This window comes from Rhinoderma darwinii, chromosome 1 (genome assembly GCF_050947455.1).
Source record: "Rhinoderma darwinii isolate aRhiDar2 chromosome 1, aRhiDar2.hap1, whole genome shotgun sequence".
Taxonomy (NCBI): domain Eukaryota; kingdom Metazoa; phylum Chordata; class Amphibia; order Anura; family Rhinodermatidae; genus Rhinoderma; species Rhinoderma darwinii.
Window position 1 is genome coordinate 428,715,670 of NC_134687.1, and position 288,358 is coordinate 429,004,027.

At 41.8% G+C, this 288,358-nt stretch overlaps 3 protein-coding genes across 7 annotated transcripts; 2 read left to right on the forward strand and 1 right to left on the reverse strand.

Moving 5' to 3' along the window:
* The first annotated feature begins 722 nt into the window (after positions 1 to 722).
* Positions 723 to 161,540, forward strand: MYO1H (myosin IH). The gene is made up of 32 exons (XM_075853654.1): positions 723 to 973; positions 36,218 to 36,379; positions 38,371 to 38,486; positions 39,062 to 39,260; positions 39,346 to 39,426; positions 46,472 to 46,651; positions 46,736 to 46,834; positions 73,364 to 73,477; positions 79,252 to 79,323; positions 79,601 to 79,720; positions 80,909 to 80,976; positions 85,855 to 85,960; positions 89,621 to 89,701; positions 92,879 to 92,970; positions 94,230 to 94,324; positions 96,535 to 96,581; positions 104,592 to 104,672; positions 114,358 to 114,463; positions 115,451 to 115,568; positions 116,574 to 116,687; positions 118,321 to 118,397; positions 119,042 to 119,110; positions 125,132 to 125,216; positions 126,888 to 127,044; positions 130,170 to 130,253; positions 131,416 to 131,509; positions 132,280 to 132,335; positions 132,599 to 132,734; positions 141,871 to 141,941; positions 142,509 to 142,606; positions 155,194 to 155,290; positions 161,303 to 161,540. The coding sequence occupies exons 1-32, from the start codon at positions 962 to 964 to the stop codon at positions 161,324 to 161,326; spliced, it is 3,111 nt and encodes a 1,036-aa protein (XP_075709769.1). The 5' UTR covers positions 723 to 961; the 3' UTR covers positions 161,327 to 161,540.
* A 2,115-nt stretch (positions 161,541 to 163,655) lies between these two features.
* Positions 163,656 to 206,748, reverse strand: KCTD10 (potassium channel tetramerization domain containing 10). Of its 4 annotated transcripts, none has more exons than XM_075830547.1 (7): positions 206,673 to 206,748; positions 194,955 to 195,198; positions 173,728 to 173,897; positions 172,426 to 172,512; positions 169,521 to 169,573; positions 165,375 to 165,570; positions 163,656 to 164,652 (listed from the first exon to the last, which is right to left on the reverse strand). In XM_075830547.1, exons 1-7 carry the CDS (start codon positions 206,694 to 206,696, stop codon positions 164,434 to 164,436), a joined length of 993 nt encoding a protein of 330 aa, XP_075686662.1. In that variant the 5' UTR covers positions 206,697 to 206,748; the 3' UTR covers positions 163,656 to 164,433. The 4 variants fall into 4 exon arrangements, with proteins under 4 accessions (XP_075686662.1, XP_075686670.1, XP_075686678.1 ...); XM_075830555.1 differs by lacking the exon at positions 206,673 to 206,748 and adding an exon at positions 206,461 to 206,641; XM_075830563.1 differs by lacking the exon at positions 206,673 to 206,748 and adding an exon at positions 206,335 to 206,438.
* Positions 206,595 to 264,723, forward strand: UBE3B (ubiquitin protein ligase E3B). Of its 2 annotated transcripts, none has more exons than XM_075830524.1 (28): positions 206,595 to 206,908; positions 209,068 to 209,144; positions 211,541 to 211,709; positions 214,198 to 214,315; positions 214,892 to 214,951; positions 222,505 to 222,609; positions 222,718 to 222,814; positions 225,868 to 225,953; positions 228,146 to 228,228; positions 228,489 to 228,594; positions 229,175 to 229,295; positions 229,473 to 229,650; positions 229,999 to 230,165; positions 236,863 to 237,030; positions 237,210 to 237,381; positions 237,567 to 237,685; positions 238,090 to 238,204; positions 238,581 to 238,680; positions 242,998 to 243,117; positions 243,508 to 243,684; positions 243,775 to 243,885; positions 243,966 to 244,103; positions 247,450 to 247,515; positions 248,705 to 248,763; positions 259,353 to 259,535; positions 261,195 to 261,306; positions 261,385 to 261,477; positions 262,140 to 264,723. In XM_075830524.1, exons 3-28 carry the CDS (start codon positions 211,549 to 211,551, stop codon positions 262,329 to 262,331), a joined length of 3,207 nt encoding a protein of 1,068 aa, XP_075686639.1. In that variant the 5' UTR covers positions 206,595 to 206,908; positions 209,068 to 209,144; positions 211,541 to 211,548; the 3' UTR covers positions 262,332 to 264,723. The 2 variants fall into 2 exon arrangements, with proteins under 2 accessions (XP_075686639.1, XP_075686647.1); XM_075830532.1 differs by lacking the exon at positions 206,595 to 206,908 and adding an exon at positions 207,130 to 207,226.
* The last annotated feature ends 23,635 nt before the right edge of the window (positions 264,724 to 288,358 follow it).

The window sequence follows — 288,358 nt, forward strand, 5'->3', positions numbered from 1 at the left end:
GCTTACAATGTATGGATCCATAGCGATCTTTGTGTATGCGACCAGTGTCGTGGCCAAAGTCGCCGTGTAGCCCCAGTCTAAGGCACCCTGCACACGGCCGTGCCTGTAATCATGTAGGGGGGGTGTCACGAGGGAGTGGTCTGGTGGCTATGAGAGGGGGGGCAGGGGGGTGCCGCGAGTTTGCGTAAGCGCCGCCGACGGGGATAGTATTCTGATCATTGTGACAAGTTGTCACAATGACCACATGCCCAGAGACCACGCTGATTAGTTTCTGGGCAGAGCTCAGTGATGTCAGCTGTCTGGAGACAGCTGTATCACGGCGCTAAATGCTGCCACAGAACGGAAAAAGTATTAACTCTGCAGGACGTTCTAGAACGGCCCTGCAGAGGCAATTGAGGACCGCCCGGACGTTTATAGTCTATGGGCGGTCCGCAAGTGGTTAATGTGTATTTAGCATATCTTATTAATAAACTAGGATGTAATGGTCAATTATGGGAAAAAATATTTGTTTTACATTATGATTTTTGTTTAAATCCTCTAGCCGGCTGTATTCAGGCAATGTGAATGGAGTGACTTTCATATTAACTATCTCTGAACAAGAAAAATATTTACACATTTGTAGAATATTTTATTTCGGAAAATGATCCTCTTGTGACATAATCCTGTTGAGGTAACAAGCTTTCTTTTCTCCCAAACTAGATTAATTACTCTGTAATGAAACAGGCCTAATGAAGGATCAAGAGTGGTTGAAACTCAATCGAGAAGAAGGTAGAGTTACTGCTTCTTATCTACATAGCAGTCCAGCTAGTTTTATAGAAGGATCTAGCCACAGGCTGAGCTTCTGTCTCTGAGTCTGAATTATTAAGGATTCTTCCTAAGAGAACGGTGCTCCTACATCATGCAGTGACTGCAAAAGTGTATGGTAAAGACCTTATTAGATCTGCCTTCCTGAGGAGCCAGAATGGAGAAACAGGTAATCCTAATGGTCATTTCTGTATTTTCTATGGTATAACAGCCACATAATATTACAATACAGCATGGCAATTGGCATTACAGTTTTTTTTAGACTTGTAAGTCGATAAACTAAATGAAAAAAATAACATTTACATAATACAGCTTTAAAAAATGAGATAAAATTGCTACAACCTTGAATAGTGAATTCTGTACAGTGTTTTTTTTTAATAGAACCAGTTTGGGTTACATATAGATTGATGGTTACTAGATTTTATTAAATAACATGTCATCTTTATTCTATGGAGTATGTATAAATGAATGATTAACTTTCATAATTTTTTTTCAGGGGTCGGCAATAAAAAGAACAAAAAAAAAACGATTCCACCATTGTTTTGGCAGGGTTTTTTTTGTTTTTTTAAAGCCGTTCACCGTGTGGTATAAGTGCTAACTTTATTATATCGGTCGTTACGATTGTCGTAATACATATAACTATATATGTGTGTTTCTTTTGTACTTTTAACACTTTGCTAAAATTTTTACTGTGAATTTCTTTTTTTTATAAACTTTATTACATTTTATTTAATTCTTTTCTAGTCCCACTAGGGAATCCACAATTTAATTGTTTGATCGCTTTAATACTGCTTTGGTTAACCTAGTATTACCAAAGCATTAATGCCTGTCAGAGTGAGGCTGGATTCACATGAGCACATTATGTCCGTAATGGACGGAACGTATTTCGGCCGAAAGTCCCGGACCGAACACACTGCAGGGAGCTCCCTGCAATGTGTTCGGTACGGGACTTGCGGCCGAAATACGTTCTGTCCATTACGGACGTAATGTGCTCGTGTGAATCCAGCCTAAAACTGACATGCAATCTATTAGGCATAATACACCTATAGACATAGAAGGGTGCCGATGGGGAAACAGAGGGAGCCCCTCCCTAAGTTAGATGCCCTGGTCACTATTGACTGCAGCATCTAAGGGGTTAAACATCTGGGATCAGAGTAATCTTAAATGGCGGCCGTTGCAGCGGGTTGTCGTCTGTATAGTACAGCCAACACCCACTGCTGATGGCACATCTGACGAGCTGCGTCGTGTTAGTCCTCAACACGACGTACAGTTACGTTGTGTTTTGCGGCTAGGGGTTAATGGGGTTTTTTAAATGGTCTTCACTGAACTCCGCACTCAGCAACTTTGTAATATATGTGTTTTCCAACATGTCAGGGCCGCTTAAGTACAGACATTCACGCAACTCATCAATTCAGAAGGTTGTATGGACATTCTGCTACAGTGCACACAGTCTATTGTATAGTCGTTACTGTTTCTATACTTGAGCAATATGGCATTCCTCTACTCTTGTGTGACCATTTCTGTATAATGCATTATTGTACTACTGCTGTACACTGTTATAATAATGAATACAAAAGTGTTTTATATATTATTTCAATGGTTTTCTATTAAACTGCATTGCTAGCACAACAGAATTTACATAGCAGGTTTACATCACATTTACCTTGTGTACATTTACACTGTCTGCGCACTGTTTCGATTTTCCACATGGAAGATTATTCCCAGTGTTGTGAATATTATTCATGTGTATTGCTTCACATGTATTTGCTCATCCGATCTGATCTGAGTAATTCTGCTAATTAGAACAAAACTTCAGGTACCGATGTAACAAACTCCAATAAGTTAGAATTGGCTTTAACTTCAGTTAGTTTTACAAAAGATAAAATAAAAGGTTTTATGTGTTTCAGCTGTAAAGCTGGCCATACACATAAGGTAGCTGTTGGGCGAAAACTTGTTTGGCCGACTGCTGTCTCTCTTGACTCCCTATAAACATGCATCCTCGGCTTTCAGGACTGCATGTTTATTTCAAAATGAAGATAAGCCACTGACAGAGATGTCTAGCAGCGCTTTTCTTTTAGGGTGAAAAAGGATTGGGCATGTTGAAATCCAACATTCCCAATTCTTGTTTTCCCATCAGGGGCCAGTCAGGCTTCCACCATATACACCGAAAGGTTGGTTAAGAGATTGGCCAACATTCATCTAAGGTATATGGCCGGCTTTAAAGGGTAACTAAACTTTCAAAAAACTTCTGACATGTCATAGTGACATTTTAGAAGTTTTGTTCAGTGGGGGTCCAAGCACTGAAACCCCCACCGATCGCTAAAACGAAGCGGAAAGCTGAGAAGTTGGTGTGCTGGCTCATAGACTTTCTTTTCAGCCCGTAGACCAATTTCTCAGCTTTCCGAGAAAAGCTGATCAGAAACCAAGCGGCTCAGTGCTCACCCGAGCGCTTCTGCTGCTTCGTTGTAGAGATCGGTGGAGTTCTCAGACCCCACCAATCAAAACTTCTGACATGTCACTATGACATGTTAGAAGTTTTTAAAAAGTTTAGTTACACTTTCAGAAATTGTTCCATAGTTTTACATTGCAGGACATGGTAGTCAGTTTATCTGTAAATAGCAGCAGCCTAGAAAAATGTATCTTTGCATTCACAGTTTTAAATCTGAAATGTGGTTTGCTAATAGCTTTACAATTATAGATATAGCTTTCCCTACAATAAAACTTTGACTACACAATGTATGTAAGGTCCATACGTTAAAGGTTTTTTTTTTTTTTAATTATCCCACAATCCCTTTATCTAGCTTAAAAAAGTTCCCAGGAAGCATAGAGCACCAGTGGATTGATACATTTTGGCGCCCGGAAGGGTGTTCTTTTAATGAAGGTTTTCACCTGTCTCTTTTCGTTAAACTTGGTAGAGGAGAGGTTCAGTGGAAAAGTGGGAGACGAGAGAGGGAGTGAAAACCATTGGCAGGTGGAATAGCTTGTCCCATGTATTGAACTGTCTCTCTCTGCCTGTGTCTTTACCAAATAAGAAGGGAAGGCTCCTAACAATTCTCTATTGTTTCCCATCATCTTGAAATGAGTGTCAGATCACACAGGGGGTGCTTTGACCGTTAACTGCACAATTTAGCCCTCCCTCCCCACCTTGTGAAGGGCGGGCTCTTCATCTTGGACTTTCTCAGATTAGACAGCGAGAGTTAGGGAAAAAGAAGCAGTCTTGATCCTACAGAATGGGCTTACCCTGAGTCTTTGTTCACAGACTGCCCAGTGTGAAATCCACAGCGACATTAAATGTTTTCTAATGAATAATTACTCAAAGGGAATGCAGCAATATATGTGTAATGGATTGTACAGCGTTAAAACGTTTTATACGGAGTACAAAAAATGTTATCCGTCACAAGCATGGTAATTGTTGTGGGGGAGCTTTTGTAATGGGGAGAGGGAGGGGGTTGTGGATCTGAAAAGCTGATCTGATGGTTTGACATTCCAAAACAAGAATCAAAGACAGGCTTTGGCAGTAAAGTAGAATTTCAAGAGGGCAGTCAGAAAACCCGTCCTGCATTTTGAGCTTTGAGGAAAGAATGATTTCCCTCTTTTTCTACAAGTCATCACACTAGTTCCCAGTGTTTCTGAGGGCTAAAATATACTGTAGGTATATTGCGACCATTCGTTTTTTATTAAGCAGATTAACATTTCATTTCTTAAAATGCCCAGCGATTAATGGGCTTACACAATAGTGAAATCCAGCAGTTTATAATTAGGCTTGCTACTCTTTTTGCATTTTCATACACTGAGCAGAATTCCCAGCAACATATTAAAATTGCTCTACACAGACATATTGTTCTAGATGAAGCAAAGAAGTTTACTAACATGAGTTTGCCAGAAATGAAAAATTTGGTGCAAATGTTTTATGTGGAATCATGTTTACTAGAATCTGAAATATCATACAAATGTTAAAAAAACACTAATACTGTGTGGGGGCAATTTTACTGTGAGGAGTGCACTAAGGGGGCACTATTACAGTGTAGGGGCAGTAAGAAAGCCCTATTAATGTTATAAGGGCACCAAGGGGGTATTTTTTCTGTGTTGGGGCACTATTACTTTGTGGGGCACAAAGGGGGAACTGTTACTGTGTTAATGGCAGGATGGTATTGTTTAAGGGGCAGCAGGATGGGAAGTTTGTCTAGAGGGTAGCGAATAGGTGGGGAGGGTACCGTTAAAGCGAGGAGCCAAAGATTTCTGGTCAGCAAACTTTGCAGAGACTGTTCTTGAATGGGAGAAGTCCGGCAGTCTGGGCCAGATAGAGTAGAAAGTGAAAGACTTCAATCAGAGAAGACGTCACCTGTGAGTCAGTGGATTTCACTGTACTGTAATCACTAATAGGGTCTGCAGAGTGCCTGTGTGGAACTGGTATCTACCACTATATTGTCACTGTATGGTAATAATATTGGTCTTTGTATAATGGTCTTTATTCAGTAACAGTGTGGTGGTATTATTCAGACACTATGTGGTGGTAATATGTCATCATGATGTGGAGAAATTATTTGGCCTTTGTATAGTGGTATTACATTGTAATTGTATCACTGTATTATTTAGAGGCTGTATACAGTACAGCAGATTTTGTTAAGCAGAGGTTGTGGCTGCCGGTGTTTGGGGAAAAAGGATCCCAGTCTCCTCTGGAAACCTTTCTCTCTGATAACCGTCAGCCACATCCTTTGCTGAGTCTGTTGTAGTAGGAGCTATGGGAATGGGGGAAAAGTGCAGTGTGCACAACACAGTTGGTCTGTCCAAAGCTTCACAATTCATTTTATTTAAAGAGGCTCTGTCACCAGATTTTGCAACCCCTATCTGCTATTGCAGCAGATAGGCGCTGCAATGTAGATTACAGTAACGTTTTTATTTTTAAAAAACGAGCATTTTTGGCCAAGTTATGACCATTTTTGTATTTATGCAAATGAGGCTTGCAAAAGTACAACTGGGCGTGTTGAAAAGTAAAAGTACAACTGGGCGTGTATTATGTGCATACATCGGGGCGTGTTTACTACTTTTACTAGCTGGGCTTTCTGACGAGAAGTATCATTCACTTCTCTTCAGAACGCCCAGCTTCTGGCAGTGCAGACACAGCCGTGTTCTCGAGAGATCACGCTGTGACGTCACTTCCCCAGGTCCTGCATCGTGTCAGACGAGCGAGGACACATCGGCACCAGAGGCTACAGATGATTCTGCAGCAGCATCGGCGTTTGCAGGTAAATCGATGTAGCTACTTACCTGCAAACGCTGATGCTGCTGCAGAATCAACTGTAGCCTCTGGTGCAGATGTGGCCGACACGATGCAGGACCTGTGAGTGACGTCACAGATCTTCACTGCCAGAAGCTGGGCGTTCTGAAGAGAAGTGGATGATACTTCTCATCAGAACGCCCAGCTAGTAAAAGTAGTAAACACGCCCCGATGTACGCACATAATACACGCCCAGTTGTACTTTTACTTTTCAACACGCCCAGTTGTACTTTTGCAAGCCTCATTTGCATAAATACAAAAATAGCCATAACTTGGCCAAAAATGCTCGTTTTTTAAAAATAAAAACGTTACTGTAATCTACATTGCAGCGCCTATCTGCTGCAATAGCAGATAGGGGTTGCAAAATCTGGTGACAGAGCCTCTTTAACCCCCCCCTTGAGAAGATACCCCTGGGTGAGAAGTTAGTGACTTCATCAGGTAGCAATGTGCCTGACTGTTCGGACACTTGCCGGACAGATGCCGGTGTCAGGCTGTATTCCTTCAGTGCAATCTGGACAGAGGCTACATGGTGTGCTGATAGCCTTTGTGTCCGTTTGTGTGATCATTGTACACGGGGAACAGGTCCTAATGGAAATTGCTACTGCAATCTGCAGGTGGCTGCGGCAGGGGGACCACAGTAAATCGTACATTTCTTGCAGACCTGCCAGGATTCTGTCGAATTCAGTGCCTAAATTCTGACAGAATCCGCTATCATTCCACATATGGAGTATTTTATACACTATTCACACACTCAGGATCTGTGTGGATTATACTGTAGCACATGTGTTGACTCTTAGGCTATGTTCACACGGGGTATTTTGCCGAGTTTTTTGACGCGGAAACCGCGTCGCAAAACTCGGCAGAAACGGCCCGAGAACGCCTCCCATTGATTTCAATGGGAGGCGTCGGCGTCTTTTTCCCTCGAGCAGTAAAACTGCCTCGCGGGAAAAAGAAGCGACATGCCCTATCTTCGGGCGCTTCCGCCTCGGACCTCCCATTGACTTCAATGGGAGGCAGGAGAAAGCGTATATCTCGCTGTTTTATGCCCGCGGCGCTCAATGGCCGCGGGCGAAAAACGGCGCGATAATTGCCGCGAAAATCGGCGTGCAGGGAGAGGAATATCTGCCTCAAAGTTCCAAACGGAATTTTGAGGCAGATATTCCTCCCCCAAAATACTCCGTGTGAACATAGCCTTAGTAGGGTCTCAAAAAGTTCACTATTGACATGTAATGGTATCAAAAAGAGGAACAGATCCGTAAATGGATTCCATTCATTTCAACTGGTTTGATTGTGGTCTTAAAATGGCCAGAAAAGAAAAAACTTTCACATCATTCTATTGTCATTCTGAAAAATAAAGTCTATTCCATGTGAGAAATTGCCAATACCTAAAGATATCTTACACAGTTGTGTACTACAACCTTCACAGAACAGAAGAAACTGGCTATACCCAGGATATAAAGACAAGTGGGAGGCACTGGTTCATAACTGAGCAAGAGGACAAACACTTTAGAGTCACTAGTTTGACAAACAAACACTTCACAAATCCTCAGGTAGCAGCTGTAACAGTACCCTCAAAACACCAGTGTCATCTTTAACAGTGGAGGCGACTCTAGGATTATTGTCTGAAAATGCCATATCTGAGATTATCTGGCCAATAAAAGGAAAATATTAAAATGGGAAAAAGAACACAAACATTTGTCGGAGGATGAATAGAGAAAAATGTTATGGATAGACAAATCCAAATTTGAATTGTATATGACAATTGTGAGTTTCAGAACAAATGAAAAGATGTTGAAGACTGCTTAACACCATATGTGAAGCATGGTGGAGGAAATGTAATAGTTTAACTTGTGCTGATAAAGTGGGAAGTTTGTACGGATTAATCCTTTCATTGCCAAGGACATATCTCAAACATACTGGCAGGCAGACACTTCAGTAGCTAACAACATATCTGATATGTGTGTGCTACTAACGACTCTAATTCAGGCTATATTCTTAGCTATCAAACAAGACCTGGATCGCTATTAGCGCCCCCTTATCAATCAGAGAGTATACTTGCTCTATGTCACATATGTGGGGTCTTTTTTTTTTCAGAAAAGGAGTGAGAAGATGATCAGTGGCTCATCTAATCACCCCTCTGCGCCTCATTAGGCAGTTTATTGACTCCAGGACCCGAACGTTTACCAGTGTCTGGACAGGAGCGTCAAGTCACACCAAGTACTTGCACCACACACAACCATCATTAAAGTTTGTACATTTTACGCTGTCCCTATCCCGATTTTTAGAGTAAAATCCACTGACCATTTCTTTAGTGATACCCAATTATCACTAGAGAGGAATGTCTAATACATTTCTGATGGATGGAAAAGATTTTCATCAGTCAGAAAATATATTTTTATCCACTGATGGTCACCATAAAAGATCGTTTCCAGTTAGTTACATAATTTCCCTAAAAATATCTGTATTAGTTAACGCATTAGATTAAGTTTAGGGAATTGCGATTATTGATTAGGGTTAGACTGTGCTCACAAATTGCGGTCAATTTGTGTTTTTTGCTGCAATTTTCACAAAAATTATAAAGTTTGTATAGGGGGATGGAAAATGATATACCTATATAATCCTTAATTTAATTTGCATGCAAAAATTGATTCCTGTGATTTTAGCATTTCTTTAACGCACGCACCTGTAAACGTAGAAATGTGCCACATGTATCAACTCCTCACATGTTAAAGTTCCTTGCAGAGTACATTTTGTTTGCAGAAAGGTTCTGCTTGAGTACGCATTTTAGTCACAAACGTAAATTTTCATGCAATTTTTGCTTATAATTAGTTTGATGTAAAGTTTCGTGAAGGTGGTTGTATGATGTGCGCTCTCAAAAAAATTAACATTTTGCCTGAATAGTAGCTGTTTGCTGTGTGCAGTATATATTTTTAACACATTTGTGAATGATGTCCAAATATTGCATAGCTTCTGTTTTAGCATTTTTGAAAGCATAAGCTCTTGTTGATGTAGATGTATGTGGTATACAGTATATAAACTTTGCACACCTTTATCTATTATTTTTACATAGTTTTTGAGTGTAAACCTCTGCTTGTATTTGAGTTTTAGACATAAATGTATCTTATAATGCATTTTTTTTATTTTTTATTCCTGTTTGTCATAAAGTTATGTGAAACTGGACATGGCTGTTAACAGCACGCCAGTACAACTGCAATCGTCAGGTTGTCTGCTTTCAGGAAATATATAGGGTTTGTTACTTTTTAACATTTCAAGGGAATCTGTCATCAACAAATTTACCCCAATACGTTCCAGCAGAGTACTAAAAATCATGTTTCTTCAATTCCTTAAAACTTCCCAACGACCCCTCTGTACCTGTTAATAGTTATTCAAGAGAAGTCCGGCTTATTCATGAGATTCTTGCTTGACCACTCCTACCCGTGTTTGACTGACAGCTTTTCCCACGTCCTACGCCTAAATTAAATCCTGCGCCTATAGCCGATGAAGAGGCAAGCCCTAATCCTCATTATTACCCTGGTATCCACCACAACCAGGGGTACCGGGAAGAGCCGGATACGATCCAGTACCTGACCATCTGCAGTGAAGGTTGGGCATTGGGGCAGCCACAGGCTGGTATTACTAGGCTAAGAAAGGCCTTCCCACCATAGTAATGTTAACCTGCTACTATATTGTAGCTGGCTGGTTATAAAAAATGGGGGGCCACCACTTCATTTTTCCCAATTTATTTATTTATTTATTTATTTTTTAAAAATTGTGTGGGTCCTCCCCATTTTCCATAACCGGTCAAATACAACATAGCAGCAGCAGGCTATCAATACCAGGGTGGGAGGGTCCACGCTTTCTGGCCTTCCCCAGCCTAATAATACCAGCCTGCGGCCGCCCCAGTGCCCGGCCGTCATTACAGTTGGTCGGGTGCTGGATCGCACTCAGCTCTTCCCGGTAACCCTTGTTGCGGTGGGAACCTGGATAATAATGGGGGGGTTAGTGTTAGCCTCTGCATCGGCTAAGACTAAGCCCCGCCTTAGTAATGGACGCTGTCAATCAGCCAGTGGCCACTAAGACAGTAGTAATAAAGTTTAAAAAAGAACAGACACATAGAAAAAATATTTTATTGAAATAAAAAAAACACACACACACAACCCTCATTAAACATTTTATTGAAAATAAAAACGCCATCATCGAAGTAGTCCTCGAATCCGATGTAGTCCAAAATTCGAACCTGTAAAAAAAAATCAAAAACACAAAAACCTCCATTAATAACAAAAAAAAGCCAAACAATTGCTATAATTACCTTTCCTGGGTCCGTGACAGTTAACTAAGCAATGACAGCTCTAAGCTGTCATTGGTTAGTTTACATCACGGGGTCCCAGGTTATCCCGAGGTCATTAGCCTACTTTTAAAAGTAGGACAATGAACTGAGGTAACCGGGCACCACGTGATGTAAACTAACCAATGACCGCTCAGAGCTATCACTGCTTAGTTTACTGATGCTTGTAAGGGGAGCACGATCACCAGGATGTGCCAGAATTTTGGCATATTTCAGGTGCATGCGCCATTAAAAAACCCTAGGGCGGGGACTCCTTCAGATACAAAGGAGTTCCTGTGCTAGGAGTTATTAACAGTCATTCACCTACTTTCAAAAGTAGGGCCCATGTGTGATGTTGTCTGCTGAGCCCTGTATCTAAGCCTACCACATAGTAGGCTTAGATACTGGGCCCATGTGTGGTACTGTCTGCTGTGCTCTGTATCTAAGCCTAGCACTAAGTAGCTTTGGATACAGTATCACACCATGTGTGATCCCGTCTGCTGGGCCCTGTATCTAAGCCCTCCACATGGTTGGCTTAGATACATGGCCCATGCGTGATCTTGTCTGTTGGGCCCTGCATCTAAGCCTAGCACATGGTAGGCTTAGATACAGTGTCCATGCGTGATACTGTTTGCTGGACCCTGTATCTAAGCCTACCACATGGTAGGCTTAGATACAGGGCCCATGTGTGATAAAGTCTGCTGCGCCCTGTATCCAAGCCTTCCACAAGGCCCATGTGTGATCCTGTCTGCTCAGCCACGTATTTAAGCCTACCACATGGTAGGCTTAGATACAGGGCCCATATGTGATACTGTCTTCTGGAACCTCTATCTAAGCCTACCACATGTTAGGCTTAGATACAGGGCCCCAGCAGACAGTAATCTTATACTTACCCTCCTATTCAGGCAGGGTGTAGAGCAGGTCCTGACGCCGTTCAGCTGAAAGACGTCAGGACCAGCGCTACGCTCAGGAGCGAAAATAATAAGTATACTGTTACTATCGTAACAGGGCCCATGTAGTGTTTTACATAGGCCCCAGTTACAATAGTAAGGCCTCATGCACACGACCGTAGCCATATGAACGGCCGTGATTTTCGAGTCGGCCGACCACGGAGTGACAGCTGCGAGCCGCCCGCAAATCGCGGGCCGTGCACATGGCCGCGCCCATTATTTTCAATGAGCCCGGACTGCAGAACATGGCCGTAATAAGACTTGCCCGTTCTTTTCGCGGTGTGGGCTCCTGGGCCATGCACGGACCGCAATTCTCCCGTGGATTTTCGGGGGAATTGCGGCCGCAAAAGCACGTTCGTGTGCATGAGGCCTAACTGTAAACAGACCTGGTGCTGGTGCTAAGGACCACTAAGAAATTGACCCAAAAAATATATTCTGCATGGCAACAAAGATTAATATCTAATATATGCAATATATGTAATAATAAATACAAATTCATGTAGACTTTTTTTTTATACTTGGTTAACTCCTTAGTGGACATTAGCCTATGTTGCAGCCACCAGAACAGGCACTGGTGATGGAGCGGTCTGCAACCACGTTTGTGACTATATGTTTATATGTTGTCTTTATGGTAGTGTGAAAGCCCTGCCTTGGGCACCAAGAAGGCTTGTCTCACCACTGACCTGATTTTACACATCACTTGAGAGTTCACCCCACTCCGCACTATTCACAATCACAGCAGTGTCCCCCCTCTCCTCACCAGATGGCACAACAGTGTCCATCCAACTCCCCTCCGTTAATCTCAGCAGGGCCCTCTCCACTTCATTAAATAGTCAGCCTCCTCTGCCCTATCAGCAATGAAATTAGAAAAGAGTTCCGCACTCCAGTGGTGGTGGTGGCAATAGAAAGATGATCACTTAGTTCAGAAAGATATCAAAGGCACACACTTTTTAACATGAAAGGTATCAAAATATTTACTGGTTATTGTCACGATGCGGGGTGTGGACCTACTGGGCCGTACAGCGTAGCGGGATGGCAGCTGGCCAAACAGGTAAAGTACAGAGTCAATAATTCAGAGAGGATAACTGAGGCAAAGTAGACAGTAACAAGGCAGACACGTCAGGGACCAGTTGGCGGGTAGACGTCAGGTGTGGCGCAGCAGAACTGGCGTGGAACACAGCACAATACGGCAACAGCTCAGCACGGCACTAGAACAGGATAGCACTGAAACAGGATACAGGATACAGGAACAGGGTACACTGGAAGACACTAGTAGATCATTAGCATGAGAAAATTCGGGAAACAAACAACGCTCTGACAAGGAACATGAGGGCAGAGCCCCTTTTATAGCCCAGAGCATCCTGGGCTAGATTGCAGACTTCCTGCAATATGCGCGCACTGGCCGTTTAAGATCGTGCACGCGCCCTCCAGAGACAGTCTTGGTATCCGGAAGTGAGTGGCGGCGCCTCACAGGAGGACGACGCTGCACACAAGTCAGATGTCCATGGCCACGGCCGTCGAGGGGTAAGTCAGAATGACGGGCCGTGGCCATAGATATTACAGTATCCCCCCTCTTACGCCCCCCTCTTCTTGGGACCAGAGCGGGAGAGAAACTTCCTCATGAGGACAGGAGCATCGATGTTCTCCTCTGGCTCCCAAGACCTCTCTTCTGGGCCAAACCCCCTCCAATCCACTAAATAAAATGTCCTTCCTCCTAATCTCCCTTACTTGAAAAGTCCCAGATAAGCCGCCAGGCACCACTGCGGAACTAGGAGTCCTGGAGTAGCGGTTCAGGACCACGGGCTTCAGCAAAGATACATGGAAGGAGTTAGGAATCTTGAGGGTAGGAGGCAGCCGCAGCTTGTAAGATACCGGGTTGATCTGTAGCAGGATTTCAAAGGGTCCGAGAAACATAGGGGCAAATTTGCACGACGGCACACTCAGCCGGATATTCCTTGAAGACAACCAGACTTTAGTCCCTGGAAGAAACTGCGGAGGAGCCCGTCTTCATGTATCTGCCTTTTTCTTCATGCGGTCCACTGCCAGCAGGATAGAAGATCGGGTTTGTTGCTATATCTGTAGAAAGTCCCTGAAAGTCGAGTCAGCTGCAGGCACCTGGGACATAGTAGAGACAGGAAGCGGTATACGAGGATGTTGGCCGTAGACGATGAAGAACGGACTAGAAGTGGTAGACTCACTAGTGTGGTTATTATAAGAGAACTCTGCCCACGGGAGCACCCAGTCAACATGGCGCCTGGAAACAAAGTGACGCAGATAGTTCTCCATGATCTGGTTAACCCTCTCTACTTGCCCATTGGACTGGGGATGATAGGCCGAAGAGTAGTCCAATTTTACACCAAGGAGACTGCAGAGTGCTCTCCAAAACTTTGAGGTGAACTGGACCCCTTGGTCCGAGACAATATGTAGGGGCAAGCCGTGCAGACGTGTTGAATGAAGAGGTCAGCCAATCGCGTAGAAGACGGCAAGGTGACGAAATGAGCCATCTTAGAAAATCGATCCACCACCACCCAGATCACATTGCAATTCGCAGAAGGAGGAAGGCCCTTCACAAAGTCCATTGCGACATGCTGCCAGGGAACAATGGGCACAGGCAGTGGTTGGAGCAGACCAGCAGGTCTGGTGTGAGCAATTTTATTTGCTGCACATACCGTGCATGAGGAGACAAAGTCTATAACGTCTTTGGGTAGCATGGGCTACCAGAACTGACGGGCGATTCGATCTTGGGTCTTACGAGCACCTGCGTGCCCTGCCAGCTTAGAACTGTGACCCCAGCAAATAATTCTTCCTCTGTCTGCCAGACACAAAAAAGTCCTTCCCGGAGGAATGTCTAACTTGCAGGGGGCTCACAGAGAAAATGCAGGACAGATCAACAATATTCTGTGGGGACTCCACAGTGTCCTCAGTTTCAAAAGACCTACACAAGGCGTCGGCCCTCACATTCTTGTCGGCAGGTCGGTAGAGGAGTTCAAACCGGAACCGAGCAAAGAACAACGACCACCTGGCTTGACGAGGATTCAACCGCTGGGCCGTCTGTAGGTAGGTCAAGTTCTTGTGATCCGTGAAGACCAGGATAGGATGAACTGCTCCCTCCAGTAGATGTCTCCACTCCTGCAGAGCCAGCTTGATGGCCAGTAACTCCCGATCCCCAATCGAGTAGTTGCATTCTGCGGAAGAAAATAGCTTGGAATAGTAGCCACATACAACAGCCTTGCCTTTCAAACCTCTTTGGAACAACAGGGCACCAGCACCAACAGAGGAAGCGTCCACCTCTAACGAAAACTGTAGGGATACATCAGGGTGGTGCAGAATAGAGGCTGACGTGAAGGCTTTCATACCCTTTTTAGTGAGGGTGGAGATAGGAACAGTCAAAGATGAGAAGTTGGGGATTGGTTGTCAATGCAAAGTCGTAGCGTCCATCTTTCTTTTTAACAAAGAAGAACCCCGCTCCGCCCGGGGATGAGGATTTACGAATGAAGCCCCTCTCCAGATTCTCCTTAATGTAGGCCGACATAGACTGGGTCTCTGGCAAGGAGAGAGGGTACACTACTGCAAGGAGGAGACGACTCAGGAACCAGGTCGATCAGACAATCATAAGCCCGGTGTGGCGGCAAGGTCTCAGCCTCCTTTTTATTGAAGACATCGGAGAATATGGAGAAAGAAGAAGACAACCCTGCCAATGACTGAAGCAGAGAAGGCTGTAGTGACTGGATATGACCTAGACAGCGGTCAAGACACATTGGGCCCCACTGAAGAACCAATCCAGGACAGGGGCATGCAGACGGAGCCAAGGCAAACCCAGCAGCACAGGGTTGACGGCCTTGGACAGGACAAACAGGGAGTTGAGCTCAGCATGAAGAGCTCCCACTTGGAGTCTCAACGACTTGGTCACAGACACAACTGGGTCAGGTAATGGCAGTCCATCCACCAAGGCAACGATCAATGGCCTTTCTAGATGGACAGTGTAGCGTCCATGGCCGCGGGCCGTCGGGTTTACTCACCTCCCGAGGCCCGCAGCCATGGATCCGTGAGCACTGGTCCCCATCTCCTTCCTAGGTGACACCAGCGCTCCCTTCCACTCCGTTCTGCTGTGTCCTGTAGGGTGCGCGCGCACGCTCGTGCGCGGCCTTAAAGGGCCAGCGCGCGCAAATAGGAAGTCGTCACCATCATCAACTGCCACGATTTCCTGGTCTATAAGAAGGCCCCAGGCCTTCTAATCCTTGCCTGAGCGTTGTTAGTTTTCCTAGTCTGTCTTGCAAATGGTCCCTTAGTGTTTCCCGTTCCAGTTGTTACCCGTGCCTTGTTACCTGTTCCTGTTTCCCGTGCTGTGCCTTTAGTATCTAGTCCTGCCACGTCCGGAGGAATCCATGATGTCCTGTGTCATCTGCCACGTCCGGAGGAATCTGCCACGTCCTGTGTCATCTGCCACGTCCGGAGGAATCCGCCACGTCCTGTGTCATCTGCCACGTCCGGAGGAATCCGCCACATCTGGCGTAACCTGCGGCACCTGTGTCATCCGCCACGTTTGGCGTTATCTGCTGCACCCATCTCCATCTGTGCCAGAGTTGCGGCCTCCGTCTGGGCTATCCAGGTACCGTTGTGCGGGACATTGTATTTAAGAGGTTTCCTGTTGTTTGGCCAGCTGTCTCCCTGCTACGGCGGTACGGCCTAGTGGGTCCACTAACCCGCTTTGTGACAGACAGTAGGCAACTGAAGAAGATCCACAAGGTCTTGGCAGATGAAGTTGGCTGCAGAGCCAGAGTCCAGGTAGGCAGAGACCGGATGGACCTCTCGCCAGCAATGATGGTTACGGGAATGAATAGTTTGGAAGAGAGTTCTCGATTAAATGCAGTGACGCCCAGAGTTGTCTCTCCAACCAAACCTAGGCGCTCGGGTTTTTTGGCCTCTAAGGATACAGACGCACGACATGGCCAGCGAGGCCGCAATATAAACAGAGTCCAGAGGTGCGCCTGCGCTGTTTCTCCTGGACCGATAATTTTAGCCGGTCCACTTGCATCGGAATCTCGGGCAAAGCAGGCAAGAGGGGTTGCTGGAAGTTCGGCGGCAGTCTAGGAAGCCGTCTCTCCTGACAAACTTCATGAGATCTCTCCTTCAGCCTTATGTCTACCCGAGTGGCAAGCAGAATCAAGTCGTCCAAGGCAGGTGGCAGATCTCGAGTAGCCTGTTCGTCCTTGATCTCGGACGACAGACCATGCCAAAAGGATGCTACCAAGGCCTCATTGTTCCAGGATAACTCTCCTGCCAGGGTCCGGAACTGGATGGTATATTCGCCCACGGAGGTGTCCTCTTGCCGAAGGTTGAAGATGTCAGGGTAACTTCCTTCTCCCAGTTATCTCACCCCGAATAACCACCTCTGTAAATTGAAAGCTGAATGCATTCATGGAAAACAGTACACCAGGCAGACAAATGTTGGTAGACATCTTTCCCTCAGTCAAGCAGGAAGTGAACTAACTTTATTTGAACAAAGGACACAAAATAAAATCTTCTCTGTAGGAAGGTGGGACGTGCTTAAGCCCCATTGGCTCCTCAACTGTAAGTTCTTCTGTACATCCCTCTTGCATTCCAGGGGCGGTGTCTCCATAGGCGTGCCCCTGATACATTCTCCATCTTATTAGATTCCAGTTCTTTGTGTAATATACTGATATATACATACATATATGTGAGGATAATATTTTTGCAAACAATATACATGGTAATGATCCCTGACAAAGATAGCAGTGACTGCAGACGAGACTCGCCCTGGTTCCTCGAAAACAGTCTGGAATAACCGCACGAACCACTGGAAGTCTTTGGTCTCGGGTCCTTGACGTTCCCAGATAGGGTTCGCCCATGCCAGGGCCTTGCCGGCAAGTAGGGACATGATGAATGCGATCTTGGTTCCGTCCGACGGAAATGCTCGGGCGTGCCGGATAAAATGAATAAAGCATTGGTTCAGAAACCCCCGACACGTACTGGCGTCTCCATAGAATCTAGAGGGCAATGGCAGCGAGAACCTGAGGGTCCGGGCCGGAACTGCCAGGAGGTGTAGCAGGAGGGTCGCCCTGAGGAGTTTGCGTAGAGGCAGGAAGAGAAGCAACTAGCGTCCCTAGCTTCTGTGCCATAGAGTCCACTGCCACAAGAAGTTGATCTTGTCTAGCTCGGAGATCCAGCAGTCTGCATGGTTTGGGAAGGTGACATGCCTTTGAATTGACCAGCGGAGTCCATGGCCTGAGCATATTGTCATGATTCGGGGTGTGGACCCACTGGGCCATACTGCGTAGTGGGATGCCAGCTGGCCAAACAGGTAAAGTACACAGTCAATAGTTCAGAGAGGATACCTGAGGCAAAGTAGACAGTAGCAAGGCAGACACATCTCGGACCAGGCGGCGGCTAGACGTCAGGTGTGGCGCAGCAGAACAGGCGTGGAACACAGCACAATACGGCAACAGCTCAGCATGGCACTAGAACAGGATAGCACGGAAACAGGATACAGAATACAGGAACAGGGTACACTGGGAAACTGGAAGACACTAGGAGACCATTAGTGTAAAGGATCTGCCAGACACAGCTTCTGTGTCGACGCCCGTGGTTAATCAGTCTGCATCTGCTCCTAGGTCTGATAGAGTGACTCGATCTGCTACCACTCAGGCTGGTAGGCTGAGGAGTGGGAGAACCTATCACAGCCTGGCCAGATGGTTCTAGCTCCCGCCCTCGGTCTATGTATACCTTCATTTGCTTCTTGTCTTTGCCTGTGATCTCTCGTTTCCTGGCTCTGCTGTTCCAGCTGTTACTATTGACCTCTGCTTTACTGACTACGCTCCTGCTCTGCGTTTGGTACCTCGTATACTCTTGGTTTGACTCGGCTTGTTCACTACTCTAGTTGCTCACGGTATTGCCGTGGGCAACTGCCCCATTTCCCTTAGCTTCTGTGTACCCTTGTCTGTTTATCTGTCATGCACATACTGAGCGTAGGGACCGTCGCCCAGTTGTACGCCATCGCCTAGGACGAGTCGTGCAAGTAGGCAGGGACTGAGTGGCGGGTAGATTAGGGCTCATCTGTCTGTCTCCCTACCCCGTCATTACAATTAGCACGACAAACTTCAGGAAACAAACAATGCTCTTGGCAAGGAACAAGAGGGCAGAGCCCCTTTTATAGCCCAGAGCATCCTGGTCTAGATTGGGGTCTTCCTGCAATATGTGCGCACTAGCCATTTAAAGGGAATGTGTCGCTAGAATTTTTTAATTTTTTTTTAGTTAAACAGTTAGTATATACAGTACATGATTAGACATTGTTCTAATTTTTTTAATTTTTTCACAAGTCAGGAAATATTATAAATTACATTCTAATTTATAACATTTCCATGTGCTGGTCACTAGAGGGAGCAATTCCCAAAATTGCAGCATTGGCATGTGCTAAAGCAACCACATTGCTTTATGCTGCAAAATTTTAGAAGACACACTCGCTCTAGTGTGCTCAATTAATCCCCCTCCTTTATCCTGGCTAGTGCATATAATGTTCAAACCTCCTACACTGTGTGCCGCCATTTTTAGAGCGAATGCACAGTGTAGTAGGCTTACATACAGTGGTAATCACACACTAAAACACGAATATACACAGACATAACTTACCTGCTCCTGCCGCCGCTGCTGCCGCCGCTCCCTCCGGTCCGTCCGCTCCCTCCGCTCCTAGTGCTTGCTTCTGAACACATGTCCGGAAGCCGCGACCGGAAGTAGTCATCTTACTGTCCGGCCGCGGCTTCCGGTCCACGTGAAAATGGCGCCGGATGTCGCTCGGCCGAAGACCTTCCTTTTGGACTGTGTGGGAGCGGCGCATGCTCCGTTCCCACACAGACGGCGTACACCATAGTGAATGGAACGGCTCCCGTTCGCATTCTCTATGGGGATGTATGTGCCTTATTCCATCTCTGTATGTGTCAGATGAAAAAAAAATGGCAAACCCCATAGTGAAGTAAAAGTTAGAAGAAACAAAAAAGTAAAATACAAACACAAATAAATAAAATGTATTTTAATATAACACTAAAAGCAAATTGATATAAAAAAATTTTTTTTCGCGACACCTGTCCTTTAAGACCGTGCACGTGCGGACGCGCGCGCCCTCCGGAGACAGTCTCGGTATCCGAAAGTGAGTGCCGGCGACTCACAGAAGGATGACGCTGCACACAAGTCAGATGTCCATGGCCACGGCCTTCGAGGGGTATGTCAGAACGATGGCCCGTGGCAATAGACGTTACACTTATTTATTACAGACATAAGAATAGCATTAAAAATAGACCAGCAGGAAAGTTAAAATCAGATATTTTGGTCCTCCTGAATCTTTATCTGCTGGTAGGTCAATGTCACTTTCCGACTTCTGGGAGACGGTCATAATGCTGTGTAGACAAAGCAAAAACATGCGCCAACGTGATTCTTAATCTGTGCAATTTAACAATTTACTGCAGTTTTTATTTATTTTTTTACTTTATCTACCTCTGTTGAAAACAGTTTTAATAAAAACATTATTTTATAAAAGGGACGTTCCTATGTGAGATTATATGGATTTATACTAGCTATATAGCAGTCTCAGAGATTACTGTCTGTTTGGTGGTACTTTGGGTATGATTTTGCTATGTATAATTTGTCTAAAGCCATACAAGAGATGGCTAACAGCCAAATTCTCATTTGGTTGACAGTTATTTCTCCCAACTCCACCAAATAAATGCACGCTCAGCCGAGCGTGTATGTTTGTTTCAATAGGAAGAGGGAATAAGTTGCTGGAAGATCTCACTGGCAACGGTTTATCTCCAGTGGGAACAAAAAAAAATCGAGGATTTTGCCAGAAGAGAGTACCGAGGTACTTATACAGATAAGATGAAAATCGGCGGTCTGTTCGCCTTCTCTCTTATGTGTAGGGCCAGTTTTACTTTTGATTATTTCCAATTTTCAGATTTAAAAGACTAAAAAGTATACCACAGCTCAGAATGTTCAAATGCTGGTACATCAATGTCATACAATGTGAATGGACCTAGGGGTCTTTATAACCTTAAAGGGGTATTCCAGCCTTTATCATTTTTCACCTATCCACTGAAGAGGTGAAAAAATCCTAGATTGGTGGGGGTCCGAATTTTTTTCTTTTAAGCAACATCTTTAATCCCATCCAATCCCTGCCCATACACACCTGGTTCAGCCCACACAGTATCATGCTCCCATAGTGCCTCCCACACAGTATAATACCGAATAGCTGCCCCCACATAGTATAATGCCCCCATCAGAGGCGTATCCAGGTTCTCCAGCATCCGGGGCAAGCTCCTAGCGTCTCACAGCGGACGTCCATTACGGACGTATCATGCTCGTGTGAACCCAGCCTAAGGCTACTACTCTCTGCTCTGCCTGATGTGACTCACCGTTAGGTGGAGGCAGGAGGTCTTGCGGTGGCGTTCTGACTGGGGTTGGTGCTGGCCCGGGAGTGGACCAGTCCAGTCACCTGACCTGAGTCACCAGACCTCATATCACTGACGCGTTGCTAGGGTCTTAAATAAACACAGACATATATTTACCCCCCCCCCAAATATATATTTTTTTATATATATATCGGAGATAGCATATCTATAAGACCAAAGGTCTGCAGTGCTGTAATTGCTGCAAATGGAGCATTCTTTGATGAAAGCAAAGTTTGAAGGAGAAAATTATTATTTCAAATAAAAATCATTATTTCTAACCTTGTCAATGTCTTGACTATATTTTCTAGTCATTTTGCAACTCATTTGATAAATATAAGTGTGAGTTTTCATGGAAAACACAAAATTGTCTGGGTGACCCCAAACTTTTGAACGGTAGTGTATATTTACCCCCCCCCCAAATATATATTCTTTTTTATATATATATATATATATATATATATATATATATATATATATTGGAGATAGCATATCTATAAGACTACGGCTCCTATAGCTACACCACTGGAAAGAATTGGATGCATTGTCTCAGCAGACAGTGTCACACATGATATGCTTAGATACATGGCCCGAGCAGACAGTATCACACATGATAGACTTAGGGCTCATTCAGATGAGCGTAAATCTCGTCCGTGTGCTGTGCGTTGAAACAATGCACAGCACACTGACGCATTGATATCAATGGGGCTATTCACACATGCGTGAGTTTTCATGCAGCGAGTTTCCGTTGCGTGAAACTCACTGCATGTCCTATATTGGTGCGTTTTCACGCACCAAGTCGCCCATTGAAGTCAATGGGTGCGTGAAAACCACGGACAGCACATGAACTACAGATGTTCGGGCACTGGACCATACTTGGCTCTTCCCAGTAGCCCTGGTGGTGGTGGGTACCAGGGTAATAATGGGGTTTAGTGTTAGCATCTGCACCGGCTAACATTAAGCTCCGCCTTAGTAATAAACGCTGTCAATCAGCCAGCGGCCATTACTAAAACGGTAGTAATAAAGTTTAAAAGAAAATACGAAGAGATAGATAAAATATTTTATTGAACTACAAAAAACCACACAACCCTCATTAACCATTTTATTAAAAATAAAACAAGCCGTGATCGAAGTAGTCCTCGAATCCGACGTAGTCCAACAACCGATCATGTAAAAAAAACAAAAAAAACAAAAAAACAAACCATTAGTAACACACTTGGTGGTAGTAGCAAATATTCAAACGAGGTACATGTGGTAGGCTTAGATACAGGTTCCATGTGTGATACTGTCTTTTAGACCATGCATCTAAGCCTACCACAAGATAGGCTTAGATACAGGGCCCCAGCAGACAGTAATCTTAAACAGTGTAAGATTATTGTCTGCTGGGGCCCTGTATCTAAGCCTAACATGTGGTAGGCTTAGGTACAGGGTCCATGTGTGACATGGTCTGTTAGACCCTGTATCTAAGCCTATCACAAGGCAGGCTTAGATACAGGACCCCAGCAGACTGTAACGGTACAGTTACCCTCCTCTTCGGCTCCGGGTGCAGCGGATGTCCCGACACCATCTAGCGTCGTGACGTCATGAGGCGAGAAGACGTCAGGACTTCTGCTGCACTCAGGAAGGAAGATGGGTAAGTATGTGTTGTCACTATAGTAACAGGGGCCTATGTATTTTATTACATAGGCCCAGTTACTATAGTAACTTTTATAGATGAGGTGCGGGGGGCCACGGCCCAGTCGCAATTTCGACCACTGCCACCCGAACGTGGCAGTCGCCGGGGCACCGGGCCAAAGATCCGGGGCTTAGGCCCTGAAGGCCCGGTGCTAGCGGCGCCCCTGCTCTGAGGCACGCAATGATCCACACATTCGTTGTAAACCACTCACTAAACCCAACAGAGACGTTCAGGGTGGGTGCCAATGGAAAACCTGGCAACTAATATCTTCAATGTCTGTGATTGGTCAGTCATCACTGACTAATCAATCGCTGCGAGCGCTGAGGCAGGACCTTGATGATTGGTCCTTTGGCGATGAACTGTGTTAGGCCTTATTCACACGAACGTGTTATACGTGTTATATGTTCGTGTGACGGCTGTTAAAACAACGAACGTCACACGGACCTATGTAAATCAATGGGGCCGTTCACACGGTCGTTGTTTCAACGGACCGTGTGAAAGGTCTGTGAGAAAATAGGACATGTTTTTTCACGCTTAACGCATCCCTCTGTAACCCAGCAAAAGGATTGTATGGCATTGAGAAATGGGAGGTTGTGGCCGGCCACTAGAGGGCGCTGTGAGGTTAGTACATCGACAGTGTTTAGTGTGTGGAGTGATATACAAGAGAGGTCTAGTGAGGAAGTGTCTGGAGAGAGGTCTGAGAAGCGCTGGACAGGAAGAGACAGAGACTGGACTGAGAGAGCTGTAGCAAGTAAGGAAGACATTGTGACTCAGATAACTGTAAAAGATAAAGAGCATTCTGGCCAGCAGCAGAGCATAAGTAATGTGAAGTATCAGACACGCATTTACTGGAGTTCCAAGTTAAGGAGATCCGGCTGAGTTAAGAAGAGAGTGTTTAGAGCAAGAAGCTGAAGACGCCATTTTGAGCATAAGGTAACATAGAGCCATTAACTGCCGGCTCATCAGAGAGTGCATTGTATTACATTGCCGGACCTCAAAGATCACATTACACTAAACCTGGAAGCTAAGAGACTTTATTATCCTAAGGCACCGGATAAAGAGAACATATTTTAATCATTACGGATTATAAGAGACTGTGTTATATTGAAATGCCGGATAAAAGCAGAGACTGTATTGTTTACCGAGCACCAGTTATATTTTGCCTAGAGCTCAAGTTTTTGACTGTTGTCATATTTTCTGCATGTTCAGTAAAGACAAAACGAATATAATCCCGGTGTCAGTAATTATTGTCCTTAAAGTCATATTACAACTTGGCGTAGTCGGCAGGATGGATGCAGATACAATGGACGAGACAACATTATCATCCAGTGTGACCCATCCAATGATACCGGTGGGAGCCCTCTTAAATCATTTGCCAAAGTTTAATGGATCTGATCTATTGTTGGAAGATTGGAGTGAACGGCTGGAAGGAGCGGCACGGCTCTGTAATGTCGCTCCACATTTAAAAGTAGAATTGGCGCTAAGTACCTTAGAAGGAGAAGCTAGGAAAACCGTTTTGTTACAGCCAGCACGACACCGACAAACCTTCGAACAAATTCGGCAGCTATTAGATGATGTGTATGGAGATACGTCCTCTGAGGGCATGATAAGGAAGCGATTCTTTGCCCGCCAGCAGAAAGAAGAAGAGACACTGGCGCAGTTTGCAAATGGATTACAGGAAATAATGGCAATGTTGCAACGTAAAGAAGAACAATCAGCCGGGTCCTTTACCAATGTACACGTAGTATTGCGGGATCAGTTTGTAATAGGTCTCAAGAATCCACCGTTAAGGAGAACTCTGAAGGAAAAGTTAAAGAAAGAACCAGATATGACGATTCATCAATTATTGACGGAAGCTATCGCATTGGAAAAAGAGGAATCGGCCAGCACTGATACGGTGGTCAGGCAAGCAGAAATTGTAACCAAGAAGAACCCCGACATGGAGGCAAGGATGGAGTCATTGGAAGGTGCCATGAGAGAGTTGAAAGCCGCTATTACTAATAAGCCTGACCCTGGAACTCCAGTTCGATACTCACAAGAGAGACAGTCGTTTGCAGATAGGAGGAAGCAAGGTAGGAATGCTCCAGACCCTACCATCTGCTATAATTGTGGCCGAGCAGGACACATTGCTAGAAATTGCATGCGTTCTCACTATCAGAGCAATCGCAGGAATTTAAACTAGAACGACCTGTAGTTGAGGGGCAAACTACAGGGGAGTCCACGGATACATGCCCTGCGTTAGATGCTACAGATATAGTGGGGGAATGTCCCGTCGTCGTAGCAAAATTCAATGGCGTTGAGTTGTCATGTTTAATCGATACTGGATCTCAAGTGACCACTATGGATAAAGTTGTGTTTGAAACTTATTTCCCTTCCTTGTTATGTGAGAAGAGTGACACTTGGATAAGACTCAAGGCAGCTAATAGTTTACCTATCCCTATCCTGGGAGTTATACAAATGGACATTTCAATATGGAATCGTGATTTGAACAAAAAGGGGGTTATCATAGTAGAAAAAGCTATGGACTCTGAAATTCCCGTGATTCTAGGAATGAATATATTGCGGGACTTAGATGGAGTAATGTCACAAGAGCTGGGCCCAAAATACTGGAAACAAATACCCACTCAACGACCTTCTCAAATGGCTTTACAGCGCACTTTAAAACATTGTCGCATTAATGGAGAACTGTTAAATTGGCCTGGAAGGGTAGGACTGGTTAAGATACCAGCCTCTCGAAGTATACAAGTACCAGCAGGCCATGAAATGTTGTTACCCTTGCCAGTGGGTACTAATAAAGTGTTAAAGGGCACCACTGTGTTAATTGAATCAGCTCTGCAGAAAGAAGGAGTAGCCGTGGCCCGGTCGATATGCAAGGTACAGGCTGGACAAGTATTATTACGAGTGGTTAATATCACGAAACAAAATGTAACCTTATTTCCCCGGGAACTAGTAGCTGAAGTGTTTCCGGTGAGGGAGGAACAAGTGGAAAGCCGTTCAGATTGGCAAGTGAGTTATCCGTGTGAAAGTGTAGCTGTGGTTACAGTGTGTCGAGCCACCACTCAAGCTAATGACACCATTGGGAGGCGATTACTGGAGCAAATACCTTTAGAAGGAACGGATTTGACTACCAGACAAATAGATGAAGTGGCGGGAGTGTTAGGAGAGCACTCCAAGGCTTTTTCCAAGAATGAAGCAGACTTTGGGTTGACAACAACTTTAGAACATGAAATACATACGGGAAATGCTCACCCGGTACGAGAACGATACCGTACCATTCCGCCCGCTTTTTATCAAGAAGCCAAAGTGTTGCTAAAACGCATGCTAGACAGTCATGTTATCCGACCCAGTAAAAGTCCATGGGCTTCTCCCATAGTATTAGTAAAGAAGAAAGATGGAAGCTTGCGGTTCTGTGTAGATTACCGGCGATTGAATGCCTGCACCGTCAGAGATGCATACCCTTTACCACGAATAGAAGACTCTTTGCTGGCTTTGGGTAAGGCCAAATACTTCTCTACCCTGGATTTGGCCAGTGGGTACTGGCAAGTACCAGTTGCAGAAGAAGATCGAGAAAAGACTGCATTCATCACCCCTATGGGGTTATACGAATTTTTGAGAATGCCGTTCGGTCTAACCAATGCACCAGCTACATTTCAGCGCTTGATGGAAGTTTGTTTGGGAGATTTAAACTTTGAATGTTTGCTCATCTACCTAGATGACATCATTATCTTCTCAGCCACTTTCACAGAACATTTGGAAAGATTGAAAGTGGTACTTACGCGTATCGAAGAACATGGTCTAAAACTAAAACCGGGCAAATGTCACTTGTTTACCTGGGACACGTGGTTACTAGAGACGGTGTACAACCAATGGATGCCAAAGTACGAGCCGTGCAACAATGGCCGGTACCAAAGACAGTAACAGAGCTTAGAAGTTTCCTAGGACTGATTGGATATTACAGACGGTTCATACAGAATTTTGCTAAGGTGGCTGCTCCCCTATATGTGTTACTGAATGGAACCAAACCGGGAGTCGATCATAAGAGAAGTATCACTTGGGGAATAGAGGCTGAACAAGCCTTCCAAGAGTTAAAAAGACGACTAACTGGTGCTCCTGTCTTGGCGTATGCAGATTACTCTCTACCATTTGTTTTGTGTACCGATGGAAGTTTAAAAGGATTAGGAGCTGTTCTTTCTCAAATGCAGAATGGACGGGAACGTGTCATTGCTTATGCCAGTCGGACGCTGAGAGATGGGGAAAAGAATCCGGACAACTATAGCTCATTCCGGTTGGAACTTTTGGCAGTCGTATGGGCGGTTACCGAGCGATTTGCAGATATCTTGCTGGGCGCAGAGTGTGTGTTATGGACTGACAATAATCCATTGGTTCATTTAGACTCGGCCAAATTGGGTGCTATGGAGCAACGTTGGCGAGCACGACTTAGCAAATTTAAATTTACTGTGAAGTACCGCCCAGGACGAGCTAATGGGAATGCAGATGCCCTGTCCCGTAATCCCGTAGATTTGCCTGAAGGACTGACTGAAGAGGAGTTAGAGGAAACAGAGACTCCTAATTTCCTTGCCAATGAAGTACATGATCAGATGCCAGGTGAGAATATTCAAAGTGCTCCGGTGCATACTGGGGAGCCCATAAGAGAAACCATCGATCAATGGACTGCTGAAGAATGGAAGAAACAGCAGTTGCAAGATATTCAAATTCGGACTGTAAGAAGATGGGTGCTAGAGAGATACCGACCCAATCAACGAGAGCGATTGCGATTGTCTGGAGTGGGACAGAGAATATATCGCCAACGAGATAGATTGGCAGTAAAACAAGGGATATTGTACCGCCGAGTATTCCTACCGACCATGGAAGGACCCGTCTGGCAAGCTGTGTTGCCGGAGCGAGAGTTAGAAAGTACGGTTAAGTGGATGCATGAGAAAAAGGGGCATTATGGTCCTGAAAAGACTTTCCGTTGGTTGCAACAATTCTACTATCATCCTTTGCTGTTTGCAGTGGCACAGAAAGTGTGTCAGAACTGTAGAAATTGCACCCTGGCCAGAGCGGCTGAACAACAAGCTCCGGTGGGGCATATACAGACGCATTATCCATTACAGTTGGTCATGATGGACTATTTGACAGTAGATGAGTCTTTACAAGGGTACAGATATTTATTGGTTGTGATAGACCACTTCACCAAATTCACAGTGGCCGTACCTACCCGAGATCAAACGGCTGAATCTGCGGCACAGGGATTGTGGACTCATTTCATCTTACCCTATGGATGTCCTTCACAGCTTCACTCTGATCAAGGAGCTTGTTTTGAGGGGCGAGTAATAGAAGAATTATGCAGATTGTACCAGATTAAAAAGACCCGCACGACCCCGTATCACCCTCAAGGGAACGGGGCCTGTGAAAGGATGAATCGGACCATATTGCAGTTGTTGCGAACACTGGAGAAACAAAAAAAAGAGAGATGGCCTGACTACATTGCAGAATTAATCTGGATCTATAATAACACTATAACACTGTACATTAGTGACCAACAGTACGCCTTTTTACGTTCCTCACTAATGGGCTTTAGGCTAATGCGACGCCTTTTAACGTGATCGCATTAGCCTAAAGTAGCGCCGAAATTAAAGATCGGGGCTCCGTTCTCTCAGCTACCGGAGGTAGCTGAGAGTTCGGGGCAACGACCAGAGACCATAACGAGTGGTCTCTGGTCACGTGATCGCCGTGAATCGCTATTTCACAGCGTTCACGCTAAACCGGCGGATAATCGCCATTTCTCTCTCCTCTCATGGAATAACTCCTTAGAGAGGAGAGAGAACGGGTAAATAGTGCGCCCCCCCCCCCGTCCGATTCCCCTTCATGTCCGATTCCCCCCCCCCCCGTCCGATCCCCCCCCCGGTCCGATCCCCCCCCCACGGTCCGATTCCCCCCCCCCAAAATGGCGCCCGAGTGCGCTTTGCATAACTTACCTGTGTCGTCATCTGGCACAGCAACAATCAGGGACCGTTGTGACTGGTCCCTGATCAGGTGATCTCTGTGATAAAACCTATCACAGAGATCACTGACAGTTATTTTCAAAACACAGCCAGGACATGGGCTGTGTTTCTCTCTCCTCCCATTGTAGTTGTTCTGAGAGGAGAGAGAAATCAGTCTAAGTCCTGTGCTGTGAAGAAAGAAAAAAAGTGATAAAAAATCATCGTTCTTATACATACATATATATATATATAATATATCAAATCTATATTAGCGTCAGCGCTAGATTAGCGTCAGCGCTAGTTTAGCGTTAGTGCTAGTTTAGCGTTAGTTCTAGTTTAGCGTTAGTGCTAGTTTACCGTTAGTTTAGCGTTACTTTAGGGTTAGGGCTAGTTTAGCGTTCGTGTTTAGGGCCGTTTAGAATTAATTTTACGTCTGTTATATAAAAAAAAAAAATATATAAAAAAAATATATATATAAAAAAAAATAAAAAATTTGTGTCGTTTTTAGGATTTTAGGTTTACTTTAGGGTTAGGACTTATAGGGCATATATATATATATATATATATATATACATACACATCTATAAATATGTCTCAGCGTATGTACAGCGCGGAGCAAGCCTACGCCTTGCTATGTTCCGACACTTCTGAAAGCGAAACAGACACCGCTTCAGAATTTGTTCCAGACAGTGACAGTGACGATTCTAATTCCACCGCTGAACCCCATAGTCCTATGGTGGTGGATACGTCAGTCGCTGTAGAGGTGTCAAGTGCAGGGCCGAGTGTTGCAGTCCCTCCCGTGATGTGGGATCCTGCACTATCATTTTCCCCCCAAGTACCCCAATTTGAAGCGACCCCAGGAATTAGTGTCGACGTCCAAAATTTTACCCCCTATAATTTTTTTAATTTATTTATATGTGATACGGTCCTAGACTTGATAGTCCAGCAGACTAATCTGTATGCTAGGCAGTTTGTTCTACAAAAGCCTGCATCTATGTACTCCAGAATGTGGAGCCCCACAAGTGTCCCAGAAATAAAAAAAATTTTAGGCATTACCCTCAATATGGGTTTGGTTAAAAAACCCTCTGTCCGGTCCTACTGGACTTGTAGTGCTGTCCACGCTACCCCTGTATTTGCAGCAGTGATGTCCAGAAACCGCTATGAGGCCCTAATGCGATTCATGCATTTTACTGATAATTCCCAAGTCCCCCCAAGAAGTGACCCAGCTTATGATCGGCTTAATAAATTAAGGCCATTAATCACCCTTCTAAATGATTTATTTTTAAAGTTGTACACCCCTGACAAAAATTTGTCAGTAGATGAATCGCTCATGAGCTTCAAAGGGCGTCTTTCCTTTCGTCAATTCATCCCTTCCAAACGAGCCAGATATGGGGTGAAATTGTACAAAGTTTGCGAGAGCACAACGGGTTACACCTGCGGTTTCAAAATCTATGAAGGCAGGGACTGCCAAATTTATACCCCAGGCTGCCCAGAAACTATTGGCACCTCTGGCAAAATTGTGTGGAACCTAATGGAGCCATTTCTGCACAAGGGGTACCACGTCTATACAGACAATTTTTATACCAGCGTTGCCCTTTATAAAGCCCTCCATGCTGCAAATACAGGGGCCTGTGGGACAGTATGGAAGAACAGAGTGGGACTCCCACAACAGTTGGTGTCCAGGCGTTTGGGAAAGGGAACATCCATGGCCCTTGCAAGTCAGGAATTGCTTGCAGTGAAGTGGGCCGACAAGAAGGATGTCTACATGCTGTCCACCGTACACACGGACACCACTGTGGCAATTACGGAGAGGGGGGCTACCACTGCAAAGCAGAAACCTGTCTGTGTAACAGACTACAACAAATTTATGGGGGGTGTAGACCTTTCCGACCAGGTGCTTCAGCCTTACCTGGTGAAGCGTAAAAATAAGGCCTGGTACAAAAAGGTAGCAATCTACCTCATCCAGGTTGCTACCTATAACAGTTTTGTTATTTTCAAAAAAGCCCAAGGAACGCTCACTTTCCTTCAATTTCAGGAGAAGGTCATTGAGCATCTCCTTTTTGAGTCCACTATACCGGCACAATCCTGCGAATCTGAGGATGTGCGCAGGCTTTCAGAGCGCCACTTTTTACACCCTATTCCCTCCACTGAGACCCAAAAATATCCCCAAAAAAGGTGTCGGGTATGTAGCAGGCATGGCAGGAGGAGGGATACCCGCTTTTATTGCCCCATGTGTCCATCAAAACCAGCCCTTTGTAACTATCCCTGTTTCGAAACCTTTCACACGGTTGCAAATTACTAGAATTTAACACAAAAAAAAATAATGGGTTGGGGGCCTTTTTAGGGAGTCAATTTCTTTATATTTTCTTTTTAGTTCGTGGGCTTTCCAAGTAGGGATTATTTCTTGTGGGAGATGTTGTAGAGCACATTTTTTTCAGACCGTGAAACTAATTTTACCCCTTATGATTTTTTTTATTTATTTGTGGGTGATCAAGTGCTGGAATTAATTGTCCAGTACAAAATCCCACATCCACAATTTTTTTATTTTGACTGTTCTTATGACTATGTCCTGCCACATACAGCTGTTACATTCCTAATTCTGTACCGTGATACGGGCATGATCTTTTTTTTTTATTTGGAGGATCTCTAATAATTGAGCTGTTCCTTATCAATACACCATGGGCTTTGTTACGGTTCTTCTGGAAATACTGACATCATTTTGGGGATTAGTGATCCTTTACTGTTCCTATAGATGGTTTTGGACACTGTCCTTTTATATATTCTGTAGGTGATTGGTTGTTTTGTGCACATAGCGGTTCCTACCTTGCCGGGCAGGGGTCTGTTATGGTGTACCGCGTCACTTGGCACATTCGTCCCTCATAAGGATTGATGGAGCTAAAGAGACGTTGTACAACCAGTCACTGAAAAAAAAAATCCTTGTCATGACAGCCCTGCAGGTGTTCTTCTATCTAGTGAACAGACTCGAGTTTGCAACATAGTTGGATACATTTTCCTCCATTTGTTTGAAGATATTGCCCGTCACTCCAGTACAGTTTATTTTTTCCTCTCTGACTGATTTTATATTAGGACAGAATTCTGTCCACAATGACATCATAATGGCACCAACTGCTTCTTCAGCAAGACATAGTCATAAGTACAGGCAAATACGTCTATAGCAACATGTATCCGTTATGAATACACGGCTTCACTTCTATTCTGTGCCGCACAAATTTATTAATGTGGCGTATTTCTAACAAAATAACCTTCTACCACGTCTCCTCTATTTCATGTGGAAACGTAATAAAAGCTTGAAGAAAACATTATATACCCATAGTGTCTGAAATGATACCCATTATTTCCTCATTTAAAACATTTTTGGTCCGCATGCCCACTACACCACTAGATGAATACCTTTAGGGGTTTAGTTTTTAAAATGGGGTCATTTCTGCGTGTTTTTTTTTTGTTCAGGCAGCTCAATGCCTCTAAATGCATGATATGGGGCCTAGAATTTATTCAATTGTGCCCTGAAAGCCAAAGGGTGCTCCCTCTCTTTTTGGCCCAGCCACAGGTCTAATAAGCAGATTATGGCAACAATGAGAGTATTTTTGAAAACAGGAGAAACAGGGTGATAGATTTTGGGGTGTGTTTCTTCATTTTCATGTTCGCTTTACAAAGAAATCGGTCTTCAAAGTGATACTTTTATATAAAAAGTGTTTTTTTTATTTTATTTCACCAGCTATGCATTAAATTTAGCAAAAAACTGTGTGGTCAAAATACTCACTACACCCCTAGATAAATACCTTAAGGGGTCTAGTTTTCTAAATGGGGTCGTTTATGGGGAGTTTCTATCGTTCTGGTAGTTCAAAACCTCTCCAAATGTACAGTGGGGCCTAAAACAATTTCAAGCAAAATAGGAGTCCTGAAAGCCACCGGGTGCTCCCTTTCTTTCGGGCCCTGCTGTGTGTCCAGGCAACACATTAGGGTCACAATGTGGGCATTTTTGAAAACAGGAGAAACAGGGTGATAGATTTTGGCGTGTGTTTCTTCATTCTTATAGTCGCTTTACACAGAAATCGGTCTTCAAAGTGATACTTTTATTAAAAAAGTGAATTTTTATTTTTTTTCACCTGCTATGCATTAAATTTAGCAAAAAACTGTGGGGTCAAAATACTCACTACACCCCTAGATAAATACCTTAAGGGGTCTAGTTTTCTAAATGGGGTCGTTTATGGGGAGTTTCTATCGTTCTGGTAGTTCAAAACCTCTCCAAATATACAGTGGGGCCTAAAACATTTTCAAGCAAAATATGAGTCCTGAAAGCCTCTGGGTGCTCCCTTCCTTTCAAGCCCTGCTGTGTGTCCAGGCAATGCATTAGAGTCACAATGGGGGCATTTTTGAAAACAGGAGAAACAGGGTGATAGATTTTGGGGTGTGTTTCTTCATTCTTATGGTCGCTTTACACAGAAATCGGTCTTCAAAGTGATACTTTTATGAAAAAAGTGAATTTTTATTTTTTTTCACCTGCTATGCATTAAATTTAGCAAAAAACTGTGGTGTCAAAATACTCACTACACCCCTAGATAAATACCTTAAGGGGTCTAGTTTTCTAAATGGGGTCGTTTATGGGGAGTTTCTATCGTTCTGGTAGTTCAAAACCTCTCCAAATGTACAGTGGGGCCTAAAACATTTTCAAGCAAAATAGGAGTCCTGAAAGCCTCCGGGTGCTCCCTTTCTTTCGGGCCCTGCTGTGTGTCCAGGCAACACATTAGGGTCACAATGGGGGAATTTTTGAAAACAAGAGAAACAGGGTGATAGATTTTGGCGTGTGTTTCTTCATTCTTATAGTCGCTTTACACAGAAATCGGTCTTCAAAGTGATACTTTTATGAAAAAAGTGAATTATTTTTTTTTTTCACCTGCTATGCATTAAATTTAGCAAAAAACTGTGGGGTCAAAATACTCACTACACCCCTAGATAAATACCTTAAGGGGTCTAGTTTTCTAAATGGGGTCGTTTATGGGGAGTTTCTATCGTTCTGGTAGTTCAAAACCTCTCCAAATGTACAGTGGGGCCTAAAACATTTTCAAGCAAAATATGAGTCCTGAAAGCCTCCGGGTGCTCCCTCCCTTTCGGGCCCTGTCGTGTGTCCAGGCAACGCATTAGGGTCACAATGGGGGCATTTTTGAAAACAGGAGAAACAGGGTGATAGATTTTTGGGTGTGTTTCTTCATTCTCATGGTCGCTTTACAAAGAAATCGGTACTTTTATGAAAAAAGTTAAATTATATTTTTTTTCCGCCTGCTTTGCATGAATTCTTACAAAAAAACTGTGGGGTCAAAATACTTACAACACCCCTTAATAAATACCTTAAGGGGTCTAGTTTTCAAAATGGGGTCACTTGTGGGGGTTTCCACCATTCTGACACCTATGAGCCTATGAAAACCTGGCTTGGTGCAGGAAAACAAAATGTACTACAAAATTTATAAAATTATTACTTAACTTGTAAGTCCTCTAAATTGCTCAAAAATTATTTTTTTTTTTCAAAAGTGCTGCCAAAATAGAGTAAAGAGATGGAAATATATATTTAATAAAAAAAATTGTACAGTATGTGTGTACATATGTGACATATTGCAGTTAAAAATAGGGAAAAATGATAATTTTTACAAAATTTCTTCAATTTTTCTATTTTTTAAGTTATTTCCGCAAATCGTATCAGTCTACTTTTACCACTAAAATAAAGTACAACATGTGACGAAAAAACAATGTCAGAATTACTTGGATATTCAAAACTTTCACAGAGTTATTCTCTGATAAAGTCACACATACCAGATTTGACAAATTTGGCTTGGTCATTAAGGTCCAAACAAGCTTGGTCACTAAGGGGTTAAGGTAACATAGAGCCATTAACTGCCGGCTCATCAGAGAGTGCATTGTATTACATTGCCGGACCTCAAAGATCACATTACACTAAACCTGGAAGCTAAGAGACTTTATTATCCTAAGGCACCGGATAAAGAGAACATATTTTAATCATTACGGATTATAAGAGACTGTGTTATATTGAAGTGCCGGATAAAAGCAGAGACTGTATTGTTTACCGAGCACCAGTTATATTTTGCCTAGAGCTCAAGTTTTTGACTGTTGTCATATTTTCTGCATGTTCAGTAAAGACAAAACGAATATAATCCCGGTGTCAGTAATTATTGTCCTTAAAGTCATATTACACCTCCATAGACTCTAGTCTATGGGGGATGCGTGATAACACATCCCGCAGGGAAAAGAACGGATGCACCTCGTACGTGAAAAACTGTCGTTTTTCACGTCCGAGATGCGCAATGCTCGGGTGATCTAGCCTTAGGCTGCTGTCTAGGACAGCACCCATCACAGCTTCATTGTGATAATAGCTGAAATGGTGACCTGTTAACACGGCGCTGCACAACTACTACGTAATAGTACGGAGCAGGACTGGATAGGGTTAAGGAGGACCTGCCAACTCTCCTGACATGTCTTTTTTAGTAAATAATAGTATTCCCTATAAAATGACAATTCTTGAACAGTTTTTCTTACCACTCTGTGTTGTGCCGCTTTTCTGTTATTCCTCCTAGAAATGTATGATGTTACCAGTTGGAGATTTGTCCCTACACATACTGTCAATATTGACATAGTGAGACTAGGGGAATGGTAACACCCAGTTGTCAATGTATTCATAACTTTCTAGGAGGAACAAGAGAGGAAAAGTACAACTCAGAGTTATAAGAAAATATTTTCCAGAATTGTTATTTCATGGGAAATACAAGTATTTATAAAAATAAAAGAGGTCACATGTCCTCTTTAAATAAATTTTCATAAATTTATACAAACCTCATTTCACTGTTGTTATTGGGTGTTGTGTGTAGAGTGATGAGAGAAAATTTTTTAATTTAAGAATAAGGCTGTAACAGCAAAATGTGGAAAAATTGAAGGGATCTGAATGCTTGTTGAATGCACCGTACATTTAACACACAAAAAAAAAACATATTTTTAAAGTTAATGATGTCAAAATATAACGTGAATGGGTAAAGTAAAAATCTGAAAAGTTATTGTAGATTAAATAGGGGAGGAGCAGAAATTACAGAAAAATGATTAATGTGCGAATAAATACTACTTTACTGCTTCTTCTCGTATTATTTTCAAATATTTAAGCGCCATCTAGTGGACTTTGTGACAGATGTGCTATTGGCATGTCATTTTTCGTAGACAATGATAATTATTTTGATTGGCTGCTGCTATTGGAGCCATATTATTAATCATTACTAGAAATCCTGTTACTGACCCAGTTACTGTATGACAATAACAAACATAAAAAACACCCAAAAAGCCAAGATAGAAAAACATCACGGCAATGTCTGGTATGGAATATACAGTGGTTTGAAAAAAACAAAAACGCAGCATGTCCTAGAAGTCCTTACTATGTAACATCTGTCAAAAATACATGCCTCATGCACCTGAAATTACAAATCCATAATAAGTCGCCCATAGAAATCTGCATTTGGCATGCGCTATCCTATTCTGTATTACAAAGGCTTTCTTCTGTAGAAGCATTGCTTGTAGTGGGAATTACAGTGCTTCATAGAGGCACCATAAGGTTGCACACAGACTGCCTCTGCATTCTGCAATATATTGTCCGTGCATGAAAATTTTTTCTTATTTGTCTTTTACTCGTACTTTTAACTATTATAAGTTATACAAATTTAGCTTTTTTTTTTTTCAGGTGGCAAATGGTAATGAGAAGGACACAAATATGCACATTGAGGGCTCCCTTAGTGCCCGGGAGAAGGTTGGAGTGCAAGATTTCGTGCTGCTAGATTCCCACACCAGTGAGACTGCTTTCCTAGACAATCTACGCAAACGGTTCCAGGAGAATCTTATCTATGTAATTTTTTAATTCTTCGGTTATCATGCAGCATTTTGCCCCTGTGGAATAAGCACCAATTTATACAAAAAAGACAGAGAACAAGGCGTAAGGGTTCATGCACACGGTCAATTATGACTACAGAACCACAATAAAGGTACATAGGGCTATAGACCTCTGTATCCCTGGTTATGAACTTAGATGTGATAGATAACATGTGGATCCTGCGTGTCAGAGACATGTAGGACCCGCTGACACTGAACCCCTCAGTCCCGCGGACCTGACAGGTACAGGGTTCAGCGTAAGATACAGCTGCTCTGTATACAGAACAGAAAGCAGCTGTATCTCAAAAAGTAAAAATAATTTTTAACAAAAACTAATTATAAAGTATATATATGTATATATAATCCCTTTCAATAGTTTACATAGCCTTTAATATGTGGGATACGGAGGTTTTTTTCTTTCGGGCTCTGTATGAATCCGGTAAAAAAACTAATTGTGGCATGCTTCTTAGTACGGAGCCAAATGGCCTTCATGCACTGCCATACAGGCATTGTGCACTGGGCTTTGCCATGTGCATGAACTCTTACAGCAAGTGTGTAAATCAGTATGTTTTTATATTTAACCGCATTCTACAAGCAACATTAAAACATTGATAACCTGTACTGCCATGATGCCTATTTGCGGCATTGACACATAAAAACATTGTTATATTGGTACAATGTTCTACAAAGGGATATTCCTGTCTTAGACAGCTATAGCGTACCCAAAGGATATTCTACAAATGTGTGATAGATGCAGGTCCCACCTATGGGACCCTTGCCTATATCCCCAATGGGTGTCCTCCGTCTCGCCTGGTGAGTACCTGCTGTCTGCCACATCCAGGCGAAGAATCAGGGGAGAGGTGACCAGGATTTCCAGGAAACAGCCGAGCTCACTTCTATGGGAGTTACGGAAAGAGCTTAAGCTTATCATATTGAGCTCGGCTGTTTCTGTTATTCCCAACAACCTCTCCACTGACTTTCCATATGGATGCGGCAACCAGCGGATGCGACAGTCAGGCACAATGGGGTCGTGGGATCCCCGTTCGGGATATAGGTTAGGGTCCCAGAGGTGGGACCCACATCTATTAGACATTTAGGGCATATTCTAAAATGAGAATACCCCTTTAAAACATTTTTATTGTGATTTTAAAGGGATCTTTTCATTAGACAACCTTTGTCCATATGCCAAATTAGGGCATTTGGAAGTCAGAGGGGGTTGCTACTTGGGCCCCCCAATGAGCCTGAACGGAAAGCTCCTCTATAAGAGCGACTCCCACTCTAGTGGACCCGAGCTGTCCATGTCTTATATGGGTGGCCATTCATCTGAGTGGCTAGTGTGTAATACTAGATTTTTCCTGCATCAGCCAGAGCAAGGGAAATGTCTTGCTGGCTTTGGCTTCAATCAGCTGTTTGCCAGAAATTCCCGGAGCAAGACCTGTGGCGATCAGCTGATCAGCGTCTTCAAACTAAAGGAGTTGTCTCTGAAGATTTATTAGCTCTTAAATGTTAATCTTGGGGAGATAAGCACCACCTATGGAGTCACTATACAACTTATATTAGGGCACTTAGCAGTTTTATATTATACCCCATTGGTGGGAATAAATGACTAGACTGTGAAGCCACATGGTAAACTGTATTCATCATAATAAGTGGCATTGAACAGAAGAATGGCGGGTGTCTAAATTACTGTGGAGTTCTACATCATGAAATAGGCATATACATAACTGCATTTGTGTTATTTTACCTTATGTGTTTTGTTCATTGCAACATAATGGACAGCAAAAATATATGTACAAGCACTACCAGTCACATTCAATTCACTTAAAATAACTCCTGAATGCAAAAACTTGGATTAGGGTCCAAAAAGTTATGGTTATTGTGTAGTGATCCGATTTAATTTTTGTGCACTTATTTTTGGACTACTGTGTCACATGAAAATATAAATCCCTTTTTCCATCTTTCTCTCAGACATATATTGGGACATTGCTGGTTTCTGTGAACCCATATAAGGATCTTGAACTGTATACTCAACGGCAGATGGACGTGTACCAAGGTGTAAATTTCATAGAGCTGCCACCACACATGTAAGAGAGTGTGTATTAAAACCACATATACACGCCAGTTGTTTAGTAGTGTTCTGCATTTGTAGTATCACTGTTCAATATAAATAGGTCTTGGCACTTTTTTTGATGCTTTACATAAATCCAAATGAACTCATACATATTGATAATGCATCAAGCTGTCACTTTTCTCCCCTCGAGCCTCATTTAGACCTCTGTACGTTGTAAAAGGTTCTTGCTAAGGGGTGTTTAAGTCTTATATTGTCTGGCAATAAATAGCACTTGCTCCAAAGGCACATACAGTATGTCCATGCACCACCATTATGGCTATTGCACACATCTGATAACATTTGTGTCACAAATACTATTAGAAGAACACTTTTTTTTTCTTTTTTTTAAAACATACTGATAGGCTAATCGGCTTCCTATGAAATTGGTCCTAATGTGTGTGTCTGAGAAAGGGAAATTAGATTGTAAGCCCCAATAAAAGTGGGGACAACCTCAGTGCAGCACTGCAGACTATGCTGGCGCAATATAGGAAAAGAGAAATAGAAATAATGTTATTGACTGTACAGCCCTTTGTTTTTGACTTTCTTCAGATATGCAGTTGCAGATAACGCCTATAGGGTGATGTGTACAGAGCGAAACAATCACTTCATGCTAATATCTGGCGAAAGTGGATCTGGAAAAACAGAGACATCAAAGAAAATTCTTCAGTACTTGGCTATGGCATGTCCAACCACAGAGAAACTTCATACAATCAGAGACCGACTCCTCCTTTCAAATCCTGTCCTGGAGGTAACTACTTTCTATACATAGTATGTAAAGTAGCATTTACTGATTCAATTGCTTCTTACAAATACTTCATTTCTATTCTTGTCAGGCTTTTGGAAATGCCAAAACTCTCCGTAATGACAACTCAAGCAGATTTGGAAAATATATGGATGTACAATTTGACTACAAGGTTAATACAACATCTTCTTTCTTATCAAATACATACCATATCTCAGAAATTGCTGTAAACAAATACGACAAAGAAATGAGATTAACCCTTAACGACGAGCGATGGATATATACGTTATGAGTGGGTGCTAATTCTGTCACTCGGATTTCGTGGGTACTGCCACTGTACCCAGGAGATCAGCATCAGGAGCACGGCTGTTATACAAAGCCCGGTTCCTGTAACAACTGCAGGAATTGGAGACAATTCCGATAATGGCAGTTTAACCCCTTAGATGCTGCTGTCAGTAGGAACCGCGGCATCTAAGGTGTATGACAGAGGGAGGGGGCTCCCTCTGCCACCCAATCGGCACACCCGCGATGCCCATGGGTTACCATGGCAGCCGTTGGCCTAATAAAGACCCCCAGGTCTGCAATCAGTAACTGCCTACTAGGCCATGCCAGAAGCTTTGACAGGTAACCTATTAGGCAGTTTTACACTGACAGGCCATAATGCTTTGGAATACTAAGTACTCCAAAGAATTATACAAACGATCAAAAAAAAAAAAGTTAAATAAAGTTAAATATATATCAAAAAGTATCCCCCAATAAATAAATAAATAAATTAAACCCTCCTTTCATTTAAAATTATTAGATTTCTTTTAAAATAGGTCACTGTATCAGGTACTGCTGCAATCCTCATGACCCATAGAAGAAACATAACTTATTAGTTATACTGCACAGTGCATGGCTAAAAAAAAAAATGTGCAAAAATCATTGCCATAATTGCTGCTTTTTTTACTTTCCCCTCTATAAAAAAATGATAAAGGTTAAATCATGTTCCCCAAAATGGTACCAATACAAACGACAACTCATCCCGCAAAAAACAAACCCTCATACGGCTACATTGATGGAAAAATAAACAAATTATGGATCTCAGAATGTGGTGACACAATTATTACTTTTTCACTAAAACTATTTTTTTGTGTGCAAAGGTATTAAAACGTAAAAAAGACTATACATAATTGCCGCATTAATACCTACCTGTAGAATAAAGTTAACATGTTATTTTTACCGCACGTTAAACAGCGGAAAAGGAACCCCCAAAAATATTGGCATAATTGCTGTTTTTTTTTTTACTTCTCTTCTAAATAAATTCATGAAAGCTAAAACAATAAATTACATGACCCCCAAATAGGGCTATTGAAAAATACAACTCATCTCGCAAAAACAAGCCCTCATACAGCTACGTCGACGGAAAAATAAAAAAAGTTATGGCTCTTTGAATGTGAGGATGAAAAAACAATGGTCTGGTCATTAACCCCTTCCCGCTCCTTGACGTACTATTACGTCATGGCAGCTGTATCGTTCGCGCTCCATGCCGTAATAGTACGTCTCGGGAGTAACGGCCGTTTCGGCCGTCCTCCCGACACATACAGGAGCTGTGACGCTGCTGTCTTGTTCAGCAGCTGTCACAGCTCCTACAGCGGGGACCGATCGCTGTGTCCCCGCTGATTAACCCCTTAAAAGCCGCGTTCTATAGAGATCGCGGCTTTTTAGGGGTTAAGCTGCCATCGCCGGCCTGTTACGCGATAGCGGCCGGCGATGGTGACTATGGCAACCGGACACCAAACAATGGCGTCCGGCTATGCCATAGACGGAAGCCTAGTGGGTCCTGACAACGTCAGGACCCACTATGCTTGCTGTCAGTGAGTAGCTGACAGTTCTAATACACTGCACTACGCATGTAGTGCAGTGTATTAGAATAGCGATCAGGGCCTCCTGCCCTCATGTCCCCTAGTGGGACAAAGTAATAAAGTAAAAAAAAAGTTAAAAAAAGATGTGTAAAAATAAGAAAATAAAAGTTTTAAAAGTAATAAAAGTAAAAGTCCCACTTTTTCCCTTATCAGTCCTTTATTATTAATAAAAATATATAAACAAACAAATAAACTATACATAATTGGTATCGCCGCGTCCGTAACGGCCTGAGCTACAAAATTATTTTGTTATTTATCCCGCACGGTGAACGCCGTAAAAAAAAATATTAATAAACCGTACCACAATCACAATTGTTTGGTCACTTCACCTCCCAAAAAATGGAATAAAAAGAGATCAAAAAGTCGCATGTACCTAAAAATGGTACTGATGGAAAATACAGTTCGTTACGCAAAAAAAAAGTCCTCGCACGCCTTTATTGATTGAAAAATAAAAACGTTCTGGCTCTTAGAATAAGGTAACACAAAAAGTGAATGATTGTTTACAAAACGTATTTTATTGTGCAAACGCCATAAGACATAAAAAAAAACTATAAACATCTGGTATCGCCGTGATCGTATCGCCCCGCAGAATAAAGTGAATATGTCATTTATAGCGCACGGTGAACGCTGTAAAAAAAAAAGTATACAAAAACAATAGTAGAATTGCTGTTTATTAGTCACCACGCCACCTAAAAATGGAATAAAAACTGATCAAAAAGCCGCATGCACCCCAAGAAAACTACAATGGATTCCTCAAGGGGTCTAGTTTCCAAATTGGGGTCACTTTTGGGGGGTTTCCAATGTTTTGGCACCACAAGACCTCTTCAAACCGGACATGGTGCCTAATAAAAAAGAGGGCTCAAAATCCGCTAGGTGCTCCTTTGCTTCGGAGGCCGGTGCTTCAGTCCATTACCGCCCGAGGGCCACATGTGGGATATTTCTCTAAACTGCAGAATCTGGGCAATAAGTATTGAGTTGCGTTTCTCTGATAAATCCTTTTGTGTTATAAAAAAAATGGTATAAAAAGAGTAAATTTCACCTCTACTTTGCTCTAAATTTCTGTGAAACACCTAAAGGGTTCATAAACTTTCTAAATGCTGTTGTGAATACTTTGAGGGGTCTAGTTTCTAAAATGGGGTGTTTGATAGGGGTTTCTAATATATGGGCCCCTCAAAGCAACTTCAGAAATGAACTGGAACCTAAAAAAATAAATAAATGAGGCAATACTTCGCTTCTTACATTATACTGATAATGAGCCGTGCCCACTCCGAGATGACCCCAGTTTTGACCGTTTGTATAAACGGAGACCCCTATTAGACCGTTCCAGTGCCCGGTTTTCCCAAGCATACACCCCCGAGAAGTGTTTTTCTATTGATGAGTCCCTGGTACATTTTAAAGGGAGGGTTCAATTCCGCCAGTACCTGCCAGGTAAGAGGGCAAGGTATGGCGTGAAGATGTATAAGCTGTGCGAGAGTGCATCAGGGTATACCTACAGGTTTAGGATATATGAAGGAAAGGCCACCCCCAAACCAGACTGCATCCTGGACTACAATAGGTACATGGGAGAGATGGACTTGTCAAATCAAGTCCTGAAGCCCTACAGCGCCATGCGGTGTGGTATAAGAAGCTGGCCGGGCACATCATACAGATGGCTTTGTACAATGCGTATGTGCTACGTCGATGTGCAGGCCAGAGGGGAACTTTCCTGGAATTTCAAGATCTAATCTTTAGGGACCAGGAAGGGGGGGCACCCAGTACTTCTGGAAGCGAGGCCACACGCATCGTACCAGGGCAACACTTTCCAGGAGAAGGTCCCCAAACCGGTGGAAAGGGAAAGAGTCAAAAGAGGTGCAGAGTCTGCTATAAGAGGGGGATAAGGAAGAACACAATATACCAATGTGACACGTGTCCCGAAAAACCAGGGCTCTGTATAAAAGATTGTTTTAAAATGTATCATACATCCCTTGATTTTTAATTTACCCTGATGCACTCCGCACAGCTTACCCCCCTCATCTTTCCCTTCTGAGCCCTGCCGTATGCCCAGGCAGCTGATAACAGCCACATGTAGGGTATTGTCGTACCCAGGAGAACCCACATTACAATTTAAGGGGTGTATATCTCCGGTGGCGCATGCTGGGCACACTATATTGGACACTGAAATGGCATATACATATATAAAATTGCAAATCTCACACTGCACCATCTGCTGCGCATTATCTTTTACACAGTACCTGTGGGGTCAAAATGCTCACTACACCTCTAGATGAATGTCTTAAGGGGTGTAGTTTTTAAAATGGGATCACTTCTCGGGGGTTTCAACTGTACTGGTACCTCAGGGGCTTCTGCACACATGACTTAGCACCAGAAAAGCTCCAGTAGGCCAAATGGTGGTCCTTTCCTTCTGAGCCCTCCCATGGGCCCAAAGGGCAGTTTATCACCACAAATGGGGTATTGCCGCACTAAGGACAAATTGGGCAACAAAATGGGGTATGTTGTTCCTTGTGAAAATAAGAAATTTTGATCAAAAATGACATCTTATTGGAAAAAATATCATTTTTTTCATTTCACAGCCCAATTCAAATAGGTGCTGTGAAAAAACTGTGCGGTCAAAATGATAACAAAAACCATAAATGAATTCCTTGAAGGGGTGTAGTTTCCAAAATGGGGTCACTTCTGGTGGGTTTCCATTGCTTTGATACCTCTGGGGCTCTGCAAATGCAACATGGCACCCGAAAACCAATCCAGCAAAATCTGGACTCCAACAAACACATAGCGCTCCTTTCCGTCTGAGCCCTCCCATGGGCCCAAACGGCAGTTTATCACCACAAATGGGGTATTGCCGCACTAAGGACAAATTGGGCAACAAAATGGGGTATGTTGTTCCCTGTGAAAATAAGAAATTTTGATCAAAAATGACATCTTATTTGAAAAAATATAATTTTTTTCATTTCACAGCCCAATTCAAATAGGTGCTGTGAAAAACCTGTGCGGTCAAAATGATAACAAAAACCATAAATGAATTCCTTGAGGGGTGTAGTTTCCAAAATGGGGTCACTTCGGGTGGGTTTCCATTGCTTTGATACCTCTGGGGCTCTGCAAATGCGACATGGCACCCGAAAACCAATCCAGCAAAATCTGGACTCCAACAAACACATAGCGCTCCTTTCCTTCTGAGCCCTCCCATGGGCCCAAACGGCAGTTTATCACCACAAATGGGGTATTGCCGCACTAAGGACAAATTGGGCAACAAAATGGGGTATGTTGTTCCCTGTGAAAATAAGAAATTTTGATCAAAAATGACATCTTATTGGAAAAAATATAATTTTTTTCATTTCACAGCCCAATTCAAATAGGTGCTGTGAAAAAACTGTGCGGTCAAAATGATAACAAAAACCATAAATGAATTCCTTGAGGGGTGTAATTTCCAAAATGGGGTCACTTCTGGTGGGTTTCCATTGTTTTGATACCTCAACGCCTCTTCAAACCTGGCATGCTGCCTAAAATATATTCTAATAAAAAAGAGGCCTCAAAATGCACTAGGTGCTTCTTTGCTTCTAGGGCTTGTGTTTTAGTCCACGAGCGCAGTAGGGCCACATGTGGGACATTTCTAAAAACTGCAGAATCTGGACAATACATATTTAGTAGTGTTTCTCTGGTAAAACCTTCTCTGTTACTAAAAAAAAATTGAATAAAATTGAAATTCAGCAGAAAAAATGAAATTTGCAAATTTCATTTCCACTTTGCTTTAATTCCTGTGAAATGCCTGAAGGGTTAAAAAACTTTCTATATGCTGTTTTGAATACTTTGAGGGGTCTAGTTTTTAAAATGGGGTGTTTTATGGGGGTTTCTAATACATAGGCCCCTCAAATCCACTTCAGAACTGAACTGGCACCTTCAAAAAAAGGCTTTTGAAATTTTCTTAAGAATATGAGAAATTGCTGTTTATGTTCTAAACCTTGTAACGTCCAAGAAAAATAAAATAATGTTCAAAAAACGATGCCAATCTAAAGTAGACATATGGGAAATGTGAACTAGTAACTATTTTGGGTGGTATAACCGTCTGTTTTTCAAGCAGATGCATTTAAATTCTGAAAAATGCTATTTTTTGTAAATTTTCTCTAAATTTTGCAATTTTTCACAAATAAAGACTGAATATATCGACCAAATTTTACCACGAACATGAAGCCCAAAGTGTCACGAGAAAACAATCTCAGAATCGCTTGGATAGGTTTAAGCATTCCGACGTTATTACCACATAAAGTGAAATAAGTCAGATTTGAAAAATGGGCTCTGAGCCTTAAGGCCCAAACTAGGCTGCGTCCTTAAGGGGTTAAGGCCCAAACAGGCCTGGTCATTAAGGGGTTAAGCACAGAAAAAAAGTGGGACATATAATAAGATTAAAAACACAAAAAATGGCCATACTCACAAATTGGGCAGGTATAATCCCAACAGGACGCAGCCAGGTCAAAAACGCTGCCGAAGGAAAGTGCTCAGGTGTGTTAAATAATAATAGCCACTCCCACTAGCCTTGAGGGGAGTGGCGTGTGGTGCATGGGATATGTAGTAAAAAATAAATGAATTGTGTATAATGTGCAAGTAGTAATAATATGTGTGAAATATAGGGGACAGTACTGAGTATAGTGAGTGGTGAATAACATGTGTAAAATATAGGGGGCAGTACTGAAAGGGTCAGGAATGTGAGTGATGCATGAAGTGTGGGTGCAGTGTGTAAAACGTGGAGGGATAATGCGTAAATCATGAGGCTACGCCTGCTGTGCTGTAAATCAACCACAAACGTTAGAGAAGTGTCAGGATTCTGAATACACATCCCGTCCTGGCTGGAGGTAATGTATATTCATTGTCAGGACACTTGAGTAACTGCACATAGTGAACAACGCAGATTTACTATGTGCAGAATAAATGAATGGAGAGAAGTGTATGACGCTGATTGGTCACTAATTGGTCAGCGTCATACACTTCTCTCCACAATGCCCACTTGGTCAAAAAGTAAAACACGCCCATTTGTCTATTAAGAAAGTCATTAGCATAAAGCTAAAATAGGTCATAACTCCGTCAAAAATGATAGTTTTTCTAAATAAAAACCACTGTTGTTCTCTACATTACAGCGCCGGTCACATTATGTTGGAGACAGGGCACTTATAATGTGGTGACAGAGCCTCTATAAGTAGTACACATATACACCACAAGAAGTGATTGACAGTTCTCTTTACTAGTTGCTTAAATCATTCTTACGATTTGGAGCCTCTTCATGTAAATCCATTATCACTTTCACCTCTATTTGGACTCCTGCAGGGTGCTCCGGCTGGAGGACACATCCTTAGCTACTTAATAGAGAAGTCACGGGTGGTCCATCAGAATCAAGGGGAAAGGAATTTCCACATATTCTACCAATTATTGGAGGGAGGAGAAGATCATTTGATACGTTGGTTGGGTTTAGAACGTAAAGCTGAGAATTATAATTACCTCATCCAGGTAAGAACAAAATCTGCAGGTGTTTTTCTGGATGTTTTAATTTAAATATATACAAGACATATCTGTTTTATTTTCCATCACAAGGGTGAATGTGCCAAAGTAAATACCATCTGTGACAAGTCAAACTGGAAGCTCGTCCGCAGGGCTTTTACTATCATTGAGTTCACTGAGGCTGATATTGAGGTAAGAAGTCCTTAAGTTTATGTGTATGCTTACTACACATTTGCACAGAGAAAATAAATATATATATATATATATATGTACATCATTCAGCCATATCATTAAAACTACTGGTGTCTGTTAAGGGGTGGGATATATTAGGCAGCAAGTGAACAGTCAGTTCTTGAAGTTGATGTGTTGGAAGCAGGAAAAATGGTAAACCAGTGACAGATTCATGGGCACCCAGTGCTCATTGATACTTGTGAGAAGCGAAGGCTAGCTTGTCTTGTTCGATCCCACAGAAAAGCTACTATAGCACATTGCTGAAAAAGTTGATACTGGCTATGATAGAAAAGTGTCAGTACACACAGTGCATCGCAGTTTGCTGCGTTTCGGGCTGGATAGCCGCAGATGAGTCAGTTTCCGTTCTGACCCCTGTCCACCGTCGAAAGTGCCTACAATGTGAATGTGAGCATCAGAACTGGACCATGGTGCAATAAAAGTAAGTGGCCTGATCTGATGAGTCACGTTTTCTGTTACATCATGTGGACAGCTAGGTGCGTGTGCATCACTTACCGGGGGAATAGATGGCAGCAGTAGGCACTATGTGAAGAAGACAAGCTGGTGAAGGCAGTGTGATGCTCTGGGCAATGTTCTGCTGCGAAACCTTGTTACCCTGCATTTATGTGGATATTACTTTGATACATACCACCTAACTATACAATGTTGCAGACCAAGTACACCTTTTCATAGCAATAATATTCCCTAATGACAGTGACCTCTTTTAGCAGGATAATGTGACTTGCCATATTGGAAAAACTGTTCAGGAATGGTTTGAGGAACTTGACAAAGTTTAAGGTGTTGATTTGAAATTTCCCAGATCTCAATTCAAACTAATATCAGTGGGATGTGCAGAAAAAGCAAATCTGATCCATGGAGGCCCCACCTTTCAACTTACAGGACTGAAAGGATCTGCAGCTAACATCTTGGTGCCAGATACCACAGGACACCTTTGGAGGTCTTGTGGTGTCCAGGCCTCAATGGGTCAGAGCTGTTTTGGCGGCACGACGGGGACCTACACAGTATGAGGCAGGTGGTTTTAATGTAAATTGGATGATCGGTGAGTATATATATATCTCAAAATGTACGACAATAACCTGTTAGAGTTGAAAAAATATATTCTTTGTATAAATATAATAGTATACAAAATCGCTATAAAAATAGTGCAAGAAGTGTAAAAAAGTAGTCACCCCATATGAAGAAGTCCTTCCAATCAGATAGGCCGGTAAGATGTCATATTTTCCGGGCTTGAGATCTGGCGGACTTTGGCAGAGACCTACATGGAGGATAAGTCGGCGTTTGACTACGCCAGGTGCGACACTTCGGTGGGGCCTCCCCCTTTCTCAAGCGTGTCAAGCAACATCCAGGGCAAGCTTAAATAGTGAAGGTGGAGCAGCTGATTGTGTCAACAGATGTGAGTAGAGAAAACATCTTTATGTGATTTAAAATGTAAAGGATAATAAAAGTAAGCTTGATATATATACTCTTTTTTAGGGTATTATACAGTTTTATCAATGTCGTTTCAATTTTCTAACCTCTAAAATAGTAGATGTAACTAGTCAATGTGATATCCTGGTTATTCACATATTTTAATAAATGTAATCAGAGTATCTAAATACGAAATATATATTGTTCCGACGCAATACCCTTGTGTCCAAAACGATATATACATCTATATAGATTTTTATTTATAGAAAAATATCAAAGTTGCAAATTTCGTTCATTCTTATTGGATTCACACTTTTAAGTGTGTGTATCCAAAAAACTTCTCTTTGGAGTAGTTTGGTTTTGATGCAATCGCTGTCATTTCCTACAATTTCTTCAAGAATACACCATTCGAATTTTTTTTTAGCTACTGTCGTTTTGCCATGTTTTCTTTAAGGTGTACTGACTGATCAAGTAGTTTGTTCCTTCGTTTTTTCTCCATAGGTTTTGATTTCCAATCGATGTTCGTTAATGCACATTTTAATTAAACGCGCTGTCTGACCGACATAGACCCTACCGCAAGGGCATTTAGGCATGTATATTACATTATATAACCTAAAAAGAATAGATGCTAAAAAACAAGAGAAATTATGAAAATAGAAAAATACTTTATTGAAATACATAATAAAGGACAATGAGCAATAGATAAAATGAGGAATCCGTAAACCAACAGTTAAAAAGGGACAATGAGCTGTGTGTCTACCAAATAAACATAGAGTACAAATTTGTATCCATAGCAAACCTTCAGAAAAATACAAGTACAAGTAGAAACCATAGAATGGTATAGAAATAATATGGTGACCATATATAAGTGTGGCAGTATGTTACATTAACACAATAAATGTATATAGCAATGCTAGTAAGCCATATGTATAGCAAATTTTAATTTGCAAGTGCAAGTACAAACCATAGAATGGTATAGAAGTAATATGGTGACTATATACAAGTGTAGCGGGATGCTACATAAACACAGTAAATATATATAGCAATGCTAGTAAGCCATGTGTATAGTCAGTGAATATTTAAACATGTATATGGTCTATATAAACTGAAGGAAAAACAATCATGTGCAAGGTTAACAAAGCATATCAAAAGGATATAACATACCCATGATAAATGCAGGAGAAAACACAGCCAATGTCCACCCCAACGCTTGTTTCGGCACAAATGCCTTCGTCTTAGACAGCAGACTAATCCTATTTAAATGGAGCCAAGCCAATTGCAAGAACATGCGTTACCTGAAGAATGCTCTGTTTAATATTTATTACCCTCACTGTATAATTATCAGTCGCTGTGTCCTGGAGAGTGAAGTGGCCGGACCTCCGAAAACGTCAGTCGCGAGGGGCCGGAACCGGATACACGTCACCGCGTCAACAGACCCAGTCACGTGAGTCCAGTATTCGACACGTCACGAGTGACGGAGACGGAGGCCGGTCACCACGCACCAATGACAGAGCGGCACAGTGAGGCAGAGAACACAGAGACGCTGTTCGGAGTAGACAGGATCAATGCTAATTTACCGGGCATAAATACACCGTTAAATTAATAACTTGTACATCTAAAACATGTCTAGTGATAGGGCTGCGTGATGCATCCGCCCATGCAAGAAGAGCAGATATACAATATATAAAGCAAAGTGGGTGAATGTAACAAAACAATGAAAATAGGCATCAAAAGCAGTGTGTGAATACAATATTCTGTGCAGTCAAAGAAGTACACATATATAAATAAGATATATAATAATACAATTTTCAAAAGTAATTGACAGTGAATGATATGATAATGAAAGATGTGATAAAAATAAAAGTGATAAACAAATATGTGCAATTGTGTACAAAGAATGATACGGTTAAATAATAATACATGTGAGTGTTTACCTATAAATACAATAAAGAGTCATATACTTGTTCCAACAAACAGAGCGTTCAATGTTGGGACAACTTAAACAATCCCCGCACGACCTACACCCCCATTTGGGACTTTTTGTGCCACTTTACCGGGTTTAATCGGTGTCAAGTAACTGTGTACTATGGTATCGCGCAGATTACGTGCTCTGCGAGGTGCCATAGCAGGATAATCAGGTAACACTTTTTGTAACGTTGGATCGGTCAACAACACTGGCCAAAATTTGCTCAATGTATCACGCATTTCTACCCAGCGTGAGTTAAATATCGTCACTAATCTCACCTTGGGTTTACGCTCATCTTTGGGGGTAATTTTAAGAAGTTGTTCTATGAGTTTTTTGTGCTCGATGGCGCGCCTTACAGATGTTACGGTGACTATAACCCCTGTGAATAAACCTATCCTTTAACTCATTAGATTGAAATTTAAAGTCCTCAGGGGTTGAGCAGATCTTTTTGACACATAGAAATTGTCCAATTGGGATCGCTTCAATGGTATGTCGGGGATGTCAAGAGGTTGCATGTAGCAGTGAAATAGTTGATGTTTCTTTACGATAGAGATCGGTCTGTAAAAAAACACTTAAATCCCTTTTAATCAAAATATCCAAAAAATCAATGCTATGATGACTCCACTTACAAGTGACGTTAATGTTAAGAGAGTTCTGGTTTAGTATGTTGATAAATGACAGTAACTCATCTGGGGTTCCCTGCCAGATCATGAAAATATCATCAATGAACTGGGCCCAAAAAAGGACCCGGCTTATTCACGGTCCATGATCCAACAGAACAGAACAATTGGAATTACTCCAGATCCTACAGGAGGCCATGGATAATGGGACAATTTCCAAATCTCTGAGGGATTCTTTAAATGTAATGGAACCTACCATACCAACCATGTACCTATTACCAAAAATACACAAATATGCAAAGAATCCGCCAGGTAGGCCTATTATATCGGGCACTGGGGGCTTGACAGAACGAATATGTAGATGGCTAGACTTCCATCTGAAACCATTGGTGGAATGTCTTCCATCTTACCTTCGTGACTCAGCTGATCTATTGCTGAAAATTGATGGGATTCATTTGGACCCTGACCATATTCTGGTGACATGTGATGTTGAGTCCTTATATACCAGCATCCAACATAAGGATGGTTTGCATGCAGTGGCAAATTTCTTATTGATGAGTAACATCAAGAAAGAGGTCTCCCAATTCATTCTGTCCTTATTGGACTTTGTCCTTAAACATAACTTTTTTACTTTCAATGGCTCCTCTTTCCTAAAGCTCCAGGGAACGGCAATGGGGGCAGCATGTGCTCCCTCCTATGCTAATTTGTTCCTGGGGCTGTGGGAAAGAGACCTTTTTCTGTCGGGTCATGGACCGTCAATGAGCCGGATCCTTTTTTTGGCCCGGTTCATTGATGATATTTTCATGATCTGGCAGGGAACACCAGATGAGTTAATGTCATTTATCAACATAGTAAACCAGAACTCTCTTAACCCCTTCCCTCTTTAGCCACATTTGACCTTCCTGACAGAGCCTGATTTTTCAAATCTGACATGTTTCACTTTATGTGGTAATAACGTCGGAATGCTTTTACCTATCCAAGTGATTCTGAGATTGTTTTCTCGTGACACATTGGACTTTATGTTACTGGAAAAATTTGCTCGATATGTTCAGTATTTAATTGTGAAAAACAAAAAAATTTAGCGAAAAATTGCAAAAATTTGCATTTTTCTCAACTTAAATGTATCTGCTTGTAAGACAGGCAGTTATACTACACAAAATTGTTGCTAATTAACATATGTCTACTTTAGATTGGCATCGTTTTTTGAACATCCTTTTATTTTTTTAGGACGTTACAAGGCTTTGAACTTTAGCAGCAATTTCTCACATTTTCATGTAAATTTCAAAAGGCTATTTTTACAGAGGCCAGTTCAGTTGTGAATGGCTTTGAGGGCCTTACATATTAGAAACCCCCAAAAAGTCACCCTATTTTAAAAACTTCACCCCTCAAAGTATTCAAAACAGCATTTAGAAAATGTCTTAACCCTTTAGACTTTTCACAGGAATTAAAGCAAAGTAGAGATGAAATTTACAAATTTCATATTTTTTTGCAGACATTAATATTTAATCCAATTTTCTCTATAACACAGAAAGTTTTACCAGAGAAATGAAACTCAATATTTATTGCCCTGATTCTGCAGTTTTAGGAAATATCCCACATGTGGCCGTAGCGTGCTACTGGACTGAAGCACCAGCCTCAGAAGCAAAAGAGCACCTAATGGATTTTGGGGCCTTATTTTTATTACAATATATTTTAGGCACCATGTCCGGTTTGAAGGGCTCTAGCGGGGCCAAAACAGTGGAAATCCTCCAAAAGTGACCCTATTTGGGAAACTACACACCTCAAGGAAATTATCTAGGGGTATAGTGAGCATTTTGACTGCACAGGTTTTTTATAGAAATTATTGGAAATAGGCCGTGAAAATTAAAATCTACATTTTTTCAAAGAAAATGTAGGTTTAGCTAATTTTTTCTCATTTCCACAAGGACTGAAGGAGAAAAAGCACCGCAAAATTTGTAAAGCAATTTCTCCCAAGTAAAACAATACCCCACATGTGATAATAAACAGCTGTTTGGACACACGGCAGGGCTTAGAAGGGATGGAGCACCATTTGGCTTTTGGAGTTCATATTTAGCAGGAATGGTTTGCGGAGGCCATGTCACATTTACAAAGCCCCTGAGGGGACAAAACAGTGGAAACCCCCCACAAGTGACCCCATTTTGGAAACTACACCCATTGAGGAAATGATCTAGGAGTATAGTGAGCGTTTTGAACCCACAGTTTTTTTGCAGAAATTATTGGAATTAGGCCCTGAAAATAAAAATCTTCATTTTTTCAAAGAAAATGTAGGTTTAGCAAATTTTTTCTCATTTCCACAAGGACTGACGGAGAAAAAGCACGCAAAATTTGTAAAGCAATTTCACCCAAGTAAAACAATACCCCACATGTGGTAATAAACGGCTGTTTGGACACACGGCAGGGCTTAGAAGGGAAAGAGCGCTATTTGGCTTTTGGAGATCACATTTAGCAGGAATGGTTTGTGGAGGCCATGTCGCATTTGCAAAGCCCCTGAGGGGACAAAACAATGAAAACGCCCAAAAAGTGACTCCATTTAGGAAACTACACCTCTTGAGGGATTCATCTAGGGGTGTAGTAAGCATTTTGACCCCATAGATGTTTCATAGTATTTATTAGAATTAGGCAGTGAAAATATAAACAATCCTTTTTCTTCAGTAAGCGCAACATTTTTCATTTTCTCCACATATAAAGGAAAAAAAGAACCCAACATTTGTAAAGCAATATCTCCCGAGTATGGCAATACCCCATATGTGGTCATAAACTGCTGTTTGGGCACACGGCAGGACTCAGAAGGGAAGGAGCGCCATTTGGAGTGCAGATTTTTCTGGATTGGTTTCTGGGAGCCTGTGGGACCAAAACAGTGGAAACCCCCCAGAAGTGACCCCATTTTGGAAACTACACCCCTCAATGCATTTACCTAGTGGTGTAGTAAGCATGTTAACCCTGCAGGTGTTTTGTAGAAATTAGTGTGCACTCGATGTTGCAGAGTGAAAATGGGATTTTTCCCATAGATATGCCAATATGTGGTGCCCAGTTTGTGCCACCATAACAAGACAGCTCTCTAATTATTATGCGGTGTTTCCCGGTTTTAGAAACACCCTACATGTCGCCCTAATCTTTTGCCTGGACATTCGACCAGGCTCAGGAGTGAAAGCGTACCATGTAAAATTGAGGACTAATTTGGCGATTTACAAAGTATTGGTCCACAATTGCAGAGGCTCTGATGTGAAATAACAAAAGAAACCCCTGAGAAGTGACCCCATTTGGAAACTACACCCCTCAAGGCATTTATTAAGGGGTGTAGTGAGCATTTTCACCCCACAGGTCTTTTCCATAAATGAAGGCGCTGCGGATTGTGCAAATTAAAAATTTATATTTTTCCCTATATATGCCATTTCAGTGGCAAATATGTAATTCCCAGATTATGCCACTGGAGACACACACCCCAAAAATTGTTAAAAGGGTTCTCCCGGGTATGACGATGCCATATATGTGGAAGGAAACTGCTGTTTGGGCACGCTGTAGGGTTCAGAGCGGAGGGAGCACCATTTGGCTTTTGGAGAGCGGATTTTGCTTGGTAGTAGATTTGTTTGAATATTGCTGGTGTTTCCGTTTATAATGTGGGGGCATATGTAAGCTGCGTAGAGTATATCAGGGGCATAGTCAAGTGGTATAATAATGCGGTAAAAAACCAATAAAATGATCCATAGATGTGTGTTACGCTGGGAAGCAATCCTTTCTGCACAGGCCGGTGTAACACTGATATATGGCGTCCTTTTTTATGACCCTTTTGGTCCACACTCCGCACCTTTGCAGTTTGGGGAATTTTACTGGGAAAGTATTGTCCTGGTATAACACAGGCAGCCTCACTTCCAGCGGATATGTTTGGGCCCCCCCCCCCCTTCCTGGTTCCCTAATTTTATGTCCTTGATAAATCGCCTCTTGAAACAGAAGAAATGTTCCCCTCGGGCCGGCACAACTACATATTTTTTATTTCCTGACTTATTGGAGCCATAACTAATTTTATCATAGACGTAGTGGTATGAGGGATGTTTTTTTGCAGGATGAGCTGTAGTTATTATTGGTACCATTTTGGGGTACATGCGACTTTCTGATCACCATTTATCCTATTTTTTGGGAGGCCAGGTAAACAAAAAACCGCAATTCTGGCATAGTTTTTGTAGCTTTTTTTATACAGCGTTCACCATGCATTATAAATTACGTGAGTACGATTCCGGCGATACCAAATTTATGGAACTTTTTCATGTTTTACAACTTTTTGCACAATAAAATTACTTTTGTAAAAAGAATGTATTTTTTCTGTCGCCAAGTTGTGAGAACCATAACTTTTTAATTTTTTTGTCGACGGAGCTGCATGAGGGCTTGTTTTTTGCGGGACGAGCTATAGTTTTTATAGGTACCATTTTTGGATACGTGCGACTTTTTGATCACTTTTTATTCCAACATTTGTAGGGCAAAGTGACCAAAAAAACAGAAACTCTGGTATAGTTTTTTTCTTTTTTTTTTTACGCTGTTCACCGCGTGCAATAAATAATATAATACTTTGATACCTCAGGTCTTTACGGTCGCGGCGATACCAAATACGTATGGTTTATTATTTTTTTCAATAATAAAGGACTTGATAAGCGAAAAAGGGCGATTGTGTTTTATTTTATTACTTTAAACTTTTATTGTTTTCAAACTTTTATCTTATTCACTTTTTTTTACACTTTTTTATACTTTTTTTATACTTTTTTTCAAGTCCCACTAGGGGACTTAAAGGTCCAACTGTCTGATTATTATTTTTTTCTAATACATTGCACTACCTACGTAGTGCAATGTATTAGATCTGTCAGTTATTCACTGACAGCAAGCCGAATAGGCTTCGCCTCCCGGCGGGGTCTAATTGGCTTCCGTAATGGCAGAGCAGCAGGCCATTGTGTCTCCTGTTGCCATAGCAGCAGTCGCCAGTCCTGATTACCTGTCAGGGCTGGCGATCTGCTAGCAACCACTAAGATGCAGCGATCGCTTTCGATTGCTGCATCGAAGGGGTTAATGGCAGGGATCGGAGCTCACTTCCACTGATGACGCCGGATCAGCTCCTGAGCCAGTGCCATCTTGCCAGGGGCTACGTAAGCCAATCTGGCTCTGCTGGGGTTCCGATGAGCTGCAAACATCTTAAGTGCATCGATCGCGTTTGAGCGGGGATCGAAGCTAATTTCGGTCCCCGCCATTACAGCTGGATGTCAGCTGTAAGATACCGCTGAGATCCAGCAATGATGGCATCAGAAGCTGAGCCGGTGCCAAACATTTGGCGTATGGATACGGCAATTTGCAGGAAGTCATGGTTTTCCATGGCGTACCCATACGGCAAATGTCGGGAAGGGGTTAACATTAACCTCACTTGTAAGTGAGTCATCATAGCATTGATTTTTTGGATATTTTGATTAAAAGGGATTTAAATGTTTTTTTACAGACCGATCTCCATCGTAAAGAAACATCAACTAATTCACTGCTGCATGCAACCTCTTCACATCCCTGACATACCATTGAAGCGATCCCAATTGGACAAAAAAGATCTGCTCAACCCCTGAGGACTTTAAATTTAGATCTAATGAGTTAAAGGATAGTTTTATTCATAGGGGTTATAGTCACCGTAACATCTGTAAAGCGCGCCATCGAGCGCAAAAAAACTCAGAGAACAACTTCTTCAAATTACCTCCAAAGATGAGCGTAAACCCAAGGTGAGATTTGTGACGACATTTAACTCACACTGGGTAGAAAAGAGTGATACATTGAGCAAATTTTGGCCAGTGTTGTTGACCGATCCAACATTACAAAAAGTGTTACCTGATTATCCTGCTATAGCACCACGCAGAGCACGTAATCTGCGCGATACCATAGAACACAGTTACTTGACACCAATTAAACCCGGTAAAGTATTGGTCACAAAAGTTCCCAAATGGGGGTGTAGGTCGTGCGGGGATTGTTTAAGCTGTTCCAACATTGAGCGCTTTGAGTTCTTTTTTGACTCTAGTGGCATCAATAAATTTAAAATTTGTTGACCGATTACCTGCAACACCAAGGGTGTCATTTATTACGCCACATGATCATGCCCTAAAATTTATATAGGCATGACCACTCATGAGTTGCGGATTTGTGTAAGAGAACATGTTAGAGACATAGAGAGTGCTAAGATGGTAGTAGATATGGAGCAATTAAAAACAATCCCCAAACATTTCCGACTCCACCATTCATGCAATTCTAAATTGTTAAAGGTGAAAGGCATTGATCACAATAACATCGATATGAGAGGTGGTGTAAGGCGTGCACGTTCTAAACACTTAGTAACATACTTTAAACATTAAAAACACATCAGTCTTAAATTGGCAAGTAAATTGTGGCATGCGCCACGATTTATTAAAAACATTAATCATAGGTAATACAGCGCAAGAGGAGCCTGACTTCTATCGCGACACGGTACTCCCTAAGCTGGGGAACGCCTGCCCCCAGCTCGCATCCTGTAAACCAGGACAGCCGTGCCCCCTGCCACGGCTGTCCCCCCAGGCAGCCGCCGGACCTCCGTCTGGCTTTCGTGACTGCCCAGGCCCAAAACATCCTGGGGACCTGCCGTATAACTAGTGTCCCCCCACGTCCGAGTTCACCCCGCCATATAGCTAGTGTTAAACTCGCCGTGGTCCACCACCGAAACCGCTCTAAGCAGGAGTGCAGTGCCACGATCTGCCCTGGCTTTACATCACATCACATCACATTGCATAGCATAACATAACATAACATTCCATTATTTCTAACAAGGGAGGGTTCGTGGGTCTTTTCTTCTCCTGGTAAGTAATGCCTTACCTCCCTCTGCTTTCTGGTCTTATAAACCCTTATCCTGCTCCCCCTCCCCTATCCTCATTACTTATGCGCTCACCTAGCTCTTCCCATTATCACTCCCCTTTCTTCCACTTATCTCACAGTGAACAAAGAGTTCACCCTCCTCCCCCAGCCCTGCTGGTGCCATTGGCCATGCGGCCAGCACCATTTTATAACCCTTGCTTCATCTAACCACCATTATCAGGGACACCCTGGCCCACCTTATGCTTCCTCGGGCCTAGTCGTCCCTCGTCCTAAATAAGGTGTGCACGTGTTAAACCCTTAGTAACATACTTTAAACATTAAAAACACATCAGTCTTAAATTGGCAAGTAAATTGTGGCATGCGCCACGAGTTATTAAAAACATTAACCATAGGCAATACAGCGCAAGAGGAGCCTGACTTCAATCGTGACACGGCACTCCCTGAGCTGGGAAACGCCTGCCCCGAGCTCGCATCCTGTAAACCAGGACAGCCGTGCCCCCTGCCACGGCTGTCCCCCCAGGCAGCCGCCGGACCGCCGTCTGGCTTTCGTGACTACCCAGGCCCAAAGCATCCTGGGGACCTGCCGTATAACTAGTGTCCCCCCACGTGCGAGTTCACCCCGCCGTATAGCTAGTGGTAAACTCGCCGTGGTCCACCACCAAAACCGCTCTAAGCAGGAATGCAGTGCCACCATCCGCCACCAAAAAAGGTAGGCTCCTCTGCCAATCTTACCTTTTTTAGCCCATAAAAACTCCTTTCCACCAGTCCTCCAGTCCTTCCTGCAGATTGTTCTTAAATATGTTCAGTCCCACATCTGATAAGTGTACGCCATCCTTCCTGTACATTCCTTGGCACCCAAAAGCAATGTCCTTGTGCTGAATAAAAACTCCCAGCTCAGTTGGGTGAACCCGACCAATTGCGGCACCTCACGTGATTGGCCGGGGCCCGCCTACCCCGGCCCTCCCAAGGACTAGGAGCCAGCGGTGCACGCGCACCTCCACTGGCTCCCCCTGAGCAACCGCTGGCTACCATGACCAACCTTCGTAGTTGCCCAAGTCCGTCCGAACCGGGGACCAGCCGTGTAGCTTGTGTCCCGAACCGGAGACCAGCCGTGTAGCTTGTGTCCCGAACCGGGGACCAGCCGTGTAGCTTGTGTCCCGAACCGGGGACCAGCCGTGTAGCTTGTGTCCCCCCACAGACGAGAAACCCTGCTCGTGGTTATGTCGCCGTGGCCCATAGCTACCGACTCCATGCCATTCTTTCATGTAGGTCTTCCATGTGTTTGGCGCCAACGATTTTTCCACCAGTTTTTCTAGAATCGGGTCAGTACCTGCCAAATATTGTTAGGGCACACATATCCTGTTCGCTCAGCATTTGGTACCAATTGTAAAAATAACCTCCCACTTCCCCCTTGACAAGGCATCTGCAATCGAGTTATTGACTCCTGGGACATGTTTAGCTCTGAAGTTGATATTCCACTCCATGCACTTCCCTACCAAATGCCTTAACAGCGCCAACACAGGGGGGGGGGGGGGAGCTACTGGATAGATTGTTCACAGCCGACACCACACTCATATTGTCTGTCCAAAAAATTACCCACCTGTTCCTCAACTGTTTCTTCCATAATTCCACTGCTACCACTATTGGGAATAGTTCCCGCAATGTCATATTCCTCAACCACTCCTTATCTGCGTAACCGTCTGGCCATACCCCTGCACACCACTTTCCGTCAAAAAGGATCCGAAGCCAACTGACCCTGAAGTGACTGAGAACAATCTCAACTTCTGATTGGAGCAAGGTTCCCGTCGCCAAACCCACACTCCATTATAGTTCACCAGGAAACTCTCCCAAACCTGCAGGTCCTCTCTTAATGCCCTCGTTATTCTAATTTTATGTTGTCCTGCCTTCACTCCTGCCGTACTCAACTGTAAATGCCTGGAAAATACTTTGCCCATTGGAATCAACCTACATGCAAACTTAGGGGAACCCAACAGCGACTGCATCTTTCTTTGATAAACAAATTTTTATTGATCCAGTATACATCTAATCATTACATACAGCAATGAAACATTGCAAACAAAGCATTGGGATAAGGATCACATTTTTTACAGAAAAACAAAAAGAGAAACATACAAACAAACAAACAAAACTCCCGATCTAGATACGGCAAATTGACCACATATTCGACTAAGGTAATCATAAGAGTATGTCGGAGTAAGTAGAGTCAGTCCATTGATCCCATATGGAAGTACGAGCGTAGGACCCTTGAATAGAGGCTAAAGCGCGCTCCATAACACAATTATTGTTAACACATAAAATCACTTCACTCATACTAGGCGCTTTTGTAGATTTCCAGTATTTTGCAATCAATATTTTTGCAGACAGCAATGCATGAAAAAGTACGTTTCTGACACCCGGAGAGAAATCCACCAATCCCACATGCAGTAGGGCTAGAGCAGGAGCGAGCTGAATGTCAACCCCTAAAAGAGATCGTAAAAAATCTTCTACTTGCTGCCAAAAGCTGGAACAATACTGTACACTCCCAGAAAATATGGAGGATGGTACCCTTAGAAGTGAGGCACCTCCAGCACCTATCTGATGATGTTGGATATATTCGCGAGAAACGACTAGGAGTGTAATACCACCTATACATTATTTTCCTAGACGCTTCCAAATGTGTAGCGCACTTAGAGAGAGAGCAAGCTAGATTGAAAGTAGCTTCCCAATCCTGCGTACATATAGGGATTCCCAGATCTCTCTCCCAATGCCCCAGACAAGGAAATTCCTCCCGAAGCAAAACCTCACACAATACCTTATACATTTTTGATATCCCTTTGCATGTTTTATCCAGATTAGTGAATGACAATTCAAAAGGCGTTTTAGGGGAATCAATCAGAGGAGGCAATGTACTCAACAAATGACGTATTCTAAAGAATTTATAAAAGTCCCATTAGATGAGTTCGCTCCATAATGTCAGAAATACACTCAATGCCGGACATCAGCCAATTTTGGATATCAATATCAGGTATCAGAAGCGGAAGCAGTCGAAGAGGAAGATCAGCAAATCTCACCGGGATTATAGGGTGAGTAACAGTAAGTTTTTTCCAGTCCTGGAGCCCTGCATTAATCTTTAAAAAAGAAGATTTCGATATTTTAGCACCAGTGGACAATAGCCACATGCGTGCTTCTACAGAAGATTCATCAAGTAATTCCTTTTCCATAGAAATCCAAAGTTTCATAGGAACTTTAGTCTTCCACATTCTGGTTTAATCCAAAATTGCTGCATAATAATAATGAGCTAAGTTCGGGAGACTCAAACCCCCTTTAACAATTGGCTGGTATAATACCTCCGCAGCTACTCTAGGGCGGGAGTTTTTCCATATATATTTATTAACTATACCTTGGAGTCTTTTAAGATAAGATACCGATAGCAGAATAGGTAAATTTCTAAATAGATATAGTATTTTTGGGAGGATCATCATCTTAACCGCAGAGATTCTCCCTACCCATGATGCCTCATACTTCATGTACTTGGATAAGTCTGCTTCTATTGCAGATACCAATGGTATATAATTATATTTATATAAAAGAGAGGTAGGGTAGGTAAGTTGGATTCCTAAGTATGAGAAAGAGTGCTCAACCCAAACAAACGGAAATTTCTACCGAAGAGAGTACAAAAGAAGACGAGAAATATTCATACTCAAAACCATAGACTTAGTAACATTAAGCTTATAATACGAGATTGCACTAAAAGCCTCCAATATCTTAGTGACCTCTAATAGAGATGTCTCAGGGTCAGATAAAGCAATAAGCACATCTGCATCTTTCTTAATGTCACCTTCCCGCTGGCTTTAACCTCCTTTACCTCCTCCAACAATGCCTTCACCTTCTCGACAGGTAACCTACATTGGCTTTCTAATAAGTCTATTTCTATGCCCAGATATGACAACTTTGTTACTGGCTCCACTGTCTTTTCTTGTGCTATGAGGACCCCCAAATCTTGCAGTAGCGCTATAAACTTTTGCAACATTACCTGGCAAATTTCTGACCCTGCTGGTCCTACTAACAAAAAATCATCCAGGTAGTGGGCAATTGTCTCCCTTCCGCACGCCCTCTGCAAACACCAATGCAAAAATGAACTGAAAGCTTCAAAATACGCGCATGGAATGGCGCAACCCATGGGTAAACATTTATCTACAAAAACTTTCCCTTGAAACAACACCTTATGTATTTAAAACTCCCCGGATGCAATGGTAACAATCTAAAAGCAGATTCAATATCTACCTTGGACATCAATGCCCCCTTTCCATATTCTTTTACCCTTTCTACCGCTGACTCCAATGACTGATAATGTACCTCGCTCACTTTTTTCCCTATTGCATCATTGACCGACCCCCCTCTTGGGTAAGACAAGTGCTGAATCATCCTGTGCGTACCCCCATCTTTCTTGGGAACCTCCCCCAACGGTGATACCACCATGCCTTCAACTGGTGGAGTATCAAAAGGCCCCTCTATTCTCCCTAACCCCACCTCCTTCCACAACTTCTCCTCCAACACTCCTGGTAATACATCAGCCGTTCTCAAGTTTCTACATTTTTTGGAACCTTGCACCTCCCCCTCAACAGGTAATTTAAAACCAGACTTAAACCCCTCCTCCAAAAATCCAGCTTTTCCCCTATCGGGATAATGCCTTAGCCACTCACTTAGCCTGTTTATGTTCACTGGTGACTGCGCCTTTTGCAAAACCATGAAAGGAATTACTGAGCTTACCTTCAAATTTTTTCCCCCCGCACTCCACCTGGGGGTGCCCTGCCCCACACTTGGAGCACACGTGTCTAAATCTACATGCAAACCCCTGATTACAGTTCCTTTCATTATATGCCCAACAAACCATTCTGCCCTTGCTGACTTTGTTGTGCCCCTTGGCCTCTCCCCCCATCAATCTGGACCATAAATCCAAATCCTTCTGGCCAAAACTCAAAATCTTACTTCCTACCATCTTTTTCCTAAAAGCCCTGTCGTACTCCAACCAGCCCAGACCCCCGTAAAAAGCATGCGTATCAACCACCAAGTCCATGTACTTTAAGATGTTGGTGCATTGTTCCAGTCTGGATTCCACTCATACACTGGCGTAAACTAGGAACCCCTTAATCCACTCCCCAATAGTCCTCCACTGTTTAATATCTGACTGACCGCTTCTCTCCTCCTTTGCCGCTACCGCTTCTCTCCTCCTTTGCCGCTACCGCTTCCCTTGACAACTCAAAAATATCTATGTACTTCCCTTCCCTAATACGTTTCAAAACTTTCTGTGGCAAATGTGCATATGTCGGGGACAATGAGCATGAGTAAGTATCCTGACCGCCCGCCGCTAACACTTTCTCCACTAATGAGCTGTTCTTAGCCTGACCCCGCACCCTTTCTTCTCCTGGCTTACCTTTACTTTTTACCGCCTTCAAACATTTTCTTAAAACTTTAAGCATCCTGCCCTCGCTGCTGGTATCCTCCCCCTCTGACCACAAATCCCCTTCAGATGAATCAGAATCAGACTCACCAAGCTGCTGGACCTCAAGGACTCCCATCTCACCATGACTATCTTCTGCGTTGTTGCTGCCCGGTATCTCTGTCCGACCTCCATCAGCTGCTTGTTAGGGTCGACCTCTGCTCTGTTCCCTGCAATGACAAACACTGTGCGAGTATATGCTGCCTGATACAGTTCTATCACCACATGCGCCCACATTAGCCCCGGTTTGCCCCTGTTGTTGGGAACTATGCCCAGGGTTGGAGTTTTGGCCCCACTAAGGGTTGGAAGGGATCCATGATGGGTTGTTAACTTGGTGGGGGTTTAGCATGCCCATAGGGGCACATTGAAAATTACCCTCTCTTTGAAACTGTGGCCCATTAAACAGATATAAACCCTGCTGAGGGGTGACAGGGAAAATATGTGTGGGGGGTGACTTGGGAACATGCTGCTATGTGTGGGGTGGCTTGGGAAAAATTGGGCTGAAGAGGGAGCCCAATTAGGGTATGGGGCGGGGGGTTGAGGGCAGTAAGGGGCGAGAAAGAGGGGGGAAAGAGGGGGGACCGGAGGGTGGGTGCACTGGGTGGCAGAAGGTGGGTAGGGTGCACTGGGAGGGTTTACCTGAGCTGGGGGACCGTTGGAGGCAGCGGGCATGGCGTCCCCGGCCGGACCGTTAACTTACGGCACCGCCGGAAGTGACGCTGTTATGGACTTCCGGTCGTGTGGCCTGGACGCTCGAGAAGAGAGTGTACCCGAGGCGGAAGAGGGGCTGAGGCTTGGGGCGGTGGAGGAGGGGTTGCAGGTTGGGGCGGCTAGGGGAACACGGGGGAGAGGAGGACGGACGGGAGAGGACGCAGTGTACGAGGGTGGGGGGAAGGATATCGGCCGACTGCGGGAGGATGGCTAACAGGCCCCTCAGGACCGGCGTGGGACAGGGGACCATGGAGGACCCATTTACGGTAGGGGACCGACTTACCCGGCATAATGGAGTCCCGAAGATACCTGGGGACCACGATCTTCCGCCTTGGCCTAGCTCCTGCAGTAGATGCTAGCTCCATTCCAGCGACGACCTCGCCACCCTACTTCTCCTGGGACGGTTCCATCTTCTTCTTTTCTTCTCCTGGTAAGTAATGAGTATCTTGAGTCTTTTCTTCTCCTGGTAAGTAGTGAGTGTCTGAGTCTTTTCCTTCTCCTGGTAAGTGGTGAGCGTCTTGAGTCTTTTCTTCTCCTGGTAAGTAATGCCTTACCTCCCTCTGCTTTCTGGTCTTATAAACCCTTATCCTGCTCCCCCTCCCCTATCCTCATTACTTATGCGCTCACCTAGCTCTTCCCACTATCACTCCCCTTTCTTCCACTTATCTCACAGTGAACAAAGAGTTCACCCTCCTCCCCCAGCCCTGCTGGTGCCATTGGCCATGCGGCCAGCACCATTTTATAACCCTTGCTTAATCTAACCACCATTATCAGGGACGCCCTGGCCCACCTTATGCTTCCTCGGGCCTAGTTGTCCCTCGTCCTAAAATCTAAAGAAATTTCTCTTACAGAGAGAATGCAAGTGGATCTGGAGGCTCCAAACTGTACATCCCAAGGGCCTAAATTAGACCACTGGATTCTCTGCATTTCTCTGATTGCCAGCTTATTTTAGTGGTGTTGGGTATACTTTACTGTTTTTATTATCTTTTGTGTGATTTTAACTAATTGTATATTTCTCTTCATACAGATTAGATTTATATTGATAATCTCATTGTACTTTTCGGAGTCTTATTTGGGTTCCTAAATAATTCCGTGCCAATGGGTCTTTCTACGCTCGCCAGTCAATATATTTGAAACACATGCGACTTTTTGTGGAACCACTTGATGTTATGAGAACCACAGTTTGATATATGTCTTCATACATATGTTGCTACATGTTTGTTGGATCAAGTATATGACTCTTTATTGTGTTTATAGGTATACACTCACATGTATTATTATTTAACCGTATCATTCTTTGTACACAATTGCACATATTTGTTTATCACTTTTATTTTTTATCACATCTTTCATTATCTTATATCATTCACTGTCAATTACTTTTGAACATTTTATTATTATATATCTTATTTATATATGTGTACTTTGTCTGCACAGAATATTGTATTAACACACTGCATTTGGTGCTGATTTTCATTGTTTTGTTACATTCACCCACTTTGCTTTATATATTGTATATCTGCTCTTCTTGCATGGGCGGATGCATCACGCAGCCCTATCACTAGACATGTTTTAGATGTACAAGTTATTAATGTAACGGTATATTTATGCCCTGTAAATTTGCATTGATCCTGTCTACTCCAAACAGCGTCTCTGTGTTCTCTGCCTCACTGTGCCGCTCTGTCATTGGTGCGTGGTGACCGGCCTCCGTCTCCGTCACTCGAAACGTGTCGGATACTGGACTCACGTGACCCGGTCTGTTGACGCGGTGACGTGTTTCCGGTTCCGGCCCCTCGCGACTTACGTTTTCGAAGGTCCGGCCACTTCACTCTCCAGGACACAGCGACCGTTAATTATACAGTGAGGGTAATAAATATTAAACAGAGCATTCTTCAGGTGACGCATGTTCTTGAAATTGGCTTGGCTCCATTTAAATAGGATTAGTCTGCTGTCTAACGCCACCCCCAGACGAAGGCATTTGCGGCGAAACGCGCGTTGGGCTGGACATTGGCTGTGTTTTCTCCTGCATTTATCATGGGTATGTTATATCCCTTTTTATATGCTTTGTTAACCTTGCACTTGATTGTTTTTCCTTCAGTTTATATTGACCATATACATGTTTAAATATACACTGACTATACACATGGCTTACTAGCATTGCTATGTATATTTACTGTGGTTATGTAGCATCCCGCTACACTTGTATATGGTCACCATATTACTTCTATACCATTCTATGGTTTGTACTTGCACTTGCTAATATATATTGACTATACACATGGCTTACTAGCATTGCTATATACATTTATTGTGTTTATGTAGCATATTGCTACACTTATATGGTCACTATATTATTTTTATACCATTCTATGGTCTGTACTTGTACTTGTAAATATACATTTACTATACATATGGCTTACTAGCATTGCTATATACATTGAATGTGTTAATGTAACATACTGCCACACTTATATATGGTCACCATATTATTTCTATAACATTTTATGGTTTGTACTTGTACTTGTATTTTTCTGAAGGTTTGCAATGGATACAAATTTGTACTCTATGTTTATTTGGTAGACACACAGCTGATTGTCCCTTTTTAAATGTTGGTTTATGGATTCCTCATTTTATCTATTGTTCATTGTCCTTTATTATGTATTTCAATCAAGTATTTTTCTATTTTCATAATTTCTCTTGTTTTTTAGCATTTATTCTTTCTAGGTTATATATATTTCGTTTTGATGCTTTTTGGGTATACACCCTTGGATCAGCCCATGTAATTTTACTAGATTTCCTTTCTTATTTTTTATGTGTTTGGGCCATATTGATTCATGCTGCATTTTCGGTTAGATTATGTATATTAAATTTTTGCAATTGTAATATACTTTACAGCGGATTTACACGAACGTGTAATACTTCCGTGCAACGTGCGTGTTTTTCACGCGCGTCCCACGGACCTGTGCTAGTCTATGGGGCAGTTCAGACTGTCAGTGATTTTTGCGCAGCATGAGTCCGCTGTGTAAAACTCACGACAGGTCCTATATTTTTGCGTTTTTCGCACATCACGCACCCATTGAAGTCAATGGGTGCGTAAAAATCACGCGCACCACACGGAAGCACTTCCATGGGACGCGCGTGATTAGTGCAACCGCAGTCAAAAGTACCACGTCCTTTTCTGTTTACAAACATCCAAACAGAGTGTCATAATGATGGCGGCTGCGCAAAAATCACGCAGCCGCACATCCTATGTGATGACACACGGAGCTGTTAAGTGCATTTTGCGCACGCAAAATGCCACATTTTTTGCGTGCGCAAAACGCACACGTTCGTGTAAATACGCCCTTATGGTGAATTTTATAACCTTTAGTTGGATGATTGAAATGGTTTCCTTTAATGATAGAGCTACAATTGAGGCAGGACATGCAGGGATATGTACCTTTTTTCGGGTATTTAACCCCTTTAGGACGCAGCCTGTTTTGGCCTTGTGGCACAGCCGATTTTTTCAAATCTGACATGTGTCACTTTATGTGGTAATAACTCCAGAATGCTTTTATCTATCCAAACGATTCTGAGATAGTTTTCTCGTGACATATTGTACTTTATGATAGTGGAAAAATTTGGTAGATAAATTCAATATTTATTCATGAAAAACACCAAAATTTTGAGAAAATTTGCAAAAATTAGCATTTTTCTAAATTTAAATGTATCTGCTTGTAAAACAGATAGTAATACCACACAAAATAGTCACTAGTTTACATTTCCCATATGTCTACTTTATATTTGCATCGTTTTTTGAACATCCTTTTATTTTTTTAGGACGTTACAAAGCCTAGACCTTTAGCAGCAATTTCTCACATTTTCAAGAAAATTTCAAAAGGCTATTTTTACAGGGGCCAGTTCAGTTGTGAAGTGGCTTTGAGGGCCTTATATATTAGAAACCCCAATAAATCACCGCATTTTAAAAACTGCACCCCTCAAAGTATTCAAAACAGCATTCAGAAAGTATTTTAACCCTTTATGCGTTTCACAGGAAATAAAGCAACGTAGAGGGGAAATTTACAAATTTCTCTTTTTTTTGCCGAAATTAATTTGTAATAAAAAAAATTGTGTAACACAGAAGGTTTTACCAGAGAAATACAACTTATTTATTGCCCAGGTCCTGCAGTTTTTAGGAATATCCCACATGTGCTCCTAGTGCCCTAATGGACCGAAACACCGGACTCAGAAGCAAAGGAGCACCTAGTGGATTTTGGGGCTTGCTTGTTTTTAGATTATATTTTGGGCACCATGTCGAGCTTGAAGAGGTCTTGTGGTGCCAAAACAGTGGAAACTCCCCAAAAGTGACCCCATTTTGGAAACTAGACCCCTCAAGGAATTTATCTAGGGGTATATTTAGCACTTTGACTCCACAGGTATTTTGCTATATTTATTGGAGTTAGTCTGTGAAAATGAAAATCTACTTTTTTTCTGAAATAACATAGACATTTTTAATATTTACAAGGAATAATGAAGAAAGTGCACCCAACTTTTGTAAAGCATCTTCTCCCGATTACGGAAATACCACATATGTGGTAATAAACTGATGTTTGGACCCACGGCAGCGCTCAGAAGGGATGAAGCGCCATTTGGATTTTAGAGCAGAGATTTTGCTGGATTGGTTTCTAGTGCCATGTCGCGATTGCAACGCCCTAGAGGGAACAAAATAGTGGAAACACCCCAAAAGTGATCCCATTTGGGAAACTACACCCCTCAAGGAATTTTTCTAGGGGTATAGTAAGCATTTATACCACACAGGTCTTTTGCAGAATTTAGTAGAATTAGGCCGTGAAATATAAACATTTTTGTCCACTAAAATTTTGATTTTTTTCATTTTCACAAGGGATAAAGGAAAAAAAGTCGCCCTAAATTTGTAACGCAATCTCTCCCGAGTATGCCAATACCCCACATGTGGTAATAATTTATTTTTTTAATAGAAATTAATTAACATTTGCAGGACTGATCCTTTTTGCTTTTCCATTTTAGTTTTTCACTCCCCGCCTTCCAAACGCCATAACTTTTTTATTTTTCCATGAATTGAGCGGTGTGAGGGCTTATTTTTGGCAGGACGAGCTGTAGTTTTTATTGGTACCATTTTTTGGTACATGCAACTTTTTGATCCCTTTTTATTACATTTTATTTAGAGCTTTGGTGGCCAATAACAGTGATTTTGGCGTTTTAAATTCTTTATTTCTTACGGCGTTCATAATGCGCTATAAATGACAATTTTACTTTATTCTGCAGGTCCATACGATTACGGCGATACTATATGTATATAGTTTTTTTTATGTTTTGCAGCGTTTGCACAATAAAATCACTTCTTTATAAAATAATTTATTTTCTGTGTTACCATATTCTGAGAGCCGTAACTTTTTTATGTTTCAGTCGAAAAAGCGGTGTAAGGGCTTGTTTTTTGCGAGATGGGTTGTAGTTTTTATTCGTACTATTTTTGGGTACATGTGACTTTTTTATCACTTTTTATTCTATATTTTGGGAGGGGTGGTGACCAAAAAATAGTGATTCTGCCATTGTTTTTAGTTTTCTTTGCGGCGTTCAAGGTTAAAGTTGTCGTTTTTTAGTTGGGGTCGTTGCGAACAAAGTGATACCAAATATGTGTACTGTTTTTTAACGGTTTCATTTTTTCCCTATAATAAGAGACTTATTATAGGGAAAAAAAATCTTTTATTTTTACACTTTTGTAAAACATTTTTATTAACTTTTTTTTACTTTTTTCTTTACATTTTACACTTTCTTTTTTTACCTGCAGCTTTGATCGCTGCTAGAATACATCACACTACCTAGGTAGTGTAACGTATTCCAACTGTCAGTGTGACGTCACAGTCACTCTGACAGTTAGTCTACGAGGACCAGCCAGAGGCTGATCCTCATAGGCTTGCATACATGGCAGACCCGGAGGCCGTTGTCTGGCCCCCGGGTGCCATCACAAGCATCAGCAGCCCCCACAATTGCATGGGGGCTGCTGATGTGCTACAAACCCCCTACATGCGGAGATCGCCGTCGAGCCCCGCATGTAATGGGTTAATTGCCGAAATTAGCGGCAATGAGCCGCTGATCGGCAACAGAGGAGTGTCAGCTGTCAGGGACAGCTGACTTCCCGGTTCCCGATGCACACTGTCACCGACACTGTCACAGACCCTGTCATCGACAGTGTGCATCGCGAACGGCAGTGACGTCCTGTCACTCTGACAGGAAGTCTATCAGGAGGCTAATCCTGATAGGCTTCCGTACATGGCAGACATGGAGGTCATTACTTGGCCTCCGATCGCCATGATAGCCATCTATAAACCTCACGATTTCATAGTGAGGTCTGCCGATGAGCTAGAAACCCCTGAATGTGGTGATTGCAATCGATCACCGCAATCAAGGGGTTAATTGCCGAAATCAGTGGAAATATGTCGCTGATCGGCATACAGTGGAGTGTCAGCTGTCAGGGACAGCTGGCCTCCTGGTTCCCGGTGCACACTGTCGCCGACAGTGTGCACTAGGAACCACGCAGTAACTGTACGTCCCTGTGTGCTAAGACACTGGCCACATGGACAAACAGTTGCGTTGTGTTGCGCCTAGGGGTTAAAAAGGTTTGTTTTGAAATTGGTTTTTTTCTAACATCAGCGCGAATAAGTTGGTTGGCTATGGATTTCCCTTTACGATAGGCAAATTTTGTTCTATCCCGGGAAATAGAATGCCATATTTAGGGTCATATCTCAGCATGTACCAATATTTACTTATAGTAGTTTTAATGAGGTTAGCATGGCTGTCATAGGTGGAGACGAACAGTAGTTGTTGTTCTTTATTTTTATTTTTGTGTATACGTAACTTTTCTCTATTATATAATGATATTTCAGAGCCAATTTTTATCATTTCTTTTCTTTTATAACCTCTGTCAGCAAACTTATTGATCAGTTTTTCTTTTCTTTATGGTATTCTTCAGTGCTACAAATGCATCGTGCACGAATAAACTGACCTTTAGGGATTCCTTTGAACGTTTGTGGGGCATGAGAACAATCTCTTCTCAACAGATTATTTTTATCCGTGGGTTTTGAATAAAATGTAGTTACTAATATGTTATTACCGGTATTAAAGATTTCGACATCTAAATAGTTTATTTTGTTCATACTATATTCCAATGAAAATTCAATGAGTTTATGACATTTATTAATGTAAGAGACAAATTTTTTTAAACTCTCTGCACTGTCATTCCACAGAGGAAAAGCACGTTATCGACGTAACGCAGTCATAGGCCTATGTGTTTTTTATATGGGCAGTCATAAATGTGTGATGACTCAAAAAATTCCATAAAAATGTTAGCGTATCTCGGAGCTACAGATGAGCCCATCGAGGTACCTTGTAGTTGAAGATAAAAGTCGTTATCAAATCTGAAGTAGTTTTTGGTCAGAACAAGATCTAGTAACGTCATGATAAACGTAATTTTCTGTTTGCTAAGTGTAGCGTCTTAACATAATTTATGTCTTACTGCTGAAAGACCCTCATTGTAAGGAATGTTGGTGTAGAGGCTTTTGATGTCTAGTGTACATAATTTAGTATGTTCATGAATAACGACATTAGTAATTCTATTTAGGAAGTCGGTAGTGTCTCGTAAACAATTTGATAATCTAGCAACAATCTTTTGAAGAAAGAAGTCTACGTAAATTGCAAGAGGTTGAAGGATAGAGTTAATGCCGGAGACGATCGGTCGTCCTGAAGGTTTTTCTATATTTTTATGTACCTTCGGTAGAAGGTAAAAAACAGGTATTCGAGGGTGTTTATTTGTTAAGGCAATTTTAAAATCTTGATCTATGATTTCTAATAGAAAAGCATCTTCAATTATTTAGTCGATCTCCTTTTTAAAATTGCTGGTAGGGTCACCTTTTAGTTTTTTTTATAAATCTTGGAGTCCGCAAGCTGATTAAAAGTTTCTTCATAATACATATCACTATCCATGACAATTGTAGCCCCTCCCTTATCAGCCCTTTTGATTATAATGGAGTTATCTTCCTTTAGTTTATTGATGGCTGTACATTCTTCTGTCTTCATGTTATAATGAGATTTATGTGGTTGAAAGTCCAGGATGTCACATTGACTAGTTACATCTACTATTTTAGTGGTTAGAAAATGTAAACAACATTGATACATCTGTATAATAGGCTAAAAAACAGTATATATACCTCTAATCACTATCAAGCTTACTTTTATTATCCTTTACATTTTAAATCACATAAAGATGTTTTCTCTACTCACATCTGTTGACACAATCAGCTGCTCCACCTTCACTATTTAAGCTTGCATCGGATGTTGCTTGACACGCTTGAGAAAGGGGGAGGCCCCACCGAAACGTCGCACCTGGTGTAGTCAAACGCCGACTTATCCTCCACATAGGTCCCTGCCGAAGTCCGCCAGATCTCAAGCCTGGAATGACACCTTACCGGCCTATCTGATTGGAATGACTTCTTCATATGGGGTGACTACTTTTTTAAACTTCTTGCACCATTTTTATAGTGATTTTGTAATATACTTTTCAACTCTAACAGGTTGTTGTCTTTTCATTTTTTTGTGCCTATTTCTACATTTTGGCTATTTCTGAGATTAAGTGAAGCATCTCAAACGGCACATATCACCCCTATGAATCATAAGGTCTATCTACTTATTTATACACAGAGTATATATATCTCACAATAAAACAAAAGAAGGAAAAAGAAGTGGTATGCAAGATATACTTTCAAAGAAACCTATTTGTCCGAATTCCATATCTTTATCCCAAGCTGAAAATGAATGCCTCAAATCCCACAATTTTTGCCAGCTAATAAAATTAGGTAACAGCACAGACCCTATATATATGCACACCATACTGAAATCAAGTGCCTGATACCACACAAAACATGGACTCATTATTGCAACTTTATATAGCTAAATTAAAGGTGTCAACGGTTTCCATCAGTCCCATAGAGTTCGTATGTAGTGGCAATGTGCATGCTTGACCGCTGTTCCATACAAACTCCTCCCCACTGCAGTTGTGCTGGTGAGGAGGGATAGGGGACTCGAGACCCCGTTATTAGCAATTTTGAGGGTCCCAGCGGTGGAGCCCAAGGTTTGTAACATTTATCACCTATCGTGTGGATACAATATACATTTTGTTTGTGGAAAATGGATAACGAATACGTTTGGCACAAACAGTTCTGCCACGCTAGTGTATGTAATTTCACTTCAAAATTGGATATTGTAGGTAATGATTATTACATTTCTATTGTTTTAGACTAGAATTATTTCAAACAAACATTGTTGCTTTAAAATAATGAACTAAATATATTTAATTCCTCCCTTGTTTAATTATTTAGCATCTTTTTGGATTAGTAGCCAGCGTTTTGCATCTGGGGAACATAAAGTATGAGGAAGACAGCCACGGCCATGCCATAATTAAAGATGGCACACAAATCCAATGGATATCAAAGGTATGCTCATTGCAATATATATATATATATATATATATATATATATATATATATATATATATATATATATATATATATAAAAATATATATATATACATATTTGTATAAATAAGAGGAAGAGATCCCACAGCATGCCGGAGTAATCATGAAGAGCGGTTTATTCAGCCAATACAGCCGCAACGTTTCTGTCCTACTATGGGACCTTTTTCAAGCATGGTGATACAACGACATGTGTGCAATATAAACGTCAATCTCATGAACATCATGAGTAATAATTAAGATATTGTACATATACACATAGTGTTACAATAAGGACAATAGTACAATAATGTATATTACGTGCCAGTGATAGTAATACAATTGTGATCATATAATGAAACATTTAAAAACACGCTCATATAAGCTTGATTACTGCTTAATCAAAGATGCAGCAACGTGTGCAGGGGTGGAGAATACTAGACTACTCACCAATCAAACGGTGTGTCTATGGATCAATGTAGGTAAACAATAGTATTGTGTCCATGTGGTGTCAGGTAACTCAGCGTCCTCTATATTCAACTGCGCATGCTCGCGCACTCAGAACCAGAAGTATATCGTTGCGTAGCAACAAAGCGAAGTGGGAGTGTAACCCATACATACACAGAATCCGTCAGACAAGATGACAGGAAAACAACAAACAGTGAGTACATGTGGTGTCCTGTAAATAGGCTTAAAAGTGTCTGTCTGGAAACGCAACAGTATAATCATACGAATACGATAGTACAACCCCACATGCAAATCAATCAACCACAGAAAACTGAGATTTCAGTGGAAGATTAGGATGTATTAAACCTTTGTCCTGATAATTAATACGTAATGTTTCAATGTCATTCTTAATCAATCTCGCAAACGTTTCAATAGGATGTTCTGTAATAGACGGTTGAAAATTGCTACTGTTATATAAACCAAAATCCTTAAGACAACATTCACTTTTAACAACATTAGGATTAATTTCAACAGCTCGTGAGTCAAACCAGACTTTGAGTTTAATAGATCTAATGAATTGTTGAAGATCAAGCTCCAGGTCAAACCAGTCCATAACAGGGCTAGGGCAGAATAATAGTCCCTTAGACAAAACCTGTAATTGTATAGGTGTTAATGTGACAGATGATATATTTACCACAGTTTCTGAGGGTTTCTCCCCTTGTTGTAGGTATTCTTTGTGCCCTGTGTCCGTGAATTTCTCTGATAGCGGGTTCTTCCTTGCTCTGTTCCTCCTGCCAGCTCTCCTGGTATTTTTTCTAGGATTTGGGTGTCGATGTGGCCTAAAAAATTTTCCTTGTTTGGACCTGATCCATAGCGATGTATCTCGTTGGTAAACATTCTGTCTGTGTCATACTTTTTTCGATCCTTTTTTGTCACAAAGTCCGATGTATTGAGCCAAATATAGACTTGTCCAGTATTATAATCCATCTCGCCTCTTCATCATTTCTTCTTCTTTATCTCTTCCGTGTCAGACCTTAATTGATCCATAGATGTACGCAATTTGCCCATATGTGCATTAAAGTCCACCAAATTAATTAATTTAAAAGGTCCCATAGTAGGACAGAAACGTTGCAGCTGTGTTGGCTGAATAAACCACTCTTTTTGATTACTACATTGTGCTGTGGGATTTCTTCTTTTATATTTATAATCCGTGGATCAGGATTACCCGCTTGCACCCTATCACATGGTGGATTTTGGAAATCGAGTGCTGCTCATTTGTGTTTGTTTGTGTATATATATATATATATATATATATATATATATATATATATACACGGTTAGGTCCAGAATTATTTGGACAGTGAACAATCTTCATGATATGGGCTCTGCATGCCACCACATTGGATTTGAAATTAAACAACTGAGATGCAATTGAAAGTGTAGACTTTCAGGTTTAATTCAGGGGTTGAACAAAATTATCCCGTGAAACGTTTAGGAATTGCATCCATTTTTCTACACAGCCTCCTCATTTCAGGGGCTCAAAAGTAATTGGACAAATTAACATTGCCATAAATAAAATATTTTTTTCTTAATCCTTTGTAGAGAATCCTTTGCAGGCAATAACTCCCTGAAGTCTGTCACCAAACACTGGGTTTCCTCCTTTGTGATGCTTTGCCAGGCCTTTACTGCAGCTTCTTCAGTTGTTGCTTGTTTATGGGTCTTTCTGCCTTAAGTTTTGTCTTAAGCAAGTGAAATGCAGCTTGATCGGGTTGAGATCTGGTGATTGACTTGGCCATTGCAGAATATTCCACTTCTTTGCCTAAAAAAACTCCTGGGTTGCTTTCACAGTATGTTTTGGGTCATTGTCCATCTGTACTGCGAAGCGACGTCCAATCAACCTTGCTGCATTTGGTTGAATCTGAGCAGAAAGTATATCCCTGAACAACTCAGAATTCATCCGGCTGCTTCTGTCTTCAGTCACATAATCAATAAAGACTAGTGACCTAGTGCCATGCATGCCCATGCTATCACACTGCCTCCACCATGTTTACAGAGGATGTGGTGTGCTTTGGATCATGAACCGTTCCAAGCCTTCTTCATACTTTCTTCCTACCATCATACGGGTACAGGTTGATCTTAGTTTCATCTGTCCAAAGAATGCTGGGCTGGCTTCTTTAGATGTTGTTTGGCAAAGGCTAATCTGGCCTTTGTATTTTTCAGGCTGATAAATGGTTTGCACCTTGTGGTAAACCCTCTGGATTTGCTCTCATGAAGTCGTCCCTTTATGGTAGACTTAGATACTGATACACCTACTTCCAGGAGAGTGTTATTCACTTGGGTAGATGTTGTAAAGGGGTTTTTCTTCACCATGGAAAGGATTCTGTGATCATCCACCACGGTTGTCTTCTGTGGATGTCCAGGCCTTTTGTAGTTCACGAGATCACCAGTGCGCTTTTTTTTTTCAAGAATGTACCAAACTCTTGATTTGGTCACTCCTAACATTTCTGCTATCTCTCTGAAGGATTTCTTCATTACTCACTTGCATTGAGAGCTCCTTTGACCTCATGCTGTGGGTTCACAGCAACAGTGTCACGATCTGTGGGTATGTGGACCCACTGGGCCGTACCGCCGTAGCGAGATAGCAGCTGGCCAAACAGGGTACAAAGTCAATGTCTATAGTTCGGATAAAGGTACCTGTGGCATTTCAGACAGTAGCGATGGTTTAGGCTCGGATGGAACTCAGGCAACAGGCAGACAACAGGTGCGGTGAAACACAGCGGGTGTAGTAGGCGACACAACACGACTCCAACGCTGTACAGCACAGGAACATGGTAGCACAGGATACAGGATACAGGTAGCAGGAACTGGAACGCTGGGAAATGGAAAACACTCAAGGGACCATTGCAAAGACTAACACGGGTAGGTACAAATAACGCTCAGGCAATGAAGGAAGGGGCAGGGCCCTTCTTATAGTCCAGGGTGATCTGGGAGCAATCAGCTCAAGTTCACACATGTGTGCGCTCTGGCTCTTTAAGGCTGGACTGAGCTGGTGCGCGCACCCTAGTGGTCACTGCAGGACAGGACGGCCGCATGTGCTGGTATCTCTGGAGAGAAAGGCGTCGGCAGGATGAGAGGAGTTCGTGGTCAGCGACCGCGGATGTTACGAACAGCTTCCAAATGCAAATGCCACACCTGGAATCAACTCCAGACCTTTTACCTGCTTAGTTGATGATGGATTAACGAGGGAATAGCCCATGCAGTCCATTAAATGGCTTTTGAGATAATTGTCCAATTACCTTTGGTCACTTGAAAAAGAGGCAGCTACATATTAAAAAGATGTAATTCCTAAACCCTTCCTCAAATTAGGATGTGAATACCCTCAAATTAAAGCTGGGAGTCTGCACTAAAATGCCAAAACTTGTGTCACTGTCCAAATAATTCTGGGCCTAACTATATATATATATATATATATATATATGTTTTATATATATATGTTTTAAACTTCTTTATTTTGCTTTTTATTCCAAAAGTGGAAGAGAATAAACATTACAAAAAGATTAAGAATTATAGGCATACAGGGATCACAGTACCCAATCATAATTGTTTCAAAAGTTTGGGAGAGGGAAATCGGGAAGACATAAAGTCAAAAAGGAAGAGGATGGGGATAACAAACAGCAACCACAAATAGCATATGCGAATACCAGAATATAGGTAATTGGAGCATTAAAGAAAAAGGTGGTGAGCTAAAGAATCCCCATGTCAGACAAAAGTATCTCCCGTCAAAGGACTCATGGTAGGAAGAGGAATCCTACAGTTGTGACCATATACTTTCATACCAAGAAACTTTGTCCCCTATGTAGAGTCTATGGCCGCGGGCCGTCGGGTTTACTCACCTCCCGACGCCCGCAGCCATCGGGTTTACTCACCTTCCTAGGAGACGCCAGCGCTCACTTCCGCTCCGGTCTGCTGTGTCCCGTAGGGTGCATGCGCACGCTCGTGCCCGGCCTTAAAGGGCCAGTGCGCACACATGGAAATCATCATGATTTCCTGGACTATAAGAAGGGCCCTGCCCTTCTAATCCTTGCCTGAGCATTGTTAGTGTATCCCAAGTCTGTCTTGCAAATGATCCCTAGTGTTTTCCCGTTCCAGTTTTTACCCGTGCCCTGTTACCTGTTCCTGTATCCCGTGCTGTGTATGTGTTCCTGTGCCTACTAGTGTTGGAGTTGTGTCTGCTGCACCTGCTGTCGTTTGCCACATCCTGTGTCATCTTCCACGTCCAGTGTGATCCGCCACGTCTGGCGCAACGTGCTGCACCTCCTGCCATCTGCCACGTCCAGTGTCATCTTTCTCATCCAGTATGATCTCCCACGTCTGGCGCAATGTGCTGAACCTGCTGTCATCTACCACTTCTGGAGTAACCTGCTGCACCCACTTCCATCCATGCCAAAGCCTCGGCCACTCTTTTGACTATTTAGGTACTCTTGTGCGGGACTTTATATCGCTGGAGTGCTCCGTGGTTTGGCCAGCTTCCTCCTCGCTAGCTTCCTCCCCGCTACGGCGGTGCGGCCCAGTGGGTCCACATACCCACAGACCGTGACACCCTAGAATTGCAGCAATACGTTCAAAACCTTGAATATCCTTACATTTTTGAATATTTTTCAGTAAAGGGATTGAAGGACATTTCCAACTGAAAGCAGATGTCCACCTTGCAGCGGAAAGAAACGTATTAGAAGTTTGTTTTAAATATATGAAATTGGAGCGTTGAATGACGCCGACCAAGGTGACAAGCTGACATGGAGATTCAATTTAGCACGTATTTATCTTTCCACATGTTTCCAATAAATTTTAGCAACTGGATATGCCCACCAATGTGATACAATGAGCCCACTCCGCCTCATCTACAAAAGCATAGATTCGATTGAGAGTGGAAAATGTTTGCCAGCCTGTCAGGGGTTAGGTACCATCTAGTTAACATTTTGTAGGATGTTTCTTTAGTTACCTATTTGTAATGTAAAAATGCGCTGGTAATACAGTTTTTTACAGAGCGGCTTTGTGTGCTGGCACATAGAGGTGTGGACTTCCCTCCTGAGACAACCGCTTTAAACTGATAATTTATAATTTGGTTATATCTTATTACGAGGTCAGTGTAATGCACGAAGGAAAAGTGATGAGGTTTGCATATACCACTCAATCAGTGCACTTATTCTTATGTTTCATTTGCTCTCCTGAAGTTTGGTGAAGAATTGCCTGTAGTAGAAGATAAAATAAGCCGAAGTGAATAAGTGTTTCTTTCTGCTTTCTTTTCACAGCTCCTTGGTGTTCCTGTGTCCATTTTACAAGAAGCTTTAACACACAAGAAGATTGAAGCTAGATCCGAACAGGTTTGTATTATAAAGTTACAGGTTGGATGGTGTAGAGTTCTTTCCATTAAGTTGAAACAGTATATAAGGCAATAAAAAACAAATGCGCTTTTTGTAGGGCTTGTTGCCACTACCAAATCATTTCTCTCAGGCATACACTTTTTAGACCTAGTGGCCAGGACAATTGTTAAAATTTGAAAAAAAAAGACATGTAGAAGACAGAGTAGTTATTCTTTAAGACTGTCTTACCATGGTTCTATTAATATTTATTATCTCATATATTTATTCTTCTTTCCAGGTCCTCAGCCCTTTGAATTTAGAATTGGCCTACTATGCCCGTGATGCCCTTGCCAAAGCAATGTATGGGAGATCCTTCAGCTGGCTTGTTAGCATCATTAATGGATCTCTAGCAAATAAGGTAAAGCATGTACACTTCTGGATACAGCAGTAAAGTATCCTTTGCCTGGTGCCCACTGACATAGCATCCATTGCCTGGTGACCCACTGACATAGCATCCATTGCCTGGTGATCCACTGACATAGCATCCATTGCCTGGTGATCCACTGACATAGCATCCATTGCCCGGTCACCCACTGACATATTGTAGCATCCATTCTCTGATGACCCACTGACATAGCATCCATTCCATGGTAACCCACTCACATAGCTTTCATTCCCTTGTGACCTGTGGTGTCACAGTGGTGTATATATCATATTTAGTCCCTCTTATCCTAGTTGTATAGTGTTCTAGTCCACATTGTCAATTGGTCTTTTACCTGTCCCATGTGGCAAGACTGTAAAAGATTTGCTCATCGCAACTCTTCTTCCAGTGGCAAAGCTTGCATAGCTCCTGCTATGGCACTCAGCGGCCAAAGGGATCAAGCTCCATTCATAGGTAAGGGGCAGTGGAAAATTCAATGGGCTGAGAAACCAACACGAGGGAATGTGTAGAGGCCACTCATGCCCTGAGCTAACTGGTTGCTGAACGTGGATTGGGGACCTTTTTCCACATTTTGCTATGTGGGCCCTGTGGTTCCTTGCTACATTCCTGTCTGCTTCCTCCTCCAAACATGAAACCATGATTAACCAATCACAATGTCATCACATTTGACATCTGGATGCTATAACAGATCTCTGCAGCCTGAATTCAGTCCAGGAAAAGGAGAAACAGGGCGACTGTAACATGAGTGATCTTGCCAAACGTCCTGTCATGTTCTTGTACATATTAACAGCTCTGTCCTTTGTCATAAAATATTCATCTCCTAAACGGTGAGGATGTATGTGTGACCTTCTGGAGCCATGAAACACAATAAAATATTCATATCATTATGACTTACATTTACACAAAATTTTTCTATACAGCTGATATGTTTGATGTACTGAGACATATAAGAAATATATACGAATAAATTAAAAATGACTAGGATAACAATTGTGGTGATTTGTCTTTTTCCTATGTATAATATTTGAATTTGTTTTTGTTATAGTTATTTAATACAAATGTGGTATTCATTACATGTATACAACATAAAAGTCTATATTGAGTATTGTATTTCACATGATAAGACTCAAATTATTAATTTTAACATGGAATTGGTATTAACAGGAGCCACCAATGAAAACGGTAATTGGACTTTTGGACATTTATGGATTTGAAGTTTTTGAAACAAACAGGTAAATTGCATAGTTCCATTTAGATCTAACTTTGTTTTATTTTCAATGTTCCCCCTGTATAAAATGTATTCTTAAAGGCTATTAAATTAATTGAAGTAATTTTTTTCTTTTAAAAAACGGTATAATTTGATTTGGAACAACTTTTAAATAGGTTTCTATAAAAAAATGTTTTTACTTTTTGAGATACAGCTTCGTTGTATCCTGTGTATAAAGAAACTGTATCTTGCCATCTGCAGGACTGACGGCTTAGGTGAGCCTTGGTCCTGTGAGTCACTGACGCGCAGGATCCACCTGTTATCATATCTAAGGTCATGAACTTGGATGTGATCGATAATAGCTGGATCCTGAGTGTCAGAGACACACAGGACCGTTGCTCACCGAAGCCGTCAGTCCTGCAGAGCTGACGGATTTGGCTGAGACGGCAAGATACAGATTCTATGTATACAGGATACATAGAAGCTGTATCTCAAAAAGTAAATCTTTTTTTTTAATAAAGACCTATTTAAAAGTTGTTCCAAATTAAATTATACAGTTTTATAATTAAAAAAAATAGACTTTAAATGTTTACATAGCCTTTAAAGTCAGTAGTTATATACAAGGATCAATAAATTACTGCAGCTATAATAATATTATGCTATGACTTTTTCTTAAGAACGCTCCGGTCAAAAATGAAAAATCAGCCAGCACATGGTGTTTATATGTGTTATATTACTTTGACATTGTACAGTATTTGTGCTTCCAGTTATTTGCTGTTACTACATATTTTCTACATTGCAACATCAAGTGGATGTTATCTCCATTATTCACATTTTTTCAGGCCAGTAAGGGTGCAGTCACACGTGGTAGATTTTGTTGCAGAAATTTTCACGACTGAAAATCGGTCCCATTCATATAAATGGTGATGTTTCTGCAACAGGTGCATAGATTTCTGTAAGTTCCATTCAGATGAATAGAACTTTCTGCAACAAAATTGTCACGTGTGAACAGGCCCTAATTGAGATCTTTGTTAATTGCCTCTCCTTACATAGATATAAGTAGGCAGGTGCACACAACTAAGCCCTTACCGGGCTGGGAAAATGTAACGCTGGTAGTTAGAAACTATGCGTCATAGAGTCTAACTAACAAAATAATTTAAGATTTATACATTTTTCTAACATTACCCTATTATCACTGGTGCCTAATAATATCCTGTAGAAGTCATCATTGTAAAATTATATGATTCTAAATATATTTCCTGTACTAACTCCTAAGCAGCTCAGGACAGTATTGCTCTATTGTTATAGCCAGCACAGGCTTCAGCTGCGGTCTAGTAGGGGACACCAGGCTACTGATTCTCATATTCTAGCATGATACAGTATGTATAGTAGGTGTGCAATTCAATCATATTGGAAACATGTACAGTGATCTATATTTTTTATTTGCATCAGCATTGTGAGACTAGACATGGACCGCACATCCACAATATATACTTTGATCTATAGCCGATAGGCATAATTTATAAACATGAACATGAGGTTCTTTGTTTACAGTTTGATCAAACTGTATAAGCCCACTTGCCACTTCACGACGACCTCTTTTAAAGTGGGTACCGACTCTATCGGTTTCAGCACCGCATGGCGGCTGATGCCACTGCAGCATCACTCCTGCAGAGGGAGCAACCCAGAGGCCCAAAAGCACCCATGCTGTCAGGCTATGCCAAGCCTCCTTGGCTCTGGGCCATGTCCTCCCACAAGTGCAGCACTACAGCAACAGATACCACCCCACAGTACCACAACGTGTGAACAGATGGAATAAGCTCACCTTACCATGTGCCACCAGTGGCCAACTGAGAGCACAAGCAAGAGCAGAAACACTTATGAGGTCATTCCTAAATTAAAATCAGCTGGGCCAAATGTGTGGCGTGCTGGTGCCAAGTAAAACAAAAAAGGGGGATAGACTATATGATAACATCAGCATTGTGGGACTAGACATGGACCGCACAGCCACAATATATACTTTGATGTATCGCTGCTAGGCATATATTTATAAACATGAACATGATGTTCTGTGTTAACATTTTGATCAAATTGTATAAGCCCACTTGCCACTTCACGGGCACTTCATGGGCTTATACAGTTTGATCAAAATGTTAACAAAGAACCTCATGTCCATGTTGTAAGTGACCGAGCGACCATTACAAAAATTTCCAACATGGTCAGCCAGAAATTTACTTTTAATAAGGATCTATTGAAGTTGTGGCAATGCCACAGTTTCAGTGTCACTGGTTGGCAATGCTATTTTACCATCAAGCCCTAGAATTACAGTTTAAATATGTTGTTGATATTAGGATTATTACTATTATTATTTATATTAATATTAACAACGATAATAACTATTATTATTAAAGGGAATGTCTCATCAGAAAATGACGTATTGTTTAAATCACGTTTTTATGCGAAACATATTTTTTAAGAATTTTTGGTATTTTTTTTTTCATTTGCCATGTCATTATCTATATTTTAAAAGAAGCCCTGAGATCTTGCAGTTTTCACTCTGGTCACTAAGCCCCACTATAGACTAGGGCTGGGCAATTAATCGAAAAATAATCGAAATTCATCGCAATTAATCCACATCATCTTGCGAATTTTGGTTTTATCAATAATTTTTTCCTGGTTTAAAGGGAATGTGTCGCTAGAATTTTTTTATTTTTTTTTCAGTTAAACAGTTAGTATATAAGTGATTACACATTGTTTTAATTTTTTTTATTTTTTCACAAGTCAGGAAATATTATAAATTAGATTCTAATTTATAACATTTTCATGTGCTGGTCACTTAGAGGGAGCAATTCCCAAAATTGCAGCATTGGCATGTGGTAAAGCAACCTCATTGCTTTATGCTGCAAATTTGGGGTAGACACACTCGCTCTAGTGTCCTCAAACAATCCCCCCTCCCTTATTCTGTCTAGTGCCAGGAGAAGGAGAGGGTTGAATCTTCAAACCTCCTACACTGTGTGCCGCCATTTTCTGAGCGAATGCACAGTGTAGGAGGAATAGATACAGTGGTAATCAGACAGTATAACACGAACATACACGAACACAATACACACATCACATACACAAACATAACTTACCCGCTCCTGCCGCTGCCGCCGCCTCCACTCCTATATCTTGCGTCTTCGCTGCCATGAACATATGGCCGGAAGCCGCGACCGTAAGTCGTCATCTTACTGTCCGGCCGCGGCTTCCGGTCCACATGAAAATGGCGCCGGATTTCGCTCTGCCAAAGACCTTCCTTTTGGTCTGTGTGGGAGCGGCACATGCACCGTTCCCACACAGACGGCGTACGCTATAGTGAATGGAACGGCTCCCGTTCGCATTCTCTATGGGGATGTATGTGCCGTATTCCATCTCTGTATGTGTCGTTAATCGACACATACAGAGATGAAAAAAAAAATGGCAGCCCCCATAGAGAAGTAAAAGTAATAAAAAAGTAAAAAGTACAACACAAGAACACAAATAAATAAAATGTATTTTTAGAATTTTTTTTCGTGATACCTTCGCTTTAAGCTGTATCTGCATCTTCAGGACGCAGATACAGTTCAATCCAATGGTAGAGCCGGGGACTGTATGGTCCCTGCTCTACCATTTACTAAGTATGGCTGGGGGTGAGGCAGTTTCGCCATCGCGCCTGTCTGCGCCGTACCGCACAGACCAGAGAAGCATAGGGATCTCTTCCAGTCGTCATTGGAGTGGGGTTAGATGAGTATGTATATTATTTTTATCAGGCACTATTGGGGGCAGCTGTGGGGGCATTATACAGCGTGTGGGCAGCTATAGGGGACTTTATATGGTGTGGGGTGCAGCTATGGGGGCAGTTATGCGGGCATTATACTGTGTGAGGGCAGCTATAAGGGCATTATGCTGCGTGGAAGTCAGGTATTATACTATGTAGAGGCAGCTATGGGGGCATTATACTGTGGGGAGGGCAGTTATGGGGCATTATACTGTGTGGAGGACAGTTATGGGGGAATTATACTTTGTGGTGGCAGCTAAGAGGGGCATTATACTCTGTGGTGGCAGCTATGAGAGGCATTATACTCTATGGGGGCAGCTATGAGGGGTATTATATTGTGTGGAGGGCTAATATAGGGGCATTATACTGTGTGTGGGGCACTATTAGGCAATATACTGTGTGGGTGCAGTTTCAGGGGGTATATTATATACAGTAGTATACAGCAAGCTGAGGGGATAAATATTAATTCAATGGCATAGCATGCAAATTAGGGGGCATGGCATGCAAAAGGGGTGTGGGTTAAATAATCGTTCAATAATCGTAATTGAGGTTACATGTTCAATTAATCGTGATTTTGATTTAGGTCATAATTGCCCAGCCCTACTATAGACTGACACTTCCTGTTCTGTAGAGATCACTTCTCAGCAGTCATTACATTATCATCACAGCCGGGATTACAATGTAAGGTAACCTCTATATATAGATAAAACAGGATCCGCCATTCAGGTGATGGACACAGCTCCCCTTCTATCCCTCCCTGCACAATGACCTCTGCACAGGTCACAGAGCATGCCTAGAAAACTCTCCCATACAAGTCTATGGGTCCCCTTCTGTTCATAGTTTTATATGGTCATGTGGCTGCTGTAAAGCATATCTCTAAAAGTTCTTAAGAGCAACTCAGGCAAGATGGCTGCCCCCATAATCATGCTCGGAAAATAAAATAAAAAAATCTGCAATCAAAAAATTTGAAAAATATATTATGCTTCACTATCTGGATTTATTCAGGGAAAACATATAGGTGATACATTCCTTTTAAGTGTAAATATTTGAAACAAATGTAAGTATAACTTTGCTAGTTACATTGTAACACTCTATTAATTTCTCCAGCTTTGAGCAATTCTGCATTAATTACTGTAATGAAAAACTGCAGCAGCTCTTCATTGCTATGACACTACAGGCAGAGCAAGAAGAATATGAAACAGAAGGAATTGAGGTGCTGTAATATATATTCTTATAATTTTTTTTTTATATTTTTTATAGTAATAGTAATCTATATTTACTAAGCTAGGTTCCCAAATTGTCATACTCGTCTTCTGGGAATGTATATGACTCCATTTTATATTTGTTTCCACTTTTGACACACTGTAGTTTACCTATGTAATCTACAACTGGATCTCACAAATACATACTTTTTGGTGTCTTAAGCCTGCCTCACTTTATGTAGCACTTCTAGATTTGGGCATAAAGCATTTCACATTGAAATCATTGGGCTGTCCATGTAATGCACAGACCTGCTGGGTCCTCCTGAGCAAGAGATGCTTCTGGTAGCTGATTTCAAAACATCAGCAGTAAAAATGGGACATAGATAACTTCAAAACCACCAAAAAGGCCATACTTACTAAGTTGGTGGGTGAAAACCCGTTCCCAGCAGGACGCAGACAGGTCAAAAAATGCTGCAGAAGGAGGGTGCATTAAATAGTGATAGCCACTCCCACTAGTCTTGAGGGCAGTGGCGAACTAAGTGCTCACAAGAGTGCGATAAATGAATGTCAGTGTTAGTGTAGTGCTAAAGTGTGAATGTATGGTAAAAAAGAAATGTGTATGTATGAAAGTGTCAGAACTATATGATAATGTAATAAAAAAGAAATATGTATGTATGAAAGTGTCAGAACTGTGTGATAATGTAATAAGAAATAAATGTGTGATGAATGGGGGTCAGTGCTGTGAATAGTACATGGGGTGTCAGTACTGTGTGTAATACGTGGAGGGATAATGTGCTGGTCGTCAGGTATGGCATATCTTGCCGAATCACAGCCTATTTGTAACGCCGCTACTGTTAGCTAAGGCGGGCTGCTCTGCATGCCAAGCCAAACTCCAGCACATCATGCCCTCCCAGCATATAAGACCTGGCTGCGTCCTGAAAAAAAGTATACATAGTACACATATCCATGAAACATGGGGTATTAGTTGTTATTTTGGCCAAAATACGCAAAGCTCGCAACCCAACGTCAAGGGTCCCCAGTGCCTTGCCTGACAACCAGCACATTGTCCCTCCACGTATTACACACAGTACTGACACCCCATGTACTATTCACAGCACTGACCCACATTCATCACACATTTATTTCTTATTACATTATCTCACAGTTCTGACACTTCCATACATACACATTTCTTTTTTACCATACATTCACACCCTAGCACTACACTAACACTGACACTCATTTATCGCAAACTTGTGAGCACTTAGTTCGCCACTCCCCCCAAGACTAGTGGGAGTGGCTATCACTATTTAATGCACCCTCCTTCTGCAGCATTTTTTGACCTGTCTGCGTCCTGCTGGGAACGGGTTTTCACCCACCCACCTACCTAGTAAGTATGGCCTTTTTGGTGGGTTTGGTAGCTGCTTTCCAATCTGTCTAATAGATAAGAGTCTTGAAAAGGGGACTCCAGTTTTCTCAACCAAACAGTATCTCATAAATAGCCAACAGTCACCCCCCCCCCCCATTGTGCATTCAATAATGGCTGTTATGACTGTATGTAGCCCCTCAGTCATTAGCATTTTCTTACACAGAGAGTAAGGCCTAATTCACACGAGCGTGTCCGTTTTGCGTGCATAAAAACCGCAGCGTTTTTCCTGCTTTGCAGCTCCGTGTGGCATTCGTGTACGGGGCGCGTCTGCATTTTTTACACGCGTATGTCATCCGTATGTCACGCGTTTTTTACTTCAGCAAAAAAAACTGAAGGAGGTGTTTTATTTTTTCCTCATCATTTCTTTAGCAACTGGTGCGTGAAAAACACAGACAGCAAACGGATGACATCAATGGGTGCGTGATGCACAAAAAACGCACAAGAATAGGACATGCAGTAAGTTTCACGCAGCGGAAACACTGAATGTCTGAATGGCCCCGTTGAATTGCATAGGTCCGTGTGACGTCCGCTGTTTTAACGCGCGTAACACACGTGAAAAACGCTCGTGTGAATAAGGCCTAAATGAAAGGAAAAGATGGAACTAAAATGACCGTAGAACAGTTCTAGTATTCCTGAGCCTCTGTGACTTTAGTTCTAAATTGTAAGGCCATTTAAAAGGTTTACGTGCATATTTAACCTGTTTTTGTTTTTCCCTTCCAGTTTTTCAAGAGCCATAACTTTTTTATTTTTCCATCCATACTGTTGTATGAGGCTTATTTTTTGTAGGATCAGTTGTAGTTTTTAATGTACCATATAATGCTATGAAATTGAAAAAAAACCATTGTGGGGTGGAATACAAAAGAAACGGCAATTTCTCTTTTATTTTTATTTTAACGGCGTTCACTGTAATGTAAAAACAACATGTTACCTTTTTCTCCTGCGGGTCAATACAATTTGGATGATACTAAATTTATATAGTTTTTTTATGTCTTACTACTTTTAAAAAATAAATACAGTTTGATAAAAAAAAATCGCTTTGTGTCGCCATATTCTGAGACCCATAACTTTTTTATTTTTCTGTCGGTGGAGCAGTGTGAGGATTTTTTTTTCGCAATGTGAGTTTTAGTTTTTATTGGTACCATTTTGGGATACATAAGACTTTTTGCTAAAAAAAATAATTATTTTTTGGGGAAGGCCAAATATTAGCAATTCTGACGGTTATTTATTTTATTTTTTACGCCGTTCACCATGCGGGATAAATAATGTCATATTTGGTAATAGTTTAGACTTGTACAGACATGGCAATACCAATTATGCTTAATTTTTTTATTGTTAACATTATTTTACAGTAAAAATGGGAAAAGGTTTTTTTTGTTAAAAAAAATATTTTTAAAATACATTTTTTAGTCCCCTAGAGGACTTAAACAAGTGATAGTTCAATCTCTTGTAGAATACACTGCAATAAATATGTATTGCAGTGTATTATGCTTTTATTAGGAAGACCAACGTGGTAGACCTGGGTGCCGTCATTAGGCCCCCAGGCTGCCATAACTACCATCGGCACCCCGCAATCACGCCGCAGGGGGCGATGGTGTGACAGAGGGAGACCCCCTGCGGCATGATTTAATGGCCCCCCTCTCTATTTAATGTCTTAGATGCAAAGGTCCTTATTGACCACAGCACCTAAGCGGTTAAATGGCCGGGATCGTAGTTATCCCATATCACGACTTTTAGAGCCGGGTGTCAGGGTGCCCGCTCCATACTTCTGCCACCCCCTATCATGATGTACATGATAGGTTAAGGGGTTAAACTTTACATACTTGGTCATGGGAACTGAAGAAGAGGATGGTCAGCTGGGGTGTGGGAGAGTTGTGGGTTAAGTTGTCTCCGATTCTTGCTGTGAGCCACAATTACTTATCAATTTCATGGCCGATTGTTAGGTAACAACTATCTGTTTAAGGCAAACGTTTCCTATCAACTGGCTTCATGAAATGACCAGACTCAACAGCTAACAGCCAGACCAGTGCTATGCGGATAGAGCACATCAGGAACAAGCCCATTTGCTTAGATAGCGGATTATTTGGGATTTAAAAAATTGAATAAAATATTAGAATTGTAAGAATCCTAAAGTATAACCATCATTACTATTTCATATCCTTTGCAGAGAGGACACATATAAGTATGCAGCTATATGATGTTTCACATGAACCAAAGATAATAAACATGTGTTTACTCTTAACAGTGGGAACCTATCCAGTATTTTGACAACAAAATTATTTGTGACTTAATTGAAGAGAAGCACAAGGGAATCATCGCTATAATGGTAAAATATATACATATTCATATACATATATTACATTAACTCACATAGAAAAGGACCTGGGAATTTTAGTTAACAGTAAACGTAACTGTAGCAACCAGTGTCAACTACAAAAGCAAATAAGATCATGGGGTGCATCTAAAGGGTCATAGATGTACATGATGAGAACATAGTTTTACACAGGGCCGGCTCCAGGTTTATGTGAGCCCTTGCTCGAAACAGCCTTAGTAGGCTCCTTTGCGGGGGAACTCACGGCGGCAGTAAAACGACAAAAAACTGCAGTTTGTGTCCCCATATAGAAGTTAGGCCCTGTTTATGTCCCCATGTAGAAGTTAGGCCCCAAGTTTGTGAAACCATATAAAAGATAGACCCCCATTATATCCTAATATAGAAATTAGGCCCCCAGTTTGTTAGGCCCCCTTTAAGTTAGGCCCCAGTTTGTGCCTCCATATAGAAGTTAAGCCCTGTGTATGCCACCGTATAGAAGTTAGGCCCCCAGTTTGGACCACCAGATATAAATGTTAGACACCCTTTATGTCCTAATATAGAAGTTAGGCCCCCAGTTTGTGCCACCATATATACAGTGCCCTCTGTAGATAGTGCCACAGTGCTTTCTGTAGATAGTGCCACACACCCCGTGTAGATAATGCCACACACACACCCCCTGTAGATGGTGCCACACACACCCCACCCTGTATATAGCGAGACACCCCCTCCCTGTAGATAGTGCCATTGGGGCTCCTCTTAGGAGTGGAATCCCCAGCCAGAGCGTTGCCAATGCTTTGGCCAGAGATTCCTCTCCTGGAGGAGCCCCTGACGTCACTGTCCATATATGGATAGTGACGTCAGGGGCTTCTCCAGGAGTGGAACCCCCGGCCAGAGCATCGGCAATGCTCTTGCCGGGGATTCCGGTCCCAGAGGAACCCAGACGTCACTGTCCTTATTTGGACAGTGACTTCAGGTGCTCCTCCAGAAGCGGAATACCCAGCAAGAGCGTCGGCAACGCGAGAGGGCCCTCCCAAGCGCAGTGGGCCCCGGCACTTGCCCGGGTTCGCCGGGTGCTGGCGCTGGCCCTGGTTCTACCACTTTACAAATCATTAGTTAGACTGCATATAGAATATTGTGTGCAGTTTTGGGCACCAGTGCACAAGAAATACATAGTAGAAATTGAGTCAGTTCAAAGGCGGCCAGCCAAAGTGATAAATGGAATGGGTGGACTATAGTACCCAGAGATATTGTCAAGATTAGGGTTGTTTAGATTAGAATATATACGACTTAGGGGTTAAGTAATAACTATGTATAATTATATCAAAGGATATACAGAGATCTGTCTCTGACACACAGGATCCAGCTAATATCGATCACATCTAAGTTGTTCAACTTTGATGTGATCGATATTAGGTGGAATCTGTGTGTCAGAGACACATAGGACCTGCTCTCAGCCAAGCCATCATTTAAGCTGAACTGACGGAACTGGCTGAGAGAGAACAATTCAGCTTCTATGTATACAGGATACATAGAAACTGTATCGTAAAATGTAAACTTTTTTTAAAAATACAAGTCAATTAAAGGTGCTTAAAATCACAACAAAAAGTGCATAAAAAAACAAACCATTCAAAGGTGTACATAGCCTTTAATGTGTCCAGTGCTGGTCAGAAGAAGCTGCTTAAATTATGCCGATTCTTCTCCGCCGCCCATGTGCAAGAGAACCCGTGTGGTGGAAGTGACTGGGCATGTGTGTCCACCAGCACTGGACACTTTATTAAAACTGACGTTTCATACACCAGTATTAATTCAGATACACACGCATCTTCGGCAGTCCGTGTGCCACTGAATTAAATATAGACTGGCCAGGAGCTTGCATAGATTTCCACTATAGTTTAAGCCAGTTTCTGCCATAAATTATAGTAAATACAGCAGAATGTGAGTGGCCACGCCCCTTCTACTAAGCTCAGCCCATTTTTTTTATAAAATGGAGAGCGTAATAGAAACAGCCCAAAGTAAAAAAAAAATTCAACTTTTGGGTTGTTTCCAAGTTTCTACGTCAGAAAACTGGCATAGAAACGTTAAAATTCCCGAATTAGGTGATCGTTCTGAGAAGAGAATCAAAAGAACAGGGGGCACAATAACAAATAGGTAATAGCAATATGTAGACACAGAATCGTTTTAAAAAAATTATTCCAATTGAAAAATGTTTATATTTTGCATGAGACATGTTTGAAAGAACAAATTCCCACATTACCCAGCCTATATGACTCTAGATCACTAACATGGGCATGATGGGATTTGTAGTTTCACAACAGGTAGATAGGTTTGGTACCATTGCTCTTGATGGTAATATGCCAATTTATAACAAATATGTCCAGTGCTTTGCACACTAGTGGCCTGTAATAGATCAGTATTGGTTGACTTTAAGGCTGGGTTCACACGACCTATTTTCAGGCGTAAACGAGGTGTATTATGCCTCGATTTACGCCTGAAAATACGGCTCCAATACGTCGGCAAACATCTGCCCATTCATTTGAATGGGTTTGCCGACGTACTGTGTCGACGACCTGTCGTTTACGCGTCGTCGTTTGACAGCTGTCAAACGACGACGCGTAAATTGACTGCCTTGGCAAAGAAGTTCAGGACACTTCTTTGAAACGTAATTTGAGCCGTTCTTCATTGAAGTCAATGAAGAGCAGCTCAAGATTACGGGCGTCAAAGACGCCTCGCAAAAACGCGAAAAGGAGCTTTTACGTCTGAAACGACGCAGCTGTTTTCTCCTGAAAACAGTATGTTTTTTCAGACGTAAAAGACAGTTCTCGTGTGCACATACCCTAAGGGTATGTTCACACGCAGTGTTTCCAGGCGTATTTTGGGGCGTTTACGCCTCAAAAAACGCCTGAAAAGAAGCCTCAAAAGAAGCTCCAAATTAAAAGAAGCTTCATTTTCAGCTTCAAAAACGCCTGAAAATCAGAGGCTGTTTTCTCTGAAAACAGCTCCGTAATTTTCAGCCGTTTTTGACTCAGCGTGTGAACATACCCTTACAAGGCTAGGATATATCTGTTGCAATAGAATTGTTTAGATTTTGTATAATAGATCCTAGTTGCGGTGTTGATACATTGTGCTACATGTTGTGTGTCAAAGACATGTTTACATTTATTGTCATTGCGTATGTTGTCTCTTCTGTTGTAGGATGAAGAATGTTTGCGTCCTGGGGAAGCCACAGACCTCAGCTTTCTAGCAAAACTGGAAGAGAAGGTTGGAGATCACCCTCACTTTCTAACGTAAGCACAAGATCCTTGGATTTAAAGAGGCTCTGTCACCAGATTATAAATGCCCTATCTCCTACATAATCTGATCGGCGCTGTAATGTAGATAACAGCAGTGGTTTTTATTTTGAAAAACTATCATTTTTTAGCAAGTTATGAGCAATTTTAGATTTATGCTAATGAGTTTCTTAAAGACCAACTGGGCGTGTTTTTACTTTTGACCAAGTGGGTGTTGTAAAGAAGTGTATGAGGCCGACCAATCAGTGACCAATCAGCCTCATACACTTCTCATTGTTCCAGCTCAGCATGATCCACAGCACAGTGTGATTGTGCAGTGAAAGAAGCTGGGCTGGAACAATGAGAAGTGTATGGTCACTGATTGGTCAGCATCATACACTTCTTTACAACGCCCACTTGGTCAAAAGTAAAAACACGCCCAGTTGGTCTTTCAGAGACTAATTAGCATAAATCTAAAATTGCTCATAACTTGCTCAAAAATTATTGTATTTCAAAATAAAAACCACTGCTGTTATCTACATTACAGCGCCAATCAGATTATGTAGGAGATAGGGCATTTATAATCTGGTGACAGAGCCTCTTTAAGGATTATAATATTATCTAGTGTTTATAAAGTAGCAAGAACTTGTACAAACACATAAACAAGAATTGTTCACAGGACTGACAACATATAAAACATAAATTGACAGAGGGAATAAGAATTGCAGGAATAGTGCTGTATTTAGAGTTGGTGCTGACCTAGACGGGTTTGTTCCTCATTTATTTGTACAGGGAAATCTGGACTATTAAAAAACAAAAACAAAATCCGCACTAATTTAGGAAAAAAAACAGTACTATCTTCCACCTCAACACTGTCATTGTGACCTCTGTCGTGTAATGCACCATCTATCCCAGCATAACTGAATTAGGGTCAGTTCACACTGAGGTTTTTTTTTTTGCACTTATCTTGATGCGGAAACCGTGCCAGAATCAGCGCCAAAAAAACAGCCAAAATCGCCCCCCCCCCCCCATTGATTACAGTGGGAGGCAGAGGTGTTTTTTTTATGCCAGGCGGCTTTTGGCTTTCCTGAAGGTGTTCTGATGCAGATTTTTTTCTGCTTACAAAATACTCTGTGTGAACAGCGCCTTACTGTCGGTGATAGACACATTTCTTGAAGACAGAAATAGCTTTTATTGTTGATTAGTTTTATTCTATATGTAGCAGCTTCCTCTCTAGCATCACTGAGACACTTCATCATCTGATGTATACTTCACAGCCGCAAACTTGCAGGCCCTGGAGCCAGGAAGTCAATAGACTGGGTGGACTTCCATCTTATCCACTACGCAGGGGAAGTTACGTACTGTGCTGTAGGTAAGTAAGGAACTGTAAATAAAATATTAATAATCTCAGTAAGGTGTAGAAAAGAATCATATTTAAAAATATTACATTTTTTAACTCATTACTGAAATAATTATGCGAGCTTCACAGCCTTTTGGTACATTATAGAACCTGTAGATCCCATTATCAAGAACTGTAGAATGGCACAATCCCTACTGTCACTATACATCAAGCCAAACTAATTTATTTGAATTGTTTTTGGGCAAAATCACAAGAGTTTGGGGTGATAGAATCAAGGAGGATTGGGATAGATAATATATATGTTGGAGACCATGGTTTCAAATAGCAACAACCACCATAGGAAGATTTCCTCTAACTGGTTATAAAGAGTGGGAGCCATCAAAGTTGCAGGAACGGGGCCTAGGTAAGCATAAAGTTCTATTTTTTTTGGGTGCACTATCTACAAGGGGGGGGGGGGGCTGTATGGTGCTATCCACAAGGGGGGGCTGTATGGCGCTATCCACAAGGGGGGCTGTATGGCGCTATCTACAAAGGTGGGGCTGTATGGCACTATCTACAAGGGGGAAGTGGGGACGCTATTTACAGGGGGGCTGTATGGCGCTATCTACAAGGGTGGGGCTTTATGGCACTATCTACAAGAGGGAGGTAGAGGCGCTATCTCTACAGTGGGGGCTATATGGCCCTGTCTACAAGGGGGAGGTGGGGGGAGCTATCTACAGGGGGGCTGTATGGCACTAGCTACAAGAGGGAGGTGGGGGCGCTATCTACAAGGGGGGCTGTATGGCCCTGTCTACAAGGGGGAGGTGGGGGGCACTATCTACAGAAGGGCTGTATGGCACTATCTAGAAGGGGGGGGTTGGGGCGCTTTCTACAGGGGGCTCTATCGCACTATCTGCAGGGGGGCTGTATGGCACTATCTACAAGGGGGAGGTGGGGGGCACTATCAACAGGGAGGCTGTATGGCACTATCTACAAGGGGAATGGGGGCGCTATCTACAGGGGGGGCTGTATGGCCCTGTCTACAAGTGGGAGGTGGGGGGCGCTATCTACAGGGGGCTGTATGGCACTATCTAGAAGGGGGGTTGGGGGCGCTTTCTACAGGGGGCTCTATGGCACTATCTGCAGAGGGGCTGTATGGCACTATCTACAAGGGGGAGGTAGGGGGCACTATTTACAGGGAGGCTGTATGACACTATCTACAAGGGGAATGGGGGGCACTATCTACAAGTGGGTGCTGTATGGCACTGTATACAAGGGGGAGGGGGAACTATCTACACGGGGGGGGGGCTGTATGGCCCTGTCTACAAGGGGGAGGTGGGGGCGCTATCTACAGGGGGGCTGTATGGCACTATCTAGAAGGGGGGTTGGGGGCGCTTTCTACAGGGGGCTCTATGGCACTATCTGCAGAGGGGCTGTATGGCACTATCTACAAGGGGGAGGTAGGGGGCACTATTTACAGGGAGGCTGTATGACACTATCTACAAGGGGAATGGGGGGGCACTATCTACAAGTGGGTGCTGTATGGCACTGTATACAAGGGGAGGGGGAACTATCTACACGGGGGTGCTGTATGGCACTCTCTACAAGGGGGAGGGGGCACTATCTACAGGGGGAAGGGTGGCAAAATCTACAGGGGGCTGAATAGCACTGTCTACAATGGGGGCTGTATGTCACAATCTAAGGGGGGGCACTATCTACAAGGGAGGGCTGTGTGTGGCACCCAGGGGAGGGTGGCCCAGTCAAAAGTTTGTTATGTGGCCCAGTCTTTCCTAGTTACGCCCCTGGTCTTTATGTATATGAAATTGCTGTAAATGCTAATAAGCACATTTTGTATGAGATACTGTCTTCTATTTTATTCTATTTTTGCTCAAAGGCGTTGTACACGATAAAAAACATGGTGGCTTTCTTCCAAAAACTACGCCACACCCGTCCACAGGTTGTGTGTGGTATTGCAGCTCAGCCCCATTCACTTCAAAGGAGCTGAGCTGCAATACCAGACACAACCCATGGACAGGTGTGGCACTATTTCTTGAATAAAGCCACCATCTTTTCTAATCCTGTACTATCCCTTTAATTACTCAATATTTAATATTGAAATGTCTACTGTATTATTAGTAATCAGTTGGCACTAGGGTGACTCTTTATGTATGAGTTTCAAAGCTAAAATTAGATCTCTCATTAAGGTTTGTTTGTTTTTTTGTTTTTTCGTTTTATTCATGTAGGATTTTTGGAGAAAAATAATGACTTGCTTTACAGGAATCTAAAAGAGGTAAGCAGCCATATGCTGAAGTTTTGTGTATTATGTAGAAAACACTGCATGAAGCACGAATATTACTGTTGTAAATCTTACAGTACAATAAATTAGATTTCACATTGTTATTGCATTTTACAATTTTTTTTTCTGTTTTCAAGAAAAAGTATATAAAAAAATTAACCGAAACCAAGGGAAATTCAAAGGAAGACGGCAAATAAGGTCACAATATGTGAGATGCCTGGTGTTATAGAGATCAAATTGTGCAATCATATGGTAAAACCACACTGTAATAATACATTCAGGATGTTCGAAGTAAAAACATAGCTAGGTTGAGCAGACTCTTGACAAAGCCAAAGTCCCATCCGTTTGGTAGACAAAACATAAAAGTTAGAAGGCTGAAAAACATTTTAAAAATCAGACAATAAAAAAGTAGGTAGGTAACATCTGGTATCAAGTATGAGGAAGAAGTCAACTAATGTATTTGCAAGTATCAGTATAGTGAGCCCATAACATCCAGGTGTTAGTGTATTTAGAATTGTAGTCTAGGTTTTTGGCAAACAATTCTTCAATCATGGAGATTTTATTAATTTCTAGAGCCACTCTAAAATAGTGAGGGTTTTACAGAGGTTTGGTATGACTAGACTAGCGGCCATCAACATAAGTGAGGCCTTCCTTGATATGAAACATTGAGCAGTGGAGACTAGAGACTATTCCAGTTAACCCCTTAATACTGAAGATATTTTAAACCTTAACGCTGGATTCACACGAGCATGTTCGGTCCGTAAAGGACGGAACTTATTTCGGCCGCAAGTCCCAGACCGAACACACTGCAGGGAGCCGGGCTCCTAGCATCATAGTTATGTACGACGCTAGGAGTCCCTGCCTCTCCGTGGAACTATTGTCCCATACTGAAAACATGATTACAGTACGGGACAGTTGTCCCGTAGCGAGGCAGGGACTCCTAGCGTCGTACATAACTATGATGCTAGTAGCCCGGCTCCCTGCAGTGTGTTCGGTCCGGGACTTGCGGTCGAAATACGTTCCGTCCATTACGGACTGAACATGCTCATGTGAATCCAGCCTTATAACCAAGCAATTTTTCAAGTTTTTCGATCGTCGCATTCAAAGAGCTATAACATTTTTATTTTTATGTCGACATAGCTGTATAAGGACTTGTTTTTGCGGGACAAGTTGTATTTTGTAATAGCACCATTTTGGGGTACTTATAATTTATTGATTAACTTTTATTAACTGTTTTGGTGGGGTAGTAGGAAAAAAAATCAAATGTCTTTTTATGTCTTACATTTACGCCATTTACCGTGTGGTATAAATAACATAATAACTTTATTCAGCGGATCGTTACGATTGCGGCGATACCAAAATTTTTATACAGTAAAAACACTTTTTTTCTAAATTATTTGTTTTTGTGTCGCCATATTTTAAGAGCCATAACTTTTTTATTTTTCTACTGACATGGGGGCTTTTGTTTTGCGGGACTTTTTGGAGTACATTCAACTTTTTGATCACTATTTTGAAAGCAGGATGAACAGAAAACAGCAATTCTGGCATTGTTTTTTATTTTATTTTTTACGGCGTTCGCCGTGCGGGTTAAATAATAAAATTTTTGGGATCGTTATAGATGCGGCGATACCAAATATGTGTAACTTTTCACTTTTTTTCACAATAAATTATTTTGTAAGTGGAAATAGTGGGTTTTTATTATTTTTTTTTACTTGGGATTTTTATTTATTCAGTTTATTAAACTTTTTTGAACTTTTTTTTTTTTTAGTCTCACTAGGGGAATTTACTATGCGATCTTTTGATCACTTTTATAATACACTGCAATACTTCAGTGTAAGGCCATGCCAGAGGCCTTTGTTAGGCCCCCAGGCAAGTGGGGTTAGAGATGGGGTCCCACCCCTCTAAAACTACTCAGATGCGGCGGTCGCTATTGACCACCGAATCTGAGGGGTTAAACATGATCGGAGTTCGGAGACCACTGCTAGGAGTCTACAATCGATTCCCTGAAGCCTGGGACTGCTAGCGACAGCCTGGGTTTGAGGAGCACCCCGCCCGATGCGGAAAAACGTCTTCTGAAAAGGCGGCGCTTCAGAAGAACTACACCGAACGCCCGATGTAGAAACACTATATGCCAGTCGTTAAGGGGTTAAATACATAGTAAAATAAACAAAGACAATAATTAAAGTCATAGAAATTAATATATTTTGTGTACTAACTCTTTATGTAATTAAATCTTGGAACTCAAAGATTACTTAGTGGGTCTCGTATCAAACCGATAGAAACTAAAAATGATTCATTCACCAGACTTGTACTTCTAATGCAATTACTGCCCTGCAAAATATGTCAGCATCTGAACAACACTCATAATCATAATACTCACAGTAATACATAAATATATATATATATATATATATATATATATATATATATATATATATATATATATACTCCTCAACATTGAAATTGCAACACCAAGAAGAGCAAGCCGTAAGGTTGTGCAAATCAAGGAAGTAGCAGGTGTCACTAAGATCTGCAAATGATGACATTTTCAAGCACCGAGCTCCAATCTGTGGCATGTGGAAGGGGCATAAAAGTCAGATTGAAAGCAAAGGTTTTTAGCCACATGAAACCTCAAAAATGGGATCAAGTGGTGTGAAATGATTGTGCGATGCTTCGTGCCAGTTATCGCCACTTGTTGCAAACTAAGAGGGACAGAATCCTTGAACCGAGAGACCTTGGTTTATCACTCTGGTAGATTGCTATGCGCCTAGGCTGAGATGTCAGCACTGTTCAATGTTGGGTGAACCTCTGCACGGACAGATTGCCTGATTGGAAGAACAGCGTGTAGTGATCCATTCTGTACTACAAGTGAAATTGGAAGTCACATCCCAAGTTTAGGGCGGCAACGAGTGTCGACCATCAGAAGGAAAAACAAGGAGAGATTATCACATCACCGGAGATACAAAGTGAAATATAATATGATGGGTGCAAGCCTCACAGGAGCCTGATTCAAAGTCCCATGAATGGAATACACAAATAGAGAGCAACAAGGCAGCACATCCAAAGCAAATGGAATGAATGGATGCTTGAGAAATGTCCTGTTGGACTGAAATGTTGCACCTGTGGGTGAATACATTTCCATTTATTTTGGATGTGCTGCCTGGTTGCTCTCTATTTGTGGAGACCATCAGAAGGTGTCTGCACGACATTGGGCTATGAGCCAAACATCCAGCTACAGGTTTTCCATCGACCACTCGCCACCGCTCTCAAAGGCTATCATGGTGCACAGCAAGACGGCAATGGAGGCTGAAATGGAGGTCTATCCTCTTCAGCGATGAGTCCTGTTTTTGTCTCGGACGCAATAATAGCTGGAGATTGGTCTGGAGACCACGTGGGCAACACCATGAAGAGGCCTTCACAAGGAAACGTCACACAGGTCCTTCTCCCGGGATTATGGTGTCGGGTGGCATAATGTATGGTAGCCGAACCCCTCTAGTCTTCATTTCAGGTACACTAACAGCTCGGCGTTACATTGAATTGGTCGTGGAACCAGTGGTACCACTATTTCTCCAAAGTTTCCCAGAAGCCACTTTTCAACAGGACAACGCCAATCCGAATGTTGCTCGTGCTACTGTGAGCGTCCTTCATGGCCTAAACCTGCTACCATGGCCTGCAGCATCTCTGGACTGGTCTCCCATCAAGCACATCTGGGACGTCATTGATCGTCAATTGCAAAGGGAGCTGCCAGCAGCCAATCTTAATGATTTGCGTGCACGACCGCTGCTTTGCACTGCCGCTGCCGTCATGGGTCCTCCAGGAGCTGAATTTCCGGCCAGAGCGTTGCCGATGCTCTTGCCGGGGATTCCGCTCCTAGAGGGAGCCCCTTTGGCACTATCTACAAGGGAGGATGTGTGGGGCACTATCTACAAGGGAGGGTGTGTGGGGCATTATCTACAAGGGAGGGTGTGTGAGGCACTAGCTACAAGGGAGGGTGTGTGGGGCACTATCTAGAATAGAGGGTGTGGGACACTATCTACAAGGGAGCATGTGTGGGGCACCATCTACAAAGGAGGGTGTGTGGGGCACTATCTACAAGGGGGCGTGGTGCACTATCTACAAGGTGGTGTGTGTGGCACTATCTACAAGGGGGTGTGTGGCATTATCTACAAGGGGGTGTGTGTGTGGCTCTATCTACAGGAAGGGTGTGACACTAACTACAGGGACTGTGTGGCACTATCTACAGAGCGCACTGTGGCATTATCTACAGGGGGTGTGTGGCACTATCTACAGATGGCACTGTGGCATTATCTACATGAGCTGTGTGGCACTATCTATAGACGGCACTGGTGCATTATCTACAGAGAGCAGTGTGGTATTATCTACAGAGGGCACTGTGGCATTATCTACAGTTTTGCTGTTTAGAGGAGCTATAAAACTGACCTTCCTTTGAGCTAGTTGAGAATCTGGAGCAATACATTTGTGGGTTTGATTAAACTCTTACAATGCCTAGAAAAAGAGAGCTTTCATGTGAAACTCGACAGTCTATTCTTGTTCTTAGAAATGAAGGCTATTCCATGCGAGAAATTGCCAAGAAACTGAAGATTTCCTACAACGGTGTGTACTACTCCCTTCAGAGGATAGCACAAACAGCCTCTATCCAGAGTAGAAAGAGAAGTGGGAGGCCCCGCTGCACAACTGAGCAACAAGACAAGTACATTAGAGTCTCTAGTTTGAGAAATAGACTCCTCACAGGTCCTCAACTGGCAGCTTCATTAAATAGTACCCGCAAAACGCCAGTGTCAACGTCTACAGTGAAGAGGTGACTCCGGGATGCTGGCTTTCAGGGCAGAGTGGCAAAGAAAAAGCCATATCTGAGACTGGCTAATAAAAGGAAAAGATTAATATGGGCAAAAGCACACAGACATTGGACAGAGGAAGATTGGAAAAAAATGTTATGGACAGACAGACAGACAGACAGTTTTATTTCATTTTGCCTGTAAAAAATTTTTTTCACAAACTTTATTTAACTGCTTTACATTTTTTTTTTAGTCCCACCAGGGGACTTCACTATGCGATCTGCTGATCGCATATATAATGCTTTCGAATACTTAGTATACCAAAGCATTATTGCCTGTCAGTGTAAAACTGACAAGCAATCTATTAGGCCATGCCTCCGGCATTTGTTGAAGACAGACCTGGGGGCCTTTGTTAGGCTCCCGGCTGCCATGGAAACCCGACGGCGACCCGCTATTTCTTTGCGGGGGCACCGATGGGGTGACAGAGGGAGTTCCCTCCCTCTGTCAATCACATTAGATGTCGCTGTCTCTATTGACATAAACCCAAAATTTAGTGTCTCAGAAAATTAGAATATTATATAAGCCCCATCTCAAAAATTATTTTGAATACCGAAATGTTGGCCTACTGAAAAGTATGTACAGTATATGCCCTCAATACTTGGTCGGGGCTCTGACTCTGCATGAATTACTGCTTCAATGCGGCGTGGCATGGAGACGATCAGCCTGTGGCACTGCTGAGGTGTTATGGAAGCCCAGGTTGCTTTGATAGCGGCCTTCAGCTCGTCTGCATTGTTTGGTCTGGTGACTCATCTGCCTCTTGACAATAGCCCATAGATTCTCTATGGGGTTTAGGTCAGGTGAGTTTACTGGCCAATCAAGCGCAGTTCTACAGTGGTTATTAAACCAGGTATCGGTACTTTTGGCAGTGTGGGCAGGTGCCAAGTCCTGCTGGAAAATGAAATCACCATCTCCATAAAGCTTTTCAGCAGAGGGGAGCATGAAGTGCTCTATACATTCCTGGTAGACGACTGCATTGACTCTGGACTTGATATAACACATGCAAAAGGAGCCCCGACCAAGTATTGAGGGCATATACTGTACATACTTTTCAGTAGGTCAACATTTTGGTATTAAAAAATAATTTTTGACCTTGGGTTTATATAATATTCAAATTTTCTGAGACACTAAATTTTGGGTTTTCATTAACTGTTACCATAATCTTCAACATTAAAAGAAAAACAAATGCTGGAAACAGATCGCTCTGCGTGTAATGAATATATAATATATGAGTTTCACTTTTTGAATTGAATTATTGAAATAAATTAACTTTTTGCTGTTATTCTAATTCATTGAGAAGGACTAGTATATATGTGTGTGTGTATATACAGTGAAGGAAATAAGTATTTGATCCCTTGCTGATTTTGTAAGTTTGCCCACTGTCAAAGACATGAACAGTCTAGAATTTTTAGGCTAGGTTAATTTTACCAGTGAGAGATAGATTATATTTAAAAAAAAAACAGAAAATCACATAGTCAAAATTATATATATTTATTTGCATTGTGAAAGAGAAATAAGTATTTGATCCCCTACCAACCATTAAGAGTTCAGCCTCCTCCAGACCAGTTACACGCTCCAAATCAACTTGGTGCCTGCATTAAAGACAGCTGTCTTACATGGTCACCTGTATAAAAGACTCCTGTCCACAAACTCAATTAAGCAGTCTGACTCTAACCTCTACAACATGGGCAAGACCAAAGAGCTTTCTAAGGATGTCAGGGACAAGATCATAGACCTGCACAAGGCTGGAATGGGCTACAAAACCATAAGTAAGACGCTGGGTGAGAAGGAGACAACTGTTGGTGCAATAGTAAGAAAATGGAAGACATACAAAATGACTGTCAATCGACATCGATCTGGGGCTCCATGCAAAATATCACCTCGTGGGGTATCCTTGATCCTGAGGAAGGTGAGAGCTCAGCCGAAAACTACAGGGGGGAACTTGTTAATGATCTCAAGGCAGCTAGGACCACAGTCACCAAGAAAACCATTGGTAACACATTACGCCGTAATGGATTAAAATCCTGCAGTGCCCGCAAGGTCCCCCTGCTCAAGAAGGCACATGTACAGGCCCATCTGAAGTTTGCAAATGAACATCTGGATGATTCTGAGAGTGATTAGGAGAAGGTTCTGTGGTCAGATGAGACTAAAATTGATCTCTTTGGCATTAACTCAACTCGCCGTGTTTGGAGGAAGAGAAATGCTGCCTATGACCCAAAGAACACCGTCCCCACTGTCAAGCACGGAGGTGAAACATTATGTTTTGGGGGTGTTTCTCTGCTAAGGGCACAGGACTACTTCACCGCATCAATGGGAGAATGGATGGAGCCATGTACCGTCAAATCCTGAGTGACAACCTCCTTCCCTCCACCAGGACATTAAAAATGGCTCGTGGCTGGGTCTTCCAGCCTGACAATGACACTAAACATACAGCCAAGGCAACAAAGGAGTGGCTCAAAAAGAAGCACATTAAGGTCATGGAGTGGCCCAGCCAGTCTCCAGACCTTAATCCCATCGAAAAACTTATGGAGGGAGCTGAAGATCCGAGTTGCCAAGCGACAGCCTCAAAATCTTACTGATTTACAGATGATCTGCAAAGAGGAGTGGGCCAAAATGCCATCTAACATGTGTGCAAACCTCATCATCAACTACAAAAAAACGTCTGACTGCTGTGCTTGCCAACAAGGGTTTTGCCACCAAGTATTAAGTCTTGTTTGCCAAAGGGATCAAATACTTATTTCTCTGTGCACAATGCAAATAAATATATATAATTTTGACAATGCGATTTTCTTTTTTTTTTTTTATATATAATCTATCTCTCCCTGGTAAAATTAACCTAGCCTAAAAATTCTAGACTGTTCATGTCTTTGACAGTGGGCAAACTTACAAAATCAGCAAGGGATCAAATACTTATTTCCTTCACTGTATATATATATATATATATATATATATATATATATATATATACACACACACACACATGTATGTATGTGTATATATATATATATTTATTTTTTTTTATTATATTTTTTTAGTAGAGAACTGCTCTACTTTTCATTTCCAATATGTGATAAGCCAAAATGGAAGACTATAATTCACTATGTTTGCTCGATATTTATACTGCATATTTACACCAACTCATATTTTTCAGGTGCTTATAAAATCTAAAAATTATATCTTAAGGGATTGCTTTCACACTTCAGAACTGGACAACAGAAAGCGGCCAGAGACTGTACGTTTGATCTTCTATTACATGTAGTAGTAGTTTTAGGTAACACATTGTATTTTATTGTATCATATGATTAATATTATTATTTTGATGATATCTTAAGGGGTACTAAATATTTTTTACCTATATCTCCTACCCATTAATTTAAAGTCCCACAACCTGTTTTCTAGCGAGACGATTTTGATATTTAATATATTGTTTCTTTCTAAATAGGTCCGAAATTATGTGCTGATTAATGTCATAATATCTTTATAATATCTTTAAATCTATTAGAGTTCTGTTTTTCTCTTACAGAGCTAAAAAAACAACACTTGTTATATAAAAAAATATATATATTATTAAGTCCTACTGTTTACTGTATAAATCTGCCTTCAGTAAGTCCTGGTGGTGGATGAAGGCAGACAGAATTTAATAATTTAAAGGGGCATTCTGGCCGTAGCAAGTGACGACATATTGCTAGGATATGCCGTTGTCAGGGTAACTTCCTTTTCCCTGTTATTTCACACCAAATAACATCCTCTGTAAGCTGGAATCTGAGGGCATGCGTGGAGAAAATATACCAGGAGACAAGTTGGTACAGATCCTCCCTCAGTGAAGCAGGAAGTGAGAACTAAACTTTATTGAACAAAGAACACAATCTCCTCCCTGGAGATGTGGGATGTGCTTAAGCCCCATTGGCTCTATTCAGCTGTAAGTCCATCTGTACACTCCTCTTGCATTCCAGGGGTGGTGTCTCCATAGGCGTGCCCCTGATACAGGTTGAATGTTGTTTCATTTACAAATCTTTGTGGAATATACTGATATAAAGCAATAATGTTTTTGCAAACAATATACATGGTAATGATCCCTGACAGTCCCCCCTAAAAACATTATTACTCTATCCCTGAATCTTGCCTATCAACCTACCACTGACCACTCGAACCAGGCGGGTAGGGGTTTTGGATTTCTTCACCAGCTTGAGACGAGCTAATCCTTATGAGTAACCCCCCTTTGTACCTGGACTTCCAAGGTTTCGGAGTGGTCCTAACTTTCCCTATTCTCCTCAGGATACAGGATGGTTGTCTTGGTATAATCTACAAACCGCTGCTGGTTGTAATATATATATATATAATTAATCCAGTCTACATTTTTATTAATGGTAATAATTGTCGCACTGTCACTTACTGTCCTAATGGGACTTTTACCCCTGCAGACACAACAGGTCATGGGCAGCATCTTCCCCAAACCTAAAGACACCCAGATAACATAACCTCCGGGCTCTCATTGCTGCCATGTACTTCTTACATATGAGTGACAACAACCAGTGACCTTCACCTCACACCTCCACATAAAACTCCTCAGATCGTAATTTGCAGCACCGTGGCATATTTACACACATTATAATTATAAACCTCAGACAATATAAACAATAGGGCCTCAACTAATAATATAATGCTATTGTAATGCTGGGGGTAGGGAAACAGACAAGTGAGCCCTAATCTACCCGTCACTCAGTCCCTGCCTACTTGCAACGACCCGCCCTAGGCGACGGGGTACAACTGGGCGACGGTCCCTACGCTCAGTAAGTGCACGGCAGACAAACAGACAAGAGTACACAAAGCTAAGGGAAATGGGGCAGTTGCCCACGGCAACACCGTGAGCAACAAGAGTGTTGAACGAGTCGAGTCAAACCAGGAGTGTACGAGGTACCAAACGCTGAGCAGGAGAGTAGTGAACAAGCCGAGTCAAACCAGGAGTGTACGAGGTACCAAACGCAGAGCAGGAGAGTAGTCAGTAAGCCAGGGTCAGTATGAAGCAGGGTCAAATAGTTCAAGAAGCTGCAGCAGGGCCAGGAAACCAAACGAGAAGAATCACAAGCAAGGAGGAACAGGAAAGGCAGGTATAAATAGACAGAGGGCGGGAGCTAGCTCCGTCTGGCCAGGCTGTGATAGGCTCTCCCACTCCTAAGCCTGCCATCCTGAGTGGTGGAAGATGGAGTCAGTCTCACAGACATAGAAGCAGGTGCAGACTGATTACCTATGGGCGTATACACAGAAGCTGTGCCTGGCAGATCCTTTACAGCTATCACCAATCTCATGCTATCACCCTCTGGTTTTGGGTCCCATCAGTTCATTGCAAGTCCTGTACATCATCGTCCTCTTCTTCTCCTGTCTTCTGTCTTCTGTGGAGTCAGACTGCACAGTGATGTCCAGTGGGGGATTTATTATTATCATCCACCTGGTCACTTACTTATTAAAACACTTGATACTGCTGACGGATTCACTCAGGTCTTTGGTCTTTACTTTGATCTTTGCTGATGTCATCAGGACTTGGTTTGGTCCTTCTCATCTGTCAGACACCGTCTCTTTTAGTATACGTCACCGGGCTGTACATAGCACCTCATGCTGTGAGCCTGGGGTGAGATCCCACGTAGACGGAGTGGTGGAGTTTTATTGTGACTACCACAAACCCTCCGCATCTGTCCTCTTCCTCCGGTAAGTTACTTGTCTGGGCGGCTGCTTAGAATTGTGACACTGCCGTCAGTTCATGACAAACGCGTTGTACTTGCTCCGGCTGCGCCTACCACATCTCAGTGATGGAGTTCATCATATTAAAAGTCTTTTAGTTCATGTTTACTGGCACTTCCCGGGACCCAAACCTTGTCAATTGTTAAAATAAATGCTAATCTGGTGATAACATCATCCGCATACACTATAAACGTTGTTCTAAGTACATACAATAATAATGTCAGGCCCTTAAACTACATCAAAAAAACACCTTTATATAAGAAAAACTTCTCTGTTCCACTGGACAGGGCATCTAGAAGATGTGTAATTACTGGGTAAATTGTATTTGCACTTGGTGTTACACTTTCCAGCAGGATTTGTACCTTGATCTCCGCTGATTACCTGGAAGAGCTCCTATTCACAGAAATATACACAGATTCCACATGTTTATCTGACAAGTGTCTCAAACCAATTTTTCTCCCCCTACTCTGGTTCGTTCTACCTGGGAAGGCCTCTCAAGGTCGGTTCTCTTCGTGGGAGGCGGGTATGATAAGGTTGGCATCGGTCTGCCAGGACCGTTCTGTAGGCAAATCAAACAGCTCTAACAGAATTTAGCATCATCAGCTGTAAATCCTGGGACATACCAATTAGATCTTACCACATCGATCCTTGCAGTCTTGGGGCATATGTGAGGTCATACACCATCAATGCTAGTGCCATCAAGAGTGCCTTGGGTGCTGCCGGTTTACCTTCCTTTATCCGTCCACATTCTGTTAGAATCTGGTTCTCACGCCTTCCACTCCCAGTTGGACTCTTCCTGTGGAGAACAATCTTTTCATCGCATAATCAGTAATTGATCTTAATCAGATAATTAATTTGAAGAAAAACATTAACAATGAAAGATTTATGTTAAATGTTCACACTGGGCAGTAACTAAAACTGATACCTACAAACTGATTCTTCTTCTTTTTATATATATCTATACATACACATATACACTGCACAGAATTCTCTGCTCTAAAATTTTCCTTTCACAACAAAAATATTTTCAAATGGGAATCTACTCGCACTGAGAAGTTATCATTTACACAAACATAATACTGACGCATGCCTCCAATAGTCCAATGCTGAGGCTTATCCAGAACTTTACATAAAACTTAACCTCAGTATTTAATATTCCCACAACACTTTTTGAATATCGTTATTAAACAAACTAACTTTGGGACAACATCTGGAGAACTGCTGACATCTTATCATTGTACAAACACCAGGTCAATACTTGGGATAACACTGTTCCCCTGTCACTACACACAACTTCTGCAGTGGGGAAGATACCGGCCGGGCTTCAGACCCCCCTGAGAACAGGTCTACACACACGAGCACATTGTCATACTACCTCGGGTAGTTGTATGTTCTGCAGTCGCTGGGACGGGTAATCTGGCCGGGCTGCACTTTTCACAGGTACCTTTGCTGTTTCACCTATGTCATGCCGTGCGCACATCATGCAGGCTGCTACAAACCTAGCGGTGGCATTATTGTATCCAGGGACAAGCCAATTTACTGACACCTGGCCGCACATACCCTTGTTGTCCGTTTTGTCTTCTCTTGCTCGCTCAATTGGCTTACCCGATGATCCAATAAAGTTCCTACTACCAATGGGCCCATAATTGTGGGCGATGCCAAAAGTGTACCTAGAGTCAGTGTAAATGTCGGCTGTCTTACCTTCTGCCAGGTTACAAGTCTCAGCGAGCACCTCCAGCTCTGCTCCTTGAGATGAATGAGAAGGTGAGAGTGGTTCCTGGATAATTTACCTGGTGCCTCGTATCCTGTCTTGTACATACTGTATGAAATATTTATGCATTACAAACTTACATTGGAAACCCATGTCACATATAGATAGAACATTTCAAAGGGGTGGCGTCTTAATCCTCTAAAATAAAAACAAATGTTATACACTTCTCCACACTCATCTGATAATCCAGAACACTGTGAGAATATTCTTTTATCAGGTTCTGTAAATACTTGATTAATACAAAAACAAATAAAAATTACTAAAATCTTTACATAAAATTAACAATGTTCAGATAATTTTCACCTCCTTCCCTCCTAAATCTGTAAAGACTCATCTGTGAGTGACCTCGGCCTCTTGTGTAAATTTGCTGGAAGGGGATGGTCTCTTACACATTTTGTAGATCTCCTCGAACTAAATTCATTAATTCAAAACTACCCAAAATTGTACCTGATCAGTTCCTTCACCATTCCCCCTTTTTGGACTCTGCAAAAGTAATGTAGCAGGGTTCAAAACTACATCTCAACATAATAAGGACAGGCACTCTATCTGGGGGGCACTAGGTTGGCCCCCTGTAATACACAACAGCCTGGAACAAAAATGACTTTCTCCTGACAAAAATACATTTTATCTTTAAAATGACTTGCGCTCATTTACCTGTAAAATATCTCACATTTTCCAAAATAACATTTAGGCAGCACTATAGCACGCGCATCATGTGTGAAAACAAAAACAAAACAATTGTAATTAGTAATTCAATAAAACGGAAAATATTATTTGGTAATATTAATTACTGCAAACCAATAAACTGTATATAAAAATAGGGAACAGTGGGGGCACATACATTTTCAAGACCCCGTGTCTCACAATATCTGTAGTTTAATACATTTGAATTAACATCAAAACACATTTAATCTTATCACATCATAACACATAAATATGCTGCGTAACTTTTATCTTTTTCTTTCCCCAGACATATCCAGCAGTCTGTAATATTTTTCTCGCTGGGTGAAGGTTAGGACAACAGCGCATGCGCAAAGATAAGAAACTTTCCTGTACACAGAAAAAAAAAAAAAGAAACAGATTTTAACCCCATACACAAAACACTAAGAATTGTTTTTAGACATTGCTGCTGTTAAAAATAAGAGCATACACTATAGATCTAAAATCAGTGCAATATTGTAATCACTTGTCTCATCAATCCACGCCCTGTATACCAGTCTACTTTTCAGACTTTACACTGCACACAGCCCCCCTCCCCCACACAATCGCATACTACAGGAGGGGGTCACACACTCACTCCTCACAGCTTCTATTCTCACAATCTTAACAATTTCAATGCAGGCAAAAATTCTCCCATACAATGAACTTTCAAGAGTCATACATCTGTAACAGTGTCCAATCTGTCGGCCACTATCTCTATATTATGATGATGTGCCTTTTCACCAGTGCACAGCATCCTGCACCCTGGGACGGAATCTAGAATAGAAGAAAACACTGCAGCATGTGTTACTGGCAACTCTTTACTGAGGGAAATGACAAAATTAACAAGGCTATCATTTCATACTGATTTGGTTGGGCCGGGCGTGACCTCATCAGGGGTAGGGGGCAGCCTCTCCCACAGGAAGCACATTCCTCAGCTGTGAGGGGGGTTTTGCTGCCCACAATGAGGACACACTCAACATGAGGGACGGCCGCCATTACAGGGCGGCGGCTGGTCCTGTGTTTTCTAATACATATAACATAATTACAAACCGATAAAATACCAACAGACAGAATGCAATAAAAAGTAGTGCTCGGAAAAATCACCAATAAACTGTAGAGCACCGTTGCTAACTGTATTAAATGCACTATATTGGATCCTGCGTAATGACCAAGATATACTTGGTGCATCGATCAACAATTGACATTAGACCAACCCAAAGAAATATGATCGACTGAAGCACAAAATTAGAAGAAATATGAAAATTTTTATTGACATAAAAACATGAGACAAATAAAAATGGAATGGGGGATGAGTCACACAATAAAAAGACGTCTGATCAATCAAAAACCAGGTATATATATTATGTCAACATGTAAACAGTGTACATGTTGTGTTATGGCAGCAGGAAAGAATGCATGTAATCACCTAGAAAGCTGTGTCCAATTGGAATTAACACAGATTCTAGCAAGGTACATCAGATGACAGCAGCAATATGGCAAGAAGGTGAGTATAATACTAGTAGTTATGGTGATTACAAGGTAAATATACGACGTTGGTATTAATAACAACCAGTTTACACACATGATATAAGCAATGTTGTGCCAAATTGCTTAAGATCAGAAGATGACCAACAATGATAAGCAAAATAGAGTTACAGCTGCTAAACAAGACAGGAAAAGTAAATCATACCGGACGAAGGCAGTTGCCGAAACGCGCGTCGGGTTCGGACGTCTCATCCACGTTTCCATCATGTCCACCGGTATGATTTACTTTTCCTGTCTTGTTTAGCAGCTGTAACTCTATTTTGCTTATCATTGTTGGTCATCTTCTGATCTTAAGCATATCTGGCACAACATTGCTTATATCATGTGTGTAAACTGGTTGTTATTAATACCAACGTCATATATTTACCTAGTAATCACCATAACTACTAGTATTATACTCACCTTCTTGCCATATTGCTGCTGTCATCTGATGTACCTTGCTAGAATCTGTGTTAATTCCAATTGGACACAGCTTTCTAGGTGATTACATTCATTCTTTCCTGCTGCCATAACACAACATGTACACTGTTTACATGTTGACATAATATATATACCTGGTTTTTGATTGATCAGACGTCTTTTTATTGTGTGACTCATCCCCGATTCCATTTTTATTTGTCTCATGTTTTTATGTCAATAAAAATTTTCATATTTCTTCTAATTTTGTGCTTCAGTCGATCATATTTCTTTGGGTTGGTCTAATACATATAACATAATACAATGCCTTTATTTCCAACCTTCATTCGCTTCACCAAATCATACGAATAGGATCGTCCGGGTACGGGTGATCCTGATGATTTGAATATGGACCGTAAACCATCCATTCTAACCGTCTATATTGTACACGTAATTTATATAACACCTTTTGGTCTGCAACCTTCTAGTGACCGGTTTCACCATGGTCTGGCCAACATATTACCTACGACTTATCACACGACTTATCAGTGCGTTACACACCCCACGTGCACCTGTCCCACGACTTATCACACGACTTATCGCACATGTGTCCGCATGCCCGCGTATAAGGCAGGTTATAATACTACCCACGACTTATCGCACATGTATTGTGCCCGCGTGCCCCTGTATAAGACAGGTTATATTTTCTATCTAGTCCCTAATTACCCAGAGGATGGTTAGTCGGGCGCGACTAATTTCTTACGGGTACGTGACCACACAGCGGGGATGTCGCTCCTGTCGCCTGAGAGCTAATCCAGGCAACCGACCAGGGTTCTATAGACCACCACAAGACCGTCCACTAACACAGATAAGTTGAAGATTTATAAAATCAATTGACTTACCGTGTTATTGTGGAGGCGATCAGGCTCCTTCAGTGGGCAGTCCTGGGTCGTCTGTTTCACCCTGTAATCGTTGGTTGTTCGGATTCCGAGATCCCCTCGAGTGTGGCCCCACGTTGGGCGCCAATTGTCAGGGTAACTTCCTTTTCCCTGTTATTTTACACAGAATAACCACTTCCGTAAGTTGGAATCTGAGGGCATGCGTGGAGAAAATATACCGGGAGACAAGTTGGTACAGATCCTCCCTCAGTGAAGCAGGAAGTGAGAACTAAACTTTATTGAACAAAGAACACAATCTCCTCCCTAGAGATGTGGGATGTGCTTAAGTCCCATTGGCTCTATTTAGCTGTAAGACCATCTGTACACTCCTCTTGCATTCCATAGGCATGCCCCTGATACAGGTTCCATCTTGCTTCATTTACAAATCTTTGTGGAATATACTGATATAAAGCAATAATGTTTTTGCAAACAATATACATGGTAATGATCCCTGACACCGTCACTTGATGATCGTGAGGGTCTGATCGAGGGACTCGCATCGATATGGACTCATTTACTGGCAGTGGAAACCAGTATTTTTTCAATATATGAATAATGTGAAATCGTTATAATGCTGAGCATCTGTACAATGTATATAGTGAACTTGTTGCTCACTTTCATTTATATGATATCTATACAGTTGTGGCTTACATATGAGGAGTTAATTGCTGTCAATTAGTGGAGAACCAAGGCGCCTACTAAAGTTTTCTATCGATGTCGCGGTGCCATCTACTGCAACACAGCCCCATTCAAGTCAATGTTGAAGGGGAATCGTGATTTGACACCCACTGATCAGCACGTGACAAGATATACTAGCTATATGTAGAAGGTAGAAAGCACAAGGCACTCACTGTATGTGGCAATAAAAGGATTTATTGAAATTGATCTCGGTCTGTCGGATGTGGAAATGCCTACGACCATTTGACGCTACAACCGCTTTATCAGTAAACATACTGTGAGTGCCTCGTGCTTTCTACTTTCTTCATTCAAGTTCTATACGTGCTGTTTTCTATCGATGAGCACCCTGTGGGCAACAAGTTGACAGCTGCATTCCACGTGTATAAGCTAACAGGGATCTTTATGCAGAGACTGTATTGTGCCTTAATTAGGGCAGTGCCAGCCTTCTCTCTCTCCATTCAACTATACTAGCTATATGCCATCACTTGCTGCTACTGGAATACGCCTTTAGCTCTGTGTCTGTGTGAAGGGAAGCAGGGTATTGTGAGTTCTGTATCAGATAAACTAAGCTACGACGTTATACAGAAATATGAAGAAATGAATCAGATGAGAATGTTAGAGTATTTCAACCAATAAAAGTAAAAATTGCAAAAGTAAAAACAGGCAAATGCCTAAACCAAAATCAACTCTGTAAGGTGTTTTCTATTTCAATGTGACTCTTTTAACATGCAGCACCTAGCATGTACTGATAACCATGGATAGCACAAACTTGACCGTCTTGCAAATGTTTGGAGCAAGTTCAGCTCCAGGGATTGCTGCTGATCATTCCTCTTGATGTACTTATATTACTAATAGGTTGGGTGTTCGATATTGTTGGCACAATAAACAAATTGTTTTAAATTCATACATATAAGGTAATATTACCTGTACATTAGTACCGAGTATTTAAAAAAAGGAAATAAAACATGAAAGTATCTATATCTATACTATAGAGTCCCCATGAGTCCCCATGATTGAACTGGTAATATAATTAACCCATTCAATGGGATTTCAAAATTAACAGTCTCAATATACCGTAATTGTTAATATATAAATTGGATGGATTACAGTGCCTACCCACCTCACCCTATGTCCTGTACATGTCCTTTTAGGTGACCACTCAATTCAAGAACAGTTTGTCAAGTCTTATAGAAATCCTGCTGTCCAAGGAACCTGCATATATTAGATGTATCAAACCAAACAATACTAAGCAGCCAGGTAAGAAGAGAATATTGTTGAAACATTAGCTGTATAAAACATATCTATGATTATAGCTCAGAACCACCAAAACTTGGGATGGTCAACAATACATAGGAAATAACCAATTTAACAATACACATGAGATGCAGGCCCTAGTCCGAGTATGTTATTCAGAAATTAGATTGTGAGCTGTACTGTTATAGGGACACAAAGGACATTAAGAAATGTGCACAGCTCACACATAAAGCTTTCTCTCTGGACAGTCGTATTCTCTATGAAAGCAGCTAGAGAACTTTATATCAGCTCTCGCAAATTGTAAAGTCCTTGCGGGTAGGGCCTTCACCAGTCTGTCACTCAGCAAGCTCATATTTATTGTACTTCTTGTTTTTATTGTCTCATATTATTTATTTCTTATGTACAGAGCTGTGAAATGAATGGCGCTTTAAAATAATAAAATTATAATAATAAGATAATGGCAAAAAAAACCTGTATTAGTGACTGTGTGTGCAACAATACGCACTCAGGGCCAAAATCTTAGGATCCAAATTTTTAACCAGTGTCAATTGCAAACTTCTAAACCACTTGGCACAATAAACACTATATGTAAAGTTCCATGGTACCCCAGTGTGTAATTCTATTGTAGCATGTGCTGTATATCCAAAGAGACATATTAACCAAGGTTTAATGCACAACTGTTCAGAAATATGGCACAGCTGCTGAATAAAGCCAATACAATGAAAACAATACAAATATAAGTTGCATAAAGTGAGAATGCTAATGAGGTATATTTCTTGTACTGGTACTTAAATGGGTATTTGCTGTTAGCTCAATGTCCCCCACAATAATTTACATCTTTATGAGCTCTCTGTATCTAAAAACTGTATCCAATGGGTTTCGGAAAAAAGGGGATCACTTTTTCTCGTGGTTCTCCTGTGATGCTTCTAGATAGCTTTAATGTTTCGTTGTTGTATCTAAAAACTGTTCATGTCGATCTATTCACCACAGGAAAATTTGATGATATGTTGGTCCGCCATCAGATAAAATACCTAGGTTTAATGGAGCATTTAAGAGTCAGAAGAGCAGGATTTGCATACCGTAGGAAATATGAGGCATTCTTACAGAGGTAATTTGTTTGTGAGCCTTGAAAAATGTTTTTTGTTTATGTTCATTAGGTTTTTTAAAAAAACGGGAATAAAACAATGTATAGACATTTCACAAAACCAAAATCTGGTTTAGGGTATGAAAGGACAAACAAGGAGTAAAACAGTATGAATCTCGGGAATCATTAGTCATACACAATGAAGATACAAAAAGTCAACGATTATGAAATTAGAAAGACAAGTGTTGGCCCATGGGGGAACTAGTATATCCATGTATCTGTATGGTTAATCCAGGGGTGCCATATTTTCTTCAAAGGCAGTTACTCGGTCATGAATAATGTCATCCATATATTGGTTTATAACCCAGTTCTGTTACATTTAGACAAAGACATAATGTGTCCCCACAATTTGACAACCATTCAGAATTCTCAACAAAATAGTAAGTGCTCTGAACAATGGAGCAGATTTCCATTGGTTGGAACTGATCATTTTAGTACCATAGATAATACTAATACAAATATAGGGACTGATTATCATTAAGAATCTGAAAATAGTTTGGATCATTAAATTTAACTATTATGTCCATTACCAACATGAATGCCTATCTAGTTTTACAAGCCATTTTGGAGATCTTAGGGGGGTTTGTTCAATACAACCTCCATAGGAGATTTGTTGAGTTATAGATATAGTCCAGAATATCCAGTCTTTAGAGCAGCGGCACCATATTTGGAGCACAGCACTAGGAGTTCCATACCCATGAAAACACAGAGGGACAGAGACCGAAATAGATGGGCAACATTGTAATTGTCTTGCATACTACACCCGCAGGTCTAAGGAGGCCTCTAAATCGAACCCCCAATATATATACACACAGCATCTATTTAATTTTACGCATTCAGACAACAGGGTAAAAAAGCTGCCTAGTACATACTTATGGCTTTTTCACCTCTTTGGTACATTTTAGAAAATGAATTGTGCACCTTGGTAAAAAGTAACCTGAGGTTTTTTGGTTTTCTTTTGCAATACAGATATAAATCGTTGTGTCCTGAAACATGGCCAAACTGGGCTGGTCCTGCACGAGAAGGAGTTGAAAGATTGGTGAAGTATATTGGTTACCAACCAAATGAATATAAGCTTGGAAGGTACTTTTGACCAAGCCAAAGAGGGAGGAACTTTACATTTGTATTTCATGGTTTTATCTAAGTAAGGCTACATTCACACGTGCGTGACAGAATTACGCGCGTAAAAAACGCACGTAAATCTGTCCGTGTGAGTTGCATTTTTGCATCAGTGTGCTTTGCGTGTGGTATGTGTTCTTCATGAACATGCAAGCACTTCTTTTTTTTCCCAATGTTATTGATGCGTGAAACACGGACAGCACACGGATGTGCATCCATGTGCTGTCTGTGGTTTTCTCGCACCCATTGACTTCAATGGGCGACTCAATGCGTGAAAACGCACCAATACAGGACATGCAGTGAGTTTCACGCAATGGACACTCGCTGCCTGAAAACTCACGCGTGTATGAATAGGCCCATTGAAATCAATGGGTCCGTGTGCTGTGCGTTATTTCAATGCACAGCACACGGACGAGAATCACGCTGGTCTGAATGACCCCTAAGGCTACATTCACACCAGCGTGTCAGATTTACGCGCGTAAAAAATGCACGTAAATCTAGTCCGTGTGCCTTGCGTTATGCATCAGTGTGCTTTGCGAGTGGCATGCGTTTTTCACGCACCCGCAAAGCACTTATTATTATTTTTTTAATGGAATTGATGCGCAAATCACGCCCCGCACACGGATGTACATTCGTGTGCAGTGCGTGGTTTACACGCACATATTGACTTCAATGGGCGCGTATGTGCGTGAAAACGCACCAATATAGGACATGCACTGAGTTTCACGCAACGGACCCTCGCTGTTTGAAAACTCACGCATATGTGAACGCCCCCATTGAAATCAATGGGTCCATGTGCTGTGCGTTATTTCAATGCACAGCACACGAACAAGATTCACGCTCAAGGGAATGGGCCTTAAGGCTACATTCACACGAGTGTGACAGATTGACGCGCGTAAAAATAGCGCATAAAATCTGTCTGTGTGCATTGCATTTTGCATCAGTGTGGCATGTGTTTTTCACACACTCACAAGCAGTTCTTTTTTTTTTTTCCAATGTAATTAATGTGTGAAACACAGACAGCACACGGATGTTCATCCGTGGGCTGTCTGTTGTATTCTCGCACCCATTGACTTCAATGGGGGACGTGAAAGCACACCAATATAGGACATGCAGTGAGTTTCACGCAACGGACAATCGCTGCATGAAAACTCATGCACGTGTGAATAGCCCCGGCCGTATGCTGCGCGTTGTTTCAATGCACAACACATGGACGAGAATCACGCTTGTGTGAGTGAGTCCTTAGAAGAACATTACCACTGTAATAAATGTACACTGTTGCAACTTTTTTTATTATTATTATTGCTTCAGTGCATATAAAATACAAAATGAAGCAACTTTGCAGTCTTGATTTAAAATATGCTACTGTATTGTGTACACAGCGCCTTTACAATCCTATTTGTCTCCATGGTTACAGGATACAAACAAACAAACCCTGTGTAGTCTAATCCAGCAGTCATCTGCTACTTTACTTCCTCTGCCTTTTCTTCTACTGACTGTAGGTTAACAAGAATAGGGGGTAAATGTAGCGTTCCCCATTATGTAAATTTTTACTAAAATATTGAAACATCAGTCATTATGTTGTTCTCCTTTTCAGGACAAAGTTGTTCATCCGTTTTCCTCGTACTTTATTTTCCATCGTGGATGCATTTGAATTGAGAAAACATCAGTTGGGTAATATTTATTATTACTAACCTGTCACTGATATCAGTGGTATGTTCATATGTACAGATAGTTCCATGCTTGACCTGCAGAACACCTAGGGGCATTACTATAAGGGGTGCAGAGGAAGCTGTCGCCACCGGTCCTGGTGCTTGAGAGGGCCCAATGGCCCCTTTGCAACATAGGAAGACAACTGTATATGATATGATAGTATATGATAGTTGGGGGCCCTGTTAGGCCTCATGCACACGACCGTAGTGATGTGCACAGGCCGTGACTTGCGACTCGTGCACATGGCCGCGTGCATTAATTTCTATGAGCCTGGAACGTTCTTTTTGCGGTCCAGGCTCCTGGGCCGTGCATGGGCCCATTGAAATGAATGGGGCCGTGATTCACCCACAGATTTGCGGGTGAATTGCGGCCGCAAAAATAATTTTGTGTGCATGGGGCCTTTCAGATTTTACATTGGGAACCAAGGACATCAAGTTATGCGACTAAGGACAACAGTAATAACAAATTTAGTATAAATACATTACCCCTATAGTCTCATCAGTGGCTATATTACATTAATCTTAGAGTGTTTAATAGACATTACAATGTTTCTTCAATGAGTTTGTACTTCTTTCCTAAATGTACTTCTTTTCTTTAATTTTTAGTTTCTAAAATCCAAGCCAAATACAAAGGGTGTTTAGGAAAGAGAGCTTTTATGAAAAAGAAGAAAGCAGGTACAGTGACCCATGGATTCTGCTCTTATTTCCTTACTCCAGTAACTTGTCATTTTAAAGGTTCTCATATAATGATGCTGGTAAGTGGTTCTGTAGCCTGGAGATAAGGGCAAGCAAGGATATAAATAGACCTCATTATTTGCAGCGAAACAGGTAGCCCGCCCCTATAACTGTAATAGTGTACAGATGGTTACTGCCACACAAAAATTGTCTACTTCTGAAAATGTAATATGTTACTTTAGACATGTCAGAAGATGTAATTAGTGGGGGCCTAGGTGCTGAGAATAGAATTGCTGGAATGAAGGGGTACAAGTGCTCTGTCCCTTTGGCTTCAGCCAGCATTGGTTGGTTCTGCTTGAAAAACGGTGTACAACAAATGGGGGCTAAAGGGGCATAGTGCTCAGCAGCATGGCAGGCCTTAGCTACTTGCGACTGGTGCGGTCGCACAGGGCGCTGGCCGCTATGCTGTTAGGGTGGCGCCAGTGGGTGAGTATGTCCCGTGCTGCGGCTACTGCTCGGGGCGCCAGCGGGTCAGTTGTCACTCACTGACCTCAATACTGGCTGTCCCGCGCCACGACTACCGCTCACCCGCTCCCCGTCCTCGTCTTACGTCCTGAGTGATGATCAGGAGTGATGACATCACTCAGGACGCAAGAGAGGGAGGAGACTATCTTACCGCTATTTCCCCAGGGCTCAGCTCCAGCGGCACAGTCAACTGTAAGAAGCCCAGCAGGTCAGTCAGACTGTGGGCTTTGGTTGTATGGGGGCACTCATGGGGTCTAAAAATGGCAAATGGGCAGAGGATTCAGTACCACCTTGATGCCCATTTGCCACTTATTGCCCCATTAGTGTCCTGTTCAGTGCCCCTTCGATGCCCATTTGCCATTTATAGCCCATTTATTGTTCTGTGACAAAGGGTGCTAAAGGGGCAGTAAATGGCAAATATGCATCAAGGGGGCACTGAACATAAAGACACTAAAGGGGAAATAAGTGGCAAATGGGAACCAAGGTGGCACTGAACGACACTGGTAATAAATGGCAGATGGGCACATTATTCAGTTGCACATTTACCATTTGTTGCCTTTTTAGACCCTGTACACATTTCATTAAAGGGGTTAAAAAAATTTTTTGTTGAAGCAGTAGAGGAGAAGTTAAAATAAAAAAGAACTTATACTTACCTCTCTCTTCCCAGACGTTCCTGCGCTGGGGGCTCAAGTCACCTCTGTTAACTCTTTGTATACAGAGCAGCTGTAGCAGTGGCGTAGCTATAGGGGTCGCAGCGGTCGCTGGTGCGACCGGGCCCCTAAGCCTGGTGGGCCCACGGGCCTCCGTTGCCATACAGCAGGCTTGTTAAATAAACCTTTTGCGCCGTGAAGCCGGCACTTCCTGGTGACGGTCACATGGTACACTTAGTGTACCATGTGACCGTGTTGTCACGTGACATGTCTTCCAGCCAGTGCAGTGGAAGAGCCGGTGCGGAGGACTACAGGTGAGCTGCAGAGTCTGTGTTGTAATGTAATGTGTTGTGTTGTATTGTGTTGCCTTGTAATGTATTGTGTTGTCTTGTAATGTATTGTGTTGTATTGTGCTGTTTGCGGTGGAGAGGGGGGGCCCGTTAAATTACAGCCCGCCCCTCCTCTCTCCACCGCAAACTGCACAATACAACACAATATATTACACACTGTGGGTCGCGTCCCCCTGGGGGTTCGTGTGAAGACCTCCAGGGGGTCGCGAGTAACTCACCGAGGTCCCGGTTCCATTCAATGCTGGAGCAAGGAGCTGACATCTCCTTGATCCAGCATTCACTGTGCCCTGAGCGGCTCGACGCAGGCTGGCGGGATGTAGCGACATCATCACGCCTGTCTGCGCCGAGTTACTCATAGCACACACTGGAGGAGGGGAAGGATCCTCCACCCGACGTGGGAATGGGGATAGGTAAGTAATTATGTTATTTTTCTATTATGCACACATGGGGGCAGTATACTGCATGGGGGGGCTGATATGGCATGGGGGCTGATAAGATGAGGGGGCATTATACTGCACGGGGGCTTATATGGGGGAATTATACTGTATGGGGGGATTTATACTGCATGGGGCTGATATGGGGGAATTATACTGCACGGGGAGCTGTATGGGGAGCTCATATGGGGTTGCATTATACTGTATGGGAAACTCATATGGGGGGCATTATACTGTATGGGGAGCTAATATGGGGGCATTTTGCTGTATGGGGAGCTGATATGGGGGCATTATACTGTATGGGGAGCTCATATGGGGGGCATTATACTGTATGAGAGCTGATATGGAGGGGCATTATATTGTATGGGGGGCTCATATGTGGGGCATTGTACTGTATGGGGAGCTGATATGGGGAGCATTTGACCGTATGGGGAGCTGATATGGGGGCATTATACTGTATGGGGAGCTGATATGGGGGCATTATACTGTATGGGGAGCTGATATGTGGTGCATTATACTGTATGGGGGCTGATATGGGGGCACTATACTGTATGGGGGCAGCTATGTGGGGCATTATACTGTGGGGGCTGATATGGGGAGCATTATACGGTATGGGGCATTATACTGTGTGGGGGCATTACACTATGGGAGCTGTTGGGCAAGGCGTCTGGGCATAGGCGCGCACAGGGGTCTGATGATGGTGCTGTTGGGGAGGGGTAGGGGGGCCATGCTGAATTCTTGCCCATGAGCCTTTAGCTACGCCCCGGAGCTCTTTCGGTGATGTAGTGTGGACGTGATATCAGCAGTGCAGCCGCTCTGTATACAAACCGAGATCAGAGGTGACGGGAGCCCCAACTCAGGAACGTCTGGGAAGAGAGAGGTAAGTATGAGCTGCTTTCTTATTTTAACCCTTTCAGGACTGAGAATTTTTTTGTTTTTCACTCCCCGCATTCCTAGAGCCATAACTTTTTTAGGCCATAACTTTATTTTTATTTTTCCGTCAATAGGGTGGTGTGAGGGCTTATTTTTTGCGCCATGAGTTGTAGTTTCTATTAGCAACATTTAAAGTACCATATAATGTACTGGGAAACTCAAAGAAATTCTTTCAGGGCTGAAATTGGAAAAACTGTGATTCCTCCATAGTTTTTGGGGTTTCTATTTTACGGCTTTCATCGTGCGGTAAAAACGACAACTTAACTCTATTCTGCTGCTCAAAACAATTACGGTGATACCAAATTTATATAGGTTTTTTTATATTTTACTACTTTTACAAAGGAAACTATCAGTTAAAAAAAAAAAGTTTTGTTCCACCGCATTCGGAGAGACATAACTTTTTTTTATATTTTCGTCTAAGCGGTGTGAGGGCTTATTTTTTGCGGGATGAGCTGTGGCTTTTATTGGTACAATATTTTGGTACATGCAACTTTTTGATAATTTTTTATTACATTTTTTTTAGAGCTAATGTGAACAAAATTAGCTTCACAGCGTGAGTTAAATAAGAAGTAATAAAAAGTACCAACGTTGCCCACGTGGACAGAAGTTTTAATATTTAGCCTTTGAGAATACGGAGTAAGGGCCAGTTCACACGTTGCGTAAAACGGAATTTGTTGCAGAAAATCCGCAGCAAATACAGTAGCAGCAAAGGTCATCCCAGGAGGCCGGTATGCAAGCAGGCCGGCTAAGTGCTGCAGTTTTTCGCAGCGGACATTCCAGGCGAGAAACTGGCCCACAGTTTGGTGCGGTATTTCGCCCGAAATTCCCTGCGGCGCACAGGGCGGATACACTGCGTTCTTTTTCGCAGCCTATCCACCCCATGTGAACTAAGCCTAAGGCATAATTTACACGAGCATAATATACGCGCATGCTTTTCACGCGTGTCGTACGCACCTATATTAGGCTATGGGGCAGTGCAGACAGTCCGTGAGTTTTGCGCAGCGTGAGTGCGCTGCGTAAAACTCACGACATGTTCTATATTTCAGCGTTTTTCGCGCATCACGCACCCATTGAAGTCAATGGGTGCGTGAAAACCACGCAGGTCGCACTTCCGTGCGAACTGCGTGGCTCGCGCAACAGCTGTCAAACTCAGAATGTAAACAGAAAAGCACCACGTGCTTTTCTGTTTACAAACATCCAAACGGAGTGTCAAAATGATGGCGGCTGCAAGAAAATCTTGCAGGCGCGCATCATACACTGATGACACACGCAGCTGTTAAGTGCCTTTTGCGCACACAAAACGCCGCGTTTTTTGCGTGCAAAACGCACACGCTCGTGTAAATCAGGCCTAAAGATAATTTCACATTACATCCTGCCCATCTGTGTAATATATGCATCGGGAAAGCTCCCAGAACGCATGGTAGAACACCTGATGGAGCTTAAAAAAGCCTCAGTTCGGGAGGGACTGCGCTATTATATGTAGTGGCGTTCAGTAAAAAATAATTATACTGCACGTTTTTTGTGTCCATTTAATGTATGCGCCAGGAGATTTTCCGCCGCATATGATAAATGGACAAACAGGATGTAACGTGAAAACAGCCTTACCAAAACATAGGCCTTGTTCACACTGTGCTAAAAACAACAATGTGTAAACATGTTAAAAACACTAGTGTTTTTGTAAAGTTCCTTTTAAACTACAGGTGCTTTTGACGCGTTTTCATTAAGTTTTTTTTGCCGTTCAATCAAAACTCCCATTGACTATAGATATTAGGCGCGTTTTTGGCGCATTTACAATGTGTTTTATGTGCCAAAGAATTGACCTGACGCTTCTTTTTTTACGCGACACATTTTTAAATAAAACGCGTCCTATGCACTATCGGCGCGCTATACCATTGATGTCAATGGGAGGCTTAAACCAAACATTTGTGACAAAAGCACCAAATGCCCACAATTCATAACAATGATCAATGGAGTGGGGGGCACCAAAGGGCAATTCCGCACAGGGCACCCTGTAGCCTAAGGCCGGATTCACACGAGCGTGTGCGTTTTGCCCGCGCAAAAAACGCGGCATTTTGCGCGCGCAAATGCCACTTGACAGCTCCGTGTGTCAGCCCCGTATGATGCGCGGCTGCGTGCTTTTCGCACAGCCGCCATCATTATGACACTCCGTTTGGATGTTTGTAAACAGAAAAGCACGTGGTGCCTTTCTGTTTTCATTCACCCTTTTCACAGCTGTTGCGCGAATCACGCTCATCCCACGGATGTGCTTCCGTGTGGTGCGCGTGATTTTCACGCACCCATTGACTTCAATGGGTGCGTGATGCGCGAAATACGCCCAAAGAACGGACATGTCATGACTTTTTCGCAGCGGACTCACGCTGCGGAAAAATCACGCAACTGTCTGCACTGCCCCATAGACTAATATAGGTCCGTGTGACGCGCGTGGAAATCACGCGTGTTGCACGGACGTATATCCCGTTCGTCTGAATAAGCCCTTAGGCCGGCCCTCCTCAGCAGAGTGGTTGTACTCCTTGGTTTTAACAAACGATAGTCTTTTCGGGACCTGGATGCTCACCAATCCGAAGAGTTCTTGTGCCCCTTTATTCTAGTTAACTCTTTTCTCAGTACCGAGACGGCCACCAATCCTAGATTCTGACATGTCTCTGTCACAAGTTAAAATTTTTATGAAGTAACAATGACCCTTTATACAATGACCCTTTATATACACTAAATGAGAATAATTGTTATTGACAATTTCATGTTGTTAGGCTCTGTTCACATCTTTGTCGGCGGCTCCGTTTGAAGCCTCAGTCGCAGATCCTGTCAGATGCAAAGCTATTCTTCCTATCAGGACTATGGACATTGCGACAGACTCCGGCAGACCTTAAGTCAAGGGTTTATCGGGTGGCAGTGTTAATACGACCGCTCTGACACTCCGTTGTGGTTTCCATTGAAAGTGGAAACCACAACGCAGATGTGAACAGAGCTAAAACTGTTCTAGCTGTTTGCACATAAAATAAATCCATGGGTACTGTATGTAACATATTTAGAGTCTCAGTTTTCTATTGTTCCTAGATACGTCCAAATCTCATTGTTACTTTATCTACTCATTTCTGTTACTTCTTGTAGCTATTAAGCTGGAATCATGCTGGAGAGGCGTTATGGCCCGCAGAGCTGCCAAGAAGCGGGCTTGGGCTGCAGAAACCATACGGAAGTAAGAATTACATGCAAGCAAACATTACATTTAATTACATCAACTTGCTGGTAATTGTGTATTGTTGGGTGTTTTAAAAATATACCCCTGTTGTTAACCCCTTCCCACTGCAGCCATTTTTTTTAATTTTATTTTATTTTTTGCTTTTTCACTTTGGTTAGAAAAGTTGTAGTTTTTAATGGCACCATTTAATGTACCATATAATGTACTGAAAAACAGGTGGGGGGGGGGCGGTACCATTTAGGGGTATATACAACTTTTTAAAATATATATATATTTTATTTTTTTGGGGGGGGGGGGGTGTCAAGGTGGCCTAAAAGCAGCAATTCTGGCTGGGTTTTTTTTAATTCCGTTGACCATGGGGAATAAATAATGTTATATTTTAATAGTTCAGGCTTTTAGAGACGCAACAATACCAATTATGTTACATTTTTTATTGTTTACATTATTTTATTAAAAAAAGTGTGAAAAGGATTTTTTCTACTTTTAAAGGCTATGTACACCTTTGAAAGGGTTTTTGTTTTTTTTAAATAAAAATGTGTATCAGTGTGATTGGTGCAACTTTGTAATTATATTTTATTAAAATTTTTTTTACCCTTTGAGATACAGCTGCTTTGTATTCTGTATACAGAGCAGAGCAGCTGTATCTAGCGCTGAGACCTGAGTCGAGATCCGTATCTAGAGTCAACTACACTATTGTTTCCGTGAAAAGAAACGGAAACTTTACAAACTAAAACAAACAAGAACCAACTGGAACGGAAGCATTACCATTGAAATCAATGGTAATGCAAACGGAAACTATGGTTTACATTCGGCTTTCCGTTCATCTGTTCCTCTGATGGAATAGATGAACGGAAACCCCAAACGGAACCTGACGCAGATGTGAACAGGCCCTTACAAATACTGACCAAAATACTGTTCAAAATACTGCTGTGTGAACGTGGCCTAAAGTTATGTTTTTTTGCTGGTAACTAACAATTACAAGCTTTGCAGCACCAGCTTAATGTTGAACAACTCCAATTCTGTACAGTTAGAGCATCTGCTTCTTGGCAAAAATGAATAATATAGATACCAAATTGCTGCTGTTCTTTTTCACATGATTTGTTAATTCATCTGAGCTTTATGCTGTATAATCTACATGGTACATATGTGTCTATTGCATGCAATCTAGTCACCGGAGCAATATGTGTATGGTACCACTAGGGATCTTAAAGTTGAATCCTAAGGGTATGTTCACACACACTAATTACGGACGTAATTCGGGCGTTTTTGCCCCAAATTACGTCCGAAAAATGCGGCTTGAAAGCGTTGACAAACATCTGCCCATTGAAAGCAATGGGCTGACGTTTGTCTGTTCACACGAGGCATATATTTACGCGCCGCTGTCAAATGACGGTGCGTAAATAGACGCCCGCATCAAAGAAGTGACCTGTCACTTCTTGGGGCGTAATTGGAGCCGTTATTCATTGACTCCAATGAAAAGTACGTAATGGACGCGGCGTTCAAGCGCCTGCACATGCCGTTACGGCTGAAATTACGGGGATGTTTTCTCCTGAAAACATCCCCGTAATTTCAGCCGTTACGGACGCTGCCGTGTGAACATACCCTAACAGTGTGTATCAGCTACAAGCAAGAGTGAATCTTCTAAACCGCTGCTTTCTCAATTTTTAGATTCATTCGTGGCTTCATAAACCGAAATAAGAAGCCCAGCGATAATAGAGATTTTAATCGCATGATGCACTACAACTACCTCATGAGACTAAAGGACCACGTGCCGAAAAATGTCCTTGACAAGACTTGGCTAGAGCCACCAATACCTATGACAAAGGTAAGAAAAATCTTATCAGAGAAATACTGATTTACGGTATGTTTAAAAGATGTGTCTTAGGACGGTTTGCGTAAACTTCAAAGAAAACACAGCAAACATAAGACAGAAAAGGTTATTTCAGGTGACATATTCTAGAAATAGCAAGTAACCCAATAAAACAGGGACTGTACCCTGTAATAGGTGCCAATAAATAAGGAGCCTTCTGTTTTATATAGGGCACTCAAAATTTCTTAAGCCATATGACATAGCAGGAATTATTGGTCCTAAATTCTGTGTGGATTTTTTCTGCAACATGTGAATAGAGTTTTCAAAACTCCATCCATATGTACTGTACTGTGAACTGTCACAGACTTTTGGGTGCAGACCTAACTCTCTGGACTTAGGGCCCTTTTACACCGGCCAATTATCAGGCAAACGAGAGTTCACAGAATGCTAGTTCCCCATAATTGCCCTGTGTAAACAGAGCAACGATCAGCCGATGAAAGAGCTGATTGTATAGTTTTAAATTCCGAAAATATTATCGTTGTCGGCAACAATCTCCCTGTGTAAACAGGGAGACGTGCTGGCGATATGATAGAAATGTATGGGGACAAGCGATCGGAGTAACGAGTGCTTGTACCCATACATAGCTCCTTGTGAAAGGAGCAAACGAGCGCCCGTTGATCGGCGCTCGTTTAAACGGCCAACGTTGGGCCGTGTAAGACCACCCTTTGGGTATGTTCACATGTTTACTAAAAAAAGTCTGAAAATACGGAGCTGTTTTCAAGGGAAAGCTGCTCCTGATTTTCAGAGTTTTGTTTTAGCTACTCGCGTTTTTCGCTGCGTTTTTTATGCCCGTTTTTGGAGCTGCTTTTCTATACATTCAATGAAAAACGGCTCCAAAAACGGCTCAAGAAGTGACGTGCACTTCTTTTTCGTGGCCGTTTTTTTACGCGGCCGTAATGCCCCGTCGGAACAGAACGCCTTTTTTCCCATTGAAATAAATGGGCAGATGTTTGGAGGCGTTCTGCTTCCAATTTTCCGGCAGTTTTTCGGCCGTTTACGGCCCGAAAAACGGCCGAAAATAAGCCAAGTGAACATACCCTCACACTAAGGGCAGATTCAGACGAACGTTGCGTCTTTGCGCGCGCAAACAACGTGGCGTTTTGCGCGCGCAAAAACCATTTGACAGCTGCGTGTGTCATCCGTGTATGATGCGCGGCTGCGTGATTTTCGCTCAGCCGCCATCATAGAGATGAGGCTAGTCGACGCCCGTCACTGTCCAAGGTGCTGAAAGAGCTAACTGATCGGCAGTAACTCTTTCAGCACCCTCGACAGTGAATGCCGATCACAATATACAGCAACCTGTTAAAAAAAAAGAAAACGTTCGTACTTACCGAGAACTTCTCTCCCGGCCGTTGCCTTGGTGACGCGTCCTTGGTGACGCGCCTCTCGACATCTGGCCCCACCTCCCTGGATGATGCGGCAGTCCATGTGACCGCTGCAGCCTGTGCTTGGCCTGTGATTGGCTGGAGCTGTCACTTGGACTGAATTGTCATCCCGGGAGGTCAGACTGGAGGAAGAAGCCGGGAGTTATCGGTAAGTCAGAACTTCGTTTTTTTTTACAGGTTCATGTTTATTGGGATCGGTAGTCACTGTCCATGGTGCTGAAACAGTTTAACTCTTTCAGCACCCTGGACAGTGACTATCTCCTGACGTCGCGTACCGGAAATTTTTTTGCCGGGTTCGGCCAAAACGAGTTCGGCCGAACCCGGTGAAGTCCGGTTCGGTTGTCCGGGTTCGCTCATCTAAAAAGACACTCCGTTTGGATGTTTGGAAACAGAAAAGCACGTGGTGTTTTTCTGTTTACATTCATCCTTTTGACAGCTGGTGCGCTGTTTCAGTCGGTTCGCACGGAAGTGTTTCCGTGTGACCTGCGTGGTTTTTTAACGCACCCATTGACTTCAATGGGTGCGTGATGCACAAAATACGCGGAGATATTGAACATGTCGCGTTTTTTGCGCAGCTGACAAACGCTGCGCAAAAAGCACGGACTGTCTGTACTGCCCCATAGACTTGTATTGGTCTGTGCGTGGCGCGTGAAAACCACGCGGCCCGCACGGACCGAATACACGTTCGTGTGAGTCCCCCCTAACAGCACAAGATAACTAAATTCACTTTGTCATAAGCAGAAAAAAACTAATCTATTTCTATTTACTGTAATATCATCAGATTACATAGCTCTCATAGTGATGGGGAAGCTGTGATATGATCATATGGGCTGGCCAAAATTTCCAGCAATAAACGCTGTATGACCTCAATGTGTGAGTAGACCCTCTTCTCGTATCATTTTGAGAAGAATTAGCAGTTTTACATTTTAGTGATAACGTAGAATAATTAAAGTAACATAGGTACGAACAGCAATGAATATTTTTATTAACAAAAAATACCAAAAACAATGTCCTACTAGTGATCATCTAATTTATATGGACCAGCAGCTCTTGGTTTTGATGTACAATTTCAGCCATTATTTCCTCACATATAATACTCTACAATATAAAGTAAAGCTAACAATACTTGTACTTCTGCACTTATTTTCTCTTTTTATTTTCAATGGCACCCGCTTCAATTCTAACATTATTCCTACTGTATGCATATAGCTTATAATGACCTCAGTAATGTGCCTGTAGGATGACGCCTTTTTGGGTCTAAAGTTAAAGGCTATGTAAACCTTTGTAAGGCAATTTATTAATTTTTTTTTATAATAAAAAGGTGTATCAGTGTGTTTGGGGCCACTTTACAAATACTTTTTATTAAAAGATATTTTTGCTTTTTGAGATACAGCTGCTTTGTATTCTGTATACAGAGCAGCTGTATCATTCGTTATTACCTGAATCCGTAAGACCTGTGGACCTGAGGGGTTCAGTGATGGTGGGATCCAACTCTAATCTACCACATCTAAGTTGACGCCTAAAAAAATATGCTTCTAAATATGCTTAAACGCTTGGAAGAAACAAAGCTACAGCTACAGCTACAAAAATGCCTGGATTCAGAGGCTATTTTATCTTGAAATCAGCCTCATATTTTCAGCCCCAACATATGCCGCGTGAACATGGCCTTAAAGATTCTTCCTTTTTTTTCCCCAGACCTCAGAATTGCTGCATAAACTGTGCATCAGAAACTTGGTGAGGAAATACTGCAGATCAATTACTCCTCAAAGAACAGAACAGGTACGATACCTGATCGATCACTGTTTGGCCACGTAGTGCCAACTTAGGGTGTATTCAGAAGTTGCAATTTAAATGCGGTTAAGGCTGGATTCACACAAGCATGTTCGGTCTGTAATGGACGGAATGTATTTCGGCCGCAAGTCCCGGACCGAACACAGTGCAGGGAGCCGGGCTCCTAGCATCATAGTTATGTACGATGCTAGGAGTCCCTGCCTCGCTGCCGGACAACTGTCCCGTACTGTAATCATGTTTTCAGTACGGGTCAGTAGTTCCACGGAGAGGCAGGGACTCCTAGCATCGTACATAACTATGATACTAGGAGCCCGGCTCCCTGCAGTGTGTTCGGTCCGGGACTTGCGGCCGAAATACGTTCCGTCCTTTACGGACCGAACATGCTCGTGTGAATCCAGCCTTAAACTGCATAAAAATTGTATCCAAAAAAACGCATGCGGTTCTACCGTGCTTTAATGCATTTTTCAAAGCGGTCACGGTTTTTAACTAAAAACGTATCCAATTGTGGCAACAACGCATGTGGTTTCTCGATGCGAATTTAACTGCGACTCAACTGCAACGTCTGAATTCACCCATAAAGGAGTTTTTCGGTTTTAGGTAAATAAAGCTTAATCAGTTTTTAAATTAAAAGTTCTAGAAGTTTTTAATAAACTTTGCTTCAGGTCCTCACCATTTTCAAGATATTTGTTTGCGATCAGTGAATGAGAACACTCTTGTTTATATTCACAGGCTTGCAACCCTGTACCTACCTAGTCCTGCTCTCAGCTGAGAAGTGGGTACAATAGTATCCAGTCCAGGGAATGCTCTGTCAGCTGAACAACCTGGACTGAAGAATGATACATTGTAGCAAACTAGCAAGCATTGAACACTTTACATATAATTGTGTAGAACTTTGTGTTTGTGTATCAGTTTACTATTAGCTGTATTAAGACATTGAATGGGCAAAACCTGCCATCTAGTGGTGGATGGGTTACATTACTGAAGTTGTCACTTTAATATTTAAACCTGTATGCTTTTTCCTCTTATGAAGTGTTGGTATTTGTACTGCAAAATTGTCCTGGTCCCAGATATTGTTCTTATTGTTGCAATTTATTTTTTAATTAAAAGCTTTATCTGACCAATTAATTTGATTGATTTTCTGCTTAAATAGATGCGGCAGAAGGTTGTGGCCAGTGAACTTTTCCAAGGAAATAAGGAAGGCTATGAACTAAGTATTAGCCAGTCATTTGAAGAATCTCGCTTAAGTAAGTGAGAGGTAGAGATTACATGTTAATAATACATTTTAAATATGCCATGTTATATTCAAGGGAGTAAGGCAAGGCAGCTGCTGTGGGACACATGAGGGACGGTGGCCCATCCTTCCAATGTGAACCCTGCACAAGGCTTCGATTCCACAGAGACCTTTATATTATCAAACATGGTCAGGGGAAAGCAGTCCAAGGGCTACAAGTCCCTTTTATTCTGCAAGACATGGGTCAGAGGATCGTTTTTATGGAAAAGAATCCATCCAGAGGGTAGTGGGGTTTTTGGTATAAAAAATATTTTTTTCAATATTTAAAAAATGTAGGCAGTAGGCAAACACTGGAACCAAAATTATATATGATAAATGCATAATTATACTCGTTTTGACAGATGGTTATAGCAGCACGTAAAGTTCAGTCAAATATGTTCTCGAGGGATTTATTTAGACCTATCGGGTCCAGAGTTCTTAATTTTAAGCTTGTTTGGAGCGACGGTTTTTGCCTGCGGTTCTTGCGTTAGTTTCAACAGCTTAAAGAAACCACGGGCAAAAAACGCTGCAAAAAACGTGGGGGAAAAAACGTCAAACAACACTGGCAATTGAACATCTGCCTCAAAATTCCTGAAGATTTTGAGGCAATTTTTTCTGCTTGTCAAAGAACTAAGTGTGAACTAGGCCTGCATAGTGGGACAAAACTGTAGGGTTGACAATGAGGAACCTTCTGCCAGATTATTGGCCTTTCGCTGAATTTTGTATTTATGTTTTATGCTTTAGCTGAACAGGATATCAGTCCAAAAGTCCATCAGCTCATGTTATATGACAAGATGAAGGTAGGAAATTCAACTGCAATAACCATTACATTTTTATCAGAATATTTTCAGTAGGCTGTGTTCGCTTACTAAAAGCTTATTAACATGGTACTTATAATGTACAAATACATGTTCAATTCTCTTTAAAAAAACAAAAAACTGTCTTTCCTGTTTGAAGTGCTCAAGCTTTCACTTTCACCTGAAATTGAATAATTAGAAAATAATTTGAATTCAGATTCAGCTATTCTAGATACCTGGATAACTTTCTTGTCCCTATATCTTAGTATGGCATTGCAGTCATGAAATATGATAGAAATGGATTTAAAGCTCGACCTCGCAATCTCGTGTTGACACAGACAACACTATATGTTATTGAGCAAGTCAAGATCAAGCAGAAGATTGAATACACAAACTTGAAAGGTAAAGAAAAAGTGTTTTATAACCCCATTTGATTTCAAGTGGGAGTAAGTTATTGTTTTAAACATCCCAGCCACAACAAAGGTACAATATTACAAAGTCTACATGAAATGCTGAATATCTTTTATACTTTTATGATTTACTTTATTAAAATGTATTAAGATTATGCTGGTTTCCTGTAAGTTCCCGATGTACAGTACTGTGCAAAAGTTTAGGCATTTGTGGAAAATTCTGCAAAGTAAGAATGCTTTCAAAAATAGAATTGTTAATATGTTTTTTTTTATTAATGATCAAAATACAAAGTGAATGAACAGAAGAGAAATCTAAATCAAATCAATATTTGGTGTGACCACCCTTTGCCATCAAAACAGCATCAATCCTTCTAGGTACACTTGCACAACGTCATGGATTTTTTAGGATTATACCCTTATGATTAACCAATTATACCAAACAGGTGATAATGATCATCATTTTCATATGTAGGTTCAAACACGGTCATTAACTGTACCAGAAACAGCTGTGTAGGAGGCTTAAAACTGGGTGAGGAACAGTCAAACTCTGCTACAAAGGTGAGGTTGTGAAAGTTTCTTGTCACGGGTCCACCATGGCAAGACTGAGCACAGCAACAAGACACAAGGTAGTTATACTGCATCAGCAAGGTTTATCCCAAGCACAAATTTCAAAGCAGACTGGGATTTCAAGATGTGCTGTTAAAGCTCATTTAAAGAAGTACAAAGAAATGGGCCACGCTGAGGACGATAGACGCAGTGGTCATCCAAGGAAATTTAGTGCAGCAGATCAAAGACACATCATGCTTACTTCCCTTTTAAATCGGATGATGTTCAGCAGTGCCAACAGCTCAGATCTGGCAGAAACCAGTGGGACCCAGGTAGACCCATCTACTGTTCGGAGAAGTCTGGCCAGAAGTGGTCTTCAAGGAAGAATTGCAGCCAAAACAGTCATACCTTCGACGTGGAAACAAGGCCAAGTGGCTCAACTATGCACGAAAACATAGGAACTGGGGTGCAGAAAAATAGCAGCAGGTGCTCTGGACTGATGAGTCAAAATTTGAAATATTTGGCTGTAACAGAAGGCAGTTTGTTCACCGAAGGGCTGGAGAGCGGTACAATAATGAGTGTCTGCAAACAGTGAAGCATGGTGGAGGTTCCTTGCAAGTTTGGGGCTGCATTTCAGCAAATGGAGTTGGAGATTTGGTCAGTATTAATGTTATCCTCAATGCTGAGAAATACAGGCAGACACTTATCCATCATACAATAACATCAGGGAGGCGTCTGATTGGCTCCAAATTTTTTCTGCAGCTGGATAATGACCTCAAACATACAGTCATGTCATTAAGAACTATCTCCAGTGTAAAGAAGATCAAGGAGCCCTGGAAGTGATGCTGTGGCGCCCACAGAGCCATGATCTCAACATCGGGTCTGTCTGGGATTATATGAAGAGACAGAAAGATTTTAGGAAGCCTACATCCACAGAAGATCTGTGGTTATTTCTCCAAGAGGATTGGAACAACCTCCCTGCCGAGTTCATTAAAAAACTGTGTGCAAGTGTACCTAGAAGAATTGATGCTGTTTTGAAGACAAAGGGTGGTCACACCAAATATTGATTTCATTTTGATTTCTCTTCTGTTCATTCACTTTACATTTTGTTAATTGATAAAAAAAAACTATTAACACTTCTATTGTTAAAAGTATTCTAACTATACAGAATTTTTCCACAACTGCCTAAAACTTTTGCCATACAGTGTTCCCATTTTATAAAAAACGTAGGCCATGCTGTATGTTTGTTTATTTATTTTTTACTTGATTGTATGGAATAACGCAGTCTTCTACGCTTTTCCATACTTTTTTTTCCAATATACTGACGTATACAGATTCCCAGAAGGAACCAGCAGAATTTTTACTTTCACTTTGGGTATTAACCCATTGGCGCTTCAGCCATTTTTATTTATTTTTTAATTTAATTTTTTCCTCCCTGCATTCCAAAAGCCATAACTTTTTTATTTTTGTGTCAACATAGCCTTATGAGGGCTTGTTTTTTGCTGGACATGTTGTCGTTTTTATGGCATTACTTAAAGGGAAGGTGCCATGAATTATTATTTTTTTTATAATATTGCTTTTAGTATGATATTCAAATAAATTTTATTTATTTATGTTCTTGTGTTGTACTTTTTACTTTTTTATTACTTTTACTTCTCTATGGGGGCAGCCATTTTTTTTTCATCTCTGTATGTGTCGATTAACGACACATACAGAGATGGAATACGGTACATCCAACCCCATAGAGAGTACAAACGGGAGCCGTTCCATTCACTGCAGTGTACGCCGTCTGTGTGGGAACGGCGCAGACCAAAAGGAAGGTCTTTGGCAGAGCGAAATCCGGCGCCATTTTCATGTGGACCGGAAGCCGCTGCCGGACAGTCAGATGACGACTTCCGGCCGCGGCTTCCGGCCATATGTTCAAGGAAGCAAAGATGCAAGGTATAGGAGCGAAGGCGGCAGGAGCAGGTAAGTTATGTTTGTGTATGTGATGTGTGTATTATGTTCGTGTATGTTCGTGTTATACTGTCTGATTAGCACTGTATCTAATCCTCCTACACTGTGCATTCGCTCAGAAAATAGCGGCACACAATGTAGGAGGTTTAAAGGTTCAACCCCCTCCTTCTCATGGCACTAGACAGAATAAGGGAAGGGGGATTGTGTGAGGACACTAGAGCGAGTGTGTCTACCCCAAATTTGCAGCATAAAGCAATGAGGTTGCTTTACCACATTGACCATGCTGCAATTTTTGGATCTTCTCCCTCTAGTGGCCAGCACATGGAAATGTTATAAATTATAATCTAATTTATAATATTTCCTGACTTGTGAAAAAAAATAAAAATTAAAACAATGTTTAACCCCTTCCCGACATCCGCCGTATATATACGGCGCTGTCGGGAGGTGCTTCCCGCAAAGCGCCGTATATGTACGGCGCAGTGATGGTGCAGGCTCAGAAGCAGAGCCGGCACCATCACCGCGGGGTGACAGCTGTATTATACAGCTGGCACCCTCCTGTAACTGCCAGGACCGGAGCTATTCTCCGATCCGGCAGATTAACCCCTCAGATGCTGCGCTCAATAGAGCGCAGCATCTGATAGGTTTTCACCCGATCGGCAACCCAGTGATGCAATCGCTGGGTTGCTGTGGCAATCGGACGCCAGAAAATGGCGTCCGAGTCTGCCTTGTACGGGAGCCGATGAGGACCCGCCTGCGGCGTGTCCTCATAGGCTTGCTGTCAGTGAATAACTGACAGCGCTAATACACTGCACTACATATGTAGTGCAGTGTATTACAGTAGCGATCAGGGCATCAGGCCCTCATGTCCCCTAGTGGGACAAGTAAGAAAAGTAAAAAAAAGTTAATACAAATGTGGTAAAACAATAAAAACACACAAGTTTCAAATAAAAACAAAGCTAAACTGACTTTTTTCCCATAGTAAGCCTTTTATTATGGGAAAAACCGTAAAAATCAAAAAAACGATACATAATTGGTATCGCCGCGTCCGTAACGACCCAAACTACAAAACTATTATGTAATTTATCCCGGTGAACGCCGTAAAAAAACAAAACATGAAAAACCACGCCAGAATCTTTGTTTTTAGGTCACATCTCCTTCCAAAAAATGCTATAAAAAGTGATCAAAAAGTCACATTTACTCCAAAATAGTACTAATAAAAAATGACAATCCGTGCCGCAAAAAATAATCCCTGACACCGCTTTGTGCACGCAAAAATAATAAAGTTATGTGTCTTAGAATATGGCGACACAGAAAACAAATGATTTTATAAAAAAAGTGATTTTATTGTGCAAAAGCTGCAATACATAAAAAAAACTATATAAATTTGGTATCGCCGTAATCGTATGGACCCGCAGAATAAAGCTAACATGTAATTTAGGACACACTGTGTATGCCGATAAAAAAAACAATAAAAAACGATTCCAGAATTGCTTGTTTTTGGTAATTTCCTTTACCAAAAAATGAAATAAAAAGTGATCAAAAAGTCGTATGTGTTCTAAAATGGTACCAATAAAATCTACAGCCCGTCTCGCAAAAAACAAGCCCGCACACCGCTCAATCAACTGAAAAATAAAAAAGTTATGGCACTAGTAATGCGGTGATGAAAAACATCTCAATGCGCAGGCCGGAGGGGAACATTCCTTCAGTTTCAGGGCCATAGTATTTAGGAACTAGGAAAGGGAATGGACACAGCACATCCGCTGGAAGCGAGGGCGCCCGTATTATACCAGCGCAAAACTTTCCCAGTAATATTTCCCAAACTACGAAGGAGAAAAAGTCCCCAAAAGGTGCAGAGCGTTACAAAAGGGGGATAAGAAAGAAAACCGTTTATCAGTGTGACACCGGCCTGCGCATAACGGATCGCTTCACATCGTAACACACATCTATGGATAATTGTATTATTTACCCCATTATTATACCCTCTTATTATGCCCTGATGTACTCCGCACAGATTACATATACCCTGATATACTCCACACAGATTACATATACCCTGATGTACCCCGCACAGATTACATATACCCTGATGTTCTCCGCACAGATTACATATACCCTGATGTACCCCGCACAGATTACATATACCCTGATGTACTCCGCACAGATTACATATGCCACCACATTATAAACTGAAATACCAGCAAAACCCCAAACAGAACTATTACCAAGCAAAATCCATGTTCAAAATGGCGGTCTTTCCCTTCTTAGCCCTACAGTGTGCCCAAACAGCAATTTATGGCCACAAGTAAGGAATTACCATACCCGGGAGAACACGCTTAACAATTTATGGGGTAAGATTCTCTAGGGGCACAACATCTTGTGCGGTGAATGGGCAGATCAGTGGAGAAATTGCAATTTTCACTTTGCACAATCCACTGCGTATTCATTTCTGAAAAACACCTGTGGAGTCTAAATTCTCACTACATCCCTTGATAAATGCCTTTAGGGGTGTAGTTTCTAAAACGGGGTCACTTTTGTTTGGTACATCAGGGGTTTTGCAAATGCAACATTGCGTCCGCAAACCATTCCGGCAAAATCTACGCTCCAAAAGATAAATACCGCTCCTTTTCTTCTGAATGCTCCCATATATGTAAACAGCTGATTATAACCACATATGGGGTGTTACCGTACTCGGGAGAAATTACTTTACAAATGTTGGGGTGCTTTTTCTTCTCTATTCCTTGTAAAAATGAAAAATGTGTATCTAAAACGACATCTTGTTGGAAAAAAAAAATATTTTTCATTTTCATGGCTTAATTCTAATTAATTCAGCAAAAAACCTTTGGGATCAAAATTTTCACTATACCCCTAGATGATTCCTCAGGGGGTGCAGTTTCCCAAATGGAGTCACTTTTGGGGTGTTTCCACTGTACTAGTACTACAGGGGCTCAGCAAATATGACATGACACCCAGAAACCATTCCAAAATCCAAATGGTGCTCCTTCCATTCTGAGCCCTACCGTGTGTCCAAACAGATGTTTGTGACCACATGTGGGGTATTGTTTTACTCGGGAGAAGTTGCTTTACAAATGTTGCGGTGCTTTTTCTCCTTCAGTCCTTGTGGAAATGAAAAAAAAATACCTAAACCTACATTTTCTTTGAAAAAATGTAGATTTTCATTTTTACGGCCTACTTACAATAAGTTCTGTAAAAAAAACTGGCCGGTCAAAATGCTTGCTACACCCCTAGATAATTTCCTCATGGGGTGTAGTTTCCAAAATGGGGTCACTTGTTGGGGGTCTCCACTGTTTTGTCCCCTCAGGAGCTTTGCAAATGCGACATGGCCTCCGCAAACCATTCCTGCTAAATTTGAGTTCCAAAAGCCAAATGGCGCTCTTTCCCTTCTCAGCCTCGCCGTGTGTCCCAACAGCCATTTATTACCACATGTGGGGTATTGTTTTACTCGGGAGAAATTTTTTTACAAATTTTATGGTGCTTTTTCTCCTTTAGTCCTTGTGGAAATGAAAAAAAATTAGCTAAACCTACATTTTATTTGAAAAAATGTAGATTTTCATTTTCACAGCCTACTTGCAAAAATTTCTGCAAAAAACCTGTGGGGTCAAAATGCTCACTATACCATTAGATAATTTCCTCAAGGGGTATAGTTTCCAAAATGGGGTCACTTGTTGGGGGTTTCCACTGTTTTGTCACCTCAGGGGCTTTGCAAATGTGACATGGCCTCCACAAACTATTCCTGCTAAATTTGAGCTCCAAGAGCCAAATGGCGCTATTTCCCTTCTAAGCCCTGCCGTGTGTCCAAACAACCGTTTATTACCACATGTGGGGTATTGTTTTACTCGGGAGAAATTGCTCTACAAATGTTGTGGTGCTTTTTCTACTTTAGTTCTCTTGGAAATAAAAAAAAATTAGCTAAACCTACATTTTATTTGAAAAAATTTAGATTTTCATTTTCATGACCTAGTTCCAAAAATTTTTGCAAAAAAACTGGTTGGTCAAAATGCTTGCTACACCCCTAGATAAATTCCTCGAGGGGTATAGTTTCCAAAATGGGGTCACTTGTTGGGGGTTTCCACTGTTTTGTCACCTCAGGGGCTTTGCAAATGCGACATGGCCTCCGCAAACCATTCCTGCTAAATTTGAGCTCCAAGAGCCAAATGGTGCACTTTTCATTCTAAGCCCTGCCGTGTGTCCAAACAACCGTTTATTACCACATGTGGGGTATTGTTTTACTCGGGAGAAATTACTCTACAAATGTTGTGGTGCTTTTTCTACTTTAGTTCTTTTGGAAATGAAAAAAAATTAGCTAAACCTACGTTTTATTTGAAAAAATGTAGATTTTCATTTTCTTGGCCTAGTTCCAAAAATTTTTGCAAAAAACTGGCTGGTCAAAATGCTTGCTACACCCCTAGATAAATTCCTCGAGGGGTGTAGTTTCCCAAATCGGGTCACTTTTGGGGGGTTTCCACTGTTTTAGTTCCACTAGACCTGTTCAAAGCTGACGTGGTGCCTAAAATATATTCTAATAAAAAGGAGGCCCAAAATCCACCAGGTGCTCCTTTGCTTCTGAGGCCGGTGCTTCAGTCCAGTAGCACACTAGGGCCATATGTGGGATATTTCCTAAAACTGCAGAACCTGGGCAATAAATATTGAGTTGCATTTCTTGGGTAAAACATTCTGTGGTACAAAAAAAATGGATTCAAAATGAATTTCTGGAAAAAAATTATGAACTTTGTAAATTTCACCTCTACTTTGCCTTAATTCCTGCGCAATGTCTAAAGGGTTAAGAAACTTTCTAAATGCTGTTTTGAATACTTTGAGGGGTGCAGTTTTTAAAATGGGGTGACTTATTGGGGGTTTCTAATATCTAAGGACCTCAAAGCCACTTTACAACTGAACTGGCCCCTGTAAAAATAGCATTTTGAAATTTTCTTGAAAATGTGAGAAATTGCTGCTAAAGTTCTAAGCCTTGTAACATCCTAGAAAAATAAAATGATGATCAAAAAACGATGCCAATCTAAAGTAGACATATGGGGGATGTTAGTTAGCAACATTTTTGTGTGGTATAACTGCCTGTCTTACAAACAGATACATTTAAATTGAGAAAAATGCTAATTTTTACAATTTTTCGCTAAATTTTGGTGTTTTTCACAATTAAATACTGAATGTATCGGGCAAATTTTGCCAGTAACATAAAGTCCAATGTGTCACAAGAAAACAATCTCAGAATCGCTTGGATAGGTAAAAGCATTCCGGAGTTATTACCACATAAAGTGAAACATGTCAGATTTGAAAAATGAGGCTCTGTCAGGAAGGTCAAAAGTGGCCAAAGAGGGAAGGGGTTAAAGAGAGCAGATAGGCGCTGCAATGTAGATTACAGTAACGTTTTTATTTTAAAAAAACGAGCATTTTTGGCCAAGTTATGACCATTTTTGTATTTATGCAAATGAGGCTTGCAAAAGTACAACTGGGCGTGTTGAAAAGTAAAAGTACAAGTGGGCTGTGCATCAGCGTTTGCAGGTAAGTAGCTACATCGACTTACCTGCAAACGCTGATGCTGCTGCAGAATCAACTGTAGCCTCTGGTGCCGATGTGTCCTCGCTCGTCTGACACGATGCAGGACCTGTGAGTGACGTCACAGCGTGATCTCTCGAGAACACGGCTGTGTCTGCACTGCCAGAAGCTGGGCGTTCTGAAGAGAAGTGGATGATACTTCTCGTCAGAACGCCCAGCTAGTAAAAGTAGTAAAAACGCCCCGATGTGCGCACATAATACACGCCCAGTTGTACTTTTACTTTTCAACACGCCCAGTTGTACTTTTGCAAGCCTCATTTGCATAATTACAAAAATGGTCATAACTTGGCCAAAAATTCTCGTTTTTTAAAAATAAAAACGTTACTGTAATCTACATTGCAGCGCCGATCTGCTGCAATAGCAGATAGGGGATGCAAAATCTGGTGACAGAGCCTCTTTAATCACTTACATAATAATTTTTTAACTAAAAAAATAACATTTCTAGCGACACATTCTCTTTAATGTACCATATAATGTACTGGGAAACTAAAAAATGTGGTAAAAACAACATGGTAACTTTATTCTGTGGCTCAATATGATTATGGCGATACCAAATTTATATTTTTTTTTTGTTTTACTACTTTTACAAAGAAAATCTATTTGTTAAAAAAATATATATTTTTTTCGCCATATTCTGAGTGCCATGACTTTTTTTATTTTTCCGTTGATTGTTGAGTGTTGTGAGGGCTTGTTTTTTGCGGCATGACCTGTATTTTTTATTTGTACCATTTTTGGGTACATGCACATTTTTGGTCCACTTTTTATTCCTTTTTTTTTGGTAGTCAAGGTGACCAAAAAACAGCAATTCAGGCGTCTCTTTAACTTTTTTTTTGTGGCTTTTACGTGCGGTTTAATTGACATTGTACTAGAAAAGTTCGGACTTTTACAGACACTCCAATACCAATTATGTAAATGTTTTTTGCAACTACATTACTTTAGGGGAAAAATGGGAAAGGGGGATTTTATTAACTTTTATTTTTTTTTGTATATGAAACCCTTTTTTTACAATAAATAAAATGATATGTATATTTTTCTAGAAATATCTGTCAGTGACTTGAGTGATGGATTCTTAGTCATCCATGTATCTCCAGAAGACAAAAAGCAGAAGGTAGGAAATACTTCTGGTTACCTTTTTAGATGCAACTCTTCATCCACTTTTGATATGCAACTGTTATAGTGGAAAGATCTTGCATTACATAAACACTTCATCTGTCGCAGATGCAGAATCAGCAAGGGGTGGATGAAAGATGTGCAGTCAGAACTGAAAACAGTGATGCCTAACCAGCACTCGTGTGCCTAGCACTATGAGCAGAGTGTGCGTGTGTGCGTGCATGTGTCTCTTGTCTTGACCCTGGCTGAACAAGATGTGCAGCCAGCTACATTTGAGACCCCAAAATGTTTCAAGCTTGCAACGACTGGAAGAGTAGCTGAATTCAGTTTTGAATGAGAAGAAATTGAGAATAAAGAAAAATTTATTTTAAGACAAAATGGAACTTAAGATCAGTACAAGATGAAACTGAAAGCAAAAAAAGTTTAGCAAAAAATACTTTTAATGTACATTTTATACAGTAGTAAATTGTAAAATAATGTTAAAGAAGAACCTACACTTTAACAATATTTTGGTCTACGTTAGTCGAGCAGAAAACCAACATATTCTTTATTTTCTTGAATACAGGGTGATGTCCTATTACAATGTGAACATATATTTGAGGTGGTCACCAAGCTGAGCATGCTGTCTTCTAAACAAGATGCTGTCAAGATATGCAAAGGATGGTAATATATGAAGATTGTCAACTTATCTGAATACCTAGTACTGCTATGGTTTTTTATGGGGCTGTACATTTTTGCAACCATTTTTTATTGTTCCAATGGATCTAAAATAAAACAAAACGGAATCAATAGTCTTGATTACGAATATCCTACTGTTTTGTGTCCACAACTCCTATTTAGATCTATATATCTCCACGGTAACAGACTGTAAACAAACCCTGTTTAGTCTGTTCCTGTAGTTATAGTAACAGAGCCGATTCTAGCTTTGTTGCTGCCTGAGGCGAAAATTTAAATGGCACCCCCCCCAATTTGTTCTACATCACTAGCAGCCTCACAAAAAATAAAACAAAATCATAAAACACATCATCTCGCTGCAGATGATACAGTGGCTACATTACTGATTAGATGCAGAATAAACATTTACATGAAGTGACTCACCATCTGGTCCAGATCTCTATAATGAGTTCTCCCGGCCATGGCCCATTTCAGCAGTTTTCCGCTTAGCTGTCTTCAGCTTCTCACTTTTCAAACATTTCTGCATCTATAAATGAAGATACAATTCTTATGGTGCCACACACTACGCCCCTAAATATAATAGCACCAAACACTGCACCTCTAACTATAATAACACTGTATCCCTGATTATAATAGCACCATAAACTGTGTCCCATACACACACACACACACACACAGTGCCCCCTGTAGATAGTGCCCCACATAGAGCCACCTGTAGACAGTGCCCCACATAGAGCCCCCTGTAGATACTGCCTCATAGAGCCCCTGTACATAGCCCCCTGTAGATAGTGTTCCACATATGGCCCCCACCCCTGTAGATAGTGCTCCACATTTAGCCCCAACCCTGTAGATAGTGCTCCACATATAGCCCCCCACATACAGCCCCACCCTGTAGATAGTGCTCCACATATAGCCCCCCACATACAGCCCCACCCTGTGGATAGTGCTCCACATATAGCCCCACCCCGTGGATAGTGCTCCACATATAGCCCCCCCTGTAGATAGTGCTCCACATATAGCCCCCTGTAGATAGTGCTCCTCATATAGCCCCCCTGTAGATAGTGCTCCTCATATAGCCCCCACATACAGCCCTACCCCCTGTAGATAGTACTGCACATATAGCCCCTACATACAGCCCTACCCCCCTGTAGATGGTGCTGCACATATAGCCCCCACATACAGCCCTACACCCTGTAGAACCCGTTCCCGTGCCGTCTTCTTGCAATACAGGTCTGCTGGGGCTGAACAACTTGGCGCTGAGTGGCAGGGCAAGTCATTCCGGAGGCACGGCTTAGCAGAGGCAGACAGAAGGCTTTCATGCCACGACAACCATCAGCTCCCCCCGATCGCATTGCTGGGGGGGGCCCGTTCGGCTCTCGGAGGGGGTCATCCCCCTCCTAACGGTTTAAATTCCGCGGTCGCTTTTGATCGTGGCATGGGGTTTTCCCATGAGGGACATTTAAGACCTATCCACCCACCTCTGAGACCTGCATCTATCCCTAGAATGGGGGCCCCCAAACCCCGTTCTAGCTTTTTGAGCCCATGCTGCCTTCTGGCCACTTACTGATTACATGGTCAGGAGTTACGGAAACAGCGTAACTCGCTGAACTACGCTGTTTCCGTAACTCCCATAGAACTGAATAGTAGTTACGGAAACAGCGTAGCTCACATACTATGCACCTTCCGTAACTGACATTCATTACTATGAGAGTTATGGAAACAGCGTAGCTCAGCAAGTTACGCTGTATCCGTAACTCCCGACCATGTAATCAGTAAGTGGCCGGGAGTCAGTATGAGCACAAAAAGCTAGAACGGGGCTTAGCAGGCCCCTTTCTAGAGATAGGTGCAGGTTCCAGAGGTGGGACCCACATCTATCTGACATTTATGACATATCCTGTGGATATGTCATAAATGTACCTCATGGGAAAACCCATTCAACTAGTTAAACGGCCAGGAACAACGATCGCTTTTCCTGGCCGTTAGAGCAGCATGTCAGCTGTAAAACACAGCTGACACCTGCAGTATATCGAGTGGGCTCCGCTTGTGAGCCCACTTCAAACACTCCCCCCAGTTCCATGACGTGCCAGCATGTCATTGGTCGGGAAGGGGTTAAGGAAGCGGTTAGGAGTGTCTGGCGCAGCCAGGCCCCTTGATTGCCGACTATAAGACACAAGGACTTTTTTAGCAATATTTATTCTTGCTAAAAAGTGCGTCTTATAGTCCGAAAAATAAGGTATGTCCATCCAGTTCAGACTATTCTCCTGCAATGTTGATACACATGAAGGCCAAAAAAAAACCCACGAGGCTAACACCAATTTTTCTCATCTCCAGGGAAAACAATTCTTCCCGAATTCAAATAAAACAATTAGAATAAATTCTTGTTTCAACAACCCATCGACAGAAATCTAATACCCATAACTTATTACCCTCAAGTAAGGCATACAGGACCCTTTTAAACTCTTTTAGAAAATTCACCATGACAACTTCTTCTGGCAGAGAGTTCCATAGTCTCCGTGCTCTTACGGTAAACAATCCTCTTCTATGTTGGTTTAGATGTAGAGGATGCCCTCTTGCTATAGTTAAAGTCCTTGGTATAAATAGATCATGAGACAGATCTCTGTACTAACCTTTGTTATATTTATACATAGTTATTAGGTCACACCTCAGCCATCTTTTTTCTAAACTAAAGAACTACAATTTTGATAATTTTTCTGGGCACTGTAGTCCACCCATTCCATTTATTTCTTAGGTTGCTCACCTTTGAACCCGCTTAAGCACACAACATTGTATATGTGGTTTGACTAGTTATTTATAAAGTGTTAAAGCTATGTTCTCATCATGTGTATCTATGCCCCTTTTGATACATCCCATGATCCTTTTTGCATTGGCAACAGCTGCCTGACACTGGTTGCTACAGTTACTGTCAACAAAAATTCATAAGTCCTTTTACATGGCAGTTTTTTTCCATTTAGTAAGTAATTGGCATGCATTTCCCTTCCCAAGTTCATAACCTTACATTTATCAGCCATAAAATTAAGGCGAACATGCTAGCAGTTTTAAGTCCTCAAAACTGCTGCTATCGCTATATACAGGGTGGGGAGTGCAGCGTAACCATACCCTATGCTGTCAGTCATGTAAGTTGCATGATCGAGAAATCTTCATTTTGATATCCCCAATGTGGCGGTCGCAAGTGCCTCGGAGGCGGCCTTTTCATGTTCAGTGCTCTGGCCTTTCTGCACTGAACACTGCCAGCCTCTCCCATCTGCTCTCAGTGTTGGCTCTAACGTCCAATCAGGAAACCGCTAGAGCCTTCACTCAGAGCAGATAGTGGCACTTGGGATCACTTTGTCGGGGATATCAAAACAGAGATTTCTCTGTCATGCAACTTGCATTACAAAAAAACATAGGTATAGCTATGTTGCACTCCCCACCCTGTATATAGCGCTGTCAGCAGTTTTAAGGACTCAGCACTGTTGACAAGATCCCTTCAAAACTACCTACCTAATTTTGTGTAGGCCCGATTTTGCTGCCAAAACAGCTCTGAACCGTCGTGGCATGGACTCCACAAAATCTGAATGTGTCCAGTCATCAAGACATTAGTAGCAGATCCTTTATGTAATTTGCTCGGTGGGACCTCCATGGATTGAACTTGTTTTTCCAGCACATCCCACAGGTGCTCGATCGGATTGAGATCTGGTAAATTAAGAGGCCAGGTCCACACGTTGAACTGTCACGTTCCTCAAACCATTCCTGAACAATTTTTGCAGTGTGGCAGGGCGCATTATCCTGCTGGAAGAGGTCACTGCCATAAGTGAACACCGTTGCCATAAAGGAGCGTACTTAGTCTGCAATAATGTTTAGGCAGGTGATACGTGTCAAAGGGACATCCACATGAAGGCAATTCGGCTTGCCTTCTTTCTATAGTGTATACTAACTTCCATCTCTTCTCCAGGTGAGCGACTCACCCGGCCGTTCACATGCTGTAAATGAAATCATGAATCATCAGACCAGGCCCCCTTCCTTTATTGCTCTAAGGTAGAGTTCGGATGCTTACATGTGGATTGTAGGAGTTTTCAGGGGTGGACAGGTGTCAGCATGTGCACTCTGACCAGTCTTCGGCTACACAGCCCGAAACGCAAAAAGCTGCAATGCACTGGGTATTCTCACACCTATATATCATAGCCAGCAATTTTAGCAATTTGCGCATCAGTAGCTTTTCTGAGAGATCGGATTAGACAGGCTAGGCTATGCTTCTCACATGCATCAATGAGCCTTGGGCGCCCATCACCCTTTCCCTGGTTCTCCTTGCTTGGACCACTTTTGGTATGCTCTGAAAGGTCTGCATTAGAGCTGTATGCTCTTAATACAAAACAGTAGGTGATTTTTTTTTAGACTATTTGCAAAATAGCTTTAGATGCATTAGAGCAATAAAATAAAAGGTCTGCAAAGTTGTATATGCCCTTTAAGTTGCTATAGAGTGCTCTAAAATCGCAGCTGCGCAGCCGCACACTTTTTAGGGGAGCGAGTGTTTTCTTTTTTACTGCTTCTGCCTACTTCAGCAAAAATTGTTATGTTTGTGTTGTGTATACAATAGAGCAAGCAATAGTGCCACTTATGTAATTGCCTGGTTGACTACCTTGAGTTCATCGCCGCGGCCTTTTCACAGTTTACATGAACAGCGCTGTACACATCTGTAGCGGCTGTGCCTGGGTTTGCAGTTCCATACAAAAGTGCAATCCCTGGTACAGCTGCTACCAATGTGTACGGCGCTGTGACTGGTAAACAATAATGAGGCCGTGGCGACGGCCGCCACTGCCCCTACAGTCATCTGAGCGGCAGTGGTGTTGGGAGGCGGAACCCCACCGATCTGATATTGACAATCTATCCTAAGGATAAGGATCAATAAAGAATGACCGGATAACTCCTTTAAATTCTCTTATTTTAAAATACTAAAAGCCTATTAATTATTTTAAAAAAACAAAAACAAAAAAAAAAAAAACCCTATGGGCCAGATGTACGTTTCATACACCAGTCTTAGTCAGAAGCCCCTGGCAGTAAGATGTGAATAATTTATTAAAAGCAACACACCTCTTAATAAATTAGTCATGCGCCTAACTTTGAGATTTATGGCAGCTCTGAGATGCTGTGGAATTTTTTCTAGATTTTATGGCACCTTCTGGCATAAAAGTAAATATATCTAACAGGCCATGTTTACCTGCCCCTTTTAAGCCATGCCCCTTCCTTATAAAGTGCAAATTAACCTTAAAGGAAGGGTGTCGCGAAAAAAAATAATTTTATATCAATTTGCTTTTACTGTTTTATTTTTAAAAAAATTATTTATTTATGTGTTTGTGTTTTACTTTTTTTTATTTTCTAACTTTTTCTTCTTTATGGGGGCTGCCATTTTTTTTTTCATTTCTGTATGTGTCAATTAACAACACATACAGAGATGGAATACGGCACACACATCCCCATAGAGAATGCGAACGGGAGCCGTTCGCATTCACTATGGTGTACGCTGTCTGTGTGGGAACAGCGCATGCGCCGCTCCCACACAGTCCAAAAGGAAGGTCTTCGGCAGAGGGACATCCGGCACCATTTTCATGTGGTAACCGGAAGCCGCGGCCGGACAGTAAGATGACTACTTCCGGTCGCGGCTTCCGGACATGTGTTCTGAAGCAAGCACTAGGAGCGGAGGGAGCGGACGGACCGGAGGGAGCGGCGGCGGCAGGAGCAGGTAAGTTATGTCTGTGTTTGTTCGTGTTTTACTGTGTGATTACCACTCTATGCAAGCCTACTAACACAGTGTATTTGCTCAAAAAATGGCGACACACAGTGTAGGAGGTTTGTACATTCAATCCCCTCCTTTCTCCTGGCACTAGCCAGGATAAAGGAGGGGGGATTGTTTGAGGACGCTAGAGGGAGTGTGTCTTCTCAAATTTTGCAGCATAAAGCAATGTGGTTGCTTTACCACATGCCAATGCTGCAATTTTGGGAATTGCTCCCTCTAGTGACCAGCACAGGGAAATGTTATAAATTAGAATCTAATTTATAATATTTCCTGACTCGTGAAAAAATTAAAAAAATTAGAACAATGTTTAATTAAAAAAAATAAAAATAAAATTCTAGCGACACATTCCCTTTAACCTTACCCCCCTATTCTTGCCCTCCCTCCCCCTTGTTGCAACCTTGCTTTTGTGTCTTATGTCCTCTCTTTATATTCAAACTCCTTGAATGTAATATTAATTTCTTCTTGTGAGAAGAATAAAGTAGCCATTTCCTAACTTCTTATTAGATCTTATTTTTTTCCCCCATTCTTTCGTGCGCGCACTGTTTTTATATTCCAACATCAACAGTCTCTTTACTATGGTTCTAAAATGGATATCCATTGGAGGGGATGTATAAATCCAGTAGTCTAAAATGGTTTTCTTTGCAGCCATCAACATAAAATGTATACCATAGTCACTAAATGGAGTTTTATCCCTTGCATCTACATTATTGTCTAAATGTAAGATATTCGTCCATATATCCATGGATATTTGTGTCCCATTAAGATTATTTATTTTATCTGTTACTTCTTTCCAGAAGCTTTATATTCTCGGACAAAACCACAGTCCGTGAAGTAGATCAGCTTTCTCTTTATAAGATTTTGGACATTTTTGTTCGTATCCCTGGATATATTGCTGCAAGGGTTTATTAAATGCATAAGTGGTCTGGTGCATTATCCTCCAATACATTTATCTCCAGTTCTCGGAGGAGATTTCTCTAGTTACCCTTTGTAAAGCTTTAATAATACTCCCATATATTTCTTCTTCTCCTTGTCACGAGGATAGCATATTTTTCTACTTAAAGGGAACCTGTCACCAGCATTTCACCTATTGAACTTTACTTCTCCCTCACTAGCTGCTGCTATAAAAAGTTCATTGCCGTTATCCCCTCTCCTAAACTCCTCTTCCGACTGTAAATATCGGTCTGCAAACGTTTTGCGACTTTTATCGTAATTATGCGGTGTCCCTTTGTGCACACACCAAAAGAGGACATCAATGCACAAGCGCAGGATTTTGTGTGCTGGGGGAAGGCGAGGAGCTGTCAATCAAACTTAAGGAGGCGAAGTAAACTTGGAAAGACTTGAGGAATGAAGATCTGACTCTTTCCAAACGAAGATTTGACTCTTTTCAAATGAAGATCTGACTCTTTTCTTCTCATTAGCATATGATGTGGGAACACTAAAAAGCTAAATACTAAAGCTACAGAGCCGACTAAGAAGACAATTATAGGTTATATAGAAATGATTTTTCACCCACTACCACCAGGTATAGTCGGTTTAATAGGTGAAATGCTGGTGACAGGTTCCCTTTAAAGAGGCTCTGTCACTACATTTTAAGTGCCCTATCTTGTACATAATGTGATTGGCGCTGTGACGTAGATCACAGTAGTGGTTTTCATTTTGAAAAACAATCATTTTTGACGGAGTTATGACCTATTTTAGATTTATGCTAATAACTTTCTTAATAGACAACTGGGCGTGTTTTACTTTTTGACCAAGTGGGCGTTGTGGAGAGAAGTGTATGACGCTGACCAATCAGCGTCATAGACATCTCTCCATTCATTTACACTGCAGATACCGATCTTACTAGATCACTATGCGCAGCCACATACACACACACTAACATTACTGAAGCGTCTTGAGAGTGAATAGACATCACCTCCACCCAGGACGCGATGTCTATTCACAATCCCGACACTTCGGTAACATTTGTGTGGGACTTACAGCACAGCACATCGAGATCACGCTTGCTGTGTCATGAATGGAGAGAAGTGTATGACGCTGATTGGCTGATTGGTCAGCATCATACACTCCTCTGTACAACGCCCACTTGGTCAAAAAGTAAAAACACGCCCAGTTGTCTATTAAGAAAGTCATTAGTATAAAGCTAAAATTGTTCATAACGCCGTCAAAATTGATTGTTTTTCGAACTAAAAAACATTGCTGTTATCTACATTACAGCGCCGATCACATTATATAAGAGATAAGGCACTTATAATGTGGCGACAGAGCCTCTTTAAGTCCTATCCGTCTCGCTATATCCCCTTTATCTGTCCTCATCAATACTCCACCATATATCTCTGAAATATTATTTATTGATGCCTCCATCAGTTTTTTATATTCCCTATCTCCTGAGTATTTGTCTGTATTTTTTATGTCTTTTAACAGTTTCTCAAGTTTACCCTTTATTTTCATATAATGAAAGGAGTTTTTTACATTCAATATCCCTGTTTGTAACACCGAAAACATCTTTATTCTTCCCTATGTGTCTATAATATCCCCTATCTTATTGATTGCTTTTAATACCCATTCCATCCAAGTTTTCCTATCCAACAGTTGTCCAATAGTGGGAGTACATCTCAGCTCTAATTCGACACCAAAATAAATTGATTTTCTATATAGTCTTCCCCACCACATTGGAGTCCCTAAATAGGATGTCATTTCATTGCCCTTCTTTTGTTTCTGATGTTCTTCCACACATTAGACCTCTTAGAGATATTGGGTGTGCAAGGAGATCCTCTATTCTCTTATTAGTTCATTGAGACTTCCCCTCTCGCCATTTATAGATCTAAGGATACAGGCCCAATTATAAATTCTAATATTAGGCAGCGAAATACCTCCTCTTTTTTTTCCCCCTGTACAGACGTTCCGTTGCTACTTTAGGTTTCTTCCCTTTCTATATAAATTTTAAAAAACTGTTTTCCACTTTTCTGGTGTCTCTGCCTTTTAAAAGTAACGGGAGCATTTGCATAGGGTATAATAGCCTTGTGAAGCTGATCATCTTTAAAGATGACATCTTCCAAAAATAGAAAACGGTAATTCCTACCATTTTTTAGTTCTTGGTCTATTTTATTTATAATTGGGCCATAGTTGCTGTGATATATTTTACTTATATTTCTATTTATTTTTATTCTCAGATATTTTATCTCTTCTTTCCGTATATAGAGGTTCATTTTCTCATTCCAAGAGAGATCGGCTCCTTCAAATAACATTAAAACCATAGATTTTTTATTATACCCAGATAGCCAACCGAACCTCGCTAACGTCTTCATTACCTCCTCGACACTTCCTTCTATATTTTTTACATACATTGTTATATCATCCGCAAAGAGCGAAATTTTAATCTCTTCATCTTTAATTTTAACCCCTTCATTTTTAAATTTAAACCCCTTAAAAAAAAAAGCTACAAAAGCATTTCTAAAGACCTGGGTGTACAGCAATCCATGGTTAGACAAATTGTCAACAAATTCAGGACTGTTGTTACTCTCCCTAGGAGTGGGTGTCCTGTTATGATCACTCCAAGATCACAATGGGCAATCCTGACATTGGTTAGAAAGAACCCAAGGGCAACCGCAAAAGATCTACCAATATTCACTGGTATGAAACACCACTCTTAATAAATCTCCCCAATGGTTTAGAACATCTAGCATGGATTTATTAAACAAATGGTTTTCTCTTCTCTATCTTCTACCATCTCCATTTGTCTAACCGTTTATTAAACGGGACCTGTGTGGTCCCTCTTTTTAATTCAAAGGGACCAGACAGGGTCCCCGACACCCTCACTCGCGCCTGTGGATGGCTGTATAGTTTACTCACCAAGTGACCGATATTTCCCGTAAGTCCCATTTTTTCTAAAACCTGACCAGACCCAGAACACATTATTAAACGCCTTTTCTGCGTCAGATGATATCATAACCGCTTTGGGCATTAAATGTGTCCTGTGTCTGGTCAGTCAAGCACCGCTAGAGTCTTTCTAATATTTCTATTTCCTGCTCTACCTTTCACAAATCCATTTTGATGTTCTCCCACCAACCTGGGGAGAAATTATTTTAGTAAGGATTTTTATATCCTGATTTAGTAGTGAAAAGGGTCTTTATGATTCAGGCAAGGACAGATGTTTGTTATTCTTGCCAATCACTACTATATATGCCTAATCTGCCGATATCATCTTCTTATCTCCTTGAAATATTTCTTTAAAGGCCGATTGTAAGAGATCAATTGCTTTATCTTTCATTATTTTATAAAATTCTGCATTGTAATCATCTGAACCAGCTTTCTTCTTGTGGTCTATATAGATATTTATAGTAATTCATAAATACTTCTGCTATTTGGTCCGGTGAATTTACCAATCTGTTCTTATTATTTTTGATTACCTCAATATGTTGAGTTTTCTTATATCCTTTTGCTAAATTAGCTAGTAACCTCCCTGATGTATTTATAATATTTAGTGTCGGCCTTCAGTTTGTATTATTCCTTCTTTTCCAATAAATCCTGATATATTTCTTTGCTTGCTTGCTACTTGATCTTATTTTCACTACTGGGTTTCTCTGTGTATTTGTTGATTCTCCGCCTGAATGCAGCGGGCAGTGGCCGGGACCCGCATCAGACATTTATGGCATATCCTGTGGATATGCCATAAATGTCTAAGGGTATGTTCACACGAGGGCGTCCGTAACGGCTGAAATTACGGGGATGTTTCAGCCTGAAAACATCCCCGTAATTTCAGCCGTAACGGCATGTGCAGGCGCTAGAACGCCGCGTCAATTACGGACGTAATTGGCGCTGCTATTCATTGGAGTCAATGAATAACGGCTCCAATTACGGCCAAAGAAGTGACAGGTCACTTCTTTGACGCGGGCGTCTATTTACGCGCCGTCATTTGACAGCGGCGCGTAAATTACGCCTCGTGTGAACAGACAAACGTCTGCCCATTGCTTTCAATGGGCAGATGTTTGTCAGCGCTATTGAGGCGCTATTTTCGGACGTAATTCGTGGCAAAAATGCCCGAATTACGTCCGTAAATAGGCCATGTGAACATACCCTAAGATGGAAATACTCCTTTAACCCGTTAGTAGAAACAAATGCAGGTAAAAAATGGATCTTTTTGATGGCGCTGCTGTGTGGTGAGAATGATGTGGAACGGAGTCCCGAGTTATTAATAAGTTCAGTTTATTGAAAGTGGCTACGCGTTTCGACGATGAACAATCGTCTTCCTCAGGCCATGTACATATCAGAAAGGACACAACTTATATAACCTGTAGGTACAAATTAACATAATTGAAAAAAAAACGCCAAATCTGACGGGGTCAAGGTGCGATCTTGACGTCACTCCCGGTTTTTTAACCGTCTTTTTGTTCTTATTTCATTTAACCCGTTAGTGACCGCTCAACAGTGTTTTTTTACAGCGGCCACTAACGGGCTTTATTCCGATGCAATAGCCTTTTTACGGCGCTGCATCGGAATAAATAAACCAAGCAGGGAGACATTAAATGTCCCTGCTCTCAGCCTTTTAACCCCTCAGATGCGGCGCTCAATATCGAGCGCCGCATCTGAGTTGTTTTGGAGAGAGGGAGCTCCCTCTCATCCCACTTACACCCGGCGATAAGATCGCCGAGTGTCTGTCTTCTATGGCAGCCGGGGGGCCTAATAAAGGCTCCCAGGTCTGCCTGTAGTGTATGCCTGCTAGGTTATGCCTCTGGCATGACCTAGCAGATGCCTGTCCGTTTTACACTGACAGGCATGATTAACTGCAATACAGAAGTATTGCAGTGTATTATAAATGTGATCGAGTAATTGCATAGTGAAGTCCCCTAATGGGACTAGTAAAAAAGTGAAAAAAAAGTTTAATAAAAAGTGGAAAAAAAAAATGAAAAAAAATGAAAAAAAATTGCAAAACCCACTTTTTCCCCTTACAAACTGTTTTATTATTAAAAAACAAAATCAAGTAAAAAAGTTACACATATTTGGTATCGCCGTGTCCGTAACGATCCAAACTATAAACTTATTACATAATTTAAGCTGCACAGTGAACGTCGTAAAAAAATCAAATAAAAAACCATGCAAAAATTGCTGTTTTCTTTGAATCCAGCCTTAAAAAAAATTTGATAAAAAGTGATCAAAAAGTCGCATCTACTCCAAAATGGTACCGATAAAAACTACAAGTCGTCCCGCAAAAAAAAGCCCTCATACAATTGCATCGGTGAAAAAATAAAAAAAGTTATGGCTCTTCTAATATGGAGACACAAATACAAATAATTTTGAAAAAAAGTATTTTCACTGTGTAAAAGTAGTAATACATACAAAATCTATATAAGTTTGGTATCGTTGCACTCGTAACAACCCGCTGAATAAACTTATTGTGTTATTTATACCACACGGTAAACGGCGTCAGTTTAGGACGCAAAAAAGTGTGGCAAAATTGCAGTTTTTTTTCTATTCCCCCCTAAAAAAAGTTAATTAATAAATTCTATGTACCCCAAAAGGGTGATATTAAAAATTACAACTTGTCCCGCAAAAAAACAAGACATTATACAGCTATGTCGACGCAAAAATAAAAAAGTTATAGCTCTTTGAATGAGACGATGGAAAAACTTAAAAAATGGCTTGGTCATTAAGGTCTAAAATAGGCTGGTCACTAAGGGGTTAAACTAAAATTTTGAGCTTAGTTCTAGTTTGTTCTTTTGACCCCTTATAGATTTCACATCCTGGTCTAGAAATAATTTTTTTTCCATTATTATAATTACTCTAGCATCAAATTTCACTTTCAAAGCAAGAATGGAGTTATCGATTTCACAACAGCAGCAGAGTCCCAGGTGTACAAGGCCAAGAATGGGCATCTGACTGTGGTAAGTGACACATGAGGAAATACTGGTCATGTTTTACAAAATATCATTGGTGTACTTAAGTTTTATAAGTGTTGGAAATTATATCTGACCCGGATCTTAATCCAAACAAGATTTTGGTGTGATCTTTATCAAACAGATGTACTGCAGAAAGCATTTGTCATTCCCAATAAGGCTCGAGTCACATGCAATACTTACTGGAGCTAACATTATAGCATCCTGTGTCCCTGTGTGACAGCTTTAGTATGCTTGTCAACAAAATTTGACACCTAGCTCTAGGGTTTAAATAGCATGAAACAGTCAGCCCACCCAAACTAGCACAGACAACTAGGGAGGGGGAATGAGGGAAATTCGCAATAAAAATATAATTAGGATTTTATTGAAATACAAAACATCTAAGGGACAAAAGTTAGGAGAAAATGTTAAATTTGATTGACAATCGTCTTTTTGCGAACTATACTATATAAGTACGTAACGTGCAGAGTGGAGGGCTCCGTGTCTGTGTTTGACTCATAGGGCCAGTTCACACGTTGCGTAAATACTGCGGATTTTCCGCAACGGAATCCATTGTGGAAAATCTGCAGGAAATACAGTAGCAGCAAAGTGGATGAGGTAAAAGAAATCTCATCCACACGCTGCGTGAATACTGAGCGGAAATACCACTCAGAAATTTACCTGCGGTGCGGAAATTCATTGTGAAGCATGTCAATTGTCTTTACGTAAATGTTGTTTATATGAATTGAAATGGGGATGTAAATCCTGCATCAAATAGCAGTTGTTCTGTTTTTAGCGTCGATTCTGCCGCAAAAAACGGAACTCAGAAAAAAATAAATCAATTAAACTTACCTAGGAGTCTGTGTTTTATCCTCCTGGGATGACGCTTCATGTTACCGCCGCGGCAGCCAATAACAGGCTGTAGTGGTGGTCACATGGATGAAATGTCATCCCAGGAGGCCGGCCTGGATGACGTCAGAGGCCCGGCCTCCTGGGATGACGCTTCATCCCACATGACCGCCGCTGCAGCCAATCACGTCATCCCAGGAGGGCGGTCTGCTAGCTTGCCAGCTAAGTGCTGCAGTCTTTCGCAGCAGACATTCCGGGCGAAAAACTGCACCACAATTTGGTGCGCTTTTTCGCCCGGAATTCCTTGCGGCACACAGGGTGGAAGCGCTGCCTGCTATTACGCAGTGTATCCGCCTCGTGTGAACTCAGCCTTACTGTCTCATAATGATCCTGAGTTACAGCCTTTCTGCAGATTTACAGATTACTGCATGATTTCAGAGCAAAATCTCCCAGAATTCCTTGTTAGTTAATGTCTGCACAAACTTGGTGATATAGATTCTTGGAAGGGTCGTTTCACTGTAGGTAACTTATAGGAGGGACTTATAGGTGGAAGATCAGCTAAGCTGAGGACAAGCTTTATTTCATAATCATGCAGTAGAATTGTGAATACAGCTCTGGGCTGTTAGTACAGGCTGTAACTCGGGATCAGTATAAGATAATTTAAGCAATGTATTTACAAAGCTGCTCAACTTTTTATGTACGGTATATTATTTCTATATGTAAACTGAAAAATAAAGCTCAAAGTGATTGAAATTGCAATATATTTACTATATTGGGTATACGTAACAAACCTACTGGCTGGTTCATTGTATATTAGCAGGGTAGAAGAAGCAATTGTTTTTGAGAAGTACAAGCACTAAACAGAGGAAACACAATTATATGTAAAACGCATAAAAATGTATTAATGCATGTCTATATAGTTTGTCCTCAGAATACTCATGCTTGGCTCATTCCCCATGTTCAAACAAACTTACTTTACAATACTCAGGTTCTGTGTATAAGGCCTCCCACAAACGAGCGTGTTCGGTCCGTGATATACGGACCGTATGTCGGCAGCATTTCCCAGACCGAACACAGTGCAAGGGGGAAACTGTCCCGTACTGTAATCATGTTTTCAGTACGGGACAGTATTTCCATGGGGAAGTAGTGACACCTACTGTCATACATAAATAAATGTTTTTTTCTGGAGGCTCCTGCTTTAGCCAGTCACAGAATCATGAGAAGATCTCGTGACACAGAGATTTATTTATACACTCCTCAACATTGAAATCGCCACACCAAGAAGGACAAGCCGTAAGGTTATGTAAATCGAGGAAGTAGCAGGTGTCGCTAAGATCTCCAAGTGATCACATTTTCAATCACCGAGCTCCAATCTGTGGCATGTGGGAGGGGCATAAAACCAGATTGAAAGCAAAGTTGTTTTTTTAGCCACGTGAAATCTCAAAAATGAAATCAAGCGGTGTGGGATGATTGTGCGATGCCTCCTCATGGTCGACGTGCCAGTTATCGCCACTTGTTGCAAACAGAATCCTTGAACTGAGAGACCTTGGTTCATCACTCTGTCTGATGTATACGCACCAAGGCCGAGATGTCAGCACTGTTCAACATTGCGTGTCCCGGAGATTGGGATAACAACGAACGGGAATGACAGCAAGAGGTGCGTGGAGACTAACCACTTCATGGACAAATCTTCTGATTGGAAGAATGGCACGTAGTGATCTATTCTGTACTGCAAGTGAAATTGGACATCACATCCCAAGCCTAGGACAGCAACCAGTGTCGACACAAACCAGCAGAAGGCGTTTGCACGACATTGGGCTACGAGCCAGATGCCCAGCTACAGGTGTTTCATTGACCACACACCTCCGCTCTCAAAAGGCCATCATGGTGCACATCAAGACAGCTGTAATGGAAGTCTATCCTCTTCAGCGACGTGTCCCTTCACAAGGGAACGTCACACTGGTCCTACCCCGGGATTATGGTGTGGGGTGGCATAATTACAGTAGCCGGACTCCTCTAGTCTTTTATTCAGTTACGCTAATAGCACGGCGTTACATTAATTTGGACATGGAACCAGTGGTACGGCAGTGTCCCAAGAGCTGTTTTTTCAACAGGAATATATTAGGCCGCATGTTGCTCATGCTTCTGTGAGCAGCCTGCGTAGCCTAAACGTGCTATCATGGCCTGCAGCATTTCCAGACTTTTCTCCCATCTAGCACATCTGGAACATCATTGGTCTGAAATTGCAAAGGGAGCTGGCAGTAGCAAATCTTAATAATTTGCTTGCCCAAGTGCATTCAGCATGGCATAACATTCCTCAGACCACAATTAATAACCTCATTGACAGCATGCCAAGGCGTGTGTGTGTGTGTGTGTATTTTTGCGTGTTGCACCCGTACTCTATACTAGGGATGCACGCTGCATCGAAACTTCGATATTGTTTCGATACTCTGCATCCCCAAACGGTTCGATACCGTTATTTCATGTATTTCTATACTGAGCTGTGCGGTCGCACAGCTCAGTATTGTAAAACATAAATGTATGAGAGGGGGGCTGCGGCTGTGTAATACAGCCATTGTCGTCCTCCGGAGTCCTGATAACAAGTGCGCGGGGTCAGGATGATGCGATGCGGCCGGCGCGGCCCTGAAGACAGAACATGGCGGGCGCACTACAAAACACCCCCATGTTCTGTCTTCAGTGCCTGAACCGCCACTCATTAGTGCAGCGCCGGCCGCATCAGCTCATGCTAACCACGCACGCACTTCATGTCAGGAGCGGGGTAATGGTTGTATTACACAGCCGCAGCCCCGCTTTATAACAGCGGAGATCAGAGAAACCTCTCATCTCCGCCATTATTCCCGTGAATGCTGCGATCACAGCGGACTGCAGCATTCAGGAGAAAATGAGAAGGGGGATGCCCCTTGGATCACATCACAGGGAATTCCTGTGACGCGATTGAGGGACATACCATATATGGGCAGACAGCCCAGGGTCCATTGAAGGACCCCAGGACTGTCTTACCATATTTCCTGTTAGGGCATACTTAGGTATGTCCTAACAACTGCCTGTGTACTATCTGTACACAGGCTAATGTACTGTAATATAGATATATGCCAGTACAATAAAGTTTAAAAATAATGTAAAAACAAAGTAATGTTAAATTAAAAAAAACAATACACATTCACCTTTTTTACAATAAACATTACAATAAGTCTCAATACATAAAATATACACATTCAGTATTGGCGTGGCCGTAATAACCAGCACAATTTTTTTTTTTTGCATCATTTATGATGTGTACGCTGTAAAAAAATAAAATAAAAACTGCTTTCTATCACTTATTATTGTGGGGCACAAGGTGTGATGAATTTAACCCCCTTGTGCCTCACATTGAGGCTGGGTTCACACGACCTATCTTCAGACGTATTGGAGGCGTTTTACGCCTCGAATTACGTCTGAAAAAGCGGTTCCAATACGTCGGCAAACATCTGCCCATTACTTTCAATCGGCTTTACGATGTACTGTGCCGACGACCTGTCATTTTACGCGTCGCTGTCAAGACGGCTCGTAAAATTACAGCCTCGTCAAAAGAAGTGCAGGATATTTCTTGGGACATTTTTGGAGCCGTTTTCTCATATACTCCAATGAAAACCGCTCCAAAAACGGCTGTGAGAAACGAGAGTTGCTCAAAAAAAGTCTGAAAATCAGGGGCTGTTTTCCCTTGAAAACAGCTCCATATTTTCATACGTTTTTTATTAAGCGTGTGAACAAACCCTAATAGTAATTGACCCCATCATGTACCTTACATATTAACCCATTTTGACTGAGAAACATGATGGGGTTAATTACTATTAATGTGAGAGGAATGTGGAGGTTAAATTCATGATCACACAACACGCCACACATCAGAAAACGGAAGAACTTTTTTTTCTTTTATTACTGTTGGCAAAGTATCGAATTGATATCGAAATCGCAATACTAAACTAAGTATCGGTATCGAAGTCCAAATTCTAGTATCGTGACATCCCTACTCTATACTGAATAAATCAAGAGGTTTGGAATATTTTGTTTCCATTTTTTTATCATTTGCATATCATTAACATCTATCGATCCTGTGATTTCCACAATTCCAAAACTTTTCCTTCTTGGTGTTTCAATTTTATTGTTGAGGAGTGTATATTTCTCAGTATTATTTGCAATATGAGACAGAATAGATTAAGAGATGAATGGCTGGGATATTTTCCAATTTTTCGTGTGCATGTTCTTGGTTTATTGTTCCTTTAAAGCTACGTTCACTCTGCTTAGTTACATTGTACAAAAAAAATCAACTGAAAATGAAAAATAGCTATTGCTTATAATGATTTGGTCACATATCCGCAAACCTGGTTCCATTATTAGAACTGAATACCTGCCTAGAGTGGAGGTGCAAAGGCTTAGGCATCATTCACATGTTTGACTCCTTATTCTGTCCAAATAGAGTTGGTGCAGAATTCAGAGCCAATGTTACCAAGTCATCTATTTATTTAGAAGGCACCATAAACTTTTAGACCACAGTCCATATAAATTACATAGGGGTTTAAAGTGTAGCTAAACATTTGACAAACTTCTGACATGTCAGAAGTTTGGATTGGTGGGGGTCCGAGCACTGAGACCCCCACCAATCTCTAGAACAAAGCAGCTAAAGCGCTCATGCGAGTACACGCGCTCATCCGAGTACGGGCTCATAGACTTTCTATTGCGTCTGTACACCGATACATTTATTTCCGTAAACATCCGAACAGACACGAAGCGGCTGAACGATGGTAAGGACTTGAAAGTGTGATCCGAACAACTAGGTGGAAACTAAGGTAATCCCGAGGCAGCGAACATGCGAGACTAGAGAAAGCATTAAGCCGTTAACGGTGATTGATAGCTCTGTTGTGAAGGGGGGGGGGGGTGTTTAAATTTGAAGGGAGAGAGATTCTCAGTGAGAGTTGCAGCTTGTTAGCAGATATCTATAATAGTCCTGAGCAGGGGATCCCCCACTATGGTATTAATATGAAAAGGGGTTGTCTTACGAAAACCATTACTTACTGTAGCTGACCATTCTTATGTCAAAACCTTTCATGTAACTATTTTCTTATACAGCCTTACACCATAACTTGATGCAGACATTTGCCCTCTCTGTTTCAGACATCACCGAAATTAAAATCCTAATGAAGATCAGCATTATCGGTGGATGAAACCTATTACTGCTAGTACTGGGACTGTGGCACGAGCAGTTCGATATCTGAGGCATTACCAGTTATATTCACACTGATGGGAGTGATGCAGTTCCAACACGATGTGCTGTGCATTTCATGCAGTAAATATTAAGCATCCTCTGGCTTCCCACGCTACCATTCCTCCAGTTTAAAATAAATTGCCATTACATTGGGCCATGTAGTTTCTTCTTGCATTAGTTCAAAAGGTAAAAGCTTTCAAGGGCACTTATCAAGAAGAGCATCCTGCAGCTTAGAGGACACTTACTTGCACCCCATGGAAGTAGATCAGGTATTGGCATTCAATTGCTATCGAATGGGATCTTTTTGAGGATAAGTGACAAAATGTTGACATTACATAAATTGTTCTGTTTATCACCCTCCCCCCCAGGCTCGGTGTTTATGTGCCCCTGCATATTGTCCAGCAGCGTGATCCTCCAGGGTCACTTGCCACTCCTTGTCTGCTGCTGACCCCATCACCTCCCTCCGGGGGATCTATCTTGTTCTCCCTCTCACCCATTTGTTTACGTGTTCTCACACCTCTTCCACATGACCGTGTTCCGGCCGTGAAAAACGGCCTGAGTGTCGGCCGTATTTCCCAGCCTGACCACAGTACAGGTGAACAGAACTTCTGCCATCGTAGACATTTATGATGCTGAGTCTCTGCCTCCTCACAGAACTGCTGTTCCGTACTGAACAAAATGATATAGTACAGAACAGCAGTTCAGTGGGGAGGCAGTGACTCCTTGCATCATAAATGTCTATGATGGTAGAAGTCCCATTCATCTGTACTGCTTTTGGCCAAGAAATGTCGTGTGCAAGAGGTGTTATAATTCACAGGTCATAGTGAAAATGCAGTTTGTTTTTTTTTTCCTGGAACTGTGGCAAGTGTCCCATGTTGCCACAATTTTGTGGCAAAATGGGTGCTTGCCACGACTCCAGACAAAAAAAAAATATTTTTTTTTTTAACCGCTTGACGAATGGGATCTGTGCAAATCCCACCCGACACTGCCTCATATTTCTAATAGAGATGAAGAAAAATTAGTGTATGCATATAAGACATCCATTTCATTTGTACTGCGCATTTGTGTGTGTTCGGGGAGGCGCTGTATAGTACTGCATATATTAAGCTGTGCTATACCGCACCCCCCTGAACGACAGATTTTTGCAGTCCAAATAAAATAGATGTCTGGGGGCGCCAGACCTTATTTGACAAGTTTCACTGTTCCATAATTCTATTATAACTATTTTTGCTTTGATTTAGCCTATTAGTCCCTGGTCCCTGAGTGACTGGTTTCATGCTTCAAGAAAGGTAGCGTCCCACACTTATTTTCAGTGTGTGATATAAAACAGGTTTAGAATAACCTAAACTCCCTCTTTATGCATGAAAGTATTGTTACAGTAATGTTTCCCTGCACAAATAGCGAGTTAACACCACATATCCATACGTATTAATTTGAAGTACCGCAAATTACATATTTCTTGGCTAAGAATGCACCTCAAAAAATAGTCGATTTTGTACTCTGCTGGAAAATATGTAGTGTGACCTGTTCCCGCAGCATTTGCTGAGGCTGAAAAATACAAGGCTAATTTCAAGAAAACTGTTTTTGAAACGTATTTTGAAGTGTCAATTGAAAATTTTGCTAGTAAAACACATTTAAGAAGGGACATCACCTCGAATGAACTACACAGCGTATTTCAGGCATAGGTCAAGTCTATTTCGGAGAATAATCCGAGCATTTTACGCACCGAAATATACGTAGTGTGAACAAGGCCTAAAAATAATTAACAAGCAGTGGATGAATGTTATGGATGTTCATGTGGTCCTTTTAACATTCATGGTGCCATTGGAATGCACCTAAAATAACTGCTTTGTATCAAACCCGTTGTCTTTGATACAAGTCTTTGCCTGTTGACTGGACAACGTTAAGCTGAAGATTGACAAGTCCACCATTGGTTGGGCAGGTGTCCAGTAATGTAAACTACCTCACTACCATGTGACAACTCAAGTGATCCCACAGACAAGCAGCACACGGATCATTTCAAAATCAGCAATTGGAAATGATGCATCAGGTGACCAAAAAAAAAGTTCTATTTTTCTGCAATGGTTTCCTGCAGGAGGTATTAACAATACAATATTCGATGATGTCTATGAAAGAAGTTGGTGTTACATTATGGGTGGTATCTGAAATCAGAAGTGCTGCATTTTCTTTTTTTTACAGACAAAATCTTACAGTACGCTAATGTCCTTCTGATCCAGTGCTCTCCAAAATATAAAGAAAAGATTCAAAAGCGTCCATATTTGTTGTTTATTGGGGATTAAGGACAATATAAATTATTTTTATACATATAAGAGACTAAAGCTACTTAAAAACAAAAAAGAAAAATATATAGAATATTAATCCTGACATAAAAACACTTAGAGGTGCACGGCTTGTCTGGGTGGTAAGGAAAGTTCTGTCTGAATCCTGCAGAGCTGTAAACTTTTATAAATGAAATCAAAAGTTATCATTGACCTCCGTCTACTGTCTCTCTATTAAGTTCACACCAACTTTACAGAGCTCAACAGCTATGCAGCAAACCAACGAATACACGTTACCGCCAAAATTTCTACTGGAATTAATTGCACTGGGCGGAAGTACAGAATGTTTTTCTTGGTCTACATACAGTATACAGTCAATGTGTACCACAGAATATCAAGCAATGCATTAAGGCAATATATTTAGTCCATCTTCATTTCCCACATCTGATATATCCTATGTCAGCACTTTTCTGGAAACTTTACATGTATACAACCGCCAGTTGTTGTGAGGCTGGGCAAATCCATACACAATAAAAAGAGAAAATTCACTTCAGTTAGGTCGCTGTCCCTTCAAAGTGATATAAATAAGTCACAGAAAGTGTAACAGATGAAGCTGGACCCAAACCCACAGGCTTGTGTCATTTACAACCTCCCCAACCGTTAAAACGGGCCTTTTTTCCAAGTGTATTGGGATGAAACCGCACAGAAGTACAGACAGGTCTGTTTTGTGGACGGAGAATCATAGTCAAAGTGGACAAGTACTACTGGTGAAGATGAGCCCTGTCATCTGGTCGTTTGATGTGAATCCGCCTTACTCTTTCAATGCGATCCCGCTCATCATCATCGTCAAGGTGATGAGAGCGTCCAGCTGCCCCTCCTGTGGCCTCCAGCAGAGCATTGTCTGGTCCCCGTCCATCCTGTGCCTCATACAGTAGAATGTTAAGAGTTTCTTCATAGATTCTTGCCTCTGGAAACTCAACCTAAATAACCAAACACAATTACTTAAGGACTAGAATTACCACACTGAACTCAGAATTTACAGCACATTCACAGATCTTGCTGCATTGCAAAAAACAGAGCTCCCAAGATCCCAGCTTGACTAGATTTCAACTACCATATTTTAGGAATTTAATTGGTCAGTTAAAAGCGAATCCAATCTAGTACAGAACGTTCTCTCACAAAGAACACCACTTTTTTTTTTAAGCATAAGCCAGTGCGGAGATCTGCTTATCGCCATGGGCCTGGCTTCTTTAGCCTAGCCATCAGCTGTTATCGCCAGGGGAAGTCACATCTAGGAATATATATTCCCTGCTGCAGTGAATATGTAGAATTGAAGTCGATGTAACGCAAGGCTACACTAACTTTGCAGAGTAGGAGCCGCTCTTACAAAGATAATCTCCATTCTGGGCCATAGAGATGGGTCCCTAGTAGGGAACTCCCTTCTATAAAGTACATATACCCTGATAGGGAATATGGACAAATGTTCATGTCACGAGACCACTCCTTTAAAGAAAAGCTGTAAACGTTCCTCAGTGTGTTTGCCTAAGATGGAAGGAACACTATTCTTCTCTACCGAGATTGCCACCCTCTTTATTTAGTACTAGCTACATAAAAAGTAAAAAAATGACTAGAACGTAATTGAATACTTTAACTGCAATATTCAGTACAGAAGTCGATGCTGCCGGTTAACAAACCAACCTACCTTAGTTTGTTTCTTTTCTGTAGCATACACAATGGACGTACAGCACACCTCTGCAATTTTTCGACCCTGCCCATAGAACGACCAACAGCAGATTTCATCACCAATCACATCTTTAATGAACAAAACCCTTCCATTAAACCTCAAAGACAACTTGTCAAACAGCTCAATATTCTTAAGCATGTTGTCATCCGAGTTACTGCAAATAAAAAATAAAACAAGTAAAATTACTAATCCTGCCTAAGTCTTATCTGCAGAAAAACAAAGAAACAGAACATGCCTGACAACTTTTAAAGGGATTTGCAAAATATATGAGTACGCAGCACTTCATTCAGCATTCATTGAAGAGAATTTGAGAGTCCCAGTGGCCAGATCTCCAGGGTTGTAGGACAAGTCATACAAGTCTTCTTTAGGAACAGCCTTTTAAAAGGGAAGGGGTCATGATTTTTTTTTTTTATTCTTATATTGCTTTTAATATATTAACATAAATTTTATTTATTTGTGTTCTCATGTTCTACTTTTTACTGTGTTCTTACTTTTACTTCTCTATGGGGCTGCCATTTTTTTTTTCCATCTATGTATGTGTCGATTAACACATACAGAGATGCTATACGGCACATACATCCCCATAGAGAATGCGAATGGGAGCCGTTCCATTCTCAGAAGCGTACGCCGTCTGTGTGTGAACGGCACATGCGCCGCTCCCACACAGATCAAAACGAAGCTCATTCGCAGAGCGAAATCCGGCACCATTTTCATGTGGAGCGAAAGCCGCTGCCGGACAGTAAGATGACTTCCAACCATATGTTCAACGAAGCAAAGGCGCAAGGAAGAGGAGCGTAGACCAGCGGAGGCGGCAGTTAATTTATGTTCGTGTATGTGATGTGTGTATTATGTTCGTGTGATACGGTCTGCTGAGCCCTGTATCTAATCCTCCTAGCACTGTGCAGTCGCTCAGAAAATGGCAGCACAGATTGTAGGAGGTTTGAAGACATTCAAACCCCTCCCCCGCCTGGCACTAGCCAGAATAAGGGAGGGGGGATTATGTGAGGACACTAGAGAGAGTGTGTCCACCCCAAATTTGCAGCATAAATCAATGAGGTTACTTTACCACATTGCCAATGCGGCAATTTTGGGAACTGCTCCCTCTAGTGACCAGCACATGGAAATGTTATAAATTAGAATCGAATTTATAATATTTCCTGACTTGTGAAAAAATTAAAACAATGTGTAATCACTTATATACTAATTGTTTAACTGAAAAAATAAAATAAAAATTCTAGCAGCACATTCCCTTTCAGCAGTTTAAAGGCTATTAACCCCTTAATGACCAAGGATTATTTTTTGTTTTTTCACGGTAGCATTCCAAGAGTCGTAATTTTTTTTTTTTTTTTGTCGACCTAGCCATATAAGGGCTTGTTTTTTGCGGGACGAGTTGTATTTTGTAATTGCACCATTTTTGGATGCATATAATATATCGATTAACTTTTATTAACTTTATTTTAGGAGAGAATTGAAAATAAGCAGCTATTCCAGCAATTATTTTCACGTTATAAATTTACGCCGTTTACTATGCAACGTAAATAACACGTTATCTTTATTCTATGGGTAGGCACGATTACGGGGATACCAAATATGTAAAGGTTTTATATATGTTTTCCTACGTTTGCACAATAAAAATACTTTTAGAAAAAAAAAAACTACTTGTTTGTGCATCGCCGCATTCCAAGAGCCATAACTTTCATTTTTCCGTCAATGTGGCCTTGATTTTTGCAGGGCAAGGTGTAGTTTTCATTTGTACTATTTTTGGGTGCATAGGACTTATAGACTAAGCTGTTATTTTATTTTTTTAAAAAGCTGATCCATTTATGAAATATACATCTACTTCATCCTTTACCAGCCGTTACATTCATCACTGTTAAATACTTCAAAAGGCAAAACTTTGTTATAATTAGGACCAAGAAATACAAATTATGGAATAGCTGACTTCATTACAAGTTGTAACAAAAAGCTTTGTAAACATTACATACTTCCATGGTCTGACTGGTGTGTTCTTTAAAACACCACACAAAGACAGCAAAATGTATTTAATGTGATACAATGTAGTTAGGTAATCCTGCATGTGTCAAAAATACTCCTATTGTGGATTAACAGGAAATGTAATGTAATGATAATCTGGCAATGGTGGACCTTAGTGGGGAGACAGCAGAAGCGGCGCTCAATGGTAACGGTTTTCGTGTCTGTTCTAGGCCTTATAACAAGACTTACATTACTACTAATGTTTACACCTATGTCCTGAGGCCAATTGTAGTAATGCTGCCCCTGGCAGGGGTGCAACACACATTGGGGCAGATTATTCGTAATGCGCCAGAATTCTGGCTCAAATGGAGCCAGGAAACGGGGGTCTGCCTTAGAGAAAAGGGGCATGGCTTAAATGGTGACAAATTGCAGAGAAAGCGAGAGAGAAAGCGAGAGAGAAAGCGAGAGAGAAAGCGAGAGAGAAAGCGAGAGAGAAAGCGAGAGAGAAAGCGAGAGAGAAAGCGAGAGAGAAAGCGAGAGAGAAAGCGAGAGAGAAAGCGAGAGAGAAAGCGAGAGAGAAAGCGAGAGAGAAAGCGAGAGAGAAAGCGAGAGAGAAAGCGAGAGAGAAAGCGAGAGAGAAAGCGAGAGAGAAAGCGAGAGAGAAAGCGAGAGAGAAAGCGAGAGAGAAAGCGAGAGAGAAAGCGAGAGAGAAAGCGAGAGAGAAAGCGAGAGAGAAAGCGAGAGAGAAAGCGAGAGAGAAAGCGAGAGAGAAAGCGAGAGAGAAAGCGAGAGAGAAAGCGAGAGAGAAAGCGAGAGAGAAAGCGAGAGAGAAAGCGAGAGAGAAAGCGAGAGAGAAAGCGAGAGAGAAAGCGAGAGAGAAAGCGAGAGAGAAAGCGAGAGAGAAAGCGAGAGAGAAAGCGAGAGAGAAAGCGAGAGAGAAAGCGAGAGAGAAAGCGAGAGAGAAAGCGAGAGAGAAAGCGAGAGAGAAAGCGAGAGAGAAAGCGAGAGAGAAAGCGAGAGAGAAAGCGAGAGAGAAAGCGAGAGAGAAAGCGAGAGAGAAAGCGAGAGAGAAAGCGAGAGAGAAAGCGAGAGAGAAAGCGAGAGAGAAAGCGAGAGAGAAAGCGAGAGAGAAAGCGAGAGAGAAAGCGAGAGAGAAAGCGAGAGAGAAAGCGAGAGAGAAAGCGAGAGAGAAAGCGAGAGAGAAAGCGAGAGAGAAAGCGAGAGAGAAAGCGAGAGAGAAAGCGAGAGAGAAAGCGAGAGAGAAAGCGAGAGAGAAAGCGAGAGAGAAAGCGATCGATTATATATGAGAGCAGGATTCTCCTCTTCAATAATTGCAGTGTATAGAAGACATGATAGCAGTTAGGCTCCACCGACTAAAATCAAGAAAAAAAACCGGACAATTAGAGATGGCGCATGCAGAGGGGAAAAACATAAATCTGGAATACATGTTATGTAATGGCCAGGAATGGTGTTAATCCTCCTGTACACCCACACACTGAAAAGTCACCTGAAGAGTTAGGTACGTTTTAAAGGTATTGTTCACACGTGGCAGATTTGTTGCATACATTTTGCCACTTCCCATTTATGTGAATGGGGTTTGCAGAAAACCATTCAGATGTATGGAACATGTTTTAAACCACAGAAATTTCTGCAACAAATCTGCTGCGTGTGAACACACTATGAATACATTCCTTGTCAAACAGTTTCCCTTAAGGCTATGTTCACACGGAGTATTTTGGGGGAGGAATATCTGCCTCAAAATTCCGTTTGGAACTTTGAGGCAGATATTCCTCTCCCTGCACGCCGATTTTCGTGCCGTTTTTCGCCCGCGGCCATTGAGCGCCGCGGGCATAAAACAGCGAGATATACGCTTTCTCCTGCCTCCCATTGAAGTCAATGGGAGGTCAGAGGCGGAAGCGCCCGAAGATAGGGCATGTCGCTTCTTTTTCCCGCGAGGCAGTTTTACTGCTCGCGGGAAAAAGACGCCGACGCCTCCCATTGAAATCAATGGGAGGCGTTCTCGGGCCGTTTCTGCCGAGTTTTGCGACCCGGTTTCCGCGTCAAAAAACTCGGCAAAATACCCCGTGTGAACATAGCCTAAGATGTGCACAATAGATGGCAGAACCCTACCTGGTATAGGAATACTTGTTATTGCTTCTGTTGTAAAGTAGCTTGACTGCAGGCTGTGAAGATAAAAACATTCACATCTCAGTGATTTTAACAACCTTGGTGACAAATCTCTGCATTATCCATTCAGATGTTAGGAATGAAATAATTGTACTCACCGTAAAATCCCTTTCTTGTTGAATTCATTGTGGGAAACCGCACCATGGGTATAGGTCCCTGCCACTAGGAGGCTGTCACTAGGTAGGAAAAAGTCTATCCCGCCCACGCCGGGCCTGGAAAATAAATGCGGACGGGATCGGTATCCCCCTATGAATTCAACGTCAATGGGATTTTATGGCGAGTACACAAATCCAATTTTCTCGTTAATGTCATTGGTGGACAAAACACCGTAGGAAGTCTTAAAGCAGTCCCAGAGGGTGAGCTCAAGAAATGAGTTGCGTTGCTCGTACCAATGGAAATAGGCCTTCCACACGTGGCGATATACCTTGGCCGTTTAGAGTTTCTGGCCTTAGGAAATGTCTGAATGACAGGGTCAGAAATACTATAGGACCTCAATAACATGGCTTCCACAGCCACGCTGTTAAACGAAGCGGAGTTAAAGTTGGGTGGAACAGTGTACCTTGGTAAAGGAGATTGTGACGCAGCGGGAGTCACCACACTATATCCGCAAGCTGATTGATGAGGTCAGCGTACCAGGCACGGCGAGGCCAATCTGGGGCCACCTGGGTGGCTGGAATGCCCTCCGCCTTGATCCACACTAGAGCTCACGGCAGCAGGGGAAAGGGAGGGAAGAGGTACAGAAGAGAACCCGTCCCACAAGCAACTAGAGCTTCGACAACTATGGCCCCATGATGCCGAACCCTGGTCACAGACTGGAGCCTTGTGATTTAGAGGAGACGTGAAGAGGTCTGCCTTTGGAGTGCTCCACTTCTGACAGATATGGAGAAAAATCTCCGGATGGAGCAACGTCTCATGGATCCAGATTCTTCTGACTGGTCCGCAGCAGAAAGGACGGGCCCTAAAGAATGGCTGGTGTGATCTCCCACCATAGGAACTCCTGGCAAACCCGTAGAGGCAGTTTTGTCTGTGTGAGTGGATCTCTCTGTAAATGCCTTGTGTGAAATTGGGCAGAGAGAATGGCCTCGAAGGCAGACACCATCTTGCCCAGTACCCGTATGCGGAAACTACTAAAAAGGGGAACATCCTGACCAAGGAGGGCCACCCCAGCTTAAATGGCACTGATCTTGTCCTCTGTGAGGAATACTTTGGCAGACCTGGTGTCGAGAATCATTCCCAGGAATGCCATGTGCTGGGCTGGCACCAGGGGCGACTTATCTGTTGATAATCCATCCAAACCTGTGCAAAGTGTCCATGGTGATCTGGAGGCTGGAAAGATTGTCCTCTCTAGAGGAAGCCTTCACCAGGAGATTATCCAGGTAAGGGATAACAGCAAATTCCCTGTTGTGAAGAAGCAACATGAGAGTTGCCAGGACCTTGGTGAAAGCACTGGGAGCAGGGGTGAGCCTAAAGGAGCGCGACAAATTCGAAATGTTGAGAACAAACATTGAAGCCAAGAAAAAGCTGAAGGGCCCTTGCGATGGGTATGTGGAGGTAGACATCACGTATATCGAAAGAAAGGTACTCTCCCTGCTCTAGTGAGGCGACAACGGACCTCAATAACTTTATCTTGCGCCGTCAAGCTCTAACAAAGCAATCCAGCTTCTGAAGATTCAAGATTGGTTTGACTGACCTGTCCTTTTTGGGGCCTGAAGAGACTCAAATTGAAAGTTTTCACAGATGCTGACTTTGGAACGACGACTTCCTAAAAGAAAAAGGGAACGAACAGCTTGGAAAAAAACCCCAAAAAAACAGAAGCTTGATCTGGGGCGGTGTACGAAAGAACCGAGGAAGGGTCAGAAATTCGATTTTGTACCCTGTCGACAACACACCACCTCTTGAACCCCGGCATTGTCCACTTGGGCAAGCCATGTGGCTTGATAGGAAAGCAGTCACCCCTCACTCACTCAAAGAGAAGTGTCGTGATTAGACTCACCATCTGAATTGTGTGTGTACACAGGTCTACCTCTTGGGTAATCTCTTAGGCTACCATTTAGATGAACAAAGCCGAACTGGGACGTGAAAAACTGCCGTTTTCCACATCAGAGGTACACACATCCCCCATAGACTAGAGTCTATGGAGGGATGCATGCAGCGCAAAAAAAAATAAATAGGACATGTTTTCGTTTTTGACAGACCCTTCACACGGTCCGTTGAAACAACGGTCGTGCGAGCGGCCCCATTAACATGGTTTTAATTGTAGTCACACGTACTACATATATGCTCGTCTGAATGAGCCCTTCCATAGTGGGGTTATCGGCAGGTCACCTGCATAAACAGGGAAAGGGTTGGGGGACCGGCAGTGAGGGGACCACAGTGCAGAGGACCTGCCTGGTTTCCTCACAACAGGGGGTGGACTAGGCTGTAAATAGGCTGACAACCACTCTATAGCGAAAGGAAGAAAATGAAAAAACAAAAACTATAGACGCTAGACTAAAATGGAATAGCCAGTGTCTGTAAGAAGGGTATGGCCTGGCTGGTGTCCGTCTCCTAGTGTCAAGGGCCTATGGTGCGGTGTTGACCAATGACATTAAACGAGAAAAGTTTACATTGCGGCCATAAGCTGTAAAAGCCATACACTACTCGCGAACGTACATCAGTCCTCAGCAGATTTTTATGTAATAGTGCCACAGTGTGATAATTTACACATGATCAGAAACTAGGTAATAAAGGCGGATTTAGGAAGACTGACACATTGTTAGTCTGCAGTGTAATATGTACACCATCTACCCCCCCATACCAATAATACTGCACATTTATTCAGAATGAAACCTTCACATGTGTTTCTCACCTTATTAGACGTAGCTATCAACTTCTGCTCCTCTTTTGAAGATGTGATCACTGGGACTTTGCAGAACGGTTCATACACATCTTTATTCTAACGAATGAAAACAGTTAATTAATGTGGTTGTCCCAGTATCGACAATGGTCACCGATCCACAAGATAAGTGAAAATTGTCTGATTACTGGGGGCCCCACCAGTCACAAGAATGGGGGGTCCCGAAACCCCCCGTATCTCCTTACTGTATCCCACGCAGTGAGGAAGAGCTTGAATGGAACAGCGGTCTAGAATGCACCTGCCGCTCTAGTCAATGTCTATAGGACTGACTGAAACAGCTGAGCACTGTACTCATCTGTTTCCGTCATTCCCATAGTCTATGAACGGAGCAGCAGGGCGAATGCAGTGAGGAGGAACAGGGAGTTCGTGACTGTTCTCACGATTCATGGGGTCCCAGATGTGGGGCCCTCCAGTGATCAGACAAAAAGGCACTATCCATAGAAGTTGTCAATTCTGGTAATATCCCTTCAAGGAAGTTTTTCCCCCATGTTATTACATGATGCTTCTTCCCTTATAAAGTGTGACTCAAACAACGGTTACAAAAACGCAACAGAAATATGAACATATGAAACAGGATTGAAACACCAGAAAAGTGAATAAAATAACGGCTGTAACTTAGAAACTATATGAGCTCGTTTAAACTTGTATTACCAAAGACACGTATACCCCCGTTTAAGCCTACAGCTGAATAATCCCTATTCCACCTAAAATTTCTGATGAGATTACACCCCCCCCCCCCTTTCCTTCCATATCCTGCAGCTGCTCAAGACAGATTAAATAGTAATTGTCATTTCAGCAAACTTTGGACATGTTATAGTGACATGTCAGAAGTTTTTATCGGTGGGGTGCCGAGACCCACACCGATCGCTAAAACAAACAGGCAGAAGCGATCAACTGAACGGTCTGCAATGGGCAATCCTAGTATGCACGGGAAGTTTTCTAACAAAATTGCAGCTCCTTTTTGTTAGTACAAGAAAACTAGTGACAACAGTGTTCCTTCCATATCAGGGGCAGGCTTGCCAATAGAAAAACCGCAAGTTTCCAAGACTGCTGGGAATGTAACACAGAGGTAGTTGGTGGTTGCCTCCCGTCACTCTCGGCTTGAAGCCTGAAAATTCAGGTGTAGGAAAAAGCTCACTTTAGGAGCTCAATGTTTAGGAGACATTGCAGACTACTGGCATCTAATATATCCTATATAATGAATCTGAGTCCTGTGCCAGCATTACTAGACACCCCACAACAAGGAAACACTACCTGAAGAGATGCTTGACATTCATCTGCCAGTCCCTGCACCAAATAATACTTTGCTTCTGCCAAGAGTTCTTCAATTTCTCTTCGTGTTTCTGGAAGTGGTACAGCTCCATCTCTCAGGTAATTTAATATGGTCCCAAAGTGCTTCCCACATCGGTCTATAAGAATCCAACCTTAATAGAACACAATGGTGATTTAATAGGGAGTGCTATAGATTAAAAACACACAATGTAAATAAGAAAACAGCCATTGTCTACTAAAGGCAGAAATACACTACAATGGGACGTCTAAAATTCTCAGCCCCTTACAGTAGGGTATATGAATTGCATCTGCTGCAGAACCTCTGAGGTCAGGAAGGGGCAGCTTCATGATTATCACTCAATACATGTTCACAAAGATCAACTCCACCTTTCTAGTCTTGGGGCTTTCAGACCTTTAGTAAATACGGTTCACATATCAAGTTACGTAACTTACTAATTGCACACCATTTCAGAGACTCAAATGTGCCACTTATCCTTACTAGTAGGGTTGTCACGATACCAGAATTTGGACTTCGATACTGATACTGTAGTATTGCGATTCCATGCCAAAACGATACTTTGCCAACAATAATAATAAAAAAAAAACGTTCTTCCATTTTCTGACGTGAGGCACGTGGTTTGATGAATGTTGAACCTTCATGTGCCTCACATTAATAGTAATTAACCCCATCAGGCTTCTCACTTATAATAGACATTGGGTTAATGTGGGAGGTACATGATGGGGTTAACTGGTAAGATGGAGGTTCAAAATTCACAATACCACGTGCCTCACATTAATAAGTGAAAGTTTGTTATTTTTTTAACAGCATAATCATCATAAGTTTGTTGTGCAGGTAATTACGGCCGCGCCAATACTAAATGTGTATATTTTATGTATTGAGACTTATTTTAATGTTTATTGTAAAAAACGTGCATGTGGTTTTTTTTTTCTATTTAACATTACTTATTTTTATTTTTTTACTTTTCTATTTTTAAATTTGAATGTACTGGCATATATCTATATACTGATAGTACGCAGGCAATTGTTAGGACATACCAAAGTATGTCCTAACAACAGGAAATCTGGTCAGACAGCCCTGGGGTCCTTCAATAAACCCTGGGCTGTCTGCCCATATATGGTATGTTCCTCGATCCATCACAGGGATTCCTGTGATGCGATCCAAAGGGCATCCCCCCCTTCTCATTTTCCCCTTGAATGCTGCAGTCAGCTTTAAACGCAGCATTCAAGGGAATAGCGGCGGCAATGAGAGGTTTCTCTGATATCCGACGTTAGAGCGGGGCTGCGGATGTGTAATACAGCCATTGCCCCGCTCCTGACAAGCGGTCAGTATGAGGTGATGTGGCCGGCGCGGGCACTAAAGGCAGAACATGGGAGTGTTTTGCAGTGCGCCCGCCATGTTCGGTCTTCATTGCCGCCACCGCTCATTAGTGCAGCGCCGGCCGCATCATATCGTACTAGCCCCGCTCTGACTAAATTTATGTGTTACAATACTGAGCTGTGCGGCCGCGCTGCTTAGTATCGAAATACATGAATTAACGGTATTGAACCGCTTCACGGTGCACGGCATCTAAATAGTATCGATATTTCGATGCATTGTGCAACCCTACTTACTAGTAAGACATTCACTAGTGTCTATGTACATAGTCCTGGTTATGTAATAGAGCTCCTGTACTGCCCACTATGTACAGAACAATTGAGAAGACCACATGGAACTAGACTAGCCACCCATTATGAAAGCCTAAAATACGTGCACGTCTGTAATGGTACATTCTATTATGGTACATTACAGGAGTATCGGTTCTGATAGTAAGCATGCAGGCAAAATAAAAAGCTCTGCTTCCAGCAGATAATCAGCAGAATATAGGTGCCATATCCTACGAAAGGAATGCCTGCAGAGGCTGTGAGAAAAGTGCGATACAGAGTGCTGGCAACACCTGTATTCTGCGGATTGTAACTTTGGATAATTCTCTTATTGCACTAAAATAGTAAAGCAAATTATTACATTTACTCAACATTTTATGTAGATTCTAACTATAAAATGGTGTAAATTGACATTGAAAGGTGGAGTTTACAGCCCTCTTTCCTGATGTCTATCAGCCAAGTACTTACGAAAGTTTGAAGACACCTGAATTTCTAAAAACCATCACAAATTAAGATGGGAATTTTTTTTATTATTACATATTGTGATAAAGCATTGGTTAGATGTATAAAAAAAAACACCATGGAGATGAAATAAAATGAGCTAACTTAAAGAACCCCAGAATTTATCTTTTATTTGGGGGGGGGGAGAGGGGCTAGTCATATGGAAAAAGTAAGACTTACACATAATCTTACTTCAGAAATTTAGACGTCTCTAGGAAAAGGAAGGAGCCAGATGAATATAAATGTCAGAAGAATAGGTGTACATTGGTAACACCCAGTACAAAACCGGATTGTGGCTTCTTTAACTCTGTATGCTCCAGAACCAGAGAGGAGCTTTTTTTTCGTATTCTATAAGATTTTCTATTTAGAGGGGTTTCCCAGTCCCTAAAAATTGATGGCCTATCCTCAGGACAGGCCAGCAATAGCTGATGGGTCGAGGTCCGACTCCCAGCACCTCCGCTTTGGAGGTGCAGCAGTCATACGAGCGCTGTTTTATCTTCATTTCTACTTGCTCACTGAATCGTCTACATAGCAGTAGCTTCTTCTCCCATTGAAGTGAATGGGAGAAGGCTGCAATACGGTGAATCGCCGCTACAGTGAGCAAGTAGAAATAAAGGGGGAGCAGCGCCATCAGATATTGATTTTTAGGGACTGGAAAACCCCTTTAACATACACAGAATACAGAGACTACTATAAACATTCCACAATTTACAGGGTATGTTTATTTTTGAAAACCTCTTCTCAATTCTTCCAGCTGAGCGCTGAATCCGGATTACACCTTTCTATAGCGCCATTCTATAAGTTACGCACAGACTTATCCCCTATCAAGGAAAACTATCCAGTTTATTCTGGCACAGTCAGTTGGCCTGATTGGAAAAGAATTAGATAAGTTGCAGCTTTTACTAATTTTCTGCTAATATTTTGCAGCATGCCTTAAAGTAAACCTGTGGAACTCTATCAACATAGGTGGATTAGCTACTGTGACTTGACGCAAGACATCCCTTCAATTATTACACAGAATGCGGGGGCCCCTTTAAACATCAGCAGCAGGATACTGGCATGACTTGAGATGCTGGTTCCCTTGTACCCTAAGGGTATGTTCACACAAGGCTGATACACTGCATAAAACCACACAGCAGATCCACGGTGGTTGCCGCAGAGAGTTCCGTCTGAAAAACCGCACCGAATTGTAGTGCAGTTAGTTTCTCAGCTGGAATGTCCCCTGCGGAAAACAGGAAAAAAATAACACACAAAAACGTTCATGCTTACTCTTATCCATGGTGACGCGTCCCTCTGCCGTCCTGCAGCCCGGCCTCATGGGAGGACGTTTCATCCCATGTGACTGCTGCAGCAGTCATATGGGGTGAAACGTCAACTCAGGAGTCTGGCCTGGACAAAGAAGCACAGAAGTCTGGGCAAGTATACTGTTTTTTAAGTATATTATTTCCCCCGAGTGTGTTTTAGAATCAGTATTTCCGTAGCAAAAAAAAAAATCACAAAAACATCTGCTATTTGTTGCTGGTTTTACCTCCCATCGTATTCACTGGGGAAAACCCTCAACAAAAAAAGCAGCGGCTGCGAAAATACAATTGACATGCTGCAGATAAACAAAAAAATGCACGTCAATTTCTGAGCAGTATTTCCGCTTATCATTTACGCAGCATGGGGATGAGATTTGAACACTCTGCTGCTGTATCACGCTGCAGATTTTTCTGCAAAAATATCCATTGCGGAAAAGCCGCAGTATTTACGCTACGTGTGAACCCGGCCTAAATGTCAGGGCAAAACTGAGTCGGACAACATGGATTTCACCTGCCCGTCAGAGGTAAATGGTTGCAGACCCGTCTGGCAAGAGTCTTTGCCACTCTGCTAAATTAGGATTATTTTTTTCTATACAAGTCTGTACTGTGTCTAAGGCCACCTTTAAAGGGTAACTAAACGTTCAAACTTCTGACATGTCATATTGACATGTCAGACGTTTTGATTGGTGGGTGTCCGAGCACTGAGACCCCCTCCAAATTGCTAAAACGAAGCAGCATAAGTGCTTGTGTGAGTGATGAGGCGCTTTGTTTCGGTTTTGCTTTTTCCGGAAATCAATGTATCGGAGTACGGGCTTAATAGAAAGTCTATGAGCCCATACTCCGATACATACGCTTTCCGAAAAAAGCAGAACAGAAGCAAAGCGGCTGAGCGCTCACACATGCACTTCTGCTGCTTCGTTTAGCAATTGGTGGGGGTCTCAGTGCTCGGACACCCACCAATCAAAACTTCTGACAGGTCACTGACATTTCAGAAGTTTGTTAAATGTTTAGTTACCCTTTAACCCCTTAACGCTCAGCGACGTACTATTCCGTTCGCGCTCAGTGACAGAATAGTACGTCGCGGGAGTAACGGCCATGTCGGCCGTCTTCCCGACATATACAGGAGCTGTGACAGCTGTTGTCTTGTACAGCAGTTGCCGCAGCTCCTATAGCGGGGACCGATCACTGTGTCCCCGCTGATTAACCCCTTAAAAGGCGCGTTCAAGGCTTTTTAGGGGTTAAGCTACCATCGCCGGCCTGCTACATGATAGCGGCCGGCGATGGTGACTATGGCAACCGGACATCTAACAATGGCGTCCGGCTATGCCATCGACAGAAGCTAGTGGGTCTTGACAAAATCAGGACCCACTATGCTTGCTGTCAGTGAGTAGCTGACAGCTCTAATACACTGCACTACGGTGTAGTGCAGTGTATTAGAATAGCGATCAGGGCCTCCTGCCCTCAAGTCCCCTAGTGGGACAAAGTAATAAAGTAAAAAAAAAAATTAAAAAAAAATGTGTAAAAATAAGAAAATAAACGTTTTAAAAAAGGTGATAAAAGTAAAAATCCCCCCTTTTCCCTTATCAGTCCTTTATTATTAATAAAAATATATAAACAAACAAATAAACTATACATAATTGGTATCGCCGTGTCCGTAACGGCCTGAACTACAAAATTATTTCGTTATTTATCCTGCGCGGTGAAAATAATAATAAACCGTACCAGAATCACATTTGTTTGGTCACTTCACCTCCCAAAAAAATCTAATAAAAAGATCAAAAAGTCGCATGTACCTAAAAATGGTACTGATCGAAACGACAGTTCGTAACGCAAAAAACAAGTCCTCGCACGGCTTTATTGATGGAAAAATAAAAAAGTTCTGGCTCTTAGAATATGGTAACACAAAAAGTAAGTTTTATTGTGCAAGCATAGGACATAAAAAAAACCTATAAAACATCTGGTAGCGCCGTAATCGTATCACCCCGCAGAATAAAGTGAATGTGTCATTTATAGCGCACGCTGAACGCTGTAAAAAAAAAAACAATAGTAGAATTGCTGTTTTTTATTCACCACGCCACTTAAAAATAGAATAAAAACTGATCAAAAAGCTGCATGCACCCCAAGAAAACTACAATGGTTTCCTCAAGGGGTCTAGTTTCCAAAATGGGGTCACTTTTGGGGGATTTCCACTGTTTTGGCACCACAAGACCTCTTCAAACCGGACATGGTGCCTAATAAAAAGGAGGCCTCAAAATCCACTAGGTGCTCCTTTGCTTCGGAGGCCGGTGCTTCAGTCCATTATCGCACAAGGGCCACATGTGGGATTTCTCAAAACGGCAGAATCTGGGCAATACGTATTAAGTTGCGTTTCTCTGATAAATCCTTTTGTGTTATAGAAAAAAAAAATTGTATAAAAAGGATTTTCTGACAAAAATAAATAAATATGTAAATTTCACCTCTACTTTGCTTTAAATTCCCGTGAAACACCTAAAGGGTTAATAAACTTTCTAAATGCTGTTGTGAATACTTTGAGGGGTTTAGTTTCTAAAATGGGGTGTTTCATAGGGGTTTCTAATATCTGGGCCCCTCAAAGCAACTTCAGAACTGAACTGTAACCTAAAAAAATAATTAGGCAATACTTCGCTTTCTTACATTATACTGATAATGAGCAGTGCCCACCCTGAGATGACCCCAGTTTTGACCGTTTGTATAAACGGAGACCCCTATTAGACCGTTTCAGTGCCTGATTTTCCCAAGCATACACCCCCAAGAAGTGTATTTCTATTGATGAGTCCTTGGTGGATTTTAAAGGGAGGGTTCAATTCCGCCAGTACCTGCCGAGTAAGAGGGCAAGGTATGGCGTGAAGCTGTATAAGCTGTGCGAGAGTGCATCAGGGTATACCTATAAATTTAGGATATATGAAGGGAAGGACACCAGTATTCAGCCCCCAGAATGTCCCCCCTTACTGGGAGTTAATGCAAAAATTGTGTGGGATTTGGTGCACCCACTGCTGGACCAGGGTTACCACTTCTACCTGGATAATTTTTATACCAGCGTCCCACTCTTCAAGTGCCTCGCTTACAGAAGTCCTGCGGCATGCGGCACTGCTAGAAGAAATCTGAGAGGCCTCCCTAAGACTCTGCTTGGGCAAACACTCAGAAGGGATGAGAGCAGGGCACATTCTAGCAGCAACATATTGTGTGTCACGTGCAAGACAAGAGAGATGTCCTTGTATTGACAATACATGGCCACACCAGTACCCATGTACCTGTACGAGGTACCAGTACAGAGACCCCCAAACCAGACTGCATCCTGGACTACAATAGGTACATGGGAGGGGTGGACTTGTCAGATCAAGTCCTGAAGCCCTACAGCGCCATGCGGGGTGGTATAAGAAGCTGGCCGTGTACATCATTATCAAGAACCTAATCTTTAGGGACCAAGAAGGGGGCACCCGGTACTTCTGGAAGCGGGGCCACACGCATCGTACCAGGGCAACACTTTCCAGAAGAAGTTCCCCAAACTGGCAAGAGGGGAAAAAGTCAAAAGAGGTGCAAAGTCTGCTATAAGAGGGGGATAAGGGAGGACACAATATATCAATGTGACAGGTGTCCCAAAAAACCAGGGCTCTGTATGAAAGTTTTAAAATTTACCATACATCCCTTAGATTTTTCATCTACCCTGATGCACTCCGCACAGCTTATCCCCCTCATCTTTCCCTTCTGAGCCACGCTGTGTGCCCAGGCAGCTGATAACAGCCACATGTAGGGTATTGCCGTACCCAGGGGTACCCACATTACAGTTTATGGGGTATATATCTCTGGTGGCGAAATCGCGGGGTTTGCCGATAGTTAGTATGGCAAACGGAAGCTTCCAGGTCTGCCATAGACGGAAGCCCATCAGGACCAACCTTCGGCTGGTCTTGATAGGCTTCCTGTCAGAGTGACAGGAAGTCACTGTGTCGTTCCCGATGCACACGGTCGGCGACAAGGTGTGCATCGGGAACTGGGAGATCAGCTGCCCCCGACAGCTGACACTCCAGTGCTGCCGATCAGCGGCTCATCGCCGCTGATTTCGGCAATTAACAAGATAAATGTGGTGCTCGATTGCGATCACCACATTTAGGAGGTTTGTAGCACATGAGCAGCCCCCATGAAATTGTGGGGGCTGCTGATGCTTGTGATGGCATCCGGAGGCCAGGCAACGGCCTCCGGGTTTGCAATTTATGGAAGCCTATGAGGACCAGCCTCTGATTGGCCCTCGTAGACTTACAGTCAGAGTGACTGTGACCTCACACTGACAGTTGGAATACGTTACACTATCTAGGTAGTGTAATGTATTCTAGCAGCGATCAGAGCTGCAGGTAAAAAAGAAGTGTAAAAAGTTTAAAAAAAAAGTTCATAAAAATGTCAAAATAAAAGTTTTTGTTTTCCTATAATAAGTCATTTATTATACGGAAAAAATGAAAACGTTAAAAAAAAAAGTACACATATTTGGTCCCAAACTATGAAACTATAATGTTATTTTTTCCGCACGGTGAACGCCGCAAACAAAATAAATGGAAAAAACTGTGTCAGCATCGCTATTTTTTGGTCACCACCCCTCCAAAGATATAGAATAAAAAGTGATCAAAAAGTCGCATTTACCCCAAAATGGTACCAATAAAAACTACAACCCGTCCTGCAAAAAACAAGACCTCCCACAGCTTTTTTGACGAAAAAATAAAAAGTTACGGCTCAGAAAATAAATTATTTTATAGAAACGTAATTTTATTGTGCAAACGCTGCAAAACGTAAAAAAAACAGAACTATACACATACGGTATCGCCGTAATAGTACCGACCCGCAGAATAAAGTAAAACGTAATTTATTGCACACGGTGAACGCTGTAAGAAATAAAGAATTTAAAGAGACTCTGTCTGTCACCACATTAGAAGTGCCGTATCTCCTACATAAGGAGATGGGCGCTGTAATGTAGGTGACAGTAATGCTTTTTACTTAGAAAAACAATCTGTTTTCACCACTTTATTAGCGATTTTATATTTATGCTAATGAGCTGCTTAATGCCCAAGTGGGCGTGTTTTTACTTTAGACCAAGTGGGCGTTGTACAGAGGAGTGTATGACGCTGACCAATCAGCATCATGCACGCCTCTCCATTCGTTTACACAGGGATCCTTTTAGATCACTATGTGCTGTCTTATACTAACACACTAACAATACTGAAGTGTTTAGACAGTGAATAGACATTCCACGGGATGTCTATTCACAATCTCTGCACTTCGTTACTGTTTTTGTGGCAGTTACAGCAAAGCGTAATCCCGCGAGATTACGCGGTAAATGACAGGTTACAGCGAGATTACGCTTTGCTCTGCTGTAACTACCACAGAAACAGTAACGAAGTGCACAGATTGTGAATAGAAATCCCGTGGAATGTCTTCACTGTCTAAACACTTAGGTATAGTTAATGTGTTAGTATAAAACAGCACATAGCGATCTAAAAGGATCCCTATCCGCTGCCTAAATGAATTGAGAGGAGTGCATGACGCTGATTGGTCAGCGTCATACACTCCCCTGTACAACGCCCACTTGGTCTAAAGTAAAAATACGCCCACTTGGGCATTAAGCAACTCATTAGAATAAATCTAAAATCGCTAATAAAGTGGTGAAAACAGATAGTTTTATTAAATAAAAAGCATTACTGTCACCTACATTATAGCGCCCATCTCCTTATGTAGGAGATAGGGCACTTATAATGTGGTGACAGAGCCTCTTTAAAGGGCCAAAATCGCTTTTGTCACCTTAGCTCTAAAAAAAGATCCTGTGGGGTGAAAATGCTCACTATACCCCTAGAAAATTTCCTTGAGGGGTGTAGTTTCCAAAATAGGGTCACTTTTGGGGGGTTTCCACAGTTTTGGTCCCTCCGGGGGGTTGCAAACCCGACATGGCACTGAAAACCAATCCAGCAAAATCCAAAAGGCGCTCCTTCCCTCCTGAGCCCTGCTGTGGGTCCAAACATCAGTTTATGACCACGTATGGGGTATTGCCGTAATTGATTTACAAATGTTGGGGTGCTTTTTCTCCTTTATTCCTTGAAAAAAATTCCAAACAAAAAAAAAGGTGATTTGCATCTTCACAGACTAATTCCTGCAAAAAAACTGTGAGGTCAAAATGCTAACTATACCCCTAGAAAAATGCCTTGAGGGGTGTAGTTTCCAAAATGGGGTCACTTTTGGGGGTTTTTGACTGTTTAGGTACCACAAGACTTCTTCAAACCTGACATGGTGCCTAAAATATATTCCTAAAAAAAGGAGGCCCCAAAATCCACTAGGTGCTCCTTTGCTTCTGAGGCCGGTGTTTCAGTCCATTGGAATACTACGGCCACATGTGGGATATTTCTAAAATCTGCAGAATCTGGGCAATTAATATGGAGTTGCGTTTCTCTGGTAAAACCTTCTGTGTTACAGATTTTTTTTTATTACAAATAAATTTCGGCAAAAAAAATTGAAATTCGTAAATTTTACCTCTACTTTGCCTTAATTCCTGTGAAACACATAAGGGTTAAAATACTTTCTGAATGTGGTTTTGAATACTTTGAGGGGTCCAGTTTTTAAAATGGTGTTTTATGGGGGTTTCTAATACATAGGCCCCTCAAAGCCGCTTCAGAAATGAACAGGTACCTTAAAAAAAAAGGTTTTTGAAATTTTCTTAAAAATATGAGCAATTGCTGTTTATGTTCTAAGTCCTGTAACGTCCAAGAAAAAAAAAAAATGTTCAAAAAACGATGCCAATCTAAAGTAGACACATGGGAAATGTGAACTAGTAACTATTTTGGGGGGTATAACCATCTGTTTTACAAGCAGATGCATTTAAATTCAGAAAAATGCTATTTTTTCAAAATTTTCACAAATAAACACTGAATATATCGAACAAATTTTACCACCAACAAAGCCCAATGTGTCACGAGAAAACAATCTCAGAATCGCTTGGATAGGATTAAGCATTCCGACGTTATTACCACATAAAGTGAAATATGTCAGATTTCAAAAATGGGCTGAGCCTTAAGGCCCAAACTAGGCTGCGTCCTTAACCCCTTAGTGACCAACAATACGCCTTTTCACGTTAGTCACTAAGGGGCCTTAGGCTAGGCTGACGCCTTTTCACGTGAGCCTAGTCAGAGTCCTGCACGGGTCTCCCGTGCAGGCTGGAGCCGGGGCTCAGCTGTCTGATGACAGCTGAGCTCCTGCTCCAAAACCCGCGATCAAAGTTTTCTTCGATCGCGGCCGTTTAACCCGTTAAATGCCGCAGTCAATAGCGACCGCGGCATTTAACTTGTTTACAGAGGGAGTGAGCTCCCTCTGTCACCCATCAGCGGCGCACAAATGCAATCGCGGGTCTCCGATGGGTTGTCATGGCAGCCGGGGGCTAGATAAAAGCCCCCAGGTCTGCCTTGGACATATGCCTATTAGGACGCGCCGGCAGCACGTCCTAACAGATTGCCTGTCAGATTTAGGGTATGTGCACACACACTAATTACGTCCGTAATTGACGGACGTATTTCGGCCGCAAGTACCGGACCGAACACAGTGCAGGGAGCCGGGCTCCTAGCATCATAGTTACGTACGACGCTAGGAGTCCCTGCCTCGCTGCCGGACAACTGTCCCGTACTGTAATCATGTTTTCAGTACGGGACAGTAGTTCCACGGAGAGGCAGGGACTCCTAGCGTCGTACATAAGTATGATGCTAGGAGCCCGGCTCCCTGCACTGTGTTCGGTCCGGTACTTACGTCCGTAATTGACGGACGTATTTCGGCCGCAATTAGTGTGTGTGCACATACCCTTACACTGACAGGCAATAATGCTCTGATATACGAAGTATACCAAAGCATTATAGCAGCGATCTGAAGATCGCACAGTAAAGTCCCCTAGTGGGACTAATGAAATAAATAATAAATGTGAAATAAAAAGAATAAAAATGACAGTAAAAAAAAAAAAAAAAAAAAATTATTTTCCATAAAAAGTGGTTTTATTTAGTAAAAGTGTAAAAAATAAATAAAAAGTACACATATATGGTATCGGCGCGACCGTAATGACTCCATTAATAAAGTTAATGCAATTTAAACCGCAAGGTGAACACCGTAAAAAAAAAAACGCAAAAAACAATGGCGAAATAGCAATTTTTTTCCATTGCCACCCAAAAAAGTAATAAAAAAAAGAATCAATAAGTCCCATACACCCCAAAACAGTACCAATCAAAACTACGTCTCGTCCCGCAGAAAACAAGCCCAAAAAATCACTACATTGATGGAAAAATAAAAAAGTTACGGCTCCTGGAAAGCGACGATGCAAAAACAAATAATTTTAGTTCAGTGTTTTTATTGTGCAAAAGTCGTAAAACAGAAAAAACCTCTACATATGTGGTATCGCCGTAATCGTACCGATGCATAGAATAAAGGTAACATGTTATTTACGCCGCACAGTGAACGGCGTCAATTTAAAACACAGAACAATGGTGGAATTTCAGTTTTTTTTATAAACCCCCCAAAAAAAAGTTAATAAAAAAATTATATGTACCCGAAAATGGTGCTATTAAAAAGTACAACTAATCCCGCAAAAAACAAGTCCTCATACAGCTATGTAGACGAAAAAATAAAAGTTATGAATGCGACCATAGAAAAACTAATAAAATAGCTTGGTCATTAGGGCCTAAAATGGGCTGGTCACTAAGGGGTTAAGGGGGTTAAAGAGGCTCTGTCACCAGATTATAAATGCCCTATCTCCTACATAATCTGATCGGCGCTGTAATGTAGATAACAGTGGTTTTTATTTTGAAAATCGATCATTTTTGAGCAAGTTATGAGCAATTTTAGATTTATGCGAATTAGTTTCTTAACCCCTTCGCGCTCAGGTCAGTACTATTACGTCGCGCTAAGTACATCGTTCGCGCTCAGGTCAGTAATCGTACTGACCTGAGTAAACACGGCGCCATCTTTCCCCGGCGCGTGTCTGAGCTGTGATACCTGCTGTTTCCGACAGCAGGCTATCACAGCTTAGTGTGCAGGGACCGATCTCGGTGGTCCCCGCCGATTAACCCCTTAGAAGCCGCGTTCAATAGCGATCGCAGCTTCTTAGGGGTTAAGCTGCCATCGCCGGCCTGCTACACGATAGCGGGCCGCGATGGCTACTATGGCAACCAGAATCCTAACAATGGACTCTGGCTACGCCATCGACGGAAGCCTAGTGGGTCCCGACAAAGTCAGGACCCACTATGCTTGCTGTCAGCGAACAGCTGACAGCTCTAATACACTGCACTACAGTGTATTAGAATAGCGATCAGAGCCTCCTGCCCTCATGTCCCCTAGTGGGACAAAGTAAAAAAAGTGTGAAAAAGTAAAAAAAAGTTGTGTAAAAATAAGAAAATAAAAGATTTAAAAAGTAATAAAAGTAAAAATCCCCCTTTTTCCCTTATCAGTCCTTTATTATTAATAAAAAGATATAAACAAATAAACTATATATAATTGGTATCGCCACGTCCGTAACGGCCTGAACTACAAAACGATGTCGTTATTTATCCCGCTCGGTGAACGCCGTAAAAGAAAATAATAATAAACCGTACCACAATCACAATTGTTTGGTCACTTCACCTCCCAAAAAATGGAATAAAAAGAGATCAAAAAGTCGCATGTACCTAAAAATGGTGCTGATCGAAACTACAGTTCGTTACGCAAAAAATAAGTCCTCGCACGGCTTTATTGATTGAAAAATAAAAACGTTATGGCTCTTAGAATAAGGTAACACAAAAAGTGAATGATTGTTTACAAAACGTATTTTATTGTGCAAACGCCATAAGACATAAAAAAAAGCTATAAACATCTGGTATCGCCGTAATCGTATCGCCCCGCAGAATAAAGTGAATATGTCATTTATAGCGCACGGTGAACGCTGTAAAAAAAATAGAATAAAAACAATAGTAAAATTGCTGTTTTTTTAGTCACCGCGCCACCTAAAATTAGAATAAAAACTGACCAAAAAGCCGCATGCACCCCAAGAAAACTACAATGGATTCCTCAAGGGGTCTAGTTTCCAAAAAGGGGTCACTTTTGGGGGGTTTCCACTGATTTAGCACCACAAGACCTCTTCAAACCGGACATGGTGCCTAATAAATTAAATTAATTAAATGTCACCTCTACTTTGCTCTAAATTCCTGTGAAACACCTAAAGGGTTAATAAACTTTCTAAATGCTGTTGTGAATACTTTGAGGGGTCTAGTTTCTGAAATGGGGTGTTTGATAAGGGTGTCTAATATATGGGCCCCTCAAAGCAACTTCAGAACTGAGCTGGAAATTAAAAAATAAAATATAAATGAGGCAATACTTCGCTTCTTACATTATACTGATAATGAGCCGTGCCCACCCCGAGATGACCCCAGTTTTGACCGTTGGTATAAACGGAGACCCCTATTAGACCGTTTCAGTGCCCGGTTTTCCCAAGCATACACCCCCGAGAAGTGTATTTCTATAGATGACTCCCTGGTACATTTTAAAGGGAGGCTTCAATTCCACCAGTACCTGCCGGGTAGGAGGGCAAGGTATGGCGTGAAGATGTATAAGCTGTGCGAGAATGCATCAGGGTATACCTACAGATTTAGGATATATAAAAGGGAAGGACACCAGTATTCAGCCCCCAGAATGCCCCCCCTAACTGGGAGTTAATACAAAAATTGTGTGGGATTTGGTGCACCCACTGCTGGACCAGGGTTACCACTTCTACCTGGATAATTTGTATACCAGCGTCCCACTCTTCAACTGCCTCGCTTCCAGAAGTCCTGCGGCATGCGGCACTGCTAGAAGAAACCTGAGAGGCCTCCCTAAGACTCTGCAGGGCAAAGCTCAGAAGGGGTGAGAGCAGGGCACAATCTAGCAGCAACATATTGTGTGTCAAGTACAAGACCAGGGAGATGCCACACCAGTACCCATGTACCTGTACGAGGTACCAGTACAGGGACCCCCAAACCAGACTGCATCCTGGACTACAATAGGTACATGGGACGGGTGGACTTGTCAGATCAAGTCCTGAAGCCTTACAGTACTTCTGGAAGCGGGGCCACAGGCATCGTACCAGGGCAACACTTTTTAGGAGAAGTTCCCCAAACTGGCAAGAAGGGAAAAAGTCAAAAGAGGTGCAGAGTCTGCTATAAGAGGGGGATAAGGAAGGACACAATATATCAATGTGACGCGTGTCCCGAAAAACCAGAGCGCTGTATGAAAGAGTGTTTTAAAATTTATCATCCATCCCTTTATTTTTAATTTACCCCAGTTTTAGTCGCTCTGATCCACTTCGCACAGCTTACCCCTCCTCATCTTTCCCCTCTGAGCCCTGCTGTGTGCCCAGGCAGCTGATAACAGCCACATGTAGGGTATTGCCGTACCCAGGAGAACCAACATTACAGTTTATGAGGTGTATATCTCCGGTGGCGCATGCTGGGTACAATATTTCGGACACTGAATTGGCATATATGTATAGAAAATTGCAAATTTCACTCTGCACCAACTGCTGCACATTATCTTTTACACAATACCTGTGGGGTCAAAATGCTCACTACACCTCTAGATGAATGCCTTAAGGGGTGTAGATTTTAAAACAGGGTCACTTCTCGGGGGTTTCAACTGTACTGGTACCTTAGGGGCTTCTGCGTACAAGACTTCGCACCAGAAAAGCTCCAGTAGGCCAAATGGTGGTCCTTTCCTTCTGAGCCCTGCCGTGTGCCCAGGCAGCTAATAACAGCCACATGTAGGGTATTGCCGTACCCGGGAGAGCCCACATTACAGTTTATGGGGTGTATGTCTTCGGTGGCACATGCTGGGCACAATATATCGGACACTGACATGGCATATATATAGAAAATTGCAAATCTCACTCTGCACCATCTGCTGCGCATTATCTTTTACACAATACCTGTGGGGTTAAAATGCTCACTACACCTCTAGATGAATTCCTTAAGGGGTGTCGTTTTTAAAACGGGGTCACTTCTCGGGGGTTTCAACTGTACTGGTACCTCAGGGGCTTCTGCACACATGACTTAGCACCAGAAAATTCCCAGTAGGCCACATGGTGGTCCTTTCCTTCTGAGCCCTCCCATGGGCCCAAACGGCAGTTTATCACCACAAATAGGGTATTGCCACACTCAGGACAAATTGGGCAACAAAATGGGGTATTTTATTCCTTGTGAAAATAAGAAATTTTGAGCCAAAACTACCTCTTATTGGAAAATATTACATTTTTTTGAATTCACAGCCCAATTCAAATAAATTCTGTGAAAAAACTGTGGAGTCTAAATGGTCACAACACCCATAAATGAATTCCTTGAGGGGTGTAGTTTCCAAAATGGGGTCACTTCTGGTGGGTTTCCATTGCTTTGATACCTTTGGGGCTCTGCAAATGCGACATGGCACCCGAAAACCAATCCAGCAAAATCTGGGCTCCAAAGAACACATAGCGCTCCTTTCCTTCTAATACCTCCCATGGGCCCAAACGGCAGTTTATCACCACAAATGGGGTATTGCCGCACTCAGGAAAAATTGAGGGGTCTAGTTTTTAAAATGGGGTGTTTTATGGGGGTTTCTAATACATAGGCCCCTCAAAGCCTCTTCAGAACTGAACAGGTACCTTAAAAAAAAGGCTTTTGAAATTCTTAAAAATATGAGAAATTGCTGTTCATGTTCTAAGCCTTGTAACGTCCAAGAAAAATAAAATAATGCTCTAAAAACTATGCAGATCTAAAGTAGACCTATGGGAAATGTGAACTAGTAACTATTTTGGCTGGTATAACCATTTGTTTTACAAGCACATGCATTTAAATTCGGAAAAATGCTATTTTTTCAAATTTTTCTCTACATTTTGCAGTTTTTCACAAATAAACACTGAGTATATCGACCAAATTTTACCACTAACATAAAGCCCAATGTCTCACGAGAAAACAATCTCAGAATCGCTTGGATAGGTTTAAGCATTCCGACGTTATTACCACATAAAGTGAAATGTCAGATTTGAAAAATGGGCTCTGAGCCTTAAAGAGGCTCTGTCACCAGATTTTGCAGCGCCTATCTGCTATTGCAGCAGATCGGCGCTGCAATGTAGATTACAGTAACGTTTTTATTTTTAAAAAACGAGCATTTTTGGCCAAGTTATGACCATTTTCGTATTTATGCAAATGAGGCTTGCAAAAGTACAACTGGGCGTGTTGAAAAGTAAAAGTACAACTGGGCGTGTATTATGTGCGTACATCGGGGCGTGTTTACTACTTTTACTAGCTGGGCGTTCTGATGAGAAGTATCATCCACTTCTCTTCAGAACGCCCAGCTTCTGGCAGTGCAGATCTGGGACGTCACTCACAGGTCCTGCATCGTGTCAGACGAGCGAGGACACATCGGCACCAGAGGCTACAGATGATTCTGCAGCAGCATCAGCGTTTGCAGGTAAGTCGATGTAGCTACTTACCTGCAAATGCTGATGCTGCTGCAGAATCAACTGTAGCCTCTGGTGCCGACACAATGCAGGACCTGTGAGTGACGTCACAGATCTGCACTGCCAGAAGCTGGGCGTTCTGAAGAGAAGTGGATGATACTTCTCGTCAGAAAGCCCAGCTAGTAAAAGAAGTAAAAACGCCCCGATGTACGCACATAATACACGCCCACTTGGACTTTTACTTTTCAACACGCCCAGTTGTACTTTTGCAAGCCTCATTTGCATAAATACGAAAATGGTCATAACTTGGCCAAAAATGCTCGTTTTTTAAAAATAAAAACGTTACTGTAATCTACATTGCAGCGCCGATCTGCTGCAATAGCAGATAGGGGTTGCAAAATCTGGTGACAGAGCCTCTTTAAGGCCAAAACTAGGCTGCGTCCTTAAGGGGTTAATGACCAACTGGGCGTGTTTTTACTTTTTACCAACTGGGCGTTGTACAGAGGAGTGTATGACGCTGACCAATCAGCGTTATACACTTCTCATTGGTCCAGCCCAGCTTCTTCCACTGCACAGCGTGATTGTGCAGTGAAAGCCTTTTTTTTTTTAGGTACCAGTTCAGTTCTGAAGTGGCTTTTATGGGGGTTTCTAATATATAGGCCCCTCAAACACCCCATTTTAGAAATTAGAGCCGTGAGCCCGCTCCACACACCACATCATGCTATTATGTCGTGGTGCACAAAGGGGTTAAGCAAGGTGACCAAAACCCATTAATTCTGACAATGTTTTTTATTTTTTTTTACGGCGTTCACCGTGCGCTATTAATGGCAATTTTTCTTTATGCTGCAGGTCGATAAGATTACGGCGATACCAAATGTATAGTTTTTTTTAAGTTTTGAAGCTTTTGCGCAATAAAATAACTTTTTAATAAAATAAATTATTTTCTGTGTCACCATATTCTGAGCGCCATAACTATTTTTCAGTCAAAAAAGCTGTGTAAGGGCTTGTTTTTTGCTGGACGGGTTGTAGTTTTCATTGGTACTATTTTGGGGTACATGCGACTTTTTGATCACTTTTTATTGTATATTTTGGGAGGGGTGGTGATCAAAAAATAGTAATTCTGGCATTGTTTTTTACTCAATTTTTTTTGCAGTGTTCACCGTGCGGGAAAAATAACAGTTTTATAGATTGGGTCGTTACGAGCGCGGTGATACCAAATATGTGTACTTTTTTTCCTATGATAAAAGACATAAGTTAAATAAACCAAAAATGCTTTTTTTCCTAGAAGTTTTATTTTTAAACTTTTATAAAAACAATCATCCTCTTTTTTTTTTTTTTTTTTTTAACTTGTCCCACTAGGAGACATTTAGACTTGCAACTCTGATCGCTGCTAGAATACATTACACTACCTATATAGTGTAAAGTGTTCTAACTGTCATTGTGATGTGACAGTCACTGACGGGAAGCCTCCAGCTGGTCCTCATAGGCTTCTATGCATGGCAGCCCGGAAGCCATTGTCTGGCGTCCGATTGCCATGGGTACCAATGCCAGCCCCCATGATTTCACGTGGGGGCTGCCGATTTGCGCTAAACACTTTAAATGCGGTGCAATCGAATGCCGCATCTGAGGGGTTAACTGCCGAAATCAGCGGCGATGGGCTGCTGATCGGCAACAGGGAAGACACGCTGCACAGTTAACCGTCGCTGCAGTGTAGCACAGCGCAGCGGGTAACTGTCAAAGTACAGACGTAACTGCACGTCAAGGTACGCAAAGTTACTGCTCACCTTGACGTGCAGTTACGTCAAGGGGTAAGAAGTGACCCCATTTTGGAAACTAGACCACCGTGAGGAATTCATTGTAGTTTTCATGGAGTGCATGCGACTTTTTGGTCAGTTTTTATTTTATTTCGTGGTGACTAAAAAACAGCAATTATACTATTGTTTCTTATTCCTTTTTTTTTTTTAACAGCGTTCACCGTGCGCTATAAACGACATTCAAGTGAATGCTAAGAATCCTCAATATACCCCTCCCAGAACTAAAGTTTCAGGGATACAAATAATAATGGTGGTTTCTCTTGGCTCAAATACCCACAAAATCTCTCTCAGACCGGAGCAGGCAAAACTAAATTGGGTATGATCCAACAAATACCCTAAATAACATATATAAAGTACAGTGAAGTTTACCGCTCAGACGGCACTGGTAACAGTCAAATATCATTCAGTATGGACTCTCTCCCAGAAAAATGCAGTGGACAGTCCGCAATCCAATGAGGGTGTGGATGGTAATTCTTATCCTTGTAGTTCCACCAAGCTCCTTATCGTCTCCCTCCACATTCAAAGAACTCCTGGTAGGAAAAGGATCTTATGTCTCTAATAGATGGAAAAAAGGAAGACACATAGTGCAACACCCTCTGCAAAAAGATTGCTCCACGCCAAGTTTAATCCATAGGATTCCCCAGAGGAAGCCGGAAGGGCGAAACCCAGGGTCGGGCGAGAGTGTTTGGCGTGCCGCCTAGAAATTTTAAAGATTTTTACTTACCTTGATGCTTTTATTTCTTGTTACTTCTGCGAGTATGGATTAAACTTGGCGTGGAGCAATCTTTTTGCAGAGGGTGTTGCACTATGTGTCTTCCTTTTTTCCATCTATTAGAGACATAAGATCCTTTTCCTACCAGGAGTTCTTTGAATGTGGAGAGAGACGATAAGGAGCTTGGTGGAACTACAAGGATAAGAATTACCATCCACACCCTCATTGGATTGCGGACTGTCCACTGCATTTTTCTGGGAGAGAGTCCATACTAAATGATATTGGACTGTTACCAGTGCCGTCTGAGCGGTAAACTTCACTGTACTTTATAAAGTTTCAGGGAGATGGGGGCATAATGGTTTAAATCCTGTGCATAAACACTATTAGAATGGGTTCTCCAGTCAGGATCCCCTTTATGAGCCAAAGCAAGAATCATTGAAAAGAAAGGCATTTTTTTTCTAGTGGACTCAGCATGCCCATGTATAACATGGTTACTGTGTAATGCTACTGCAGCCCCCGGTGATGAATGCCAGCTCCTTGCCTTGAGATTTTTCAGACTATAAGACGCACCCAGTTTTTAGACAACAGAAAAAAAAAAATTGCAAATTTTACTACTTTTACAAAGAAAAAAATATTTGTTAAAAAAAAAAAAAAATATTGTATGGTTTCACCACATTCTGAGAGCCATAACGTTTATATTTTTTTTCATTGATTGGTGTTAGGGCTTATTTTTTGCGGGGCGAGCTGTAGTTTTTATTGGCACGTACGATTTCTTGATCACTTTTTATTTATTTTTTTTTAGCGCCAAGGTGACTAAAAAACACAACGATTCTGCTGTTTAACTTTTTTTTTTTACGCCATTAAATAGTTAAATAATATATATAGAATTTTGTAATAGTTCTGACTTTTACGGGCGCAGCGATACCAATTTATTTATTTTTTTTACATTGTGCATTGGGAAAAATAGGAAAGTGTCTTTTTTTTTTTGAACTTTTAATATTTTTTTTATTCTCCTGAAGTTTTACCCAACTTTTTTTTTTTTTACACTTTTTTTTTGTTCCCCTAGTACAATACACTGCAATACAAATGTATTGTAGTATATAGTCATTTTTAAATGGCTTAGCAGACGCAGACAGAAGGAAGACCTGGGGGCCTTCATTAGGTCCCCGGGCTGCCATGATAACTATCAGCGCCCCCTGATCGCGGGCTGTCGGAGGTGGCTGTCCCCCTACTAACGGTTTAAATGCCGCGGTCGCCAGTTAAACTGCCAGTTCCTGGGTGTTAGACCAGCATGTCAGCTGTAAAACACAGCTGACACCTGCAGTGTATCGAGCGGGCTCAGTGTGTGAGCCGGCTCCATACATCACCCCGTGGTGGCAGGTCATGGGTCTAGAAGGGGTTATTAGGGAAGCGGCAGGGGGGTCTGGCGCAGCCAAGCCCCTTGACTGCCAACTATAAGACAGAGGGACTTTTTAGCAAGATTTATTCTTGCTAAGAAGTCCGTCTTATAGTTAAATAAATACGGTATATTGCTAGTCCTCAGAGGAGGCAGAAACTACAGGAAGGAAAGTTTGTTTGACTTCCACCCATGACAGTTCTTCCGGTCTCAGATTGGGCTACTATCAAGTGTACATTACATGTATGCTTGATCCTGGGAAGCTGCTTCCCTGCTTTAACAAAGATTCAGACCACGAAAATATAACAGATTAGTGACCTATTTCACAATGAATTACATTAGAAAAAAAAAAATTACTTACCCTCACTATCCGTTAGCACTTCCATTCTCCCACTGAACATTGCTTTCAGCATGGTGTCCTGTTTGGTAAGAGTTTGCATAGTGGTATAATACAAGGCACCCCCTACATTAAGTTTCACATATTTTGAATTTGTGCTGGCACACTTAAAAGAGGAGGTCCGGGTCATAGCTGCAGGCACCATAGAGGTCCGGGTCGTAGCTGCGGGCACCACAGAGCTCACCACACTCTCTCCTGACATTTCTTCCTGTAACAGAAACATAGGACTGATTTATAGCCAGACGGAAAGTAAATTCAAAGCACATAGTTGAAGGGAAGGTGTCATGAATTTTTATTTTTAATCATATTGCTTTTAATATGATATTAACATAAATTTTATTTAGTGTTCTCATGTTCTACTTTTTAAATTTTTCTTACTTTTACTTCTCTATGGGGGCTGACATTTTTTTTTCATCTCTGTATGTGTCGATTAACGACAAATACAGAGATGGAATACGGCACATACATCCCCATAGAGAATGCGAACGGGAGCCGTTCCATTCACTGCAGTGTACGCCGTCTGTGTGGGAACGGCGCATGCGCCGCTCTCACACAGACCAAAACGAAGCTCGTTCGTAGAGTGAAATCTGGCGCCATTTTCATGTGGATCGGAAGCCGCTGCCGTACAGTCAGACGACGACTTCCGGCCATATGTTCAGGCGCAAGGAATAGGAGCAGAGGCGGCAGGTAATTTATGTTCGTGTATGTTCTTGTGATACGGTCTGCTGAGCCCTGTATCTAATCCTCCTACACTGTGCAGTCGCTCAGAAAATGGCGTCACACAGTGTAGGAGGTTTGAAGATTCAAACCCTTCCTTCTCCTGGCACTAGCCAGAATAAGGGAGGGGGGAATTGTGTGAGGACACTAGAGGAGAGTGTGTCCACCCCAAATTTGCAGCATAAATCAATGAGGTTGCTTTACCAGTGACCATGCTGCAATTTTGGGAACTGCTCCCTCTAGTGCCCAGCACATTAGAATCTAATTTATAATATTTCCTGACTTGTGAAAAATTTCAAACAATGTGTAATCACTTAAATAATAATTGTTTAACTGAAAAAAAATTAAAAATTCTAACGACACATTCCCTATAAAGGAGCACTCCATAAATTTTTTTATTCTCTGGCCCGTTGGAAAGGCACATTATGTTAATTTGCGGTGAAGGTAATTTTCTTACCATTGGCTGTATTGGGGAGTTACTATCACAGCATCGATGTGAGTCTTATAGGAATGAGTGGAGAAACGGACTTCCTGTCCACGCATGCGACACTGGGGCAGTTGGAGAGTCCTATTGCTGGTCACATGACACAGCTGAGGACCAGAAGGGTGAAGATCACACAAATACAGCCACCAGTAAGAAGACTACCCTTCACCACCATTTACATAATGTGCCTTTCCAACGTGCCAGAGAATAAGACATTTTGTGAGTGTGTTTCTTTAACCAACGACAAATGGAGGGGGTACCCTGCTCAATTAGGCAGAGCGGAGAGGCACTGGAAAGAGGCTCCCGCTGTGGAGGACTCCATGTGACCATGTACATGGTTGCCCATTATTTTATAATTCAAAAAATTCATCAATTTTAATATTTCAACTACTTGCTATATTCTAGATCTCTCTAGCGGTCTGGGGATTAAAAAAAACTTGTGTACATTGACATTGAAAACCCATACAAATCTTACAATTCTCACAGCTGATGGTTTGCTGCAATTGTATCTAGTTTATCTTCTGTGGGCTCAGGGGTGTAACGATGGCAGAGGGTGCGACCAGGCCTGGAGGTGAAGGGGGCATGACAGCGCCATGCCCCCATGCGAGAGCCGTTTACCATGGCGGAGCAGAGAGCCATTGGCCCCGCCTCTTACTTGTAAGCCACAGGCTGTTTAGGCCAGTGGCCTATTAGAGCGTTGAGGGACCAAACTGCTATATAGGGGGACCAAACTGCTATATAGGGGGACCTAACTACTACTGTATGCGGAACACAATAAGACTGTTGTGGCACTATTATTGTTTGGGGGACTCGATCACTGTGAGGGGCACTGAGAAGAGCACCATTAGGGTAAGTTCACACATAGCGCAAATACTGTTGATTTTCCGCAACGAGAGCCTGTGTAGAACTGGTATCTACCACTACAGGGTCACTGCATGGTGGTAATATTGGTCTTTATATAGTGGTTTTTATTAAGTAACAGTATGGGGGTATTATTCAGTCACTATGTGGTAGTAATGTTATTCAGTAACAGTATGGGGGTATTATTCAGTCACTATGTGGTAGTAATGTTATTCAGTAACAGTATGGGGGTATTATTCAGTCACTATGTGGTAGTAATGTTATTCAGTAACAGTATGGGGGTATTATTCAGTCACTATGTGGTAGTAATGTTATTCAGTAACAGTATGAGGGTATTATTCAGTCACTATGTGGTTGTGGTGTGGCAGTATTATTCAGTAACAGTATGGGGGAATTATTCAGTCATTATGTGGTTATGGTGTGGTGGTATTTTTCAGTCACTATGTGGTTATGATGTGGTGGTAATATTATTCAGTAACATTATGAGGGTATTATTCAGTCACTATGTGGTAGTAATGTTATTCAGTAACAGTATGGGGGTATTATTCAGTCACTATGTGGTTATGGTGTGGTGGTATTATTCAGTAATAGTATGGGGGTATTATTCAGTCACTATGTGGTAGTAATGTTATTCAGTAACAGTATGGGGGTATTATTCAGTCACTATGTGGTTATGGTGTGGTGGTATTATTCAGTAATAGTATGGGGGTATTATTCAGTCACTATGTGGTAGTAATGTTATTCAGTAACAGTATGGGGGTATTATTCAGTCACTATGTGGTTATGGTGTCGTGGTATTATTCAGTAACAGTATGGGGGTATTATTCAGTCACTATGTGGTTATGGTGTGGTAATATTATTCAGTAACATTATGAGGGTATTATTCAGTCACTATGTGGTAGTAATGTTATTCAGTAACAGTATGGGGGTATTATTCAGTCACTATGTGGTTATGGTGTGGTGGTATTATTCAGTAATAGTATGGGGGTATTATTCAGTCACTATGTGATTATGGTGTCATGGTATTATTCAGTAACAGTATGGGGGTATTATTCAGTCACTATGTGGTTATGGTGTCGTGGTATTATTCAGTAACAGCATGGGGGCATTATTCAGTCACTGGTTGTGGTGTGGCAGTATTATTCAGTAACAGTATGGGGGAATTATTCAGTCATTATGTGGTTATGGTGTGGTGGTATTTTTAAGTCACTATGTGGTTATGATGTGGTGGTAATATTATTCAGTAACATTATGAGGGTATTATTCAGTCACTATGTGGTAGTAATGTTATTCAGTAACATTATGAGGGTATTATTCAGTCACTATGTGGTAGTAATGTTATTCAGTAACATTATGAGGGTATTATTCAGTCACTATGTGGTAGTAATGTTATTCAGTAACAGTATGGGGGTATTATTCAGTCACTATGTGGTAGTAATGTTATTCAGTAACAGTATGGGGGTATTATTCAGTCACTATGTGGTAGTAATGTTATTCAGTAACAGTATGAGGGTATTATTCAGTCACTATGTGGTTGTGGTGTGGCAGTATTATTCAGTAACAGTATGGGGGAATTATTCAGTCATTATGTGGTTATGGTGTGGTGGTATTTTTCAGTCACTATGTGGTGGTAATATTATTCAGTAACATTATGAGGGTATTATTCAGTCACTATGTGGTAGTAATGTTATTCAGTAACATTATGAGGGTATTATTCAGTCACTATGTGGTAGTAATGTTATTCAGTAACATTATGAGGGTATTATTCAGTCACTATGTGGTAGTAATGTTATTCAGTAACAGTATGGGGGTATTATTCAGTCACTATGTGGTAGTAATGTTATTCAGTAACAGTATGAGGGTATTATTCAGTCACTATGTGGTGGTAATGTTATTCAGTAACAGTATGGGGGTATTATTCAGTCACTATGTGGTAGTAATGTTATTCAGTAACAGTATGGGGGTATTATTCAGCCACTATGTGGTAGTAATGTTATTCAGTAACAGTATGGGGGTATTATTCAGTCACTATGTGGTAGTAATGTTATTCAGTAACAGTATGAGGGTATTATTCAGTCACTATGTGGTAGTAATGTTATTCAGTAACAGTATGGGGGTATTATTCAGTCACTATGTGGTAGTAATGTTATTCAGTAACAGTATGGGGGTATTATTCAGTCACTATGTGGTCATGATGGAGGTATTATTAACCCCTACTCGCACCACATCATAACAGTATGCTCAGCCACTGACACCCGGGGCTAACTGCCAGGAACAGCAATCGCACTGTTCCTGGCCGTTTAACCCCTTAGATGAAGCGATCAATCGCGATTGCAACATCTAAGATGCTAGAGAGGCGCGTCACCACACAACGTCATCGCAGGGTGCCGATGGTTGTCATGGCATCCCAGGGGCCTAATGAAAGTCGCCCCGCAAAAAATAAGCCCTCAGACGGAAAAAACAAAAAAGGTTACGGCTCTCAGAATGTGGCGACAACACAAATTTTAATTTTTAACAATTAGTTTCTTCCTTATAAAAAGTAGTAAAAAAAAAAATCCCCAAAAAATATACATTTTGTATCACTATAATCGTATTGGCCGCTACAACAAAGTTAACAAGCCATTTTTACTGTACCCTGAAATCCGTAAAAACGAAACCTCTCAAAATATCGAGGAATCGCTGTTTTTTTCATATTCCACTCAAAGAATTTTTTCCAGTTTCCCAATACATTATATGGTACAGTAAACTGTGCTGGGAAAAACTACAACTCGTCCCGCAAAAACAAGCCCTCATATGGCTTTAATGACCGAAAAATAAAAATAAAGTTATGGCTTTTGTAAATTGGGGAGGAAAAAATGAAAACGAAAAAAATTAAATAAATGGCTGTGACGGGAAGGGGTTAAGTAACGGTATGGTGGCATTATTCAGTCACCATGTGGTTATAATGTGGAAGTATTATTTACTAACAGTATGGGGGTATTATTCGGCCACTATGTGGTGGTAATGTTATTCAGTAACAGTATGGTGGTATTATTCAGCCACTATGTGGTGGTAATGTTATTCAGTAACAGTATGGTGGTATTATTCAGTCACTATGTGGTGGAAATGTTATTCAGTAACAGTAAGGAGGTATTATTCAGTTACTATGTGGTTGTGGTGTGGAAGTATTATTAAGTAACAGTATGGGGGAATTATTCAGTCGTCATGTGGTTATGGTGTTGTGGTATTTTTCAGTCACTATGTGGTTATGATGTGGTGGTAATATTATTCAGTAACATTATGAGGGTATTATTCAATCACTATGTGGTAGTAATGTTATTCAGTAACAGTATGGAGGTATTATTCAGTCACTATGTGGTTATGGTGTCGTGGTATTATTCAGTAACAGTATGGGGGTATTATTCAGTCACTGTGGTTATGTTGTGGTGGTAATATTCAGTAACAGTATGAGGGTATTATTCAGTCACTATGTGGTAGTAATGTTATTCAGTAACAGTATGAGGGTATTATTCAGTCACTATGTGGTTATGGTGTGGCGGTATTATTCAGTAACAGTATGGGGGTATTATTCAGTCACTGTGGTTATGTTGTGGTGGTAATATTCAGTAACAGTATGAGGGTATTATTCAGTCACTATGTGGTTGTGGTGTGGCAGTATTATTAAGTAACAGTATGGGGGAATTATTCAGTCATTATGTGGTTATGGTGTGGTGGTATTTTTCAGTCACTATGTGGTTATGATGTGGTGGTAATATTATTCAGTAACAGTATGGGGGTATTATTCAGTCACTATGTGGTAGTAATGTTATTCAGTAACTGTATGGGGGTATTATTCAGTCACTATGTGGTTATGGTGTGGTGGTATTATTCAGTAACAGTATGGTGGTATTATTCAGTCACTATGTGGTTATGGTGTGGTGGTATTATTCAGTAACAGTATGGGGGTATTATTCAGTCACTATGTGGTTATGGTGTGGTAAAATTATTCAGTAACATTATGAGGGTATTATTCAGTCACTATGTGGTAGTAATGTTATTCAGTAACAGTACGGGGGTATTATTCAGTCACTGTGGTTATGGTGTGGTGTATTATTCAGTAATAGTATGGTGGTATTATTCAGTCACTATGTGGTTATGGTGTCGTGGTATTATTCAGTAACAGTATGGGGGTATTATTCAGTTACTATGTGGTAGTAATGTTATTCAGTAACAGTATGGGGGTATTATTCAGTCACTATGTGGTTATGTTGTGGTGGTAATATTCAGTAACAGCATGGGGGTATTATTCAGTCACTATGTGGTTGTGGTGTGGCAGTATTATTCAGTAACAGTATGGGGGAATTATTCAGTCATTATGTGGTTATGGTGTGGTGGTATTTTTCAGTCACTATGTGGTTATGATGTGGTGGTAATATTATTCAGTAACATTATGAGGGTATTATTCAGTCACTATGTGGTAGTAATGTTATTCAGTAACAGTATGGGGGTATTATTCAGTCACTATGTGGTTATGGTGTGGTGGTATTATTCAGTAATAGTATGGGGGTATTATTCAGTCACTATGTGGTAGTAATGTTATTCAGTAACAGTATGGGGGTATTATTCAGTCACTATGTGGTTATGGTGTGGTGGTATTATTCAGTAATAGTATGGGGGTATTATTCAGTCACTATGTGGTAGTAATGTTATTCAGTAACAGTATGGGGGTATTATTCAGTCACTATGGGGTTATGGTGTCGTGGTATTATTCAGTAACAGTATGGGGGTATTATTCAGTCACTATGTGGTTATGGTGTGGTAATATTATTCAGTAACATTATGAGGGTATTATTCAGTCACTATGTGGTAGTAATGTTATTCAGTAACAGTATGGGGGTATTATTCAGTCACTATGTGGTTATGGTGTGGCGGTATTATTCAGTAATAGTATGGGGGTATTATTCAGTCACTATGTGATTATGGTGTCATGGTATTATTCAGTAACAGTATGGGGGTATTATTCAGTTACTATGTGGTAGTAATGTTATTCAGTAACAGTATGGGGGTATTATTCAGTCACTATGTGGTTATGGTGTCGTGGTATTATTCAGTAACAGCATGGGGGCATTATTCAGTCACTGGTTGTGGTGTGGCAGTATTATTCAGTAACAGTATGGGGGTATTATTCAGTCACTATGTGGTTATGGTGTCGTGGTATTATTCAGTAACAGTATGGGGGTATTATTCAGTTACTATGTGGTAGTAATGTTATTCAGTAACAGTATGGGGGTATTATTCAGTCACTATGTGATTATGGTGTCATGGTATTATTCAGTAACAGTATGGGGGTATTATTCAGTTACTATGTGGTAGTAATGTTATTCAGTAACAGTATGGGGGTATTATTCAGTCACTATGTGGTTATGGTGTCGTGGTATTATTCAGTAACAGCATGGGGGCATTATTCAGTCACTGGTTATGTTGTGGTGGTAATATTCAGTAACAGCATGGGGGTATTATTCAGTCACTATGTGGTTGTGGTGTGGCAGTATTATTCAGTAACAATATGGGGGTATTATTCAGTCACTATGTGGTTATGGTGTCGTGGTATTATTCAGTAACAGCATGGGGGCATTATTCAGTCACTGGTTATGTTGTGGTGGTAATATTCAGTAACAGCATGGGGGTATTATTCAGTCACTATGTGGTTGTGGTGTGGCAGTATTATTCAGTAACAGTATGGGGGTATTATTCAGTCACTATGTGGTTATGGTGTGGCGGTATTATTCAGTAACAGTATGGGGGTATTATTCAGTCACTGTGGTTATGTTGTGGTGGTAATATTCAGTAACAGTATGAGGGTATTTATTCAGTCACTATGTGGTTGTGGTGTGGCACTATTATTCAGTAACAGTATGGGGGAATTATTCAGTCATTATGTGGTTATGGTGTGGTGGTATTTTTCAGTCACTATGTGGTTATGATGTGGTGGTAATATTATTCAGTAATATTATGAGGGTATTATTCAGTCACTATGTGGTAGTAATGTTATTCAGTAACATTATGAGGGTATTATTCAGTCACTATGTGGTAGTAATGTTATTCAGTAACATTATGAGGGTATTATTCAGTCACTATGTGGTAGTAATGTTATTCAGTAACAGTATGGGGGTATTATTCAGTCACTATGTGGTAGTAATGTTATTCAGTAACAGTATGGGGGTATTATTCAGTCACTATGTGGTAGTAATGTTATTCAGTAACAGTATGAGGGTATTATTCAGTCACTATGTGGTTGTGGTGTGGCAGTATTATTCAGTAACAGTATGGGGGAATTATTCAGTCATTATGTGGTTATGGTGTGGTGGTATTTTTCAGTCACTATGTGGTGGTAATATTATTCAGTAACATTATGAGGGTATTATTCAGTCACTATGTGGTAGTAATGTTATTCAGTAACAGTATGGGGGTATTATTCAGTCACTATGTGGTAGTAATGTTATTCAGTAACATTATGAGGGTATTATTCAGTCACTATGTGGTAGTAATGTTATTCAGTAACATTATGAGGGTATTATTCAGTCACTATGTGGTAGTAATGTTATTCAGTAACAGTATGGGGGTATTATTCAGTCACTATGTGGTAGTAATGTTATTCAGTAACAGTATGAGGGTATTATTCAGTCACTATGTGGTGGTAATGTTATTCAGTAACAGTATGGGGGTATTATTCAGTCACTATGTGGTAGTAATGTTATTCAGTAACAGTATGGGGGTATTATTCAGTCACTATGTGGTAGTAATGTTATTCAGTAACAGTATGGGGGTATTATTCAGTCACTATGTGGTAGTAATGTTATTCAGTAACAGTATGGGGGTATTATTCAGTCACTATGTGGTAGTAATGTTATTCAGTAACAGTATGGGGGTATTATTCAGTCACTATGTGGTAGTAATGTTATTCAGTAACAGCATGGGGGTATTATTCAGTCACTATGTGGTTGTGGTGTGGCAGTATTATTCAGTAACAGTATGGGGGAATTATTCAGTCATTATGTGGTTATGGTGTGGTGGTATTTTTAAGTCACTATGTGGTTATGATGTGGTGGTAATATTATTCAGTAACATTATGAGGGTATTATTCAGTCACTATGTGGTAGTAATGTTATTCAGTAACATTATGAGGGTATTATTCAGTCACTATGTGGTAGTAATGTTATTCAGTAACAGTATGGGGGTATTATTCAGTCACTATGTGGTAGTAATGTTATTCAGTAACAGTATGGGGGTATTATTCAGTCACTATATGGTGTGGCGGTATTATTCAGTAACAGTATGGGGGTATTATTCTGTCACTATGTGGTTATGGTGTGGTGGTGGTAATATTATTCAGTAACATTAGGAGGGTATTATTCAGTCACTATGTGGTAGTAATGTTATTCAGTAACAGTATGAGGGTATTATTCAGTCACTATGTTGTAGTAATGTTATTCAGTCACTATATGGTGTGGCGGTATTATTCAGTAACAGTATGGGGGTATTATTCTGTCACTATGTGGTTATGGTGTGGTGGTAATATTATTCAGTAACATTATGAGGGTATTATTCAGTCACTATGTGGTAGTAATGTTATTCAGTAACAGTATGAGGGTATTATTCAGTCACTATGTTGTAGTAATGTTATTCAGTACCAGTATGGGGGAATTATTCAGTCATTATGTGGTTATGGTGTGGTGGTATTATTATTCAGTCACTATGTGGTAGTAATGTTATTCAGTAACAGTATGGGGGTATTATTCAGCCACTATGTGGTAGTAATGTTATTCAGTAACAGTATGGGGGTATTATTCAGCCACTATGTGGTAGTAATGTTATTCAGTAACAGTATGGGGGTATTATTCAGTCACTATGTGGTAGTAATGTTATTCAGTAACAGTATGGGGGTATTATTCAGTCACTATGTGGTAGTAATGTTATTCAGTAACAGTATGAGGGTATTATTCAGTCACTATGTGGTGGTAATGTTATTCAGTAACAGTATGGGGGTATTATTCAGCCACTATGTGGTGGTAATGTTATTCAGTAACAGTATGGGGGTATTATTCAGCCACTATGTGGTAGTAATGTTATTCAGTAACAGTATGGGGGTATTATTCAGTCACTATGTGGTGGTAATGTTATTCAGTAACAGTATGGGGGTATTATTCAGTCACTATGTGGTGGTAATGTTATTCAGTAACAGTATGGGGGTATTATTCAGTCACTATGTGGTAGTAATGTTATTCAGTAACAGTATGGGGGTATTATTCAGTCACTATGTGGTAGTAATGTTATTCAGTAACAGTATGGGGGTATTATTCAGTCACTATGTGGTAGTAATGTTATTCAGTAACAGTATGGGGGTATTATTCAGTCACTATGTGGTAGTAATGTTATTCAGTAACAGTATGAGGGTATTATTCAGTCACTATGTGGTAGTAATGTTATTCAGTAACAGTATGGGGGTATTATTCAGTCACTATGTGGTAGTAATGTTATTCAGTAACAGTATGGGGGTATTATTCAGTCACTATGTGGTAGTAATGTTATTCAGTAACAGTATGGGGGTATTATTCAGTCACTATGTGGTAGTAATGTTATTCAGTAACAGTATGGGGGTATTATTCAGTCACTATGTGGTAGTAATGTTATTCAGTAACAGTATGGGGGTATTATTCAGTCACTATGTGGTAGTAATGTTATTCAGTAACAGTATGGGGGTATTATTCAGTCACTATGTGGTAGTAGTAATATGTGGTCATAATGTGGAGGTATGATTTGTCCCTTGTATAGTGGCATCTTGGTAATATCTATAATTTAGAGGTATTTGATCATACATAGAAAATGGTCTTATACCTATTATTTCCTTGAACGCTACTGGTCCCCGCACACCCAAACAGCAAGCAGGGGGCCGGCCTAGGTGCAAAATTTGCCATGGGGCTTGTAGGATTCTAGTAACACCACAGCCTGGACTCCATTATGATACATTTACCTACAAACCTTGGAGTAACTTCAGGACAGAAGAGAGATTTGTGCTACCGAGGTGTTTAGCTTAGAAGATTGTCTGGACTAGATACAACTGTAGCAGATGGTCAGCTGTAAAACAGTATTACATCCGTACACTTTTCAGCATTTGAGCGTAAACAATCTATTGTTCTTTGTTATCAGCTGTTTTAGGCTGGGAAGAGAGGAAGAACGAAGACTATTTTCACAGAGACTAGTAATATTATCAGCGCTTGTACATAAATATATCTATATACATACACAGCACGGCGCAGTACCAGGGTAGAATCCTGTGCCCCCTCTACGATAGATGGCTATAGCAGTGGATCCGGGTGCATAAACTGGCTATAGGCGACCCACCACACAGCATTAAAAATCTATACTCACCATCAAACCCGCTAAACTTCCCTCAGGCCAAAAACCGGGAACCACCCAGCCCCAGCACACACTTCCGCCCCTCACTGACGCATTTCCCTTGACTGCGCCTCACAACTACAAGGCGGTCATGCTCACTGTGGAAACCAAAACACGCCCCTCCCCCTCTTTTAACCGGATGACGTAGAATTCAACAAAATGCGAAGCGTAGGTCAGAACGTCACCCGAGAATAATCCTGACTATTCATCAGCCTGGAGACATGTAATAGGCTACATTACTAAGAGACCGGCTGCCCGTATCAATGATGGCGCCAGCATTCCTGTGCGAGTGTTTGCCAGTTTTGTGCGTACTTCCGCCCTCAGTATGTGCACAAGCAAAAACACTCCGACTGGAGAAGACTGGTGTTCCTGACTGCAGCCGGGAGCGGCTCTTGTTTGAGGAGCTGGTTTGTCCATAAAGGTCAGACCCCCCCCCCAAATCCCTGACTTCATTACCCTGTTACATAATATTCCCTTACTTACCGTGTGCGGTGCAGCATAGTAGACCAGGGAAGGTTTTTATATCTACTGTGTATATAATCTATATACACACAGTGCTTATGTTCCATATCTCTACATATATAGGGTAATAATATACATCACCTATGTATAAAAAGCATACTACTCCGGGGGATGTCAAACTGCTCTAGAGATTAGGAGTCAACCAGACCATCCCAGGAGCCAATTTTTATTTAGTCACCAGACAATGAGAGCGTCAATAAAGAACCGCCTAAAACAGGTAGTCACCCGCAGCACATATGTAGGCCCATCGGCCACCTGGCTTTTTGGATTTTTCCGCCTAATGCGGTTAGCTTGTAAAACTATGAGACCTTTTGTATTATCTACAGAGAGGGGACGTGCATGACAGGGATTCTCTTTGGTGTTCTTTGAATCTCTGTGTTTCGACTACGTTTAACATATATGTCGGAAAAAAGTTCCCGACGTATACATTAAATGAAGGCTGTGACGGATGCATAACTGGCTTATGTCACTATAGACTTTAATGGTATCCGTTAAATGGGTATGTTGTGAACTGGCGCCATGAGAGTTCATGATGTGTCCATTAAATAGATTATTATAGTCTATGGTGACAGCTCTTCACCATTGGGCATCATGTTTAAAAGATCTGTTTCCCATAGATTATAATGGTTTCCGTTTTAAGTATACATCATGAAAGGCTATTGGACATATCCATTAAATAGATGCCTGTGATGTCTACAGGGGTATACATCACCCATAGGCTCCCATGTTAAAAAAAAAAAACAACAACAATATACCATGCAATACACTATTTTGGCCTCTGCTAGGCCATATGGGCATGTTTAGTGTGAACATTGGAAGCTTTCTCAAGGTACATGCTAAACGGACATCACAAATAATGTGGACAGGGCCTCCGGTTTCCAGCTTGGGGCAGTTGCCTTAGATACAGGACCATCTGCTTTCCCTGCAAAATCTCCCACTAGAAGATTTACACCATACCTACCCCATGATGTAGTAATACGTTAGGGTAAGTGGGCCATTCTCGTGAAACCGCTGTACTATTACGCAGTGTTGGCATGTGCACAGAAGCAATGTCCGTGCCTTTAACTGCAGGAGCTCGCCATGATTGACAGCTGACATCCCACTGCAAGTTTCGGGATCGGACACAACACTGATCGCCTTAGATGTCATTTAACCCCTTAGATGCTACAGTCATTGGCATTAGACGGAGAGGGCCCTGCCCGTAAGAGCTTTTCATCTACAAGGAAGAGGAAAAGCGACACCAAAAAATTATTAGCAAAGTTATCTTGCCTTTATACAATAGAAAATAAGAATTAAAAGGGATCCAGTACTGCTTCAACCATAAAAGGGATCCAGTACTGCTTCAACCATAAAAGGGATCCAGTACTGCTTCAACCATAAAAGGGATCCAGTACTGCTTCAACCATAAAAGGGATCCAGTACTGCTTCAACCATAAAAGGGATCCAGTACTGCTTCAACCATAAAAGGGATCCAGTACTGCTTCAACCATAAAAGGGATCCAGTACTACTTCAACCATAAAAGGGATCCAGTACTGCTTCAACCATAAAAGGGATCCAGTACTGCTTCAACCATAAAAGGGATCCAGTACTGCTTCAACCATAAAAGGGATCCAGTACTGCTTCAACCATAAAAGGGATCCAGTACTGCTTCAACCATAAAAGGGATCCAGTACGGCTTCAACCATAAAAGGGATCCAGTACTGCTTCAACCATAAAAGGGATCCAGTACTGCTTCAACCATAAAAGGGATCCAGTACTGCTTCAACCATAAAAGGGATCCAGTACTGCTTCAACCATAAAAGGGATCCAGTACTGCTTCAACCATAAAAGGGATCCAGTACTGCTTCAACCATAAAAGGGATCCAGTACTGCTTCAACCATAAAAGGGATCCAGTACTGCTTCAACCATAAAAGGGATCCAGTACTGCTTCAACCATGAACTTTTGGTCGGATCAGCCGAATTAACCATCAGTGGCCGCCTTTTCTACCTGCATTGTTATAAAAATAAGCTTTGACATATTCTGCCTTCTTATAACTCTCTGTTATCTGTTCTAGAGCTTTAACCGTTAGCAGTCACCAGCAAACATAATGTTGTACACAAGACAAGTATTTTACTACTAAAGAAAACTATAAGGTGAGTCTTGTTTCATCTACTTCATATGGTCTTTTAGGATGTCAGAGAATGGGTCCTCTGCCTCTACAAAGAGCTTCTCTCTGGCTGGCCCGGACCATCCATCTATTACATTCTGGGCCTTTCATTTGCATAGCCAACATTTCCTCATGCAGGGGAAATATATGGCCAGTCACAACTTCACCAGTGATAACCGCTGTTTGCCGAGGGTGGTTCAGAAGCCGGACTTGCAGCAATCAGTTGATGGCCTGGCCAGCTTTATGTTGGCATTTTTCTCACTTTTTTTGTTATGTGATTTTCAGAGTAAGGCCCCATGCACACGGCCGTGCCCGTAACCACGTCCCGTGATTGCGGGCACGGCCGGCCGCCGCCGACTGCCCGCATTTTCGGGCCGTGCTCCCATACAAAGTATGGGAGTACGGCCAATAAAATGAAAAAAACTGACATGTTCCATAATTTACAGAACGTTTCTACGGCCCGGACACCCATCCGTAGCGATACGAAAAGGTGCCGCGGCCAAGAGAAGAGAATGGGTCTGTAATTGTGGACCGTATTACGGTCCGCAATTACGGATAATTTTTACGGTCGTGTGCATGGGGCCTAATGCAGTGAAATGTTTTCAATGGGCTTTTTGTGCCATTAGTTGGCGTCAGTTAGGTTTTGATCCATCTGTTCCAGCCGGATGTTAAAGTGTTCCTCTAATTCCAATCCTTACCTGATCTAACATTAGGTGTGAAGAGATACGAGTGAATGCTGTGCAGTACAGTTGCAGCGGAAACTATACAACAACCGGAGAGAATAGTGCACCAATCCTATTCTAATTAATAAGACCACAGCAACTGTACGGCCCAGTGTGCACTAGCATTTATCCATGCCTGATGTCAGATCAGGTCGGAGATTGGAATTGGTAGGACATTGTAAGATCCATTTTACATACGTTTTTATCTATAAATACGAATCCTTCAGAAACAGAAACCTTGATGCCAGTGTAAACAAAGCCTAAGAGACAAGATTATCTTTCAAGATTTAAAAAAATGCTTAAATTGAAAATATGTTGAAAGAAAAAAACAACCATCGCATACAGTAAAACAACACAATACTCAATTTAACGTGGTTATAAATGTTAAAGGGGTTGTCCAACAAATTAAAATGAATTAATCTGTTGGGTCACGTAAAATGTAACACTTTTTCATTAAAAAAAATAAATGCTCCTGTGTGTAGATATTGCTAATAATTTGCCAGAGCTGGTGGTCACACATGCTCGGTAGCTCGATCCCACTGCTGTCCGGATCCTTTTGTAGACGGGCTGTGGAGTGATTCCTGCTATTGTGCAGTCGAATTAGAATAAGCGTTCCAGAAGCAGCAGCTCCTCACCAGCACCGGACACATTAGGTGGATCTTCTGAGAGGGAATCAAAAGACCTCAAGGGGGCGCCGTATCAAGTATGTAATAGCAATATCTAGACACAGCAATTTTTATAAATGATTCCAATTAAAAAATGTCTATGTGATCTAACACAATAAATGAATTTGTATTTGTTGGACTACCCCTTTAACAAATACTACCACAGTGTGAATATGTTTATAACCAGTACAAATCCCTTTAAACTAGGCCGTCTGCCTAACTGCCTGATTAAGCTCTGCTTGGACTCCAAAATGTAGTCTTCCCTGTATGTTAATGCAACCTCCGGTTCCACAGTGAACCATCTCAATAAATCTGCAGCGCCAAAAGGGTTCACTTGTCCATGTCCTGCTCCTTTATCAAGTCTAAGGGTGCCCTTCCACCTTATGTGTTGGCATAGAGGACTCACTGGCGGATTGGGAGCTGCATTAGCATAATTGAGCTTAATTTTGGTCCCAGGGTGAACACCCAAGTAGCTGTTTAGTGGATACAGTTGGAGACCTACATATTCCCCTTAAAGATAACTTGTCAACTCTCCTGACAAGTCGGATTTTAGTAAATAGTTGTACATGTCAGCACTTAATGGACAGTGTCAGACTGTAGAGACACAACCTATTTACAAAGGGAATGGTAACACCCAACTATTAATTTATTCATACATTTCCAGGAGGAATAACAGAGGAACACTACAACACAGAGTACTAAAAAAAAGATGCTTCAGATTTGTTATTTTATGGGAAATAAAGTATTTATTAAATAGTAAAGGAGCGCATATTACAAGACATCTGCCACGTTCTACCGTCTTCAACTTTAATCCGTAAGGCTGGGAAAATATAGAACAAGCGCTGTAACAGAACAAAGTTCCATGAGCTGATATTAAAGATACATTTTTTATGATCTTGTTTCATGATTTTGTTTTTATAGAATTGTAGCTGGATATATTTCTCTTGTATGGTAAATATTACATGCTTTATAATTTACACACTTGCTTCTTACAGCATAAAAGATGTTTGGGGCAACTCAGATTTCAAAGGCCCAATTTCTGGATAAGGCCAGGCTGGCTCGTGAGGAAAGGAAAGGCCTCAAAGAAAGAGAGAAAGCTGCAATTAAAATCCAAGCGCTTATCAGAAGATTCCTTTGTAGATGCCGGCTTCAACGTGAAATTAGGTAACTTCCATGCCCATTTAACCCCTTGGCGACATCTGCCATTCTTGTACAGTGAATGCCAGTAGTGTATGTATGGAGTGGGCTCAGGAGCTCAGACCGATCCATACATAGGGGGTGTCAGCTGTATATTACAGCTGACACCCTGCCGGGTTCGGAGATGCTGGCTTTTTAACCACTTAAAGTCACCAAATCAGACCCCCACTACAGGATCGCAAGATGCTAATGCGGTGTCATGGCATTTGTGGACCTGGTGAAGGGCCCAGGTCTGCCATCTTGGTCCTTCTATACAGAAGTATTGTACAAGCTATTGCATGTTTAAGTCCCCTTGTGGGACAAAAAAAACATCTAAAAATAAATGTAATAACATTTTCAAGAATATATAGAAATAAAAATTGAAATTTGGTGTTTCCGCATCTGTAATGGTCCAAACTACTAAAATAGAATGTTATTTATCCTGCATGGTAAACGGCGTTAAAAAATAAAATTCTAGAATTGCTGATTTTTGGTTACCTTGCCTCCCCAAAAAATGGAATAAAAAGTGACCACAAGTTGTATGTACCGTAATATGGTACCAATTAAACCGACAGCTCACCCCGCAAAAAATATGTTCCATAGACAGAAAAATAAAAAAAGTTACGGGTCTTAGAATATGGCCACACAAAACAATTATGTTTTATAAAAGTAGTAAACGTAGAAAAAGCTATATAAATTTGGTTATGCTGTAATCGGACCGACCCGCAGGTAACCTGTCATTTTTATTGCACAGTGAATGCCATAAAATCAAATCCTCAAAATAATGGTGAAATTGCTGTTTTTTTCCAAACAACATTTTTTTAACAGTTTTTCAGTACATTTTACGTTACATTAAATGATGTCATTAAAAAATACAACTCGTCCTGCAAGAAAAAGCCCTCAGATTGACGGAAAAAAAAAAAAAAGGTATGGCACTTGGTATGCGGGAAGGAAAACATTCGAATTAAAACTGGCTGCAGCGCCGAGGGGTTGAGGCCACTTTCACACACACAGTTTTGAGGCAGTATTTTGTGAAGTTTTTGACTCAAATGTTTGAGCCAAATACTGGGGTGGACTCGAAAGGAAGGAGATGCATCAGTCTTTTATTTATACCTTTTCTTCCTTTTGTATCCGCTACTGACCTTGGCTTAAAAAGTTGATCCAAAAATTGCTTTAATACTCTGTGTGTGATCATAGCCTATAGGGTTTTCCTAGCTTATGTGGACAATATCTGGACAGGTTTTAAGCCTCTGGATGTTTCCATCAAACTGACGGTGAGCAGAGATATAGATTCTGGTGAGACAATGAAACACAAAGTATATTGGAAAGTTGTATAATTTTTAACTATGTAATGATTAAGCTTATTTTTTATCATACTGGACAACATCTTAATATATACATTGTGGCCTCTGTTTATGACTTTGCAGTGCCGGAGCTGGGGATGTGGAGCTCTGGCATTGAGCAATAACTAAGGGCCTGTTCACATCAGTGTTCGGGTTCCGTTCAACCTGCCGAATGGAAACTATTGCTTCCGTTTGCATTATCATTGATTTCAATAATAATGCTTCCGGTTCAGTTTGTTTCTCTTCCGTAAAGTTTGTTTTTGTCACGGAAACAATAGCGCAGTCGACATCACTATTGTTTCCGTGAAAAAAGTTGAAACTTTACGGAACGTAAACCATTGAAATTAATAATAATGCAAACGGAAGCTATAGTTTTCGTTCAGCTTTGCATTCATCGGTTCCTCTGACGGAAAGGTTGAGCGAAACCCGAACGCTGATGTGAACTGGCCTTAAGCTGCAAAATATTTGGCTGATCTTTGTTTTCATTATTTGCCTAGGAGTGTGTAATAATGACCATTGACAAAAGATTATCACCTGATCGTACTGAAATCAGAGGGATAGAATGCCAGTCATTCAATGTCTATGGGTGCCATAAGAGATGTTACCGGATAAGATTAGTACGAAAGGTAAAAGAAAAAGGTGCAGTATTTACGGTATCGGCGCCAGGCAGAAAGGAAATAATTATGATGACAGATGGTATTATCTTTAAAAAGAATTTGTTCTTTATTCAGTGGACGACGCGTTTCTGGACCATACCGGCCCCTTCATCAGGTCTGTAATTACAGGTACGGTCCAGAAACGCGTCGTCCACCGAAATAAAGAACAAATTCTTTTTAAAGATAATACCATCTGTCATCATCATTATTTCCTTTCTGCCTGGCGCCGATACCGTAAATACTGCACCTTTTTCTTTTACCTTCCGTACCAATTGATTCCAGCACGGAGGATCCATCCTCCCAGGGAACGCAGTGGGTGGCAACCGGCTTCAATACTGAACAACACCGATCTCGGAGGAGTGCCGTCTCCTGTTATTTTCTTCCAATTCCCTATATACCGGATAAGATTAGCATGCTGAGTTGTGTTCAATTTGGTTAACAGTGTTGATTTTTTTTGTTACTTTTTAATGACGACAGGCGAGACGTAGATGATTTTTTAGAAGGCACCGAAAATGGATCCATTAAGATCAATGCTCTCTCTATATTCAGGATAGCTCGAAAACTGCTGATCGTTTTCAGAACACAGGACAAAGTGGTACGTGTTATTTCCAAAATATTTTTTTATTTTACGTTTATGACAAAATAGTGATTGTATTATTTCTAGTCTTGTCACAATTACATGCTTTTTAATGGCTATTAGGAGCTTTGGCTTACTGTGACAGCAGTGGATAGAGCGGTGACCCATCTGTAGAGATAATTGTTAGACAAGACATGGCCGCAGGAGAAGTGTTGACCGTATCAGGCTGCGATCCTTCTTCCTGCTCTCATTTGCAGCTTCCCCCTCCCCTATCCCGATTCAGAACCAGGAAGTAAAACTTTTCATCCTCTCCCCGACAAGTGCGCCCCCCCCCCCCCCTAATATTGCGCCTGGACCTTTGATCTGGTATTATTTTAAAGCTAAGAGCTCATTTCTGACTTGCATAGCATATGGCTTATATAGCAGGTTCTTCGAGTTAACAGAATAATCTAGGCATCACACATAATGGATATAGCGATAGATCTGGGGGAATATTTCATAAAATGACACTTTGCTTTGATTTATTATGTATTATGCGATTTATCCCAATGCATAAAAAAATCATTATTCTATCTAATATTTTTGTTTTTGTAGCGTTTTGAAAAACTTTGTCGCTGTATCCTTAACAGTATGGATTGCGAGAATGAACCCAAGGTATGTACAGAACTCATTATTTATACCTACTTTGTTTTGATGATCACATTATCCCATGTCATATTAGTGTCCAAGATTCAGTAAGGGTATGTGAACATGTGACAGATCTGTTGCAGAAGAATCCGTTCCAACCATGTGAATGGGGATGTTTCTGTAGCATGTGTATGGATATTAACACCAAATTTAGATGCATGGAACAGTTGCAGAAATGTCTGCAACAAATCTGACACACATGAACATACCCTAAAGCTGGCTATACACATAAGATTATAACTGTCAGAACCTGATGATTGTGTCACGATCAGCTTACAATCTTATGTATATCGGAGCATCTTCACTGTTCCCCAGTGTTAGGGACAAAGGATGATTGAGCATGTTGGAATTTAACATGTCTAATGCTTTGCTCTTCTAGGAGGTTAAGGTCCTTTTAGACTGATATCGGCCGTGAAAACGAGCGCCAATCGACGATACAGCTTGTCTTTCGACGTTTGTTTGCTTTAGCAATGGTCGTAATGTATGGGGACGATCTTTCGTTACTGTGACTCCATTGGCTTGTCTATCGAGGCCATCACCTACGCTCCGTTCCACACCCATCTACTTAATGGGAGATTCTAACCCACTGGGTTTGGTCTTCGTCCTCTCTGAACTTGCAGCTCAGCAGTGATGACGATCAGCCAGGATCTTTTCTTGGGCATAATCACGTTTTGGCTCTTTCTGCAGTCCACATCCCGGGCGTGGACAACTGGATAGTTGAGTACCCCAGCTGAGAACTTCTAGACCCAGGAGAATCGGATAATGATATTTTCATCAGGACATCTTCGATCAACTGTGCACTCGGTGGGGAACTCCAGACATGGACTTAATGGCGTCCAGGTTCAATCAGAAACTCTCACAGTTTGTGACATGGACGCAAGACTCTCTGGTTATTTCCTGAAACCTGTTCAACTACCTGTATGCTTTTCTCCCCCTACCTTTTTTTCTCACAATTCTCTGGTGAATCAAAGCAGAGAGCATCCCAACAGTCTTGGTGGCTCTAGACTGGTCTTGGTACACCAACGTACTCTCCCTCCTGGCCGACCTGCTCTGGCCTCTGCCGCTCAGGGGCGACCTGCTCTCTCAGGGCCAATTCTTCCATCAGCGTTTAGGGTCACTACATTTGACAGCATGGCTGCTGAAGCTGTAGTCTTGAGGTCTTGTGGTTTCTCTGAAAGTGTCATAAAAAACCATACTGCAGGCTAGAAAATAGTCTTCCTCTCATATTTACCACAGAACCTAGAAGTCATTTTGGTGTGAGTAGTGGCATCTTTCTCCTCTTATTTTTTCCCTGTCTAGGGTCTATTCCCCAAGTCGGGTTGGACCTAGGGCTAGGCCTTCACTTTCTCAAAGGGCAGGTCTTAGCCCTCTCCATTCTTTTTCAAAGACCTTGGGCTTCTAAATAGAATGTGTGGACTTTTCTCCAGTGCGTTGCCCATGCAATCACTCTTTATCTACATCCTACAACTCCTTTGGACCTGAATGCGGTTCTTTAGAGCATGCAGTTGTCTTCTTTTGAACCTCCATGTGAAGTTTCTTTTCACCTTCTATGTGGAAATTGGCCTTTTTCGTGGCAGTTACATCCATCCGACAGATATCCGCACTGTTGCTCTTTTCTTTTTCTCTCCCTTTCTAGTGCTCCACCAGGACAAGGAAGTTCTCTGTCCAGTCCCTTCTATTCTAGTGGTATAATCCTTCTATCTCATCTATCTCATATTGTGATTTATCTTCTTCTGTTCCGCTTCTTCTCATCCCAGGGAACGTTCTCTCCACTGCCTGGACTTGGTTAAAGCCTTTCGGATAGTCTGATCTTAGACAGCTTCTTTCTGTCGTTCCGAGAGTCATCCCTGACGGTTCTTGTAAGGGGCTGGTGGCATCTAATACCACTATCGTACTAAGGACAAGGTTTCCCCTTTCTGAGTCACAGCACATACCACCAGAGCTATGGGTGCATCTTGAGCGGTGTACTATAGGGCCTCTGCTGCATGTATGCAAGACCACTACTTGGTGTTCTCTCCACATCTTTACTAAGTTTTATAGGGTGCAAACCTTTGCATCCTCAGATGCATCTCTCGGTTGTAAGGTTCTGCAGGCAGCAGTGGAGAATACGACGGTTCATGATTTTACCTTTAGGGTATGTTCACACAGCTTATTTTCAGTCGTTTTTCGGGCCGTAAACGCAGAGAAAACTGGCTGAAAAAGCTGAAGTTGAACGCCTCCAAACATCTGCCAATTGATTTCAATGGGAAAAAAGGCGTTTTGTTCCGACGCAGCTTTTTTAAGTGGCCGTTTCAAAAAAGGGCACGTAAAAAGAAGTGCATGTCACTACTTGTGCCGTTTTTGGAGCCATTTTTCATTGTCTCAATAGAAAAACCGCTCCAAGAACGTCCGTAAAAAACGCATCAAAAAAAGTTTGATGCTTTAAAAACGGCTGAAAATCAGAGGCTTGTTTCCCTTGAAAACTTCTCCGTATTTTACAGCCGGTTTTTGTTTAGCGTGTGAACATACCCTTATTGATTTTGGTTCTTATTTCTTCCTACGGGGACTGCTTTTGGATGTTCCGCGGTTTTCTGTGTCCCCCAATGACACGAGCAGGAAAAAGGTGATTTTCTTGTTACTTACCTAAAAATCCCTTTCTTTCCGAGTTCATTGGGGGACACTACTCCCACCCAGTTGTTTTATTTGTTTTTTTGTCTTTTTACGGTGAGTAACAAAAAGATCCTCCCTTTTTTTATACTTCTATGTAGTTGGTGAAAATGTATGGGTACTTTTGTCTAGGGGGTGCAATAATATAAGCAAGTGTAAATGTTGTTATTGTGTTATCACTACTGTACTCCTAAAAATGTTTCCTGGACCCTGCAGTGTGACACCACTGTGTAGGTGCCATGCGATCCTAGTCAGCACTACAGTTTAAAACAATATAGGAGCACCATAATCATTACTAGGTACGGGCACCCATCCACATGATAGGTGATAAATGTCTGATCGCTGGGGGTCCGACCAATGGGACAAGTTTATGGGAAAAACCCTTTAACCGGTTAAGGACTAGGCTGTTTTACAGCTAAATGACCAGAGCAAATTTCACAATTTTCGCTTCTTTAGATGACTATAACTCTGCAGGTGAATAAAGTTCATCTTTGAATTTTACACTCTTTTTAAAGGACAGATAGGGCTTTGTTTTAGTGGCATTTGTCAGTATATATCATTTTTATTTTTTTCTCTAAAGTGGGCAAAATTGGAAAAAAATGCAAAAATTTAGCAATTGCGTCAGTTTATGCCAGCATTTTTCACACATAGAATGGACCACGGACAAAATTAATCTCCTTTCACATTCTTCCACTTCTCCCGTGCATGGGGATACCAAATATGTGTGCCTTATTCACTGTGCGGGCATGTGCCAGGGCTTGGCATAAAAGGAGGCTTTTCAGCCTTTTCGGTCCAGGAATTTTGAATTTGATTTTATAGCCGCATACTGTTTTCTGGGGGGCCTAATGCTGCTGAAACATTAGAAACACCCCATAAATGACTGCATTCACACAAGTAGACCCCACAAGGTTTCCTTCAAGGGGTTTATCATATTTTTAGCAAGTCCAGTTTTCTTCTGAAAGTTTCTTGAATAAGATGGAACAAAAAAAAATCAGCTATTTTTTAGCAAATGCCTCAGTTTAGGCTAGTATTTTTCACACACGGTATAGACCACGGCCAAAATGTATCTCCTTTCACATTCTTCCACTTCTGCCGTGCATGGGGATACCAAATATGTGTGCCTTATTCGCTGTGCGGGCATGTGCCAGGGCTTGGCATAAAAGGAGGCTTTTCGGCCTTTTCGGTCCAGGAATTCTGCATTTGATTTTATAGCCGCGTACTGTTTTCTGGGGGGCCTAATGCTACTGAAACATTAGAATTACCCCATAAATTACTTCATTCACACAAGTAGACCCCACAAGGTTTCCTTCAAGGTGTTTATCATATTTTTAGCAAGTCCAGTTTTCTTCTGAAAGTTTCTTGAATAAGATGGAACAAAAAAAAAATCAGCTATTTTTTAGCAAATGCGTCAGTTTAGGCTAGTATTTTTCACACACGGTATAGACCACGGACAAAATTCATCTCCTTTCACATTCTTTCACTTCTCCCGTGCATGGGGATACCAAATATGTGTGCTTTATTCACGGGCATGTGCCAGGGCTTGGCATAAAAGGAGGCTTTTTGGCCTTTTCGGTCCAGGAATTCTGCATTTGATTTTATAGCCGCATACTGTTTTCTGGGGGGCCTAATGCTGCTGAAAGATTAGAATCACCCCATAAATTACTTCATTCACGCAAGTAGACCCCACAAGGTTTCCTTCAAGGGGTTTATCATATTTTTAGACAGTCCAGTTTTCTTCTGAAAGTTCTTGAATAAGATGGATCAAAATAAAATTAGCAATTTTTTAGCAAATGCGTCAGTTTATACCAGCATTTTTCACACACGGCATAGACCACGGCCAAAATTCATCTCCTTTCACATTCTTCCACTTCTCCTGAGCATGGGGATACCAAATATGTGTGCCTTATTTATCACATAGAGAAGTAGGAGGGCGGAGGATAGAAGAAGATTATTTCACAAATCGCTTTTTTTCAAAGCTGGTTTTACAAAACTCAACAGAGTTTCTATAACACTTCCAAAATATCTGCTCTTGAAGCAGAAATCCCAAAATATTCATCTAGGGGTATAATGGGAATTTATTTTTTGGGGTTTTCTAAAATAAGAAATTGCAGGTTTATGCAAATGGAGCTCTCCAGCAGATGAACTTTAGAGAATATGCAAACATGACATCCACCCCCCACCCATTCCCTCCCTCACCCTTGGAGTAAAATCAGGGGAAAAATAAAAACGTAATGTAGGGCAAATATATTTTCAACAAATTAACTAAAATCTAATAATTCAGAACAGTGTGGTATTTTTTAAAACATGGCTCAATGCACAGGCCTGGTTGTGAGGGACATAAGGGACAGAAATATCGGGAATCTTTGCGGTGCCCGTCTTTTCTGCAGACGCGGCACTTTTTCTGGGGGTTGCTTCTGGTTGCTGTTGGGGGAATCCGACTGATGAAGTGTCTTTCAGTCAGTCGCGTGACATCCTCAGACTGGGGGCATTCTCGGGTGTCCTGAACATCAAAAATGAGGCCTTCAATAATTTTTTCCTGGAAATCCAGGTATGTGTCTCTGCCTCTGTTTTTTTTGTAGAGCACAAATGAATTGTGGATTGCCACCTGTAACAAATAAATGGCCACTTTTTTATACCAGGTTTTAGTTTTGCGTTTTACTAAATAGGGCTGTAAAACCTGGTCGCTTAAATCCACCCCCCCCATGTACTTGTTATATTCGGACACGCTCACTGGTTTGTGCTTGTCCGATGTTGCCCCTCTTTCCCTCACTGCCACTGTTCCTGCGGTATGAATCGTGCTTAGCACATACACATCTTTGCGATCCCTGAACTTGACCGCCAGCAATTCTTCAGATGCATAAGCACAGGAGTCCCCCTTTACCATGCGCTTCCCCACTAATTGCTGTGGAAAACCAATTCTGTTTTTGCGCATGGTACCACATGCCCCAGTCCTTGCAGCATGCAAATGCCTAAACAGGGGCACACTCGAATAAAAATTATCACAGTACAGGTGGTACCCCTTGTGAAGCAGAGGCTGCATTATCTCCCACACGATCTTACTGCTGGTGGAAAGATCAGGGGGGCATCCAGGAACATTTATTGTGCGGTCCCGCCCTTCATAAATCCTGAAGGCGGTGGTATATCCTGACCCGCTTTCACACAATTTGTAAAGCTTAACGCCATATCTTGCCCTTTTTTAAGGTAGATATTGGCGAAAGCTAAGTCTGCCATGAAAGTTGAGGAGGGATTCGTCCACACTTACATTCTGCTCAGGGGTGTAGAGTTGCAGAAATAAATTATTCAGGGAATTTATTAGCGGTCTTATTTTGAACAACCGATCCCGGTTTGCATCGGTACTTGGGGGGGCCTGTGCGTTGTCATTGAAGTGGAGGAACCTCATTATTGTCTCATAACGAGACCTGGGCATTACTGCAGAATATACTGGGGTGGCTTGGGCGGGTCTTGTTGACCAGTAAGACCTAATGGAGGGCTTTTTGACAATACCCATATTTAGGGTGAGCCCCAATTTTTTTTTTAATTCCAGCAAATTGGTGGGCGTCCAATCTCTGGCATGGGTGGATGAAGGTTTCTGCCTTATATATTGAGTGGCATATAAATTTGTTTCGTGGACAATCTGATTTAGGATGTCGTCCGTTATAAATAAATGGAAGTAATCCATTTGGCCAAAATTTGTATTGTCCACGGTTATGCCAGGAGTGGCAGTAAATCCGTGGATTCTAGGCCCAAAAGATGGGGCAGGTGCCCATACAAGAGCCTGGACTGAAGGGACCAGGCTGTCCCGTGCTACAGCGCTACTTGGCCCTGCGCTTTCAAGGTCTGCAGTTTCAACTGCATCAGGGACAACGTCCCCTGAAGATGAACCTGAAGTGACGCTGTCATCGTCACTACCTAAAACAGGTTCCATCTCGGACGCCATATCTGATGCGGTCTCCGACTCAGACCACAGCATGGCGTATGCCTCCTCGGCGCTAAACAACTTCCTCGCCATAACGTAACTAACACTAACTAAACAAATTGTTGTTTTTTTTGTTTTTTTTTAATATAAAACACACAAACTAACTGCTATATATATCTACACTACCGCTAACAAAAAAATAAACCGCTATTGCTATATATATTATATATATGTGGATATATATATAATTATATACTCCCTACCTGCCTATTCTAATAGAATAAAAGATAGAAAGGTAGATATATAGAAAAAAAGATAGATGGATAGATAGATTGTATAGATAGATAGAAATCTATCTATACAGAGAATGTTTTAGAGTGTAACTGTATTTTTTTTCACTGTAATCTTCTGGCAGCAATTCTCCCGAGTCTCTTCTTCTCCTCAAACTGAAACCATGTTTGAGGAGAAGAAAAGAGGCAGGAGATTTACTGCCAGAAAAGTCAAAATAAAACAAATGTGGTCGCTGTGATAGGTTTTCACAGCGACCACATGTTCAGGGACCATCAGATTGGTCCCTGATACTCTGCCCAGAGCTGTTGGTAACAGCGTGGGCACAGGGCTGCGTGCACGCGATCGCGTGCACACTGTTTTCTATGCAGAAATGCATGTGATCGCTGTGATTGGTTGTCACAGCGATCACATGTTCAGGGGCCAAAAGATTGGCCCCTGACATTCTGCCCAGTGCCCATGGCTGTTAGCAACAGCCAGGGCATAGAGCTGTGTGCACGCGATCGCGCGTGCACAGTCTCTGAAGTGCCGCCGTAAATAGTCTATACGGCGGACTTCAGAGACCCTGACCGCTGGCCGTATAAATACGGCCAGCAGTCGGGAACCTGTTAAGTACATATCTTTGAGGCTATTTATCTTTGAGTATTATATTGGAGTATATCTCTTGCAGATCTGGTTTGTTTCTCTTGCGCTGTCTAAAGACCTCACTTACTTGTGGATAAAACAAATTAAAGACCTTCTTTGGTTGTGCTGTGAGTTCCTTAAGATGTTAAAAGTGAGTACATATACATAGATCTACAGTATACATCTGAAAATGATTGTTGTGTAGCACATAATCTTTGCGGTCATACTCAGATGGATGTTTGTACTGTTCTCTGTACAGCCTGATATCCTTCAGGATTCCAAGCTCATCACCCTCTACCTGACCATGCTGGTCAACTTCACGGACACTTCCACCTGGAAGATCTGCAGAGGGAAAGGTATGATAGCTACATAAAATTATGAATTCATATGATTTATATTGTATTATAGGATTGGCAAAATGTTTGCAAAACACCTGCTGTAATTGTGTTTGCTGACCAAATACTATTAACCCCTTAATGACCAGCCTATTTTAGACCTTAATGACCAAGCCATTTTTTAAGTTTTTCCATCGTCACATTCCAAGAGCTATAACCTTTTTATTTTTGCGTCGACATAGCTGTATAAGGTCTTGTTTTTTGCGGGACAAGTTGTATTTTTTAATAGCACCATTTTGGGGGACATATTATTTATTGATTAACTTTTATTTGGGGGGAAATAGAAAAAAAAAACTGAAATTTCGCCACTCATTTTCGCGTCTTAAATCTACGCCGTTTACCGTGTGATATAAATAACACAATAACTTTATTCAGCGGGTTGTTACGATTGCAACAATACCAAATTTGTATAGTTTTTGTATGTTTTACTACTTTTACACAGTAAAAACGCTTTTTTTTTCAAAATTATTTGTTTTTGTGTCTCCATATTTGAAGAGCCGTAACGTTTTTATTTTTTCGCCGATGCGGTTGTATGAGGGCTTTTTTTTTGCGGGAAGACTTGTAGTTTTTATTGGTACCATTAGTAGATGCGACTTTTTGATCACTTTTTATCACTTTTTTTTAAAGTCAGGATTCACAGAAAACAGCAATTTTTCCATAGTTTTTGGTTCAATTTTTTACGGCGTTCACCATGCGGGTTAAATAATGTAATAGATTTATAGTCGGGGTCGTTACGGACGCGGTGATATTAAATATGTGTAACTTTTTAACTTTATTTTGTTTTTTTAATAGTAAAGCATTTTGTAAGGGGAAAAGCTGGGTTTTTCATTTTTTTTTACATTTTTTTTTAATTAACTTTATTAAACTTTTTTTTCACTTTTTTACTAGTCCCATTAGGGGACTATAATATGCGATTCTGCGATCGCTATTATAATACACTGCAATACTTTTGTATTGCAGTGTATTACTGCCTGTCCGTTTAACACGGACAGGCATATGCTAGGTCATGCCTGCGGCATGATCTAGCAGGCATTCACGACAGGCAGACCTGGGGGCCTTTATTAGACCACCGGCTGCCATTAGAGACTCAGACACTCGGCGATCGTATCGGTGGGGGAGAGAGGGAGCTCCCTCCCTCTCTCCAAAACCACTCAGATGCGGTGCTCGCTATTGAGCACCGCATCTGAGGGGTTAAACATGTGAGATCGATACTAATATCGATCTCACCCGGCAGAGCAGGGGCGCTCCCAACCCTCAGCTGCCTCTAGCAGCTGAGAGCAGGGAGATTTGACAGCTCCCTGCTCTGTTTACTTATTCCGATGCCGCGACGTAAAAAGTCTATGGCATCGGAATAAGGCCCGTTAGTGACCGACGTAGAAACACGATGGGCCGGTCACTAACGGGTTAAAACCACATATTTAAACTAGGTCTATAGGGGTTGGTGCCATCCCAGTTTACAACATACAGATGGGTATGCATTGAGGCATTGTATTTGACCTGATCCATAGTTGGATACATGTTGTTACATGCTGCCTTTTATATATACCCTTATATGCTCTTGTATATCTCTGAGCCTACTTCCTATATACATGACATGTGTTCCTATGGAACTTTTTATAGGACGTAGCACTTTATCTATGATATTCATCTATGATCCTTATACTGGTTGCCTTGGACATATGTTATTTCTGTATGTTATATTTCAGTGATGTTGCATAATCCATTGTGGATTTCATATGCTAATAAAGATTTTTTGTTTTATTCTTTCTATTACTGTATTGTTTGTCCCATTATTTTGTAGGTTTATATATTTTATACCTATTCAATATACCCTTTACTGGTCCTGCATGAGACTATTCACAATTGCTGCAGTATTTACAATCAATTGCATGCTTGTGTTATCTATATGTTAGTGTCTATAGGATCACGTTTGCCAACCAATGGGTTTGGGAGCCGTGACTGCTCCATTCTGAAAAAGTGATTTGACAGCCCCTTTAATTAAAATGCAGTCTGTTATTATGAGTTGTAGTTCTTATCATTTTACAGAGTTATAGACCTAAGTTATTTAGAATGATCTTAGTGTTCAATAGTTAAATTTGGAATAAGCGATCTTTATTGGTTTCAGGTTTAATTAAATTGAGACTAAATCTGGCTATATATACTAGATATCGGCAGCCGCCAGTTATAAACCCAACTGCTACCCTTTTAACTTACATGTTGATAGACATCTTTTTTTTGTGCCAGTCAACTTTGGAGATAAAGTATATTAATAGAGATAATCCAACTTCTCGGAATATTGTTTACTGGCAGTAGTCGTCAGGGACTGTCTGTAGCGTAGATTGAAGAGGTTATTACATCACAGAAAGCAATGGCATAACTTACTGATCTGTGGAGTCAAATTGATGGGACCCTACGATCTATAACACAAAGGGCATTTTCCCCGAACAGGGCTGCTCTAAACCATGGTGATGTGCAGAAAAGTTTATTTTAATGATGATAAGGATTTCAGGGACCAGACCCCATGAATCAGTTAACTATGGCATATCCCAGATAAACATGCTATAAATGGGGAATTTCAATGCAATGATACCAGGTTATAGTTAACAGCATAAATGAGAACTTCTCCATCTGCATTTCATTGCCGGTCAGATTGTTCTACGTTAATTTTCTTGTCACTGGGTAGATACACCTGCCATGACTTTCCTCAACCCACTTGGCTCTTGATCGGCAGTCACTTACGATAATTGTTGGTTATTAGTTGTTTACATGACTCCACCCTATTATTGTAATAAAAATTAAAGTAAATAAAAGGTGACTTATAATAATGATGCTAGAATTACTTTCATTAGTCTAGATGTCAGTATTTAAATCTAGAATGTTTGATGCTCTGGCATCAGTAATATTTCTCTCTATCGTCCTTGTACCTACTAGTGGCACTGGACTATCAAGAGCAGTTACTTTGTTACTACTGTTTTAATCTCATGTTACAATTGCTGTCACTTTGTTTCTTGTAGGAGAAAATCTAAAACCTGCAATGACCCATATCTGTGCAAATATCATGGGCCATCTGAATCAGAAAGGCTTCTATTCCGTATTACAGGTAACTGAAATTTGTCTGTCAAAGTAACGCTTTCCTTGGAGCCACTGTGCTATGGAATTGTATAAGATAAGCCGAAGTGGTTTGAGTGCTGGAGGGGCATCAGCTGCCAAAAATCATTATCGGCCTTGAAATGATCGATTTGATCATTGAGCTTCCACAAAACCATATCCATGTTCTGCTGGCAGCTCCTGCAGAGCAGCAACCGGGAATTTGAATGTGCTGCTATTGCCCTGCTGGATTCCCTTTTATCACCTGTAGTATTGCCCTACTCACGCAACAAGTAATCTTAGCCATGGGTAGGGCTGGGCAATTATGACCAAAATCACGATTAATTGAACATATAACCTCGATTACAATTATTGAACCATTTAGACCACACCCCTTTAACATGCCACGCCCCCTATTTGTATGCTAAGCCATTGAATTAATATTTATCCCCTGAGCCTGCTGTATACTAAAGTATATATAATATACCCCCTGATGCTGACCACACTGTATATGGCCCCATAGTGCTCCCCACACAGTATAATGCCCCATAGCTGCCCCCATACAGTATAATGCTCCATAGCTGCCCCCACACAGTATAATGCCCCATAGCTGCCCCCACACAGTATATTGCCCCCATAGTGCTTCCCACACAGTATAATGCCCCATAGCTGCCCCCACACATTATAATGCCCCTATAATTGCCTCCATACAGTATAATGCCCCTATAGTTGCCCTCCACACCGTATAATGCCCCCATATCTGCCCTCCACACCATATAATGCCCCCTATAACTGCCCTCCACACAGTATAATACCCCTATAGCTGCCCTCCACACAGTATAAAAGTTCCCCCATAGCTGCTCCCACGCTGTATAATGCCCCCACAGCTGCCCCCAATGGTGCCTGATGAAAATAATAATATACATACTCCCCTAACCCCATTCCAACGAGTGGAGGAGATCCCTCTGGTCTGTACGGCAGGCAGGCGCGATCACGTCACTGCTTCGCGTCCGGCGATACATAGTGAATGGTAGAGCAGGGACCTCACCGCCCCCTGCTCTACCATTGGAATCCACTGTATCTGCGTCCTGAAGACAGCAGAGAGGCCGTTGACGGAACAAAGCAGAAAGATTTGGGGACTGTCCGTGGGGATGAGTGGCGACGGTTGACCAAAAAGTGTTAGTGGACTAGCTGTAAATAGTTCAGCGACGGCACTTTGCCGTGCGCTGCTCACGTGGGTGTGGGGGACCACTCTTGGCTAAGGTAGGGCCCACCGGGTGATTTGGTGGGTCTGCATGTGCCTCAGCAGCCAGCCTGAAGCTGCTGTAACTGAGCTAAAATGATAATTCCATCACGTCAGGCAGCCATACCTTCTGCGTTCTGGTGGAGTAGCATCGATGCCGTCACATTAAAGAGGCTCTGTCACCAGATTATAAGTGCCCTATCTCCTACATAATGTGATCGGTGCTGTAATGTAGATAACAACAGTGGTTTTTATTTTGAAAAACGATCATTTTTTAGCAAGTTATGAGCAATTTTAGATTTATGCTAATTAGTGTCTTAATGATCAACTGGGCGTGTTTTTACTTTTTACCAACTGGGCGTTGTACAGAGAAGTGTATGACGCTGACCAATCAGTGACTAATCCGTGGCCAATCAGCGTCATACACTTCTCATTGTTCCAGCCCATTGTTACAGCGTGATTGTGCAGTGAAAGAAGCTGGGCTGGAACAATGACAAGTGTATGACGCTGATTGGTCAGCGTCATACACTTCTATTCACAATGCCCACTTGGTAAAAAGTAAAAACACGCCCAGTTGGTCATTAAGAAACTACTTAGCATAAATCTAAAATAGCTCATATCTTGCTAAAAAATGATTGTTTTTCAAAATAAAGTTCCCTTCAATTGTCTGAAATATATTGAAGGATACATAGGGCATATAATCATGTATGATGTGAGCTGTGTAAATATTCTCTGTTTTACAAAAGCTGTATTGTATAATGCTATATGTAGTACTTGTGTGGTGGGGATCATCACTGCAATGTTTGCTTTTACTTTGCCTTGAATTGTGTATGGCGTATTAGGTACATGTCCTTTGATTATTTTCATGTTATTTTTAGAGAGTGTGCTCGGCACTTCTTTCCATTACAGATAATGGCAGAATATATGATTCTGGGTAGAAAACGTTGTATTTATCTTCGCAGATCCTTCTTACGAATGGCCTGGCTCGATCACGTCCATCTTTGTCTAAAGCCACATTAACAGCATTATTTTCTCTGGCATTGCGGTATGATTCAGTGTGATAATTGTGTCTTAGTTCTAGTAGATGGAGGTAGTGCTGCATGTTTTCTGATCCAATACAGTGTTTGGGGTTATAGCTATGTCTACATTTTTTAGAATACTTGTTGAATAAAACGATGTAAATATAATGTCTTTTTTAACATTTTTCGAGAGAGTATATAATCTTATATGCATGCATTGTGAAAAAGAAATGTGTTTTGTTTGAAGTACTGACTTAATAATCTTTTTTTTTTTTTTTTTTCCTAGTCCTGTACTGGCTGCACAATTTTCGGACAATCTTCTCCGCTCCTTCCTGATTCACATAATGTCTGTTCCCGCTCTGATTTCACATCTATGTATCCTTACCCCAGATGTAAGTTACTCCAAAAAAATGTCTAAATTAGTGTTTCCCAACCAGGGTTCCCTGGTTTCTTTCAGCCTGGGCAGGTTTTCTCCAAAATACAGTAGCAAGTCCCGTCACTTTTATAGTAGAGATAGGAAACTGATTTAAATTTGCTCTAAGATGCTTGGATAAACAAAAAACATCTGAGAAAGAATATAGGTTTACCTCCCTTTACACCAAGCTTCTTTGAGGTAGGAATGGGAGTAGGGGTTCCCCCACTGGTCTATATGAATATAAAGGGTTAGAGTTAGGGTTACGGTTTGGGATTATTGATTTTAAAACATAAATGTTCCATAGACATAGAACGATTATTAGTCCGCATTATCATACACATGCAATGGAGCAGTGGGGATAACTGGCGGCAAAACACGTCATAGATGGCCGCTCTGCTCCATAGATATTAAATTGTTATCAGATTTCGTTTCAATTGGCAGGATCTGTCAGCACAGATTTAATGTCTATGGCCAGCTAAACTAGTCCTCACACTAGAGGTGTTCAGGGTTTACTTTGCATGTCATATGTTCGTATTTTTATGTGTCTTTCTTTTCAGAGATTATCTGTGATCGAATCGTATGGACTTTTTCATAAATTTATTTTGTTCCTGAGTCGGGAAGAACAATGCAGAGATGTATGTGTTTGTTTGGAAGGAAGCCACACGCTCTGCTTGCTAGGTACTGTGTTATTTGGGGTGTAGAATTTTAACAGATGATGACCAACATAAAAGTAGCACGACAAAATAAAAAACTTTGCATACTTTGCCAACGTCTTTTCTCGTCTTAAAGTCTATTTTATTCACAGTCAAATTTGAAGCATCTCCACTTATTTCCATCATGTTCTCGTACTTTCAGGTAATGTTATTCATCTGGGCCACCTGACAGAAAAAGTGTTAGAGGAGGAGACGGGACACTTTGTGAGCGTACTAACACAAATGTTAGCATACTGCCAAAAGTATGTGTCTCAGAAGAAATCCAACCTTACACACTGGCATCCTGTATTAGGCTGGTTCTCCCAGACTGTGGATTATGGGTAAGTTTTCTCTTATATTTAAAGTGTGTTCTAACATTTTAGACTTGAAGCTGTTAAGTTTTCACTGGATGGGTCGCTATGCACTCTCTTTATTGAAATTATTTGGAGTTCTACAAACCCACAAATTTCTGATTGATAACTCCTATGTTTCAGATGTACATAGCCCATTTCTATAACCCTTCTACTCTCCCCAATGTGTTTACCTCTCTCCTCATTTCTTAACATAACTCTACTCTATACCTTTCTGCTCTATATCTATATAACCTCTTTCTTATCTCTATTGTTTTTCACTTCTCTGCAGCTAATTGTTACCCGAATTTATCATTTTCTCTTCTTTTTTTTCCCCAGCCTAAATGAATCCATGCCATTGCTTACCAAGCAGCTGCAGTATTTGTGGGGGGTTCATATGATTCGCATTTTGTTCCGGGAAGTCCTCAGCAAGAAACTAGCAGAAAATCCAGATATGTCTCTGACCAACCCAAGCTCCTCTCCACAGAACAACCAGCCTATGAAAAGTGAGTTCTTGTAAGCAGAACATACCATTGAATTTGATTCTGGTCTTATATGTTTACATTCGATTACAATTTTCTATTTGAAGCCATTGGTCTTTCTTAAGCACTGTTATTGTTGATCAGCTGATCTGTGAATTCTATGTTTCAGTACACAACGTGTTACATTTAGTGGCAAATTTTCTTAATATGGTATTGAAATAATAATGAGTCAGTTTAGTTTTGTATCAAGTCAGCTAGTGGTCTGAGGTGCATGTTCACCATCAATATTAATGGCTTGTTTAACCCCTTAACCCCTTCCCGACATTTGACGTATCCATACGCCAAAGTCGGGTAGGGGAAGTATGGAACGGGCTGACGGAGTGAACCTGCTCCATACGATGCCGGTGTCGGCTGTATGTTACAGTCGACACTTCAGAGTAACGAGCGGTATCGCCCTCAAGCGCGACCCCGCTCGTTTAACTTGTTAAATGCTGTGGTCAATAGTGACCACAGCATTTAACGAGTTAGAAAGAAGGTTGCGACCCCCTCTAACAGCTCATCGCGCCCCCCGCAATGCAATCACGGGTGGGGGGGGGGCGGCGGCGATGGTTGCTATGGCTGCCTGGGGGCTTAATGAAGGCCCCCAGGTCCGCCATCTTTGTGCACCTATTAAGCTTAATAGTTGCCTGTCAGAATCACGATATACTGCAATACATTAGTATTGCAGTATATCGTGCAAGCGATCTAACGATCGCTGGTTGAAGTCCCCTAGGGGGACTAATAAAAAAAGTAAAAATGAGTTAAAAAAATTTTAAGTTAAAAAAACCCCCCTTTTCCCATTTTCCCCCTAGAGCGTAGTAAAAAAAGAAATAAACATAATTGGTATCGCCGCGTCCATAAAAGTCTGAACTATTACAATATAGCATTATTTAACCCGCACGGTGAACGCCGTAAAAAAAAAAAATTGTAAACGCCAGAATCTCTATTTTTTGGTCACCTAATATCCCACAAAAAATGAAATAAAAAGTGATCAAACCGTCGCATGTACACCAAAATGGTATTATTCAAAATTACAGCTTATCCCGCAAAAAAATAAGCAAAAAAATAAGCCCTCATACCACTTAATCGACGGAAAAATAAAAAAGTTATGGCTCTCAGAATTTGGCGACACAAAATACATTTTCTTTTTTACACTTAGGTTTTTACTTCTAAAATATAGAGGAAACTATATATATTTGGTATCGCCGTAATCATATTGACCCACAGAATAAAGTTAACATGTTGTTTTAATTGCACAGTGAGTTCCGTAAAAACGGCGCGCAAAAAACCATGGAGGAATCGCTGTTTTTTTCTTATTTCTACCCCACAAATTATTTTTTCCCGTTTCCTAGTACCAAAATAAATGGTGCTACAAAAAAACTACAACTCGGCCCGCAAAAATCAAGCCCTCATAGTACTATATTGACGGAAAAAGAAAGACGTTATGGCTTTTGTAAGGTGGGGAGGAAAAAATGAAAATCTGAAAAAGAGCTGCGGCGGGAAGGGGTTAGGGGCGAAGCCTAGTTTGGGCCTTAAGGCTCAGAGCCCATTTTTCAAATCTGACATATTTCACTTTATGTGGTAATAACGTCGGAATGATTAAACCTATCCAAGCGATTCTGAGATTGTTTTCTCGTGAGACATTGGGCTTCATGTTCGTGGTAAAATTTTGCCGAATATATTCAGTGTTTAAATTTAGCAATTTTTCCGAAATAGAGAAAATGTCGAAAAATTTGCATTTTTCAGAATTTAAATGCATCTGCTTGTAAAACAAATGGTTAGACCACCCAAAATAGTTACTAGTTCACATTTCCCATATGTCTACTTTAGATCGGCATCGTTTTTTGAACATTTTATTTTTCTTGGACGTTACAAGACTTAGAACATAAACGGCAATTTCTCATATTTTTAAGAAAATTTCAAAAGCCTTTTTTTTATGGTACCTGTTCAGTTCTGAAGTGGCTTTGAGGGGCCTATGTATTAGAAACCCCCATAAAACACCCCATTTTAAAAACTAGACCCCCTCAAAGTATTCAAAACAGCATTTAAGAAAGTTTTCTAAGGCCTCATGCACACGACCGTAGCCGTGTGCACGGCCGTGATTTTCGGGTCGGCCGGCTGCGGACTGTCAGCGGACTGTCAGCCGCAGGCCGCCCGCACATGCACATGGCCGCGGCCATTGTTTTCAATGAGCCCGGACCGCAGAACCGGGCCGTAATAAGACATGCCCGTTCTTTCTGCGGTCCGGGCTCCCGGGCCGTGCACGGACCGCAAAAACTACGGTCGTGTGCACGGCCCCATAGAAAAGAATGGGGCCGCAATTCTCCCGTGGATTTTCGGGGGAATTGCGGCCGCAAAAACACGGTCGTGTGCATGAGGCCTAACCCTTCAGGCATTTCACAGGAATTAAAGCAAAGTGGAGGCGAAATTTGCAGATTTCATTTTCTTGCTGAATTTCAATTTTATTCAATTTTTTGTTCTGTAACACAGAAGGTTTTACCAGAGAAACACTACTAAATATGTATTGTCCAGATTCTGCAGTTTTTAGAAATATCCCACATGTGGCCCTACTGCGCTCGTGGACTAAAACACAGGCCCCAGAAGCAGAGAAGCGCCTAGTGCATTTTGGGGCATCTGTTTTATTAGAATATATTTTAGGCAGCATGCCAGGTTTGAAGAGGTGTTGAGGTGCCAAAACAGTAGGAATCCCCCAAAAGGAATTAATTTATGGTTGTTGCTACCATTTTGACCCCACAGTTGTTTCACAACGCGTATTTGAATTGGGTTGTGAAATTAAAAAAATGACTTTTTCCCATAAGATGTCATTTTTTATCAAAATGTCCTATTTTCGCAGGGAACAAAATGCCCCATTTTGTTGCCCAATCTGTCCTGAGTGCGGCAATACCCCATTTGTGGTGATAAACGGCAGTTTGGGCCCATGGGAGGGATCAGAATGAAAGGAGCGCTATGTGTTCTCAGGAGTCCAGATTTTGCTGGATTGGTTTTCAGGTGCCATGTCGCGTTTACAGAGCCCCAGAGGTATCAAACAAATGGAAACCCACCAGAAGTGACCCCATTTTGAAAACTACACCCATCAAGGAATTTATGGGTGTTGTGACCATTTAGACCCCACAGTTTTTTCACAGAACTTATTTGAATTGGACTGTGAATTAAATTAATTTTAATTCTTTCCAATAAGATGTAGTTTTGGCTCAAAATTTCTTAATTTCACAAGGAATAAAATACCCCATTTTGTTGCCCAATTTGTCCTGAGTGCGGCAATACCCCATTTGTGGTGATAGACTGCCGTTTGGGCCCATGGGTGGGCTCAGAAGGAAAGGACCACCATTTGGCCTACTGGGGATTTTCTGGTGCTAAGTCATGTATGCAGAAGCCCCCGAGGTACCAGTACAGTTGAAACCCCCGAGAAGTGACCCCATTTGAAAAACTACACCCCTTAAGGCATTCATCTAAAGGTGTAGTGAGCATTTTGACCCCACAGGTATTGTGTAAAAGATAATGCGCAGCAGATGGTGCAGAGTGAATTTGCCATTTTCTATACATATATGCCACATTCAGTGTCCGATATATTGTGCCCAGCATGCGCCACCGGAGACATACACCCCATAGACTGTAATGTGGGTTCTCCCGGGTACGGCAATACCCTACATGTGGCTGTTAATAGCTGCCTGGGCACACAGCAGGGCCCAGAAGGCAAAGATGAGGGGGATAAGCTGTGCAGAGTGCATCAGGGTAAGTAGAACTGGGGTAGATTTGAAAATCAAGGGATGTATGATAAATTTTAAAACTCTTTCATACAGAGCCCTAGTTTTACGGGACACGTGTCACATTGATATATTGTGTCCTCCCTTACCCCCCTCTTTGAGCAGACTTTGCACCTCTTTTGACTTTTTCTCTTCTTGCCAGTTTGGGGAACTTCTCCTGGAAAGTGTTGCCCTGGTACGATGCGTGTGGCCTCGCTTCCAGAAGTACTGGGTGCCCCCCCTTCTTGGTCCCTAAAGATTAGATTCTTGATAACCACCACATGAAATTCCAGGAAAGTTCCTGTCTGGCCTGTACATCGACGTAGCACGTACACATTGTACAATGCCATCTGCATGATGTGCACGGCCAGCTTCTTATACCACACTGCATGGCGCTGTAGGGCTTCAGGACTTGATCTGACAAGTCCACCCCTCCCATGTACCTATTGTAGTCCAGGTTGCAGTCTGGTTTGGGGGTCTCTGTACTGGTACCTTGTACTGGTACATGGGTACTGGTGTGGCCATGTATTGTTGTCAATACAAGGACATCTCTCTTGTCTTGTACGTGACACACAATATGTTGCTTCTAGATTGTGCCCTGCTCTCACCCCTTCTGAGTGTTTGCCCAAGCAGAGTCTTAGGGAGGCCTCTCAGATTTCTTCTAGCAGTGCCGCATGCCGCAGTACTTCTGGAAGTGAGGCACTTGAAGAGTAGGACGCTGGTATAAAAATTATCCAGGTAGAGGTGGTAACCCTGGTCCAGCAGTGGGTGCACCAAATCCCACACAATTTTTGTATTAACTCCCAGTAAGGGGGGACATTCTGGGGGCTGAATACTGCTGTCCTTCTCTTCATATATCCTAAACCTGTAGGTATACCCTGATGCACTCTCGCACAGCTTATACATCTTCACGCCATACCTTGCCCTCTTACTCGGCAGGTACTGGCGGAATTGAAGCCTGCCTTTAAAATGTACCAAGGACTCATCAATAGAAATACAATTCTCGGGGGTGTATTCTTGGGAAAACCGGGCACTGAAATGGTCTTTATACAAACGGTCAAAACTGGGGTCATCCCAGGGTGGGCACTGCTCATTATCAGTATAATGTAAGAAGCAAAGTATTACCTCATAACGCATCCTGGACACGGCCATGCGGTACATTGGGGTGTGGTATGAGAAAAAGCCTCTTCTTTTTTTATTTTTTTAAGGTCTCAGTTCAGTTCTGAATTGGCTTTGAGGGGCCTATATATTAGAAACCCCTATCAAACACCCCATTTTAGAAACTAGGCCCCTCAAAGTATTCACAACAGCATTTAGAAAGTTTATGAACCCTTTAGGTGTTTCACAGGAATTTAAAGCAAAGTAGAGGTGAAATTTACATATTTCATTTTTTTTGTCAGAAAATCCTTTTTATTATTTTTTTTTTCTGTAACACAGAAGGTTTTATCAGAGAAACGCAACTCAATACTTGTTGCCCAGATTCTGCAGTTTTGAGAAATATCCCACATGTGGCCCTAGTGCGGTAATGGACTAAAGCACCGGCCCCCGAAGCAAAGGAGCACCTAGTGGATTATGAGGCCTCCTTTTTATTAGGCACTATGTCCAGTTTGAAGAGGTCTTGTGGTGCCAAAACAGTGGAAACCCCCCAAAAGTGACCCCATTTTGGAAACTAGACCCCTTGAGGAATCCATTGTAGTTTTCTTGGGGTGCATGCGACCTTTTGATCAGTTTTTATTCTATTTTTAAGAGGCGTGGGGACTAAAAAACAGCAATTCTACTATTGTTTTTTATAAAAAAAAATTTACAGCGTTCACCGTGCGCTATAAATGACATATTCACTTTATTCTGCGGGGCGATACGATTACGGCGATACCAGATGTTTATAGTTTTTTTATGGCGTTTGCACAATAAAATACTTTTTATAAAAAATCATTTACTTTTTGTGTTGCCATATTCTAGGAGCCAGAAAGTTGTTTTTTTTTCCATCAAGAAAGCCGTGCGAGGACTTGTTTTTTGCGTATCGAACTGTAGTTTCGATCAGCACCATTTTTAGGTACATGCAACTTTTTGATCTCTTTTTATTCAATTTTTTGGGAAGTGAAGTGACCAAAAAATTGTTATTCTGGTATGGTTTATTATTATTTTCTTTTACGGCGTTCACCGTGCGGGATAAATAACAAAAAACTTTTGTAGTTCAGGCCGTTACGGACGCGCTGATACCAATTATGTATCGTTTATTTGTTTATTTATCTATCTATTTTTATTAATGATAAAGGAATGATAAGGGAAAAAGGGGGATTTTTACTTTTTGTTACTTTTAAAACTTTTATTTTCACACAAATTATTTTAACTTTATTGCTTTGTCCCACTAGGGGACTTGACGGCAGAAGGCCCTGATCGCTATTCTAATACACTGCACTACATGCGTAGTGCAGTGTATTCGAGCTGTCAGCTACTCACTGACAGCAAGTATAGTGGGTCCTGACTTAGTCAGGACCCACTAGGCTTCCATAGATGGCATAGCCGGACACCATTGTTAGGCGTCCGGTTGCAATAGCCACCATAGCCGGCCGCTATCTTGTAGCAGGCCGACGATGGTAGCTTAACCCCTAAAAAGCCGCGATCGCTATTGAACGTGGCTTCCAAGGGGTTAATAAGTGGGGACACAGCGATCACTCCCTGCAGTAGGAGCTGCGGCAGCTGCTGTACGAGACAGCAGCTGTCGCAGCTCCTGTATGTGTCGGGAAGACGGCCGAAATGGCTATTCTCCCGCGATGTACTATTCCGGCGCTGAACGCGAACGATGCAAATAGCACGACTGAGCGCGAAGGTATTAATTTTAAGAAATGATGTATCTATGATCCAAATTTTTTTTTTAGATTAAGTTTTACATTGCTTCTCTGCATGTATTCTTCCAGACCTGTTTAAAAGGGCATTTCAGAAATCTGCCTCAGTTCGTCACATATTGAAACCGATTGGAGGTAAAAGAGTCGACTCCCAAGAGGTGCAAAAAGTGTGCAATATCTGTGTGTTGTACCAAACTGTACTTACTACTCTCACTCAGATCCGGCTGCAGATTCTTACTGGTACGTACCATATTTGACACTTCGTGTAATTGCATTGATCCTGTATTTTTTAGTACCTAGAGGATCTTTTATAAAACTATTTTTCCTTGAACAGATCCTTCCCATATGTTTAAATATATGAATCCTCAGCGAGGCACTAAAATTCTTACTGCCATCAGAATATGTGCTTTTTTCTCTAGGCCTAACTTACCTGGATGATCTTCTGCCCAAGTTATGGGCTTTTATCTGTGAACTGGGACCTCAGGGAGGGCTGAAGCTTTTCCTGGAGTGCTTGAGCAATGACACGGAGGAGTCCTGTAGACTTTTGGCTATGCTCGTCCTCTTCTGTGACTGCTCCAGGCACTTAATTACGTGAGTGTCTAACATTCAGTTCATTGAATGATAATTGACTTGCTCATTATCTATATTGAAGTAGTGGAAGTACGCAATACAATTGTATTGCTTTCCACAACTGAAAACATATGTTATTTTATAAAAAAAAGTAAATGCTGTATTTGTACTGCAATGTTCATAGCTTTAGTGTGTCTGTCTGTCAGGATTCTGGATGATATTGAGGTTTACGAGGAACAGATATCTTTCAAACTGGAAGAACTTGTCACTATCTCTGCATTTCTCAACTGTTTTGTGTTCAAGATGGTCTGGGATGGTATTCTGGGTAAGATCGTACGCATATTCTGTCAGTTCATTGACTGCATTTATGGTATATTTTATCTCTCTTAGTACTTCAACATTTGCCCTCTAATGAGATCAATTTTATGTTCCGATCTAGCTATTAGTGAATCTTTTATTAGCAAAATAAAACCCTTCTATTCAAAAAAATGTAGTCATCTCAAGGTTTACAGTTTTCATGCTAGAATTTTAGTGCTGATTGTTGGAAAGAGGGTCTACTCTTGTCCATGGGCTTTGTCTGGTATTGCATTCCTCTAAGCAATCGACTTTCTTCATATAATTTGCTGTCTTTGTTTTGTCACTTCGATCATACTCCTTGTGTGTACTTACTGGAGTGCCCACAACAGTTTTTATCATGATAAAAAAAAAGAATATTTACATTCTTTGCAGACAATGCCAAAGGGGAAACCCTGGAGCTTTTCCATTCTGTGCATGGCTGGCTAATGGTTCTGTATGAGAGAGATTGCCGCAGGAGATTTGCCCCAGAAGACCACTGGTTGCGGAAGTGAGTTAATATATAATAAGATGTATGTGATATTCCTTATTGAGGTATTTTAAAGGTAAGGGGAACCTGTCACCAGAATTTCACCTATTGAACTCTACTGACTTCTCGCCGGTCTGCAAACATTTTTCGCCTTTTATGGTAGTAATCTGGCTGTCTCGTTCGTTCCTCTTCGTATGCATTCGCACCGCTGAAAACTGGCCACAAAAATTCCTCTGTGTGAACATAGCCTTAGTCTTTGTAGGCTACAAGATTGATACTACATTTTAAAAAAATGTAGCCCGCTTATTTGGACATTATACATGTGTATCAGAATATGATTGTATTTATTATGATTTGGCTACAAAACTTCTGAAATCATTGTTATTTGTCTACACAGAGATCTTAAACCGGCTGTGCTCTTCCAAGAACTAGACAAAGAGAGAAAACGAGCCCAACTCTTACTTCAGTACATCCCTCATGTCATCCCGCACAAAAATGTATGTGCCATTGCTTGCATATAGACTGCATTATACGTGCCACGTGTGTTTATTTTATTAACCCGTAACCACCTAGGATGTGTCAATTCCACAAAACAGGATTTATAGATATTGTCTCCGATTCACACACACATTTTAAAGTGTAAAAATAAAGTCAACTGACATAGTTATGAAATTTGCAATATACTTACCAAAGCTAAGATTATATGCTATTTTTATACAGAGCTGTTATACTGTGGACCCAGCCATTGTAAGATGTGCACGATGGAATGCATAGTGTGACAGGCATCTATTTGAGTTAGGTGATTTACAGCAATATACATTGCATGCACAGCCACTTCTCTGCAGGGAATTAGTTGGATCACACTGGCATACCTAGTTAGTGCTCCATTTACTGTGTATGTTGGGGAAACCCCTTTAAAGGGGTTCTCCGCTTTGGACAAACCTTTATTGTTAGATGGGTCCCTTGACAATAAGCTGATCACAAAGTGCTCCCCTGCTGGGACCCCCATTGATCAGCTGTAACTCGTGGGGAAACCTGGCAGTACATGTTAAATTTCCCTTGGTGGCAGCACCACCAAATAGTTAATTCAGCATTACACAGTGCCCACGTAAATCAGTGGGTTGTCTGTGTAATACTGGACTGGACAGCTCCTCCAAAGTGAGAGACGCTCTTTATAAACTGGACAATCACTTTCACAATATAATGTAGACTTGTGTTTTCTCGTTAAGAGGTTATCGAGACGGCCAATTTTGGCTTTGAGGATCGGCGCTCATAACTTTTTCATTTTTTGTCCGACGTAGCTGTATAAGACTTTGTTTTTTGCGGGACAAGTTTTACTTTATGTAGGTACCATTTTTTGGCACATTTACATTATTGTTTAATTTCTATAAATTTTTATTTTGGCAAAAACTTAGAAAAATAAAAGCAGTTCCACTGCTTAATTGGATAATTCAGTTTTTAGCCTAGTGTCAGTAGGAGGCAGACATTACCTGATACTCAGGTCTGCTGTTGTTTCTTGTTGTTTTTTTTTGTTTTGTTTTTTTTGTATCTCATCAGCTGCAGGTGGGTTGTCAGGATGTTCTCAGCCTTGTCAATTCCCTGTACTGGCCGGGAAAACAGGCAGTCCTCTACACTGAATTTCCTTCTCCGCCGGTCACCTAACGTGTTTTTTGTGCATCCGCAGATGGAGTGCCAGTAACCCCACTATACATACAAGGTTACTGATGAGGTGACCCTGCGTACACCCGGAGACTCCGGAGGGTGATTAGGTTGTTTCTCATTCCCGCTTCAACCCGTCTCACCCACCTTCACAATTTAAGGTCCTAGCATTTCCCGTTGTGCAAAGTTTTTGCGTGGCTCATCCCACCGGCGCTGCAGACTGGCTTTCAAATTTAGTCTTTGGCTTTTTTTCTAGGCCTTCCGCCTATCACGACGGGTCGGTTTTTTCCCTCTCCTCCAGTGGCTGGTCATCTCAACAGATGCCAGTCTGTCCAGGTGGGCTGCAGTTTTTCATCTCCACAAGGTTCAGGGCACATGGTCGCAGGAGAAAATGTTCTTACAGATTAACCTCCTGGAATTGAGGGTAGTTTTTCTAGCCCTCTCCCATTGGACTCTTCTTCAGGGTCAGCCAGTCAGGATCCAGACCGACAACTCCATATCGGTTGCTTAACTGCATCACCGGGGCGCCACCAGGAGTCAGGTGACTCTGTTGAAGTCCTCTCAACTCTTACTGTGGGCGGAGCAGCATATTCAAGCGCTGTCAGCGGCCCACATACCAGGAGTGGAGATTTGGGCCCCAAGTTTTCTCAGCTGATAAAGACTAGATTTGGGAGAGTGGTCTCTTTACCCAGAAGTATTCCGTAAACAGTCCCAAAGGTGGGGCTACCCAGACTTGGATCTCTTCGCATCCCATCTCAACCACAAGGTTCTGACCTAAAGCACGGGATCCCGAGGCCATCCCAATCGATGTGCTGGTCTCTTAGTGGAATGAGTTCTCTCTCCCCTGTATCTCTTCCCTCCACTTCCATTCTTGCCCAGAGTACTCAAGAGGGAAGGCGTTCCAGCGATTCTGGTGCCCCCGGCCGGTTTGCAGACCTAATCAACCTTATCGTGGATGCGGCTTGGTGTTTTCCGTGTTTACTCGACCTCTTTTCCCAAGCACCACCATTCCAAACCACTTTACCTCTAATGCGTGGCTGTTGAAGCCGAGATTCTGAGAGCCCAAGGTCTCTCTGAGCCTGTTATTCAGACTATATTGAAGGCGAGAAAACTTCAGTCAGCCAAGGTGTACCATTGTACGTGTAAGGCTTATTTCCACTGGTGTGAACATAGTAATTTTCACCCTTTAAAATTTTCTACACCTAGAATTCTGTCCTTCCTGCAATCAGGTCTTGAACATGGACTTGAATTATCTGGCAAGGGGTGCTCATGCAGTCCCCTTCTCTCAGACATCCCATTGAGCCTTGGAATCTTAATTTGGTCCTCGGGACTCTTCAGGTGGTTCCTTCCGAACCCGTGAGAGGCATTTTGTTGCTTCTCCTTTCCTGGAGGGTAGCTTTTCTGGTGACTGTCACCTCCATCAGGTGGGTTTCTGAACTTACTGAAGTCCCCTTTTTTGGTCATCCATATGGATAAGGTGGTGTTCCGACCTGTTCCATCCTTCCTACCGTAGGTAGGTTCTTCCTTTCATATAGAAATTGTTCTCCCTGCTTTTTACCCCTCCCTATCTCATCCAAGGGAGCGTAATTTTTACCTTCCCTTTTCCCATCCCTTGGTTGAACTTGATAGACATGTGTCTTTTTTAAGCCGTACTAACTATGTAACTGTCTTTATTTGGTAAGAGCAGTCAAGTCTATCTGGCTGCAATAGAGTAGTTTCGGCTCTCTTATTATTATTTTTTTGTTATTCTTGAAGGGCCATGCAAGGGTTTTGCCGCATCTAAGCTCACTATTGCGTGTTGGATTCAGTCTGTGATTTCGGACACCTATGGGTCCGAGGATAAATTTCCTCCCCTTTCGCGTTTCTGCCCATTCTAAAAGGGCTGCAGGTACATTCTGGGTGGTCAGGCATCAAGCTTCAGTTTCTCAGGTCCGCAAGGCTGCTACCTGGGTTTCTGTGCACACCTTCAATAAGTTTGACCAAGTCCATTCTTTTACCTCTGCTTATGCCAGTCTGGTTTGCAGAGTGTTGCAGCTGTGTGTTACGCGGTTCTCATGGTTGTACTTTTACTTTTTACTTCACACCCTCTGGGACTGCTTCAGAAAGTCCCATGGTGCTGTGTCCCCCAATCATTTTAATGAGAAAACAAGATATTTGTACTCACTGTAAAAACTATTTCTCGTTGAATCTCATGCGGGACACAGATCTCGTCCTCTAATTTTAGTTTGGTTCAAGCCTGGGACCTGTTGCCCCGAGTGTTTGTTTGGTTTTCCTTCGGGACTGTGGACCTGTTTGTTTTTTTTGTTTCCTAATGCTTATGTACAAACTGAATTTTCCAGTTTCTGTGGGAAGGGCAGGGCATGCCTGGGCGGTGCCAAGACTTTTACCTTTCCAGAGGCCTATAACTATGGTGCTGTATCCCCCAATTAATTTATCAAGAAATTGTTTTTTCTATACTGAGTCATGATCATGTTGTCTCAGCTACTTGTCACATGCTGCTCTCACTCGTATATATTTCTTACATAACAGGTGCACGTTAAAATATACAGTTTATAATATATGTGTGTAGTCATATTTCCTACAGTACAATGCACTTAAAGGGGTGCTCCCTTCATGGACATTTATGTTATACCCACTGGATAAGCAATAAATATATTATAGGTGCTGGTAACAGAGGAGGTTCTATCTTCAGAACGCGGGTTACCTTACCCCTGTCCCGCTTAGTGAGGCGCCCATTTCTATGGTACTTACAAAAACAGCCAAGCATGCTTGCTCGGCTGTTTCTGTAGCGCCCATAGTACAGAATGGAGAAAGCTGCACATTCATTCTCTGCCTGGATGGCCGCGGCCGCCTCACCAGGTGGGACAGAGGTCACGGGGACCCACATTATAGAGATAAGTGTGGGTCACAGAGGTCAAACTGTGTATATTCCATAAATGATGGGAATTCCCCTTTAACAAAACAATACAAAAAAGGACAACTGTTCAAATGCTGTCAGAAAAAAGTAAAGTTTGGATTTGTCATTTAATTTTGAAGTAAATCATGTCTGATTCTGAACTTTTCAGTTTATTATGAATGTTTTTTCATTTCCTCGTTTATTTTAATGCTGATTTTCTAAAATGTTATTAATATCATCTTCTCATTGCTTCTGGCAGAGAGTCCTTTTGTTCCGAAATATAGTTACCAAGGAAAAGGAGAAGCTGGGTTTGGTGGAGACCAACACTGCCTCACCTCATGTAACACACATCACTATACGAAGATCACGAATGCTTGAGGTACCCAAAGATTATAAAAACCCGGCAGAATATATGTTCATATATCAGTGTTTTTTGAAAATCGCTATACTTGCTCATAATGAAAATATCTGCTGATGTGCCATGAAATTGGAGGAGGTGTATTAAAACTGGTGAAAAGGAAAAATGGTATAGTTGCCCATGGCAACCAACCAAGTCCCTGCTATCATTTTCCAAAAGGCCTTTGGAAAATAAGAGGTGGAATCTGATTGGTTGCCAAGGGCAACTGCTACACTTTTCCCTTGCACCATATTTTATACATCTTTCCTATTGTTTCTAAAAATTCCACAATATATATCTTTGAATATGAATAAAAAAAGAGGACCTATTTTATTAGTGATTAGTGTATATACTTTTTTTGTGTTTTACAAGGATGGTTATGACCAACTAAGGCAGCTCTCCCAGAATGCCATGAAAGGAGTCATTAGAGTGAAATTTGTCAATGACTTGGGAGTAGACGAGGCTGGAATAGACCAGGATGGTGTTTTTAAGGAATTCTTAGAGGAGATCATAAAGAAAGTATTTGATCCTGCTCTAAATCTTTTCAAGGTACCTGGTGGACCATAACCAGTCTGTTTCCTTTACCTTCTGTAATCTTTACCTGCTTCTTATCAAATCTGCTTGTCTTGATTCTTGCAGACTACGAGCTCTGCAGATCGATTATACCCATCGCCTACATCTTATATCCATGAGAATTACCTACAGTTGTTTGAGTTTGTAGGAAAGATGCTTGGAAAGGCAGTGTATGAGGTAAAATATGGTCTTGAATTTCCACTTCAAATACTAAAAATTCTGAGTAGGATTTTAAGTGACATGTATCTCTCTTTTAGGGGATTGTGGTGGATGTTCCGTTTGCTTCATTTTTCCTCAGTCAGCTGTTAGGGCACCATCACAGCATCTTCTACAGCTCCGTGGATGAGCTTCCCTCCCTGGATTCTGAGTTCTACAAGAATCTTACATCCATTAAGGTTAGAGCTGCCTGAGTACTTTTTAGGGACACAGTTTCTACTATTGAATCATGCTGTAAAAGTTCTGATGGCATCTTCAATCAATTGATAATGCAAATGGTATTTCTTGTCATATAACAAAGTTAGACGCAGACACTGCCTATCAAGGATCAAAGAAGTAGAAGTGTCTGGTACTGAAAATGTATTCAATTGTTAAATTCTACTTTTGTATAACTAAAACAAGATAACCAACCTACTCTTATCCTCCTAGGTTAAAAACGAACGATAGATATGTAGGTCTTTTTTCTCAGAATTTCTGCTTCATTTGTTAGTTTAACCCCTTAACGCACCAGGACGTACCAAGCAGCAGTGTACGTCCACATATATGGCATCGCCATACCCGGGAGAACCCGCTTAACAGTTTGAGGTATTTGTCTTCAGTGGCACGAACTGGGCACAAAATATTGTGCACTAAAATGGCACATACCTGTGGAAATTAGCAATTTTCACTTTGCACCATCCACTGAGCATTCATTTCTAACAGTAAAAAAAAAACCTGTGTGGTCAAAATGCCTTGAGGGGTGCAGTTTCCAAAATGGGGGTCACTACTTGGGGGTTTGTTTTACTATTTGACCTCAGAGCCCTGCCGTTGTGGGCTAATGCTGCGAAAATCACCAAAATAGGTCTCACATGCGCCTTTCACTCCTAAGCGCTGTCATATGTCCAGGCAAATGATAAATGCCTTGAGGCGTGTAGTTTACAAAATGGGGTCACGTCTCATAGTTTTACACTCACTCTGGTACCCAAGAGCGCTCTGCAAATGCGACATGGCGCCCCTACACCAGTCCAGCAAAATTTGTGCTCTAAAAGCCACATGGCACTCCTTCCATTTTGAGCTCTGCCATGTGCCCAAACAGCAGTTTAGGGCCACACATGGGGTATTGCTGTACTCGGGAGAAATTGGGTAACAAATTATGTGTTGTTTTTTCTCCTATTACCCCTTGTGGGGAAAAAAAAATTGGGTGCAAAACTACATATTTTTGGGAACATTTTTTTTTTTTTTCATTTTCACTGCCTTATTCTAATACAATCTATGAAACACCTGTGGGATCAAAATGCTCAGTACACCCCTAGATGATTACCCTGAGGGGTAAAGTTTCCAAAATGGAGTCACTTCTCAGGGGTTTCTACTGTACGGGTACCTCAGGGGCTCTGCAAATGCGACATGGCGCCCAAAAAATAATCAACCAAAATCTACATGCCAAGTAGCACTCCTGCCATTCTGAGCCCTGCGGTGTATCCAAGCAGCAGTTTATAACCACATATGGGGTATTGCCGTACTCGGGAGAAATTGCTTTACAATTGTTGGGGCGCTTTTTCTCCTTCATTCCTTGTGAACATGAAAACAATTAAACATTTTAGTGGAAAGAATGTAGATTTTAATTTTCACTGCATAATCCCAATAATTCAGCAAAAAAACTGTGTGTCAAAATGCTCACTATACTGCTAGATAAATTCCACGAGGGGTATAGTTTCCCAAATGGGGTCACTTTTGCCGGGTTTGCACAATTTTGGCCCCTCAGTGGCTTTGCAAATGTGACATGGGGCCGCAAACCATTCCAGCAAAACTTGAGCTCCAAAAGTCAAATGGAGCTCCGTCCTTTCTAACTTCCGCCATGTGTCCAAACAGCAGTTTATTACCACATATGGGGTATTGCTGTGCTCAGAAGAGTTTGCTTTACCAATATTGTGGTGTTTTTTCTCCTTTATCTGTTGTAAAAATGAATAAACCTGAGCTAAAACTACATTTTATTAGAAAAAATTTAGATTTTCAATTTCACGGCATAATTCCCATAAATTCAGCAAAAACCGTGTAGGGTCAAAATGCTAACTATACCCCTAGAAAAATTCCTTGAGGGGTGTAGTTTCCAAAATGGGGTCACTTTTGGGGGGTTTCCACTGTTATGGTCCCTCCAGGGCTTTGCAAACACGACATGGCACCGAAAACCATTCCAGCAAAATCTGCGCTCCAAAATCCAAATGGCCCTCATTCCCTTCTGAGCCCTGCTGTGGGTCCAAACAGCAGTTTATTACCACATATGGGGTATTGCCGTAATCGGGAGACATTGCTTTACAAATGTAAAAAAGTAGATTTTCATTTTCACAGACAAGTTCCAGTAAATTTAGCAAAAAACCTGTGGGCTAAAAATGCTAACTATACCTCTTGAAAAATTCCTTGAGGGGTGTAGTTTCCAAAATGGGGTCACTTTTGGGGGGTTTCCACAGTTTTGGCACCACAAGACCTCTTCAAACCTGACATGGCGCCTAAAATATAGTCTAATAAAACAGAGGTCCCAAAATCCACTAGGTGCTCCTTTGCTTCTGAGGCCGGTATTTCAGTCCATTACCACAGTAGGGCCACATGTGGGATATTTCTAAAAACTGCAGAATCTGGGCAATAAGTATTGAGTTGCGTTTCTCTCGTAAAACCTTCTGTGTTACAGAAAAAACTGTATTACAAATGAATTTCGTAAAAAAAATAGAAATTTGTAAATTTCACCTCTACTTGCTTTATTTCCTGTGAAATGCCTAAAGGGTTAAAAAAAATTCTGAATGCTGTTTTGAATACTTTGAGGTGTGCGGTTTTTAAAATTGGGTGTTTTATAGGGGGTTTCTAATATATAAGGCCCTCAAAGCCACTTCACAACTGAACTGGTCCCTGAAAAAATAGCCTTTTGAAATTTTCTTGAAAATGCAAGAAATTGCAGCTAAAGTTCTAAGCCTTGTAACGTCCTAGAAAAACAAAAGCACGTTCAAAAAACGATGCAAACATAAAGTAGACATACAGGAAATGTTAACTAGTAAATATTTTGTGTGGTATTACGATCTGTTTTACAAGCAGATACATTACAATTTAGAAAAATGAAGATTTTTGCACATTTTCTCTACATTTTGGTGTTTTTTACAAATAAATATTGAATTTAACGACGACAGTTTTTCAGTATCATAAAGTACAACATGTCACGAGAAAACAATCTCAGAATCGCTTGGATAGGCAAAAGCATTCTGGAGTTATTACCAAATAAATGAACACATGTCAGATGTGCAAAAATCGGCTGTGTCCACGAGGCCAAAATAGGCTTAGACCTTAAGGGGTTAAACTATTACAGGTTTTGTTCATTTATTTATTTACCTACAATACCAATCCTACCTAATGTCAATAGTTTTAAGTTTTTTGGCCGGTAATAAAAGGGATTACATTTTCATGCTGGGCTTGATATATTTTGTATTTATGCGATTACTTAGGTGTGAAAACTCTTTGCACAGCTGATAACCTATAAAAACAAATATCTGTTATATTTTACAGCGATATGATGGAGATATTAGTGATCTGGGCCTCACACTTTCTTATGATGAAGATGTCATGGGTCAGGTATATGATTTTATGATTTGTTTTGCCAACTTATTGCATATTTTGTTATTTTTGGTGTGACTTTTCAGAATAAGCAGTAGAGAATCTTGCTCCTCTTTCTCTATCTATCTAATACACTTATAGAAGCAGCAGTAGCATTGAGGGCATTATACAGCAGTATTGGGCAGTGTAGCTGAGAATCCATAACTGGTGTGAGATAAAACACTTACTGGAAGCTGCAGCCGCATCGCTGTGTATCTCTTTTGTCTACATTCAGCAGCTCCCATCTCCTCCTCCCCTTTATAGACTTCTATGGGCAGCTGTTACCTGATCTGTTAGTGAAGCTGATAACCTATCTCCTTTCTGCTGAATGGATAAGTGGAGGAGGCGTTTTTCTGTAAAAAAATATATTACAAAGTTAATTTTCTTTGCTTGTACTACTGATTTATGGGGGAAAAATTGAAAGTGTAGGTGCTCTTTAAATCTATGTCTATTCGGGTATGTAGGAGTTCTGTATCTGAAGAACAAAGCTGTGACGACTATAATGATATATTAGGAAATTTATTAGCTCAGAATATTGGACCTAATGTAAAAACATGATGTTAAAAGGTGGAGATTCAATGGAAATCTGAAGTTCCTGGCATTCTCTGCCAGCACCTTTCAGTGATGGTAAATTATATCACAGCGCTATTTTCGGAACCTATTACAAATACTACAAGGATATATCTATGGAGTTAGCCATGAAATGGTTAAAGCATCTGCTTTTGCAAATGCTGCACTAATGGGCTATAGAAATTCATTGTTTTATTAACAAGGCATCTGTATTGGTAAGTGCACACAGCCATATTGCGGCTACATGCACATTCCGAGTTGTAAAGAGCCGTGTTACAGCACTCATAGAATTCTATGGGCCCAAATTGTATATAATATACAGAGGCATATAGTTTTTCTTTGTCGGATTCACATGGATTCTGACAGAAAACAAATTGTGGCTTTTTCCATCAAATTCCGAATTATGGAGTTGCCATACAGAGGCACCGTATGGCAGCACACCGAGCGCCTACGGCTTCATAATACAGAACCATAGTATGCAATGGAATAGCGTTCGTGCACTTGATTCTGCATTTGTGCACGAGCCAGAAAACACATTCTATTTTTAATTGTAATAACCACTTTTAATCCTCCTTAATCTATTTATATCTTTTATTAGCTGGTCTGTCATGAGCTGACCCCTGGAGGGAAATCTATCTCTGTAACTAATGAAAACAAGTAAGTATATGTACTTCTAGAAGGAAGAAGGAACTCTACATGAAATACATGTCAGTTGTTCTCAAGCTATTTAGGCCATGGAATTGGAGAAATTCTAATGTTGTGCAGAACTTAGTGTGATAAATTCTGACAAATGTTCATATTTTTTATAATATTATGACAGACACACTAATTCGTTTTATATTTATAACATTTATTTTGTTAAATCTCGTAACTGTTATTCACCCATGCTAATTTCAGGAGGCACAGGTTGTAAATATAAAATGTTAAGAATTGGATTTTGACATTTAAGCACCACCAGAAGATATTTCCGCCCTCCAAACAGGAACAATGAGGAAGAAGTTTAAATTTCTCCTTCCCTTTATCTTTCCCATTGTTTTTTGTCCATTGTATATGGAAAGTAAGATCCTGTCCTGTGTGCAAAGAGGGGTCTTACATCTACCACCCTTATGTCTCTTCTTCCCCTGGCAGCAGCTGTTAATGCGGCGAGTTGTCCTAGGGAGGATCGGGGTAGGATGCTGGGCTCCGATCAGAAAACTCCAGCCTATGTCATTAGTCCGGCAGTGCAGGCAGCCCTGGGCATCCAGGACTAGAGCCAAGGTCTTGGCAGCTGGCTTCTACTTGAATGACTTTTTTTTCGACTCAGAGACTCACCTTGGGGCATTGTCTGTTCTAGGCCAGATCCTTGTGTGAGCAGTGTCGGCCCTTTTAAAGGCATACACACCAGATAATTTGTGGTGCCAAAATAGGCTATTAAGTAGGGTTGCTCTTTGTATTGCTGTGCTGTTTTGCTTTATTTAATCTGTGGTGTCTGCCTGCTGCATAATGAGTTTGACAGATACGGCCTCATGTGCAGACTCTGTAGACCCATCTAAAGCCTCTGGCAAAATGAAGGACTTTCCCACATTCTCTTGTTATTTTCAACAAAAACGGTCCTTTTGGGGAAAAGAAAAAAATCATCAAGAACCAAGAAAAGAGAAAACAATCCTATGGCAAGGCCAAAAGGGCAATAAAGGTTTTCTCTTGAATCATAATAGTGGAGAAGCTGTCTCCAATCATCTCAATGACATCAGAAGAGAAGTGGAAGTTCTTTCCTTAAGTATGGTCAGAAATTTCTTTATCTCCTTGGATTATGGACATACTTTCTCAAGGCTTCCAAATAGTTTGTGACTTTTCCTACAGAAAACTTTGGCACCAGTCCTCCACTATTACCTCCTCATCATCAAGAGGTCCTAGAGATGGAAGTTCAGTCCCTCTTGCAAAGAGCTGCTATAATCCCAGATCCAGATTATCTCAAAAGAAAAGGCTTTTATTCTTCCTCTTTTTTAGTACCAAAGCCAAATTGGAGATTCAGAGTAATAATACATAATTTACGGCCATTTCTCCAAAGATAAATCTACTAAAGGCAAATTGCTATATGGCTTCAATAGACCTCCAGGAAGCATACTTCTATGTGCCAAAACACCAAAACTTTAAACAATTTTAATCAATTTTTAGAGGTTTGCTATGATGGTGAAGGGGAAGATCCAGCACTTTCAATTCCATGCACTTACATTTGGGATCTCCTCAGCTCCCAGGATATTTACAAAAATAATGGCAGAAGTTTCAGGACTCCTTCACCAGCAGGGAAATTTGATAATTCCATATTTGGACGACCTGCTTATTGTAGTAGCTTCTCACCTGAACTTCACCCAACATCTCCTAATCTCTCTGGGCTGGATTATGAATCTGGAAAAATTGGACCTCATACCGGGTCAAATCAAGATCTACCTAGGTAACCTTCTGAACTCGAGACTCCAGTCGTCTTTTCTTTCAGAGGAAAAAACATAAACATTGTCTTTCTTCTCCACGCATACATCTATTTTAGTGTGAAAGATCATGTGGTTTTAGGTATCTAAACATCATGTAATCCGGTAATCAGAAGGGCACAGGCTTATTCCAGACCACTACAATCCTTTCTTCTTTCATGCTGGCACAAAAAAAATGAATCCCTGAATTCCAGATGGATAATTTCTCTGAAAGTGAAGAAATTCCTCACCTGGTGGGTAAAAGAGGAGAGTGAGATTGCCTCCAAAACACCCAGAGACCATAACAACCGATGCAAGTCAACCCGGGTGGGCAGCCCATTCAGATCAAAGCATTGCCCTCTTCAAACATGAAGGAGTTAACAGCGCTTTGGGAGGCCCTAAGGGTCTTGGAGTCCATACTAAGATGAAAAGATTTAATGGTCTTTTCGGACAACGCTACAACTGTAACATACCTAAGCAAATAGGGTGGCACCCGAAGCAAACATCTTTACCATCTTACAGAGAAGATCGTTAGCTGGAAAGATAAGATTTGATCCCTTACAGCATTCTACCTCAGAGGAACATTAAATCATGTAGCTGATTACCTGATCAGAGAGTGGTCCTTGGACCATTAAAGTGGTTTTGCAGAACTTCAAAAACATGGCTGCTTATTTCCGAAAACAGCATTACACCTGTCCATAGGTTATGTGTGGTATTGTAGCTGAGCTCTATTTCCTTCAATGGAGCAGAGCTGCATTACCAGAAACAACACATGGACAGATGTGGCGTTGATTCTGGATAAGAGCAGCCATGTTTTTCTAATCCTGGACAACCCTTTTAAGTTTTCCTGGATAATACAAGCAAATGGGGACGGCCAGTAATAGACTTGTTTCTACAAGAGAAAACAGGAAAGTGGAAAAATTATTCTCCATGTCTCACAGGGCACAGCCAATAGCAGTCGATACACTATCCTATCCGTGGTTTTCTTTATGCATTCCCACCATTTCCTCTTATCCCCAGAGTACTGACAAATAAAAGAGTAAAATTAATTCCTCACTGGCTGAAGATGTCCTGGTTCCCGTTACTACTCCAGATGTCCCAGGGACCTCCCTGGCTTCCACAAAAGAAAAATCTTCCCGGGCCCAGTTTTGCATCCAGCAGTGAACTAACTTCATCTGTCAGTCTGCATATTGAATGGAAGATCTTAAAAGACAATGGCCTTCCTGACAAAGTCATTGAAACCTTGTTAAAAATTTGAGAGAAGACTACTTCAAGAATCTGCCTTAAAGTGTGGAGGACTATTTAAAGTTTTTAAATCAAAAGCCTTCTTCCTAATTTCTGGGCACAGCTGGACATTCCTATCATTCTTGAATACTTGCAGTGAATTCTAGACCATGAATTAAAAACTGGTACTCTAAGGCTACATTCACATGCACGACTGTGAAAAATGGCTGTGCGTCAGCCGTTTTTGTAATGGCCGTTCTCAGAACGATGGAGATCTATGGATGCATTCACACAGCTGTTTTTTTAACACGGCTCCCATAGAAGTCAATTGATCAGTATTTAGCATCCGTTTTTTTCGGAATCAATCCTTGTAACGGCCGGTAAAAAATGATCCTGGCCGAGGATTCCCCGTACACAGCGCTACATTAAGCGCTGAGCCTGGGAAAGCCCTTGACGTTACTGTCCATATATGGACAGTGATGTCGGGGTTTCAATAATGGAATCCCCGGCCAGAGCATCGCAAGATCTCTGGCCGCGGACTCGAGTCTTGTAGATAGCACTCCACTGCCTGAAGATGGCAACCCCCCCTATCCCCCGTAGATAGCACCACTGTAGCTCCCTGTAGGAGCGGAATCCCCGGTGGCCCGACCCCGCTCTGGCAGGGGATTTCTTCTCCTGCAAAAGCCCCCGGCGTTACTATCCATATATGGACAGTAATGTCAAGGGGTTACTCCTGGAGCGGAATCCCTGGCCTACTCTGGCAGGGGATTCGACTCCTGGAGAAGCCCCCAGCGTCACTATTCATTCACTATTCATGTATTGCCTTAATCGACACATACATAGATGAAAAAAAATGGCAGCCCCCATAGAGAAGTACAATTTTGAACACAGTAAAAATTAGAACGTGACAACACTAATAAATAAAATCTTTGTTTATATTTTATTTAAAGCAATATAATAAAAAATCATGACACCTTCCCTTTAACCGGTTAAGGACTAGGCTGTTTTACAGCTAAATGACCAGAGCAAATTTCACAATTTTGCTATGCGCTTCTTTAGATGACTATAACTCAGCAGGTGAATAAAGTTCATCTTTGAATTTTACACTCTTTTTAAAGGACAGATACGGCTTTGTTTTAGTGGCATTTGTCAGTATATATAATTTTTTTTTTTTTCTCTAAAGTGGGCAAAATTGGAAAAAAATGCAAGAATTTAACAATTGCGTCGGTTTATGCTAGCATTTTTCACACACGGTATGAACCACGGCCAAAATTAATCTCCTTTCACATTCTTCCACTTCTCCCGTGCATGGGGATACCAAATATGTGAGCCTTATTCACTGTGCGGGCATGTGCCAGGGCTTGGCATAAAAGGAGGCTTTTTGGCCTTTTCGGTCCAGGAATTTTGCATTTGATTTTAGAGCCGCATACTGTTTTCTGGGGGGCCTAATGCTGCTGAAACATTAGAAACACCCCATAAATGACTTCATTCACACAAGTAGACCCCACAAGGTTTCCTTCAAGGGGTTTATCATATTTTTAGCAAGTCCAGTTTTCTTCTGAAAGTTTCTTGAATAAGATGGAACAAAATAAAATCAGCACTTTTTTAGCAAATGCGTCAGTTTAGGCTAGTATTTTTCACACACGGTATAGACCACGGACAAAATTCATCTCCTTTCACATTCTTCCACTTCTCCCGTGCATGGGGATACCAAATATGTGTGCCTTATTCGCTGTGCGGGCATGTGCCAGGGCTTGGCATAAAAGGAGGCTTTTTGGCCTTTTCGGTCCAGGAATTTTGCATTTGATTTTAGAGCCGCATACTATTTTCTGGGGGGCCTAATGCTGCTGAAACATTAGAAACACCCCATAAATGACATCATTCACACAAGTAGACCCCACAAGGTTTCCTTCAAGGGGTTTATCATATTTTTAGCAAGTCCAGTTTTCTTCTGAAAGTTTCTTGAATAAGATGGAACAAAATAAAATCAGCACTTTTTTAGCAAATGCGTCAGTTTAGGCTAGTATTTTTCACACACGGTATAGACCACGGCCAAAATTCATGTCCTTTCACATTCTTCCACTTCTCCCGTGCATGGGGATACCAAATATGTGTGCCTTATTCACTGTGCGGGCATGTGCCAGGGCTTGGCATAAAAGGAGGCTTTTTGGCCTTTTCGGTCCAGGAATTTTGCATTTGATTTTAGAGCCGCATACTGTTTTCTGGGGGGCCTAATGCTGCTGAAAGATTAGAATCACCCCATAAATGACTTCATTCACACAAGTAGACCCCACAAGGTTTCCTTCAAGGGGTTTATCATATTTTTAGCAAGTCCAGTTTTCTTCTGAAAGTTTCTTGAATAAGATGGAACAAAATAAAATCAGGACTTTTTTAGCAAATGCGTCAGTTTAGGCTAGTATTTTTCACACACGGTATAGTCCACGGACAAAATTAATCTCCTTTCACATTCTTCCACTTCTCCCGTGCATGGGGATACCAAATATGTGTGCCTTATTCGCTGTGCGGGCATGTGCCAGGGCTTGGCATAAAAGGAGGCTTTTTGGCCTTTTCGGTCCAGGAATTTTGCATTTGATTTTAGAGCCGCATACTGTTTTCTGGGGGGCCTAATGCTGCTGAAACATTAGAAACACCCCATAAATGACTTCATTCACACAAGTAGACCCCACAAGGTTTCCTTCAAGGGGTTTATCATATTTTTAGCAAGTCCAGTTTTCTTCTGAAAGTTTCTTGAATAAGATGGAACAAAATAAAATCAGCACTTTTTTAGCAAATGCGTCAGTTTAGGCTAGCATTTTTCACACACGGTATAGACCACGGTCAAAATTCATCTCCTTTCACATTCTTCCACTTCTCCCGTGCATGGGGATACCAAATATGTGTGCCTTATTCACTGTGCGGGCATGTGCCAGGGCTTGGCATAAAAGGAGGCTTTTTGGTCCAGGAATTCTGCATTTGATTTTATAGCAGTGTACTGTTTTCTGGGGAGCCTAATGCTGCTGAAACATTAGAAACACCCTATAAATGACTTCATTCACACAAGTAGACCCCACAAGGTTTCCTTCAAGGGGTTTATCATATTTTTAGACAGTCCAGTTTTCTTCTGAAAGTTTCTTGAATAAGATGGAACAAAATAAAATTAGCTTTTTTTTTTAACAAATGCGTCAGTTTATGCTAGCTTTTTCACACACAAAATGGACCACGGACAAAATTCATCGCATTTCACATTCTTCCTCTTCTCCCGTGCATGGGGATACCAAATATGTGTGCTTTATTCATGGGCATGTGCCAGGGCTTGGCATAAAAAGAGGCTTTTTGGCCTTTTCGGTCCAGGAATTTTGAATTTGATTTTATAGCCGCATACTGTTTTCTGGGGGGCCTAATGCTGCTGAAACATTGGAAACACCCCATAAATGACTTCGTTCACACAAGTAGACCCCACAAGGTTTCCTTCAAGGGGTTTATCATATTTTTAGCAAGTCCAGTTTTCTTCTGAAAGTTTCTTGAATAAGATGGAACAAAATAAAATCAGCACTTTTTTAGCAAATGCGTCAGTTTAGGCTAGTATTTTTCACACACGGTATGGACCACGGCCAAAATTCATCTCCTTTCACGTTCTTCCACTTCTCCCGTGCATGGGGATACCAAATATGTGTGCCTTATTCACTGCGGGCATGTGCCAGGGCTTGGCATAAAAGGAGGCTTTTTGGCCTTTTCGGTCCAGGAATTTTGCATTTGATTTTATAGCCGCATACTGTTTTCTGGGGGGCCTAATGCTGCTGAAACATTAGAATCACCCCATAAATGACTTCATTCACGCAAGCAGACCCCACAAGGTTTTCTTCAAGGGGTTTATCATATTTTTAGACAGTCCAGTTTTCTTCTGAAAGTTTCTTGAATAAGATGGAACAAAATAAAATTAGCAATTTTTTAGCAAATGCGTCAGTTTATACCAGCATTTTTCACACACGGTATAGACCACGGTCAAAATTAATCTCCGTTCACATTCTGCCACTTCTCCCGTGCACGGGGATACCAAATATGTGGCCTTATTTATCACATAGAGATGTAGGAGGGCGGAGGATAGAAGAAGATTATTTCACATATCGCTTTTTTTCAAAGCTGGTTTTACAAAACTCAACAGTTTCTATAACACTTCCAAAATATCTGCTCGTCCACACTTACATTCTGCTCAGGGGTGTAGAGTTGCAGAAATAAATTATTCAGGGAATTTATTAGCGGTCTTATTTTGAACAACCGATCCCGGTTTGCATCGGTACTTGGGGGGGCCTGTGCGTTGTCATTGAAGTGGAGGAACCTCATTATTGTCTCATAACGAGACCTGGGCATTACTGCAGAATATACTGGGGTGGCTTGGGCGGGTCTTGTTGACCAGTAAGACCTAATGGAGGGCTTTTTGACAATACCCATATTGTGGGTGAGCCCCAAATTTTTTTTTAATTCCTGCAAATTGGTGGGCGTCCAATCTCTGGCATGGGTGGATGAAGGTTTCTGCCTTATATATTGCGTGGCATATAAATTTGTTTCGTGGACAATCTGATTTAGGATGTCGTCCGTTATAAATAAATGGAAGTAATCCATTTGGACAAAATTTGTATTGTCCACGGTTATGCCAGGAGTGGCAGTAAATCCGTGGATTCTAGGCCCAAAAGATGGGGCAGGTGCCCATACAAGAGCCTGGACTGGAGGGACCAGGCTGTCCCGTGCTACAGCGCTACTTGGCCCTGCGCTTTCATGTTCTGCAGTTTCGACTGCATCAGGGACAACGTCCCCTGAAGATGAACCTGAAGTGACGCTGTCATCGTCACTACCTAAAACAGGTTCCATCTCGGACGCCATCTCTGATGCGGTCTCCGACTCAGACCACAGCATGGCGTATGCCTCCTCGGCGCTAAACAACTTCCTCGCCATAACGTAACTAACACTAACACTAACTAAACAAATTTTATTTTTTTATTTTTTTTATAAAACACACAAACTAAGGCCCCATGCACACGACCGTGCCCGCAATTGCTGTCCGCGATCGCGGGCACGGCCGGCCGCTGACTGACAGCCGCATTTTCGGGCCGTGCTCCCATACAAAGTATGGGAGCACGGCCCGCAAAATGCGAAAGAACGGACATGTTCCATAATTCCCGGAACATTTCCACGGCACTGACACCCTTCCGTAGTGCTACTGAAAGGTGTCAGCGTTCAATGAAAGTGAATGGCTCAGTTTTTGCGGACCGCAGTTGCGGTCCGCAAAAACGGAGGTTTTTTGCTGTCGTGTGCATGGGGCCTAACTGCTATATATATCTACACTACCGCTAACAAAAAAATAAACCGCTATTGCTATATATATTATATATATGTGGATATATATATAATTATATACTCCCTACCTGCCTATTCTAATAGAATAAAAGAAAGAAAGGTAGATAGATAGATAGAAAAAAAGATAGATGGATAGATAGATTGTATAGATAGATAGAAATCTATCTATACAGAGAATGTTTTATAGTGTAACTGTTTTTTTTTTTTTCACTGTAATCTTCTGGCAGCAATTCTCCCGAGTCTCTTTTTCTCCTCAAACTGAAACAATATTTGAGGAGAAGAAAAGAGGCAGGAGATTTACTGCCAGAAAACTCAAAATAAAACAAATGTGGTCGCTGTGATTTTCACAGCGACCACATGTTCAGGGACCATCAGATTGGTCCCTGATACTCTGCCCAGTGCCCAGAGCTGTTGGTAACAGCGAGGGCACAGGGCTGTGTGCACGCGATCGCGGGCACAGGGCTGTGTGCACGCGATCGCGTGCACACTGTTTTATAAGCAGAAATGCATGTGATCGCTGTGATTGGTTGTCACAGCGACCACATGTTCAGGGACCATCAGATTGGTCCCTGATACTCTGCCCAGTGCCCAGAGCTGTTGGTAACAGCGAGGGCACAGGGCTGTGTGCACGCGATCGCGTGCACACTGTTTTCTATGCAGAAATGCATGTGATCGCTGTGATTGGTTGTCACAGCGATCACATGTTCAGGGGCCAAAAGATTGACCCCTGACATTCTGCCCAGTGCCCATGGCTGTTAGCAACAGCCAGGGCATAGAGCTGTGTGCACGCGATCGCGCGTGCACAGTCTCTGAAGTGCGGCCGTATATATACTATACGCCGGACTTTAGAGACCCTGACCGCTGGCCGTATATTTACGGCCAGCGGTCGGGAACCTGTTAAGGTCCATGTTGCTGCCCTTAGTGTCTTTCAGACATTAGCAGATCATTTGTGGATAAAGAGCTTCTGTAAAGCAACATCTAATATGGCGGCTTCAAGATTCTAAAGAGTCCCTCCTTGGGCCCTTACAAAGCAATCTTTTGAGCCTTTGGAAGAACCTTCTCTAAAGATTCAAGCCTTCTTGTCTTGTCCTCCTTACCTTAATATCTAAGAGGACATAATCATTTTGAAACCTCATCCCTCTTTTCTTCTTAAAGCGGTTTCCATATTTGACAGGGAGCACACTGAGCAAGGAATCCTTTGAAGGGGCCTCATCACTAAACCAGCTCTATGGCCCCTTTATTGTCAGGATTGTGGGGGTCCCAGCAGTCTGACCTCTACCAATCAGAAAGTGGTGGCATATCTTTCTGTGATGGGAAAACCCCATTTGAAGCTGCAATTGTAGCAAGTAATACTGGGTTAACAATTCAGTAAGTTATGACAATAACTTACATGGAATCGGGCATTGGAAACATACCTTTTTTTCCTCGGTCATTCAAGTTGCATGACCAAGAAGCCGACGTTTGCTTCAACTGATGCGGTGGTCTCAAGTGCCACTCTGCTCTGAGTGATAGTTCTAGCAGCCAATATGAGATCGCTAGAGCCGTCACTGAGAACATCAAGTGCCCGCCTTAGTTGCCCTTACAATTGCGGGTCTGGGGGAATAAAATATAATTTTTTCGGCTATGCAACCTGCATGAACGAGACCATATGTCTATTTGCAATCCCCTTCCCTAATGTCGTTCAAAACTGCTGACAGATTCCCTTTAAATCTATAAAAAACAACAGCACTGGATTATTTAAGAAATTGACAGCGATCCTTGCTGGTTCTATATCAAGAGTAGTTTCCTATTGCAGGTTTTCTTTGTTCAAATATTTGTAATTGGCGATGATACGTCTGGGTACAGTCCTATTGGCTTATTAATGATGTCCTGAATACCGCTGCATTTGTACTGTATTTGTATTTTTTGTTGCAACTGATTCTACGAGTTTGTAACAACTCCTTTCCATATTTTTTTTTATTCTTCGTATTCTGTTGACCAATATCTATGAGCCCTGCTTGTATTTTTTTTGTTCCCATGTCCAGAATGTTCATTTTATTCTCTATGCACAGCCCAATAAACAGGATTTAGTTTAAATGATATACAATTTAGCAAATTCCTATTTGTCTATTATGATCTGTATAATTTTTAAATGCATTCTACGTTCTTCTATCTTAACTTTAGAAAGAATGCCTTCCATAGAATATATAGATTTTTTTGAACTGACTCTTCCTTTCTGTTTTTTAGGATCAGTTACATCCACCTTATGGCTCATTTCCGCATGCACACACAGATTAAGAACCAGACCGCTGCTCTCATCAGTGGTTTCCGCTCCATCATCCGGCCTGAGTGGATACGTATGTTCTCAGCACCCGAGCTGCAGCGGCTTATATCAGGGGACAATGCAGAAATTGACTTGGATGACCTCAAGTGAGTTAAATAATTGAAGGCGTAATAAGATCTTTTGTTTCCCTTTAATGTATGTGTTTTCTGCCAAATCTAACACTTGGGTCTCTATCATAAAGGCTTCTCTTACATTACAGTGCAAAGCCAGATGAAACAAAATCCCAAAAGCCTTTGTACTATAACTTCCTTTATGATGCTGACTTTGGATAAACAAAAACTGCGCGTATGAGTTTGATTTTGTACCATGTCAGAAATGTCAGTAGTCTCAAGCCACTAATATTTCTATACTACATGCAGCATCAATTCATTTTTTTTAATGATCATATTGCGTAGCACTGTACCAGGATGAATTTATCAATGTTCAATAGCAAATGTGTGCATAAATGCAGGCAGGCAAACCAGTTTAACATATCCGGTACGCTAGAAGACATAACACTGCACTTGGCTTATATTATAATGCTAGCTATAGATTTTTTAGAGGATCCTGTTGTATATGTGCTCAATCTAATAGGAATACCCAAGTAAGAGAAAAGTACAGGAGGAATCTTGAAGTAAGAGAAGGTGGACATGTGCAGAGTGTAGGTTGTTTTTTTATGTGGCGCCTAGAGATTAGTGCAGAGATATACAGAGGCGTGAGATTGTGAACAGCATTATATGCAAAATAACTGTCCTTCAGATGGAATGATGTCTATAGTTTTGGTTTATTATTAGTCAGTCATGTTTTGAAGTCTTTTAAAAGGGTAGACATTTGCTTATTGATCGATAGGTGGCACTAGAGAGACAATTTTCTTCCTTCCGGAGGGCAGCTATTTTGCATCCATTTTTTTACAGGGAGCAGTGCTATAAAACCCCTCTACTAGCTTGATCACCTCCAAGCAAGCAATTGTACAATTAGTACTGAACAGGCAAGAGCAATATGTTTGTGTCTATATATAATAAAAATCAGAAGCATTCGGGGGAATTTATTAACCTTTCTACATCAGTTTTCTGTCATAGAAAAGTCTCAAAAGGCCCAAGGGAAAATGTGCGACATTTGGGCAGTTTACACCGCTCACGGCACTTTTGAAAAAGTGGATGAGGCTTAGTGGAAAGGGGCACGGCCACCCATGTCCTGACAAATTTCCTATAATTTGCGCCAGAAAACGCCGTAAATTATTGTGGAAATCTAGTGGAAATATGAAGGTAGAGGCAGGTGCTGGCACTCCCGATCGGGAAAATAAAATAAAAAATGTAAAATATGTAGTAGGCCGCGGTGCATACAAGATACTGACACCGGGCAGCATCAGGACTTTGTAACACCATAATTGTTGAGCATGGCCAGCCGAAAGATGCAACACATTTATTGGCGCTTGAAAATGCCTTCATTGAGAAGGTGAAACGTTACAGACCATGTCTGGTGAATAAATATTTTATTTTTGAGTGCTGCTTCGCTGCTATTTTTGCGATTCCGTGTCGTGTGAGGAGAGGTCACTCCCTTTCAGAAGCTTAGCATTTATGGAGAGGTGTTCGCCTCTTAATAAATTTGTCGCATCTCCTCCAGCGGACTGTTTATAAATTCTTAATAAATCTCCCCCATTGTGTATAGAGGAAGCTGTATTTGCATTCTATTGTATTGGAAGTGTCAGTGACATACTGTATGCTCTAGAAGAATATTGTCATCTTTATTTTTTCCCTTTTTAACAGGAAGCACACTGTGTACTATGGAGGATTCCATGGCAGTCATCGGGTTATTGTCTGGCTGTGGGATATTCTCGCAAATGATTTCAATTCAGAGGAAAAAGCCATGTTTCTAAAAGTAAGATCATGCTTCATCTTAATAATGTCCTGTACAATCCTGAATATTTTTTATATAATTATTATTTTTTTCTTTCAGTTTATTACTAGCTGCTCCCGATCTCCTCTTTTAGGATTTGCCTACCTCAAACCACCATTCTCTATTCGTTGTGTGGAGGTATCAGACGATCAGGTGAGACTTCTTAATAAGTAACAATTTGGATTTTGTAACATTATTAACATATGTAACAGTTTGTCATCCGCACAGATGTCCCAGGATGGTATTGAGACTCCATCGTATAACTCAGAAATGGAGGAATCCAAAGCGCCAGATGACATCAAGTCTTTATGTTCCATTAGGGCAAAAAAAGGAAAAACCAACAACGTTTTGGTCACACAGGACCTTCCTCAACATAATGGCTTGAGTTTGGCTTGAGGACAGTCTTGTGTGACTGAAATTTCACAACTTTTTACTGCCCTAATGAACAAATGAAGATGAAACTTCTTATATTCCCCCATTTCACCATTAACTAATGTGTTTCTAAGCTTATTGAAAGGAAATGCTTTGTTAACCCCTTCATATATGGAAGAGTTGTATGAAGCTCTGTACAAACTGATCCTCACAGCAGAAGTGAGAGGAGGAAAAGGGGGCTTGAGATCTTGTACTAGTGATCGGTGAGGGTCCCAGTGATTTAGAATTTTTCACCTATCCTGTGAGTGTATCCAAAACATTTGTCTAACTACTGCTAGGTTTTTATATTTCTTTCAAAAGATATCCACTTTATTATTCTCACCTTGACTTCAATTAAAACCTTGTTTTGTAATAATTCCCAATACTTTTTATCCTCTTTTCAGGATACGGGGGACACATTGGGTAGCGTTCTACGTGGCTTTTTTACAATTAGAAAAAAGGAACCCGGGGGTCGCCTTCCCACCTCTTCTACCTGTTTTAACTTGCTAAAACTACCTAACTACAGCAAGAAGACGATCCTGCGGGAGAAACTCCGCTATGCTATCAGTATGAACACAGGCTTTGAATTGTCATAGCACGTTTTGTTTGACTTTAACTGTGAAGCCCAAATTTGGGCGATTTATTACATGTTTTCATCAGAAATTAAGGATTTATGTATATGAAGCACTCAAATATATATTTCCCCATATTGTTCTGACCCATCCCTAGGTTTAATCCTCAGGTTGCAAACATTTTTAATTATTTCTGAAGCAAGCACAACTGACTCTTTCATTTTAAAAGTTTGACTTGTGTTAATAGTGTAAGATTTCATCTTTCAGAGATTCATGTAAGGTTTATGGTTAAATATTTCTGCTAGATGGTTTAAAGTAATGAAACTAGGCTGAGATTTCTATTTTCAGATCGCGGCGTCTTATAACATAAGGTATACACAGTGGGCCTCATTTATCAAAACTGTCGAAAAGTAGAACTAGCTTTATTGTCCATAGCAACCAATCAGAGCAAAGCTTTCATTATTTAAATTGCTTTGGAAAAATTAAAGCCGAGTTAGGATTCGTTGCTATGGGCAACAAAGACGGCCCAGTTGCTTCCTATTTGCACAGACTAGAAGACATTATGGTATACTCAGTAGGATCTTTAAAGCCATACAATTAAAATCAAGTCAAGGAAGAGGAACCATCTCTACACCACTGGAATGGCCAGTGTATTTATACACTTCATATACATTATTATCATATGTTCATATCTATAGGTTGTACAGAAATAAGATATTTCAGTCTTTCTTCTCTTAGGGGGACGCATGCAAGAGCTACAAGTATTTTTAACAGTAGCAGGAAAAAATAATTGTCTTAGGAGTCCCAAACTAGAAGTGTGCAAGGAGTTGTTTTCTCTCGTCTTTATAAAACATATTTATTACAGCAAATTTTTTTTACTAATTTCATCTCCAATTGTTATCTTTTCCTGTTTCATCCTCTATGTAGAACTAAGGGCTCATTCAGACGAGCATGTAACTCGTCCATGTGATGGCCATTAAAACAACCATGTATTTCAATGGGTCCGTTCACACGGCCATTGTTTCAACGGAGCGTGTGAAGGGTACATGGAAGAATAGGACATGTCCTATTTACCTGCGTTTTCACGCATCCCTACATAGACTCTAGTCTATGAGGGATCCATGATAACGCAACCCGCACGAGTGCACCTGGGACGTGAAAGCGGCTGTTTTTCACGTCCGAGGTTGCTCACGCTCGTCTGAATGTAGCCTAAGTGTAGAAAGAAATGTGAATGGAGGTGTACTTCTATAGAGACATGCCTGTGTACACTTATGCTGACCGCTTAGTACAACAGGCTCTTCAAATTAGCTTCAGTTCACTAAGTAGCTCCAAACCTTTTTCATGCCTGAAACTAGCCCAGAAAATCAATATAGTTATCGTATAACACGGCACTCCGATAGTAACGAGGTGCAGGTAGAGGGCTCCCAACCCAGTTTCAATATCTTTCCAAGACTTCACACATACACTTGAGTGCAAATATCACACAGCTTTTTATGGCAGGACAGATAATGATAAATGTTTCCGGCCAGCAGACCTTCTGCAGATCTACTGTCTGCCAAAATCTGGACACTCATATATGGTAATTCAGGTGTGGAGATAGGAGAGATATAGGCTCTGCCGTAAAAATCTTTGCGATTTAACTGCAAATAAAACTATTCCAGTTACAGAATATGAGTAAACACCTGTATAATATGCAGTTGTGTGGATAATGCTATTCACATTCCTAACGGTTTCCAGAAAACCCACATGTAAATGCCACTAATGCCATGCATCAAGTCATCACACCCCAAATTAGCTGTGTGTGTGTGTGTGTGTGTGTGTGTGTGTGTGTGTGTGTGTGTGTGTGTGTGTGTGTGCGCGCGCGTATAAATATATATATATACATATACATATATATATATATATACACAATATTACTTTGTCTCCAACTAATATTAATTTAAACCACTGTACAGATAGGTATAAGATTGTCTTCTTCCCCTGTTCTATGATGCTTCATCACCTTGAGAATTAACTAATCTGTTCCTCAATTCCACTGGAATGAGGAAGATGGTTCAGATCATCGAGCTTTAGAAGCCAAGGAATAAATGCTGGGGCACCCTCTTACTGTGTAAAAGGGAACGTCCCGCTGCAAATAAATGCTTCAAAAATGCAAAATAAATTATTGACTTTTAACTGTTTTTTCTTATTCTTTTAATTTCATGAAGAACAGATCAGGATAGTAAGGCTCTGTTCACTTCTATTTTTGCGTTCTTTGCTATACTTACGCATAAGGATCTGACCACGAATCTCATTGTTTTCAGCAGCATCTTTTTGTACTATTGTGTCCAAAAAAACCTCTCCGTCATCTATTTCATTCACGTACTTTGGAAAAAATATACCCATTTCCATCTGTTGTTTTTTTCAGTGAAGTCTCTGGGACAAAGGATATAAAAATGTTTGTTGTCATCTTTTGCGTTCATTTTTTCCATCCAATATCCCATCAAAATGACGGATGGAAAATCGTACATTGTCCCATGATCCCGTGGGAGGCTTTTTTCATCTTTCTTGTTACATTGAAGCTAATATGATGATGTAATAATGGATAAACTGAAGCAACAACCACGGTCATCTATTGCATCAGCTTTTACATCTTTTACGCTTCCTATTACATCCTGCCCTGCACAAGCAACAGTTTGCCCTAAGACACCTCTTGCCCCCACCTCTTCATACCTGGCAGAGGATATTGAGGGGCAATTGGGCTGGTTAAGCTGGAGTGGCAACTCGCGGCCTACCTTGCATCTGGATCTCTGGGAGTAGCGGAGACTGCCTCATTGGGGATTCCCCATTGCAACTACTGAGCAGCAACCATTGTCGGACTTCATATACATTATTATCATATGTACATTACATTCAATATATAATGTTTCAGACCGGAATTTAGTGGCGCACACTGTGGATGTAAACCTAGCTCTTTATCTTCTGGGAGAGTGCCCTCTAGCCCTTGTCATCCTCCATCCACCAGTCATCCTTATTCCACTACTAGTGGGACTGCAGGAGCTACCTGGACTTCTCTGGCTTTCATAGTGCCCCCCTTCAGTGTGCAGGCTGACTCCCCATCACTCTAATACAGGCTGTCCTGTGTTTGAATACTAATATTATTGTTTGGGGTGACCTACCTCGCAGGTTCCCCCCCCCCCCCTCCGCTGGAACTAATAAGTAAGGAGCAAAGCTCCCAATTTTTTATGGTCTGCAGGACAGCTCCCCAAGACCTCTTTGGGTATGTTCACACGGCTTATTTTCGGCTGTTTTTTGGGCCGTACACGACTGAAAAAGCGGAAGCAGAACGCCTCCAAACATCTGCCCGTTGATTTCAATGGAAAAAACAGAGTTCTGTTCCGACGGGGTGTTTTTTTTTTACATGACCGTTTTGAACGGCACGTAAAAAATGTCCGCAAAAAAAGAAGTGCATGACTTCTTGAGCCGTTTTTCATTGACTATAGAAAAACAGCTCCAAAAACGTCAGTGAAAAACGCTAGTTGCTTAAAAAACGTCTGAAAATCAGGAGCTGTTTTCCCTTGAAAACAGCTTCGTTTTTTGCCAAGCTTGTGAACATACCCTGAATCTGCTATTGCTAAAACAGAACTGACCTTAAAAGGGGCATGGCCTCAATGTTCCAGAATAAGCTACTTTCTAGTCCGCCTCATTGTGAATATCAAATGCATGTATAAATGAGGACATGATACTGTTCGTGCGTGTACGTTGCCAAGTCGTGTGATTGCATCAAACTATATATTTTTAAATCCTATTTAGAAAGAGTGACCCCCCCGGGTCTCAGTTGACTTTTCAGTTTTGATATTTAATTCTATAAAGATCCATCCAGGCTAGCCATCTATCGGATGGCTTTAGTTGGTAAAAAGAATCCCTAACTTCCCAAATTCACTATCGGGAGATCACTCACCACTCCCTCCTCGCTCTCACCACCAAAGCCAGTGAGGGAAATTGCTAAACTAATCTACTAATTCCCCACCTATCACAAAAGAAGACTTCATCTCCTGTAGTCCTCGTCTGTAAGATATCTATCTATTCCTCATTCCAACCAGAACTTCATAATGCTAAAAATACCATTTCTGCAGAACTTGCCTAACTGGGTTCACTTACTGACATCTGGAAACTAAACATGACGAACTAGTTACTACATTTAATAATTTACGTGCTGAAATAGATGCGCTAAAACAAGCACAAGAACAGGACCATGCGCACCAGGGGGATACAGAGAAGAGGTCCAGATGGAACAATTTAAGGCTCAAATGTATCCCTGACTATTAAAGAAATAGTTGAGAGAATATGCAGATAAATCTCTATCTAGTTCCTGAAAGAACGGACTCCGCTTTTCTTACGGACCATATTCACAGGACAATCTGCACAAAACCTAAGAGTACGGAGAGACCATGAGATGTTATTTTCTGTTCACATTGCTTCACTGCTAAGGAGGACATTCTGAGAGCAACGAGAGAGAAGGCTTTGGTTGTCTTTGAAAATGTGGCTTTTCAAATATACAGTAGTGTTCAAAAAAATAGCAGTACAACATCATTAACCTGATAAATAAATGTTTTTGGTAGAAGTGATATTTCTACACAGCAAATAATTCACTTGTAAGGGTAGTAGAGTAGTAGAAAAAAAAACAGAGCCAACAATTAGGACATGCATGCCACTCACTCTGAGTAATTGAATCATTAACCCCTTCCCTCTTTGGCCACTTTTGACCTTTCTGACAGAGCCTCATTTTTCAAATCTGACATGTTTCGATTTATTTGGTAATAACTTCGGAATGCTTTTACCTAACCAAACAATTCTGAGATTGTTTTCTCGTGACACATTGGACTTGGCAAAATTTGCTCGATACATTCAGTATTTAATTGTGAAAAACACCCAAATTTTGCGAAAAATTGCAAAAATTTGCATTTTTCTAAATTTAAATGTATCTGCTTGTAAGACAGGCAGTTATACCACTCAAAATTGTTGCTAATTAACATCACCCATATGTCTACTTTAGATTGGCATAGTTTTTTGAACAACCTTTTATTTTTCTAGGACGTTGCAAGGCTTAGAACTTTAGCAGCAATATCTCACCTTTTCAAGAAAATTTCAAAAGGCTATTTTTACACGGGCCAGTTCAGTTGCGAAGTGGCTTTGAGGGACTTCTATATTAGAAACCCCCAATAAGTCACCCCATTTTAAAAACGTCACCCCTCAAAGTATTCAAAACCGCATTTAGAAAGTTTCTTAACCCTTTAGATGTTTCACAGGAATTAAAGCAAAGTAGAGGTGAAATTTACAAATTTCATTTCTTTTTGTAGAAATTCATTTTTAATCAATTGTTTTTGTAACACAGAAGGTTTTACCAGAGAAATGCAACTCAATATTTATTGCCCAGGTTCTGCAGATTTAGGAAATATCCCACATGTGGCCCTAGTGTGGTAGCACCTAGAGGATTTTGGGGCCTTCTTTTTATTAGAATATATTTTAGGCACCATGTCAGGTTTGAAGGGCTCTTGTGGTGCCAAAACAGTAGAAATCCCACAAAGTGACCCCATTTGGGAAACTACACACCTCAAGGAAATTATCTAGGGGTATAGTGAGCATTTTTACCCCACAGGTTCATTGCAGAAATTATTGGAAGTAGGCCGTAAAAATTTAAATCTACATTTTTTCAAAGAAAATGTAGGTTTACCTAATTTTTTTAAAATTTCCACAAGAACTATGTCATGAAGCGGGTAGTGGACCCACTAGGCCGTACCGCCGTAGCGGGGAGGCAGCTGGCCAAACAACAGGACACCCCAGAAATACAATGTCCCGTACAAGGGTACCTGGATAGTCCAGACGGTGGCCGCAGCTCTGGAACAGATGGAGATGGGTGCAGCAGATAGCACCAAACGTGGCGGATGACACAGGAGCCGCAAGTTGCGCCAGACGTGGCGAATTCCTCCGGACGTGGTAGATGACACAGAACGTGGCGGATTCATCCGGACGTGGCAGATGACACAGGACGTGGCGGATTCCTCCGGACGTGGCAGATGACACAGTACGTGGCGGATTCCTCCGGACGTGGCAGATGACACAGGACGTGGCACGACTTGATACTAAGGAACAGCACGGGAAACAGGAACGGGGAACAAGGCATGGGTCACAGCAGGAACGGGAAACACTAAGGGACCATTTGCAAGACAGACTGGGAACACTAACAACGCTCAGGCAAGGATTAGAAGGCCAGGGGCCTTCTTATAGACCAGGAAATCGTGGCAGTTGATGATGATGACTTCCTATTTGCGCGCGCTGGCCCTTTAAGGCCGGGCACGAGTGTGCGCGCGCACCCTACGGGACACAGCCAAACTGAGCGGAAGTGAGCACTGGCATCTCTTAGGAAGGAGATGGGGACCAGCGCTCACAGATCCATGGCAGCGGGTGTCAGGAGGTGAGTAAACCCGACGGCCTGCGGCCAGGGACGCTACATTATCCCCCCTCTTACGCCCCCTCTTCTTGGGGCCAGAGCGAGAGAGGAACTTTTTAATAAGAGCAGGAGCGCTGAGGTTCTCCTCTGGCTCCCAGGACCTCTCCTCAGGACCAAACCCTCTCCAGTCCACCAAATAGAAAGTCCTTCCTCCTATCCTTTTGCAGTCCAGGATCTCTTTTACCTCGAATACATCAGAAGGACCGCTAGGAGCAACTTTGGAACTAGAAGTCTTGCTGTAGCGGTTCAGGACCACTGGTTTCAGGAGGGACACATGGAAGGAGTTAGGGATTCTGAGGGTAGGAGGCAGCCGCAGCTTATAGGAGACAGGGTTGATTTGTTGCAGGATCTCGAAAGGACCAAGGAACCTGGGAGCAAACTTGTATGAAGGCACCCTCAAGCGAATGTTCCGAGAGGACAGCCAGACTTTAGTCCCCGGAAGATACTGAGGCGGCTCTCTTCTCCTAGTATCTGCCTTTCGCTTCATGCGATCTACCGCCAGCAAAATAGAGGACCGGGTCTGTTGCCAGATTTGCAGGAAGTCCCCATATGCAGAGTCAGCAGCGGGTACCTGAGATGAAGTCGACACAGGAAGAGGGACTCTGGGATGTTGACTGTACACGATGTGAAACGGAGTGGAAGTGGTGGACTCACTTGTATGGTTGTTGTATGAAAACTCGGCCCATAGAAGAAGCTGTACCCAGTTATCGTGCTGTGAAGAGATGAAGTGGCGGAGATAATTTTCCATGATCTGGTTGATCCTTTCAACTTGCCCATTGGACTGGGGCTGATATGCTGAGGAAAGTCCAAACTCACATCCAGGAGTTTACAGAGGGCTCTCCAGAACTTAGAGGTAAACTGAACACCCCGATCTGACACGATGTGTAAAGGCAAGCCATGCAAGCGGAAGATGTGTAGAATGAAGAGACTCGCCAGACGAGGAGCAGAAGGTAGGCCGGTCAGCGGGATAAAATGAGCCATCTTAGAGAACCGGTCCACCACCACCCAGACAGTGTTGCATCCTGCTGAGGGAGGAAGGTCTGTGACAAAGTCCATCGCAATGTGCTGCCAAGGGGTACAGGCAGAGGTTGAAGCAGGCTGGCAGGCTTGGAGTGAGTCACTTTGTTAGAGGCACACACCGTGCAAGAAGAGACAAAATCCAGAACATCTTTAGGTAGCGTGGGCCACCAAAAGTGACGAGCAATCAGGTCTCGGGTTTTACGGACACCAGCGTGCCCAGCCAGTTTAGAACTGTGTCCCCAGCAGAGAATTCTTCTCCTGTCTGCCAACCGAACAAAAGTCTTACTTTTGGGGAGTTTCCACTGTACTGGTACCTAAGGGGCTTTGCAAAAGCGACATGGTGCAGAAAAACCAATCCAGCCAAATCTGCTCTCCAAAAGCCAAATGGCGCTCCTTCCCTTCTGAGCCCTGATGTGTATTCATACAGTGGTTTATTACCACATATGGGGTATTTCCGTACTCTGAAGAAGTTGCTTTACAAATGTTATGGTGCTTTTTCTCCTTTATTTGATGAGAAAATGAAACATTTTGACCTAAATCTACGTCTTAGTGGAAAAAAAATGTAATTTTTCATTTTTACTGCCCAATTCTAATGAAATCTATGAAACACCTGGGGGGTCAAAATGCTCACTACACCCCTAGTTGAATTCCTCTAGGGGTGTAGTTTCCCAAATGGAGTCACTTTTGGGGGGTTTCCACTGTACTGGTACCTTAGGAGCTTTACAAATGCGACATGGTGCAGAGAAATCAATCCAGCAAAATCTGTACTCCAAAAGCTAAATGGCGTGCCTTCCCTTCTGAGCCCTGATGTGTATTCATACAGTGGTTTTTTTTTACCACATATGGGGTATTTCCGTACTCTGAAGAAGTTGCTTTACAAATGTTGGGGTGCATTTCCTCATTTATTTGTTGAAAAAATTCAAAATTCTGAGGTAAAGCTACATCTTATTGGAAAATAATGTAATTTTTCATTTTCACTGCCCAATTGTCATGAAATCTATGAAATACCTGTGTGGTCAAAATGCTCACTACACACCTAGTTGAATTCCTCTAGGGGTGTAGTTTCTCAAATGGAGTCACTTTTGGGGGGTTTCCTTTGTTTTTGCACCACAAGGCCTCTTCTAACCTGACATGGTGCCTGAAATATAATTTAAGAAAAGGAAGGACGAAAAATCCACTAGGCTCTCCTTTGATTCTGGGGCCTTTGTTTCAGGCCCGTAGCACACTAGGGCCACATATGTGATATTTCTAAAAACTGCAGAATCAGGGCAATAAATATTCAGTTGTGTTTCTCTGGTAAAAACCTTCAGTATTACAGGAAAAATGGATTAAAATGGAATTTCTGCAAAAAAAATGAAATTTGCAAATTGCCTGTAAAGGATCTGCCAGACACCTGTGGTTAATCAGTCTGCACCTGCTCCTAAGTCTGAGAGAGTGACTCCATCTTCTACCAGTCAGGCTGGGAGGCTTAGGAGTGGGAGAGCCTATCACAGCCTGGCCAGACGGAGCTAGCTCCCGCCCTCTGTCTATTTATACCTTCACTTCCTGCTCCTCCAGTGCCTGTGATTCTGCCTGTTTCCTGGCTCTGCTGCTGCTGCTGCTGCTTGAACTATTTGTCCTCTGCTTCATTTTGACCCTGGCTTACTGACTACTACTCTCCTGCTCTGCATTTGGTACCTCGTACACTCCTGGCTTGACTTGGCTCGTTCACTACTCTCCTGCTCTGCGTTTGGTACCTCGTACACTCCTGGTTTGACTCGGCTCGTTCACTACTCTCGTTGCTCACAGTGCTGCCGTGGGCAACTGCCCCATTTCCCTAGCTTCTGTGTACCCTTGTCTGTCATGCACTTATTGAGCGTAGGGACCGTCGCCCAGTTGTAAGCCATCGCCTAGGACGGGCCGTTGCAAGTAGGCAGGGACTGAGTGGCGGGTAGATTAGGGCTCACCTGTCTGTCTCCCTACCCCGGCATTACATTTCCCTTCCACATTGCTTTAATTCCTGAGAAACGCATAAAGGGTTAAGAAACGTTCTAAATGCTGTTTTGAATACTTTAAGGGGTGCAGTTTTTAAAATGGGGTGATTTGTGGGGGTTCCTAATATATAAGGCCCTCAAAGCTACTTCAGATCTGAACTGTTCCCTAAAAAAATAGCGTTTTGAAATTTTCTTGAAAATGTGAGTAATTGCTGCTAAACTTATAAGCCTTGTAACGTCCTAGAAAAAAAGCGCCCTGGCCCGGCGACACCTTCCATGGTGCTGCTGCTGCTGCGGCTGCTACTACTACTACTACTGTAGCGACGCCACTATAGCAGAGCAGGGAGGTATCTCCCCGCTCTGCTATGTGCTAGCTCCATTTTAGCTCCCTGAAGGAGCGGAATCCCCGTGTGTTCGGGGATTCCGCTCCTGGACAGAGCGCTTGATGTCTCTGTCCATATCTGGGCAGTGACATCAGGGGAAACTCCTGAAGCGGAATCCCCGAACACATGGGGATTCCCCTTCAGGAGTTGCCGCTGATGTCACTGTCCAGATCTGCCCGGAACGGATGCAAAACTTTATGCAAACCGGCCGGGCAAAATGGCCGATTTTACCGGCCGACACTCGGGCTCGGGCGGGACCCGGTCGTGTGAATCCCGCCTAAGAGATCCTCCAAATCTCCAAGTACTTTATCTTTTACGTGCTGCACAGAGTTATTTCTTACCTGTAGTCTTCTCACATAGGCTATGGACTACTAACCTCGAGAACCGTTATTCCCAGGTTTTTATATTAAGACCTGTGCTTAATATAACTAAGACCCAGTCTTAGTACCTAAGATCCAACTTAGGTTTTTATCACATAACCTTATACATCTAAATATGAAAAATAATCAAAACATATATATACAAAATTATATTACCGTTATTCAGATAAAAACTCGAATCCTCAATTCTCCTTACTATGTTCTTTTAAAAACCGTCACTCCACCTCGTCCCTCCGTCTGACTTTTTAACGGTAATTTAACAGGATGTCTTTGAATTAAGTAAGTTTTTTGATGACTTGCCCCGTGCACGGAGTACAGTCCTCGTGTGGCAAGGGTCTGGAGATATTGGTTTCCGGCTTCGAAGTACCAAGATGTTAGAAGAATTTTCCATACTTTATCAATAATGATTCAAGTTTTCAACCCAATAAGAGTTTTATTTAAGTTAAAAAAACCTTTTACCATTTTTCTTCTTGAGTAATATAAAAAATAAAAAACAACTGGTATCGCGGCATCCGTAAAAGTTTGAACTATTACAATATAACATTTAACTCACACGGCAAACACCATAAAAAATATAATTTAAAACTCCAGAATCGCAGTTTTTTGGTCACCTCAGTTCTAAAAACAATGTACCAACAAATTGTACCAGTAAAAACTACAACTCGCCCAGCAAAAAATAACCCGACACTGTTCAATCAACAAAAAAAAGTAAAAAAAAAAGTTATGGCTTTCAGAATATGGCGACACAAAACAATTTTTTTTAACAAATCGTTTTTTCCTTGTAAAAGTAGTTAAACATTAAAAAACTATATAAATTTGGTATCGCCATAATTATATTGACCAGCAGAAAAAAGATAAGTTGTTGGTTTTACCACACGGTGAAAGGCGTAAAAACTAAAATGCAAAAAAAATGATGGAATCAGTTTTTCCCAATTCCACCTCACAATAATTTTTTTTTCAGTTTCCCAGTACAATATATGGTACTTTAAATAGTGCTAATAGAAAATACAACTCAACTCGCCAAAACTAAGCCCTCATACGGCTATGTTGGCAGAAAAATAAAAAAGTTACAGCTCTTGGAAGGCGCTGAGTGAAAAACGAAAAATAAAAATAATAACTGATCCGCCCTCTCCCAGGTAACAAGCTGCAGTTGTATAGGCCACCTGAGTGGAGAGGAATGTTTAAGATGGAAGGCAGCGGCTACAATTTAGTAACTGCCACCATTAACACTTTGGCCTGGATACATGGAATGTCTCTTCCACACTCGCTCATTTTGCAACAAACACTTGCAAAGACGGAGTTATTATGCTACTATGTTACCTGGGCACATAGCAAACCGTGGAAGAAGATGTCAGCAACGCTTGTGGCTGCTTCATTTCTGTTTTGTAGGCTTCTGTCTCTCTCTTGTGGGCAGCAGAAGGGGGGTAATTAGGAGCATAGCAATTACTAAGGGATGGACCCCAATAGTTGGTGGGCGCAAGAGATTCAATACATAGAGTGCCTGCCGGCAAACAAAGCCCTTGTTTTCCAACTACCAAAATAAAATAACAAAATTTTTATTATGTATAACAACCATAGACAGACATGAAAGTTAAAATTCCTGGTCCATTGCTGATAAGGATCAGCATAGTGCAGTGTGTAAAGACTCAAAGGAAGCAAGGTGCTAGCGACTGCAGTCCGCAGCACCAATGCTGTAAGTTAAATTCTAAAGGATCAGCAAGACCAATAATTAAAATTCAAAGAAGCCCCCCCGACATGTTTCGCTACCGACGTAGCGTCGTCAGGGGTATCGGGGCTAGTGACAGCGAGCGGCGGAATCCACAGTCATATATACAAGGAGAAGTGTCTACACGTGTGCCTGTAATTAGCTGGGAGCCAATGAGAAACCGAATAGAGGACCGTGCCTCCACTCGGCTGACTGACAGTCAGCACAGCAAATCGCAGACGATACACAGACCACCAATGAATGTAGTGCAGGCGCGCATGCGCTGTAAAGAATATAGAGGAGATATAAACTTTTTTTTTTTAAACTTACAGCATTGGTGCTGCGGACTGCAGTCGCTAGCACCTTGCTTCCTTTGAGTCTTTACACACTGCACGATGCTGATCCTTATCAGCAATGGACCAGAAATTTTAACTTTCATGTCTGTCTATGGTTGTTATACATAATAAAAATGTTGTTATTTTATTTTGGTAGTTGGGAAACAAGGGCTTTGTTTGCCGGCAGGCACTCTATGTATTTAATTAAGAGCATAGTGGCCTGGTCCAAAACAAAATGGAGACTGACTGATACTGTGAGGCTCATTGGACCTCTGCATAGATGGAACACTGCACATGTCACAATGAATCTCTCAGCAGGCACAGGTAATGACCTAATAAAGGGACCTCAGCCAACCAGGCGCTTCATTGTGACACGCGTAGTGTTCCATCTATGCAAAGTCCCAATGAGTCTCAGAGTATCAGTCAGTCTCCATTTTGTTTTGGACCAGACCACTCGTGCTCCTTGCCAGCCGCCTTCTGCTGCCCACAAGATTGAGACAGCAGCCTACAAAATGGAAATTAAGCAGTCACAATCATTGCTGAGATCTTCTTGCACGGTTTACTATGCATCCAGGTAACATAGTAGGTGAGCAGCCTAGCTTTTGTTGCAAGGTGGGTGACTGTTAAGTAAATTAATGTGTTCCATTTATTATATGGTGATGTTCGTAGGATGTTTATTTAATGATTTAACCCCTTGACGCACCATGACGTGCCAGTACATAATGGTGTGGAGGGTGATGTATGGAGTAGGCTCACGCGCTGAGTCTACTCCATATGCTGCAGGTTTCAGCTGTGTATGACAGCTGAAACCCGGGTCTAATGGCCAGGAACAGCAATTGTGCTGTTCCTGGCCGTTTAACTCCTCAAATTCTGCTGTCAATCGCGACCACAGCATCTGTGGCGTTAAAAAGAGGGGGCGGCCCCCTCCGACAACCCATCGGCCACCCCACTGCGCGATCATGGGGTGCTGCTGGTTGTCATGGCAGCCCAGGGATCTAATGAAGGCCCCAAGTTCTGCCTCTGTTAAGCCCTGCCGGGCTTAACAGAAGCCTGTAAATATAACGATGTACTGCAATATATTAGTATTGCAGTGTATTGTACCAGCAATCTAACAATCGCTGGTACAAGTCTCCTAGGGGGACTAATAAAATGTGTAAAAAAAAAGTTAACCGACCTCACTTAGGGCCTGTTCACATCACCGTTCGCTTTCCGTTCTGGGGTTCCGTCGGAGGTTTCCGTTGGGTGAACCCCGCAACGGAACGTGAAAGCACAGCTTCCGTTTCAGTCACCATTGATATCAACGGTGACGGAAACATCGCTAATGGTTTCCGTTCATCACCATTCCGGCAGGTTTCCGGTTTTCCGACGGAATCAATAGCGGAGTCGACTGCGCTATTGATTCCGTCAGAAAACCGGAAACCTGCCGGAATCGTGACGAACTGAAACCATTCGCGATGTTTCCGTCACCATTGATATCAATTGTGACTGAAACGGAAGCTGTGGTTTCACTTTCCGTTGCGGGGTTCACCCGACGGAAACCTCCGACGGAACCCCGGATCGGAAAGCGAACGGTGATGTGAACAGGCCCTTAGATGTCAAACTTAGAAGTCCTGCTGTTGTGGCGCTGCATGTAAAATCCTGATTCAGTGTGTGTGGCACTCTCTACAAGGGGGGGCGGCTGTGTGGCACTCTACAAGAGGGAGTGTGTGTTGCACTATCTACAGGGGGCTCAATTGGTACATTATTACTGTGTGGGGGCACGGTTACTGAGGGGGCTCTTTTATTGTGTCGAGCACTGAGGGATCATTATTAGCCTCTGGAGCACTGTCGATTTGGAATTTGTTTAGAGGATGGGGTATAGGTGCAGAGGATGCTGGAAAAGCGAGAAACTAACATGTCTGTGTCAAATTCTGAGACGAGTCGTGGTTGGAAGAAGTCATCAGAGTGGTTTGGGCCGGATGGAGAAAAAAAAAAGGGAAAGTGAACAACTGTAATTAGAGAAAACATCACCTAAGTTAGCGTTTCAGTCACTATTGATATCAACGGTGACGGAAACATCGCTAATGGTTTCCGTTCGTCACCATTCCGGCAGGTTTCTGGTTTTCCGACGGAATCAATAGCGGAGTCGACTGCGCTATTGATTCCGTCAGAAAACCGGAAACCTGTCGGAATCGTGACGAACGGAAACCATTAGCGATGGTAATTGGAGAAAACATCACCTAACTTAGCGTGGGGAAGCTACAAGTGGGGGTGTGATTGGCGAGTGATTTGGCCTGTCCGTAACTTTTTCTCAGTCGTCCAGAAATTACTGAAGTGGAGGTTGGGTTGAACGCCTACAAACATTGGCCTATTGATTTAGATGGGAAAAACGGCATTTCATGCCGATGGGGCATCTTTTTACGCGGCCATTTGAAAAAACGGCGTGTAAAAAAAAACCCCGTAAAAAGAAGTGCATGTCACTTCTTGAGCAGTTTTTCATTGTGTCAATAGAAAAAACGCTCCAAAAACAGCCAAAAAAAAGTTTGATGCTTAAAAAACAGCTGAAAATCAGAGGCTGTTTTCTTTTGAGAACAGCTCCGTATTTTATAACCGTTTTTCGTGTGAACATAGCCCAACAGTTAAGAGAGCGGTTACATTTATATAGTCTTACAATTACAATCGGCCCTTTGAAGGCAACCATAAGGCCTGATTCACACGAACGGACCTATGTAATTCAATGTGGCCGTTCACACAGCCGTTGTTTCAACGGACCGTGTGAAGGATTCGTGGGAAAGTAGGACATGTCCTATCTTTTCACGCATCCCTCCATAGACTCTCAACTATGGTGGATGCGTAATATCGCATCCCGCAGCGCTGAGCACGGATGCACCTCGGACTTGAAAAACAGCAGTTTTTCGCATCCGAGATGCTCTGCGTTTGTGTAATTCAGGCCTAAGGCTGATGTGGCCCTTGGTGAAAACGAGTTTAATTCCCCTGCTCTAAAGTAGTGTAAAAAAAATTAAAAAATTGGTACCGCTGCGTCCGTAAAAGTCAGAACTATTATAATACAGCAGTATATAACAGGCACGGTGATCGCCATAAAAAAAATATATATATAAAACACCAGAATCGCTGTTTTTTGGTCACCTTAGCTCTACAAAAAAAAATCATAAAAAAGTGATCAAAAAGTCATATGTACCAAAAAATGGAACCAATAAAAACCACAAGTCGTGCCGCAAAAAAATAAGTCCTCACACCACTCAATTGCCAAAAATTAGAAAAAGGTTTATGGCTTTCAGAATATTGCGACACAAATATTAGCTTCGATCCCCGCCATTAACCCCTTAAATGCAGCCGTCAAAAGCGATGGCTACATTTAAGGTGTTTGCAGCTCATCGACACCCCAGCAATGAAATCGCCAGGGTGTCAGTGGCTGCAATGGCAACCAGAGGCCTACTGACCTCCCGGTGTGCCTAGCACGGAAAACTTCCAGCCCCCACCCGGAAGCAGGGCCTGAAAGGCTTCCGTAGCCGCCGGCAAGATGGCGCCGGCTCAGGAGATGAGCCAGCGTCATCAGCGGTGGATATCAGCTGTATGTTACAGCTGACATCCACTTGTAATGGCAGGAACCGGAGCTAGCTCCGATACCTGCCATTAACCCCTCAGATGTATCGATCGGATGCGATCGCTGCATCTTTGTGGTTGCTAGCAGATCGCCAGCTGTGCCCTGCAATCGCACGACTGCCCGACTGCTATTATGACACCAGGAGACCTAACAATGGCCTCCTGTTTGCCATTACGTAAGCCGATTAGGCCCCGCTTGGAGGCGAAGCCTAATCGGCTTGCTGTCAGTGAATGACTGACAGATCTAATACAATGCACTACGTAGGTAGTGCAATGTATTAGAAAAAAAATCTGACAGTTGAACCTTCAAGTCCTCTAGTGGGACTAAAGTAAAGTGTAAAAAAAATGTGTAAAAAAAGTTGTAAAAAATATAATAAAAGTTTTAAGTAATAAAACACAATCGCCCTTTTTCCCTTATCAAGTCCTTTGTTGATGAAAAAATAAATAAACCATACATATTTGGTATCGCCGCGACCGTAACGGCCTAAACTATAAAAATATTATTTTATTTATTCCATTTGGTGAACGGCGTAAAAAAAAAAAAAGTAAAAATAATTCCAGAATTTCTGTTTTTTGGTCACTTTGCCCTACAAAAATTGAAATAAAAAGTGATCAAAAAGTCGCATGTATCCAAAAATGGTGCCTATAAAAACTATAGCTTGTCTCGAAAAAAACAAGCCCACATACAGCTCCGTCGACAAAAAAATGTAAAAGTTATGGTTCTCACAACATGGCGACAGAAAAAAAACATTCTATTTACAAAAGTAATTTTATTGTGCAAAAAGTTGTAAAAGTGCTATAAATTAGGTATCGCCGGAATCGTACTGGCCCGCAGGATAAAGTTAACATGTAATTTATAAAGTATGATGAATGCTGTATAAAAAAAAACCTAAAACAACTATGCCAGAATTGCTGTTTTTTGGTCACCGTGCCTCTCAAAAACTAGGATAAAAAGTCGCATTTACCCCAAAATGGTACCAGTAATAACTACAGCTCGTCCCGCAAAAAAACAGCCCTCATACCACTATGTCTATGTAAAAATAAAATTAGTTAAGGCTTCAATAAGTTAGGAAATAAAAAATATGCAGTTGTGCAGATCAGAGGGGAACATTTCGTCTGTTTCAAGAGGCGATTTATCGGGGCCCTAAAATGGAACCAAGAAGGGCGGGGCCCAAACATATTTGCTAGAAGCGAGGGCGCCCATATAATACCAGGATAACACTTCCTAGCAAAATTCCCAAAAACTGCAAAGGTGCGGAGTGTGGACCAAAAGGGGGATAAGTAAAGACACCGTTTATCAGTGCGACACCGGCCTGTGCAGAAATGATTGCTTCACAGCGTAATACACATCTATGGATTATTTTATTGTTTACCCATTATTATACCACCTGACTATGCCCCTGATGTACTCTGCCCAGCTTACATATGCCCCCACATTATAAACGGAAACACCAGTAATAGTCAAAAAAAAACTACTACCATGCAAAATCTACGCTTCAAAAGCCAAATGGTGCTCTCACCCATCTGAGCCCTACAGCATGCCCAAACAGCAGTTTACTTACACATATATGGTACCGCCATACCCGGGAGAACCCATTTAACAATTTTTGGGGTGTGTGTCTACAGTGGCATAAGCTGGGCACGACATACTTGCCACTGAATTGCCAATTCTGGGGAAAAATTTTAATTTTTACTTTGCATCATACGCAGCACATTTATTTATGGAAAAGACCTGTGGGGTGAAAATGCTCACTACACCCCTTAATAAATGCCTTGAGGGGTGTAGTTTCTAAAATGGGGTTTCTTTTATTAATTCCCATCTGAGCCTTTGCAATTGTGAACCAATTCTGTGTAAATCGCCAAATTAGGCCTCAATTTCGCATAGTATTCTCTCACCCCTGAGCCCTGTCAAATGTCCAGGCAAAAGATTATGGCCCCATGTAGGGTGATTCTAAAACCGGGAAACAGCATAATAATTAGAGAGCTGTCTTGTTATGGTGGCACAAGCTGGGCACGAGATATTGGCATATCTATGGAAAAAAATCCCATTTTGCACACTAATTTATGCAAAACACCTGCAGGGTTAACATGCTCACTACACCCCTAGGTGAATACCTTTCCAAAATGGGGGTCACTTTTGGGGGGTTTCTACTGTTTTGGTCCCACAGGGGTTTTGCAAATGCTACATAGCGACCAGAAACCAATCCAGCAAAATCTGTAGTCCGAAAGCAAAATGGCACTCCTTCCCTTCTGAGCCCTGCCGTGTGCCCAAAAATGAGTTTATAACCACATATGGGGTATTGCCATACTCGGGAGAAATTGCTTAACAAATGTTGGGGTTCTTTTTCTGCTTTATGTTTTGAGAAAATGAAAAAATTTGCGCTAAAGCTACGTCTTATTGGAAAAACATAAATATATATTTTCACTGCCCAATTCAAATAAAATCTATGAATCAGCTGTGGGGTCAAAATGCTCACTACACCCCTAGATGAATTCATCAAGGGGTGTAGTATCACAAATGGAGTCCCTTTTGGGTAGTTTCCGCTGTACTGGTACCTTAGGGGCTTTGCAAAAGCGACATGGTGTCAAGAAACCAATCCAGCAAAATCTGTGCTCCAAAAGCCAAATGCCACTCCTTCTCTTCTGTTCCTTGCCATGTGCTCAAACAGCAGTTTATGACCACATATGGGGTATTTCCGTACTCCAGAGAAGTTGCTTTACAAATGTTGGGGTTCTTTTTTTCCTTTATTTGTTGAGAAAATGAAAAATTTTGAGCTAAGGCTACGTCTTATTGAAGAAAAAGGATTGTTTTTATTTAAAAGAAAATACAACTCCACTCGCCAAAACTAAGCCCTCATACGGCTATGTTGGCGGAAAAATAAAAAAGTTACGTCTCTGGGAAGGCGCTGAGTGAAAAACGAAAAATAAAAATAATAACTGATCCGCCCTCTCCCAGGTAACAAGCTGCAACTGTGTAGGCCACTAATTGATGCACCTGAGTGGAGAGGACTGTTTAAGATGGAAGGCAGCGGCTGCAATTTAGTAACTGCCACCATAACACTTTGGCCTGGATACATGGAATGTCTCTTCCACACTCACTCATTTTGCAACAAACACTCGCCCGCCAGCAAAGACGGAGTTATTATTTTACTATGTTACCTGGGCACATAGCAAACCGTGGAAGAAGATGTCAGCAACGCTTGTGGCTGCTTCATTTCTGTTTTGTAGGCTTCTGTGTCTCTTTTGTGGGCAGCAGAAGGGGGGTAATTAGGAGCATAGTGGCCTGGTCCAAAACAAAATGGAGACTGACTGATACTGTGAGGCTCATTGGACCTTTGCGTAGATGGAACACTGCGCATGTCACAATGAATCTCTCAGCAGGCACAGGTCATGACCTAATAAAGGGACCTCAGCCAACCAGGCGCTTCATTGTGACACGTCTAGTGTTCCATCTATGCAAAGTCCCAATGAGTCTCAGAGTATCAGTCAGTCTCCATTTGGTTTTGGACCAGACCACTCGTGCTCCTTGCCAGCCGCCTTCTGCTGCCCACAAGATTGAGACAGCAGCCTACAAAATGGAAATTAAGCAGTCACAATCATTGCTGAGATCTTCTTGCACGGTTTACTATGCATCCAGGTAACATAGTAGGTGAGCAGCCTAGCTTTTGTTGCAAGGTGGGTGACTGTTAAGTAAATTAATGTGTTCCATTTATTATATGGTGATGTTCGTAGGATGTTTATTTAATGATTTAACCCCTTGACGCACCATGACGTGCCAGTACATAATGGTGTGGAGGGTGATGTATGGAGTAGGCTCACGCACTGAGTCTACTCCATATGCTGCAGATTTCAGCTGTGCATGACAGCTGAAACCCGGGTCTAATGGCCAGGAACAGCAATTGTGCTGTTCCTGGCCGTTTAACTCCTCAAATTCTGCTGTCAATCGCGACCACAGCATCTGTGGTGTTAAAAAGAGGGGACGGCCCCCTCCGACAGCCAATCGGCCACCCCACTGCGCGATCATGGGGTGCTGCTGGTCGTCATGGCAGCCCAGGGATCTAATGAAGGCCCCAAGTTCTGCCTCTGTTAAGCCCTGCCGGGCTTAACAGAAGTCTGTAAATATGACGATGTACTGCAGTATATTAGTATTGCAGTGTATTGTACCAGCAATCTAACAATCGCTGGTTCAAGTCCCCTAGGGGGACTAATAAAATGTGTAAAAAAAAGTTAACTAAAGTCTTTAGTAGTGAAAAAAATACAAATATTAAAAGTAAAAAAAAAAAGTCAACCGACCTCACTTAGGGCCTGTTCACATCACCGTTCGCTTTACGTTCTGGGGTTCCGTCGGAGGTTTCCGTTGGGTGAACCCCGCAACGGAAAGTGAAACTACAGCTTACGTTTCAGTCACTATTGATATCAACGGTGACGGAAACATCGCTAATGGTTTCCGTTCGTCACCATTCCGGCAGGTTTCTGGTTTTCCGACGCAATCAATAGCGGAGTCGACTGCGCTATTGATTCCGTCAGAAAACCGGAAACCTGTCGGAATCGTGACGAACGGAAACCATTAGCGATGGTAATTGGAGAAAACATCACCTAACTTAGCGTGGGGAAGCTACAAGTGGGGGTGTGATTGGCGAGTGATTTGGCCTGTCCGTAACTTTTTCTCAGTCGTCCAGAAATGACTGAAGTGGAGGTTGGGTTGAACGCCTACAAACATTGGCCTATTGATTTAGATGGGAAAAACGGCATTTCATGCCGATGGGGCATCTTTTGAAAAAACGGCGTGTAAAAAAAACCCCCGTAAAAAGAAGTGCATGTCACTTCTTGAGCCGTTTTTCATTGTGTCAATAGAAAAAACGCTCCAAAAACAGCCAAAAAAAAGTTTGATGCTTAAAAAACAGCTGAAAATCAGAGGCTGTTTTCTTTTGAGAACAGCTCCGTATTTTATAACCGTTTTTCGTGTGAACATAGCCCAACAGTTAAGAGAGCGGTTACATTTATATAGTCTTACAATTACAATCGGCCCTTTGAAGGCAACCATAAGGCCTGATTCACACGAACGGACCTATGTAATTCAATGTGGCCGTTCACACAGCCGTTGTTTCAACGGACCGTGTGAAGGATTCGTGGGAAAGTAGGACATGTCCTATCTTTTCACGCATCCCTCCATAGACTCTCAACTATGGTGGATGCGTAATATCGCATCCCGCAGCGCTGAGCACGGATGCACCTCGGACTTGAAAAACAGCAGTTTTTCGCATCCGAGATGCTCTGCGTTTGTGTAATTCAGGCCTAAGGCTGATGTGGCCCTTGGTGAAAACGAGTTTAATTCCCCTGCTCTAAAGTAGTGTAAAAAAAATTAAAAAATTGGTAGCGCTGCGTCCGTAAAAGTCAGAACTATTATAATACAGCAGTATATAACAGGCACGGTGATCGCCATAAAAAAAATATATATATAAAACACCAGAATCGCTGTTTTTTGGTCACCTTAGCTCTACAAAAAAAAATCATAAAAAAGTGATCAAAAAGTCATATGTACCAAAAAATGGAACCAATAAAAACCACAAGTCGTGCCGCAAAAAAATAAGTCCTCACACCACTCAATTGCCAAAAATTAGAAAAAGGTTTATGGCTTTCAGAATATTGCGACACAAATATTAGCTTCGATCCCCGCCATTAACCCCTTAAATGCAGCCGTCAAAAGCGATGGCTACATTTAAGGTGTTTGCAGCTCATCGACACCCCAGCAATGAAATCGCCAGGGTGTCAGTGGCTGCAATGGCAACCAGAGGCCTACTGACCTCCCGGTGTGCCTAGCACGGAAAACTTCCAGCCCCCACCCGGAAGCAGGGCCTGAAAGGCTTCCGTAGCCGCCGGCAAGATGGCGCCGGCTCAGGAGATGAGCCAGCGTCATCAGCGGTGGATATCAGCTGTATGTTACAGCTGACATCCACTTGTAATGGCAGGAACCGGAGCTAGCTCCGATACCTGCCATTAACCCCTCAGATGTATCGATCGGATGCGATCGCTGCATCTTTGTGGTTGCTAGCAGATCGCCAGCTGTGCCCTGCAATCGCACGACTGCCCGACTGCTATTATGACACCAGGAGACCTAACAATGGCCTCCTGTTTGCCATTACGTAAGCCGATTAGGCCCCGCTTGGAGGCGAAGCCTAATCGGCTTGCTGTCAGTGAATGACTGACAGATCTAATACAATGCACTACGTAGGTAGTGCAATGTATTAGAAAAAAAATCTGACAGTTGAACCTTCAAGTCCTCTAGTGGGACTAAAGTAAAGTGTAAAAAAAATGTGTAAAAAAAGTTGTAAAAAATATAATAAAAGTTTTAAGTAATAAAACACAATCGCCCTTTTTCCCTTATCAAGTCCTTTGTTGATGAAAAAATAAATAAACCATACATATTTGGTATCGCCGCGACCGTAACAGCCTAAACTATAAAAATATTATGTTATTTATTCCATTTGGTGAACGGCGTAAAAAAAAAAAAAGTAAAAATAATTCCAGAATTTCTGTTTTTTGGTCACTTTGCCCTACAAAAATTGAAATAAAAAGTGATCAAAAAGTCGCATGTATCCAAAAATGGTGCCTATAAAAACTATAGCTTGTCTCGAAAAAAACAAGCCCACATACAGCTCCGTCGACAAAAAAATGTAAAAGTTATGGTTCTCACAACATGGCGACAGAAAAAAAACATTCTATTTACAAAAGTAATTTTATTGTGCAAAAAGTTGTAAAAGTGCTATAAATTAGGTATCGCCGGAATCGTACTGGCCCGCAGGATAAAGTTAACATGTAATTTATAAAGTATGATGAATGCTGTATAAAAAAAAACCTAAAACAACTATGCCAGAATTGCTGTTTTTTGGTCACCGTGCCTCTCAAAAACTAGGATAAAAAGTCGCATGTACCCCAAAATGGTACCAGTAATAACTACAGCTCATCCCGCAAAAAAACAGCCCTCATACCACTATGTCTATGTAAAAATAAAATTAGTTAAGGCTTCAATAAGTTAGGAAATAAAAAATATGCAGTTGTGCAGATCAGAGGGGAACATTTCGTCTGTTTCAAGAGGCGATTTATCGGGGCCCTAAAATGGAACCAAGAAGGGCGGGGCCCAAACATATCTGCTAGAAGCGAGGGCGCCCATATAATACCAGGATAACACTTCCTAGCAAAATTCCCAAAAACTGCAAAGGTGCGGAGTGTGGACCAAAAGGGGGATAAGTAAAGACACCGTTTATCAGTGCGACACCGGCCTGTGCAGAAATGATTGCTTCACAGCGTAATACACATCTATGGATTATTTTATTGTTTACCCATTATTATACCACCTGACTATGCCCCTGATGTACTCTGCCCAGCTTACATATGCCCCCACATTATAAACGGAAACACCAGTAATAGTCAAAAAAAAACTACTACCATGCAAAATCTACGCTTCAAAAGCCAAATGGTGCTCTCACCCATCTGAGCCCTACAGCATGCCCAAACAGCAGTTTACTTACACATATATGGTACCGCCATACCCGGGAGAACCCATTTAACAATTTTTGGGGTGTGTGTCTACAGTGGCATAAGCTGGGCACGACATACTTGCCACTGAATTGCCAATTCTGGGGAAAAATTTTAATTTTTACTTTGCATCATACGCAGCACATTTATTTATGGAAAAGACCTGTGGGGTGAAAATGCTCACTACACCCCTTAATAAATGCCTTGAGGGGTGTAGTTTCTAAAATGGGGTTTCTTTTATTAATTCCCATCTGAGCCTTTGCAATTGTGAACCAATTCTGTGTAAATCGCCAAATTAGGCCTCAATTTCGCATAGTATTCTCTCACCCCTGAGCCCTGTCAAATGTCCAGGCAAAAGATTATGGCCCCATGTAGGGTGATTCTAAAACCGGGAAACAGCATAATAATTAGAGAGCTGTCTTGTTATGGTGGCACAAGCTGGGCACGAGATATTGGCATATCTATGGAAAAAAATCCCATTTTGCACACTAATTTATGCAAAACACCTGCAGGGTTAACATGCTCACTACACCCCTAGGTGAATACCTTTCCAAAATGGGGGTCACTTTTGGGGGGTTTCTACTGTTTTGGTCCCACAGGGGTTTTGCAAATGCTACATAGCGACCAGAAACCAATCCAGCAAAATCTGTAGTCCGAAAGCAAAATGGCACTCCTTCCCTTCTGAGCCCTGCCGTGTGCCCAAAAATGAGTTTATAACCACATATGGGGTATTGCCATACTCGGGAGAAATTGCTTAACAAATGTTGGGGTTCTTTTTCTGCTTTATGTTTTGAGAAAATGAAAAAATTTGCGCTAAAGCTACGTCTTATTGGAAAAACATAAATATATATTTTCACTGCCCAATTCAAATAAAATCTATGAATCAGCTGTGGGGTCAAAATGCTCACTACACCCCTAGATGAATTCATCAAGGGGTGTAGTATCACAAATGGAGTCCCTTTTGGGTAGTTTCCGCTGTACTGGTACCTTAGGGGCTTTGCAAAAGCGACATGGTGTCAAGAAACCAATCCAGCAAAATCTGTGCTCCAAAAGCCAAATGCCACTCCTTCTCTTCTGTTCCTTGCCATGTGCTCAAACAGCAGTTTATGACCACATATGGGGTATTTCCGTACTCCAGAGAAGTTGCTTTACAAATGTTGGGGTTCTTTTTTTCCTTTATTTGTTGAGAAAATGAAAAATTTTGAGCTAAGGCTACGTCTTATTGAAGAAAAAGGATTGTTTTTATTTAAAAGAAAATACAACTCCACTCGCCAAAACTAAGCCCTCATACGGCTATGTTGGCGGAAAAATAAAAAAGTTACGTCTCTGGGAAGGCGCTGAGTGAAAAACGAAAAATAAAAATAATAACTGATCCGCCCTCTCCCAGGTAACAAGCTGCAACTGTGTAGGCCACTAATTGATGCACCTGAGTGGAGAGGACTGTTTAAGATGGAAGGCAGCGGCTGCAATTTAGTAACTGCCACCATAACACTTTGGCCTGGATACATGGAATGTCTCTTCCACACTCACTCATTTTGCAACAAACACTCGCCCGCCAGCAAAGACGGAGTTATTATTTTACTATGTTACCTGGGCACATAGCAAACCGTGGAAGAAGATGTCAGCAACGCTTGTGGCTGCTTCATTTCTGTTTTGTAGGCTTCTGTGTCTCTTTTGTGGGCAGCAGAAGGGGGGTAATTAGGAGCATAGTGGCCTGGTCCAAAACAAAATGGAGACTGACTGATACTGTGAGGCTCATTGGACCTTTGCGTAGATGGAACACTGCGCATGTCACAATGAATCTCTCAGCAGGCACAGGTCATGACCTAATAAAGGGACCTCAGCCAACCAGGCGCTTCATTGTGACACGTCTAGTGTTCCATCTATGCAAAGTCCCAATGAGTCTCAGAGTATCAGTCAGTCTCCATTTGGTTTTGGACCAGACCACTCGTGTTCCTTGCCAGCCGCCTTCTGCTGCCCACAAGATTGAGACAGCAGCCTACAAAATGGAAATTAAGCAGTCACAATCATTGCTGAGATCTTCTTGCACGGTTTACTATGCATCCAGGTAACATAGTAGGTGAGCAGCCTAGCTTTTGTTGCAAGGTGGGTGACTGTTAAGTAAATTAATGTGTTCCATTTATTATATGGTGATGTTCGTAGGATGTTTATTTAATGATTTAACCCCTTGACGCACCATGACGTGCCAGTACATAATGGTGTGGAGGGTGATGTATGGAGTAGGCTCACGCACTGAGTCTACTCCATATGCTGCAGATTTCAGCTGTGCATGACAGCTGAAACCCGGGTCTAATGGCCAGGAACAGCAATTGTGCTGTTCCTGGCCGTTTAACTCCTCAAATTCTGCTGTCAATCGCGACCACAGCATCTGTGGTGTTAAAAAGAGGGGACGGCCCCCTCCGACAGCCAATCGGCCACCCCACTGCGCGATCATGGGGTGCTGCTGGTCGTCATGGCAGCCCAGGGATCTAATGAAGGCCCCAAGTTCTGCCTCTGTTAAGCCCTGCCGGGCTTAACAGAAGTCTGTAAATATGACGATGTACTGCAGTATATTAGTATTGCAGTGTATTGTACCAGCAATCTAACAATCGCTGGTTCAAGTCGC

What these genes read in the sequence shown, in the direction of transcription:
- KCTD10 (XM_075830547.1), bottom strand. Translation starts at nt 206,696, where the DNA reads ATGAATAGTCAGGATTATTCTCGG. An exon ending in AGTGCTAACGGATAGTGAGG is followed by an intron (nt 173,898 to 194,954) that starts GTAAGTAATTTT and finishes TGTTCTATTAAG; the next exon opens with GTTGGATTCTTATAGACCGA. An exon ending in AATGTCAAGCATCTCTTCAG is followed by an intron (nt 172,513 to 173,727) that starts GTAGTGTTTCCT and finishes TTCATTCGTTAG; the next exon opens with AATAAAGATGTGTATGAACC.
- UBE3B (XM_075830524.1), top strand. Translation starts at nt 211,549, where the DNA reads ATGTTTGGGGCAACTCAGATTTCAAAGGCCCAATTTCTGGATAAGGCC. An exon ending in GAACAACCAGCCTATGAAAA is followed by an intron (nt 230,166 to 236,862) that starts GTGAGTTCTTGT and finishes GTATTCTTCCAG; the next exon opens with ACCTGTTTAAAAGGGCATTT. An exon ending in ATGAAGATGTCATGGGTCAG is followed by an intron (nt 247,516 to 248,704) that starts GTATATGATTTT and finishes ATCTTTTATTAG; the next exon opens with CTGGTCTGTCATGAGCTGAC.
- MYO1H (XM_075853654.1), top strand. An exon ending in ATGAAACAGAAGGAATTGAG is followed by an intron (nt 85,961 to 89,620) that starts GTGCTGTAATAT and finishes TACTCTTAACAG; the next exon opens with TGGGAACCTATCCAGTATTT. An exon ending in AGAATGGGCATCTGACTGTG is followed by an intron (nt 155,291 to 161,302) that starts GTAAGTGACACA and finishes TCTCTGTTTCAG; the next exon opens with ACATCACCGAAATTAAAATC.